General features: G+C 39.1%; 13 protein-coding genes and 2 long non-coding RNA genes across 28 annotated transcripts; 8 read left to right on the top strand and 7 right to left on the bottom strand.

Annotated features, from left to right (window-relative positions):
* Positions 1 to 11,755: 11,755 nt before the first annotated feature.
* On the bottom strand, positions 11,756 to 15,893 carry cbr1 (carbonyl reductase 1). Of its 2 annotated transcripts, none has more exons than XM_044373022.1 (7): positions 15,777 to 15,893; positions 14,809 to 14,927; positions 14,151 to 14,320; positions 13,375 to 13,482; positions 13,036 to 13,244; positions 12,782 to 12,835; positions 11,756 to 12,385 (listed from the first exon to the last, which is right to left on the bottom strand). In XM_044373022.1, exons 1-7 carry the CDS (start codon positions 15,876 to 15,878, stop codon positions 12,212 to 12,214), a joined length of 936 nt encoding a protein of 311 aa, XP_044228957.1. In that variant the 5' UTR covers positions 15,879 to 15,893; the 3' UTR covers positions 11,756 to 12,211. The 2 variants fall into 2 exon arrangements, with proteins under 2 accessions (XP_044228957.1, XP_044228958.1); XM_044373023.1 differs by having other exon boundaries at positions 14,809 to 14,923; positions 15,777 to 15,867.
* Positions 15,894 to 15,919: 26 nt separating this feature from the next.
* On the top strand, positions 15,920 to 28,410 carry setd4 (SET domain containing 4). 2 transcript variants are annotated; one of them, XM_044373018.1, is made up of 13 exons: positions 15,920 to 15,982; positions 22,798 to 22,896; positions 23,018 to 23,113; positions 23,386 to 23,423; positions 23,909 to 23,997; positions 24,284 to 24,520; positions 24,716 to 24,775; positions 25,542 to 25,671; positions 25,787 to 25,961; positions 26,251 to 26,329; positions 26,607 to 26,687; positions 26,854 to 26,977; positions 27,103 to 28,410. In XM_044373018.1, the coding sequence occupies exons 2-13, from the start codon at positions 22,821 to 22,823 to the stop codon at positions 27,277 to 27,279; spliced, it is 1,362 nt and encodes a 453-aa protein (XP_044228953.1). In that variant the 5' UTR covers positions 15,920 to 15,982; positions 22,798 to 22,820; the 3' UTR covers positions 27,280 to 28,410. The 2 variants fall into 2 exon arrangements, with proteins under 2 accessions (XP_044228953.1, XP_044228952.1); XM_044373017.1 differs by lacking the exon at positions 15,920 to 15,982 and adding an exon at positions 21,659 to 21,761.
* Positions 17,248 to 32,810, bottom strand: LOC122997072 (carbonyl reductase [NADPH] 1-like). Of its 2 annotated transcripts, none has more exons than XM_044373025.1 (7): positions 32,786 to 32,810; positions 21,218 to 21,332; positions 20,361 to 20,530; positions 19,074 to 19,181; positions 18,302 to 18,510; positions 18,048 to 18,101; positions 17,248 to 17,833 (listed from the first exon to the last, which is right to left on the bottom strand). In XM_044373025.1, exons 2-7 carry the CDS (start codon positions 21,328 to 21,330, stop codon positions 17,660 to 17,662), a joined length of 828 nt encoding a protein of 275 aa, XP_044228960.1. In that variant the 5' UTR covers positions 21,331 to 21,332; positions 32,786 to 32,810; the 3' UTR covers positions 17,248 to 17,659. The 2 variants fall into 2 exon arrangements, with proteins under 2 accessions (XP_044228960.1, XP_044228959.1); XM_044373024.1 differs by lacking the exon at positions 32,786 to 32,810 and adding an exon at positions 21,534 to 21,626.
* On the bottom strand, positions 28,147 to 35,887 carry cryzl1 (crystallin, zeta (quinone reductase)-like 1). 2 transcript variants are annotated; one of them, XM_044373019.1, is made up of 13 exons: positions 35,660 to 35,887; positions 34,744 to 34,821; positions 34,305 to 34,377; positions 34,135 to 34,179; positions 33,065 to 33,133; positions 31,883 to 32,016; positions 31,579 to 31,690; positions 31,335 to 31,355; positions 30,299 to 30,397; positions 30,082 to 30,197; positions 29,090 to 29,195; positions 28,973 to 29,018; positions 28,147 to 28,875 (listed from the first exon to the last, which is right to left on the bottom strand). In XM_044373019.1, the coding sequence occupies exons 1-13, from the start codon at positions 35,723 to 35,725 to the stop codon at positions 28,779 to 28,781; spliced, it is 1,062 nt and encodes a 353-aa protein (XP_044228954.1). In that variant the 5' UTR covers positions 35,726 to 35,887; the 3' UTR covers positions 28,147 to 28,778. The 2 variants fall into 2 exon arrangements, with proteins under 2 accessions (XP_044228954.1, XP_044228955.1); XM_044373020.1 differs by lacking the exon at positions 31,335 to 31,355.
* Positions 35,888 to 36,387: 500 nt separating this feature from the next.
* Positions 36,388 to 88,280, top strand: itsn1 (intersectin 1 (SH3 domain protein)). Of its 4 annotated transcripts, XM_044373013.1 has the most exons (47): positions 36,388 to 36,576; positions 45,420 to 45,479; positions 46,395 to 46,487; positions 46,848 to 46,911; positions 47,102 to 47,262; positions 47,795 to 47,989; positions 48,705 to 48,783; positions 48,929 to 49,038; positions 49,151 to 49,214; positions 49,307 to 49,444; positions 49,659 to 49,753; positions 50,324 to 50,463; positions 50,739 to 50,861; positions 51,204 to 51,353; positions 51,936 to 52,076; positions 52,264 to 52,351; positions 52,776 to 52,915; positions 54,491 to 54,574; positions 59,280 to 59,416; positions 59,563 to 59,840; positions 60,608 to 60,768; positions 61,998 to 62,048; positions 62,660 to 62,904; positions 63,048 to 63,222; positions 63,334 to 63,420; positions 63,515 to 63,663; positions 64,439 to 64,518; positions 64,610 to 64,782; positions 64,913 to 64,958; positions 65,169 to 65,290; positions 65,488 to 65,611; positions 66,527 to 66,721; positions 74,566 to 74,687; positions 76,183 to 76,289; positions 76,650 to 76,751; positions 76,875 to 76,956; positions 77,536 to 77,634; positions 77,768 to 77,851; positions 79,449 to 79,532; positions 79,998 to 80,129; positions 80,233 to 80,313; positions 80,715 to 80,836; positions 81,885 to 81,967; positions 82,136 to 82,219; positions 83,070 to 83,134; positions 83,926 to 84,034; positions 84,153 to 88,280. In XM_044373013.1, exons 2-47 carry the CDS (start codon positions 45,452 to 45,454, stop codon positions 84,299 to 84,301), a joined length of 5,421 nt encoding a protein of 1,806 aa, XP_044228948.1. In that variant the 5' UTR covers positions 36,388 to 36,576; positions 45,420 to 45,451; the 3' UTR covers positions 84,302 to 88,280. The 4 variants fall into 4 exon arrangements, with proteins under 4 accessions (XP_044228948.1, XP_044228950.1, XP_044228949.1 ...); XM_044373015.1 differs by lacking the exon at positions 54,491 to 54,574; XM_044373014.1 differs by lacking the exon at positions 61,998 to 62,048.
* Positions 88,281 to 88,919: 639 nt separating this feature from the next.
* On the bottom strand, positions 88,920 to 92,732 carry LOC122997098. The gene is made up of 3 exons (XR_006407143.1): positions 92,190 to 92,732; positions 90,259 to 90,371; positions 88,920 to 89,754 (listed from the first exon to the last, which is right to left on the bottom strand). It is a non-coding gene; the product is annotated as an uncharacterized LOC122997098 (long non-coding RNA).
* A 675-nt stretch (positions 92,733 to 93,407) lies between these two features.
* si:dkey-22n8.3 (cell wall protein RBR3) lies at positions 93,408 to 103,676 on the top strand. The gene is made up of 8 exons (XM_044373563.1): positions 93,408 to 93,927; positions 94,765 to 94,864; positions 95,863 to 95,958; positions 97,020 to 99,662; positions 100,637 to 100,807; positions 101,042 to 101,102; positions 102,038 to 102,162; positions 103,420 to 103,676. The coding sequence occupies exons 1-8, from the start codon at positions 93,883 to 93,885 to the stop codon at positions 103,446 to 103,448; spliced, it is 3,270 nt and encodes a 1,089-aa protein (XP_044229498.1). The 5' UTR covers positions 93,408 to 93,882; the 3' UTR covers positions 103,449 to 103,676.
* A 2,010-nt stretch (positions 103,677 to 105,686) lies between these two features.
* LOC122996847 (pyridoxal kinase-like) lies at positions 105,687 to 129,230 on the top strand. Of its 2 annotated transcripts, XM_044372604.1 has the most exons (12): positions 105,687 to 105,972; positions 106,074 to 106,217; positions 113,801 to 113,855; positions 119,340 to 119,444; positions 119,619 to 119,702; positions 122,271 to 122,305; positions 122,792 to 122,877; positions 124,193 to 124,238; positions 124,333 to 124,444; positions 124,560 to 124,696; positions 124,836 to 124,902; positions 125,465 to 129,230. In XM_044372604.1, the coding sequence occupies exons 2-12, from the start codon at positions 106,137 to 106,139 to the stop codon at positions 125,578 to 125,580; spliced, it is 924 nt and encodes a 307-aa protein (XP_044228539.1). In that variant the 5' UTR covers positions 105,687 to 105,972; positions 106,074 to 106,136; the 3' UTR covers positions 125,581 to 129,230. The 2 variants fall into 2 exon arrangements, with proteins under 2 accessions (XP_044228539.1, XP_044228538.1); XM_044372603.1 differs by having other exon boundaries at positions 105,687 to 106,217.
* A 2,515-nt stretch (positions 129,231 to 131,745) lies between these two features.
* LOC122996846 (kelch-like protein 10) lies at positions 131,746 to 139,158 on the bottom strand. The gene is made up of 5 exons (XM_044372601.1): positions 138,906 to 139,158; positions 136,329 to 136,806; positions 135,576 to 136,169; positions 133,976 to 134,125; positions 131,746 to 133,832 (listed from the first exon to the last, which is right to left on the bottom strand). Exons 1-5 carry the CDS (start codon positions 139,037 to 139,039, stop codon positions 133,536 to 133,538), a joined length of 1,653 nt encoding a protein of 550 aa, XP_044228536.1. The 5' UTR covers positions 139,040 to 139,158; the 3' UTR covers positions 131,746 to 133,535.
* A 1,313-nt stretch (positions 139,159 to 140,471) lies between these two features.
* plekha3 (pleckstrin homology domain containing, family A (phosphoinositide binding specific) member 3) lies at positions 140,472 to 150,536 on the top strand. The gene is made up of 8 exons (XM_044373158.1): positions 140,472 to 140,812; positions 142,850 to 142,966; positions 143,078 to 143,227; positions 144,433 to 144,554; positions 144,883 to 144,987; positions 145,812 to 145,855; positions 147,036 to 147,130; positions 147,437 to 150,536. The coding sequence occupies exons 1-8, from the start codon at positions 140,773 to 140,775 to the stop codon at positions 147,544 to 147,546; spliced, it is 783 nt and encodes a 260-aa protein (XP_044229093.1). The 5' UTR covers positions 140,472 to 140,772; the 3' UTR covers positions 147,547 to 150,536.
* On the bottom strand, positions 148,673 to 164,359 carry LOC122997158. The gene is made up of 3 exons (XR_006407157.1): positions 164,278 to 164,359; positions 153,371 to 153,443; positions 148,673 to 152,137 (listed from the first exon to the last, which is right to left on the bottom strand). It is a non-coding gene; the product is annotated as an uncharacterized LOC122997158 (long non-coding RNA).
* LOC122997154 (WW domain-binding protein 11-like) lies at positions 152,070 to 155,841 on the top strand. Its single transcript, XM_044373156.1, has 3 exons — positions 152,070 to 152,163; positions 153,393 to 153,466; positions 154,343 to 155,841. The coding sequence occupies exons 1-3, from the start codon at positions 152,160 to 152,162 to the stop codon at positions 155,285 to 155,287; spliced, it is 1,023 nt and encodes a 340-aa protein (XP_044229091.1). The 5' UTR covers positions 152,070 to 152,159; the 3' UTR covers positions 155,288 to 155,841.
* Positions 162,285 to 175,189, top strand: ppp1r1c (protein phosphatase 1, regulatory (inhibitor) subunit 1C). Its single transcript, XM_044373159.1, has 6 exons — positions 162,285 to 162,468; positions 164,283 to 164,340; positions 166,297 to 166,334; positions 166,460 to 166,514; positions 172,371 to 172,574; positions 174,356 to 175,189. Exons 1-6 carry the CDS (start codon positions 162,388 to 162,390, stop codon positions 174,409 to 174,411), a joined length of 492 nt encoding a protein of 163 aa, XP_044229094.1. The 5' UTR covers positions 162,285 to 162,387; the 3' UTR covers positions 174,412 to 175,189.
* A 4,721-nt stretch (positions 175,190 to 179,910) lies between these two features.
* nckap1 (NCK-associated protein 1) lies at positions 179,911 to 212,609 on the bottom strand. 2 transcript variants are annotated; one of them, XM_044373154.1, is made up of 31 exons: positions 212,310 to 212,609; positions 199,636 to 199,746; positions 196,815 to 196,907; positions 196,675 to 196,731; positions 195,717 to 195,859; positions 195,354 to 195,444; positions 194,656 to 194,793; positions 194,495 to 194,543; positions 194,212 to 194,368; positions 193,891 to 193,947; positions 193,293 to 193,389; positions 191,962 to 192,068; positions 191,701 to 191,833; positions 191,014 to 191,095; positions 190,734 to 190,792; positions 190,412 to 190,557; positions 189,994 to 190,126; positions 189,644 to 189,763; positions 189,134 to 189,273; positions 188,384 to 188,515; positions 187,811 to 188,029; positions 187,161 to 187,291; positions 186,897 to 186,994; positions 186,547 to 186,640; positions 185,795 to 185,877; positions 185,117 to 185,197; positions 184,921 to 185,014; positions 184,706 to 184,822; positions 183,361 to 183,470; positions 182,642 to 182,731; positions 179,911 to 182,492 (listed from the first exon to the last, which is right to left on the bottom strand). In XM_044373154.1, the coding sequence occupies exons 1-31, from the start codon at positions 212,415 to 212,417 to the stop codon at positions 182,376 to 182,378; spliced, it is 3,387 nt and encodes a 1,128-aa protein (XP_044229089.1). In that variant the 5' UTR covers positions 212,418 to 212,609; the 3' UTR covers positions 179,911 to 182,375. The 2 variants fall into 2 exon arrangements, with proteins under 2 accessions (XP_044229089.1, XP_044229090.1); XM_044373155.1 differs by having other exon boundaries at positions 196,815 to 196,901.
* On the top strand, positions 211,534 to 226,351 carry LOC122997157 (dual specificity protein phosphatase 19-like). Of its 5 annotated transcripts, XM_044373163.1 has the most exons (6): positions 211,534 to 211,681; positions 212,627 to 212,679; positions 214,655 to 214,905; positions 219,395 to 219,441; positions 221,786 to 221,938; positions 226,117 to 226,351. In XM_044373163.1, the coding sequence occupies exons 3-6, from the start codon at positions 214,680 to 214,682 to the stop codon at positions 226,297 to 226,299; spliced, it is 609 nt and encodes a 202-aa protein (XP_044229098.1). In that variant the 5' UTR covers positions 211,534 to 211,681; positions 212,627 to 212,679; positions 214,655 to 214,679; the 3' UTR covers positions 226,300 to 226,351. The 5 variants fall into 5 exon arrangements, with proteins under 5 accessions (XP_044229098.1, XP_044229097.1, XP_044229096.1 ...); XM_044373162.1 differs by lacking the exon at positions 212,627 to 212,679; XM_044373161.1 differs by lacking the exon at positions 211,534 to 211,681 and having other exon boundaries at positions 212,592 to 212,679.
* The last annotated feature ends 4,759 nt before the right edge of the window (positions 226,352 to 231,110 follow it).

Here is a 231,110-nt window from a genome sequence, read left to right as displayed (position 1 = left end):
TGAAGAAAACATGGTGGAAACATAAACAGAGTTTTGGTGGGTTTTACTCTGTACCAAATCCCAAGCAGCAAGAAACAAAAGTATCAATGTAAAGAAAAAAAATGTACAAAATGTTAAGAAGCTTAAGACTCGATGTTTGTGACAAGATTCTTGTGATTTTGGGGATTAGTGTCCATGATTGTGTCCTCACATGCTGCCAAGAGAACTGATCAAAAGAGAACCACGTTCAGCAGGCTGCGAGGGGATTATCAGACAAGTCAGTGCCACTATCTGGTGTAATCTGTAGTCACTGAGTAAGAGTCATGACAAGTTCATACCATCATGGAAAATAAAATTCAACCTGGTCATGAAATATTAACAAAGGTGCATCTACAGAGTCAGTCAGGCTTGTTTTAAAGTTTCTAGAGTAAACTAAGGTTGTACAGGACCTAATTTCATTTGCGTTTTCAGGAGGAAATGCAATGATTACTTGACTTAAATTCAAATATCAGCCAGTGAGCAGCTAACATATATACATAATACATATATATATACATGCTTCAGCTGCCACTCTGAAGCCCTTGGACACAGTTTATCACCCTACGCTAAGATTTATTACCAGTGATAATTGTAATACTCATCATTGTGAGCTGTATGCTAAAGTTGGGTCGCCCTCTCTCTCTATAAGGCATGATAGACACTGGGTTTATTTATTTATAAGGCCCTTACTGGTTTTTTACCCTCTAACATTATTTTGTTGTTGTCTTTTAATGCAGGCCTTTTAAAAAATCCAGTTTTTAATACTGAGCAACTGCAACCAGGAATAACATGCAGAACAATCTGCATCAAACAACCCACCTCATTTTTATCCTTAGGGCAATTAAATGTTTTAATTTCATCTTATTTCACTTCCAACTGCTCTTGTTTTTAACTGACTCATTTGCTGTAAATTTTAATTGCTTTATTTATCCTAAGGTTTTGAATATGTTAGTATTTTTTACTAATTTGGATCATCTCCCCACAGCGTGATTCATCCAATGATTGTACAACATAAATTTGAATCTGCTCGCACTTTCTTGATCTGTCTGAAGCACAGAGACATTTTCTATGTATTCATTTATATGTTTTTTCAACTATGAAAAAACAACTAAGGTCTTACATCCCTTCAACCCCATATTATCAAAGCTCAAGCCTCACTCCTAGCATCAAATCCCAGTCTTTCACACATCTCTCATCTATTGCTAAAAAATCTTTTTTTAAAATTTGTGAACCATTGTAAAGCTTTACTCATATTGAGGTCCCTCTTTATTCACCTTATATTATCTCTGCTTTTTGCTCTTTGTTCCCTTCAACCTGTAGAAACGTTGGAGTGACCTAATGATTACAGGGAGCAGTAGGACTGCAATGAGGGCCTTGAATTTTGTTTAACATAGACTGACTGTGACTCACTTTGGGTCTTAATGTTTAGAGAAGAAAAATTAGATCTACAAATGACACCTTCACGAGGAAAAAACGCATGGATGCTACATATGCAATTTCAAGTTGTGGTCTAACATAATGTATTGGGAGACAGCTTCCAATATTTTTAAGGTGGATTTTAAAAAGGTTTTTCAATTAAATTACTTATCTTTTTAAAAATAAGCATGTGTTGCACATGTCAATATGTATGATAACAAAAAACACCGTCAGGGCAACATGTGTATATCACTTTTTTAATGATGCACAGCAGCAAATAGCAGACAGGTTTCAGCCCTAGGCTTTCCACAGCGTTAGGATGGAACATAGGATACAACAAACATACATTTTATGACCATTTGGTTTTGATATGTCACCTCAACACCAATATGTTGTGCATCGAGACCTAAATACAATAGCTCTCTTTAGCCTCAAATTGCCTATACGTGACAAGTGAAGAAGAGTGTCAGACGGATATATTGGATAGTTGCTTGTAATTATCGTCAAATACTAATTATATACAGTAAATCTCATACATAAACTGGAGAAGTCTGTAGATATATTGGATAGTTGCTTGTAATTATCGTCAAATACTAATTATATACAGTAAATCTCATACATAAACTGGAGAAGTCTGTAGATATATTGGATAGTTGTTTGTAATTACTTTCAAATAATGTTTATATAAGGTTGTTTTTGTAAGTCATTTTAGCATGATCCTATTTTTTGTACAGTATAAAACCAATATTTACCAGGAATTTACTGTAAATAGATGAGATAATCACATACAAATAAAGCCTAAAGCTGTCAAGATACTATTAGTGGGTGGTAAAGGAAGATAATTTGAATATAATTTTACATATTTTTTGTGCTTTGATGGGGCAGTCTTAAAGATAAATTGGATAATTCTATGAATTTACAAAAGAATACTGTATAAAACAAGCCTTTATTTAAATTAGGTAATTTGAAGGTATTTCTTTCTTCATATTTTTTGTGCAGATTTATACATTTGTTTAACATTCTAGCAATATTTTTAAAATGGTAAAAATGCAACTTTTTACCATTTTTTCCCTTTTTTCATTAAATTTAAAGTTTTGCTGTAAAAAAAAAAAACAGAAAGTTGCCTTAATTTTACATTCAGTAATAGGATGTGTATTTTTTGAATTTTTACATAGAATTCAATGTAATTTAACATTCAAGACCATTAAGTAATTGAATAATCCTTTAAAAAAAACTATAATATTCCATCATATTAATTTACAGATTACAGCCTTTATTTTATGATGAATATTTATAATTTTTACTGTTTACTTTTACAATTTACTGTGTTTTTATGGCATTTACATTTAATGTAGAAAAAACAAAAAAACTGTAAAATAATACAGTAAATTTCTGTGAAATAACGACTTTTTTGCAAAGTGTACCTCAGTATATTTCCAAGTCTAAATAAAGGTTGAATGAATTTGATATAGCTTCCATCCTGACCACAAATCAATTCACAGAAAATATTTACAGATGAGAATCAGCTGCATCAGAATGTTTATCACAGTACAAAGTCTGGCTTTTACATTATCTACAGTATATTATTTTAGTCAGCACAGCACCATTTCTTAAGTGCTTGGGTGTTTGATTTTCTATTTTTCTGAATATAAGTACACCACAGGGAAGCTGTCTGACTCCAGTACTCAACAGTTTATAGCCCTCTTACAAACTGTTTAATTGGCAGATGATACAACAGCTGGTTGGACTGATCCATGACAACGATGAGGATAGAGGTGAGTGAGCTTGACATGCAGTGCAGGGAAACTAACTTGTTACTTAATGAAGATAAAAACCAAAGAAGTTATTATTGATTTCAGGAGGCTGAACCTCCCCCGCTGCTTCACAATAGTAGCTCTGGCCTAGAGTAATGACTAATGGGAATCTGAATAAACTAAACACTTTTTCAAGTCTGAACCGACACTACATAGAATTTGCCCTCTTTCATTTTCTATGGAACATGAGCAAATTGCTTTGCAAGGCATTGTGGGATTGCAGGCAATGCAGGACTGACCAGTTGCATGAAAAAAGGCAGGTGTCGAAAAGTTGCCAGGAAATGATGTAGTGAAACTGACAGCTTGATGGAGGACCAGGAAACTATGGGAAGATGTCCACGGACGAGAAAATAATTGCTGCCATTTCAGGAATTAGATGTTAGATGCAGACAAGGACATAAAAATGCGGCAAATTGTCAAAGAAAGCGGTGAGTTGGAGGTCTGCGGCACAGAGGAATACGATATATCAGGCTTTGGATACACACACAATACTTGTGAGTAGATCAGTTCATTGTTGCCCCCAAACATGAGATTTGACAACAATAAGAAAAATCTAGAAAAGCGCCAGCCTGATCCTTGAAGTATCACGACTGACAAAAACCATCCCAGTCAAACCTTATTACTTCCTGCGTTGATATCGATCACTTTAATGTATCACTTGTGGCATTTCAGCTCTGAAGGAATCCCCTACTACAAGTTCAATACTGTAATTATAATGCTCATGCAGCAATTACAACCAATGATAATCATGGTCACTACGATTATCACAGCGAGCGTGTGATGGGGTTTCCCTTGGCAAACAGCAGGGATTAGAGGATTATCATCTCTCCCTCTGTCTCTGGCCATCTCTCTGTCTCTCTCGCTCCGTGGATTAGTTTTATCTACAAGGTAAGCAGGGTTTTACTCTCGTCTGACAGGACTACAACTCCCACGGTCACACAAGCATCTGTCAATATTACACAGCCTCATACAGTACTGTGGTATTGATTCAAAGACTTTAACCAGCCAAGCAGGAAAACAGAGAGAGTGAACCATAGATGATAAAGCATAAAAATCTGGATTTCCACAGGGACGTTTTCGTACTGCTCTTATCACTCTCCAAACAATATGAAACCACCTGAATTAGATTTTCCACTCTGACCTCCATTGCACTTTGTATTAACACATACTCGAGGCATTTGGAAAAAGATATCAAAATCCAGGTGTGATTGTGAGTATATATCTAAAACATTTTGGAAGACACAAAATGCCTCAGGAGGAAAATTAAAGTTGCATTCGGCTGCAGTGAAATAATGGAGAATGGACAGGAAAGTGACCTTTTCTGTTGCTCCTGTCTTCACCTGAAAATAACACAAGTATGAGGACGCTGAGGTGATATTCTCTGTAATATATCTGGGACTTGAAGGGCTTTAATGACATGAAGAGCAGTTTACACGTTGGGATTGAAATGAATTCTGATACTTTTTACACTATGTATGTTGAAATATTGTTGTTTTAGGCCAAAAAAACTAAATTGAATAAAAAGGGATTTTGAATTTGTCACTAGAATTGCATACTTTACCTTGAGTAAACTCATGACCTGACAAACTGACATATTTTATGGCTATTTCATATTATATTCAATACATAACAATAACAGTGTACAGAATCATTAATAACTGTACAATGAACCCAAAATAGTGAAACTATAACTAGTAAAACTAGCAATGTGGATTAATTTTGAACGCATTATGTCCTGTGAATATTGCATCAGAGGCCAGTTTTTCTCACATTTCAGGGACTTTTTGTAGAATTCTATGTCTGTATTATTATTATTTTGTTGATTCTGATTTTTAACTATCATAAATACTTTATAGGCTTCTTTTTGACGTTCAGAGTTCTCTTCTCCCTGATGCTTGGCCACTGTCCCTTTGGCTCTTTGGTTTATTTATTAATTATTCTATTATTAGGCCATTTAATTTAATTTTACAAAACTACATTTAGTAATTTTCTTCACAGAAATGAATGACCTCTAAAAATAAGTTGTCTTATATCCCTTAAAATCAAGATGGCCTTACGACCCCCTAAGATCCTGGACAGGACCCCCAGGTTGGGAACCAATGATGTAGATCAAGGAGATTTCAGTTTTTAGAAAGTATAATATAATTGAATAGATAAATTAATAAAATTCAACATTTTGTGATTATATAGAGTTTGGTTGGTGGCAAGTCAGAGTTTTCTTAGATCAGTGTGGGAATATGGACCCCAAAATATGTGTAAAAATAAATACATTGTGTACTACTGATCACTTTCTATTGTATGCTAATTGAGGCAGAAATAATCAAATGTGCTTCAAGTGTCATAAAATTGGAGTCAAAAAAGGCTCTTGCAAGATTATCTTCTCAACAGGACCAGAAAGTGGAGTCTAATGCTGGTTTAACTTCTTTCTTTCACTGCTTTGTTGATGCAGGTGACAAATACTGGTCACTATTGAAATACTTTGTGTATGTTTTTATGTTGGCTTGGATTTCAACAGCTGAAAAAACATTTTATAGCTTGATGTTGAGGTTTGATCTGGGTCTTTCTGGCTGAACATGACTTAAGCCATCTGTCTTAATGGTAGTCCTGCGTATGTGTATGTGTGTATGTCTGTGTGTGTGTGTGTATATGTGTGTGTGTGTGTGTGTGTGTTCTTCCCAGTTATAACACTGAATCATGTCGGGTGCCAGTGACACCTGACCTCACCTTACCTCGGATGAATCCTGCCGTTTCTGCGTGTGCTTCGCCAACTGTGCAGCTGTAACAGTAAAAACCACCATGTTTCAAATAAATAACGTTATATTGGTGTCATGTGACAGCTCTATTAATATTACTTCAGGGAGACTGTCATTTATGGTCGGCTGTGTGTGCGTGTGTGTCGTTATGTCTCTCCATAAATGTGTCAATAAATTAAAATGATGACGTGCATGCTTTAAAATAGATTGTTAGATGTTATCCTGTGAGTCTAAGGCAACTTTTATATGAGTGTTGTCGCTATGGAAACTGAACACATCAGAAAAGAAATACAATAATATCTAAATATGTATTTTTCTCTCTTGGCAATCAGAATTGAAGGTCAACAATATGTGGGTTATTTTATGCATACTGAAATATAACTAATTGTTTTTAATCAGTGCATGTATCACACCACCTGGTCTTCATTATGAAAGCGTCTAAAGTGTAAAACAGAGTCTATTTTTGTGTGTGACTCACCAGGTGTCATTACGTCTCCATGAATCTGTCTTTGGGGTTCCTCTCTTTGAATTTTTACTCCAATCTATAACATACAAACATTCTTCAGATCATACTGGAAAAAAGAAGAACAAGAAACTACCAGAATGAACTTTAAGACCAACCAAGAACTCTGCTTTCTGCAAAACAGACCTGACATATAACTGTGTTGTTACAGGTCTTTTGTAGTTTAACACTGGAGTTCTTCATTTCATCCAGCTGTGTCAGGAGAGGTTAGAAAACTCAACAGAGTGTAAAAAATGTCTTTGTGTTTCCCTGAGATTGTTTGACCATTTTCATCTCCCAGCATCATCAGCATGTTTCACGTTGCCACGAGGTGTCAGCCTGTCAGACCCTTCAAGTTACCAGTAACTAGTCCGTTACAGAGCTGCAACGATTAGTCAATTAGTCCATCGACAGAAAATGAATCGCCAACTATTTAGATAATCGATTAATCATTCTAAGTCATTTTTTTAAGAAAAAAGGCCAAACTTCCCTGGTTCCAGATTCTTAAATGTGAATATTTTCTGGTTTCTTTAGTCCCCTGTGACAGTAAACTGAATATCTTTGGATTGTGGACTGATGATCCAGACAAAACAAGACATTTTAGGTTGTATCTTGGGCTTTGGGACGTCATTATTTTTATGTATATTTACAGGTAATTATTGATCCTTCAATAATTTGTAATTTTATCATTTGGTGAAGATTTTTTTTTGTTTTATAATGCATTTATTTTTTATACATAAAAGCAATATAGTGTTTTTCATAAAAAAGCATTTTATTGTTCAAATAAAGCATTTGTTGCCAGAAAAGCATTTTATTATTGACAGAGCAGAGCATTAGACCCATTCAATCATTTCCATTTATCCATGTAAAATATGAAATACATAAATTCATGATAGCAGACGCAAAGTCAAACAAAGTGACGACAACTGAGTTAGAAAAAGCAATGCATGATTATTTTCCTACCCTCATAATGTGTTTATGGTTTATGTAGGTAATGTGTTACTTTATTAAACTACAACATTAAATGCTGTAATAGTTTTACCATATTCTGACATGTTTGTGTCAAAATTTTCAAATGGTGGAAAAGAAATCTATTTTGTCTGAAGGTTTTGACAGGTTTTAAGCAAATTAATACTAAAGTTGAAACACACACACGCAGACACACACACACAGGGCAGCAGCAGGACCAGTTAGACCAGAGTTACAGCGCCCTCGTCTGGTGATTCATCGATGCTTGAACTGGCCATGTCCCATGAGGGGAGCGAGGACCCATGAATATGCAAATTGAAAACAACAGCCCATTGATCTTTACTGGAATTCCAACTCAGCAGCTTATATTCTTTTAAAACATGTCAATACCTACTGAACTTCCTGTGTGTGCTGAAGCTAAAGGACAGGTTCAACCTAACAGTGACATCACACATGCAACTCAAGCATTTCAAGGACGGAGAAGCTCTTCCTCTCCAGGGGAAGAACGTGAAAAAGGTGCTCTGGTGACAAGTTCTGCACAAATAACAATCTGTATAGTCAAAGTTATACCTCCAAGAGGAGTTACAGAGCAACGCATTTCAACTAAAAAGGTGCAGAACATCTACAATTTAATAATAGTATATAAAAAAAAAAACGTATCCATTACTTTTCCACCTGACCTGGTTTCTCAGTTGTCTTGTTTTCTGCCTCTTCCTCACTGTCTCCAACTACTAACTCTGCTCTTTCTCTATGTTTCTCTTTCTCCTCCGCTGGCATGACTACACAAGCGGCTCCGACTTCTTTAACGTCCCCTAAATAACAGAAACAAGCATCATGCTTTCCATTATTTACTATGGTGTTGTTCTCTCCCTAAGAAAAACTAGGATAAGCATACACAATATTAGTTAGACTACCAACTCAACTGAACTCTTAACACATAACCTAAAGCACATTACAAGACCCAATCAATGTTCCAAATGTTCCAAATGTGGAGCCCCAACACCAAAAGTTAAAAATAATGATGGAGTTTTTATTCTCTTGTTGGTTGACTCAGCTACAAGGACTAACACATTGTAACCACTGGAGTAAAACAGTAACGTTGTACGGCAGCAGGCTTTAAGTTATATATTTGTGTGGTTCAGACCAATCAGCATCCTTTGCCTACAGGTATTTTTTTAAAGCCCTTTTCCAAACAGTTTCAAAGGACGAGGTTCTGCGTAATTGACCATCTGGTGGGTCAGGTTAGTAAAACAGCTCTATATTCCGATATACAGTAGATCCTTTTACAGCAGCCGTGTTGATGTGTCATAGCAGAGTAAACACAGGTGTCACTAATAACATTAATTATGGTTCCATTTCATTTAGTTCATGTATTAAGCAAAAAGCTCAACTTCAACTGACAATGATCTTAAAGAATGTACCTATGTGAATATACTTCATACTGATAAAGTAAAATAAATCACTAATTGGGTCTTTAAACACACAACAAGTTCATCCAAACTGCTACACAAAAGTAAAAAGACGCAACAAAAATGGAGAAGAAACAGAATTAAGTATCAAACAATCACAAAACAATGACATATTAAACAAAAAGGCTGGAGAGTTAATGTGGGTTTTAAGACTATTTTTAAAATGTTCCATGTTCCATGCAAGCTTTATACATAGGATATATATGCAGTATATTTTTATAACTGGCACTTTTCATTACAACAGAGACTCTTCCTGCCCAAAACAATAAAACCCATAAAAACCTATTGGGTTACAATAAGCCAACCATCCAAATATGCAATGGAGAATTATGTACATGTTCATGCTATCCTACTTGTTATTTTTGTTGCTGCTGGTTGCTGTACGAACGTCACAGAGAGCATCACTCTGTCCTCTGTAGACAGCATATGGAGCTTAATAAAGGTTGTTATGTGGGTTAGTGGGCCTATTTTGGCAGCAGAGCTAAAGGTAAAGTCTACTAAAGAGATTGGCTATGATCCATACAAAATCCCACATCATTAATCCCACTAGTATTAAATGTGCTTTATTGCCAAATGTAGTAAAATTGTAATTTTTGTCATGTTTTATAAAAACTGTGGTCCCTGATAAAAAAAAAAAAATGTTACAAAATGTCTGAGTTTTATCTAATTAAAGTCTCTCCTGGCAGGGATTATTTTTATCATGATAAGCAGTACATGACGGAGCACACCTTTGTTCTCCAGGTGCTCTCTTGACACATTTCTGGGTGTCTGCTCTCTCGTGTTACGTGTCATGTTTGACACCTGGTTCAAGAGTTGAGAGTTAAAGTTTATGGTTGTATGAAAATCTGTCAAAATGTCTTCACAGCTCATGTACAAGACACAGAAAGCCCTATTCCCCAGTACCCCATCTACATCCATTTTACTTTGTTACCTTTGGGTGTCCAGCTGTTTTGGAGTCCAGCAGCCACTGCAGCAGAAACCATGAGGGAAGATATCAGTTGTCATAAAATGATGACAGGATGGCAGTTTTGTCTTTCGGGATTTGAGACATCTGTGACCACATACAAATCAGATAGTTGTAGTTCTTCTCAAGTAAAGGAAAGACTGGACTATACACTGCATTTTTGCTGTGTATAGTCTGTTGGATGCATGTGATCACTTCATGGCTTTGTGTTGTTTGTGTTTACTTTGCGTTCTAAAAGGTTAAATCAACCTAAAACATGCCAAGATTTTTTAAAAAAGCAATCTAAACTATAACAGAACCACCAGTTATTGCATAAAGGTTTTTGCATGTATTGGTAGTTGTAAAGTGATTAAACTCTACTTCTCAGAATAATGTTTTTAAACCTGCTTCTAATCTTCCCAAGTATTTCTGCTTTTAACTCAACTCATGTCTGATTTTTATTGCTTGGATAAAATAAAAGTTGAATATGGTAAAAGCCTATAGTGATGGTCTAGAGAGATTTGTTAAAATAAGGCATCTGACCAGGTTGTTCTCCATAGTCTAGGCCCATGTTTACAAGTCTAGGAGGATGTTCTAGATGTTCTATTGCAACATCATCCTATGCATGTTATTTTTAGCAGCGTTTTCAGTGGCTTGATAATGTTCCTCAGGAAGGTTTAAGGGTAGAAATGCCACAATTATGAGGGTCATGTAGTGTTAGTGATGGTGTTAGATCTCTGCTAGTCTCACAAGACAAGCCTCAAGTCATCAAGCATCCAGCTTTACAAAGCAAAGCATATCTCACAACATCCACCAATTTAAATATATAGATGTATAAAAATGGCTGAAAACTTACTGGTAAAACTAATGCTAAAACAGAGCCATAAGCAAGAATTAAAGCAGCGTACAAAAAACTAGCAGGGTTGTTTATATCACAGTGTGTGTTAGTAGGCACATCAGAGACCCAAATGTATGTGCACAAACACTGAAAAAGTGAGTTTTTCATATATGACCTTTAAAATCCTTGAAATGGCAACAACTCCTCCTTCATTAATAATCCAGAATCTATGAATATGCAAATATTAATTTCAGGAGTTTTCCTGCTGGACATGATGTCTCCTACTTCACTGTGAAATCTGTTCTCAGTGTTTGTGCACTGGAGGCTTCAAGTTTCCACACCACACTTGTGTAAGGTGCATACCGGACCGTGAACAGGTTCCAAACTAGTTGTGATGCCATAAATCATGCTCGTAGACCCAAACACTTAAAATCAGATTTTCAATGCGCACAGAGAAACTTTTCCACCTTCAGCAGATGAATGTGAAAACAAACTCCGCACATACATCATTCTGCACAGAGACGAGAACAACATCCAACCGCAGGAAGAAAAAAAACATGTTTTTAAGTGGAAGGTTTTAAGCTTTTAGATACAAAACCACAGCAAACCAACTCAACAATGTTTTTTTTCTTATTGTTTCCTCATTTGAATGTTAAAGCTGTGCAGAATGATGATGTGAATGTGCAGGTTTGACAGTATGAAGGCTGTTTTCAAATGCTGTTCATCTTGTCTCCCAGCATGCCTGCTGTCAGGTTTTCCTTCCACTGTCAACCTGACGCTTCAAGTTCCCAGTTAATAGTCCAGTTTATGTGATTTTATATACTGTACATATTATGAATATTATTCACATTTACACGTTATTATCGGTCCTTTAAATGTTTGCAATTTTGTCAGTGTTGATCAACATTTGACAAACTTTTTTTAAGAAGAAAATGCATTTATTTATTTATTTTCACATAAAAGTAATATCATGTCTGATGACACACACAAAACATTTTATTCTCTCTGACAAAAACAGAACAGAAGTCCCATACATTGAAGGCAAATTTTAATGTTTCCAGGCAAAATATATAAGTGTTCATGATACCAAAGGCAAAGTGAAAACTGAGTTGAATCAAAAACTCCAGTTAGAAAGAGTTTATGGATGATTATTATTATATCCCAGCAGTCAAACACACACACACAGCAGCGTTTCTTGGTTTGGTTGTATGTTCGTCCTGCCAAAGTCCAGTCATGAACTTGAATATAATGTCATTATGTGTTAAGCTTATTAAGGTGATGTGTGTTACTTTATTATTTTTAAATGGTTTAATATTCCTGCCAGATTGTGAGATGTTTGTCTCAAAAGTTTCAGATGGTGGACATATTTATTTTCAGGAAAAATAATGTCTGGAAGTTTTGACAAGTTTTTAGATAATTAGTGTTTTAGTGGAAGCACTGACACTCTTTTACTCACACATTCACACTCATACACACACTCAGGTCCCGTTCACCACGGCTGCACTTCTTTTTCAGAGACAAACTTCCCATGAGGCTCTGTGGCTCCAGGTGGCAGCAGGGCCAGGTAGACCGGAGTTATAGCGCCCTCGTCTGGTGACTTGGTAGCTTTTGGACCGGCCATGTCAGTGCGCACCCAGCCTGGACAGCAGGCATTCAGCAAGATCTGTAAAAAAATAATAATACATGTAAGAAGACGTAAGGAGGAAGTAATTGTACACAGCATATTATAAATAAAGTCTCATTTAACATTGTTTATACATCTTTTAAAATTGTTGCAACAAGCTAGTTTGCTAAACGAAGCGGACGCTAAGAGATGGTTCTTGTTTGTAGTTTGATTATCAGTGGTTATATTTTAGCAGTTCTTCAGAAGAGGGGACAAGTGTGCCCACAGGTGCAAGACAAATAATATTTCATTGCAGGGTACAAAGTAGTGTTAAGCTCCTAATGAATAATTTTATCTTTTTTGAGGCAACGTTTCGGTCTGTGAGCCTGAGAGGCCTGAAGAAGATCTGACAGATTGAAACATTTCCTGAGAATAAATATATATTTTAGCAATTACCTGATCATTTGGTCTCTTCTCAGACAGACGGCGAGCCAGGATCATGGACAGAGCCTAAAGACACAAACACATGTACAGTAATTATAATAATCTTTGGGCCCCTTGTTTAAACAGAGTGTAGAAGTCGATAAAATATAAATCTGTCTAATTCAACTTTCTCTGACTTTTTCTGCATTTTTACACATTTTACGACCTGCAAACTCATCTAAACAGACAACTGAATGAAGACAGGGAGACAGCTCTGTCGGTTATACCGTCAGTCCAGTCTTGGACACTCCGTACGCTGTCTCAGGCCAGCCGCCCTGCTTGTGTTCGCCTTTCTTAGTCTGGTCCACGAATCGCTGCATCAATCCCACCAGCTCCTCCTCTGTGATGTCCTCGCTGCGGAAACGCTGCTGGAGAGCCGGGCTGCAATTGTTCAACGTACGGGAGCCGACAAAGCTGGAAACGTTCACCACACGACCTAAAACACACACATAAAGAGGTTTGAAGCTGCTCATTGTTCACCAAACCCCTTCGCATGCTCTGCACAACAAAGACACAGAGACATCAGGTACACAGACAGTAGATGTGGTCCAGCTCTGTGTTTGTACCTCCAGCTTTAACGATCGGCAGGAAGTGAGTCAACATGTCTCTGGTGGCGAAGAAGTTTGTCTTGAGGGTGACCTCTGCCTGGACCGCAAATGGAGTTGTGTCTGCCACTAAAGACGGAGAGAGAAAGAGTGGACATGATGTCATTATCACCTCCTTGTTGATACACTCCTTCAGCCCTCTGCTGTTTTCTGTCTTAACGAGTCAGTCGATTAAAAAGGGAACAAGTGAAAGCATCCTGGTGTGTTCAAATACACCCTCAAACTCAAAAATATAACATATAATTAAGTGCACTGATTGGCTGCACCACTGATGCTTTTCATGCAGAGCGCCTGCTGAGATGCATCAAGTTAAGTGCTTCCAATTTAACAGTTTAACCAATTATTTGTTTTTAATCCTGTGATAAATCTGCTTCTCAAAAGACAGTTGTGGCTGCAGGAAGAGTTAAAATGTTTTCAGAGTACAGTTGAGCATTTTTCTATCAAATTTATAATTTTTATTTGTCATAAAATAATAAAAACTATTTTCTTTTCTAAGACACACTAACAAAATAATAGCCAGAATAATGCAGCTCTAGTAATACTATTAATAATTATGGTTCAAGTGATACTATTATGCGTTTTGAGTGCCAATGCTGGTTCTTTCAAAGACTGAAGGTCAACGGACTGAAGAATGTGTGTGTCAATATTCAGTACGTCTGAGAAGAACTCACAGTAGTGATGATAACATGTTTTTACACACAGTACTTGTGTGGATCGATACAGCAGATGAATCCTACCTTTGAACGCTATCCCGGCGTTATTGACGAGGACGTCCACTCCTCCATACTTGTCTTTGAAGAAAGCAGCAGCGGTGATGATGCTGTTCAGGTCGTTGATGTCCAGCTGGTGAAACTTGGCCTTCAGTCCCTCTGAGTCCAGAGACTTCACAGCCTCCTGACCACGACCGCTGTGAACACATCATCACTTTAATTTATACCAGAAATACATCTGCTGGTGTCACATGTTAAATTTGACCTGGTGGGTTTACAGTTACAGTTACGGTATTTTCCCTTCCTCACTACTCTTTCATTTACAGCTGCTTTTATAAAAAGAAATACAGCCGGACAAACTGTTAGAAAGGTGAGATTTGTCAGAAAATAGAGATAAACTCTAGAGCTGCAATGATAGTCAATTAATTGATTGACAGAAAATTAATCACCATCTATTTTAATAATCATTATGACTTGTTTCAGCCTCTTAGATGTGAATATTTTTTGGTTTCTTGAGTCTTTTATGACAGTAAACTGAATATCTTTAGGTTATGGACTGTTCAAACGACTGATCAAACGACTAATCGATTAGTCAGAGAAATATTTGAGATTAATCAATAATGAAAATAATTGTTAGTCGCAGCCCTAATAAGCTGGTCCAGGTGTTACCAGGTGAGTTACCTACATGTCTCTGGCAGTGAGGTAAACGTCTCCTTGGAACTGCTTGCAGAGGGCTCGGACGATGGCCAGACCGATGCCCTTGTTACTGCCCGTCACCACGGCAACCTTGGTAGACATGGCTGTCTGCAGAGAGACATCAGGGTATGAACTTGCATATTAAATAGTCATTAAAAGTTGCAAAATAACTCTAAAAGCAGTAACTACACATAAACACGCAGCTATAAATCCCGTTAAGCCAGTTATGTTTAAAGCCCGTCAGGATAATCTCTGAGTCAGAATCAGCCATGTGGAAGAGCTGATTGAAAGATAAAATTTGCTGAGTCATGGTGACATTTGGGGAAAGAGAACTGAGAGCAGTGATGAATCCCGATATAATGGTGTAATAATGGAGAAAACTGGACGAAAGTAACAAATTATTGCTGAACTAGCATGGATCATAAAAACAGGAACTTTCTACCTCTGATAAGTTAGTAAATCTTATGTAAAAGTAATTTTAATTTAATTTATTAAATGTTATTCTCAGTAGGTCTAAAACCAACAGCATATTCATGGTTTCAAATTAAAAATGACATTTTAATCATATAAAAAGAAATAAGGGGCAGAAAGTGCACAGTCACGCTTCCAGCTCTGGACGGTGACCTTTGATCCCTAAAGCACACTTCAGATGTGAACTGGTTTTACTGGGATTATTTATGGAAGATGACTGTAAACAGGGTGTGCCAGGGTGTGCATATATGTCAAGCAAAGCAAAACACTATAATAGCAGGAGTGAAACTGCCTCGGTCATCATGATTTTGACACAGCTCACAGATATCAGATCATTGTTTCATGTTACACAACACTGACTGACTCACATGCGCATTTTTAGGTTAGTAGACCAAAGTTTCGATCAGTCTAGAAACTATAACGCTCAGTTTCATTAAAGCAAGATGCTAAACGACTGTGGCTTAGAGGTGAAGTGAGGCGTCTTACTTTAGACTGGTCTTCTGGTGTTGGTTGAAGCTGCGCGGGTGAAGCTGCAAAGCAAAATGGGAGAAAAAGAGGAGGAAAGCTGGAGAGAGTTTTGCGCAGCATCAGTGCGCATACCCGGAAAAACAAGCTAACCACGTGGTTTAAAACCTGCCAAACAGAACCGCTGTGCAGCATGAATACTTGATATAGATGAGAACACTGTTTAGGTATAGTATTTGCAGTTTAACTCTGTTACATCCATAGTTTAACTACGTTAATTAATGCACGTTTTTCTTTGGTGCAGCTCTCATTGCTGTGTTTTACGGTAATGTTTTGGTGTAAGGAGACAGGGATTGGTTGTTACTCCAGTAAAGGTCCAACAACAGGGCATGTCTAAACTCGCTATTTACAACGAATTTTGTCTATATTTAAATTCTTCCTCCACACAGAAGTATGTTTTTCTTCTTGTTCCTTCAGTTGGATGTCTGAGCTTCTCTGTGCAGAATGATGTTTGTTTTCACATTCATCTGCTGAAGGAGGAAAGTTTCTCTGTGTTCACCTTAAATCTCAGTTTGACACGTTTACCTACAAGCATGATTTATGACATCACAACTAGTTTGGAGCCGATTGTGGTCCAGTGCGCAGCTTACACAAGTGTGATGTAGAAACCTGAAGCCTCCAGTGCAGAAGCACTGAGAATAAACTTTACAGTGAAATATTTTGCATCCAGCAGTAAAAGTTTTGAAAGAGATGAAGGAGAAGGAGATAAGAATGTCTGGGATAAATTAACTTTTTTTTGTGGAACTCCAGATCAGTCAAATTATTAATCAGAGCAGAGGAAGAAATATTTAAATAATTTACTGTAAGAATTTTAAGCTTCATGACTATGTTTGTGCTAATAAAATCATACTATGAATATATGGGAATATATATAAAAAACATTTGTTATCATTTGTAGTGTCAGTGGAGGGTAGGATCCTTCTTATACAGGGGAGGATTGTAGCTTTGGTGATATTTACAGTTATTCTGTTTGGGAATTCATGCACTCAAATAGATTTTATGGGGGAATTATGAGTTATTATTGTGCACAACTCCAACATGAAATTATTTGTCCAGAGACATAACTCATATTTGAATAGGTATAATAATAGGGAAATAGTCCTCCATGTTGGCCACACAAGAGAGGTCAATTAGAATAACGATTTTTATTAATCTTAATTATGATTTTGTGGGTATATAAGGTCTTTTAAGGTTAAATGACTGAAAGAAAACACAAATAAGTCCACTTTAATTGCATACACATGTATAACTTATACTACAGATACAACTAATAACCTGGAATAACTACTACTGTATGTATATCCATCATGATTATTATGCATATTTACATTTTTATTGGTCCAGTAAATGTTTGTAATTTTGTCAGTGTTGATTAACATTTGACAATTTTTTTAATGCATTTATTTATTAATTTTACATAAAAGCAATATCATTTCTGATGACACAAACACACACAAAACATTTTATTCTCTTTGACAAAAACAGAACAGTAGTCTCATACATTGAAGGCAAATTTTTTTATTTTTCCATGCAAAATATAAAAGTGTTCATGATACCAAAGACAAAGTGAAAACTGAGTTGAATCAAAAACTCCAGCAGTTATAAAGAGTTTATGCTATTATGATTATTATTATATCCCAGCAGACAAACACACACACACACACTGTAACTGGTATAATTTTGGTTTTATGTTTGTCATATTTTGGTTTCAGTGCTAAAGTCCAGCCATGAACTTGAATATAATGTCATTATGTGTTAGGTTTGACGAGTTTTTAGATAATTAGTGTTGAAGTAGAAACACTGACACTCTTTTACTCACTCACATACACACACTCAGGTCCTGTTCACCACGGCTGCACTTCTTTATCAGAGACAAACTTTCCATGAGGCTCTGTGGCTCCAGGCGGCAGCAGGGCCAGGTAGACCGGAGTTATAGCGCCCTCGTCTGGTGACTTGGAGGCTTTCGAGCCGGCCATGTCAGTGCGTACCCAGCCTGGACAGCAGGCATTCAGCAAGATCTGTAAAAAATAATAATACATGTCAGAAGACGTGAAGAGGAAGCCATTGTACACAGTATATTATAAATAAAGTCTCATTTAACATTGTTTATACATCTTTTAAAATTGTTGTAACAAGCTAGTTTGCTAAACGAAATGGACGCTAAGAGATGGTTCTTGTTTGTAGTTTGAAACATTTCCTGAAAAAAGAGAATAAATATATTTTAGCAATTACCTGATCATTTGGTCTCTTCTCAGACAGACGGCGAGCCAGGATCATGGACAGAGTCTAAAGACACAAACACATGTACAGTAATTATAATAATCTTTGGGCCCCTTGTTTAAACAGAGTGTAGAGGTTGATAAAATATAAATCTGTCTAATTCAACTTTCTTTGACTTTTTCTGCATTTTTACACATGTTACGACCTGCAAACTCATCTAAACAGACAACTGAATAAAAACAGGGAGACAGCTCTGTCAGTTATACCGTCAGTCCAGTCTTGGACACTCCGTACGCTGTCTCAGGCCAGCCGCCCTGCTTGTGTTCGTCTTTCTTCGTCTCATCCACGAATCGCTGCATCAATCCCACCAGCTCCTCCTCTGTGATGTCCTCGCTGCGGAAACGCTGCTGGAGAGCCGGGCTGCACTGGCTCAACGTACGGGAGCCGACAAAGCTGGAAACGTTCACCACACGACCTAAAACACACATAAAGAGGTTTGAAGCTGCTCATATATCACCAAACCCCTGCACATCCATCAGCTTCTCCCACTACATGACAAGAAAATTCCTCACTATCTGGAAATGTTAAATGTGAGTGTTCTCATGTCTCAGTGCTGCTAATGGTTTCATGAAAACCAAAAAAAAGGAAAGAAATCCATTTGGTGTAATATTCTAATGAACATTATAATTAGAGCTGCAACAATTAGTTGATTAATTGATTAGTTGCCAACTATTAAATTAATTGCCAAATGTCTTTATTTTTAAGAGGAAAATATCCAAATTCTCTGATTCCAGCTTCTCAAATGTGAATATTTTCTGGTGATGAGCTACTGAAATGTGAAAGGCAGCAAGGATAGATAGGTTTTGGAGACTTATATGATCATATTTTATAAACAAGTCACTTATGAAGGAGACTGTTTCAAATATTTTTGTAAACTTTTTCTGAATAAAGACATGCAACAGAAAAATATTCTGTGCTCTGCACCACAGAGACATCAGGTACACAGACAGTAGATGTGGTCCAGCTCTGTGTTTGTACCTCCAGCTTTAACAATCGGCAGGAAGTGAGTCAACATGTCTCTGGTGGCGAAGAAGTTTGTCTTGAGGGTGACCTCCGCCTGGACCGCAAATGGAGCTGTGTCTCCCGCTAGAGAGGGAGAAAGAAAGAGTTGACATGATGTCACTATCATCTCCTTATTGATACACTCCTTCAGCCCTCTGTTGTTTTCAGTCTTAATGAGTCAGTCGATTAAAAAGGGGACAAGTGAAAGCATCCTGGTGTGTTCAAATAGGCTACATCCTCAAACTCAAATATGTAATATATAATTAAGTGCACTGATTGGCTGCACCACTGATGCTTTTCATGCAGAGCGCCTGCTGAGATGCATCAAGTTAAGCACTTCCATTTAACAGTTTGACCAATCGTAGACATTTTTGTTTTTAATCCTGTGATGAATCTGTGCTTTTGTGAAGACAGTTGTGACTGCAGGCTCATTGGCGCAGGAATATGAAGGACAAGGAGACTTTTTGTACCTCCATTTTTAGGTGTTATTGTACTAAAATGGTAACGTCTAAACCAAGGATTACGGTCACAGCGATAATGTCTAAGCCTACTCTTACATATTGGACCTTTAAATCCAACATAATCACAACACAGAGGTCCGTGAGAAGCCTAAATCTAGCATAATTGTGGGAGCGGAAATGAGGATCGTGCAAGTGCGCCCATTTCCTCAACGACTGAGATTTTATAAACCAGAACGATGCGCACGCACAGTTTTATCTTAATCTGACGAGAAGAATGCGTCTGCATATTTCTGGAGTTGTATGCATCTGGCCCCAGGCTTCTGCAGAATAACCACACACACCTCTACACACATCAGACTGGTCGGTTATAGTCTAACTCGACATTCAACCTTTTTATGAATGACACGTCGGGTTAGCAGGACCGATCAACCTCTTTTACAATTTTCTTTTCAGCAAAAAAGTAGCGTCTAGTGTTTTATCCTTGAAACACATTGCAGTGCAAACAGCTGTTGTGTAACATTAATTACTAAACTATGTGACCATTTGCGATTTGATCATTTTTAATTGTGAAAAAGCAATAAAACTATTTCCTTTTCTAAGACACATTATTAAAAAAATAAATGTCATTGTCATTTTAGCCATAACAATGCACCTCTAGTAGTACTATTAATAATTATGGTTCAAGTGATACTATTATGCATTTTGAAGGCCAGTATTTTAGTATTTTCAAAGACTGAAGGTCGATGATAACATGTTTTTACACACAGTACTTGTGTGGATCGATACAGCAGATGAATCCTACCTTTGAACGCTATCCCGGCGTTATTGACGAGGACGTCCACTCCTCCATACTTGTCTTTGAAGAAAGCAGCAGCGGTGATGATGCTGTTCAGGTCGTTGATGTCCAGCTGGTGAAACATGGCCTTCAGTCCCTCTGAGGCCAGAGACTGAACAGCTTCCTCACCACGACCACTGTTATTTATTCATAAATTAGTTAGTGTTTATAATTCCTTTAGTCCAAGATCATTTTCTTCTTCAGGAGACAATAAAAGCAACCTTGACCTTGATGTTATCTCAATCTACACCATAATAAACTGCTGAACAAAGAAACAAAAATAATACTGAAACTTGCAATATTTGTGTAATAATTGGTCCTTTTCACCAGTCAAATCTCATAACAAAACAGGTTTACAGCTGCTTTTATAAAAAGAAATACAGCTGAACAAACTGTTAGAAAGGTGAGATTTGTCAGAAAATAGAGATAAACTCAAGTGTTTCAACTATTTTGATAATCCTTTTGACTAATTTTTAAAGGAGAAAAATACTTAAATTCTCTTGTTCCAGCCTCTTAAATGTGAATATGTTTTGGTTCCTTAAGTCTTTTATGATAGTAAACTGAATATCTTTAGGTTGTGGACTGTTGGTCAGGTCAAAACAAGACAGAGGAGGTTGTAGCTAAGTCTTTGGGAAACAGTGACTGACATTTTGTCGCCGTCTTCTGACATTTTATAGATCAGGAAAACAATCAACAGATTAATCAATAATGAAAATAATTGTTATTTGCAGCCGTAATAAGTTCCCACTCAGTGACATTTATGGAAAACTGTGTAATAATATGACAATCGGCCTGGACCAGGTGTTACCAGGTGAGTTACCTACGCGTCTCTGGCGGTGACGTAAACGTCTCCTTGGAACTGCTTGCAGAGGGCTCGGACGATGGCCAGACCGATGCCCTTGTTACTGCCCGTTACCACGGCAACCTTGGTAGACATGGCTGTCCACAGAGAGACATCAAGGTATGAACTTCCATATTACATAGTCAGTAAAAGTTGAAAAATAACTCTAAAAGCAGATGATAAAGTTTGTCTCCAAAAGCATTTTTAGGTTAGTGGACTAAACTTTTCACAGACAGCACAGTTTCATCTAAACAAGTTGCTAGATGACTGTAGGTTAGAGATGAAGTGAGGTTTCTTACTTTAGTTTGGTCTGCTGGTGTTGAATGAAACCGCGCGGGTGAAGCTGCAGAGCGAAGTGGGAGAAAAAGAGGAAGAGAGCTCATTACATCCATGGGAAAGCCGGAGAGAGTTCTGCGCAGCATCAGTGCGCATACCCGGAAAAACAAGCTCAACACATGGTTTAGAAACCTGCCCAACAGAACCGCCGTGCCGCATGAACACTTGATGTATAAGAGAACACTATTTAGGTATAGTATTTACTGTTTAACTCTGTTACTTCCATAGCTTAACTACGTTAGTTAATGCACGTTTTTCTTTGCTACAGCTCTCATTGCGGTGTTTTACGGTAATGTTTTGGCGTAAGGAGACAGGGATTGGTTGTTATTCCAGTAAAGGTCCAATAACGGCATCTTTAAACTCATTATTTACAACGAATTTTATCTATATTTAGATACTCCTCCACACAGAAGGATGTTTTTCTTCTTGTTCCTTCAGTTGGATGTCTGAGCTTCTCTGTGCAGAATGATGTTTGTTTTCACATTCATCTGCTGAAGGAGGAAAGTTTCTGTGTTCACCTCAAATCTCAGTTTAACACGTTTACCTACAAGCATGAGTTATGACATCACACCTAGTTTGGAGCCAACTGTGGTCCAGTACGCAACTTACACAAGTGTGATGTAGAAACTTGAAGCCTCCAGTGCAAAAACACTGAGAAATGAACTTTACAGTGAAATATTTTGCATCCAGCAGTTAAAGTTTTGAAAGAGATGAAGGAGATAAGAATGTCTGGGATAAATAAACTTTTTTGTGGAACTCCAGATCAGTCAAATTATTATTCAGAGCAGAGGAAGAAATATTTAAATGATTTAGCTATAAGAATATTAAACTTTATTACTATGTTTGTGCTGTCACTTCTTGTATTTAATGGGTTAGCAAGAGAAGACTGAAAGCATACAATTTAAATATGGGAATGTATGTAAATAATGATATTTACAGTTATGCTGAAAGTGATCAGAAGATCAAAATTTTAGCTCTATGACATCAGAAAGTCACCAAAAAAAAGATTTGATTTCTACACAAAGACACCCACATATAATAAAAACACCTTTACCTGCGTCTCCTCAGCTTGACGTGAATTCAAAGTGAACAAACACTTGTGCAGGAGAGGGAGGACGCTGAAAGCTTATACAAAGACCTCTCCTTAGAAAATGAGTTTTAGCATCACTGAGAGAGACTTTCTTCTTCTTTTGTTCTTATTGTGTGTGTATGTTAACCCACCACAAGGTGTCACAGGTCCAGGCAGGGTCATGAGGGGTCATGGCCATCGGGTTGGACGAGCTGCGAGAAAGAGGAGGCGGAAAAGTGAAAGCATCGTCCAATCGGGTACAAACAAGTTTACTCTTGTACTGTTGCTTTCCAACAATGTGTCACTACTGTGAGCTGTTTGAGCACAGACAGGTCTCCCTTCTGGTCTCTCCTGTCATGTCTCTCTCTGTTTCCTCAGTCTCTCTGTGTCACCGGCCGCAATATGTGAGGCTGATGAGGTTTCTTCACCAACGAGGATTCACCTCAACGCTGCTGCAGCCGGCCCTCTTCACTGGTACGACTCTAGTGTCCTATTGTACTCAATCTGGAGACCAGCACATTATAACTACATGTAGCTAATTAGATGCTTTGCTCAGAGACAGAATCAGCTTTTTTAGTGATGTGATGTTCTGATGTACATTCAGCTTTTTTTAATGAAAGCAACCGATTAGCTGGATCATGAATGACAGATACATCATCTTCTGAACCTGTGCAGAACAATCTGATCATAGGATTGAAGTATGAAATTCAAAGTTTGTTTTTGTGTCCCGCTCCTTCTCTGTCCAGACACAGGCAGAGGACTGCAGGCTCTCAAGAATGTAAAGGTAAGCAAGCTAACAGTCACCAGTGCATTTGATTTAGTAAAGATGAAAAAAGACAAAGTTATATAATTGTTATAGGTGATGCAGGTTATCTAGTAATCTTTTTGAGTGACTTTTGCTTGACTGGTTATTCATTTATTCATTCATTCAACATTTTTGTAGCTGTTTTTGTGGCTTTGAAGAAAGAATGAGCTGATAATTGTGCCCATTTCATAAAAACAAAAACCTTGTGAGGAAAAAAAAAAGGTTTTGTGTATGGTTATCATAGAATTTTTCAGAGAATCTCAGCTGCAGTTCTTTAGAGATAAATGACTTTTGACTTTGATGAAAAATGGTTGATAGATTTATGAGTTTTCCCGCGGATTTGATCCCTAATGCAATGATCCCTAACCCATAAATTAGTTGACAGTGTTGTGTAAGCAGTGATGCTCTGTGGAAGTGAGATTAACTATAATAAATCTTTCTCTTTGTCTGTCTCTGTTCATCAGCCCGGCCAGCTGTTGATTTCTCTGCCAGAGTCTTGTCTCATCACAACCTCAACAGTTCTGGACAGCTACCTGGGACAGTATATCAAGAGGTAAACACACACACACACACACACACACACACACACACACACACACACACACACACATTCATGTACAAGTGAAACAATTTAGAACATCAGAATATGCAAAAATCAACTTTCACAAAGCCAAATACAGCAATGGACACAATAACAAACTGTAAAATCTAATGTAATCCATTGTAACAGCCCTGTAATAACACTTCAGTGGCATTGATTCAACTCTCCTTATCTGCAAGGAATGATATAATATATCAAAAGAGTAAAGTCACTAAACTATCATTATTTGTCTCCACAGCTGGAAGTCCCGCCTCTCTCCCCTGCTGGCGCTCTGTGTCTTCCTGGTGTGTGAGCGGCACAGAGGAGAGGCCTCTGATTGGCTCCCCTACATAGATGAGTTGCCCACCACTTACACCTGCCCGGCTTATTTCTCTGATGACGTCATGGCTGTTCTGCCGACCGGCGTGCGGAGGCAGGCGTTAGAGCAGAGAGAGGCCGTGCGAGATATTCACTCCTCCAACCTGGACTTTTTCAGGTGACAGGTCAAATGCATGAGTTTACCTACAGGAAGTGAACACATCTCACCCTCTCCCCTCACTGAAATGAACGTGGAGTGAACTTTTGACTCAGTCCATGTAGATATCAGTCGCCTCTATTGTTCACATCATTCTTTGCTTTGTGAACAATGTCAACAAAATCACAAGCTGTAATTGGTTTATTCTTCATTCAGATCCCTGCAGCCAATCCTGAGTCAGCCCGTTGCGGAGGTGTTGACATATGAGGCCTTAAGGTATGCACTCACATTCATACACACAGACGTGATTGAGAAAGATAAGCTTTATAACGACAGGTGTGGTTGGGTGAAGTTTTTCCAGTTTAACAGTTTTTGTCAAATACATTTTCAAGGCAGCAGGACTTTTATCAGTAGTACTTTATTTTAATACAAACACTGTTTATACAGTACTGTGCAAAGATTTTAGGCTCTAAAAAGTAAAATGAGGATGCTCTCAAAAATAATGCCATGAATATTTTTTATGTATCAACTTAACTTCATACAAAGTTCAGTAAACAGCAGAAACCTAAATTAAATCAGTATTTGCTGTGAGCAGCTTCACCTTTAAAACAGCTCCAGTTCTCCTCAGTTCACCTGGTCGGTTGTTCCTGCATCTTGTTGCCACAGTTCTTCTGTGGATTTAGGTGTCTCAGCTGCTCCTGTCTCTTCATGTCAGGGCTCTGTGGGGGCCAAACCATCTGTTGCAGGACTCCTTGTTCTTCTTGTTGCTGAAGATAGTTCTGTATGACTCTGGCTTGATGTCAAGCAGCAGAATACATTTGAGACCGATCAGACGCATCCCTGATGGTGTTGCAAAATGGATAAAAATCTAAACATCTTAAGTGTTTAAACCTTTTGCACAGTACTGTGTGTGCTACTTTTTTATTGGTAAATCACTGAATCAACAAAAAATGAACATGTTTGAAGACTAGACATTTATTGGGCTGTCCAACAGTCAGATTATGATGATGAAGCTGTTACACCCTTCCTCCCCTTCCTCCAGGTGGGCATGGTGTAGTATCAACACACGCACCGTCTTCATGTCCCACCCATCCAACAACTTCTTGTCCGGACAAGATGTTTACGCTTTAGCTCCTTTCCTGGACCTGCTCAACCACCGACCTGACGTGCAGGTAAACTAAAGACTGTGATAAACACATAAACATCCATAAAACGGATGTAAATACAGTCTATCAGTAGGTGGATGTTGTTACTGATTGTGTATCAAAAACATTTTTTTGGTCTCAGGTAAAAGCAAACTTCAATTACTCGACCAGATGTTATGAAATCGAGAGCGTTTCCGGGACGCTCCGCTACCAGCAGGCCTTCATCAACTACGGTTCCCATGATAACCAGCGGCTGTTGTTAGAGTACGGATTTGTCGCCCCCGGCAACCCGCACAGTGTGGTCTATGTGGACACAGGTAGGAAACAGTAGGAAATCCAAAAATACTGCAGCAGCAATATGACAAACTACTGAATAACAAGTGTGTATATTTCTATGTATGTGAGTCAATTTGTGAAATGTTTTAATGCATTTCAACTTGATAATAAGGGATTGTTTATTAATTAATATTTTAAATCACATACTTTGCTGTGTATTTCAAACATCATAACAAACTTTTTGGTGCAGCCTAAAATAGTCTAGCCTGTAGCGATTATTGAAAGATTCAGGTCAGCAGGTTGTTTTAACGTCTCACTCCGGTGCCTCAGATCTGCTCTGTGAGGTTTTAAGAGGAGACAGGAGTCTGGATCAGAAGATCAAGTTCCTCAGAGAGAACAACTTCCTTCAGTAAGACTTCATCATTTTATATTTTAGGAAATTCTTGTCTTTCTGTCTTGCTCAGAGTGGGATGAGAGAATCAGAAATAGGTATAAGAGTGTTTAAACTATTTCATCTTTTTTGTTTGTTTGTTTATCTCTCTTGTTCCAGTCTTTCTGTTAAAGTAGGCTAAACATCTGCTGCAGCTGTCTCCATATTGCACACAGACATGAAATTATATTAAAATAAATCTAAAATTTGATGCATAAAATCCTTCCGATCTCCCTCCTCTCTTCCTCTCTCTCAGTAACCTCACTTTATCCAGCGAAGGCCCCAGTTGGAGGCTGATGACGGCTCTCAGACTGTTGTCCCTGCCACAAACACTGTAGTAAGACATCACACACACACACACACATACACACACATACACTCCGAATTACACCGTAATAAAGGGAAGATAAACTCACTTATTTGCCTCCTTCAGATCGCTCAGTTTGTGTGCTTTGGCAGCGTATATGTTTTTAAAGGAATCATGGGATGTGTGATTTTCGTAGTCAGCAGTGGAAGGCGGTGTTGCTCGGCCAGGCGGTGCATGAGGAGAGGGAGCAGTGGAGCCTTCAGACAGCGAACACTCTGTGTCAGCGACTACTGCAAGACACACACACAGCTCTGGATAAGGTTTGCACACACACACACGCTCCGCCACATATCAGACTGTTTTCCTTTGAACAACACACAGTTCTTAAGATTTATGTGTGTGTGTGTGTGTGTGTGTGTGTGTCTGTGTGTGTGTGTGTGTGTAGATTTCCCATCTTCTCCATCAATGTGACCAGTCAGTCAGGGAGCAGCTAGACGTGGTGAAGTCATTGCGACAGGAGGAGAGGTGCATCCTGGGAAGCTGTCTCGAGACGATGCGAGGCCCGCGGAGACGATCAGACGACATGTTGTCATGCCAACCGGATGTCGATGCTGTGAGCTGACACGTGATTGGTGCTCTGGTTTGTTGTTGACTGTAATAATAATCCAGGTTATTGGCTGAACTGGTCGCCGTCCTGCTTGCAAACCAGTCTGGATGATAAAAGCAGTAGGACGGCCTGATGTCCTGTAACCAGAGGATCACTGGTTTGATTCTAACAGCTATCAAACCAGTACGGTCCAGGTATGATGTGCAACAAAGGTCCCTGGCTGGGATTGAACTGGGAGATGTTGCAGTTATGTGACATGCGCAGTAACCATTCGGCTACTGGATTTCACATTATGCAAATTTAAAAGATAAACTTCATCTGGAAACGCTGCCATCATATCATGCACTCAAGCATCACATTAAAAAAATGTTCATTGTTTCAAATAGTCAAGTTTTATACCTCTCATATTTTTCAGATCCTGTTTTATTGCATGGAGGTGTGATTGTTTAATGTGTTTTTATGTAACTTTATGACACTTATTCTTGCTGCTATTTTGCCCAGCTCCCTTATAAAAGAGATAATGTTTCTCAAGAGACTTCCTGGTTAAATAAAATAAAATTCCAGGTATGCAGAAAGAGCATCAGCCTTCTGTTATAAAGGCCATTAGCAAGACAGAACAGCCCTCATTACCAACTGTTTATCACGGGTTAAAAACAAAACGCTGCACTAAAAATAATTGTAAACAAAATATTCTTTTGGTCTTTTGCACTTGTCATGTAGGATAGAAGTGTGAGTGTGACAGTAAAGAGGAAAACAGCACATTAGAGCAAAGAGAGCAGAGAGATTTGGCTGTTATATCTCTTGAGAAGATGATATAAGATCAGTCATTAATGTACTTGGACAAACTGGGATCTGTAATAAAAAAAAACAGAGCAAACATTGTCTGATCTTTTCCATTCATTTAAGATTTATTACAAGTGATTACAAAGCTGTTGGCGTCAGTAAACAAAATCTGCAACATATAAGCCAGTACACTCAGTTCAATAACATAAACTGTATTTGCTGTTTATAGAGTCATTTGGATGCAAACCTTCAATCATGAATGTTTTTTTACATCACAAGCAAATTCTCTCAGGAATTCACCACAATCGCAGTCGTTTCTTTTTAAATGTATAACACAACATTTGTTGGGATGAAGCTGTGTGGATTCACCAATAAAAATTCAAACTGATCAAACGGGCTTTGATATGGTTTGTAGTCTAATTTGAAAGCCGCATGAATTCATAAATATTTAGAGGCTGAACATGTCATTTAAAAACTGGGTCTGAATGTGGTTGAATGTGTCTGTGTTTGAAACGACACACGGCGGCTCTGTGGGTACGACTGTTTCCTCTGAAGAAGAAAATCTACAGTCATCCTCTGCAGTTTAAAGTCAAACGGGTCCATGTCGTCTCCTTGTGGTCCCTGCAGTGCATGCTGGGACAGGTTTCACTGCCTCAACGATACGTGAACTGCAGGGTGAAGCGATCCTATTGACTTGTTGTCTGTAGCAGCATCCCAGCAGAGTCATTTGGTCACAGTTGAACAACCGCCTTCTTCTTCTGGTGACGCTGCACGGTCTCCATGGCAACTGTGGCTTCGTAGAGAGGGACAGCCTCCTCAGGTTGAGGTCTGGAGAGACATTTGATCAAGTTAAACTACAGTTTGTGCATCTTGAAAACAGCTATAAGGTCTATTAAGTAACGTTATAGTATAGTGTTTGGATTACCTGAGTACTCCTGCTGACATCTTCTCCACGATGTCCTTCATGATATCTGACACAAGGCTGTTAAAGACTTTAGAGGAGACAGTGTATGTGTGTGTGTAAATGTTAATCAGAGGATACGGAGATATCTTCCTTGCTGAGCCGATGACGCCGTCCAGACTTCAGGGTTGAGGAAAGACACGGAGGCTGACTTTAAGTGGAGCAATCTGCAGTCTGGAGGATCCAACTGTAGAAACACAAAGACACAGAGGTGATAAAACTGCTGGTAAACAGGTGAATATTTATACTTTTTTTCATTTAATACCCAGTTATGTGCTGTATCAGACCTAAAGTACTTTCAGACTTTGAGATGATGACAAGTAACCATGTTACCAATAATGAATAATAAAAATCATCTTAATTGTCCCCCAGTTTCTTTCTTAACAACATTGCAATATTGATATTTAGCCAAAATCCAAACTGCCATTCAAAATATTTATTTTTATTAGTCACTTTTTTCTGTGTTCTATCTGTCTTTTTATTGGCAGATAACTGATATATCATAGTATTGATTTGGCTTATTGGGTATTTTTGATACTAGTCTGATATTCTAAATCTAATCTAAATTGAGCTGCATAAAAGCATCATATTTATGCTTACATTTATTTAATAAAATACTTATTTTCTTGTAAATTAGGAACATATGTTGGGTTACACTTTAAGTCCCCCTATTTAGCATCTATAAGCAGCATGTAAACAATTAATAAATGGTTTATAACACATTATAATGTGGTTGTAAGCAGATATAATGAATTTCTTAAGTGTTTATTAATGTAAAGTATTTGTCAGCAACTATAACTTCTTCTATGAAGACATTTTATTTTATTACAACTGTGTTTTATTATATTGTCATTTACTATCTGTTTATACACCAGCCTTCACTTCTGGGAGCCCACAGGAGGAGTTAATAAAAGCTTATATCTGCTGAAAACAACATTACAGTGAGTTATTAACTATTTATTAACTGTTCATATATTATAAATGCAAAATAAGGGGGGGCTTAAAGTAAAGTCTTACCATATTTGATTTATTTTTAACTGGAGATTCGTGATCCCATTATGATGTCGACTCACCTGCAGGTCTTGGTGGGATGTGACCCAGTGCCCCCCGACTCCCAACACACTGATGATGTCATGCTTGTGTGGGAGGAGCTTCATCTCTTCTGGCTCCTTGTCTTCTTGCAGACGCACTACACATACGTATACATACACACAAACACAGAGAAATGTTGGAATTTCTGTTTGTTTCAGCGGGTTGAGTTGACATTCAGCACACAAGTCTGACTTTTACCTCCTGAGTCTATGACTATATCCACTCCCAGTCCTCCTGTCTCCTCCAAAACCACCGGCAGCAGGTCTGATGAGTCCTTATAGACCGGAATCACCCTGGCTTCACACACAAACACACAACCGCAAGATATCATGAGTCATTCTGATTTGTAATACATTTAAAAGTTGAAACATCGACTGATTGAACATCATGTTTGCAGATCTGTTCTTCGAACACCAAATAATCTCATCACAAGCTCATTCAAATTGCAGTTCTGATATTATCCACATGGTGGCAGCATAGTTTAGATCCTTGTCATATAAAAAAAAAGTTTAAAGTTTGTCAATATTTACTTAAAATGAGAAAAAATAGGTTGTATTATTGGGTTACATTACTTAATTTAAAATGCAATTAAATGTGTAAAACTTATAACAAAGATAAAACATCTGATATAGTAATTGTGGTGAATTGCTGCACTGTCTCAGCTTCAGACCTGGTTAAATAAAGGATATATATACTTTATTTAACCAGTAAGCATAAACACTGTTACAACAATAAACACAAACAACACAAACAGACAAAATAAACTGCCACACACTCCAATTAATATGCAATACAAGGTCAAGGACAAAAATCCAGTAATAATGCACAAACAGCTACAATTTTCTAAAAAGATTTCAGTGAAAATTTAGGAACAATCACATTTATCAAGAGCACTATTTTCTCAATCCTTTTTTCCAGGTCTTTCTGTACATTATTCCAGGAAGAAGCAGCAGCGTATTTAAAAGCTTTTTTGCCTGATTCTCTTCTAACTTTGGAGACCAACATCTGTAGAATATCGTGAGAGCGAAGGACTTGATTGATTTTGGTTTTTACACATGTATGTACACAGATAAGGAGGAACCAGCCCAAGGAAAGCTGCTGGGGGATACACAAAATAAAGCAACACAAGTACAGCTCATATTGACAGTTAAACAACTGCAATGTGCTGCAGGAAGGAGAAATCGAACAAGAAAGCGAGCATGCAAGTCAGTTAGAAAGACAGAAAAGATCTCACCAACTAGAGGATCCTGAACACCTGAGGAAAATATGAGGAGGAGGAGAGAGAAAAGATCGAAGAAGAGAGGAAAAGGATCAAAGATAAGAAAAGATTAAAAGAAGAGCAAAAAATCAATGAATTACAAGAAAAAATGAGTGATTTCTTGGAGAATGGATTTGAAAAGATTGGTTTTAAAGCATTATACTATAGGCGCTGTTCAGGATTTTTTTTTGCAGACATGAAAACATCATCCTGTACAGACCTACGCTGGGCCGGAGCTGCTCCAGGAATGTGTGTTTTTGCTGTGAGTGTGATGTCGTCAGGACCTTCACTCCGTGGTAACAAGCCAGCTGGATGCACATCAGGCCAAAAGACTGAGGGAGGGAGAGGAGACGGGTTCAAAGAAAACGCAGGGGGGTTTTTTTTAGGTCATTTAATGTATTAAAAAAGTTATGAAAGAGGGAAAACATGAAACAAAAAAAATCCCCTGATGCAGCCATGGATGATATTTAAACTACATCCAGTTCTTTGGTGTGTTTTTTTTTTTTTTTTTTTTTTTTACGTACACTGGCGCCGTCCAGAACCAGGAGCGTGTGTCCGGCTGCCATGCGGGCGTGTGTGTGCAGAGCGGTGTAAGCACAGAGTCCGTCCTGCAGCGCTCCAGCAACACACACTGAGCTCAGCTTCTCTGGCTTCTGAACTGGAGAACAGACACAGAAACACACATAAAAGTATGCTTATTAAAAAGAGGGTTTTATTCATCTATTTGTTTATAGGAGGCAGTGCACATTAATCAGGCATTTTAACAACATCAATGCAAACGCGCCGGAGTTAGCTCATGGCTAATCTACACCGGAAGTCACGACTCACAACTTAAAACTGACAACAAAGTATAAACACTTCATATGTAGCAGAATTACAAAATATGAGGAGAGAAAGTTGAAAAAATGTGTCACAACTCTTTATACTAACAATCAGACAGGTATAAAACACTAACATAACGCATATATGAACCATATTTTAAGTTTAATTTTGAAAATACTGCATGCAGCACAGCTCCTCTTTTCCATTGGTATTCCAAAGATCTGCTGCTCTCACAGAAAAAACTCATTTTCCAAATTTTTGCTGCCTCAATACGAGACCGTGCAGTCGCCCGGAGGCGCCGTCCAGAACATTATGCCTTGATGATAAATTATTCATGATGGAATTCCCCTTATTAACCTGCTTTCAGATGATTTCTCTGCCCCCATAAAGAACAGCGTAATCAATTTCTCTCCTCTCTTGTTGGCTTCAGAATGAAGTCAGCCAGAAACTACAGGTGAAAGTTGTCGAGGGATGGGGGGGGCTCTTTCTTTCTGTGCTTTTATACAATTCTTTCACACCGTCAGCACCATTTGATTTGAACTTTGAAGTGTATGAGGCACAGATGAAAGGTGGTTGGAGTCGGAGCGTTCACTTAAGAGAAACACTTTTGACTGGCTTCTTCAGGGCAGAGATGAGAGGATGTGACCTGAACTGCCCTTTTTTTTTTTTTGTGAGCTGACTTATCAAACTGAAGTGAAAGTAGAATTTTGTAAAAGTCAAGGCATCGGGATGAGAAAGTGGTGACTTTGATCATTAGAAAAGAGTTGGAACATGTGAGTTTTGACTGTATTGTGAGACTTTGTGTTTGATGATAAAGGCAGCTGCTTGTTACAGGAATAAAGTGCGTGTAAGTGTGTGTGTGTGTGTGTGTGAGTCCATCCTACCTAAATAGTGTTCATCTATGTCAATGGTATCACAGAGTCCAGAGCAGGGAGAATCCAGAGGAAGAATACCTGCAATGTATAATGAGTTATGGGTAATATGAACACTATTAATATGGTGAAAACACTAGAGATACAACAATTTTTCTAATCGTTTTTGTAATTTTTTAAGAAAAAATATCCAGATTGTCTGATTCCACCTTCAAATGTAACATTGTCAATAAATAATTTCTGGTTTCTTTAGTCCTGATCGATATTTTTCACCATTTTCTGACATTTATAGACCAAATGATTAATCCATTATTCAAGAAAATATTCAAAAGATTAATTGACAATGAAAATAAATGTTAGTTACATACATAACATGTACAGTACGTTACCATATTAAGTATTTCAAGCCACATGATAAAAAATTTAGAGCTGCAACTAACAATTATTTTTACTATCGATTCATTTGCTGATTATTATCTCAATTAATCACTTTGTTTATAAAATGCCAGAAAACAGAGAAAAATGTCTGTCACAGTTTCCTAAAACCCAAGATGATGTCATCAAAATGCCTTTTTTTTGGTTCAGAAAACAGTCTAAAATCCAAAAATATTGAATTTATTATCACATAAGATTAAGAAAAGCAGCAAATCCTCACGAATGACAAGCTGGAGCTGGAGAATGTTTGATATTTTTACTTTAAAAATGACTGAAATTATTAATCGATTATCAAAATAGCTGCCAGTTATTTGTCTGCCAATTGACTGATCGTTTCAGCTCTAAAAAAAATAAAATTACTCATATTAATCCTGTTTTATGACTCAAGTGTTTTTTTAGAGACAGACTTAACAATGTCACAGATTTTGGTAAAACTGACCTCATTAATTTACACATATGACTGATGAATCACAATATCTAGATTTGAAAATTGTGTTATAGGTGGCAAATAAATGACAATAATTAATAATCAGCCAGCTGTATTTACAGATATTACCAAACATTTCAAATTCATGCATCTCTAAATAACAACATTCCTGTCATCAGTCATCACATGTTCAGAGTTCAGATCATTAAATGTTTCCTACCAACGACCTCGTCCTCCGGCTGGAAAAAGGCAACATCTGAACCCACTGAAGGAAAAAACAAACACAAACCAGGTAAACCAGAGCTGACAAAGATCTAATGAAGACACTCACTACTACATCACATGTAATCCTTATGAAGCGTCGTGTTACTGTGTTTGTGCGTTTACAACCTTGCAGGACGACCCCAGCCACCTCTCTGCCGACGGGGATTAAATCTCTCTGGATCCCCACGTCCTCGAGCAACTGGAGGGCGAGACAGACGAGGAGAAAGGAGAAGAGTCTTCAGTGATTGGTCATAGCAGCTGTGATTGGTTGACTTATTCAATTCAGTGACTTTTACCAGCATGGAAATGAAGAAACAATACTGACATAATGTAACTGTGCTGCAACAAACAGCCTTTCAACTGTAAGGATGTGAGTTACAACACTTCACTGACAGTAAAGCGTAATTTCTAGAATTTAATTAATTTTTTTTTTATTTAATCTTTTATTAATTATTTTTATCAATAAAAAAAAGGCATGTAAACACAATTTTTTCACACAAGTTTCTTTCAGTTCATATTTCAGAACAGTTAACACATAACGCTCGATTTTTACTGCTGCTGTTACCTTGAGGTCCAGAGCGCTGAGTCCACATGCCTTCACCTGAACTCTGACCTGGTGGCCTCCTAAGACCTCTGGGAGAGTCTGGAGAGGAAAACACACGGAGACAAACAGTCACACTGAGAGACAGACAAGTTAACTTGAGCTGGACAATCACAAAGCAGCCACACACCAAGTCTCACTTAATATAACAAATAGAATAAATAAAGGACACCAAGATCGTACTGTAAAGCTTATGTGATGGATGCATTTGATGCATTCAATAGTTCAACGCTTTCTTCCTTTACCAAAAACAAAAAACACCAGAACACTTGTGCCAATTCTAAAACTACTAAATCATCACAGTTTGCAAGTCGTTTAGCAAAGTGACAAACTAATCAGTGTTGGTTTTTTAATGTTTCAGAAAATAGACAAAAGCATTATACAAACATCAATTAGTAACACACTATATTGTGGTTGTAAGCATAGATATAAGGGCATTTTAAGTGTCTATTAATGTACAGTATTTGTCAGCAATTATAACTTCTCCTGAGAAGACATAGTTTACAGTATTACAACTGTGTTTTTGCTATATTGTCATTCATTAAGTGTATGTGCGCCTGCTTCCATATGAGACCCCACAGGAGGAGTTATACTTGCTGACAACTACATTATAGTGTGGAGCTGCACAAATTAAAGAAATCTAATTAAAGAGAGAAAGTACTGACATTATTAGCAGTAATAATACACAGGTACATCATCACCCAGCAGCAGTGGTGTCTGCAGGTGGAGCCACTGTTTCACACATGCAGATGCACAGTTCGTTTGGTTTTCCTGATCTAATGCTTTAATGTGTAATACCGTGAACTGTGGCAAATGATGACAAAAAACAACAACATCCACATACACAGTCAGAACCTGAAAGACACAAACAGAAACTCACCGTTTCCTGAATAACGAACTTGGGCTCAGCATCATTTACACCGACTCGGCAATATAAACCTTTCATGCTGTTTGTTACACCGGAAATTTGTGAAGAGACAGCTAGATTAACCAAAATATCAAATAAAAATCTAATTCATCAATATGCTGTGTAGTCTTCTTTCCTGGAGAAGACAGTTGTAGCTAAATTGACTAGCTTGAGTCAGCTGACCTCTTCTTCTTCTTCGTTGTTTACATTTTTTGCTATTAAATTAGCACAACACCGCCACCTACTGGATGATATGGATTACTACATCATACAACTATAATACAAACAGAAACTAAAACACAAAAAATATCTAGATCTGTCATATAAAATAAATATGTCAATTCAGGTGACAAATTCTCTGGCTGCATACACCTTTGTATGTAATATGCACAACACTATGAAATGTGCAATCACCTATGTTGTTTTATTTTGACCTTTCTTTTTTTTCACATTTTCTAAATCATCCTCCGTGGTACTGTCAGGTGCCAATATGAACACTGAAATTGTTTGCTCTTGCTATAATAATTCCTCATATTCATACTGGCCATTAGAAGGTCCCTTCATAATGCACTTGCAATGTAAGTGTGTAACATACATGACAGCCGGTAGGAGCGCTACTAATCCGTCACATCGTCCTTGCTACACATATCGCGAGATTACATCGATATCCTCATAGTTATGGTTGACATCTCGCGATACGTTAGTAGCGTTACCCCATTTTCCAACTGTCCCTCAGTCGGTCGGGATTTCGGAACCACAGGAGAATCACCGGAAAGGGGTTTTCGGTGATAAAACAGCGCAATTTTGGAGGCGATACCTCGTTATATGGCTACATAAACATACACGGAGATACTTTATCCACTATTTGACTATGGGAAGTGAACTATGAGGTAAGAGCAGGGTGTATGGTGTGTGTGATGTGGAAGAATGTCCCTGAGCGGGCTGACGTTAGCTTCTCACTGGTTAGCCTGTCTGCTAATGTTAGCACGGCCGGTTTGTCTTTTTTTTAACCGGGTGTAGCTTGCAACTGTCAGACTCTAACTGTAGTAGTAGCCAAGCTAGGAGGTGTCTGATAGTACGCTGTGCAACACGACAAATACTACAAGATATTTAAGCACTATGCGGTCTAGTCACTTTGCAACTGTTAGCTATTGTGCTAACGTTTAAATCACTGCATCTGCACTGCCTGTCTGTGACCTAACGTTGGTTTTTATTTTTTTAGTTTAACTTTAGCTTCGCTATCAGCGGGGTTGGTTGGAGAATAAGGTGATGAATCAGCAAGGTTACTGACTGATAATGCTCGGGCAGGCAGCGACACTTACAGTGTGGAGGATTTTATCAAGTTAGCCTAGAGTGTGCCAACATCAAACCTTGATGTTAGGTCACAGCTGTCCATCTATTCAGCTACCTGTCCGGTGTTTCGGTTTAACGAGTGACCGTTTTAACTGGTGCCTTTCAGCTGAGAGCGTCCGTGGTTGCTCGTAGTGACGGAAGCTGTTTAAAACAGGAACACAACACGCAGATGTCATCCTAAAAGCCTTATCAAAATTTACTTTAATCCTCACAAACTGTCCATACGGCATCAGTCACTTTCACAACAGTAAAATGCCTTGTTGCAAACTCATTGCACTAAGTTACCTCATGTTACCTTTGCTGCTATTTTAAGTCTTTCATACTTCTGTGTACTTATGTCATTCCTTTACTTACGCCTGGGAGAAACGGAATTCGGTTTCAATGTATGCGATTACTGAGAAATGACAATGAAGTAATCTTGAATCAATCATCTGTGTTTATTGTCTACACTAACAATTTACATAAGTTAAATTGTGCGCAGCAAGAAGCATTCACCTACAACTTCTCTTATAATGTGGGAAACAAATGTTGCATATAAGCTGGCAGTGCAGCTATAACCTATTTTGGGATTTTATACTGTTATCCTCCATTGGAAAGTGGCTCATAGTCAACTGATTAATCTGCTTTGTCATGGCAAGCTTTGCCATTGTGTACACACAAAAAGTATAGTTTATGGCCATCAGTGTGGATACTCTTAACTTATTATTATTATTTTCTTAATGTTGTGTGTTCTATATTATTAATACTGTAGCACTTTGAGTTTCACTACTAATGAAAAGAGCAGTACAAATTAAACGTATTATTATGCTGCAACCGCATTCAATGTTTCATCTCACACAAGCTAACATTTAAAAAAGGTTAATTTCAGAACAATTAGCAAAAAAATGCATATACTTTTTGTTGGTGGCAACACTTAATTTAAATACTGTAAGACGAAAAGGACCAGATGAATATATATACTGTATTGAACATTCAATTTAAGAGAATTTGAGGCTTTTAGGAGGAGTTCTACGTTTTCTGTTTGTGTTTTCAACAGCTGCCGTCACTACGACAACCACAGACACAGTCGCCAGTTAACAGGGTCACTCTTTAAACCGAAACACTTGTCAAAACAACCATTTAGTGCCCTCATCATTTGTTTCAAACTAGAGAAATGCCTTGTGGTTGTCAGGTGAAAGTACCCTTGACATAGATGAGTCCTCGGAAATGATACAGGAAGTGGGGATGTTTTGACAAACATACCTTTCCTGTTACTGTAAGCGTTCTTTCTCGAGAACTGAGCACACTCAGCCCACGTCAGGGCAGGTGTAGCACCAGGGACTTGATTGACAAGACTTACCGAGCTCCGATCAGTGAGGACCGGTTTCCATGGTAATAGCAGATTTTAACAGGTCCTCTTGAAGTTGGAAAGAAAACACCCTGGCCGGTAAGCTAAAGTACATACATATGATATGTTAATACAAGTTTGATTAACATCTGCCATGTTTACAGTCTTTTTAGCATCAAATTCCCTCTTTGTGTTTCCTCGGACAGTGTTTCCCTGTTGAGCTGCGGTGGAAGTATAGTAACAAAAAGAGGGACTTTGATATTATAAAGACTGTAACATTGAAAGATATCTACTTGATTTGACTCATCTGGATGCTGATGCTGTGGATTTTGTCCCCCATCACTTATATTTTAAGTGCATTATGAAGGGATCTTTTAATGGTCAGTATGAACAGAAGGAATGAAACATGTTTCAGTGTTCATTTGGTGTCCTGACTGTTGTTTTAAGACAGATTTGAAAAACTGTGAATCTGTCCTTTAGAGCTGAAAAAAACGTTCTGAAGTTGATTGATGTCTTAGTTTTTAATGCCATCTGATTTTGCTCCACTAACAATAGCAGGTGTTCTGCATGAGGCAGGCAGGATTTAGTCAATGTTGTACACATGTGTTTTACATGTATATTATACACTCAGACAGTGTTTGCTGAGAGATCTACATCACCAGTATGATTATGCATGTGTTTCCAGAAAGTTCAAAAGTTGAGCTGGGCTCAGGGGGGCGTGACTTTGTGGTCCTATTTCAAACAACCTATAAATCAGAACCACATACAATACAGTTTGTTCCAACATGTCCCAGAACTTCTGGTTTCAGCACAGCAAATTGTTTTCATTCACATCCAGCAGCCTCAGGCCAGAACTCACAATATAATCCATCAACAAAAAAAAAAAGGTGGTAGAACATTTTAAACAGGCTCAAATTAGCTTGATGGATCAGGTAGACTTTTAAGATGGACATTACATACTTTTCTTTTGTAACGTCCCTCTCATATAAAGCCATTTGACCTGGAATACAATTTGGTTACCTGTACATGGTCACACGGCTAAAATGACATTAAAGCTCCTACACAGCCGTGCTCGACAATCACAGGTGTTTTTACCTGATTAGACTGATTCTCAGTTAAACTACTTGTTCTCTACAATACAAATATAAAGGAGATACAGTGTCCTTACATTGCAATTGATTTTATTTTGCTGTGTGCTGGCTGTTTATTGTTATATTTACATCATGAATGGACAATTTCACTACTACAAACCTGTTCAGGGTTAAACAACAAAGTTACATGATGAATTTTGTGTTATACTGACATTTTTCTTGTAGTGTAAGTAAAAAAACAATCTCACAGCCTCAGTGCTAAAAGTGTTCACAGTGCTGTGCTTTCAGCTTCAGTAGTTACCAGTCAAGGCTTTTTGGTCTTTGCTATCAGTTTTTACATTGTAATCGTGCTAACATTAGCTAGCTGCGGAGGCTGGCAAGCATTGCTGGTGAGGAGATGGGAGGAGGGAGCCTGAGGGGAGGATGGGGTGATACAGGGAGAGCTGATGGAGAGACTGCAGTGGTAATTATCTATGTGTGTGTGTGTGTGTGTGTGTGTGTATGTGTGTGTGTGCTGGGTGGGTTGGGGTCCTGTCATTTCTCTGGCCTCACCATTTGACAGCAGTGTGTTAAGAATGTGTTGTTGTGTGTGTGTGTGTGTATGTGTTTGGGAGGGAGAGCGAGACGCAGAGCTTAGGGTCAGTGTCAGAGGGTGTGTTGAGAGAGAGCGTGTCTTTAGCATGGGGGTGAGAAAGTGGGAGACAGTGGAGCAAGCGAGTGCATGTGTGTGTGTGTGTGTGTGTGTGTTTGAAGCGGAGGGGGTGTGTTAAATGCATGCGTGTGGGAGTATGTCGAGTGATAGAAAGCTGATGTGAAGAGGCTGCAGTTATTAATACCGACACCATCATAGTCGCAGTCAACAGATAAAACCCACGTTCTTGAAATTGATTATCAGTTGAACTTTTGATCAGTGCTTTCTATTAATCCATCGATTGTTTAGTCTGGAAATTGATAATAATAATGAGAAGGATGCTGAAGTCCCAAGTGAAATGTCTTCAAGTAGCGAATAAGTTTGATTGACAGCGACATTAAATGAAGGAAACCAAGCATGTCTTTACACTTACACGATAAATGAGTCAGTAATTAATTTTCTGTCAATCAACCATTGATTGACTAATAATTTATGCTTCACTTCAAACTAGAATAATAAGGAATCAGGTGCCTGAGGATCGAGAGTTTCATGCAGCACAGCAGACCGAGCCGACACTTATTTCGTGATGCGTCTGTCCAGCATTTCTGGGCCAGTGTTGATTTTTTGGTGCAGCAAAAATAGTGTAGCCAAACAAACAGACGAAATGATGTCATGTTGATATTTACACTAAAGGCGCGGCGGACTTGGCTGATAGCAAGAGAAGGCAGTCGTAGAAGCAGAAAGTGCTGGAGAGATTTACACAAACAGAAACAAGAGAAACCAGGTTGTGATTTACCGTATAAGAATTTTATCCCACTCTCTCATATTGACTTCAGCACTTAAAACGTTTGATTTATACCAAAGAGAAAATGTACCTGACGATCTAATTGAGCTATGTAGAGCTGCAACAATTAGTCAGTTCATCGATTAGTTGCCAACTATTAAATTAAGCAGCAACTATTCTGATAATGAATTAATTGTTTTGAGTAAACTGAGTGTCTTTGGGTTGTTGACTTGACATCTGAGGACGTCATCTCCGGCTTTGGGAAACAGTGATCAACATCTTTCACCATTTTCTGACATTTAAGAGATCAAACAACTGATTGCTTAATCAATAATGAAGAGAATCATCAGTTGCAGCCTTATCTCTATGCACCGCATGATGCGACTCAAGTTTGATTCAGCATGAAATTAATCAATTATAAAACAAGTCTCTCTGCGTTTTACACAACAGTTTTTTTTCCCATGTTTTTAATAAACAGTCAGGAAAATGTACTTCTGTTATTAGTTTTTGTTTGCTCAAAGTGTCTCTCTAACAGTTTGCTGTCTCTTGCTTGAGGGTGAATGGTTTGGCATCAACAACGTAATCTAATTTTGTTGTATCACTGAAATATTAATCTTTGCCTGATAACATCGTGCTGCGTGTGTACTGTAAGGTCAGCTGCCTTCTCCCCTCTAGTTCAAATGTTACTTATAAAGCACTATTTTAACATTTTGAGCATTTATGCTGAATCACAAAGTATCTATGAATCAATAATGGGAATTATGACTCAAGCAGCTGCTTAATTTGATATTTCCTCGCCAGAGACGGCACATCCTGACTTCTCTCTTAATATCAAACAGAGCACAAGCAGTGTGTTCATGATTATAAACATGCTACAGTGTTTTATGAGCGACTTGACCAGTGTTTTAACATTCATAGGAAGTAAATCCGAAGTTGACACGACTGTTTGAGTGGAAGTGGGAGCGCCGTGTGGACATCTATGCTTATAAGGATGTTACGAGGCTGCGTATGATGACGATCAGCAGACGGAGCATCAGAAATCATTCGCAGTTGTCCTGAATTTATTCATGATGGAAAAAGAAAAGAGGAATGTGAGAGGGGGTCAGCGGGAAAATGAGGGGGGGAGGGACAAAGAAGAAAAAAAAAGAGACTGAACCCTAATCTGTATCATCTGAAGCTGCCTTTAGTGTGTGTGTGTGTGTGTGTGTGTGTGTATGAGGGGCTTAAACAGGCATCTGCCACAAGCCTTGATAACAGACCGACACTCCAGTTACATCCCAACGCTCCAATTATACAGACTAATCCCACAAATACATTACATGTACACAGGGACCCAAGCACACACACACAATAGAAAAATAGATGCTTTTATTCTTTAGATCAACAGCTGTGACGGCGCTGTTTGTGTCAAGACGAATCAAATTATTAAATGTATGAAAACCCCCTATTGTGCCCGTTCAGACGGATAATAATAAATGTTAAAAGACGTCACGGTAAACACAAGGTTACATTTTTCCTGTGTCGCCGCCGGTGTCACAAAGGATGCGATCCCGCTTGCAGTTAGTCGTCTTCGGTCCAAGATAAAGTGGGAAGCCAGAGCTTGTAAACAAAAGCAGCTTATTCGCCGGAACGAGTTTTTGGCAACCTGACATCTCTCTGGAGTTTGGCAGCACAAGAAGTTTAAAGTAAATCTCGTTCCAATTCCTCGAACTTAACATGAGGATAACACATTTGCACTCTTCGCTGTAATGTACCTTCCTTTGTGTCCATTCTGGTTAAGAAAGCACGAAGAAGTCGCTGAATACGAGCCTCATATTGTTAATATTTAAGCCTTGTTTTTCAGCTACAGTACGACCAGCTGCTGGTTAACAGACGTCAACATTCATTTCCCAGACACGCTTTTATTTTGGCGTCGTCTCCCTGTCCTCGCTTCACATCACCTTCTCACTAACATGCTTTTTCCAGACGCGCTTGTTTCTACTGTATTCGATGCTACCGCTGTTTGAATATCATATCAGATGAAATTAAAAGTTTAAATGCAGTTTGTTTGCTCTCCCGTCTCTGGCTCAGAGCGAATCTACTGTAGTTATCCAAACACTTCACTGTTCTTTCAGTGGCAGCCATGAATGTGTGTGTGAGTCTGTGTTTGTGTAGGGTGGGCTTTGTTCCTCTGACCTAGTTAAGCTGGTTACTTTGTCCTCCCACTCTGATGATAATGGCACACACACACACGCACACTAACACACACACTAACTAACACACCCTTCAATAGGCCAAGGACAGTTTTCTACTGAAGAAAGAGTCTGAGTAAGTGTTTCTGGAAAGAAACGTTGTTGTTGAGTTTTTGGGGGTTTTTTTTTTAAGCAGTACAGACTAAATTCCATCCACCTCCAGTAAACTGTGGTCTTATAACCTTTATAAAATAAAACAGATACTATCTGCTAGCCAGATACCACAAGGCCTGAATGGGATAATGTGTTTGAGTGAACTGACCCTTTAACTGGCTTTTCTCCTTATCCTTTACCCTGAGTAAGGAATCTGTTTTTTGTTGGCATGACATTGGAAAATTAGTCAGCAACTCACACACACACACACACACACACACACACACACACACACACACACACACACCCCGGCTAAGTCCTTGTCTGTTTCAATGTGTGTCAGATTATTATTATGGGCTGTCTGCTGGCCACAGTGATGCAGGAGAGGCAGGTCTGGATCTGATTAACATACCTCTAGTAGTGTGGAGGTGTGTGTGTGTGTCTCTCTCTCTCACACACACACACACAGATATAGATTTTATTGACTTGTTTGGGTGTGGGCCACATTTTTATGTTGTTTAACCAAATATAAGAACATGATTTAGACATAAACCTGTGATACCGCACATTTTAAGCTTCTCAAAAATTTTTAAAACTTAAAAACCATATTGTGAATTTTTGTCAGTCATGAGAGTAAATTCTGTTTAGGTCTGCAGCTAAAGATTATTTTCATTATCGATTCATTTGTGGATTATTTTCTCAATTAATCTTTTAAATGTAGTGAAAAATGCCCGATATAACTTCCTAGAGTCAACAGTGATGTTTTCAGATGTCTTGTTTTGACTTATCAACAGTTCATAATGCAAAGATAAACAGTTTATTATCATGTATGACTCAGAAAAGCTTCAGATCTTCACATCTGAAGAGCTGCAACCAGCAGATGTTTGGCATTTATATCTAAAAATGAGGATTATCAGAATAGTTGCCAGTTAATTTTTCTGTTCGACTAATCATTGCAGCTCTTATTCTGTTAAAGCAACTAAAGTTGGGTTCAAATGGGAGGTTTTTTTCCATTCTTTGCAGCCTAGAATGGCTGATGTGGAGAAGCTTTTGTACCATTTTAGCACATTTAAAATAAATCCTGGCATAGCTGGGTGATATAAAACTATATTTGTCAATATAGTTGTTTTTTAACTATAATAATATAAACATTTCTTGTTTTTTGGTGTCTTTTATTTAGTTTCTCTGCAGTTTGTGTTGCCTGAAAGAAACATTGACTTTAAAAAAAGACTCCAGTGGAGCTTTTTTTCCATCCAACATTAGGAAACTGGTGTTCGCTGCGGTCAGCTCCAAGTGAGAATGTGTGTAAGAGCGAGTGTGAAGCAGAGTGGTTTTGAAAACAAGCAAGTATGCTCAGGCAGCTTGCCCTGCATAAATAAAAGGTTTGCTGCCCTGCTGTTGATATGCACAAGCATGGCTGACACAAGGTCCAGTCCCCTGTTGATCTGGACCAGTCCCCTGTGGATCTGGACCAGTCAGAATACCAGATGACAACAGCAGATTGATCCTGAGGTCATATAGTTGTCATATAGACTTATTGAAAACGCAGGATTTAAATTTTACAACCATGTTTGTGTTTCTTTGTGTGCATCCTTAAAGGACCAGTGTATAGGATTTAGTGACAGTGTTTGGTTTGTCCGTTCTGGGCTACCGTAGAAACATGGTGGCTCTGTGAAAGGGGACCTGCTATCTATGTAGATATAAGCGGCTCATTCAAAGGTAACAAAAACACAACAATGCTTATTTTCAGGTGATTATACACTAATTAAAACATACTATTATATTACATTTCTGCCAATAGATCCCCCCTAAATCTGACACACTGGTCCTTTAACTGAACAAAACGAACCTTAAAGGCTCAGAAACAATAAATCCATAAAACTCTCTGAGCTGCAGAGCGACTAAAAAATCCACAACTACAGCAGTGAAAGACAGCAGAGTGGAAAATTAACTCCAGACTTGTGCTGGAAACGGTTCACTGTGAATGAGTTTGTCTACTGTATCAGCACCTTTGGCAGGGGATCAGCCATTATTTGGTCACTTTTTCATACGCTGTTAAGCATCTAGTGGGATTGCTGACCTTGGCAACAGAGGCACCTTCACAATGAAAGCGTTTTTGAGGCTCACAGATGAAATATTTTTAACACTATATACATTATTACATAGTTATGATACTAAAAGTGACAAACACTTAATGTGTTTCTTCTAAACGTGTGGTTTCAGGTGTTGTGTAGCTGCAGAAGACTGAATGAACCATGGCACAGTTCCCCACCACATTCACAGGTCTGTATGTGTTCGTAACTGGCATGAAATAAAATGTATGATAAAAGCTGATGTGTGTATTTTCCTCTCTGAGTTGTCAGCTAAGAGTCTTGTGAGTAGTTAAAGCAAGACGGCAGCACATTACTCTTATTAATGCACCGTAATATTTTACCAGCCCATTAGAAGACAGCTTCTCATAAATCCACCTTCATTTTCCATAACAAGTTTTACATCTTAGACCCCCCCTAAAGATTATTTATTAATCTTATTGTCAAGCTTATAGACTTCAGAGGCAGAATAAAGTCACATGATCGCTCTTTTCCAGCTAAAGGGTACAAAAAGGGAATTACTTTTCTGACAGCTGCAATTGTTCTTGCATTTAAACTTGACTCAGCATGACTCATCGTACGTGGAAATTGCCAGTAAATTGCACAGAACAGAGTAGGAAATATAAAGGAAGTTGTCAGCATCTTACATTTTACTGTATAGCGTTCCCTTTGTGTCAAACCTGAACATAAATTTGGAAATACTCAGATGACCCTGAGACACAGAATGTTTTGATGAAATGATCTGCTGTCAGACTTAATGATCCATTCAATCGCTTGCGATGAATCCTTGGCAGCGGATCTGTTTAAAGTCACGTCTCACTGAATCAAACATTGATTAGTCATCTACTGAACTTTCTAAGGAACAACCATAGTCAGTGTTCAGCTCTCAGTCCCTCGTCTATTCATCTTTACTCCAGTTCTTACTCCACTCTGAAGTGTCACTCACTAGGAATCCGCTAACAGGAACTGAAACCGGTGACTAACACATTCTTCTAATGCCTCCCCTTTCTCCATCTGTCTGGCTCTGTCTTGGGTTTGTTGTCTAATCTCTACTTATGTGTGTGTGTGTGTGTTTGCCCTTTTTTTTTTTTTTTTGTGGGTGTGTTAGGTCCAGATGTGTTTCTGATCTCAGTGGATGAGAGAGCCAAACATGATCAGCAGTTTCACAGCCTCTCTCCAACTGCCAGGGGTTACATCACAGGTAACCGTCTCTCTGTCTCTCTTATCTACACTCCAGACCACACCTACCATTACAGTATATGGGTGAGGCGAGATGAGGGCTTGAATGAGGCCAATGTCAATAAAGGTCCTTTGTGCTTGTGTGTACTTACAGGAAGTGAATGTGAATTATAAAATAAAATATATTTGGTAAGAGGACAAGTGCAAAAAGCTCTGGTGAACCACATTTTACATTTCATTTAATGTCCTAAAAGTTAAAGATATGATGCCATAGTCTGTTTGTTTTTTTAATGGGGTTCGACCACATTCCACACAATCAAGAGCAGCCATGCTCCTTTCATCTGTCCTGTGATTTTACATCCTGTTTGTATTTGTCTGTCAGGCGACCAGGCCAGGAACTTCTTCCTTCAATCAGGACTGCCCCCGCCCATCCTGGCCCAAATATGGTGAGTCACAAGGCCAGGAAGTAACGACCAGCTCACAGACTAACAGACATTTAGAAGCCACTTCGTTCATTACATTATTTAAAAAATGATATAAATGCTGCATGCTGTTTGTTCACACCAATGATTGTTACAGTTTTTTGTGAAGAAATGAACTCATTCCCTCCTAAATATTTGCTTCGTGTACCTTCAGGGCTCTGGCTGACATGAACAGTGACGGCCGTATGGACATCCATGAGTTCTCCATCGCCATGAAACTCATCAAACTGAAACTCCAGGGTCACCCTCTGCCCACCGCGCTACCCCCCAGTATGAAACAGCCCCCGCTGCCTTTAGCCCCACCAACCGGCTTCGGTAAGACGCACATGAAAACACACACGGCACACTGTGGGAGTGAAATAACTGTTTGATGTTTATAGCAGAAGAATCTTGTCAACCTGCTGTGATTAATAAAATAATTTCTTCTAAATTATTTGTCTTGCCTGCGAATTCAGATGATTTGTAACTGTTTCATTTCACTGATGGTTCACCGCCGCTAAGTCAATAAAGAGGAAACACTGCACACAGTTTACTGTAATAACATTGACGTAATCCTTTACTATCAGTTCATCTGATATCTGCTTTTCTTCACAATTTCTTGACATCCTCTAAAGATGATATCACTCTCTCTTCTTGAAAGGTCATATAGAAAATGTTTGCTCTCTCTTTCTCAGCTCTTCTTCTTTCCTATCAATAAAGTTATAACACAAACATGGTCCTCTCTCGTTCAGGCTTCCACTCTCACCCAATGACACACTTTCAAGGGAATGATGTATTTATATATAATGTGACTCTGTATGAAAATTTCTGATAATCACGTCCTCACTGTATATCTGTTCTTCTCCAGGCATGCCTCCCATGCCCCCCCTGGCTCCCATCTCTGCTTCTCTGCCAGGCGTGCCCCCGCTCCCCCTGCCGCCTCTCCCCGTCGGAGTGTCTCCCCCGCTCGTCTCATCCGCCCCGCCGCCCCTCCCCCAGCCCATCGCCAACGGAGCTCCTCCCACAGGCATGATGCAGCCCATCTCAGGCTTCTCCCACCCAGGTAACAGCCTCGCTAAAGTTGTTTGTGTCACGTCTGCAGCAAACGTCTCAGTTCTAAGCTCCTGTTTACACATAATATACACATATATATTTACATTTTAGACAGTCAGGTGATGCTTTTATGTCTTTGTGAAGCTTAGTTAGAGGTTTTTGCAAGAGTAGAACAAAGACCTCCCGCACACTGTCTTCTGTGCTTGCAATTAGAGGAGAGGAGATTTATTGGGAGCATCATCAGGTTATTTCAGGAAATAACCTGATGAAGGTCTGTGTACCGAAACGTTGATCCTAATAAATCTCCTCTAATTGCAAGCACAGAAGACAGTATGCAGGAGTTCTTTATTCTCTTATTGTGAGTCCATGGTCTTCTTCTATCTGCAGCTGTGTGAAAGTTCTGCTCCTTGAGGTTTTTTGCTTGTGTAGGAGCTTTCACACAGTCAGTATAGACCGAATCACTTGTGGGTTGACAACTGGTGGTTGTTTTGAATTGCGGAGAAATGTGAAATCAGCCCCCGTTTTCTCTGTAAATTGTGTGTACGTGACACAGGAGTTTGACGCAGGGGTTTTTCCACTGGAAGTTAATGTAAACCAACACTGACATTATTGTCACAACATAAAGAATACCATGAAAAGAAATGCTCTATAAGGTATATACACACCGCTTTGACGGTGTCAGTCTCTGATCTCAACCTTCAGACTATATTTCACTCTCCCCACAGCTTCCTCCGTCAACAAGTCTTCATCATTTAATCGTACAAGTACCAAGTTGCAGAAGGGGCCGTCCTTTGATGCTGCCAGGTATGTCAGCTTATCAGAATGATAGTTTCCCCTTATATCTCGATCATGGCTCCTCACCCAGGAGCATTTTGATTGTGCATCTTACATTTATATGTGTTATGTTTCCATGGTAATCCTTTGCTCTGCCTCTTGTTACTTGTTGTAGTAGTCAGCCCCCCCTGGTTCCGGTTGATTGGGCTGTTCCTCAGTCCTCCAGGCTGAAGTACAGGCAGCTTTTTAACTCCCATGACAAGATGATGAGTGGACACCTCACCGGTACACACCCGCACCAACACTCGCATGTCATTATTTCTGATAGTATTTTGTTTGCCTCAGCATTTCAATGTGTTTATGGGTGTTTCTGTGCGCGATCGTGCACGTGTTCCAGGTCCCCAGGCTCGCACTATCCTGATGCAGTCCAGTCTTCCTCAGGGCCAGCTGGCCACGATATGGTCAGTACTTTGAAATCTAACCATTAAATCTTAACTCTTAACAGACGTTAAGCATTCAAAAATGAAATTTGCTCAATCTTTTTCTCCTTCAGGAGTCTATCAGATATCGACCAGGATGGAAAGCTAACAGCTGAGGAGTTTATCTTGGCCATGCACCTCATAGACATGGCTATGTCCGGTCTACCGCTACCCCCTGTGTTACCACCAGATTACCTCCCACCTACATTCAGGTGAATACTGTAATTAAATATCTCGTTAATTGACTGGTGGACATACAGGCCGTATGTTTGTTGTCAAGGAAACTAGGAGTAAACTGATATTTACTAGTTTTTGTTAAGAAACATCAGAAACATGGTTAAAACACGGGTCCAAAGTAGTTTTTATCTATTACTGTTTATGTTGTGCTGGTTATCTATATTTGTGAATATAATTTGTGTGTTAAAGGCGTGTACGTAGTGACAGTGTTCAGTCGGACCAGAAGAGCGTCCAGGAGGAGGTGGAGGAAGAGACGGAAAGCAGCCAGGAAAAGAAACTACCAGGTGAGTGGTCACTAGCCGTGTTAACTGGTCAAACTGGGACAAGACATGCCCTCAGCAGTTCAGTTTACTGCGCTAGACTCTTTAATTTTCTGCTGTTTTAACTCTAACGCGTTACTGTGATCGGCGAACATAACTTTAAAACACAACAGCATTCTCTCTACTTTCACTCTCGTTTTTGTGATCTGTTTGCTGCCATAAAAGCATAACCATAAAACCCCGCTGCTTCTTGTTTTCATTAACCGGCACACGAAACAGCTGTCGTCTCAGTATCAGCCTCTCCGCATAGTTAAACAAACTGTAGTCCGTTTTTAATTCATGTTTACTTTCTTACTTTCCTGGCCGTTCCACGAGACACATTTATTTTCGTGTTTTTAAAACTGTTCTGGCAGTTTAAAATAAATCAGAAATATCTTAAGCAAGGCCAGAAACATGAGAGCTCTTTCGCTGTTTTGTTTCCCCACATTTCATGTACTTGTATGTTTTAAAAGCTTTCATCCAGAGATGGAAAACAGCACCGGCAACAGGCCAGATGCAAAAAAGTTAATTTTCTGCTTTTTCGTCTCCCCGCAGTGACGTTCGAGGATAAGAAGAGGGAGAACTTTGAGCGAGGAAACCTGGAGTTGGAGAAGAGACGTCAGGCTCTGCAGGAGCAGCAGAGGAAAGAACAGGAGAGGCTGGCGGCGCTGGAGAGAGAGGAACAGGAGAGAAAGGTATCTAGATGATCATTATCTCATTTTCACACTGTGTGCACTCATGATTTGAATGTATGGCTTGTATATAAGCTCATAAAACATTAACGATAGCCACAGCGCTCTCACTGTAACAGTTATCTCTCATGTCTTTGAAACATATCAGGACATTATTTACATTTATTACACGTATTGAAACTAGGAGGAAATGAAGATGCATCGGGGTGACCTTTAACAAAATAATAGTTCTTTTTTTTTTTGTTCTGCGAGCTGATCCTTGTATGTTTGTGTCTCAGGAGCGCGAGCGACTGGAGCAGGAGAGGAGACGACAACAGGAATTAGAAAAACAGCTGGAGAAACAGAGAGAGCTGGAGAGGCAGAGAGAAGAGGAGAGACGCAAAGAGATCGAGAGGAGAGAGGTACGAAGGAGAGAGGAGAGGAGAAAATGATTACCATGTATCTGCATTTTAATTTAAGAGTTACGGTTGACTTAACGTTCAGCTGCTGCAGATGTGTAATTACATCCGCTGCAGACAACTTATAGACCTTTCACATCAACTCTTACGTTAAAGGGCCTAATTTACGCTCTTACAGCAGATGGCTCGTTGTGTGTAATGAAGTGTATAATATACTGTATGATTATAATAGGATGTGATGTAATATCTCATCTCATGTAGACTTTTAAGATATAATATTGTGACTACGGGGGATTAAAAAAAAAGGTGTTTTAATGTATGTGTGTGTGTGTTTTGTCCTTCTAGGCTGCGAAGCGGGAGTTGGAGCGTCAGCGTCAGTTGGAGTGGGAGCGTCAACGTCGTCAGGAGCTCCTAACTCAAAGAAACAGAGAGCAGGAGAGTATCGTGCTGCTCAAAGCCAGGAAGAAGACCCTGGAGTTTGAACTGGAGGCTCTGGTAATCAAACACAAGTCACATGATCATACGTACTTATAGCGGCAGTCAGTTCCTGGTATACATGTTATATATGAGTCAGTGCAGACTGGTTTATACTGCTGAGGAGAACAATAAATGAGCAATAAAAACAGAACAAACTGGAGATAATGACTGGTAGCTCTGATGCTTCAGTCGCCAACTTAACTACGTCACCCTGTTGTAAAGAGTTTCATCTTACTGGTAACAGAGGGAGTGTGTGTGTGTGTGTGTGTGTGTGTGTGTGTGTGTGTGTGTGTGTGTGTGTGTGTGTGTGAGAGAGACAGCTGTGAGCTTTAAAGTTTATCTTAGTCAAAGACAGACCAAAAACAAACAACCAATGCCAACAAGAAGAACAGAACACTGTACTTGTAGCTAATTATATTTGCCCAGATGTATTTTGTTTGTTTTCTTCTGTTTGTTCTGTTACTTATTTTTCATTGATTTACTGTAGTAACTGGTCCTGTGTGTTATTATGTTTGTATAGTTGAAAAAAAGTGAATAAAAACTTTAATTACATAAAGAAATGTAACATATTCCCCTCCATCTCTCCGTCTGTTTCTCCAGAACGACAAGAAGACGCAGTTGGAGGGTAAACTGAAGGACGTGCGGTTTCGTTTGTCCGCTCAGAGGAAAGAGGTGGAGCAGACCAATCAGACCAGAGAAACACGCATCGCTGAAATCACACTGTTACAACAGCAGCTGCAAGTACGCAAAAACATATAATCTATAGCTTTGATCACAGGAAGAATTCATGATAACAGACACGCACTCGGAAACTGTAGAACATGTTCTTGTAGTAGAGTAGTGTTACATGTACTTCTATATGCAGTGAAAAAGGGAATCTATTTTAAAAATTGTGATATTTTTTGTTTGTTTGTTTTTTTTATTGCAGGACTCCCAGCAGTGGTTGGGGAGGCTAATTCCTGATAAACAGAGTCTCAACGACCAGCTGAAACAGGTTCAACAGAACAGCCTCCAACGTGAGTATTACACACACTTAAATATATAAACGTTATATGTTTATTCTTGCATCACGTTTCAGGATGCTTGTGCCAGTTATACTGTATGTTTAACACGTTTCCACAGCAACAGTTAGGAATGTAGAGTGTGATGGACGTCATACAGTAAAATGTTATAATTATTCCCATTAACACCTGCTCCAATTTTGATGGTTTTGATATTTTAAATTTCAATTAAAGGATTAGAAACGCACGGCTGTCAAGATAAAAGCAGGACTGTCGATGGTTTGAAGATAAAATGTTTTAACTACCATGACGCATAATAATAAATCCTGAGCAAGCAGGATTACACCTACTTTCTATCACTGTCTCATTCGATATATTTGACACAAACCTATCTGTCTAATTGATCTAACCTGATCTCACACTGTCTCCGTGTGTTTAGGTGATAGTCTGTCATCCCTGCAGAAGGCCGTGGAGCAGAAGGAGACCAGCAGACAGCAGCTCAGAGAACAGCTGGATGCTGTGGAGAGAGAAACCAGGGCCAAACTGCTAGAAATAGATGCTTTCAACACCCAGCTGAAGGTAAACGGCTGATTAACCCAAACATTAAGACAGGACAGGAGATATGAGTCAGGGCTAAACCAGGTAAATATATAATTGTCTTAATAAACGACATTGTTAACAAACTAACTAGATGCTGTCATGACACAGCAAAAAAAAAAACAACTATTTAATTGCACTTAAACAGAATTACCTGAAAAATATCAGATATGAATCTAAAACAAAAGTAGCCAACAATAGGACAGAAAGGGCACAAATGATTGAGCTAAATAGTAGAATTTGTATTTGTGTCATTTGTTTTTGCATTCATGCAACTTTGAAAATTGTTTTAACAGAACTTCTGACATTAAGGTTAAAAAGTACATGTGATAACACTTATAACACTCTTAAATGATACGACACCGCCTGAATTTGGCTCATAGAAGAAGAATGTTTTATGTCCATGTAACAAAAAAATGAAGTAACCAACGTAAAGATGCAGTTTAATAACACTGATATCCTGTCTGTTTGATACATTGCTGTAGTGTTTTATTAATTCAAATAAATCTATGTAACTTAACAGCTAATTTACACATTAACTAGCTTGCGAAATGTAACATCATCCATGTTCAAACTGCTGTTAGCTAACATAGCTTTAAATAATGTCCTGTCCTGTCTGTCATACCTCCATCCTCACACTAGTTTAACATAGTCACAGTGTTTTCTGACTACTGTATCTGTGTCTGTCAGTGTGTTATTACTGTGTATTAATGGTCACTGCTGTGTTTCTGGTGTTAGCTGGTTCCTCAGACAGCAGCTTCATGTAGCTTTCACCAACAGTTCTCTACTGAGAGAGGAAGATGGAGGGATTGTTATTATTTTATTTCCCGGGGGGTCGGAGTACAGCAGTCTGTTCATGTTTCGCAGACTTTTATCCCAGATTTTTTTTTCTTTTCTTTTCTTATTTTCTCCTGATTTCCTCAGTCAGGTCAAAGTGAGGAGAGTTAGTCCTCTGGTGCGTCCCAACGAGGAGGAGAGGAGAATGAGAAGGAAGAAGGGAGGAAAACAACCACAATAAATTGATTTGTTGTAATTGCTAATCTAATAAAGCGGGTTCTCAGTTTTATTCAGCGTAGATAATATTACACTCTGATTTTTGGGGAAGTGGCACAAAAATCTTGAAGCAACAAACAAAACCAGCGGTCTTGGACACCAGTCTCTCTAGAGGAAAGTGCAGCCACGCCTCAGTGGTGTAACTCTTTGTGAAACAGAAGCACAGACCACTGAGATGTGAACCATGTTTGACTATACTGCCCTCCGCCTTAATTTCCACACCACTTCTTCTCCCCCAAAATCCTCTCTCATCACACTGCCGTGTCTTCTCCGTCCTCCTAACCCACCGGGACTCTTCCTCTCTGCTTCTACTCGCTGTCTTCCTCCTTCATGTCTCATCCCCACTTCTCTCTTCCTGTACTTCTCGACCTCTTGCCTTCATTTTCTCCCTGTTATATTCTTTGTTTAATCCACATATTAAACCCTTCCTTTCTATATTTTCTACCCCCCTTTTTTTTTTATTTATCTCCCCACACTGGCCTTTTGCTCCCTTGCCAATGCCAGTCTCTGTGTGAGTTCTATGCCAACCACTGTGCCAGGATAGAAGCCCTGCGACGCCAGCTTCAGGAGGAACAGAGAGGGAGACAGGTAGAGCACACTGCCACTGCTGGACTGGGGTGGTACTGCAGCTGGGATGTAATCTCTAATATAAAATCATATTGTCGAACACTTCTAATGGCAGACCTGGACTATGGAACAGTTTTTTTTTTTTTGCATTTGGATTTGACCTGCTGATTTGGCAGATTATTGGAGAAATGGTAAAAAAAAAAAAAAAAAAAACAACACCCTCTTGTCACACTACTAACCTGCAAGCTGCAAGTATTTTAGTCACTTTAGAAAGTTTTGTCTTTAACATAAACAAGCCAGACTTTTAAAAAAGCCTGGTTTGGGCTGACACTCCTGTTTTTAATATGTGTACTGCACTGCGTTGCCTCTTACCAGGCAGCTAGATGCTTGACTGTAATTGTCAAGCTGCGAGTGGGCACTGACACACATACTCATGTTTACTGATCCCTGGTATGTTGTTTGTTCTAGTCTCACAGGTCAGAGTCAGTAACACCTCTGACGATTTGGCACGCAATACTCATAAGTGGTGATGGAGAAAAAAAAACCTTTTTGATATCAAAAGACGTTTATTTAGCAAATAATCAGTTACTTCATCAGCAGTTACTTTTATGTGGTATTTTGTTTATCATATGTGGTTAAGGATACAAGCATCTTTTACACATAAACACACATTTTACACATTTTAACTAAAACAGCAACACATCCTCATAAAATAGTGACAAAATTCTAAAATTTAGGCCGTCAAAAACAACCTATAGTTAACGTTCACGCCATCTAGGGAAAGATCATGTTGTTGGTTAAAATGATCACTTGAAATGTGGTTTATACTTGTTTAATATTACGCAACCTCTATCGTCATGGCAGCAGTAAACACCACAACGTTACGTTTTTTTAAAAGAATGTCCCGACTCACAGTTGGACATGGGAAGGCCTCCACCCAACCCGCCTCCTCCTAACAAGGTAAAATATTCTCATCAAGTCACCTTATATTGACGTCATCTTCACTCATAATTACTACGACGGCTAGGTGGCGGTTTTTGCCGGCCTGAATTTTAGATCTATACTGTCGATTTTCTGGTGAGGGCGAGCTCAAATAGTCATCTAAGTGTATATATCTACATGTTCCTTTACTAGTAAGGACCTATAAGGCTTAAAAATCAATTTTATCACAGTCTGAAAACAGATTGAACATAAATCCGATACAGATAGACCAGCTGAAGAGTCAGTTCAGGTTTACTGCAGGCTGCATTAAACTGGCTGACAACTCTGGGCTGTTGCCAACTTGAGCCTGTTTTTATAATTCTGGCTACACTTACAGTTGTAACAGCACATTACTCATGACAGTGAGTCACAAACGCCTCTCCTTACATGAGTCAAGCCAAAAAGCACACTCTTTTTTTTGTTTTTTTTTTGGTTTAATGTATACTGAAAGGAAACCATCACGGGTCATGGATATCGATAAACTGAGATACTACATGCAAACACCTCATCCTCGGGTTATACATGAAATTATTTGAATAGCACTCAGTTTTTTATTTAAGCACCCACTCTGCATGTATTCCACCTTTAAACTCTGCAAGTGGAGCTCGCAAATGAGCCGAAATGTTAGGAACAAAGGCCAGAAGGACGTCATATGTCAAATGTTTCCCTCTCAGATTCAATTTTAAGGACACTCTTAATTTATTTAAAGCTCTTACACGTAGGAAGAGTGCTGACTGATGAGTTCTCCTGAATACATTAATGTGTAAATATGGACTCAAGCATAAACTGTCTGTGAGTGTGTGTTTGTCTGTGTTGATCGTACATGTGTGTGTGTGTGTGTATGTGTGTGTGTTTCAGTGCCAGGAGCAGGGACAGCTACAGGAGTGTGTGTCAGCCGTCAGGGTGTGTCTGGCACGGCTAGACTACGTTATAAAGGTTCACACAACAACCCAGCCTCGCCTCCCATACCAGCCCAACCCCTCCTCTCTGTCTCTTCCTTCCTTCTTCTTCTTCTTCTCCTCTTGTGTATCTTCCTTTCCTGTTTTTCTCTTCATCCTTTCTTTCATCTCTTCCTCAAATCACCTCCTCTTTGCTTCATCTTTTCTTCCTATTTTCCCTTCTTTTTATCTTCTCTCTCTCTCTCCTCTGCTTCCTGTCCTCTAAAATTAATGTATCCTCTCTATCTGTCCTCCTTTTTCAGCTCCACATCTTTTTCTTTGCCAAGCTGGTGTTAGCTCACTACGTAGCCAGCTGGCTAACTATGCTCCCATGATTAACGCTGCACACAGTCGACATGCTAAGCTAGCGGCCGTGCTAGGTTAGCAGGTGTACTAGATGAGGCGTTGCTATGCTAGGCTACTTTACTAGATGAGCACACTGTCCTGTAATACCACTTCCTTTATGCCACAAGAGGATGTTTCAGCCAGACAAGTAGAAGCTAGTAGATGTTTATTAGGCTAGCGTGTTGATAACGTAGAGTCTGAGTATGGTCAACTTTATTTTTGTGTGAATGTGTGTGTCTGTCCAGTCCGTTGGTGCAGGAGTGTATGCTCGGCATGCTGTGTCGTCTCATATGTTTCCACTTCATGTTTCAGGCGATTTGGAGTTCTCTGTCTCTCCAAAGTTTGTAGTTTCACTCCTCCATCAGTCTCTTCTTGTGGTTTGATTGGTTTGCTTGTCCATGAAGGTTTTCTCACATTGGTTGTTTGGCTGAAACACGACAGATCCCTTGTGTTGTTATAGTAACAGAGTGTTTTCTAATGGCACAGCTGGTTGTCATGACTACACAGAACTGCCCTCCCCTCCTCCTCCACCACATCCCCCGTCTCCCCTTCTCCCCCTCATCCTTTTTTTTGTTTACTTCTAACCCCTCCCACAAACATATTGTGCTTTGTGCAAGCTCCGCCCCGCCACCGTGACCAGAGCCCTGTCTGTGTTTGGGACTCTGGTCTCCAGTAGTGATAAAACCCACCTCCAGTGACACGCACTACCCCAAAAAAACACCTCTCAAAAACAAAATGTATGATCTCTAACAATCCCCAGACTCAAAATTAGGTTCACTTCAGTTTACTAAACATTTCATGATTAGTAAGAAAGAGTTATCTGCTACCTGGTTGATCTGCAGACTAGCAGGTACCTTAGTTAATATTAGTTAGTAATAATTATAATAATAAGGCTGCAACTAACGATCATTTTCATTATCAATTAATATGCAGATGATGTTCATGATTAACTGATTTATCATTTTGTCCATTAAACAGTTAAACATGGCCCATTATATTGTCCTAAAGTCAAAGGTGACATCTTTAAATGTCTCATTTTGTCCAACCAACAGACAAAGACCCAAAAATATTCACTTTACTGTCAAGTATGACAAAGAAAAGCATTAAATTATCACATTTGAGGAGCTGAGACCAGCAAATATTTGGCATTTTTGCCTAAAAAAAAACTGACTGAAATGATTAAAGAATAGTTGATGATTAAATTTCTGTTGATGGACTGATCGTTGCAGCTCTAGGTAGTGATACATTTTATTTCGAGAGTGCTTTTCTAGATGCTCAAAGATTCTTTACGTCACACCTGTTTGCAATTTGTTTCCTGTTTAGTTGCTGAGGTCATCAGGCGAGATTATGAGCTTGCTAGACCTTGAAAAATAATAATCTCACATTAAGCTGCAATTATAAGTCAAAAAAATCCACAGAAAATACTGTTTTCTACTATCTACTATTTTGGATATCGATTCAAAGTTTTGAGTCATTTTTTAAAGAAAATGTGAATATTTTTTGGTTTATTTAGTCTTCTATGATAGTAACTAAATATTTTTAGGTTGTTGACTGTTGGTCACGACAAAAGAAGACATTAGAGGACATCACTTTGGATTTTGGGAAACAGACATTTTCACCGTTTTTGGACATTTTATAGATAAAAAGGATAATAATCATTAGTTGCAGCCCTGGTCTCATAGGCTGTAAAAGTGCTGTTGAATATGATGTTGTGAAAAACTCCTTAACACTAACAGTAGCTGGTTGTTTATTTTTCAGGTGTCCACATCAAATTAAGTAACTATTATAAGAGTTAAGTAGTATTATAGAGTTGGTACAGTCCCTAAAAAAACATCATCTGTCAATCACTTAACATCGTTGACCAGTTGCAGGTGATGGTATATTAGGTGACAGCGAGCAAGGCCGTAACATGCGTAAACACTGTAGTGCAAACAAAGTGTAATCCTGAGCTGCTTTTTTGAAGGTTAACCTGTAGTTTAGACCAGTTTAGTTTTGTTTGGTTTATAGTTTTTGGCTGACTCAAATCCTTCCTCCAGTGACTGGATTGGAAATCATCCGTCTTCTCACCAGAAACAGGACGGGATGTGCCGCCACTGAGCTAACTTGTTTATCTCATGAACTGCTTTAATACACTCACTGACAAGTTTAAAGCAGTTTCACCTGCAGCGAAGAATCAGCTGGGACCGTTTTTTGAACACAAAAAGCAGTGAGCTGCTCGCCAACCTTGTCTATAAAGATTTGATAAATTGTTGCCATGGTTACCAGCAATAGATGGGGCGGAGCTTGCCTTGATCACCTGACTAATACATATTGCTGCTATTGCTGTTGTTGCTGTTGTTGTTGTTGTTGCCGTTGCTACTGCTCTTTTTGTTGTTGTCGATGGTAACCCATAGCAACCAGCCCTCTGATCCCACTTCCTCCTCACTGCTTGTTCCTTTCCTGTATCCCACGATGCCTTGCAGGAGCTGAGGGAAATCCACAGCCGGCAGCAGAGACAGAAACAGAAGGAGCTGGAAGGAGACGCACACACACTGACACACACACACACTCACATACACACCCCGAGCGAGAGAAAGTCTGCTGAACTGCAGGAAAGCAGGTAAGAATAGTTGCAAATTCCTTGAATTTTACTAAAGCGATTACATTAAGAAGGAGAAAAGTATTTGTCAGCGGCTGCCATGAAAAGACGTTCGAAATACGAAAGACGGTTTCTCAGATTCATCCTTTCGCTTGTTTCTCTCTCAGGTTGTCATCAGAGGAAAGCGTAGCCTGGAGGGATGAAGCTGGAGGCTCCGTCCCAAAAGCTCCTAGCCCCGCCACCGGCTCCGCGCCACACGCCTGGCTCAACAGAGTGACTCAAGAAGAGGAGGAGAGGAAGAGGAGAGGGATGGAGGAGGAGGACGAGGGCCGGAAGGGAGCGGGATCAGTAGAAGAGAAGGAGGACGAGGGGAAAGGGAAGAAGGACATGCAGGAGAAACTGACCAAGTTGTTCAGCCAGCCGAGCGACCCCTGGACTTCAGCAGGTGTGTTACGACTAGTATGTGCACGTGAAATAAGAGAATCAGGCTAGTGGCTAATTAATTCACTTGATATGGCACCTCCACTTAATTTCAGGGGGTTAGATTATTGGCATGTGTCAAAAATCAATAATCCATAATGGAAGAAAAGACTTTGACACACTGTCCTCTAAACTCTGAACTGATTCTAGCTCATAGCTCTGTTAGGAAGAAGCAGCACTGCGTCCTTTTGTAGGGCTGCACCCTAAACATCGATGCATCAGTTGAAAAGCATCACGACACATTTTGTCAGTTGAATCGCTGCCTCTTTTTTTTTAAGCTGTGTTATTGTATACAGAGTAAAGCAGGGTGGCAGCAAGACAGGCTGCAAACTTTTACAGAGTCTCTAAATGACTCAAACACATAACTGTGATGGAAACAGAGGACAGAGCAGCGTGGGGAAGAGTGACTCTGTTTCCTGCTGCGACTCTTGACACTCTCAGTTCTGGTGTTAAATGTTAGCAAAGTCAGCTTAACCACTTTTGAATCAGACGCTGCTTACCTCATCTATCGTCCAGTGTGATCGAATCTTCATCCTCCTGTCCACGTGTGAAAGTGTCCTTGAGCGAGACACAGAACCCTTAATTGCTCCCAGAGCCTCGCATGGTAGCTCACTGCCATCGGTGTGAGTGTGTGTATGAATAAATAAATGCTATATAGTCCATTTAAACAAAACTTCACCAGAGAGTCTAGTCTATGTTGTTTATTCTCTCTAATTCTCTGTTCATTAACAGTAGAAAAGGCTCCGGTACCCAGTCTGTTTGACCAGAAGGCTCCAGTCAGCAGCTTCGACCAGCAGCAGCAGCCGGTGAAGGTGGTCTACTACAGGGCTCTTTATCCATTCGACGCTCGCAGCCATGACGAGATCAGTATCGCCCCTGGAGATGTAATCATGGTATGGAGTGTGCACATTAACTCAGTATTCATACACTTGTTTCCTTTGACCAACCACCTTATGACCAGCTACGGAGAAAATGGGGACACAAGGTTATGATGGTGTAGTTTGAGGTCATGTGTCTTCAGTTGATCCATTTTAACAAAGATGATTTTTTTATAAAATGAACAGCTGATTAATTGCCTCTTTTGTTTAGTATCGTGTGTGTTTGTGTGTGTTTTTGTATTTAAAAGTCTCCTGTGTGTATGTGTGTGTTTTATCTGTGTAGCTCTACACTCTCTGAGGTGTGTGTGTGTGTGTGTGTGTATGTGTGTGTGTGTGTGTCTCTCGTCTGTGTGTGTATGACTGTGGTGTGTGTATTAACTATTTCCTCTCTTCTCTGCTGTGCAAACTGAAGGTGAAGGGGGAATGGGTAAGTTCTTGCCCCGGTCCAGTGTTGTGCCTCCACCAATCACAAGCCAGCAGTCATTTGAACTCTTGTTGTTATTGGTTCATCTCACGTCATCTCCATGTTCATTCATTTTCTAGCGGATGAATGTCTTTTGCTTTTTTTGTTGTTGTTTTTTAAACCAAGCACATCTTAACCAGATCTGTTGTTACGCTTGTTTTGTTTTCACGGTTAATATGTAAAGTTATGAATGTGCTTAACGGTTAAACTTCACAGTCCGTCTTTGAATAAATGAATCATTTGACCTGCTGTGTGAAAAATACATAAAACACATTTTTCATTACCATCAACTTGTCCATAAATAAACTTCAACATACATAAGTTAAGACTTTTTAAAAAACACGATACAACATTACAATGTCCTTGGATTAAAGGATAAGTTCACAATTTTTCAAGTCTGTCTTAAAACAGTAGTAGGGTGCCAGTATTTAGATTGAAACAGCTCGCTGTAATCGTTCCTCCTGTCAAAACTGGCCAATAAGAGATCCCTTCTTAGTACACTTTCAAAGGACGTGATGAAGGGACAAAATCTACAGTCGTCATTCGGTGCAAAAATGTTTCAAAGATTATCTGAAGTTAATTTTAGGCTTCAGCAGTTAGACAAATCAAGTGGATATCTTCCAAACTTACAGTCTCTTTGGTACAAAATGCCCTCTTGATTTTAGTTTTCCTCCATGACAGCTTAATATAGACATATAAACAAATCAATTTATATATTTGTACCAAACAGACTAACGTTGGTTGATATCCACCTGATTTGACTAACTTACCTTTCACACAGAACCAAGTCTGCAGATTTTGGCCCCATCAGAAAAGGATCCTTCAACAACGAGTATTAACAGGAGGAATGTTTACAACAAGCATAAACTGTTCTAGTGTTCATTTGGGCACCTGACTATAGTCTTTAGACAGATTTGAAAAATTTTGAATTGATCCTTTATGCTGATGCTTATCAAGAATGACTTTTAAAAAAATCCAACAGTAGTTCAAAACAAAGGTGTTTGCTAATATAAAATATATGGGACAGTGATATGATAGGATTGAAGAAATGGTTTTAAATTTTAGAGTGAAGGGAACAGCCAGACGTTTAATCATGAGGTCATTTATAAAAGTTGAATTATTTAGTTAGATACATAATTGAAAAAGGTCTTGTTCATCATAAGAGCCTTTATGTCATGCTAAGAAACTGTGACAAGTAAAGGAAGCAGAGCACAACATCAGCATTGACAAAAATCAGCTTATCAAGTATATATGACTCCTCTCTCACAATTATCAGATTAATTTGGTAATCTTACTTCCTGGAACTCCTGAACAGCCATCTGCTGCTGCCTCTGCTGTTGTGGCCATTGTTCTCTGGTCTCTCCCATCATAGTGTTATTGCTATATGGAGTCTGAACTTACATGTGTCTTCTTTACCTTAATCCTGCCTCTCTGCTCTGATAGGTGGATGAGTCGCAGACGGGGGAGCCTGGTTGGCTGGGAGGAGAGCTCAGGGGGCGGACCGGTTGGTTTCCAGCCAATTACGCAGAACGGATACCCGACAGCGAAGCTCCGATCAGCCTGCGATCCACAGCCTCTGCAACCCCGACCTCAGCCCAGCAGCCAATGAGCACGCCTCCCCCAGCACCCGGACAGACCTCCTCCTCCGCATCCTCCGCCAACAGTAACTGGGCCGACTTCAGCACCACGTGAGTCCTGCTGATGTCACTTCTTCATTTAAGGACAGAATATAATAAACTGTCACTAATTGACTGATTAGATTAATGTATTATATGTTTAAATACCTGTAATACTCCTAATACACATGTCATCTGTGTGTTTATATTTCCAGTTGGCCCTCAAATACAGCCAGCCAATCAGACAGCGAGGGATGGGACGCCTGGCCGACCTCTTCAACCAGTCAGAATCCATCGCTCAGCGTTCCCTCGGCGCAGCTACGGCAACGCTCCGCCTTCACACCCGCCACCATGACGACAGGCTCCTCTCCTTCTCCTGTGCTGGGACAGGTAACATCATAGTCACTGTTAGTCCTAAACCTTTCAGATTCAGATAGAAAAGCTGTGTTTATATATGAAAACCTGAACTAATTGTTCCGATTGGCTGTTATGGTCTGTCAGGGGGAGAAGGTCGAGGGTCTTCAGGCTCAGGCTTTGTATCCCTGGAGAGCCAAGAAGGACAACCACCTCAACTTCAACAAAAACGAGGTAGAGATCAACTGAGATTTGTGCACAATGTATATTATTGTTATTATTATGTTTTTTACTGACTATAACTGTATTCTTGTTATTGTTCCTATAGATAATAACCGTGTTGGAGCAGCAGGACATGTGGTGGTTAGGAGAACTGCAGACCGGACAACGAGGCTGGTTCCCCAAAAGTTACGTCAAGCTCATCTCTGCCACTATGGCGGCCCCAGCCGGCGCCACGCCACGCAGCAAAAACCCTAGGTAGGTTAAAATGCCAAATTTCAATCAAAGGTAGAAATTTTGGCGGTGCGCCACCGCAGAAATATGCCGCTGCTAAAATTTCACACGATCATTAATATCAGTGGGCTACTAATGATTTTGAAGTTAATATTCCTGAGCCTGCTGGATTTGGATGGAGTCCATCGCATTTAAAAATAGAGCGAGAGTTTTCAGAACAGATAAAAAATGTCTATAAAACCAAATTTTAAATGGCAGCACTGCGACTGAAGCCAAGTGTGAAGCTGCTAAAACGACCACGGCCAACAGTAGGGAGTGGGCCGGAGATTAAAAAACTTCCTTCTCACTGAGTTTTAGGATGTTAAAAAGACATAAAGTCACATTTTAAAGGCTCCAACTGCTGCCGTGGGATGTCATTAATGCCAACATGAACTTTCTTAAGGGAGGTATACTGAGACAACAAACTAGGAATTTCTGCCAGAATGTCATTTACCTTTATTAAGTAACACTTGTGCTTTCCTATTATGACACCTTGAAATGTCTGCTGTGAAAAAGGCCTTTACTGCAGCTACAGATCCTCAGACAGGACCTCTAGCCCTTTAACTTCATTTGGTTCAGTCAGTTTATTATGGAGTTGCATGACAACACTTGAGAACAATTTTTTAGGACAACTTGGACTTTATACAAAACATTTTTGTGATTTTTAAAATAAAACAAAGACAATTTCTTATTGTAAAACTGCAAAAATACACATTTACCATTTCAATAAAGTTTTTTATTTTCCTCCTTGCTCTTCTAGTGAATCTGGAGTGTCAGAAAGTCCACCCAATGGAAAACGCCCCTCGCCTTCTCCGACCAAACCCTCCGAGTCTGGAGAAGGTAACACGCCAAGATGCGTGCACTTTTAAAAAGTCAGGTGGGAAAATTAAATAAACTCTAAACACGTGTCTGTATCTGTGCGTCTGTACAGAGTACATAGCCATGTACACCTATGAGAGCAGTGAACAGGGCGACCTGAGTTTCCAGCAAGGAGATATCGTCATGGTAACCAGGAAAGAAGGGGATTGGTGGACGGGCATGGTCGGGGGCAAGACCGGAGTCTTCCCGTCCAATTACGTCAAACCACGGGACTCATCCTCAGAGGTGAGATGTAGTTTAGAAACAAATCAGGATGGACCAGAACTGTGGGTGTGTCTCTGAAGTTTTCACAGGACGACGGAAATATTATAACAATTATAATGATTTTTATTTTAAACTCGATTTCTTTCTGTAGTCTTTGGGACCAGCAGGGAAGACGGGCAGCCTGGGGAAGAAACCAGGTGAGCGTTCAGTTATAATATCGCTCCATTATAGCTGCTGCAGCCTGATCTGTACTGTCTATAGATTAATTAAATAATTAATTAAATAAGTTAAGCATTCAACTAGCACTTGAGCTGCTAATAATAAAAGCCATCCTAGGAAAAAAAAAAAAAATATGGCTTACAGGAGCAGAGCTAACCACGTCTTCTTTCTGTCCTTAACTCCATCAGAGATTGCTCAGGTCATCGCCCCCTACAGTGCAACAGGAGCAGAGCAGCTGACGTTAGCTCCAGGACAGCTCATCCTCATCAGGAAAAAGAACCCAGGGGGCTGGTGGGAGGGTGAGCTCCAGGTACAGAGGCACAAACTCTGATATATGTCCAGAAATATCCATCATGTTATTCTTGCAAAAGAAAGGCCAGGATTATTCAGCAATAAATGTCCTAATCAGGTTTAATTAAACCAAATACCAAGAGTTTATAGCATAATGCAGGACATGCAGACTCTGTGATAAACAGCTAATGACATGCTGTGCTCTGATTGGTCCAGGCCCGGGGGAAAAAGCGTCAGATAGGTTGGTTTCCGGCCAACTACGTGAAGCTGCTCAGTCCCAGCACCAGCAAGACCACACCCACAGAGCCCACCCCTCCTAAACTGGCTCCTGCCAGCACAGGTACACACACACGATGGACCAGTACATGCAATTCACTTCAAATCCTTCGGTTGCTCACAGAAGATGCTGTTACACCTGCTTAAATTAAAACATTATTTGCACAATTATCTACAGAAAGTTGTTTTTGCTTGATATCTGAAATAAATGTTTTGAAGGCTGATTAATTTTTTTCTGTAAAATATATGAAACTTGCAGACACTATTTGTACATTTGATGCCATTTATTTGAATGTTGACTAATAACTCATTACTTGTACATTGCTACCAATTCTGACATTTGAATGAGATTTGAGGAATTCTGATAGATTACCACAATAAAAGCTTTATAGGTTTGTAGGTGAGTAAAAATGTCTCTGAAAGAACATGAATGTCTCAGGTGTGACAGTGATGATATGACCTAATCGATCTGCTGCGTTTTTGTTTTGTCAGCACCCTGATATTTGCAGACTGCTGCTAGCTAGCGTTAGCCTCCCAGCAGGTAGACACAAACTGAACAAAGTAGAATTTGGAAACCGTTCAGTCGACTCCCAGCGCTTCAACTCTCTTAACTAGAGATGAGACCTCGTTAACAAACCGCGAGTACAGTCTGCCTCTCTCGTAGTGAATATAACGGTCGCATCTACGACAGAGGCAGAGACAGCTAGCCGCCTGGAGTTGTGTCAGTCCCATAAACTGCGGCAGGTGAACATGTTGTGAAACTGATCACGTCACAGTTTGTTATGACTCGAAATGGCTAATGTAGCCAGCTACCAGCTATGTTACTTTTTTGTGCATTATGTAGTAACATTTTAGACATTTTACACATTGTGCAAAAACAAAAATTCAAATAAATTCAATATATCGCCTTAGTGCATATTAAAGGAGAAATAGTGTCAGACCGTCAGCTGACATCCTGTCCGTCATGTCTGTCCCGAAGCTCTGTGTCAGGTGATCGGCATGTACGACTACGTGGCTCAGAACGACGACGAGCTGGCCTTCATGAAGGGTCAGGTGATCACAGTGCTCAACAAGGACGACTGCGATTGGTGGAAAGGAGAGCTCAACGGGAGAGAGGGTCTGTTTCCTAGCAACTACGTCAAACTCACAACGGACACTGACCCGAGCACACAGTGTGAGTACACACACGCTCATAACCTCTCACCTTCAGTGTGTTTCACAGAACACATACAGATTAATATTAAAAAACTAAAATATTAACATTAACTATCAATAACACACACAGTCACACTTTACACACTGAAGCACTCTCTCTCTCTCTCCCACACACACACACAAACACACACACACCCCAGAGCCAGGTGTGGAGATGCTGTCCCTCTCTCAGTATTTGACCCCCCGGGTTGGTTTGACCTTTCACCTTTTGACCTCAACACTCCTTTGGGCCTCTTTGATAACCTCCCAGTCATGCACCACCTCTGGGTGGTGTTTGTGTGTGTTTGTATGGTGTGTATGTGCATGCATGTGTGTGTGTGTGTGTGTATATTTTGCGTACATTAGTGTAAAAGTGTTTTCCCTTCTTCCTGCATGTTTCCCTTCAGCATGATCCACCATAGACCTAGAGTTTGTAGAGCAGAGACACTGAGACACCGGCATTAAAACCTGGACTGAAGCCATTTGTTGTTGAACAGCAAACATTCTCTACACAATAAAAGACAAGAAAACACAAATTATTCTTCAAAAGACGTCCAGCAAAAAGGACAAATGAGCTCCAGACAAACAAGATACATGATGAGTCAGACATAAATAGCAGCAGATTCATATCATGATGGTATATTATGTAATCATTTGATAAAATTCAAATTAAATATTGAAAGAAAGGCAATTAAAAACTATTGAAGTTCTTCTTTCCTTTATGTGAAGAATATTTAATGTTATTTTTTTCTTTCCCTATACTGATATTCTTATTAATTAATTATTTATTTATGATATTGATTTCGTATCAACACAGCTCTGCCTAGAAGTCTTTCCAAGTTTTATTTTTTCTGACTTTATGTCCATGTCAGCAGAAAACCGACAACTCAGTTTATTATAAGTTGAATCGTCACAAATAAACAGACAAAATCACACAAATATTATAGAAGTTTTGATGCCACGATGCAAATTTCAAGCAATCAGTCGTTATAATTGTATAAAACCCCAAATGCACAAATGCATTTTCTTTAATAAAAGCTTTTTCTAGCACATGGAGTCTTTGTATCTTAAATAAAACAAGGTTGATGATTATTCTTGATCTACAGTGGCTTGGATTCATTTGTATGTGGCCTCGGACAACAAAAGGATCTGCCGAAAGATTAAATGTAATTATGTAACAATCATGAACTAAAGAAAACATAATATTATAATCATCATAATTTCTCTTAAACATGTTGCTCCTGCTCGACTGTCATTATTCAAAAACTGGCCAAAAAAACCAAAACAAACATAAAAAAAACAAAGTTCAACCTGTTCTTGTATTGAAAAGCTTTAGTCTGTTGCAGCAAATGCTGATAAATTATATAAAAATAACACAAGTTACTTTGATGTCTCCTGACATTATAGTTAAAACTGTTAATATAGGAATATTTGTGTGACTGCCTGATGAACAACATTAGTCAATATATGATCATGTTTTTAGCATTTTCTCAGTTTTGGTTAGGCCGCTACTAGAGCTGCAACTAACAATTATTTTCATTATCCACTAATCTGACGATTGTTTTTTCTTGATTAATCGATTACTTGTTTGGCCTATAAAATGTTGATCACAGTTTCCCAGAGCCCAAGATGACGTCCTCAAACGTCATTTTGTTTCAACCAACAGTTACAACACAAAGATATTTAGTTTATTATCATAGAAGACTGAAGAACTCAGAAATATGACTGAAATATGGCAAAAAACGATTAATCGATTGTCATAATAGTTGGCAACTAATCGCTACTAATCATTGCAGCTCTAATCGCTACATAACCAGTCCTCCCGCTACAAATTCTTGTAGTTCTGGAGTTCATAAACAGGATATCCGTCACGCCGCCCGCTCTACATCCTCTATTTCTATGCTAGGTTAGACCACACCTCCACACTCTCTGTCTTGCTGCACGCTCCACCCACCTAGCACCCGATTGGTTGTTGTTGTTGTTGTTGTTTTGTTTAGTTGTTTTTGTTGATGTTGTTGTTGTCGTCCTCTCTCTAGGATCATATCATTACCCAGAACCCCCCTCTTCCTCAAAGCCCTCAAAGAGACCCACTAGGCCACGCCCACTAGGCCACTCAACCAATGGGACAGCAGCAAGAGGTCACATGACCCGGAAATGGCGACTCTCCACCAATAGAAGCCAGAGAGAAAGAGAGAGAGAGAGAGAGAGAGAGACAGACAGACAGACAGACTGTAACGTTTTAAACGCCCAGTGGTGGCGAGAACTCTGTCTATGCATGGCTCTGACCGGACATGACCAAACTCTCTGGCTCCAAACAGCACTGTTCAACAGGAGGGAGATCAATAGTCAGGACTCCTCTCCTCTCCCCTCCTCTTCTCCTCCTCCGTCTTCTTCTTCTTCTTCTTCTTCTTCTTCTTCTTCTTCTCTCTCTTCTACCAGTTGGAAGGTGTTTTTTTTAGATGAGGAGGGAAGGAAGAAGAGAGGAGAGGAGGAGATTGAAGGAGGTGTGACTATTGAGCTCCTTTCTTCCCCCCCCCACCCCCCTGATTGGACTGATTTAACATGCAGTTTTTTGGATCACAGTGACTGTATACACACACACACACATCACACACTCTCTCACACACACACAGACACACATTAACACACAGCCGTATCCTAGCGTGGTAAAGTGGATAGTGGGTCATTTTGTGGCTTTACGGGAGATTCTCTCATTAGAATCAGTAGCCGCAGCTCATCCCCCTCCTCCCTCCTATTTTTTTAAATTTCTTTTTTCTTTTTTTTTTTTTTTTTACCTCGCTCCCATTGGTTCAGCAGCAGCTTCATTCACCTGTCAGTCGAAAGCGCTGGCTCCACCCCCCCCCCCCCCCACTAACCCCTCCCCTCCCACAGCTTCACAGAAAGACCCACTATCTGCTGGAGGACAAGTTTCAATATTAAAGGATCAGTCTGGAGATTTTTTTCTATATATTTTTCTTATTGTTAACAAATCTCATGTTCAGAAACAAACCGACAATGAACAGATCTAATAAAAAGTATCGTGTGTTGTGCTCCGTTATTGTCTAAAAGCTATTAAAAACACCTTGATGAAGAGTCACGTTACGTTAGCTTGTTTAGAAACGGCTCCAAAGACTAATAACAGCGATCACATGTTCAGTCTCCAGAGAGTAGTTCTGTGACAGACAGCTTGTGGAGCTACAGATCACAACCTCTTGACTTTGTCCTATATTGTAAATTTCTCAAAGATCTTCAGTATGAAGTCCAGAGGTTGTGAGATATGTAGCACAACAAGCTCAGTAGCGTCTGCATTACACAGAACTACTCTCCAGAGACTGAAGATGTGATCTCTGTTATTAGTCTTTGGAGCCGTTTCTAAACACCCAGTAAAGCGCTGTGGCTTACTGACGTGTTTTTAGTAGTTTTTGGACGACAACGGAGGTCAACGGCACAGAGGAATAAGTTATATCACACACGATACTTGATAGTAGATCAGTCCGTTGTTGGTTTTGCTCTGCAGGAGATTTGTTGACAGTAAGAAAAATCTAGAAAATCACCAGCCTTGTTCCTCTCTTCTCCTCTCCTCGCCTCTCTTCTCCTCTCCTGTCCTCAAAGCCAAAGACTCCTCCCTCCTGCGCCTCTCCCTCCCTTTCCCCTCTTCTCTCTCCCCCCCCCCCCCCCCCCCCCCCCCACACTGTAAAGTAGATAAATGAATGGAGAGGAGAGGAAAAGAGGCAATATTGAGATGCGTCCCACGACAGTTAAAGGCTAAGTTTCAACCCAGGATGGCCGCTCCCTCCCGTGGTAGTCTGTTGGTTCCTCCTCGCTGCCTGGAAGGGAAGGGGGGGGGGGGGCGAGGGCGAGGGAGGAGGCCTGGAAGGGAGCGAGCAGCTGGAGTGGGACTCAGCCTGTAGCTCAGGGCTCAAATGAAAAGCCATGCTGTAACCGCTTAGCGTACCAGCTAACCAAATTACACACAACTACAACAACATGGTACAGAGAGTTTGGAGTTATACACATGAAACAGTGTGAACACATTGCACATACACACACACACACACACACACACACACACACACACACATCTCACACTCAGAGATACACAGTGATAATGTTTTTATCCGCAGTAGTTTAACATTCTGAAATATGTATTAACTTTAAAAAATGATCCGTTTTATGTTCTGTTGTTGTTGTTGTTGTTGGGTTTTTTTTTTTTTTTTTTTTTTTGTTTACATGTTTTATTGTTTTGTCTGTTGCTATGATGATGAGACGCTGTCACACTGTGGAGGGCGAGATCAGGACGATGGACGATGACATCACACAGACAGATTCGGTACTAAACGCGTAGAGGCGGAACAGTTACGAAAAAGCTTCCTCATGGCCGTCGTCAGCTCTTTGAATCATTCCAGTTAAAGGAATAGTTTGATATTCGTGTTAATATTTTGGGAAATTCGCTTGCAAACTTTTCCCAAAATGTCAAACTATTCCTTTAAAATAGCTCAGCTGTGTTTTTTTTTTTTTAGTTGTGGCTCAGTTTTACAAACTGGTGATTTTGTTTTTTGTTTGTTTTTTTTGTAATTTGAGCTTTACCTCTGGATTTCCCACACTGTGACGCACCTCTTGAGATAAAAAAAAAAAAAAAAAAAGTCAAAACGCCACCAAACTTCATGCACAAAAAGAGGAGATTTTAAGTTTCGCCTCTTCAAACCAAGCACATCATCCTTTCAACCCCAACGACACAATCAAGGAAGGGACAGTGACCTTTGACATTTTTTTAAACTAGCATTAAAAACATTTTTCCCGCTGAGGCACAGGACTACAAACACTCTGGACTGAATGTTATATCCTGGACTTGAGAAAAGATACAACTGACTGTTTTTCCCACGACCTGTTCCGTTAAATCCTCGGTTCGTAACCTCGGTTTTCCTGTGCCTCCGGTCAAACATTCAGTTCGTTCCCACTAAACGTCATAAGCTTAAACGGCCAAGTAGAAGAACCACGTTTCTGAAGCGCTGTTATGAAACATACATTTATTTATCATATCATATAAAGCTTATCCAGCAGGTCTGTGTCGAAGGACAGACGACACAGCCTCGCTCATGAGCGACACGTACGACTGTCCCCCTTCGATTTGTTCCCATAGCAACAGACTAGTATTATAGTGGTTGCCATATCAGATTTGTGTTTCTTTTTTGTTTTGTTTTGTTTTGTTTTTTGATTATCCAGATGACAGTATTGTGATTTTAATGTTTACCCTCAGAAACACAAACAAAAATGATTATTGAACTACACGACTTTTTATACAACAAGCAATAGACTTATTATTGTTATTATTATTATTATTAACCTGCTTGGATCCCATTGGCTCCTCAGTGTGTCAGTATTAGAGGCGAAGCGCTCTGATTGGTTGATGAGTCCAGACCATTGGTTGTTTAACAAACTGAGGCGCGGGGCCCAGACGAGTCCACGGGCCGTTTGTTTTGGGCCCCTGTGGGACAGAAATATGAGCATTAAGGCTGCAACTAATGATTGTTTTCATTAATTGAGGAAAATAATCATCAGATTTATCGATAAGCAATCAGTCGTTTGGTCTATAAAATATCAGAAAACGATGAAAATGTCGATCACTGTTCCCCAAAACCTAAGATGTCGTCCTCAAATGTCGTCTTTTGTCCCGACCGACAATCCACAGCTCAAAAATATTCAGTTTAGCAGAAAATGTTCACATCTGAGAAGCTGCAGTCAAAGAATTTTGACCCCAAACGATTAATCGATTATCAGAATAACTTAATAGATTCATTTAATAGTTGGCAACTAATTATTAACTCGTTGCAGCTCTAATGAGCAGATCAAGTCAGAAAGAACATTTGTCAGTTTGGTAACTGATGGTCGAGACTCCTCACAGTCAGAGTGAGTATTTTAGTTTAGAACAAGAACCCACCTAGACCAGAGCCGAGCTCCACACACACCGGTCCCACCTGTTACTACAAGCCACAGCTCCCACCTGCAGCCGTTTGTGTCCCCCGTTAGCATTAAATTGAAAGAATCCAGGGACTCATAACGGCGCAGGCGGAGGCGACGTTACAGAATGAATTTTTGCGGCAAGAAACTCGGATTTTAACGTTAATGTCTTTTACCATTTTTAACAAAACGCACACACACACACTCCGTTCTGAAGCCTGGCTCTGGTCTAATCTGGTTTGTTTAAAAAAATTAAAAAAAAAAAAAAGCTCTGTATGATCTATACTCAATCTAATCAATGGTTATGGTTGATGCTTCTAATGGATATAAATAGCAACTCTGATGAATGGACGAATGGATTAACAGCCAAGCCAAATGTAACCAGACTGCACTTGGTGTCAGTGTGTGAATGAATGAATGATGAATGAGTGAGTGAATGTGTGTGTGTGTGTGTGTGTGTGTGTGTGTGTGTCTGTGTGAGAAAATACAGCATGAATGATCAATTTTATGGACATGAACGGTTAGATGGATACACAAAGGAACGAAAAGGATACTTGAATGAATGAATGACGTGTACAGAATGTTAACGTAGTGTTGATAGTAAAAATGTCCTGAGGTTTTATTGGTGGAGATTTTTGATGAAGCGGTGAATATGACTGGTCCTGATGATTAAACGCTCTGAGACAGACTGCAGACGACTGGTCTCGTTACTCTCTCTCACACACACACACACACACACACACACACACACACCAGACATACAGTATCTACTACATTAAACTGAAAGAAGCTTCTTCTTATGTCAGCATTTCTGATTAAACACATTTTATGTGTGTGTAGGCCTGAAATTTTAGAAATGACCACTCCCACAAACCACTCTGCATATTTCTAACATTCACAATTTATTTGGTATTAATTATACTATTTAACACTGTCATCTCGTTTTGTAGTTCTGCCTCGTAGTGGCAAACATGACAGAACATTTAGCAAAGTAACGTTTTGCTACTGGTAACATTAACTGCAGCGGAGGCTTCTCTTGATGGTCTGTGTTAGTTTCATGTTGGAGAAATTAACTGATTCCACAGTAACAACATGTACAAAGCATCTAACAACCTCTAGAGGTTGGAATATTAAACACACCTCACTGAAGTTAAGAGGAAAGTCGAGTGGCAAAACTTTTTTTTTTAAACTCAGGGCTATAAAAAAAAAAAAACATTGTATTTATAGATCGCTTTTCAAGATACTCAGATGCTTTACACAAGTTAAAAAAAAAGATAATAGACTACAAAAACACTACAAGCACAAGGTAGTGCAAGACATATACTGTATATATATATATATACACACTATATAAATAGCTATCAACAATTTAAGTTAACACAAGTCATAAATACCATAATATTTACAGCTTAAACTCAATCTGACATTCATAAAAACTAGACTGGAGTGAAAGTCAACTGCAGTCATGTGACGATATCTCAAAACTGTTAAAACTGATTAAAAATTTTTTTAAAAATATTAGGAAGCTTCCTAGTTTAGGCCAAAGTTAAATGAACCTGGTTTATAAAAGAAACAGATTTGCTGTAGTAAATATACACATTTAGTACTACACACACACACACACACACACTCAGTTTCACACTAAATAAAACAATCTGACGATCTCCAGAGCAAACCTCTGTCTCTCCCACTGCCTGTTTTCTGATCTCAGGTATGTATTTTGTTGGTAACGTATTCATACAGGTATCACAGGTATCATTTTTTACTTTCTTTCTTTTGTGAGAATTCCTTCCATGTTTCAGGATATGTGATTGAAAGTCATCCTGGTGTGTGTGTGTGTGTGTGTGTGTGTGTGTTGTGTTTCAGGGTGCGCTGACCTTCACCTGCTGGACATGCTGAGTCCGATGGAGAGGAAGAGGCAGGGATACATCCACGAGCTCATCGTCACCGAGGAGAACTACGTCAACGACCTGCAGCTCGTCACAGAGGTTAAAACACACACACACAAACACACACACACACACAAAGAAAACAGTTAGGATGCTCGCAAAGAAATGTAGTTCAGAAGTTTTGTCGCCTTTGTATCCCAGATTTTCTTTTCTCTAATATTTAAACTGGTTTTCCGCTGCCTGCCTCAGAACAAAGATTCTCATTTCAGTAGATTTTAATGGAAAGACCAGTGTGATGCTCTAAATGCTGATTGCTTTCAGAAGCTTTTCTGCTCTGCCAAGAATTAAGCAGAAGAAGAAACAGTGAATAGATTCAATATTTTTGGTACATAGATGCACAATACAAACTATCAGCAACTTTCAAAAGTCAATTCTGGTTTAAACAAACTGTGCAAACAAAACTTGAGCAAGAAAAGTTTATATGTATTTCACCTTTCAACAACAACATAATGCAAAGTGATTTACTTAAAACATAAAAGGCATTAAGAAAAGAAACACAGGACATCATTTGTCTTAAAGAGTTCAATAAAATAGAAAATGAAAACAAGCTTTAAGCAGAATAAGACAGGAGAGTAAAAAAATGATGAGATATAATCCAAAAATTTAAAACAGCTGCAAACAGAAAAGTCTTCAGCCTTGATTTAAAAGAACTGAGAGTTGCAGCAGATTTCAGGTTTTCTGGGAGTTTCCTCATAAAAAGTGAACCATGTTTAGTTTTGACTGTGGGGACAGAAAGCAGACTGAGAGGTCCGGACGCTTCATGACAAAGCAGCAGATCAGACCCTGAACCAGTCAGTGCTTTATAAACCAATAATAGTATCTGAAAATCAACAAAACATAGTATTACTGGCTAAAATTATATCAACAGTCAACAACTGGCGTTCATACATTTGGACCAGTTATTGCTGATTCGATTAAGATGGAAAAACAGTCGAAAAATGGTGTAAATGGGGTTTAAATTAACATAATAATTCACTGATATTTCATTATAAATGTTTATGTGTAGGAAGTAAAGCCATCAAATTTTCTCAATGGCAAACCCGTGGAATGCATTACCTCAGATATTATAAAGCCTTTCCAAGCCATTTAATTCAGCTGCTTTGTATTTTTACAAAAGAAAGAAATTGCATGGTTATATACTGTAGGTACGGTATCGTCAACAATAGTCAACAGCTCACACACGCTGACGGTTTTGGAAACACAAGCTTTATGAGAGCACTGAAAGGAGTTTCTATGAGCCAAAGTTCACATTTTTCATGAGACTAACAGTTCAACACTTGGAATCAAAAACTCTGCTTATACATTTACATCCAGACACATCTCCTGTATGAAGACGCCGTCCTTCAATACAAACAGTAAACAGCTGATTCCCCATCGTGACATTTGAAGCAGCAAGTTGATTTTCTAGTAAAATGTGACAAACTGTTCACCTAGTTAACTTCTCTGTGTGTGTGTGTGTGTGTGTGTGTGTGTGTGTGTGTGTGTGTGTGTGTGTGTGTGTGTGTGTTCGGTGTGTGTGTGTGTGTGTGTTCAGATCTTCCACAAACCTCTGCTAGAGTGCGAGCTGCTGACGGAGAAGGAAGTGGCCATGATCTTCGTCAACTGGAAGGAGCTCATCATGTGCAACATCAAGCTGCTCAAGTAAAGACAAACACACTGAACACACACACACACGGCACCAAACTCTCTCACACACACACACGCACACAGAAAACAAACTGAGGACATTTGCATCAGACACACTTTGCAAACCGCACGCCGGAGCGTCAACCGTCACCGGTCTAAACACAACTTCGCCTTGCAAAGCTCAGCTGCTTTGAATAGACGCGTGTTTTATTTTCTGAAACAACAAGAGTGTCTTATGTTTAAAATTTGAATATGAGGTTTGGCACCGACATGTATCTGGTGTTGGATCTCTTTGGGATCTTTCATAGAATTTATTATAAATATCTCTTGGTGTACAAACTTCCCATCATGCCCCTCTCTCTCTCTTCCCTGCAGGGCTCTGAGGGTGAGGAAGAAGATGTCAGGTGACCGGATGCCGGTGAAGATGATCGGCGACATCCTGACCAACCAGCTGCCTCACATGCAGCCGTACATCAGGTTCTGTCTGTCGTCTGATATAACGAGACGCTAACCCAATCATCTATCGGTCATACTGTATGATTAGTTTCCTTAAACAGCCGAGTTTTAATTTTAACGTTGTACCGTCACTTGTGTGCTCAGGTTCTGCTCGTGTCAGCTGAACGGCGCCACGCTGATTCAACAGAAAACTGATGACAACCCTGAGATCAAAGACTTTCTCAAGGTAATAATCACACTTTGTGACAATCAGAGGAAAACGTCTGATTCACAATGTTTAACGTCTGTCTTAAAACAACAGTCAGGAGTCAAAATCAACACTGAAACATGTTTTTCTTGCCATAATCATTCCTCTTGTTCATACTGACCTTTAGAAGAACCCTTCATAATGATGATGATGGGAGACAAAATCCACCAAAAAAATATATTTAAAAGTTTATCTGAAGCTAATATGAAGCTTCAGCGTCCAAATGAGTCAAATCAAGTAGATATCTTTCAATGTTACAGTCTTTTTAGAGCCAAAGTTCCTCTTTTTGTGACTATACTTCCACCGCAGCTCAACAGGGAAACACAAAGAGGGAATTTGATGCTAAAAAGACTGTAGACACTGTGGATTTTGGCCTCCATCACTTACATTGAAAGCACATTTGAAGGATCTTTTAACAGCCAATATGAACAGGAGGAATGATTACAACGAAGAAAACCTCTTTCGCTGTTCATACGGACACCTGACTGTTGTTTTAAGACCTGAACCTGTGCACCTGTTCTTTAACTTGTTTTATTTTCACATCTGTCTCTCTATCAGAGGTTAGCCATGGATCCCAGGTGTAAGGGAATGCCTCTGTCCAGCTTCCTGCTCAAACCCATGCAAAGAGTCACACGCTACCCGCTAATTATCAAGAACGTATGTATGACACACACTCACACACACACGCATCATTCAGGACTGTATGCATAATTTTAAACCATCTAAGCTACAAAAAGCTTGTTGGATTCTGTCTTTTCACCTCAGTCTCTCTTGTCATTATTGATTGTAGATCTTAGAAAACACTCCAGAGTCACATCCAGACCACAGCCATCTGAAAGCCGCTCTGGAGAAGGCGGAGGAGCTGTGCTCGCAGGTGAAGACACACACACACACACACAGCGCTGCTTTGATTTGATTGTTGCAAAAATGTGAATCGTTTCTGACGTTGAGTTAAATAGATGGATGTTATGACAGTACAAACCTAGTATGACACATCACAGATCTTCCTGGGGGGGCTTTACAGTCTGAACAGCACATGACACCCTCTGTCCTTAGACCCTGGACCGGTCTATTTTCAGTGTTTTTCTATCTTGACTGAGTCATTTCATTATCTAGTAGGTCCCTAAAATATTTCAATAAGGAGAGGTCAGCTGGAAGTGTACAACAATATGAACTGAAGTTAGCGACATAAAGGTTTTTGGTGATTAGACTCCATCGATGTGAAGCGTCTTTATAAAGCGTAGGTCCATATGAGGATCTGGACGAGTGTCCCTGGATATCATGGAGGTCATGGTGGTGATGGGGAGGAGGCAAGAGGCACAAGAGTAGGTCTGGAAGACAGAACGGCACAATGGCAGCAATATTTAAAGATCTCCTCCAGATATGTATTAAGAAATATACAAAATATTCTGCTTGGAAGAATAATTAGTGTCTGATTGGGTTTTTAATCACCATATTAAAATCCTTAAAATAACATCTACTCCTTCTACCTCATTAAAAATCCAGAATCTACGAATATGCAAATATAATTTTTTCAACCTGCTGGACACCAGATGTCTCCTCCTTCACTGTAAAGTTCATCCTCAGTGTTTCTGCACTGGAGGCTTCAAGTTTCCACATCACACTTGCACCAAAAACATCCTAACCTCCTAACCTCCTAACCAAAGTCAGATTTTTTTTTAATGTGCACAGAAAAACTTTCCTCCTTCAGCAGATGAATGTGAAAACAAACTCTGCACAAACATCATTCTGCACAGTGAAGCTCAAACATTCAGCTGTAGGAACAAGAAGAAAAACACGTATTTGAGTGGAGGAGGACTTTAAAGAACAGCATCTAGAGACTAATGGCCTCGAGGAACGCGGGCAGGTGTAGTGACGTCAGAGTTAGAATAAAGGGATTCTGACAGCGTGGGAAACCATGTCGGAGAGAAACAGAACAGGAGGAAACAGCAGATATTCATCCTTAGAGGTATAAAGGCAGAACGCGAGGGAGGAGATCTTCCTTCTTGAACTTTTACCAAAGCTTCATAAAAAAATATTTAAAAAACTGGTGACTCTGATGCTGTGAAGCTCATTATACACCAGAAAACAAAATGGCTTAAGGCATAAAAATTTGAAAGGCAAATTTGCTATTTTTAGATTTTCACCAAAAGCAGGTTGGAGGCTGTGGTGTTTCTGATGTTGTTTCCTTTATAAAAACTAGTTTATCTTCTGAACATGTCGGGCTGAGCTCTGCATTGTTGGACTGGGACAACTTCTAGCAGTTTGAGCTCAAAGCATGTAGTGTAAACATTTCACATTGTCACACACACACAAACACAGCAGGACTACTTCCAATCAAACATCCTGAAACATGGAAGGAGTAAAAGAAACCTCTATCAATGTATTACCAACAAAATACATACCTGTGTGTGTGTGTGTGTGTGTGTGTGTGTGTGTGTGTGTGTGTGTGTGTGTGTGTGTGTGTTTAGGTGAACGAGGGCGTCAGGGAGAAGGAAAACTCGGATCGTCTTGAATGGATTCAGGCTCATGTTCAGTGTGAAGGCCTGTCAGAGGTAACTGCATCCGCTACATGAACACCAGCTACTAAACATTGAAAACACTGAAGTATCTGCTGGTTTAATGTGATGTTAATGACTCTAGTTGTCCGTACAGCTCAATGATAAACACACACACATCTACAAAGTCAATAATTGATCACTTTAATTCAAAAATGATGAGAAAGTTAAACATAATAAAACATTGAAAAAAGACCCTGATAACCACAAGTTGAATATTTTCTCTTACCAAGGCCTGAAAATTGAGTTATTTGTTAGCTAATCGACAGAAAAATGACGACTGAATTGATTAATTCTTGCAGTGATTCAACTAAAGAAGAAGAAATTGATCTTTTTTGCTTTTCTGTTTCCTATCATCATTGGGTTTTTGAAGACACTTATCATTAGGTTTGAGATTTTATAGACTAAACTATTAATTAGATGATACAAAAAATAATTATCTTCCCCCTTCATCTCCTTCAGCAACTGGTGTTTAACTCCGTCACAAACTGTCTGGGTCCCAGGAAGTTCCTCCACAGCGGGAAGCTGTTTAAAGCCAAGAGCAGCAAAGAGCTCTACGGCTTCCTGTTCAACGACTTCCTGCTGCTGACACAGGTGAGAGAGGAGCTGTTCACGGGAAGACACGAAGTTCCTGCCGACAGTGCGTCTCAGTGATCAGTGACGACAGTCTTAATGTTATTTCCTGTCCCTCCCTCAGGTGACCAAACCTCTGGGCTCGTCTGGCTCGGACAAAGTCTTCTCCTCTAAAACTCACCTGCAGTACCGCATGTACAAGACGGTGAGACGACACACACTCTGCTGTTAAATAGGCTCAACAACAAGTCTTTAACTCATAAAGGAAATCAGTTAATTATAAGAACATGCAGAAGGTTAAAATATCTGTAATATTTATGACGAGAGATGCTGCATTTCTACTCTGATTAATAAAAAAAATGTTATTACACAATATAAAATATGTTTTTTCTCATCCTTTCTGCTTTACTGAACAGATTTTACATAATTTACATGCATTGTTTCAAAAAATTGCAATGGCAAGACAAAAATGTTATTATATTAAATTGCTGAAAACATCTTAAATTCATCTCCTGAAAGCTGCAGATATTGTACGTTGCTGAAGAACTGTTTATGACCTGAAGTGTATTTATTTGAAGTGATGTGTATTTTTCTCGTCTCTTCCAGCCAATCTTCTTGAACGAAGTGTTAGTGAAGCTGCCGACAGACCCGTCAGGAGATGAACCGCTGTTCCACATCTCTCACATAGACAGAGTTTACACACTCAGAGCTGAGAGCATCAATGAGAGGTAATAACACATAATACATATACACACACAGGAAAAGACAGAACATTAATCTCTGATTGAGGAGAACTCCAAACCTGGAATGTTTCATTTCTTACATTTGTTTGTCAGTAGTTTTGGTCATCAGTGTAAAGGGTTATGTTAAAATTAAAAACACCATTGCTCAGATTTGGAATTGATGATAAAATGCCAGAAGTTTGTACAGTCTGATGTTGCCTCTCAGCTGAAGATAAACCTGAAACTAACGATTATTTTCATAATCAATTAATCTGCTAACTCCGAAACCCAAAAATATTCAATTAACTACAATGTAAGACCAAGAAGAGCAGTAAATTCTCACATTGAAGAACCTGAAACTATCAAATGTTGAAAAATTAATTAAATGCTTGTCAAAATAGTATAACAGATTCATTTTCCGTTGATCAACTAATCGCTGCAGCTGAAATATTTGTAATTACTTTAACAAGACTCAAAGTCTACAAACATGCTAGCGGCACTTGAGGCTGTATTTAGGGGCAGCTAAATGAGCTATGGCATCATATGTACCATATCTACCATCTCTGTTTAGCATGTTAGCATGCTAACATTTGCTATTAAGTACTAAACATGTTGAGCAGCTGAGGTGAGTCATAAATGACAATTTAAAATTGATGACAGATGAAAAGCTACGTCTGGAAGAGATGAGTCGAGGGCAACTGGATGAAAGGACAAGTCCAGTAGTCAAACACTCAGTTCTTCTGGATGTACCATAATCTGACAGATACATGAAAAGTTGACAAAGTCATCACAGTTCATTTTCTGGGGAACATGAATGTCTCAACTAAATTTTATGCAATAGTTTTCATCCAGTAGTTGTGGAGACATTAACTCAAAACCACAATGGAGTCACCAAAGTCAGCAGGTTTCATCCTCTGAGGATTATAAATGTACAAAATTTCTCCGCAATCCATCCTGTACTGGTTGAAATATTTTATTCTGGACCAAACTGGTGGTCCGACTGGCTGCTAGCTTGGCTAAAAATGATGTTTTTTCTTTGTGTGTTTGCATGCAGGACGGCGTGGGTTCAGAAGATTAAAGCAGCTTCAGAACTCTTCATTGAGACAGAGAAGAAGAAGAGAGAGAAGGCTTATCTAGGTATTCTTTCTTTCTTCCCTCCATCCTCACTGTTTTGTTCAGGGAAAGGGAAAAAAAACATCTAAATATCCAAATAATCCATGATCAAACCTCTGTCTCTGCTAACCATAACTCTATATTTATGATATTTAATAACACACGTGTATTTTCTCTGTCTCTCGCTCTCAGTGCGTTCTCAGAGGGCGACAGGTATCGGTAGACTGATGGTCAACATCGTGGAGGGAATTGAGCTCAAACCCTGTCGCTCCCATGGTAAGTACACAAACACTCTGCACCTTTTCAGTATTATTTATAGAATATAGAATCAGAAAAAGAAAAATGTTTTTGAATTTCAGTCATTTAATTATTTATAGTCATTTTGCTGAACCACAAACCTGAAAATTATGTTTTTTATTTACCTGCTAAGCTAAAAACAGCTTATTAGCATTGTTAGCATCAGTCTTTAAAACCTGTTATCTCACTTTTAGCCCACTTATTAAACTGTTGAACGCTAAAAATGTTAACTGGCACATTTTCCTTTTCCCATAAGTACAAATACAGTATGTTTTAACCGACTGTGTGACAAACTATCTGAAAGAAAGTCTTCAGAAATTACCTTCAAGCCTTTAAACTATCTGGTTCAGTATGTTAAAGACGCCACAGACGAGGCATTAAATTGTTTTCCAGCATATTTATTAAATGTTGTCACGACACCAGTCAACACTCCACTTATCCACCTGTTGGTTAGAGGCTGGTTCTACTGTATATAAAAGAAACAAATAAGCCAAGCTATAAACTGAGCAGCCCAAAGTAAATAAACTCATAATAATAAGCAAATCTCCACATGAATAAACATTATCAGTAGCAACTTAATGAACATCACACTTCCTGTTGAGGAAAAAGTGTCTGACCCGATGGCACCTTAAAAACAAGACTTCAAATCCTTATTCTGCTAAATTTAATCCAAGCAAAAATAATAATCTGGAAGTGATCTGATGCATTACCAACCAAGAGATCTCGTGTATTTGATGGTGTCGTGTATTTCCAGTGAGTGAGTGGTGAGTGAATGTGGTGCACCGGTAAAACAAAAGGAGATTATTTAACCCAACGTCTGTATTTCCAGGAAAAAGTAACCCATACTGTGAGGTGACTATGGGTTCCCAGTGCCATATCACAAAAACGCTACAGGTATGACTATACTTCTCATATTTGACGTTCTTATTTAGTGTCGTTATATTACTGATTATTATTTGAAGGCTGTGTTGTTGCTCTTTAGAGACTTATAACAGAAAAATGGTCTGTATTTCCTACTTTTTACATAATGTTAGAAAGGTGTTAAATCAAGAGATTGTCATTAAGAAGACATTTTAAATTAAAAAGGTTGTTAAACTATAAAATCTATACTGATTGACAGTCCAGTGACACGTTGAACTGACTGAAATATTATATATACACATATTATATATATACATAGTTATGTATTTGTCTAGATCTGCAACAATCAATCGGCAGAAAATTAATCAGCTATTTTGATCAAGCAAAAACATCCGACATTTTCAGGTTTCAGCTTCCTATATGTGACGATTTGCTGTTTTTTGTTGTCACATATGACAGTGAATTGAATATCTGAAGGTTTTGGACTGTTAGTCAAACAAAACAGGCTAATTGAAGACATCACTGTGACCTCTTGTGCAATTTTTTCACTATATTTTAACATTTCATATACTAAACAATTAATCAAGAAAATAATAGCTAGTTGCAGCCCTACATTTGTCCAAGTCTATACTTTTTTTATGATAATGCACCACACATAGGTTGGCTCATATTTTTATTATTTAGTAAAATAAAGGACAGTAAAAGCCGCTGAGTCATTACACACAACTCTCTCATAGTGGAAGAAAACAAATATGTGTATCATCATTTGTAAAAGACTTCAATACGTGTATTTCATTTCATTTTGTTCTTTTCTATCTGTGTAGGACACGTTGAATCCTAAGTGGAACTCCAACTGTCAGTTTTTTATAAAGGACCTGGAACAAGACGTCCTCTGTGTCACTGTGTTTGAACGAGACCAGTTCTCCCCCGACGGTCAGTAACAGTCACATACAGACCTTAAAGGATTTTCTTTCTGATTACTTGTTCTTCTAAAGGGGATTATTTTTGATTTTCCTTGATTTCCCCCCCCCCCCCCCCCCCCCCACCTCAGACTTCCTGGGCAGGACAGAGATCCGGTTGGCTGAAATAAAGAAGGACCAGGGCTCTAAAGGACCAATCACGAAGCGGTTGCTGCTCCACGAGGTTCCCACAGGAGAGATCGTTGTCAGGCTGGACCTCCAGCTGTTTGAGGAGCCGTGAAGCCTGGACAGGACCAGACTGGGCTGGACTGGACTGGACTGGACTGCAGAGGATTTGATTTTGGACCTGACAGTTGACCTGGATTAGACTCGACTGGTCTGGATTCTTATAATTCTCATCATTCCTACTTATTTATTCATGCACAGACATTACATTTATCAGTTTAAGCCATCTACTTGTTGGAAAAAATACAGATTTTTAATAATTCATTACAATCAGGAACCTTTTGCAAATATATTTACAACAACACTGCTATTATGTGGCAGTTTGCAAATCTTTATAGCCTTTTTTGAGGGAAAAATCTAATAAAACTCATAATATTACACTTGAATATCAGTCAATCATGTGAAACAACATGCAGATAATCATAATTATCTGAAAACAAAACTCAAATGCTTTAATTAAAGGTCACTTCTGAGTTCAAACAGCAGGGGGCGACATATAAATGTTTTTTTCTCCTTTCTTAATGCAGCTGTAATCAGTCTGCACAAAGTAGAAAGTTTTGATCAAAGTCAAATTTTTTATGCAGAAAGTACTTAAAGGGAAATTTCACCACGTTTTATGTGGATGTCCAATCAGCGTTGATGGTAAATGTGGTCAAATGTGATAAATTCGTCAGTGTATTGACCGAGAAAGCTCAGTTTTCCTGCATTGCCTGCAAGCTTCTCAACTCCGCCTCTCTCCACTGCATTTCTTCTAGACAAATTGACAAATATTGAAACACAAACCTGAGACCAACGTCCTACCCAACCAGATCAGACAGAGTGTAGTCGGGTTTTGGTCCCGTGAAAACCTCTACTGCTCATCTTGTGCTTTAGGTGGAAGATTCAATACATTCCCAATTATAGTTCTTAATATTCCTAAATATAATTGTGTCTTAGATGATATCTTTAAGTCTTAAATTTTGTTGTACAGCTCTTAAAGTTAGTGCGAGTGCTGCTTTTCCTGCAAGAATTCAGTTCAGTAAAGCAGATCAGCGCCGTGAAAGGACAGTTTAAAAAAAGATGAAGAGCACTTCCTACAATAAACTCCACAAGTCAGTTAGCTCACTGTGAATGATGTTTCTCTCAGTCTATTCCAGTCCAGCCCAGTCCAGTTTAATCCTGTCATCCCTCAGTCTGATCCAGTTCGGTCCAGTCCTGTTGGGAGATCAGCTGGGTCTTTACTGTTTTCTCTCTCTCTGCTTCATCAGACAGTCTCACAGACAATCCCAGCCCTCCTCGTTTGTCCCGACAAACCCGAACCCCCCTGTGTGTGTGTGTGTGTGTGTGTGTGTGTGTGTGTGTGTGTGTGTGTGTGTGTGACAGACGGCTGGTGTGATTGACTGTATGAGTGTCAAGGTGGACTGGCTAATTACAGGTACGGTTCAGTGTACATTTTATTAAGTCTTACAGGTCTCGAGCGACTTTGAGGTACCACATGTGAATGGACATTTTGTATTTTGGTCTGTTTTGACCGTCACTGAACACTTGCCACATAATTTCAGAAAGTCAAGACATATGTACAGGTTTAAATGAGAAATAATGCTAACGATGCTAATCAGCTGAAAATATAGAAAGATTTTACCCCACTATATGACAAGTGACCAGTGTACATAAACTACAGACATGTCAAGACGTCCCTTTCACATGTATTAATTATAATAACGCTGATAATAATATGGCTGGATTATTGACGAACCAGGGAACAGGTGTGACAGCTAATTTAAAATGAGGTACTGTAAAGAAGAATGTCTTAACTTTTTCCTATGTTTTAATGTTGGACGCACATGGGGGGTCGTAGTTTTAGGTGATCTTTTTGTCACACATCTGAACTCTGTTGTTACGTTGCTGCTGTGTGGAGCTGCCACCGTGGCCGTCACTATGCATGGGTACCGCTACGGAGGGTGGGGGGGGGGGCGGAAAAACCCTGAAAGATTCAGGGTGGACAGGAGCCCTCGAACATGCCAGGTACTACAGGAAATGTATTTTATAGGAACAGCGTCTTAGATCATTTCCACACTCTAACCCTAAAGAGGAAATACAGTAATTTTACTGTGCGTTGGCACTCCCAGCACTTTTAAAACAGACACTGTCACTGATATTAGAGCGGGAGCGCATGTGCACAGCGGCCATTTTGAGGAATCAGAGTAGGAACGTTTACCTGGAAGCCTGAGATAAAAACAAACATTTAAAGAATAAAACTGGTGTTATTCTATATATTATTTATTGTCAACAAATCCCATGAAAAGCCCAAAACTGAAAATACGTTAGTCCGTGTCTCTATACTTTCTGACTTCCCTCTCTGTGGCTCTCCAAGCCTGAACGTGTAAATCTTAAAAAAAAAAAACACAAGTGACAAATATATAGATTCATTTTTTTAAAAAAAGGCTCAGTGATTTCCTAAAACAGCTGGGCACTGTAGTTTTTATCAAATGTTACTCAAACAGGAAGAAATGGCGCATTTGTCAGGGACTATTTTCAGCTGTGGATGAATCCTCATTTGTAGTTCTGTAGTGAGTATTTCAGGCGGCAGGATGGCGTGTGTTGGATTTAGTCAAAAGAAACTATATTGTGTGTGTGTCTGTGATAATAAGGGAATATATCACCCAGTGCAGCTGTGTGGCTCATTGATGTATTTTTAATTTTTTTTTTGTACAACAACAGAGCTTTACGACACAAAAGAATAAGATATATCAGACTTTGTATACAGTCGGATCAATTTGTTGTAGGTTTTGGTCTTTTCTGATTTGTTGACAATAAAAAACAACAATATATTGCCAGTTTTATCCTTTAAAGCTAGTTTTTACTTCAACATATAAATGAGAACTTCAGATGAACATAACAGTTGTCATATTAGCCAGTAACTTTGAGAACATGAACTATGACTGCTCAAAATTAGCAAAAAAAAAAAAAAAATGCTACAGGCTGGACTGCAGCAGGTCAAAATATTTAGCATTATTTCAAGTTTTTGAGATAAGATAGTTTCTTATTTGTTTACAGAAGGTGATATTTCAAAAAAAAAAATAGTAAATGTATGTGTGGTTTTAATAGCTTTCGCATACTTCTGGTGCCTTCACTTTGCGGTTGTGTTAACTTGTTCGTGAGAAGGTGCCAAATAAAAGACTGCACAAGTTGTGACATTTTTTTTTACATAGTGGACTGGAATTACTTTTGTCACCTGTTTTTTTTTTTCTTGTTTATTGCCGTAAAAAATAACCACTGTTTTTAAAAGATAAGGCATCTCTTTTTGTTTTAAGTTTACTGTCACAAATTTAACCGCTTGATTTTGAAGCATAGGCCTATCATTTACTTGATTTCTCATGTCGAAAATACAGACTCAGGAGTTATTTTGTAGGCAGCGTTTAATCTTTCAGGCACAGTTTCACAACCTGAGCGTTCAAAATGGCCGCTGTGTTAGCATCCCATAATACGTAATACATCCATGGTTAGCCTAGCCAGCTGGCTCACTCAGCAGAGTTGTAGATATGTTAGTTAGCTAGCTACTCGGCCAGTTTGTACATTTAGTTAGTCGTTTTAACTCAACGCCACGGTTACTGAATTACCACTGAGACAACCACCAGTTACCTTAGTGACCAGCCACTGTCCAATCAGAAGTCAGCGAGACTGCAGCAGCTTGACTGTGGAGGAAAGTGTGTAGGAATGTGTGTTGAATCTGATGATGATGATGAATGATGATGAAGTTGTCTTACATCCCTGTCAAACCCCTCTGTACTGCTCTCCAGTACCCCCCCCCCCCCCCCCCCCTCTCCCCCCCCCCCCCCCCCCCCCCCTCCACACTCTACTGAAACTAACCTAATCCAGTTTGAACCTGTTCTTACTGTCTACCTTCCAGGTTGTGTATAATACTACTGCTATCTGAGAGTTAATATATGAGTGCTATGGGGGCGATAGAGACAGCCTGCTGTTAATTATCACTGTAGAAGATGATGTACGTTGTTGTCTTTCAATGTTCAGAATAAACTTCAGTTGGACCAAGACTGTAGATCTCTGCATTTTTGGTTTCTCAGTATATCATTTTGTTTTGCTCACTATGGTTATCTACAAGGATACGAGGACCTTTAATATCATCCCTAAACAGTTACATTTATGCTTTTCAGTTCATGAAATTGTGTTTCCCCCGGGCTTTGCATATGTAGGAATTTGTACACTCAAATAGTCTTATGAATTATCATTGTGCACAACTCCAACATGAAGTTATTCATCCAGAAACATAACTCATATTAGAGTATGTGTAATAATAGGGAAATAGTCCTTCTTGTTGTCCACACAAGAGAATTATGATTGTTATAAATCTTAATTGTGATTTTGTGAGGGTATAAGGTCATTGTGCACAACTCCAACATGATATTATTCATCCAGAAACATGACTCATATTAGAGTATGTGTAATAATAGGGAAATAGTCCTCCTTGTTGTCCACACAAGAGAATTATGATTGTTGAAGTGACTGAGATGTAAACACAAGAAAACACAAACAAGTCCACTTTAATTACAGAAATATTTATTACTAATACTACAGCGACAAGTACTAAACACTACAACATTTGACAAACAAGACAAAAGAGGGAAAGGGGAAACTGGTACACAAGGCTATGGCTAGTGAATGATTGCCATGAATGGTGCAGAGTTATCTATTGTGTGGTTTGTATGAGAGACCTGATAAACAGATGAGATGACTGTTACCTGAGAAGCATCGAGTCAAATCAACAGAACAACAGTTTAGTTCTGAATAACCAATTGAAGTTACAAATTATAAAAACACCAGGGTTTGAGCAAGTTTATGATGATGATGTTGATGATGTTTTGTTGAAAGAGAGTTCTGTGTGCTGGGGTCAGAAGCTCGAGTCTGGATCTTGTAATGATGTCAGCTGGTCCAGATTTGAAAAGTTGCCACTGGAAAAGAGTCCCTGGTTTAGGGTCTCCTAGTCTTGATCCTTAACTCATGACTCTAGACTCTGAGGTGTCATCTTCTCTTGTTCTGAATCACATCTTCAGACTAGCAAAAAGCAAGATTTCTACCGGCATGGCAGAAAGCAAGAAGACAAAGACAAAAGCAAGAAGAAACCCTGAAGAAGAACCAGTGTGGAGTCTCAGATAAGAGACTGTTTTAAAGGTGCATCCTGGCCGTTCCCAGAGGTTGCAGAGTTCTGGGGGAGCAGAGTCAGCCCCCTCCTGTCCAGAGACAGACAGGTACAATTGCGTGATTCCTAATTTTGCATTTTTAATAGTAGCTTTAGTGTTCTGAGAGTGAAACAAGCAGAATGGCTATAAACAAGACGTTAGTATTATGAAGGATGATGGAATGATGTTAGTGGTATATTTTTGGCTTAAAAGCAGTGCAATAAAAGTCTTAACTAAAGCACATGACCAGTGGTGGACTGGGGGTCGTTTATCCAAGTATCAATCCACACTGGGGTGTGAACTGGTCTTTCCATCTTGCTTGTTCTTGTAGCTTGAGGGATCAAAGGTGGTTTGGGTCAGTGGTCTGGTTTAGTAAATACAAAACACTAAAAAAACATCATGAAAGGCTAAACTAAAACTGTGATGAATGCCAACAGTGAATGAACATCTCATCTCTGAGAGATCTTTAATTCTCTTTGAGATGTTGGTGATTTTCGCGATATTTTACAGAGAGAATTTAAAAAAGGCTGCTACAGTTATTAAAGGGAACTATGTTACATCTATGTGAAAATGTAGAGTGGTTAAACTCTACATGGATACAACTATGTCTCTGATTTGTGCTACCTGCTTTAGGATTGTGGGTAGTGTAGTGTTTTACATAGACAAAGTATTAATTTGCTTTGCTTGCTTGCGCAGTCATAAGAACATCATTATTCCGTCTTGTAGTTGATGCCAGTTGCTACATTATGACTACTAATGAAAATAACTACGGTGACAGTAACTTCTACTTTAATCACTTTAAAAATCCTCTCATGCAGCCTGTGTTAATGGTCACCTTTCACTCTAAAGTGCAGCCTTCTCAGCCGCCTCCACTTTCCGCAGGGCTATGGCCAGTCTCTCCTCCAGCAGCTGGATCTTGGTGTTCAAGGATGCTGCTGTACCCTCGGCCTATAGCAGTACAGTGAGAAGAGAGAGAGAGGGAGAGAGAGAGAGAGGGAGAGGTCACAGGTCAGCCAGGAAACATGTTTTTGCCTTATGAGGAATAACACTGTTTAGGATGGTTTAAGCTGTGAAAATGTTTTGTTCTTGTCTGTTTTGTAAGAGTTTGAGTAGATGTGAGCTCCTTGTTCAGTCATGTTTACTCATTTCTTGCAGTGAAATGATCTAAATGCAGTTATTTATCCCTCTTTACTCTCTGGAATCATGTGCAATATTCATGATACTGCATGTTTTCCTGTTTTCTTTTCCCCCCTGCTACAGATTGTACAGAAGTGTAATCAGTATCACTCTTAACGGCTGTAATGAATTTGAGGATGTTCTGAACTTTGCAGCTTGACCAGACATGTGCTTTGACTAAATGGCCTTAAAAAAAAAAGTAGACTCATGTTCCTTTGACATCTCTTAAGTGGCACGGTTGACTTGACATTTGTAATTTAAACCCATGTTTGTTTGAGGAGACAACAGATTGCGTCTTCCCAGCCTGTTTCCTGTGGGAGTGATGTCACAGATAACCACCTCTACTCTCTTCTTCCTGTGTAGAGAGAGGCGAGGCCGAGGAGCAGGGAGGATTAGAGCTCCTAATTTAACCCTTTCCACTCCCTGAGCATGCTGGCGTCTGCAGGTGACATTACTGTCTTTCAGAAGCGGTAGCGGGCTCAGTTTTAAAGCTACAGTGAAGATACTGGTATCATATGAAACTAGGCGACCTAAGGAATCCATTAGTACCAACCATGTCATGCTAGCTTGTCGCTCCAAAGTTAGGCTAAATTTTGAAGAGGGAAAAACTAGCATGGTCATTTTCAAAGGGATCCCTTGACCTCTAACCTCAAGCTATCTGAATGAAAATGGGTCTTATGGGTATCGATGAGTCTCCCCCTTACAGACATGCCCACTTTATGCTAATCCCATGCAGTTTGGAGCAAAAAACATGCAGTTTTTTGCATGCAGTATAAATGTGTTAATGTCTTCTATTCTAAAAATGGCGTATTTTAATATTTCTGCATATTGGGGTCCCTAAACAGTCTTGGACCATTTTTTTGAAACTAGCAGAAATAAAACTTTTGGATGTTTGATAAAACAGGGAAAAAAAACATTTCCAAATGTCTGAAACAACTGATGAAAATAATTCAAGCTTATAAAACATTATAAATCTGTATTCATACAACCACACTAACATTATATTGGATACTCAGGGTGCTGGAAGTATTTATCAGTGTTTTACACCAGTGGTTCTCAAAGTGAGGTCCGGTTATTTTCACTATGATCCCATCCATAAGTAACACAGACAAACATGACAGAATGTGTGAATATTTTGGTCATGGGTTTCACACACTTTCTGAAACAAAAGGCAAAAATCTTATCAGATGGGACAAACTCTTATTAAATGGGGGTCTAACTGGTGTCAGTTTAGGGTCCTTAACGTGAAAAAGTTTGAGAAGCAGTGATTTAATCCACACATTATAGGGCGGGGTTGAGTTAGAAAACGCTGCCAAACAAAAGTCTGCCTAATTGTCCTTTAAACCTATAAAATGATTTCATGGAAACATCAGAAGATACAATTAAAGTATTAAATGTACTTTTAAAGTTCGCAGGTTGGGTTTTAAGTTCTTCTAGGAGCCTTATAAGAGTATTTTTATCGTTTCCTGCCGTCAGACTCTGACGTCGTTCGCGTTAGTTATTTACAATCATCAATCAAGATGAGCAACAGATTAAAGATAAACCCCCAAAAAATGTGTGTTAAATATGATAAATGTTGAATAATCTCACTTGTAGGCGCCGTTCCCGTTCAATGCCCAGCTCCGTTTGCAGAGCCCGTCCTCGGTTTTCCGCATCATCAAGTTGCTGCTGCAGAGAGTTGAGTTTCTTCTTTATCACGTCCATAATCTGGATTATTTCTTTTTCTCAGAAAACAAAATGTAAACCCGAATAGAGTGTAATGATTGACTCGCTGTATCCTTAAAAAAAAAAAGTAGATTGATTTGAGTCAAAAGTTGCAAAACCTTTTCTCGGGCAGCATATAAGTACGGTGGCCGAGGTGTGTCAAACGAACTGCATATCCATAACATTACTGTCAAGTCTTTCTTTTGGCTAGAAATGTATTTTCATCGTGGATGTATTATAAAAGCTGGATTCCAAAAATGGCGCCCATTCAGTCAAATAAGAATTGCTGTGGATACCATGGAAGTATTATAAAAGCTCTGAGATCAATGAAACAAAGATATATATTTAAATATATTTGTATATTTATATGTACAGCATGTGTGTGAGTCTACTCCAGCTTTCTGTTGAGCTGGCACAGGCAGTGAAAGGGGGCGTTTTCTCTAGTTGACTAAAGTGATGTCAAAACAGACAGATTAAGCCACAAATATAGCGGAAGTCACCGACTTTCCCTTGAAAATAAAATCATTTTGGCTCAAGTCAGTGTACTACGGAGCTACGGAGTGATCATAGAGAGGAAAATATTTGTATATCGAGGCCCTAATTTACTACATCGATTCATCCCCATATTCTTAGTTAATTTGTGCGCACATGATAAGAGCCGGATGTACTATATCAACGATTCAGTCACTTTCATTGCAATCAATTGATAAATACTGTTTAGTTTACTAGATTAGGAAATCAGTCACCATGTGTTCGCTATAGAAGAGGCTTATTAACAGCTAATTGTCTTTATGGGGTTACATTCTTTAAAATCATAGGCCTAATTATGAGAGGCATGTTTTACGCATCCACGTGTTCTTACACTACTTTTACTGCAATACTTTAACTACATCAAGCTCATAATACTTATATACTTTTTCTGCAATACTTTAACTACATCAAGCTCATAATACTTATGTACTTTTACTTAAGTAGGATTTTTCATGCAGGACTTTTGATTGTAATGGAGTATTTTTACATGTTGTATTGGTACTTTTACTGAAGTAAAGGATGTGAGTACTTCTTCCACCTCTGGAGAAGCTTTTATTTGAAGATACTAGCCGGAAACACTGTTGTGTTTCTCTTCATTGACACCTGATTACAGCCCGTCGGTTTCGGGGCTTTAAAGCTGCTTTATCAACCTATGATGCTGTGAACTCAACTCAACAAACTCAAACATCTCAGCTCGCTAGATTACAAATAAACAAACAAACAAACAAACAAACGAACGAACGATAAACCGTCGATTTAACGTTAATCCGGTCAGATCGACACACGTGGAGTGCTGCGTTTGGATTTTGTGCAACGTTATTGCAGTTAATTTGTTGTGTGGGAATATAGTGCATTTTTATCGCCATTCAGAATAATCCTCGTTTATCCAAAGCGATAAAAAACAGAGTAATAGTGCCATGGTGGAGGAGACAGAGACTCGGGACATTTAGTACTTTTCCAGCGCGACTGGACGGTACCTGAACGCACCAAATTGTTTTTTCTAGCCAGGTTATAGTTATATAAATATATCTTTTTTATTCAAACTATCATGGCTGCTGCATTGTTCAGAAGAGGACCAGGATTATGTGTGAGAGTAAGTACATTTCTTACTTTTCTAACAGTTCACAGTCGGACTTTAATGACTCCAAGTATTAAACTATGAATACCCGACTTTACAATTAGATTAATCTACCTCCACATAAAAACATATATAAAGTATTTTATATATTGTATATTTATGGTGAGCATTACCAATGCATTTAAAGTTATTGTTGCATTGATTGCTTTTTTGTCACACTCAAACCATGTGTTTCTGCAAAATGATGCAACTGAAAAAGTTATAACCATCAGACATTAAAGGACAGGTTCACAATTTTTCAAGTCTGTCTTAAAACAACAATCAGGAGCCCAAATAAACATTGAAACATGTTTTTTTTCTTGCTGTAATCATTCCTCCTGTTAATACTGACCATTAAAAGATCATAATGTACTTAACAGTGTAAGTGATGGAGGACAAAATCCACAGTGCTTATCTGGTGCTTATCTGAAGCTAATATGACGCTTCATATCGCCCAAATGAGTCAAATCAAGTAGATATCTTTCAATGTTACAGTCTTTTTAGTGTCAAAGTCCCTCTTTTTGTTGCTATACATCCACCGCAGCTCAACAGGGAAACACTGTCTGAGGAAACACAAAGAGGGAATTAGATGGTAGAAAGACTGTAAATGTGGCAGATATCCACTTGATATGACTAACTCAGACTGCTGAAGCCTCATATAAGCTTCACATCAACTTTTAAATGCAGTTAAGCACATTTGAAGGGGATCTTTTAATAGCCAGTATGAACAGGAGGAATGATTACAGCGAGGAAAATCTCTTTTAGTGTATTGAATTCCTGAAAAACTAACTATTCAAGTTTGTGTGTGTTCAGTGTATTCACAGGGAGTTGTGCAGACTCGTATGGAGGCCGCAAACTGCTCTGTTCAGCTCCAAACCATCAGACAGAAAACAACCACGCATAACACACTTCAGTAAGACAACACACCTGTTTATCTGTCTGTCTGTTTTCTTGTCCTGTGTGATCTGTTCATATTTTTATTCATTTTATTTTGTTTCTCCTACAAAACCCAAAAGAGTAATTGTCGCAACTAGTTGTGAGAACAGATATACTGCCACGTTGGAAACAAAACATTTGTGCTAGGAGTGAGCTATATGGATAGAATACTTCATATATGTAGTTTTATACTCTGATATTAGTATACAGTATATTGAGATGTAGCAAATAAGTTGATAAAAATGGATGGGTGGATAGAACAATCGAGCAGGAATGTCTGTTTTTTTTACGGTCTGTCTGTTTTATGTGCTGATTTGTTCTCTGGTGCTCAAAAAGAACTCATGAAGAAATGATTCATTATGATATTATTAGTCAGAACTATAACTGGATAATGATGGACAGGTAGAAACAGAATGAAGAAGCCTTTATCATAATATTCCAGAGGAGATGTGGTCACTACATTTCACTCACTGTTAATGAGAAACTGTTAAAATACACAGACTGACACTAGTCCAGCAAAGCACTGTTTAAACAGCTTTAACTGCAGAAGGTGCATTTAATAGTTATTTAGATTTTGAATTGTACAATCAAATATTTGTTATAAAAATCCTGTGGTTGGTTTGTTTTGTTTTGGTCTGTTTTTCATAGTAAAGGCATCTACTACTGTAAGAAAACTTATTGTAACAAATATGGAAATACATTTTCTTATTAACAAGAAACTTTTTCTCAATATACTGTAGAAATACACTGCCGTAGGGTTTTTTTTTGCTAATCCAGATAATTAAATACCTGACAAATCAAGGTACTTTGTCACAATAAAGGGCAGCTTCACAAGTCTGTCTGAAAACATCCGTCAGGTGTCCATATGAACAGTGAAAGAGGTTTTCCTCACTGTAATCCTTCCTCCTGTTCATATTGCTCAAACTTCATTTATCTAAGCTTTCATTCTCAGCATTTATTCTTTTTTACTGGCAGAGAAAGCAAAACCTCAGCCAGCAGTTGATATCCCTAAACTCTTGGAGCAACTCTACTCCCAGAAGAGGCCGGGCACAGTGTCTCCTGCTGGTAAAGGTACAAGTACATTCAGGATGTTGTTCTTTTAGAGCAGGGTGTCAGAATAAAGTCTGCAGTTTAAGGAAAATCACTGACCTCAGCATGAGGCAGAGGTAGCTGTAGAGAGAGATGTTTTTTTGGTTTTTACAGAATAACATTTTTTTCTGAAAGTAGTCTGGAAATCACAATTAAGAGGATTAATTCTGGGCATTTGCAAGCCGAATTTACCAACGCTGTCCTTCATCACACCTGCTTGATGTCACTTTTTCAGACACTCTGTGTTAGATTAGAGCAGATTATAGGAATCACGCAGCAGTTTGGAAAGCACATGCTGCTCACTCTCTGTTTCAGCCTCTGTCCTCTGGGAGGCGCTACAGGTCTTCTTTACACATTACATTTTTGTCATTTGGCAGACACTTTTATCCATTATTTACAAGTGAGGGAAGACAATCAAGTATTAGAAGACAGTGACTTAAAAAGAGTCATGGTATAAATTCTCCAGTTTCTCCAGTTGCTGACCAGGTACAAGTGAAATGAGAAAGAGAGCTAGAGGGAAGATGCTTTTTAAATTATTAAAGTAAGAAATGACTGGAAGTAGATAAATGCATACGGAACAAAAAGGAAGTTTTGCAACAATCAAGTACTAAAGATTAAAGGGGAACAGTTTTACATGTTCAGGTCTTTGTCCATCACAACAACCAGTTTAAGAACAGTTTTTTGCTGATGCAATAAGGACTGCCTCTTAATCTTGAAATCCTGCATCTTGCATTTTGTTACATGCAATCTCCTCGTTGTCCAGGAATACTGTGATTATTGTTTATTGTGCAATATGTTCTGTCTGCCTATATGTTGTGCACTGAGCATTTCTTTTTTATGCTGTACTGAAAACAACCAACTCTAAAGTGAAGTGAAGTGACGACAGAACACGCTCTCGCCTGAAGGACAGTTATGAATCAACAGACTTTTGTTGTATTATGTTTTTGCTGAGTGGTTTTACTTATACCTCTACTCCCTCTCTGTCTCCTTCCAATCCTCTTTTATTCTCCTCTCCTCTTCTTCCTCTCCCCTTCATCCTACAGCTCGACCTGCCCAAGCCTCCTCCACACCTACCAAACCTCCTGACTCCTCCTCCACGAAGGTCTCCACCTCAAGTGTTCCTCCTTTGTCAAAGACAGCAGCGTCTGTCTTTCCTGCTGCTTCTAGTCTTCCTGAGAAGAATACAGCCACTTTTAAAACTGCACCACATTCCACACAACCAGAACCAGCTTCTCCAACAAACCTAAAGACCTCCTTTTCCTCTGAAACACCTCAGCAGTCTGTCGTTGACGGTCCAGTAGAGCCTACAGTAGATGTTGCAGCTGAAGAAGTAAGGCCTAAAAGCACCGACTCAGGACTTGTTGATGCCTCACAAACTGCCACAGTAGAACCCTTAATAGAAACTACAATAGAACCATCAGTAGAGACCAGCATCTCTGCTCTGGGAATACTAGAGAGTAAAGCTACTGTCGCTGAAAGTACAGTCGAGCCTACAATAGATGCTGAAACAGATACAGCAGCTCAAGCACTACAAACCAACAGCACTGACTCAGCTCCTGTTAACCTCTCACACACTGCCAAAGAAGAACCCTTAATAGAAACTACAGTAGAATCAACAGTAGAGGCCAGTAAATCTCCTTTAGAGAATAGAGCAGCTGAAAGCACAGTAACAACAGCAGACGCTCCAGCTGAAGAAGTACGATCCAACGGCATAGACTCAGGAGTGATTGACTTCACACAGACTGCCAAAGTAGAACCCTTAATAGAAACTACAGTTGAATCATCAGTAGAGGCCAGTAGACCTCCTCTAGAGAATAGAGCTGCTGTTGCTGAAGGTCCAGTAGAGCCCACAGTAGAAACTGGAGCAGATACAGCAGCTGACAGCCTCTCACACGCTGCCTTAATCCAAATTGTACAAGAATCTGCCGCCTTGCCTTTGAAAAATGAAATCGAATCTACAGTAGAATCTACAGTAGAATCTACAGTAGAATCATCTTCAGGAAATGCTGCTGTTGAAGAGGGAGTGAACGCGGCTGAAGAAATGAATTTAGAGTCTGTAACTTTAAATTTAGTGAAGGCTTTGTTGGAGTCTTTAAAAACCGATGAGCTCCTGCAAACGAAGTCCGTTCTTGATGAGAAAGCTGAAAAACGCCTCCAGGAGCTGTTGGTCCAGACGGGGGTCGTAGCCGAATACAAAGCTGCAACTGAAATGGAGAATTCAGCCGAAGCTGAAAGAGAAATTTTAACTAAAGTTCTTTCAAATTGGGAATCTCTGTCTGAAGATCTTCAAGAGTTAGAAGGTGAAACCGGCATGTTGGTGAAAGAGCTTCTCTGTCATGTTCCTGCTGTGCTCTCCAACACTTCAACTGGGGTAACAACAAGTTCAGATTTTCATACCACAGCTCCTGAACCTCCTGTAGGAGCAAACGGAAACTTGTTGCACGTGGAAGAGGAGAAGCTGAGCAAAGAAGAAGCCATGACGCTGGAGTCAATAACGTTGGCAGACGTAAAAGCTGAAGTTGGAAGCCTTGAATATAAAGTTCTGCAAGAAATGAAGGATGCGCTTGAGAACGAAGCTGATGTACTTGCAAAAGAGGAGAAAATGATGGTTGAGACGGAAAGAGAGGATGTTGCTGATTTTGAAGGCACAATAGAAACTGAAATTTTGACACTAGATTCTATCTCTGAAGCCACGGACGCGTTAGAAGCTGAGACATCTGTTATTCTGGAGTCCATGTTTGGTTCTGAGCAAGGACTGAGGCAGCCGCCTGACGCTTTACTCGCTGGCAAGAAACAGGATGAAGCGATCATTCACAAAACAGAAAAAGAGCCCAGAGAGCAGGACGGGAGTGTCGTGGAGGCCATGAGTCTCGAGTCTGTGACGTTGGCGGAAGTTGAGGCCTCCTTGGGAGCTCTAGAGAGCGAGTCTCTGAAGGAAACCTCGGCTTTTCTGGAGGAGGAAGCTGAGATACTTGCTGGAGAGAAGAAGGTGGAGGTAGAAGACGGTGCAGCGTCTGAAGAGATGACCGAGGCTCTAACGGTTGAGTCTCTGTCTCTGCCTGAAGCTGATGTACTTGCAAAAGAGGAGAATATGGAGGTTGAGATAAAAAGAAAGGATGTTGCTGATTTTGAGGACACAATACAGGCTGAAATTTTGACACTAGATTCTATCTCTGAAGCCACGGATGCGTTAGAAACTGAAACATCTGTTATCCTGGAGTCCATGTTTGGTTCTGAGCAAGGACTGAAGCAACCACCTGACGCTGTACTCATTGACAAGAAACAGGATGAAGCGATCATTCAGGAAGCAGAAAAACAGTCCAGAGAGCAGGACGGGAGTGTCGTGGAGGCCATGAGTCTCGAGTCTGTGACATTGGCGGAAATTGAGGCCTCCTTGAGAGCTCTAGAGAGCGAGTCTCTAAAGGAAACCACAGCTTTTCTGGAGGAGGAAGCTGAGATCCTTGCTGGAGAGAAGAAGGTGGAGGTAGAAGACGGTGCAGCATCTGAAGAGATGACCGAGGTTCTAACGGTTGAGTCTCTGTCTCTGCCTGAAGCTGATGCTCTTTCTGAAGCTCTGCAGACAGACGCGCTGATGGAGGAGCTGCTTTTTTCTGTTCCTGGGCACGTAGCGGGCCAAAGAGAAAGCCAGACTGGTCAGGAGGTTGTGAGAGAGAATATTCTGGATGGTGAGTGAGACTCCTGTTAGTGGTGCTGTAGGGACATTTAGGAGAAGCAAAGGCAAGGAGGAGGTGGTAGTAGATACAACAAAATGAATAGTGTGGGAAAATACGTTCATTTGCTTTCTTGCTGAGAGTTAGATGACAAGGTTGTTACCACTCTGAAGTTGCCACCAAGCTCAGATGAGGGTAGGATTTGCTATGAAGGTGTGCCAAGTCAAAGACAGTTCTGATTTAACTATTTGTAAGACTGGTGGAGCTAGATAAGTAAGGATGGCAGCATTAAGATGATACTGCCTATCAAGCCAGCAGTTTACCCTGAGCAGATACAATGCAGGTATAAGTCCGGGTTAAGCTGACGAGTTGCTGCTCTTTGCTTGGGTGAGAGAAGGATTGAAAGGCAGCTTAAAGGAAAGTTAGATCAGCACTCAAGAACGGTGTCACCTGTCAAGAGGCAGAGTCGATTTATGACGTCACAGCTGATGCCCGCCAAACAGGAATGCTTGGCTTTCATAGGAATGTTTACTCAACTGGGAGGTTGAGACAGCTAGCTTGGCTCTGGCCCAGTTATCAATACACAGTAAATGTGCCAAAAGTTAGGTGAACAATCCTCTGGAAGCCCAGCATTCATGTTAAATAAAATAAAACGTGGTAACTTGTGAATTTAAGAGGAGCTGGAAGGGAGATTTTTGAACTTTGGAGAGACCCAGACGAGATGTTTCCCCATTTCCAGTCCTTGTGCTAAATCTCGTAGATCTAGCTCCATAGTTAATGCACAGACATGAAAGTGGTACTTACAAAGCCAATAAACTTACACTTAAAAAAATAGGTGTACTTATTTAAACTGAGATAAGAGCAGAAGAATACTTTGTAAAGCTGCACAGAGCTGGAGATTTTAACCAAAGCCGAAGTTCTTGGAGAAGCGGCAGATGCTTTAGAAGTGAAATCAGCTCTTGTTCCTGTTTCTGCTGTTGTTACCACAGCAACAGTTGCCACGAGGTCAGGGGTCGCTGACACGGTGGCTGCAGAGACTGATGATCTCCCAGCTCCCCCTGCTCAGAAGGAGGTGCTGCTGGGACAGGAAAAGGAGGAGCAGGAAGATGGAGCAAAGCCTGAAGATTTGGAGATTCAGGAAGGTACAGGAACACATGCAGGTAAAGACACTCACTCACTCACACGCAGACACACATACACAGTCAGCTCAGTATTCAGAGGAATTATGATCACATTATACCAAAATCTTTCCTTAACTGTATCCAAGAGCTTTTGTAACCTTAAACCAGTGGATCTTTTAGGAATAAATCATTTCAAAAAAACATTTAAAGTTCAAAAACATGTGGTGTTAGGTTTAGTTTTAACAGATCTGTTTATGTATGTTTGTTCTTCAGATTTGGATCCAGTCCAGAGACTCTTCCTGGAGAAGATCAGAGAGTATAACAACATGCGCAGGTACAGTAGAGAGAGAGAAAAAAAGAAGTTTCCTATTAAAAAAAACACATACAGCCTATTAAAATTGAATAGGAAAACTACTTCACTAAGTCCTGAACAACCAAATCAGGGTGATTTAATCTAGATGGCTTCGGCTGTTTAAAGGAATATTCACAGATCTTCTCATTTAACTCAAAAGACAACACATTTCCCAAAATTATTGAACTATTTCATTAATGGCCTTGAGTCAAATTTGTAAGTTTTGAATGATAAAAGGCTCTGAAGGCTGTTAGTAACAGAAAGAGATTTAAAATTGAGCTGCTGTTTCCAAAATGAATCTCATTTACTTCGGTCATCACCATCATATCAGACATCATATAAAAATACTTTCTGTGGAATGGAGCTGGTTTAAATAGGCAATCTTTTCTGTTGTGCTCTATGTGAATATTCTTAATTTACTCTGTTTCTTCACATGTGACTTTGAGTATTCACATGTTCATTATTTAATGTCACACTTTTGGCTAAGTTTCTCTCATAAAAGATATAATGAGACTTCCCTGTTATATAAAGGTTAAATACATAAAGGAATAACAATAACCAGACCTGTAATATTCAAATATTAATCAGACTAAATAAGAAATTGCTATGTTAATAGTATTTTGTGATTATCTGAACATAAATAGTGAGCATGATGGCATTAATTGTATTCCATTTAGACACATGTTGTTATTTCAACTGGAGGAGTTTCACTATATTTTACAACATCACATCATCTGTCTGCTCATGTATAACTGTAAAAAGAAAAGCTGCAGGTAGAGTTTGCAAAATTTGTTCATGAAGTAGATCACGATGAGAGAAAGACAAAGTTTGAGTTAGAATATAAGAGAGAAACTGTGATGTGATGAAATGTGCAAAAACAACCATTTCCAATTTTCTCTCCTCTCCTCCACTCTCAGGTTGAGTGGTGAGCCAGTGGAGATGGAGCCAGATTATGAGAAGTCCCTGTCAGAGGAGACAGCTAAGCTCCAGAGACTTTATGGAGGAGGAGATCTGAGCAGCTTCCCTCAGTTCACCTTCACCGGTGAGAGAAAGACGGAGGGAAGAGAGACGATTCAATACACGTCTTTGTAAACAGAGCGGGATCAGTGGCAGGTTCTGGAAGTAAACATCTCATTAGTTATATTAGAAAATCCCTCTAGAACACATTTAACTAGCCAGCTATTATTTATGAGGTGATGATTCACTTCATAGATAATAAATATACATTTACAGCATCCATGCTGACAAGATGAACTTATCAGTCATCATCAGAAACCATTAGTGCCCAGGTGATTAGTCGATTAATCAATTATTTGTCAGCTATTAGATTAATTGCCAACTATTCTGATAATCAATTAATCATTTTGAGTCATTTTTTAAGAGGAAAATGTCCAAATTCTCTGATTCCAGCTTCTCAAATATGAATATTTTCTGGTTTCTATGAAACTGAATATCTTTGTGTTGTAACTGTTGTTTGGGACAAAACAAGACAAACAGTGATCAATATTTTTCATCATTTTGTGACGTATTATGGACCAAATAACTAATTTGATTGAGAAAATAATTGACAGATTAATCGATAATGAAAATAATCGCTAGTTGCACCCTTAGCTGAATTATCTGCAGATTTTAGCTTATCACAGATTTATTATGATTTACGTTTATGTCGGCCAATAAATAAAAAGAAATTCGCATACTTGCACAGAAATGCCAAAGATATGTTTTAGTAAATAACAAATGATTTTTCCATTAACATCATTTATCCACCAGAGAGCACTGACAGGTTTATTTTTCAACTGTAAAATGTCCTTAACTGTAAAACAGCCCTATTTTTGTCACAATCATTATAACCAATATTAATTATAACCATGTTTATGTGAATATTATCTGGTTTTTAAACTCTTAAATATTGTTTAGTATTGGCCTTAAAAATCCTGTATTGATCTCGCTCAAATACTGCCGGCCTCGTCTGACCCCTAGAAACAGAGCTGGTTACAATCACACAACTATGGAGTAGCTAATATCTCCATGGTAACATGATGAGCCTGATCGATGAACTTGCTTTTGGTTTAGCGGGTAGTGTTGTTTTCCAATACGCTGCGGCGACTAATCTAATTTCCTACGGAGATTATGAATTGTATTTTTACCTCTGGAACATGATGTCTCAGCTCTATAACACAGTGCAGTTGATTAATCGGTATTTTCACTGCACTGACGCATTAGATTGTGTGCAGAGACACAGTAAAACAAAAAAAATATATTCCCAAATGTGCATTAACTTCTGCTGTTTTCTCTCTAGAGCCCACGATGGATAAGGACTCCAAATGATCCACCTCCTACTACTCTTCCTCAGACTTTCTCCTCCATCCTCATTTCAATTCTTCATCCACTGCAGAACAGAGAGAATGAGAGAGAGGAGGAGGAGGAAGCATATCAAGTGTGTTTTGGATGATCTGCTGGTAGAATAAAGAGAAAGTGTACCCCCGGCTGTGTGTCTGAACCGTGCAATAACGATAGAAATGATTTTATTTTATTAAAGCGGCACTTTGAACAGAATACGTCTTGTGTTCTCTGATGTTCAGGATGTCTGTGTTTGGTTGTGTGTGTGTGTGTGACCTGCAATTAAAGCACGTCATAGAGCGGTCGAGGGCTCAGTGAACAGCAGGTGGAGCTGTGAGTTCAATATCTCTCTATTTGGCTCCATTTATCTCTATCCGCTCTCTGTTTTTTGTGCCTGACTCTCCCTCTCTTAGCTGCATTTTGTTTGCTATAATTGTATCTACATGCACTCTGCACACTTTCTCTTCATCACTGACGGCTGTGTTTGTGCATGTGTGTATGTGTGTGTGTTGATGGAAGCAATCTTTGCCAAGTCAAATCCCCCCTCAGTCACGACTCTGTGATAGAGATGGTGTGAGTCACAACCACACACATACACACACACACAGACAGTATCAGTATATACAAAAACTGAGTGCAGCACCAGACTCCATCCTTAAAACAGCAAAAAATTATAATGTTTCTTTATGTTTGTCCGTTTTTTAACAATTCTGATTAAACAATAAATTCATGTAATAGGTTTCTATAAAACAATTCAGCTGTGTTCCACGCTAATACTCACACCACCATTATGTATACTGGGAGATTTACATAACTTCAGCAGAGTATCTTCAAAGAAGAAAAATGTCTTTCTCTCGCTATGTATGATCACAAAGAAGGTAATCATGAATAACTGGATCGCTTTAAATATGCCAACTCAGAAAGAATGAACCACTGAAGCAATAGAAATCATTAAGTTAGAAAAAGGAGCCTTTAAACTGCAAAATAATGACATAGAATACGCTGAAACATGGGCGCCAATGGAAAAGTACTTAATGTTGCTATAAAAATCAATCCAAGACCACCCTTTTCATCTTCCTTTTCTCCTATTTTTTCCTCTTCTTTGATTTAAGTTAATATATGTTGTCTTCTTTTTCTGTCAGGGCTGCTCTAAAGTATAAATGTTGCATGTTACCGTTGCTGTAAGATGTAAGTACAGTGAGAATTGAAGGATATTGTTTTAGGGTGAAAGTGTTGGTTCAGATCTGTAAATTGGTTTGGACGGGGTTAGAAATGGCAGGACTCGTTTGTTTGTTAAATAATTGTCAGAATTCTGTATTTTCTGTGTTTTCTGTGTGTATTTTCTGAGTCAGTAATATACATGATAATATATATAACGAATGGAAAACACTAATTGAACAATAACTTAACATACTAGGTTTTCTAAAGCAATTCGGCTGTGTCAAGTGGAGCAATAGAATAGAATAGAACAAAATAAAATAGAGTTGTCATTCATTCAGTTCCAGCTGTGTTGATGATCTGGAAGATGATGGTATGGAAGAAGGTCTAGCTTCTACCTAATCAATACTTAATCACCAGTAAAGTTAAGGAAATTTCTTTTAAAGTCATTCATAAATTCTATCCAGCTAAAAACTATGTTAAAAAGATGTAAGAGAGACATTGATGTGGAATGTAGTTTCTGTTTTGGATGTCCAGAAACTGTTGTGCATTTTTTTTGACACTGCAAGGCTGTGAAGTATTTCTAGCAAAACCTTAGAGCTTTCATTACTGAAAATATTGATTGAAGTTTTATGTCACTTTGGAGGAATGCATTATTTGGTCACTTGGGAAATAATACACAGAAAAACACTAATGTGTACATAAATCTTATTGTTATAATGGCCAAATTCCATATCCATAAATGTAAATTTACAGGTAAGAAACCACGTTTTATTGCCTTTAGCAAAGAGTTCAAACAATACATTTATTCAATTCAACACTCTAATTGTATTATTATTTTATATAGATATTTACACTGTTAAACTAAAGCGTTAAAACTGTACATTTTTTTGTTATTATTTGTACCCTTTTGTACATGTTATGACATGTAAGATATTTTTGTTAATAATAAAAAAATATATCAGGAGGATGCGCTTTCTGGCCCTGTTGTGACGTCATCAGGTTTAGGCGGTCATACATATTGCCTGTCAAGAATACCGGCGTGTGTGCGCGCGTGTGTCGTGTGTGTGTGTGTTTTGCCCAGTGTTAGTGTAGCTGCATGCCCCGGTTGTGTGGTCAGCTCGTGACACTTTCATATGGCTTAAACGTTAATGGCAACACTAACAACGCCTTTAACGGTTGTTTCTCAACGGATTCTTTTAGTGTGTGAGAGTGTGTGTGTGTGTGTGCGCGCGTGCGTGCACGCGCTCTCGCTCTCGCTCTCCCTCTCTCCATCGCACGTCACCTGCTACAACCGCCACACACGCGCTCCCTCACGCTCACACACCGCCATCCTGCGTGGGACACACATCTGGTTAGCTGGCAAGCGAGCTAACCGTCGCTGCTTCTCAGTAACCGGCGGTGTTATCGTTGTGTTGACGTTGTGTATTTTTTCCCCCCCGTATTGTTATGCAGACAAGTGATTACCGTTGAAGTAACGGATTATCTGCGTCTCTCCTCGGCTGACCGGGAGCCGCCATGGAGTGCCGTGTTCTGTCCATACAGAGCCATGTAGTCCGGGGATACGTCGGCAACAAGAGCGCCTCTTTCCCATTACAGGTAAATACAACTGCCCATGCACCCATTATCGGACAACGGGCGACGAGACACCCGTTATCGGACACGACCCTGTGTGACATCCATAGCCACAAAAAATCTGACTGCGACTTTCCATAAACCGACTGACGTTCATACCGATTTTTGCAATGATACACGCTAATTGTTCATACGATGTTTTGCTAACAGAAATCGGTCACCCGCCTGAATCGTGAAATGTGGATGAGTTAATTTGAAAGCCACGGTCAGTTGTATTTTCTTTGCTCCTAAAGTGTAAAAGGCCATTTAACGATGCTGTTGATTGACGTGCTGTGATGATAACCTAGTTGTCGAGCAATTACCGCGACGACAGGTGTCGTGAAAAATTCTGTCCCCCCCCGACAGATTCTGTTCCCCCCATTTATCTCCTTCACAAAACGATGTGACAACACGTATAATAACATGGCAGCCTGTGCGCTCATTTTTTTTCTCCCCAAGTAACGTTTATTTGACGTTGTTTTACATTTAGTCAGTGAGTCTCATTTAGTCTTATTATCTGAACGAGAAATTGTGGCACGACACCTGTCATTGAGGGTGTCCGATAATGGAGCAAGCTGTTTTTCTGTGAGGATTTCATCGTCCGTCACGGGAAAACATACGTGTGTTATATAAACTAATGATAAATTCTTGGCTCTAGATCAACCAAGACGTCGTTAATGACTAATTTGTTCGCCAGAGGTGGCAAAGTTGTGTCTGATAATGGACCTCCTGGTGTTAATCAAATGACCCCTACTTGGAGGAGTGGTGAGAATAACAATAACTGTTATTATGGGGGGGGGGGGAAGCTTTTCATTCACAGGTCAGTGTCCCCAGTTAGCCTGTCAGTAACCGTGTACACTGACCGACAGGGTTACAGAAGCTAGCTAATGATAATCTCAGGGGTCAGAGGGAAATGTGTACCCAGAACTCAGCTAGCCTGTTAACCAGTCACAGGTTGCCATCATTGGTTCACAGCTGCAGACAAACAGCTGTAATGGTCATGGAGTGCATGGGAACATTTAGATGGAGCCTCCTGCAGTGATAACCTGCAAGTCAGTACTACGGGGTGGAACAAATAATCAATACAACCATTGGCTGCTTTGAGTTTCTTGATAAACTTGCACTAATTGGAGGGGAAAAGGTTATCTTAGATGTTTTCTTGCTTTACTACAGACACAGCAGCTGTCCTGGTTTCTGGAAGTTAAGCTTTTTGCCAAATTAGGGCTGGTCGATTAGAATAATTGCACAAATATACATATTGTTGTCTGTGTGTGTTATAAAGGCTAAGATGCTGCACAATTACAGACAACTTTCTCAGTTATCTGTAAGGTTCAGACACTTAGTATTGACAATTCGTTTAAAATAATCGTTTAGGGAGATGTTTTCCTCTTTGCTTATGCAAATTAATGGTGGCAAATCACAGAATCACCTGATGTACGGTCCACATTTAGGCATTAAGGCTGGACAGTAATTAGAATTTATGAAATAAATCCCTTATCGGTATGCTGTTTATGATCAATGATTTAGAGCTGCAACGGCGAGTAACCGGTTAGTTGATCAACAGAAAATGAATCAGCAACTATTTTGATAATCGAATAATAGATAGAGGCAAAAAAAAAAGCTTCTCAAATGCAAAGATTTAATGCTTTTTTCTGTCATACATGATAGTAAACTGAATATTTTGGGATTTTGGACTGTTGGTCAGAATAAAACGACATTTGAAGACGTCACCTTTGACTCTGGGAAATTTTAACAGGCATTCTCGCACTATTTTCTAACATTTTATAGACAAAACTATAACTAATAATCGTCAAATTAATCAATTAAAATAATGGTTAGTTGCAGCTCTAAAATGTTTATTAACTGACATTATCTACAACAACAAATGACATTTAACCAACAGAAACACTGATGAATATAAATGAATCAACACCTTTAATGTTTTAAGTCTGATCGTTTATCTTGATGTAGTTTTGAGGTCATAGAGTTCAGGTTAACTGGGCAGTGTGTTGTAATGTTATTGTATCCTTATCATGTTGTAATGTTATACTATGATTATTGATTGGCAAGTTTCAGGTAAAAGTGTATTTAGCGACACCTCAAACATCGCTCTGAGGCTGCACGTAACCATAGCAACAATGTAAATGGTTAATCTCAACAACAGTGTCAGTAACTCGAACATAAATCGCCTCGGTAGCCGCTAGCCAACAGAAGTTAAAAAAAAGATTTTCAATTTTCATGTTTGTTTTCTGTGGTAAAGTATAATTTGGTATCAAGTTTTCTCTCTGTACTGTTTGTGTCATTTATGTGACTCACACCCCTGAATCAGAGGTTCATCATCTGTAGAAGAAGAAGAAGAAGAAGTGTCTCAACATGTGTCTCGCTCTTTAACATGTTAATGAGAAACTTTTCGGTTGAGTCATTACCGACACTAACAGCAGTAATAAAGACCTAAAGGCTGAGTTTACAGAGTGCTTTACAAGACGGCATAACCTGCAGAATAACGAGCCAAAAAAGAGGAACGCATTCAAGACGAGTCATTGATTTGATATTTTATGAAAAGACACAGAGGTTATTAGCTCCTCCGGGCCTCGACTGTGATCGTTTCCCTTTACGATCCCTAATGTTGACAGTAGGATGATTGCTTTGGGTCTGTAATTGCCATGATGATGACGATGCCGATGATTGTTATAGTTTCATATTTTCCACCGGCAGCGGCGTGGCAGTCGGTGGTGATGGCCGAGGCTGGTATACGCCTACGGTACGTGTCCCATCATCATCCTGAAAGACAGTCACTTGTTGGGAGAAGTGCTGAGTCTATTTTTAGCCTGCAGCGCCCCGGGATGTATTTTGCGGTTATCCTAATGGCTGCTGGGCTTTGATGCATGTCACCAGGGTTCATTGCAGCCACTAATGTTCAACTACCACGGCTGATTAAGGCCTGTTTGTACCAGGCTAATGTTAAAATAATAGCAGTAGTAAGCTATTAACCAGTGCAGCTTACTAAAGCGTATACTAGACACTGATACATTAACCAGTACTGTGTACAAAAGCGGGACAGCATCTGCTTACAGCTTAACCGCAGAGGTTCAGTTGGTTCACTGTTAACATTATGAAGAAGGTATAATTAATGCATGTGGCTTTTTGAAGACACCAGTATCCAGTGTTTTTCTGCATATGTGTTTACACCAATGTGCACTTTTGTAAGAGTCTTAAGATAAATATATTTTCAGAAGAGTTAGATTTTCAGACATAATAAACCAGTTAAGTGGCTTTTAAAAGAGAATAATAATGGCAGAGTTTGTGTTTAATAGTCTACATGGTGCCTAAAAAACTAAAATAGAATAAAAGAAATTGACCTTTTAATTTGGCAGTTCTCATATTCCTAATAGTGCTTAAAGGATTAGTTGATTAATATATCAGTTCATCAGTAGAAAATTACAGCTTTTTTGCTAATTGACTAATTTTGTAAGTCATTTATGTTGCAAATGTGAGGATTTGTTATTTTGTTTCCTGTTTTAAATCACTGTCTTTGACTTTCTGACTGTTGGTTGAACAAAACAAGTCATTTAAAGACATCAGGCTTGGAGAAATTATAGGCCTATTACACTATCTTCTGATATTTAATTGACTAAATGATTAATTGGTTGATCCAGGAGTAATAATAAGAAAAAAAGTTATTAATCAATAATGGAAATAATTGCTAGTTGCAGCCTCAATTCCTTGTTATACAAACAGTCAAAACTAGTAGTTTGCATCTTAATAATCCAAAGTGTATCTGCATTAAAACCAACTAGAAGTAAGTCTGCACATAGTCACAATGTCTGAAGTTAAGTCAAGACTTTAAGGAGTCTTAAATGTAGCTAAATTTAGCATTTTACAATTTAAATGATCTATTATGAGTCATACACAGAATATCTTTGACGTGAAAGTGGCCTTATTTTTTATTGCTACTTGCATTAAAAGGTCTTAAATCTATGCAGTCACTCTGTCTTAAATTGAACGAGGTGTTAAGAAGGACAATAACGAGAGTAACTGATGCAAAGCTGCTGGGTCATATCTGATCAAAGAGAGATTGTACCAGCAGACTAAGTACAACGTGACAGTATTTGGCTGGAGGAGTGTTGCAGTCAGTTTGTGAATGAACCACCACTGTTGCTCGTGGACATGAGTATTTTAAATTTAGACTTATCAACTGAAAGCTCAAATGTCATTGAAGGACCGTGATTCAGTCGTTGTAGAGATAAGGGATAAGACGACGGGCGGTGACGTCAGCGAGCGCGCAGGGCATCCCTCTCTCTGTGCTGTCAGGACGGTGAATCTCAGGCCTGTCAGCAGGCAAGGAGACGGCGGTGTGAGGAAGCAGGGCTCTGATTGGCTGCCACAGGATTCCTCCGGGTGACGTCACTGAAGATGGAGACAGGCTGTCTTAGAGCTGGACAGGATAGAGTCGGCTTTCACATAGAAAGTGAATTCAAGATGAGGACTGTCCTCTGGTATATGAGGATTAACGCGGGTTTAGATTTGAATATCATCAGTTTTAAGTCGTCAGTTTGATTTCCTGGACCTGACAGGTCGCTCTTTCCAAAACAAGGACGTTTTTATCAATTAATTCTGTTTTCTTCTCAACCTTGAGTAACAGCAGCTCATGGTCACATATGAAACATCTCTGGAACCAGCAGGGATGCCGTGTTTTGCTCAAGGACACTTCGGTGGGTTGGATAGTTGTTGACGAGGCGTTCTGTGGTTGTTCATGTCACTTACCTGCTGTCCTGAGAGGGTGAATCCGCAAGAAAACGCTGCTCGGATCCACGCTTAGTGTAAACAAATCAAACTGCCTTGCAACTCATTTTGCTATAATTAAATCACAGAACTTTTAACTGGCAGCTCGTTCAGTTTTAGATGCAAATGTCCAAAATTCAGATTGAAGCTCTGTGAGAAAATGACTAATTTTTCACTGTTAATGGCCAGACAAGCCTGTATTTAATGTTTTCTTCGTTTAATGAGACAGTTACTTGTAGCTAGAGTGGAAATTGTTCATCAATGAGTCGTTGATTGACATATAGTCAGTAAAAAATATAAATGCCAAATATTTGTTGGTTACAGCTCAGATGAAGAGTTAGGCTTGCATTGTTTTTGGCTACAGTACCATGTGACAGGCATTTTATTATTTTTTACTACTTTTATAGACTAAATGTATAATCAGGAAGATAACAGATAACCTGAAACTTGAAAATGACTTAACATACAGCAACAAGCCTGTTTAATAATACAAATGCAGGAACAAAATATGTAAACACACACTGATATAAATGCTTGTAACCAAACTATGACACATTATTTGGGCAGAGTGACACGTACATTTGTTCATTTACATCCAGATCAACAGTGAACATACAGGAGCTAACCCTCAGCTGGGAGACGCTGCCAGTCACGATGCAGTAAACACAGCATCTGTGTTGACTGGGATGTGATCAGCCTGCACTGTAACACATGTTAATTAAGAGAAACATTTGTCAGTCGTGAACGGGGGGCGGGGTGGGGGGGGGGAGTTCCTCATTTAGGGATTCACCAAAAGTGTTGAAGTGTTTCCTGGAAGAAGGTAAAATGTTTGTGATTTAGTTAAGATCCTCTCAGAGTGTCTGATGATGCTTGAGTGGAAGCTTTGTAAACAGTCTATCTGTGTCACTGACTTGAGGCTTATGAATAAAGAGAGAAAGGATGTGACCTAAATAACATATTCTTAGCCTCTTGTACATCAGCAGGCTGTAAACACACAGTTTTACATCAACAGTCGGTTCGCATCCGGCTGGGCCGAAGGAACACGGTGTAACAGACGGGTTGTTCAGACGTTAAAGGGTCTTGTTTCTAAAGGTTCATACTTCTTGTATTCCTCCAGAGCTGTATGAAGCCTTCATGCCGATGATGCAAATATTTAACGTTTTAGTAAACATTTGCCACACGTTAAGAGATGGGTTTCATCAGTTTGACAGCAACAGCAGAGCGTTGACGAGCTCTTCCAAGGTCAGAGTTAATATTTGCGTTCCTTTTTCCTGCGGGGTGCGTCTCTGCCTCTCCTCTCCCCTCTGAAAGCAGATTCTTGTATCTCAAAGTTACAGTCAATTGAAAAGAACAAAGAAGTCATTCACTCTGCCCGCTTCCTGCTTTAGGCCCATTAAATAAAGTCATTCAAGATAACAATTGACTGCACGTGGATGAGTCACGAGTCTCTCTCTCTCTCTGGTAATGTTTTTTAATGTTTGTTAAGACAGAGTGCGGGGGACGGTGTCGCTGTCTGCTTCAGCTCTGTGCAGCTTTCAGCATCTCTCCTTACAGATAACAGCTGGGGGTGAACGGAGTCAAAATAAGTAGAGCTGCAACGATTAGTCAATAGTCGATCAACAAAATATTAATTGGCAACTAATTTGATAACGGAATGATCGTTTTAGTCACATAAATTCAGTCATAAATGTATAAATTCTCTGCTTTCAGCTTCTCAGATCTGAAGATGTGATGCTTATCTTTGTCATAAATGATAGTATACTGAATATTTAGGGTTTTGGCCTTTTGGTTGAACAAAATAAGACATTTGAAGACGTCACCTTGGACTTTGGGAAATTATAACAGGCATTTTATACTATTTACTGACAAATGATCACTTGAGAAAATAATTATTTCCCAATTATGACTGGCAATATTAACTACTGGACATTAACACGTGAAAAAACAACTTGGCAACACCAACTTAATGGGGGATTCTGCACAGGGCCATCATCAACGTGTTTGGAGAAAGACACAACTTACAAGATGGCTGAATCTTTGTCAATTTTCCAATTGGAACCAGCCTCATGGATGGCCAGTCTCTACAGGACGCTGCACCCGCAATACAGCATATAATTGGGGGGGGGGGCAGACAAGGAGGTAGAGCAGGTTGTCCACTAATCACAGGGCCAACCATTCGATCCGCAGCTCCTCCTGTTCGTGTGTCAAATTGTCCTCGGGCGAGACAATGAACCATGAGTCTCGATGGTCAGGCCAACATCTCGCATATAGTTTACTGCCATCTGTGTATGAGTGTGTGAATGAGAAGTAAAGTGCTTTGGATAAAAGTGTTATATGAATGCATCCCTTTAATACTTTTACATAACAAAATGTCACAAAATACAATCACAAAAACAAGGATATGATTTAATAGTTACTGCTACCTGCTAATATATGGCAGAAACTATAAAAACACTTTTAAAGAACTATAAAAAAAACTCCATTGCTAAGTAAACTTCAATGATAATGAATCCAGAAAAGCTCTTTCTGCTTCTTAATGAAGTCATCATTGAATTCTTGGTCTCCAAAAATGTTTTGAAGACATTCAGTTGACATATTTTTGGGAAAATCATCAGTAATGACGATTTGATAACCAAACAGTCATTTTTTTGTTAATTTTGTTCAGCAGGGAGCTAACAAATAAGCTAAAAATCCCAGAAAATATCCAGTGTGATGTCGGGATTAGTTGCTGTAACTTCTATCATATCCCACCACCTAAACTATTTCCTTCTTCTGTCTGTTTCCAGGTTTTAGGGTTCGAGGTGGACTCCATCAACTCTGTCCAGTTCTCCAACCATACAGGTGAGGCAGATCAAATGGCATGTTTCTTTGTCAGTGTGTCCATAGTTTAATTTGTGTGTGTGTGTGTGTGTGTGTGGGTGTGTATGAGTCAGTCAGAGCCCTAGCCTCTGGTGTCGTGACGAGGTGTTAGCAACTGTTAGAGAGACAGTTGTCGTCGCTGTGTTGAGGCTGACGAGTCGACAGCCAAGAGAGTCAAGTTTTTGGGAGGGCAGCAACTTCACCAGACCGTCACCAGATCAGCTCTCAAACATCAAAGTAACTGTAGGGGGATAAACTTTATTATCATTTTATATGGGCTGATGCTGCTGGTCTCATTTACATGAGACTTGAAGGAATCGTGTCATTTTACTTCATGTTCATACATGATAATTATATTTCTGATCGGATTTCAGCTCCAACATGTACGGATGTATTTGAGAAGTTAAGATGTTGAGTAAAGTACAAGAAGTAGCCTCGGATCAAGTTTGAGCGAGTGTTACATATTTGTGTTTATAAAATTGATTTGCGGGATCCTATCTTCTAAAAAGGCAACACTTGCAACAGCACATTTTGATGAAACCTGTACCGATGATCCATCTCGTTCCTGATTGGCTGCGTCAGTCCTAGATGTCACATTTACTCGGTACTATTTTGATCTAATTGCCAGTCCTATGAATGAGTAATCTGCACTGTGTGTTTTCCCCCCCTTGTCTTGCACTGATGGGGAGTCTCAGCTCATGTTATTCATGCAAACTGAACTTGAAGAATGACTCAGCCGAGCGCTGTGAAAACAAACACATCTGCCCAGCTGTTGCCTGTTGCTTCACAGTGGATACGAGCCGCCCGCGACTGGAGGACTCCTCACAGAAACAGTGAATTGTGAAAATCATAAATGTTGTCCTATCTGCTTCTTTAACAAGTCACTTGGACGTCCTGTTTTATATTTAATGTTGGTTATCCCTTTTTTTTTAGATCATTTAGAAAGGTAGATGTCTGATTTTGAGATGACTGGGTTTGTCAGTTCCCCATATAGGAAAAAAAGGTTGAGAAGTAACTTAAAACAGCCAAATTATTGGTAAATTTTGGTTCTAGCAGGTCAATTTTTTCCCCTTTTCCCGCCACACATCCTCTCCTAAACACAGTATTTAGTTAAAAATGTCTCAAGTGGCTGCTTGTTGGAGAACTTAAGCCCCGCTGTGGCGTGTAGAGGTTTCTTTCTCAACGTGTTGTTTGGTACAAAGTGGATGGCCTGGACGACCTCGCGTCATGGTTGTCTAGTTTTCCATTAGGTCTAGTGTAAAAACAACAAGTATCCACAATCTCCTCCATATAATTGTCCCCGGATCCGGTGCAAGTCATCAGTTTCAAGCCAGAAAAGGTCAACAGTTTGTTTAACACGTGATTGATGGTAGAGTTTCTAAACTGGGGAGCAGGCTGCTGGGGTAAATGTTGGTTTTATTGTTTCATCGTTACCAAGAGATGATGATGTTGAGCTTAAAGAATGGTGACGGTTGTGATGTTGCAGGCCTACGGTAAAGCATAATTGTTAGGTGTAGTGTAGGATAAGTGTTGTCGTGTGGGTGAGCGTTGGACTCGTCTTGAGGCGGCGTCAGACGGAAACAGATGAAATGCTGTAATTTACATTTGAGATGTTTGGAAGTGTTGGTTAGATTATCCATTACCATACAGACCAGGTATCATAGATCAATTAGCAGAAGCCTGTTTTTCATTCACAGGAAACGGTTACTCATAATCCACAGACTCGCTGTAAAAAGAGTTCTGTGGAAACTAATTTCCTCGGACAGTAGATAAGAGTAAAACCAGTGGACGGTGAGGTCTGTGAGGCTTTATGTAAATGAGTCAATGTTTCTACAAGATGTCGAGTTTCTTAAATGTCAGTTTTTTGATGCTTTTAGCAAATTAAATTTCACCCACGGCTATTTCATTTGAGTGACGGCAGAAGTTTCACCCGTGGATGTGTCAAAACCTCTGCAATTAAAGCAAAATCTATCTGCTTGGTAGGAGACGATCATGGTTAAGTGTTTTTATTCTGCAAGTCTGAGCTAAATGACTCAGACTTGCCTAGTAGTTGGGGTCGGATCAAGGTCGATCACGTTCCCACCGCTTCACCGAGACAACATCCCCAAAGGGTCCCGATATGGTTGTTTTGATCCGCACCCAAGTACGACTGCTGTGTTCAGATCTGCCCAAACGAATCGCAAGTGGGAAAACGAACCAGCGTCAAACCGGACTAAACAGGGAAGGTCTGAAAACACCCTTAGTTTGACTGAGCCTTTAATCTTCAAAATGAATAAGAACTTATCAGTATCCTCGTTTTTCTTTGCTCTAAGGTGGTTATTTTCCAACCAATGAAAAAGGTGTTTGTGTTCCCTTCATATTTAACTTGTTTATTTTTTCTTGAGGCACGTTTCCTGAAGGTTGGAGCTGAATTAGGGAGAGAATAATGCCAATTCATCAATGAACATCTCAGCATCTGGTCAGTAGTTCTCACAACAGGGTTTTTGGGGTCTTATACTGGTCTTCATCCAGCTGTGAGCTCCTGAAACTTCAGTTTAAATATGTAAGAATCATCCCTCAGAAACTACTATCGAGAATATATAGTTTAAAAAGAATATATCAGCCAGAATTGATCTTTTTACATTAACTTCTTTATGAAGACCCCTTAAATTTGGTTATTGAAGAAATGAGACCAATTTTATAGTTGGAAAAACAAACCTATGTAACGGAGGAACTGTTCACTGCAAACATATCTTCAGTATTCCTGTATTTCTTGATACTTATGAGCTGACATTTATGAAGATGCTGTACAGATTTATCTGTGATAAGCTAACGTTGGCCAATATAACAGATTTATTGTTGAGGCTCTACATGAGAACATGACAACTCTAATCATTGCTTTCCTGCTCATTATTGTTATTACCTCTTCATTGATGGCGTAGACGTAAATGTCAAGGAGGAGAAACATCTTCTTTAATGGGACCAAATCTTCAGATCTGTGCTGTAACGTCGGTTTGTTTTGAGTGACCTGTAATATAAAAACGCCTCAGACTCCAGCACTAGTTTAATCAGATCTTCCGGATTGGAAAACGAACATTTGCAATTTCTTGGAGGAGTGTTGTGTAATTTGGTGTGACATATTGAAGAAGACGCATCTGAAGAGGAGACGATGGCGAGAAGGACCGACTGAGAGAGGGTGAATAGATAAAGAGAGGGGAAAAAATGAATCGGAGAGTCAGACGGGGAATGATGGAGAGAAAGGCGGAGGGAGTGGAGAGAGAGAGCAACAGGACGCAGCAGTGAACAGCAGCAGGCGTAGTGAATTGCGACAGCAGCGAATGATGACGACAGAAGCAGCTCTTATCTGTAGGCCTCCGTTCTCTCTCACACACACACACAGCGCTCTGACTGCTCATCTCTCTTTCTTAGCCCCTTTGGCTTTCTCCCGGCTTGTTGCTTAGCAACCAGAACCCCCCCCCCCCCCCCCACACACCATCACCACCACCACCACCACCACCACCACCACGTGACCTGGCTGTGACTCACCTGGAGCTGCGACATCATCAGCCTGCAGCAAACATGTCATACGCAGACAGACGTGCACTAACGTAGGCTTACATCGGCATTCACGTCACATACATATACATCTGCATCCAGCCTCCTTCTCCTCCTCCTCCTCCCTGTCCCCGGCTGACCAGATACTGGGACTGCAGCTTCACTAAGGCCTGCTGTGTGTGTGTGTGTGTGTCTGTGTGTGTGTGTGTGTGTGTGTGTGTGCGAGTGTGTGCGCGCGCTTATCGAGAATCAGTTTAAGTTACATAGTTTGTTTTCTTTGGTCAGAGCTCCAGAAAGAAACATTTTCTTTGTACTCAGTGAAGTGAGATCCTACGAGATCCTTTTTTTTTTTTTTATCTTGCTGGCAGAGAGCAGTCATGATGAGATTACTAAATATGTTTTTATTGTTTTCCATTTCATCAGACAGTAAATAAACTGTCACAGGCCACAAACAAAAAAAGATCAATTATCTACAGTAAGCCAAAGCTACGTCTTTACAAAAAGTCCATTAAACAATATTTTTTATAATAAAACATCCACTCTGTTCTGCATTTTGCATTTTCCACATTTGACAAGTGACAAGTGACCAAAAATCCACAATTTTTGTTTTCTAGTGACAACTTCTCTATGTGGGAAGAAAATAAGATATTTGATTAAGCAATAAATTAAAAATTGTAGCAGTCTTATCATTCCAACACAACAAAATCATGTAGTATTTTTTATTTATCTAAGTCTGATTAGTGGAATTAGTGGAAAGACTGATAACAGTTTCTGTAACTTTGTCCAAGAATAATGGACTTTTGTGAGTGCTGAGTGGAATTTATGTATTTATGTATTGCAGTCATTTTTATTTGTACCAGTTAAGAATATACATAGTACGATAGGACACCTAAAACTTGCTGGAATTGCTACAAAATTGTCATTATAAATTTTTTCTAATTTAAAGTTCTCTCCTTGAAACGTGTTAAACTTCTCTCTCATTCCTGGAAATGTTTCCTGCACTGATCTTTTGTCACTGGTGGCGAATCGTCTCCCTTTCAGTTCTAATGTTAGTTTCATCAAGCTGTAGGCAGACGCTACGCCATAACTACACCCTACTCCTGTTCTATCGATGGCTTCTGGGAATTTTGGGTGTTTTTTTTGTACATGTATGAAGAATAGTTAATATAGTGAATTATATTGATTTATAGTGAAGATCACTCTATTAGTCCTTTATTTTGTTATTCTAGGCTTTGTAAGCATGAGTAACAGCTACTGTAGATATCACATGTCAAATATAACGATAACTAACAATAATTTATATAATCGATGAGTTTTTTTTCTGTCTGACCAAACCTCCAAAACCCAAATAAATTGAATCAATTGAACCAAAACAATCAGTCATCTAAATGGTTGCAGATTCATTTTCTATCGATCAACTAATCCTAAATTTATTGACTAATTGTTTCAACGGTAATTTCATAAACTATTTGAATAACAATAAATAAACAATAAAGCAAAATTTCAAGAAAACTTTCCAGTGTTCTTCCCTCAAAACAGGATTTACATGTTGACAGAAATTTAAGGAATAAACACTCCAGTAAACGGCTCCGAATGTGCTTTGTGAATATTTTTTTTTAGAGTATTTTGACAGATCCTGTTCTTCAAGTGACTGGTTTGTTGTTAGTAAGGGTTTGTATGTAAAGAGAAAGAAATAGGAGTAGATGAGTTTCAAGATCAGGCGTAAACTTGAAAGGTAGATCATGTCAGTGGAAACGCCCTTGTAGTACAAGAATGTTCCCGAACTATCTAACTGTTGTTGTTGTGTGTCAGCATTATAACAAGGTGGTTATTTGCACCGTATGTGTTAGTTTATTTTTATGTGTAAAAGGATGAGACTCAGCATCTTAGAAAGCAGAGTGAACTCCTCCTGTCCTCTCTTCTTCTCTGCAGGTTATTCCCACTGGAAGGGCCAGGTGTTGACAGCAGATGAGCTCCATGTTCTTTATGAGGGAATCAAACTGAACAACGTACACCAGTATGACTATGTTTTAACAGGTGGATACCCTGCTTCACCTTCACACTAGCACTTCACCACAGCTTCATGTTAATATGATCTGATAGTGATGAGATTTTAGATCATATTCTTTAGGTTAAATGAATTTCAGTTGTATGTTATATGTTTGTATCTGTGTGTGTGTGTGTGTGTGTGTGTGTGTGTGTTGCGTTCAGGGTATACCAGAGACACTTCCTTCTTGGAGATGGTGGTGGACATTGTTCAGGAGCTAAAGAGAGCCAACCCCAATCTGGTGTATGGTGAGTATTCAGTCCACAAAAACACCAAAGAACTGAGAACTGTAGCTTACAGGTCCTCAATGTACCACGTTGATGCACATGAGAAATGAATTTCTTATTCCTGTGACCTGCAGCCAGCAGGGTTCCTACCTAAAGGTTAATTAATGCAGTTTGTTGCATCAGTGTGGATGTAATGTGCTTGCACCTACAGCTAGGACCTTACAGGGTCTAAAAGCTTCTCTAAAAAGTTCTCTAATATTGACACCTTTCACACCTTACTGAGCTTTTACTGCAGAATATAACTTTAGTAGCAAATGTTTAGTATAATATTATAACTGCTTAATGCTTTAGTGAGCATTAAAGCTTCAAGCAGCATTAAATGGTCTTAAAACAACAGTCACCATTAGAAGATCCCTTCATAATGCACTTGCAATGCAAGTGATGGGAGACAAACTCCACAGTCCTCCTTCTGTGCAAAAATGTATTTAAAAGTTTATCTGAAGCTAATATGAAGCTTCAGCGTCCAAATGAGTCAAATCAAGTAGATATCTTTCAACGTCACAGTCTTTTTAGTGCCAAAGTCCCTCTTTTTGTTACTATACTGTCCGAGGAAACACAAAGAGGGAATTTGATGCTAAAGACTGTAAATGTGTCAGATATCCACTTGATATGAGTGTGGACACGTTGTGGATTTTGGCCTCCATCACTTACACTGAAAGCACATTTGAAGGGGATCTTTTAATAGCCAGAATGAACAGGAGGAATGATTACAGTGAGGAAAACCTCTTTCGGTGTTCATATGGACACCTGACTGTTGTTTTAAGACAGATTGGAACAATCGTGAACCTTTATATTTTATTTTTCATCATATAAAAGCAGAAGAACATCAGCTTCCTGTTGTGGCTCAAAGTGGATTTTTGAGAAGTAAATTTGCAGACTGTAAAACAAAAACATCAGCTGTAAGAGGATAAAAAAATCTCTGCAGAGCTGCACAGTTGGGTGATCAATTTCTGGGGATTTTTCACTTCAACTAACTCCTCTCACATTACACATTGTCATTTGATCCTTTGTTAATATCTAAATATTCATTAGTGGAGCTTAAATACCAGTAAACACACAAGCAAGATTTCACAGTGATGCAAAATAAGATTATGTAGGACAGAGAAACACAAAATCCTTTAACAAGATCAAACTAACTCTTCACAATGTTTGAAACTTTTTTAGTGAAATAAACTCACTAGTTTCTGACTGTGGATCACTCTCAGCCGTCTCTCTCTCTCTCTCTCTCTCTCTCTCTCTGTGTAGCCAGGAGAGTTTCCATCTCATGTTGCACCAATCACTTTCACTCAAATCAAGTCTCCAGCAGTTTGGCCCGTAGACATTGTGTTAGTGGATACAGAGAAGACCTACTGCCACTGTTCAAAACAATAAACAACCAGAGGGTGACATGAATAATGTGTACACCTAAATACTTATTGTTGTGGACAGGAAGTATTGTTGAGTGTGTGCCTGATTTGGGGAGAAAAGGAAAAGTGCCTCCGGATATTGTTAAACAGTGAGATATCTGTGATGTTACAGGCATTTCAGGTTGTGATGAAAGGATGTAATTTACTTTTCTGTTGGTCCCACCTGACCTTAATCGGGTTTACATATAATGTGATGAGAGTAAAAGCATCAATAGAGGAAGACAGCAGGAGCTCTGAGTCTCCAGACTTCAGACAAATCGAACCTTAATGTGTACTAAAAAACAGCACAATTGATCTTTAGTCTTGTTTACTTCATTTTTGATCCTGTATTTCCTCATTTAAACCATCATTCCTGTAAACAGTCGATCAAATGACTGTACGTAATGTAATAAACTACCAGAGATTTACCACCTGACTGCAGTTTTATTCCTACAGCCCAATATCACAAATCACAAATTCACATTAGGGAGCTTTACAATCTGTACAACAATACAACATCCTCAGAGCCTCAGATATACAAATCATTTAATGTCCTTCAGTTCATTGTTCTGGTTTTCTGGCCTGAAACCTGAAACTGAAACTTTTACTGTTTTCTCACCACTCCCATTAATCTGCTTTTCAACCACAGCAGGAAGCAGCTTCCAAACAGCAGACACACAACTCCAAATAAACATTAATATCGCTCCCTGTCTGCTCGATAAGATACCTCCTAACATGTTTGCCGTATCAACCTTTAAAAGGTGATTTGATGTCAGTTTTGTGCCCTAAAAAACATCAAATGCAGCGTCATTCTGGCTATCGTGGCTAGCTGTGTGAGAGCAGAAGGAAAGTCGCCTTCATGACCTTTTTATCAGGACACATTTTACATTTTTATCTCCCTCAGTGGAAAAGAACAGTAAAATCATCAGTATGATCCTCTAAGAGACACCAGCAGAGCTTTTAATCTTCTTCTTTAAGGGAATGAAAGTGTTTTAGACTTGTTCTCTCGGTCTCTGCGTGCTCGCTGGGATGTGTTTACATCTCCAAATCCGGTTTCATGCCCCCTATCGCTGCAGTATTTATGTAATGTGATGATGGTTGGAGCTTCGCAGGTCTGCGTCTGACTCTTCATGTGTCATTTCAGTGTGTGACCCCGTCCTCGGTGATCATGGATCTATGGTGAGATTACCGGCCATGTAATACTCTTATCTACTGTATGTGCAGCTGTTTGTATGTCTGCAACATCTGTTGTTTGATAGATTTTTTAAATATTTTTTTATAATGGCTGTGCCTTTAATGTGTGTAGGAGGGTTTTAGTGCTCATTCCCTGTATCTTTATGTGTGTGTTTTAGTGTGTTAGTGTTCTGGGGGGGGTGTTACAAGGCTCATTTCTCAGTGACAGATGGATTATTGTGATCTGACAGAACTACATATACACAGTGACTCACTCTGTGTGTGTTGTGTGTGTGTATATATATTACATTCTGCAGACATTTTCAGGGTTTTATATCATATTCTGTCATTTAAAACTGTGAAAACAAAGATCAGAGAGAAGCTTTGAGGTCCTCTGGACCAGCGTGTGTGTGTGTGTGTGTGTGTGTGTGTGTGTGTTCTGTGTGTTTCTAATGTTTTACGTGACTTTAACCTGCGTGTCTCTCTCCGCAGTACGTTCCTCAGAATCTTTATCCGGTCTATAAGAACAAGGTGGTTCCTGTTGCTGACATTATTACTCCCAACCAGTTCGAGGCCGAGTGAGTACAAGTACAAATAATCTACACCTCTATGACTTTGCAACTGTGTGAGTAACACAGCATTAGCAACCACCGTCTTTATGTAACACCACTCATGCTGTTATCCAATACCTCCACTTTCTAGACCCAGAAATTTGAGAGAGAATTAACAAAAAAACACAACTCTGCCATGCTTTATAACAATAAATGCACTGCTGTTCAAACTATTTGTTTCAACACTCCAATACAGTGAAGCTACTGTATATGATGCTTATATTAGTAGTCAAAGCCAAGATGCCATGTATTTTATGGCTACTATTACTTTAAATGGAAATATACTAAATGCATCATTTATCACACATTTCTCCTCATTCTCTCTTCATTCTCCACGCTGCAATCATTCCTCCTGTTTATACCGGCTATTAAAAGATCCTCTTCAAATGTGCTTTCAATATAAGTGATGGAGGCCAAAATCCACAGTGTGTCCACACAGTCATTTAGTGCAAAAATGTATTTAAAAGTTGATGTGGAGCTTATATGAGGCTTCAGCAGTCTGAGTTAGTCATATCAAGTGGATATCTGACACATTTACAGTCTTTTTAGCATCAAATTCCCTCTTTGTGTTTCCCTGTTGAGCTGCAGTGGAAGTATAGTAACAAAAAGCTTCATATTAGCTTCAGATAAACTTTTGAATACATTTTTGCACAGAAGGAGGACTGTGGATTTCGTCCCCCATCACTTATACTTTAAGTGCATTATGAAGGGATCTAATGGTCAGAATGAACAGGAGGAATGATTACAGCAAGAAAAACCAGTTGCATTGTTAATATGGGAAGTTGACTGTTGTTTTAAGACAGGTTTGAAAAATTATGAACCCGTACTTTAACCAAAATTTCAAATGAAGTTCTGTTGGTTTGCTCAGTCATTGTATCTACATTCATAATAACAGACCTCCTGTTGTATCCAGCAGGATGAAAGAAGCTGTTTTCAGTATCTCTGATATTGATCTGATATTGTTATATTATATTACATTTTGATGATCCCATCAGAGAAACAGGAAGGTGTCTGCTGGTGGATTGGTGCCTGCACTGACTAAATGGCTGCGTTCATGAGAAACTGTAAAATAAATGCACATTTGAAGTGATTCTGTCTCTTCTCCTGCAGCTTCACTGTCAAACTGCTCCACCTAGTGTTTTTCTTTTTTTTCTCTCCAGACACCTGCAAAATCATATGAAATGTTTCTTCTGTAGACAATCACTTGACTTTGTGAACATTGGAAACTCTTCAATGGGAACTTGTGTTTCATATGTTGGTTATTTGTTTGCTTGTGTTTTAGATTGTTGACAGGGAAAAACATCAGCACAGAGAAAGACGCTGTAGAGGTAAAACACTGCTTACTGTCTCTAATCCTTCTTTCTTTACATAGTTTCTTTGTATGAAGTCGTAGTATCTCACTCTGTCACTGACTGTCTGTAGGTGATGGACCTTCTTCATGCTATGGGCCCAGACACAGTGGTCATCACCTCCTCTGATCTGCCCTCCAGACTGGGAGATCGCTTCCTCGTGTCGTTGGGCAGCCAGCGTCATGGTGGGTGATGTGTGCGTCTGTGTGTGACAGCGTCAGGAGTTTTATATTGAGTCCACGTTGAGGAAACAAACAAGATAAACCTCTAAATATATTCCGTCTCTGCTCCACCGTTCAGTTCGTCCAGACGGCAGCAGGACGACACAGAGAGTTCGAATAGAAGTGCCCAAAGTGGACGCTGTCTTCGTAGGAACCGGAGATTTGTTTGCTGCTATGCTGCTAGCGTGGACACACCACTACCCCAATGACCTAAAGGTACACACACACACACACACACACACACACACACACACACACACACACACACACACACACACACTACCCTATGCCAAGTCATAAAATGTGATAATAACTGCATTTTCTCTATATATATATATTATCCTCTCTCTCTCAGACGGCCTGTGAGAAGACATTCTCGGTGATGCACCACGTTATCCAGAGGACCATATCTTACGCTCATGGTAAGAATAACAGCACGGCACAAACAAACTGCTACTCGGTATCTATAATAGAAATCTGATCCATGCTGTTTACATCCCAGAGACAAAATAAACACAAACAAAATCATCAGGAGAGCTAAAGCCTGTTGAAATGTAATCATACATGTAATTCCAGATGTTTGCAACTCCAAGACAGTTTTTGGGAAGTAATCATGAAAGTAAATAAAAAAAAAATAGCAAATGTTGAACAGTAAATGAGATATTTGTGTGTTACTCTTGAAAAAAATGTAGTTTTGTAATGCAAGATATTTATAATGCAGATAACGTATTTGTTCCTACAAAAAGTTTAAGCATCTAAAACAAAGTCTTCTAAAGCACTTAAACCAGGATAAAGATTCTCCACAGCTGTAAGTCTGAATCTGCAGCTCTTTGGATGATAACTGGCTGTTTTAGGGTGCTTTACACCAGTTATACTTTTCTCTAAACCAAGTTTAAATTTCAAAAAGTTGTGTAAAATTATTGTCATTCCTCTCTGCATCTACGTCTTCCCGCCCCTGACCTACCTCCTCTCCCTCTCTGTCAGAGTTAGCAGGTCCTGGTCGGAGGCCCAGTCCGCCCCAGCTGGAGCTGAGGATGGTTCAAAGTAAAGCTGACATAGAAGACCCTGCTATAGTTACGGAGGCCACAGTCATATCCTAACATTACCGACCCCATAAGACTCATACTAACCTTGTCCTCCTCACCCATAAATCTCTCAAATCCTGTATCTCAGTAAATCTCTCATCACTGTAAACCTTGACTGTCATCACCTAAACTTCAACACCGTATCATCCCGACTTCTTAAACCAGTTAGTATTGTAACCCCTTTAGTCCTTTTACCCTAAACCCGTTATCCCTTTAAGTCCTCAGTGTCCTAACCTCTTAAATCGAACCCGTGAACCCCCTTTTACCCTGACCCTGTTTTGGAACCAGAGCCACAGATACACAGAGAGTTTGTTCAGGTGGGACGATGAGCGTCCTGTGACTGCCTCTTCTCTAACAGGGTATGTGAGCGGAGTGCACAGCTGCTTTTTAGAGAGCAGAAATAAATGAAATAATGTGACATATATGAGGGTTAAAAAAAAAAAAAAAAAAAACAAGAAAAAAATATGAGTGATGGTTGTTATCGGAAAACTATCATTGAGAAATTGTTTTGGAGATGTTAAATCCTGATTTTGTTAAAGGTGATGCCATATTTGTTACAGTGCACTATTGTAAGGAGCACAGCAGTTCTAGTTATAACTCTGTGGTCTCTAAAACCTTTTCTAGGAGTGAATACAAAAAAATAAGCAAACTTTCTCCCGCTGTTAATTCACATTTTAAAATGTCTTAATACTTCTCACAAAACTGAGGAACCTCCTGGATAATTTACCAATACTACACATCTGGTTGTGCTATGACTTTGTTTATGAAGAAAAATAATTTTTTTTAATTTAATTTTGTTTGTTAAAATAGCACTAAGATGCCAGAGCCATGAAATCTAAGTTATAATGTAGCAGGAACAATTTATTGTTGCGTTCAGAAACAAAACACTGCAACATACTTGCAGTGTTTTAATAAATAAGTGATCCAAAATCAAATTCCAGCTGTTGTTTTATCTAACAAAGCTCTGCCTTTAAAGAGGACATAACATGCACGTTTCCAGAACTATATTTTTATTCTGGGGGCTCTACTGGAATGATTTACAGTTTCTATTCTTATACTGGCTCTTTACGCAGCCCCTCAGTTCAGCTGCTATCCGTTTTAACTCCTGTCTCTTTAAGACTTCTGCTGGCTTCAGAGGCTACGTCAGCAAACCACAGTAGTCGGATTTCGCTTCACTCAAAATATAAACTCCTCAAATACATTTGAGCCCAAATCTGATCCGAAATATGAGAGTAGACGACGTGAACAACCAGTGGAACAACCTTAGCAGCAAAAACTAGGGAACGGACAGCCATTGGTGAGCTTGCGCGAACAATCTGACATCATCACAAGGAGGAAGTAGAGGTAACATTGCAGGCTGAAGCCCTGAGTTTTGACTTGAAGGCAACACTTTTACATACGCTCACCTCCAGTTTCGGAACCTTGACGATGTTTAACATAGACATCCGACATTATAACAGTATAAAAATGACAGAAAATCACAAAAACATGTTATGTTCCCTTTAAATTCTTACACACATATAACCTTGGCTACCTTATCGCTCTACTACTGCCTCTCCATTGGACTCATCCTCATTGTTGACAGTGTTGCACTGTAGGGGTGGTCCTCCACATCAGTCGCCAAGTACAGTAGCAGGACTGCAGAACTAACATGGCTGCGGCTGTTAAACTATAACGCTCAAACGCTGTTTATCTATGGCTCTGCCCACCACTACTACGACCCCCCGACCCCCCCACCCCCCGTCTTAACAGCAGTGATGTAATGGTGACCAAGTCTAACCCCCTGAGACCCCTTGAAAATATAACAAAGGAAAAAAAAAAAAAAACGCACAATGTATAGTTGATGTATAGATGTTGTACTATAACTGTATTGGACCATCTGTATGATATCTTCAATCTGATCTGTCTATTGGACCATTGTGTTGATGCTACTGTACTATAGACCACACGCACTACAATATCACCCAAAACCAGAGACATCCGGGCTGGTTCTGGCACCTCTAAACGCTCCACGGAGGCTTCTGTCGTTGTCACTTGTTAGTAATAAGTAACTGTCTAATAGTCATAGTATATAGTTGAAAACCTCTTTCATCTCAACACAACATAAAGAAAAACGGGCAACCTGAGCTCTCGGAGCCGTCCCCGACCGATTCAGACCAATCAGAAATCGGCTCCATCAGTGCCAGAACCAACCCGCGTCCCGCCGGACAGTTCCCGGCTCAGCTCTGGCCCAGAACCCTATATCTCAGAGTTGTGCCACTGAATTTACTGGAGGCCTCGAGAAGCACTTTGGGGAAACATTAAGGAGACTCTCCTGGTCACAGCAGGAGACTCCCCCCCCCGCACCCCCCCTCCCACACACACACACATCCAGCAGCAGCTCTGTAAACATTTGTTGTAGAAAATTGTCTTTTTGGTTCACTTCACACTCCACTGTGGTCCACGCAACAGAAATGATTCCATAAGTTGCGTTTAAAAGTTAGATATCTTCCAATTTGAGTAAACAGACACGTGTAAAATTATTTTCACGTCAGTCATGAACACAATATTAATAATCTGACCTGTCCAGATGTGTGATATAGCCCAATCTGTCTGTTTTCTGGTGAAAATGCTTCAAAATCAGTAGTTTCCCAAATCATAAGTTAAGAATTTGACTTGCTAACTATTGCTAACAAACAGCTAATTAAGCTAACTACGTGCTACATTGAGGAAGTAAATTTAAAATCCTCAACTATCTGATGAAGCAGTGCTGGTTATGAAAATCTTGTGGTCAGTTATTACGACTCAGCACACAGTGGAGTGTGATCGGACAGAAGTGACGATGACGACGACATGCGACGGTGGTCACGAGCTGATTTAAAAAAACCAGTGATGTTGCGATAACTTGGCATGTGCCTTAGCCCGCTGAGCTACCAGGGCACCGCAGGAAAAATGAGATTTTAAACGAGATTTTAACATTTTTTTAATTTACCTCAGAATCTTTTTTTCCCCTCATTGCTTCCTGATTTGAATGTTCAGTAATCTTTTTAACAACAGGAAACAATTCAAATTTCAGATCAACAACATGCAGTTTGGAGAAGTTTTAAACCAAATAAACGGAGGCTTAAAAAAAAAAAAAAAAAAAAAAAAAAAAAAACAGCAAAAGAAATATCCAGATCCCGTCAGTGTCCCATCTGAGCTGGATGTAAGGTTCTGGGCAGGCCAGTGTAATTCTGTACTGCTGTCGTTTCTCTATGGACTGTACTGTGATACTGCCTTAGGAACCTAACATCACAATGCCACAATACTGCTCACTGAGGGAGAGGTGGAGAGGGAGGAGGAGGGGGAAGGAAGGAAAACATGACAAGATGTCGTTAAATGTTGGTAGAGATGCTGGAAGAAATTCGATGATATATATATGCTGAGATTTTCACTTTGAATCTATGAAAATAATTTTTTTAGGGCTTCTATTAATGATTATTTTCATTATCAATGAATATGTTGATTATTTTTCCAATTAATTGTTTGGTTTATAAATACAGAAAATTGGAAAAAAAAAATATCCAGAGCTCAAAGTGACATCCAACAAACCCCAAAGATATGATGAAAAACAGCAAATCTTCACAATTGAGAAGCAAAGAACAACAAATATTTAGCATTTTTGCTCAATAAACAACTTAAAACGATGATTATCTAAATTGTTGTCCCTTCATTTAATGTTGAACTGCTAATTAATTGATCGTTTGAGCAACATTTTCCTTTTTATTTCCTGCATTTTGACTGAAAACCCCTCGTGGACTGATGGAGGGAGAAAAAAAAAATGCAGTCTCATTTTTAAAAAAACAAATTGCAATAGTATTGATTTTTGTACTAGTACAGTTATATTGTGGTGCTGTAGCACTGATTGTCATATCAATAACAGACTGCTGTGTCTGTACGCTTGGCCAACCAGCTTTAAGCTCTGCTATAATCAACATGTGCACTATCCAATCCTCTGCTTCCTGCTAACAAACCAGTCAGCTGTATTAATGGGTCAAGATGTGTCTACCTGTTGTGTCCGTGTGTGTGTGTGTGTGAGAGAGTGTGTGTGTGTACACGTGTAGTGTCTTTTATGGTCACAGGGTTTTTTGTGTGTATGTGTGTGTGTGTATGTGAAATGAAAAATCCCTGAAGAGTAAAACTAACAAAGATGGGGGATGAGGAAGGAGGTTGAGGGTTTTAAAAAAAAACAAAAAACAGTGTATATGGGGAAGAGAGAGGAGGTGAGGTATGTTCAAGAGGACAATCATTCTGTGATGTTGCGCAGTGTTGCACGACTCTTTTCTGCTATCTGATAAACAAACAGAGGACTGTGTGTCTGTTCTGAACTTGTTGAAAGATCCGCTGAATCTTCTCCTTGATGCCTCACATCTCCTCTTTCTCTTCCTCCCTCTCCACCCATCCACAGCCAAATATATCCATCCTTTGAATCTGTCCACCCTCCGCCCGCTTCCCTGCAGTGCCAGTCGTCGTGTCTGTATCGCTAGTTTTAAAAACCTTAGCCTTGCTGTGTATGTGTGTGTGTGTGTGTGTGTGTGTGTTTGCGTGTTAGATACTGTTCCCCATCTCCTCGTCTATCTCTCTGCTAGAACGCTACTAAATCTCTGTCGCCTTGCTGCTTACTGCCCGCCTCTATCTTTACTTGCTTGCTGTCTTTTGTGATAAAAACCAAATCTCTCTGCGCTCTTGTTTAAAAAAGAAAAGTGCTGCAACTTCCCCTGCTCACCCTGCTTTCACTAACTTTTCCCTTCTAACTGCTGCTGTTGGCTTGTTTAACTACACCGCATCCTCTTCCCTTTGCACCAGTTATTCGTAACTCCTTCACTCAGTTTGTGTCCTTTTCTTAGTTCTACTAGCTAGTTTCCAACTAGCGATTTGCTAAATTGGGTTGCACCATCTGAACTGAAGAAAAGTCATGTGTTAATCATCTGTAGCGCCGTCCAATCAAGAGCAATCAACGTGGAAGTTACTGTAGCAACAAGAGTTGTTACATAACTTTCAAAAATATTTTTGGAGCCCAGATTATGTATTTAACTTAACTACCAATCCTTTGTAAGTGTAGACAAATGTTTGCTTTATTTGTATATAAATACATTGAGAAATACTGTGAAATAATGTGTTTCATAGTAGTATTTATGTTAAGAGAGAGAGAGGGAATGATTAAGCTAACGTAACCGATGCTATTCGGGAATTTAGACTCTTATTGTTATTATATATTGTGTTTTTGTGAAATGCAATTTCAGGGTTTATTAAGTAGTTTATTTAATAGTTTCCCACTGTATTAGTTTATTAAACAGCATTTTGATCAAGTATGAGGTCAAATGTGTCAACCATATTCCATATTACCTCTTTACTCAATCTACACCGGGGCGGCTGTGGCTCGGGAGGTGAAGGTCGGTGGTTTGATCCCCGACTGCTCCGGTCCGCATGTCGAAGTGTTCTTGGGAAAGATACTGAACCCCAAATTGTTCATCAGTATGCGTGTGTGTGTGTGTGTGTGTGAACGGTTGAATGAGCATTAGAAACATTGTATAGTGCTATATCGCTCCTGGCATGGCAGCCTCTGCCATCAGTGTATGAATGTGTGTGTGAATGAGGGAGTGTTGATGTGTTGTAAAGCGCTTTAAGTGGTCGGTAGACTAGCAAAGCGCTTTATAAACGCATTTCATTTACCATTTACACGGTCATATATCTGCAAGCTAACGTTAGTCTTGTCAATGAACTAGTTCAGTTAGCAAACAGTCACACCTGGCAGTTACTGGGTGTAAATATTTAGTAACTAGATAGAAACTAGTTTGTGTGGTGCAACTTGTTTTAATCTTGGTGTAAATCTCCACTTAGTAAACACTCCTATTATAATTAGGCTAAGTTTGAACTTACGAGTAGCTGGTGCAACCGGCTATTGATTACTGATTAGCATGTTTTCAAGGCTGGCTCACTGTACCGTCTTTATTGCTACAAGAAAGAACAACCCAAAATATTGGTTGTTTTTTGTTTATGCATTAATCCCTGATGTAAAATGATGACACACTCACTTGACGAGTCACAATCGACAACATAAGTGGCCAGAGCGTATTATTTGTGAGCAAAGCTGAAATTCTGTTACATAAACAGATTTCAAGTGTGCACAAAACAACAGAAATTAAAGCATAAGCCGTGACAAATCTCCTGTAGTGGAAAAGAAGGGTTGGTGAACGATAAGGTTACATATATATCCAACAGAAACAGAGCAATACGGTTGGATTTCTCCGTCTACCTGTCAAATGTAAATCCAATAGCCAGGGGAAATTTATCATTGGTTTGCTCCAGCAACTCCTGAGAAAATATTGCTAAATATTCAACCTTCTTCATCAGCCGCTAGTTGTTTGTGCTGAGTGTGGAGCATTCAACAGGTCTGAGTGAGGCAGAAACCTGCATAGAGCTGCAGAGTTGAGATGTTGATTTTCAGCTCTAGCAACCCTTTCATAATAAAGGACTCAACTCAATTTTGATATACAGAATATTGCCACATGAAGCATTAAGGCTTGTGTGATTAATGCTACAAATTTAAACCACAAAAAAAGAAGCTCTACAGCTTCCCTGTTCACGCTGTAAACTACAAACAGCAGCCAGGTAGCAACGAAGTAAAACAGTCAAACAATAACCAAGCAGGACTAAATGTTTCACTCACAGTGGAAAATGACCTGTAATGGCTGTAATTGTCTGTAATTTAGATGGTTATAAGTGACCCAGCCTTCCCATGATGCTTTGCTTGATGCTCACCACTGTTCCACGCTCCCCGCCTCATATTTCTCCTCCTCTCTGTACCTGTTGTGAAAGCCCCCGGCCTCCCTCCCCCCCCCATCCCCTCGTCCGTTTGATTACAACACGTCTGCCACTAAAAACTGAAACGACCCGACCCGTCTGTCTCCGACTTTGGTCCTCTCCTCTCCTCCTGATCGACAGTTTCATCTCCGCCATCTTGTTTTTCTGTTCTTGGTGGCCAAAACAAAAACGAGGAAATGTAATAATCATTGTTTGGTAACTGTTTTTAGTGCTATGTTTTTGGAGCGTTACGAGTATTTTCTAACATGTTACAATAAAAGATTGTAGTGTACAAATTCACATTTATAAAATATATATATATAGATATATATGAGAAATGTATGTTCTAATGCAATAAAGAGAAATTAAGAATTATGAAAATGGGTTTCGTCTGTTATTGTTATTATTACTACTTTTATTGTACTTATTTGTTAAAAGTTGTGTTTTGAACTTTGATTTATGAAACATATATTCACCAGGAAGTAGTCCTTTAATTGACAGGTTGTACCACTTTCTCTTTCTGAAAATTTAGGCTCAGAGGTAGAAAACTAAAGTAAATAAACATAGTTTTGATTTGTACAAATACACTGCAGACATTAAGATTTTATAGCTTTATAGCATAGCTGAGGTTATGAGTTTAAATTCTTATTATTTAACTGCAAAAGTATGTTTCATTTTAAGTATCATTTTAAAGCCAAAAGTTTTTAATTTAACTATTTTCTCAATTTTTTTACAATTTAATTTAAATCATATTTAGAAATATTGAGAAAATCAAACTCAAATAACCCACCATGGCCAATATACAGTATGTATGTGTATGTTCAAAAAATATAAACTCCTCATCAGGTTGTTAAAACCCTAAAATTCCCAGAAAAACTACATAATGGTAGCTACAAACTGCTACCAACATGAAGTCTGGTTATCAGTGTTCTTTAACATGTTGAATATCTAGTGATTGACATTCAAATCAATTAACAACTCACACTGCTTTTGTTGTCGACCTTGACTTGTTATCAATATGGTCTTCAAAGCCACACGAGTTCCTGTTCCTCACAAAGACTTCACGGGGAGGTCAGGGGTCAGTCTTCACTCTTGTTTCATTAATTAGCACATTTATTTCTTCATGAAGTTGATTTGATAGCTGATTGTTATTCCAGGTACGAGAAGTATGGACTTCGCTCCACCACGCAGCAGCTGGGGGTGCTGCACGGCAGATTCATGTGCTGGACAGATTTCCACCTGTTGGTCTTTCCGTCGTAGCGCTCCACGGTGCAGGTGGGGCCGTAATTTTCGAAGCCTCCGACTACGTACAGCTGGTCTTCCAACACTGCGATGCCAAAGTTGCTGCGTGAATTTTTCATGGGAGCCATTGCGCGCCAGTTGTGCGATAGTGGGTCATAGGCAGCGACACTGTTCACACACCTGGAGCCGTTGAAGCCGCCAGCCTGAGAGAGGAACATTTTAAATCTTTCAATTAAAGTCCCTTTTAGTCTTTTCTCATTCGTCACCTTAAATCTGAGCCTAAGTCGTTTATCCGAGTATGTGAGTGTGTCATTGAAATGAGATCAGTGTTTTGTGCTCTGCTTACTACGTAGATCAGGTCTTTGTAGGCGATGACAGCCGCCCCGTTCAGTCCAGTGTCCATGGGAGTGATCAGCGTCCACTGGTTGCTGTGAGGGTCGTAGCACTCTGCAGATGACAGAGGTTCCTCCCCGTTGAAACCACCACAGATGTATATCTAGGAGAAATTCAATATGATGACATTGGTTGTTTTTAGCCACGATAGCAGTGCGTTGGTCGTTTGATCCAGACTGAAATATCTCAACAACTATTGGATGAATCGCTACGACATTTAATACAGACATCAACGGTCCCCGGTGATCCCCTGACGTTTCCCGTAGCACTACCAACAGGTTGACTTTGTAGTTTTTAGTGAAATGCCTCAACAACTATTGGATGGATTGCTATGAAATTTCGGTCTCTTGGTCATATGAATCCTAACGTCCATCAGCAGATCAAAGTTTTAGTTTATCCTCAACGTCTACCCAAAGGATTGGCACTTTTTCTTTTTTTTTTTACATACATTCATTGTTCCCAGATGATGTATCATCACTGATCATCTGAGTTTTCCTTTAGTGCCGCCATGAGTGAAGTCTTAGAACTACTAAATCTATTGTTATTAAATTCAGTAAAGACATTTATGTTTCCCTCAGGATGAACTGTGATAACTTTAATATCCTAATCTTCGATCTAATGCTATCGTCAGGTAAAATTTTTAATTTGTCCAATACTTTGATCTCAGACCAAAACCTTGCAAAGCTAATGACACTGATTAGTTTAGCGCTAATAGCTAATGTTAGCATGTTAACAGACCAATGGCATATCTTTTTTTCTAAACTCTGCTTTTCTGGGCTACATATCAGATACTTTATTAGTGCATTTCACTGCTAATACTTGTTTTCATTTAAGGGAAATTATGAACGCAGGCAGACTTAAACTGCATTTAAATTTCTTTGAACACCGTTAGGGTTTTATCAAACCAATAGTTTATTTGCTCTGGTCCAAATTAGTGGATGGGTTGGGAAATTTGTTGCAGTTTTTTCCTCGGTTCATTTTTTTTTTCACAGAAAAATACAAGCGAACCAAAATGCATCACTCAAAGCCACGAGAGATTGTTCATTCCTTATATTAGTCAGTTGTGTCTGAGGTGGGCGCAAGAACGTTAACACAGGAAAAAGGTCCACTCTGGGTCATGCTCTGGGTCCTCTGGCCAAATGCAATGTACTTGGTTGTGCTAGTTCAGGTCGGACCTTGATTCACTCTCTAGCTAGCTGCTAGCAACTGTTGTTTTTTCCCATCCCCATCCCAGTATGCACACCAGGCTACAGAAGCCGTTTAGCTCAGACTTGAAGAGTACTTCTAATTGGGTCAGGTCTGAAAACACCCTTAGTGTAAACTAACACCAAGCTGAAAAGCAATGTTTGACTGCCTTCTCTGATTGGAAGTTTCAAGACCCAGCATCACCAACAGTGATACAACAGTCAGTGGACACATCCTTGAATACACCTCTACCTCACTGCAGCAATATAAGAAGTGAGACCTCTGGAGGTCAGCAAAATCATTTCCCGGCTGCTGTTAAATTGCTCTTCAAGGTTGTTTCTTCCACTGCTGTCCTCAGTACCACCTACCTTGCCATGTAGTGTTGCAGCATTGGCGTTGCTCCTCTGGTCGTGCATTGGTGCGATCAGAGTCCACTGGTTGGTGTCAGGCTCGTATCGTTCTGCAGTGTTGAGTTGCCCGTATCTGTCGTAACCTCCCATGGCGTAGATGCAGCCATTCAGCACGGCCACGCTGACGTAGCATCGGATTGAGTGCATCGGCCCCACCTCTTGCCAGGTGCGGGTGACGAGGCTGAGTTTTCGTACGCTTCTTAAATAGTCAAAATTGTCAAAGCCTCCGATACAATAGACAAATCCATTTAGGTAAACGCAACCGTGGAAAGCTCGAGGAGACTCCCCGTTGTTGGTCAGTCTCACCCAGCGGTCAGCTCGGACGTTGTATACCTCAATGCTTTCGGTTGGAAAATCCTTCGCCCAACCTCCAATAGCTAATAGCATATTATAGGGCAGGCGCATGTCGGTCAGCGGTCTCTCCATATTGGACTCCTGCAGGGTCTCCATGACGTGGATTACCATGGCCAGACATGACCGATTATTTCTGACCAGATTGTTCTTGCTCACAGTGTCGATCAAGGACTCAGTGGACATTACAAGCAGGCGGACCTGGACAGAAACAAGGACAGAAAGGATATACAAAAACCAGTTGAGGCTTGAGAACTTAACTCTTGTTTTCTTTATGTTTTAACGCTGTAGCAGTTTGAGAGTCACTGCGAATGAAAAGTGCAGTACAAATTAAATTAATTATTATTATTATTCAGTTACCTTGCTCAGCAGCAAAGCTATGTGACCTCTGCGCTCCTCAGGAGCATGATCGATCCAGCGGAGGATGGCCTCAAACACAGCGCTCTCTTCTCTCACGTTGAGCTCGTCCTTCTCGATGAAATCCAACAGCTGTTGCACAGAGAGCTGCGGGAACTCCATAGAGAATCCTGCAACCTCCTCAAAGTGATGCAGGATGTAGAGGTACGCCTTTTGGCTGAGGTCAGAACAGTTGTGGAGGTCCGCAGACATCCATGTGCTAATGCAGTTCTTGACACAAAGCTTCTGCTCCAGAAAGTCGGAGCTAGCCTTCAAGATGCCCTTGATTGCGAAGCGGTTTGCTGCTGCCAAAAGCTCCAGCACGTTCTCCTCTGTCACCACAAGAGAGCCGGTGTAGGCGTATTCCAGAATGAGGCTCCATATATTAGGTGACACGGAGGAGAAACTGTAGACTGTTGACGGTTTACTGCAGAAGAGATTTCTGTGGGATTCAAGATTCAGAGGATTTAGTTGAAGTCACAGGAACCAGCATTTTAAGAGGAACTTTCTGTCATAATTCTGATTTCTACTCAAAGCTGCATTGTTTGTTTAAGGTGTTTTTTTGTCCCTTGGGGGCAGTGCAACAAGCTGCAAACACAACATATTATCATCTTGTAAAGTTGAATGTGTTGAATTGTGTCTCTGGTCATCTGATGAAGTTAACTCTTCTTTTACCTCTGTTTTGGTCTCCACCAACTCCTGAGAAAATATCTGACTCTTTAGCTGCCAAATCCTCCGCTATGTTCACCAGCTACTTATTTATGTTAACTTTTTCTGCTGTTTGGTGCTGGTAGGACTGCATTGGATTAACAGAGCTTTTTTTTGCTGGAAACACCTGCCTGTTACTGCTGGACATGACACTGATGAGAGACTTAACCAAAACAAGTGACGCACTGTGGGGGCGCTTGATGCCATAAGTTCAGAGACTTTGTGTTTGTAGATTCTGTGAAGCACATTCATGGCCCTGTGTTGTAGCTGAGCTAGCAGATCTACTATGACAGGCTCTCTGGTGTGTGTATGTGTCTGTGGGGAAGTGTCAGGATGTAGCTGCAGCCCTGTGGTTAACGTTACAAGCGTCAGCCCTGAATATCTTGTGAAACTCTGAATATAGCACAGGTGGTTATCAGTTGGCCCATTTGTTGTGTTTACTGCCGCAGACTTTGTGTTATTTGCATGACCACAGTTCTCTGAGTAGCATTACGTCACCTCTCTGTTGTCTCTTATCAGGCTTGTTAAGGCTACCAGCAGCTCTGTGTGAGAGGCACAAACTGAGGCTGCAATTAGCTGGCGTTCTGACATTTATACTTGACGCTGGAGCCTATTATGTTAGGGAGGGACAGAGCATTCGGTTGAAGTGAATTCTCAAATCCAAACAGACAGAAATAAGCTAATTTTGATCAGAAAAGTTAGTTTTTACACATAAAAACACCTGTATTAACATCATATGCCAACATGTGATTTACTTTTACTCTGTGTAGTTACTCTTTAATGGTAACTTTTGGAGTTTTTGAGGCATCAGGCACATGGCAGGCTTTTTGGCAAAGATCACATGGGACACGGGATGTCATGTGACGTGAGTCATTGTTACATTTGGTGATACATAGGCTCAAACGAACAACAGGAACCTTGATTGCATGACTATGAATGCATCTTGGAGTGTCTGCGCTTTTTCCCACTGCAGTTGGATTAATATAGGTCAGGTCATTGTGTTCGCCGGAGGCCCGGCCACGTACGCTGGGAAGATTATGTGAAAAGTGCCTTGAGATGACTTTTGTTGTGATATGGCGCTATATAAATAAAAAAAATTGAATTGAATTGAATTGAGTCATAGTTTGAGAGAGAGGTTGACATCCCAATCTCATGCTTTTTTTTTTTTTTAATTGAATCTATTTTTTTTCATAACTGTTGATCTTTATCTGTCATCAAAGTTAATGTTTGTTAAAAAGTGAAACCAGAGGATTGGAGGCTGTTAAAGCAGCAGATTAATGGTATCACATTAACTTATCACTATCAGATGTGGAGAAAAATGATCAGTTGTTCACTTACTTTTGGCCAGGCGGGGTATTTAGAGTAAACAGGAATACTGTTATACAACAGGTCTACTGTATACGTATAGTCATTGGAAAAAATTTGACAAAGTAGAATTTTGATGTAAAACATTTTTTTTTAATTTAAACGTTTTAATGTTTAATGATTTTTAAAGTAAATTCTAAATGTTATCAGAGATTCAAGATAAAATGCAGAAAGAGTACTCCTGGCTTTGTTTGTTATTTGAATAAAGTTTGTTTGTTCTTTGAATTAACAGGTTCTCTTGGAGTTTTCTTGTAAACAGTCACATTTTCATTTAGTGTTTCTCACTAAAATGCAAAAAAACATTTGCAAAGTTGGTATTTTTTGGCCCTAAAAACATTGCTCCACAGCGCCACTAGTGGTTAATAACTCCATGAGGTGCCTTTAAGTCGTTCTGCATTGTGTCACATGAAAATCATGAAAAAAACAAAACAAATCCAGACTCCACAACGTTGATGTTGATCAGCTCACCTAAAGTACGAGCTGCAGCCGCAGAGGATGATCTTGTGGGCTTTAAACTCAACGTTATCAACGCTGATCACAACGTCACACAGCTTTCCCTCCTGCAGGACCTCGCTGAAGACCGAATTACTGACGCTGCTCATTGTCCAAACGTTACTCGAGAGGTTTGAGTTGCTGGAAAAATCTTTTTTATGCTCTGTTCCTGTAAAAATCAAGATTAACTGTAACCAGACAGGTCTCCCAGAATTGTTTTTATTTGAAAATCATGAAGCTTCAAACCTCCCTGAATCACATTCTGTTCTTTACATCATCAGCTGCCTTCAAATGTCACTCACGAGGCTGTATTTTTAACAAACTCTTGAATAAAAAAACACAACATAAATTGGATGAATCAGAAACACCCAAAACAGCATCACAACTGCAGCCTCAAAAATGGCCAAAAAATAAATCAACACATTTCTGAAACAGATTAAATAAAAACATTATAACCTTCATGAAGGTCAGATTTATTGCAGAGCTGTTGTATTATACTGCATTAGTTTTATTTACGTGTACCTGATAATAATAATAGTAATAATAATACATTTTATTTATAGAGCCCTTTTCAAGGAACTCAAAGACACTTTACATAAGTTAAAAGGATCTTAAAAGACAAAAAACAACACTACAAGCACAAAGTAGCATGATATCGATCACATGTCGTATAAACTAGAGAGTGTATAAATACAATATTTACTGTACGTAAAATACAACACAATTGTCATCTTAACATAAAATGATGATTATTTTGTTAGCTTGTAATAACATTTTACCCTCTTGTACATTAGCAGTTACTAGAAAACATTAGTATCAATCAGGTTTTATCTTTTCAGACATAATGATAAATCTTAAATTAGATCTTTTTAAATATAATTTTATACCAACTTTTCAGGAAGAAGGGTCCAAACAATTATAAAAGTTTGACAAAAAACTAAATCCAGACTCAAGATCCACTCACTTTTTCTGCAGCTTTTCAACCAAATCTCATTCTGACAAAACTCAATCAGCCGATGAAGACTGTGAGATGTGGTTGAAAGCTCCAGAAAAAAAAAAACTAGTGAGCAGTTTTTGTCTCAAATTGTATTTATTTTTTTTATTGGAAAGGTTTTACTTTTACTCACCAAAGTTATGACTTACATGTTTCTCTCCTCTGTGTGTAAGGCCACTGAGGAGAATAAAACTCCTGTTTCCAAGGTAAAAATCAAGGGTTCAAGGGTTTTTCAAGTCTGTCTTAATAGTCAGGAGCCCAAATTAACACTAAAATATGTTTTTCTTGCTGAAATCATTCCTCCTGTTTATACTAACCATTAGAAGATCCCTTCATAATGCACTTACAATGTAAGCAATGGGGCCAAACTTGCTCAATTTGGAAAGTTTTTAGTTATTAGAAGTCTCCTTTATATTTTCAAGTTTAGTTAAATTCTAATATCCTGCGTTATTATTATCATTATTATTTAGTAATAGTAGAATAGGAGTAAAAACCTTATTAAATATTTATATTGTTATGTTCAGAGGTTAAATGGCCTCAGCAGGCTTCCGTACATAAGCTGCCGTTTTGTTGACATTTTTTCTCCATCAGGTGACAAGTTAGCTGGGCAGTTTCTGAACAGCTTAGTACAACCAAACCCACATCATGACGTTATTCTGCTGACGCTGGCATTCAGCTTTCACAAAACCAGACACATTTTTGGGAACAAGCAGCTCAAGATGTATTTTTAACCCGCTGTTACCCGAGAGAGAGAGAAAGAGAGAAGCTACATCGGACGTTAGCTCTCCGTTAGCCTGCCGAGTTACAGCGAGAAGCTAACGAGCTACATTAGCCGATGTAAAGTGAACCATGGAGGGGATTCTGTACAAATGGACGAATTACATGACAGGTGAGTCGTCTGTTTGTTTGTTTAACATCTTTTTTTTTAAAGATTACCATCTTTCTGATAAGCAGATACAATGACTGGATAATGGCGGTGTTTGTGTTAGCAAACACTGGCTCGCCAGATGTGACAGATTGCCTGAATTTCGTCAAATTTAACCGTTGTAACAGTTGAAAACAAGCTAATATTAGTATTGTAAAGATGCGAAATGACAGATAGCTGTGCTACTGCTTTGATTTAATGTTAATTTAATCTATTCAAGATATCAATGTAATGTTAATTTAGCTTGAAATGACCCGTGACTCCAGTTTTAAGCATTTCGGGAGAGTATCATGTCACTTCTGGTTCATTTCATCTATAAAACATATTTCACTTGTCAGAAATGATAAGAACAATGTGTAATAGTTGATTTGAGAGTGATACTGGACCGCAGAACCATATTATCTGCTGACAGCAGTGATGGAAAGTAACTAAGTAGCCTACATTTACTCAAGTATAGTTTTGATGTACTTGTACTTTACTTGGGTATTTCCATTTGATGCTACTTTATACTTCCACTCCACTAAGTTACATTTCAGAGGGAAATATTCTACTTTCTACTCCACTACATTTATTTGACAGCTTTAGTTACTTTTCAGATGAAGATTTGACACAATGGATAATATAACAAGCTTTTAAAATACAACACATTGTCAAAGATGAAACCAGTGGTTTCCAACCTTTTTGGCTTTTGACGTCTTACAAAAAGCAGTGTGTAGTCGGGGTCACATTTCACATGTCTATGAGTTGTTAACAGCTCCGCCAAATAGTGATTTTTCCCTCTAAACTTTTCACATGCTTTCATTTCAATAAATGTTCAAATGATCCAATATTTAGATCAGAGAAAAAGTCCAAAAACTGAAAACAGATTTGTGTATCAGAACTTTGTTTTTTCTTCTTTCCTCTCCCATTAATCATCTCACGACCCCTCAGATTTATCTGCTGACCCTTCGGAGGGGCCTGACCCCTATGTTGGGAACCACCGGACTAAGCTAGCTAACTGTATATAAAGTAGTTGAAACTAGCTCCACCTCCAGCAGCTACAACAGTATCATGCTGCTCTAACACTGATGCTACACTATTAATAATCTAATGATGTCATATATAATAATATATCAGTCAGAGGGACCAAACCACTACTTTTACTGCAATACTTTAACTACATCACGCTCATAATACTGATGTACTTTTACTTAAGTAGGATTTTTCATGCAGGACTTTTACTTGTAATGGAGTATTTTTACATGGTTGTATTGGTACTTTTACTGAAGTAAAAGATCTGAGTACTTCCACTACTGGCTGACAGAGATGGAAAACAACCCTCAGTAACAGTGACTATAAAGGCATTTGACCTCACAATGATGGCACTATAGCATGTCTATAAATAAGAGTAGTCAAACAGTAAACCGCTTTAATGACTCTCTTGCTGTCTACAGTAGAGACACAATGATCCTCTGTCTGTCAGCTGTGAAGGAGACGAGTGTCATGTGCTCTATATGAGATGAAAACTGCACCACTTTTATTGCACTTGGCTGAAGGAAGTTAGTAGTTTCATATATTTTTTTTTATTTGACTCCACTGAGTTGCATCATCTGTTGCCTGAAAGATCTCAGTTGTGTTTGTGCACAAAAACAATCCAACCATAACGTGAAAAGAGCTGAAGTGAAGCGTTGTTTGTTTGGTGACATAAACACATAAAAACATGCAAAAAAAAAAAGGTAGATGGTTTCACAGAAGTGTGACAAGAGTGTGAATTCAAATAAACAGTTTCTCAGAGGCCACAGTAACGTCTTCACTTTGCTTGTTTTGTCTGACTTAATGTCTAAAATGTTAAAATATTAAATGTACTGCATTATGTGACAAGTGAAACAGCAAATCGTCACATTTTAGAAGCTGGAACCAGAGAATATTTGGCTTGAAAACACACATTTTTTTTTAAAAAAAGTCTCCACCCGAAGACAAACATCTGTTATTGATGTTCAGAGTTTTGTTTTCTGTCCTCAGGCTGGCAGCCCCGCTGGTTCGTCTTAGAGAACGGAGTCATCTCGTACTATGACAGCGAGGACGACGTCGGGAAAGGAAGCAAAGGATCCATCAAGATGTCTGTGTGTGACATTAAAGGTTAGAGAGGCGTTTTTTTTTTTTTAAAAAATGCCTGCTGGATGATTTGTTTTTCTTTTTTGTATAAGAGTAAACACATCCATCAAACACCATTCATATTTTATGTTTCAGTCCATCCGACAGATCTGACGCGTCTAGAGTTGATAATCCCCGGCGAGCAGCATTTCTACGTCCGAGCCGTGAACGCTGCGGAGAGACAGAGGTGGCTGGTGGCTCTGGGCTCATCTAAAGCAGGAACACTAGACAGTCACAAACAAAAAGGTACATCTGTCTGTGTTTTCTTCCTCTTTTTTTATTATTGTGTTATATTTATTTGGCTTTTCATCAAGATCCAAAAGGGAAATTAATGTTTGTTGTGCCAACTGGAGCAAAAACAGACATAAATCATTTTTTTATCATCTACTCATCTTATAAAGCAAAACTATATTATCATATCTTACTTCTGCTGTGAAAACCACAAGCAGCTAATTAGTGTATTTAAAGAAACAGATGTGATTAATCAGTCACTTTTTCCAGAGCTTTCATGCATCCCATAGTCTTCCTCAGCAGGTTGAGTTTACTCAGTCACACATAATGACGACAAACAAACTCCTCCTGCTGATCTAGGTTGTGAGATGTAGTTGAAAGCTCCACAAACCTTGAATCAACATTTTGTTTTATTGAATGACTGTCTCCGAGATAAATAATGACCCATCATGCTCAGTTGTGTATTAAAATGGTATTTTGTCCTTAAAACTTTAGTGGATGAAGTGATAAAGCAAAGTTAGTCTCATAGACAGTAGAAAAAGTAAATGCACATGTTGTTTAAGCCTCAATTTATTCATCTCAGTCTTCAGTTGTAATATTTAATGTCTCGTTTTGCATTTACAGTGTAATTTCATTAAAGTAGAAGCATCCTTTAACAACATAGAAAACCTGACACCTGAAATATGTGACAAGTGTGTTGGAGGGAGGCACAATTTTTAAAAGAAAATGTAAAAATGATAGTTTTCATTATTGATTAATCTACCGATTATTTTCTCAATGAATAGATTAATTGTTCAGTTAATACAGTAGTAAAAAATAGTGGAAAAACAGTGTTCACAATTTCCCAGAAATTGTTGGTTTAACAGTCAAACTCCTTAAGATATTGAATTTACTGTCATATGTGACAAAGAAAAACAGCAAATCATCACATTTTAGAGGCTTGAACCAACAAACATTTGTTATTTTTGCTTAAAAAATGACTGAAATGATTAATAGATGATCCAAATAGTATTATTTTTTCCCTCAGTTGCCTTATTGACCTGCTGCTGCTGGACTAATCCTCTCTGCCTGGCTTACTTTTCTATTACATAAAAGGTTAAAAATGATATCATAGTGTAGCATAAAAATCTGGCAGCATGAAGTCTATTTCTGACTGTAGATGTATCTCTTCATGAGGAACCACAATTAATGTGTGTGTGTGTGTGTGTGTTAATGTCCAGGTCCAGACTGTCTGAAGACGAAGATGTCTGAGCTTCGTCTGTACTGTGACCTCCTGGTCCAGCAGGTCCAAACGATCCAATCACAGAACCCCGAAGACACAGAGACTCCACCCACATCCGAGGTAAACAACAATCTTCTGTTTATTCCTTTAGATTTATAACTTTGTGGTAAATTTGTTTTACTTCATTATTAGGTTAGGTTAATTAGGTTAATAGCAGTTAAACATCATGTGTCACCTGAATATTAACAGACTGGTTATAAATAAAACAACAGAGTTACGTCTGCTGCAGAATCACAAGTTCGCTTTATTTGTCTAAAAAACAAAATCTGTTTTCATTACTTGAAGCTCATTTATTTCTTTGAAAGGTCGTTTGTACTGAAGCATGATGATGATGATGATTATGATGATGATGATGATGATGGTGATGATGATGATTCTCTCTCTCCAGGCCTCTCTCCTCAGTGCGACCTGTGCGACCTTCATCAGGACTTTGGAGGAGTGTATGACGCTGGCCAATCAGAGTTTGACCCCTGACCTACGACCTCCTGAAAGGGTAATTACACCTCATCCAACCACAACACAGAAACACAAGAAGCAAAGCTGCACTGGGTCACTTTTACACAATACAGTTAAAAAACAAACAAACTGTTCAATCACTGTAAACATGAAGCATTAATTCATTTCTGGCTGTTTTATTGTTGTTTTCATGTTGGTGTGCTCGTTACATTTAGCTTCAGTCACCTGATGTTCACAGACTGAATAGAAGACAAAAACAATCCCAGTAAATCCGATGCAGTTGTAAAATGATTGGAGGGAATAGATGAGATGTTAGTAAATTGGTTGTGAGTGTAAATGACAGTTTGACTCTTTCTCAGTGGCAGCTCGCTGACACAAAGTTAATTAGAAGAAACAAAGATGAAGCTCATCTTGTTATTTTTATTGCATGCAAGTTACAGCTACAACATTTAGTTGATTAATCCACTGACAGAAAATTAATTGGCAACTATTTTAATAATCAATTAATCACTTAAGACATCTTTCAAGGAAAAATGTCAAACATCTGTTTGTTCCAACAAGTTCTTCAATGTGAGAATTTGCTGCTTTTCTTTCTTACATGATTGTAAATTGATTATAAATTGATTCTCTTTGAATTTTGTTGATCAGACAAAACATTTGATGACATCATATTGGATTCTGGGAAAATCATGACGGGCATTTTTCCGATGGTTTATTGACCAAATGATACTAAAAAAAAGTTATTAGTTGCAGCTCTAATGCAAATATTTTTTTATTATAAGTGGGTCATAAAACAGGAAGCTGCAGACTTGACAAACATTGTCGAACTAACAAATGTCGTCTGTCTGTCTGTCTGCTCAGATGAAGAGATCCATCAGTCACCCTGGAACATACAGCTTCGACAGGTGAGTACACACACACACACACACACACACACACACACACACACACACACACATCCCTGCAGTAACTGGACACTCAATTCCAAATAAGGTTAATTAACAGAAAGAGCATGAAGATTTGATGCTCTCTGAAACTCTTCATGACTGTCAGGACGTCATGTTCACTGAGTAACTACTAACTTTGTCCTCTTGGAGGCAGCATCGCGACACCTTGAAGCTACAATTATAAACGTGTCAAACCTTGAACTGTTAAAACTGTGAGTTTTGACGTCACAAGAACCAAATCTTTCATCAGTTTTAGCGTCACATGGACAGGAGACATGTATCCAAACACTGATTAATTACACTTTTAATGTAATGTTTTAATTAACTGCCCTTTTGTGGTCACATGTTGGGTTTTCTGGTGAGCAGTGGTCACATCCACAGCCTTGACATTATAATGTAGGCGGGAAAAAAATCCACCCTGAAGTCTGGACAGTAACATTTTCATTGACCTTTACAACCAAACGGTAATAACTGCTCTACACTTGTTAGGGCTGATTGTTACTGCAGATGAAGGAGAGCACGTCAAGGTCAGCTTAAGGAGAAACAAAGTGGTTTCTTTTCAGTTTGAGAGATTGTCTAGAAGCACTGCAACACAGAGGATAAAGAGAGACTTTTATCTCCGCAGAGGGAACAAACCTCCTCCTTCATCTGACCTGACATAATTAAAAGTCTTTGACAAGTTTCAAACACAGAGAGGAACGTGTAGTAAGACAAAATCTATTTGTACATACAGGGATATAAATATGTAACTAATTAATAATCATTAAGTAAACACGGTGCCGGATGTCGACTCCTTTCATAAATAAATCTCTAGGTTGGGTAACCGTGTGTCACACGCATGACAGATGACCAATATATAATCCAAACATACAGGGAGTCGTCACGTGAAGTTAACTTGATCTGAGTCACTGAATAAGGGGAATCGGATACAAAAGGTTTAGGATGTTTAGTAAAAAGACTCAAAGTATGTTTCTTTATTTGTGTTTTCAAATCGGCTGCTGTGTTTTTAAAGAAAAAGACAAATTTATCTTCTTTGTCTAAAGTCAGCAAAGCATGAATCAAGAATGTTGACTTGAGGCGAGAAAAGTTTCCCTCCTGATTCACTTCCTGTTGTTTTGTTGTTTTTGTTGTTTCTCAGGTCAGGTGTGCTTAAAGAGTACGTGAGCGGAGGTCAAAGATCGACTCAGCGCAGGAACCGGACCTGCTCAGATAGCTCGGTTTATGATACTGAACGTAAGTTTAAAGGAGGAAAAAAAAAAAAGATATAAAGAAATAGTTTCCTGTCTGTACATGGCTGATTAGCTTAGCTTAGCATTAAGACGGTAACTTTCTGCTACTTTATCCCAATAAATGACACACACAGGTACAAAGTCTCACTTTAAAGTCATCACAGAAGTTTAAAGTTTGAAATCACTTCCTCTTTCAGTCCAAATAACGTCAACAGAACAGACAAACATCCTAAAAACGACTTCAATCTGAACTTTGAAACCTTGAGAAATCATCGACCCACCCGTGAAAGCTGATGTTTGTGTGTTCCAGGTGTGCTGCCGGGTCTCAACGGCGACTCGTCCTCCATCCCCGAGGAGAGAGGAGGCAACGCGAGCCCGAAGACGACGCCCACCGACACAGACACCGACCTGTCCATCTGAAGACCCGACGTCCAGCCGAACCCTGAACCCCCGCGGAAGTCCGGGGGAGAAGTCAAGAACACGACGAGATCGATATCAGCGACAGCGACCGCGTCCCGGCCGACGTCGTCTTCATCAGACCGAGGACGAGTTGGCTAACAGCTGACTTCCGTTAAGAACGTCCTTCTTGTGCTTTTTCTCGGAAGTCAGCTGATCGCCAAACACTGTGGAACCGTTCATTCATGTTTCCTTGAGACTTTCTTTAAATGTCTGTTTCAGTTTCCGCCGAGGAGACGGCAGCAAAAGTCCTAAACCGGACTTGTGAGACATTGTGAGTATTAAGTATAATCATCCTCTTATATTTCAATTCTACATATCAACAAGCTCCTACATTCACACTGTGAACACACTCTGATGATGACAGTTGCCTTTGAGTCGAGGAGGAAAAATCTGTGAATGAAAAGTGAAGGCAGTTAACAGCTGTTCCCAGTGGACTGAACCGTGATTGTAATGGGCAGCTTCCTGGTACAATATGAACATGATTATCCATATTTTCTGGACACTTTAGAAGCCAGAGTTGATTGTTCAACTGCTTTAAAAACGGACCTGAGAATGTACAGAAGTTATGAATGTCCGAGGTTTGTTTTGTGTGGTTGAAAACGATCACACAGCCGAGAGAGAGAGTTTCCTTCACTGGCGTCCTGCTGGAACATCCCGCAACAAAAGCATCTTCTGCCTTCTCCAGACGAAAAACTCAAGAACTTGATGTTTTCTTTCCTTGGAAAACTTCCAGGCCTCCATAGTTGCGCTCGCCTATAGAGCGCAAAAAGAAGAGCTCCGTCCTTCGTCCCGCCAGCTTCTCGTCGTCTTTGAGGTTGTCAGTAGCGACGTCTGACGCAGCAGCAGAAGATGAGACCAGGCGTCTCTGGGTCTTCAGATGCCAAAGTTTGTTCATGCTGTACTTTGCACTAATGTAATAATCTACATTAAATGTGCCATAATTTGCTCGTCCAGGAAAGCGTCTCCTCCACAGATCAGTGTTTTGTTCTCTAAAACTGGAGCCAGGAGGAAGACGGGACTATTTCCTTGAAGAGGTTTTGCATCTTCTCCTTGTGATTGTGTCCTCTGGGTTGTTTTTTTTTTTTTGTTGGCCTCCACTCCAAAGACGATACAGACCAGGTGAATGGAGTCTCTAAAATGACAGATACTGTAGGTGTGAATGTGTGCAAGTTGCTGCCTTTTAACGTTTCGTTATTCCTGAAACGGACCGTTGAACCGTCCGTCGTGTTTTCCTGCCCCCCCCTTTTTTTTTTTAGTGATGAACTCCAGCCAACCATGAAGACTCTGAACAGGAAAAAAAACCCTGTTCTTAAAGAAAAAATGAACGAACTGTGACGGAGTGACGTTCAACAGTGTAGTCCAGATGACGACGTCTGTTGCGCACGTAGTAGTGAAACGTTTTCCACGTTTTGTCCACGGTGGACGGCGTTCACGGCAAACCGATTTAATTCGACTTTGATTTTAACGATTAGCAGATGCAAGCTGTGAAAACACTTAAGCTAAGCTAAAACTGGTGAATTTAATTTCCTGTCATGAGAAACTCTCTCTTCTTCTTCTTCTTCTTTTAGAACGTGTGCAGCAGTCGTCCTCTGAACGCACACACACACCATCGTCCACCGTCACTCACACAGACTTCATTTTTTCTGGTTTCAGACTGAATCCAGCAGGACGTTTGCAGGACTACACTCATGTTTTTTTGTTACTTGTTGATATGGATTCACTGGTATTTGGTTCAAGCTTTGATTTTTTTTGTATGTTGAAAGCACTTTGATGCTTTTGATGAACAAAGTTTATTTATCTGCTCGTCCTTACGGGATCGTTCACTCCTCAAATGGCCAAAAACACATTTGTTGCTATAAAACACTCAATATTTACTTTTAAGAAACATGAATCTGTGAATCTAAAATGTTTCCAGCTGTGAATTTTACGTCCAAAAAGCAGGTTTTAAACCTGTTATTTCCACTTCACATCCAAACAGTTACTGAAGAGGATACAAAACATTTCAATCGCACCAATAACAGAAAGTTCTTCGCCCAGATGCACAGTATCTACTGTAAGTGGGTTGTTTTTGCACTTTAGAGTAAAAAACAGTCTTTTTTTTTGAATGTGTTTGCTCTGAAAAGGATTACTAAAGGTGATAAAGGTACTGTGGTCGCTGACAGTGGTGATGATTGTGATATATTGTTGTTTTTAGTCACTGCAGGAGCCTTATGTGATGTTTCACCTTATCAGAGATCTGACTGAACAGGATGTAGACTTACTAAACTTCTTGTGTTACTTTTACCAAATCATGTGATCAGTATTTGCTTTTAACTGTTGACAATTTAAAGAGACAGTTTGTCTTTGAACATCTTATGTTTTAAAATAATACTTCAAACATGGCTGTGTCAACAAATCTGAACTTTTTCATGTTAAAGCTGTTAATCCTCTTGAGTTTTCTTGACTTTCTTTAAGTACCGTAAAGAGCTGATTGTACTAATGCCTCCAGGAAAACAACAAGAGTTCAGTTCCTTAAGCAGACCTGCAGACTGTTTAGCTTCTGCGGCTGCAAGTTTCCACACATGCTGATAACTAACAGGTCTTTATATTTCATCTTTACATCATCATTTATATCTCTATTGCCAATCAGATTGTTTTAGTTATGATTAAAGTGTCATAAAGATGAAACTGACACTGTAGTTAAAGCACTTATGAGCTTGTAAAGAAGTTAAACCGCTAATTAAATAATTATACATATAAAAACATGCAGGGAGAAGAGATTAAAATGCAATCATTCAGCTATTTAGAACGAGCTTTTGCTGTAAAATGTGTCCCTTAAATAAATGAATTTGAAGATTTTTCTGCAAGTTTGAAGAAAATAAGGAAAATCTCTTGAAGTTCTTGAATGTTTTTTGGTCACTAATCATAAGACGGACACCGTAGTTAAATCACCTGCAGGAGCTTGTAAAGCAGTTTAAAAAACAACAAAATTAAACCACTAATTAAATAATTATACATATAAAACCATGCAGGGAGAAGAGATTAAAATACACACATCTAACTAACAAGCTCAGTATCTTCATATCTGATCAGCTTAAATATGTAAAATATAAATAAACATACAAATACATCACATATAATTTGATATCGAGTGCCGCCATCTTTTACCCTTTATCAACTGAACCTTCAACAATAAGATCCTGTAGATCGTCCACCTGTCCTACATTTTAACAAAACAAGAAAAAAAACAAAGAACACAAAACAAACAAAAGCCAAAATCCTCAAACCAGTTTGAAGTATAAAGGCCGTGTTTCATGTTTTTTTATGTACTTGTTGCGTGTAAAAGTTTTCCCCACATGATTTCAAATTAAGTTAGTTTGTTTTTTTTTAGTGTTTTTTGTCTTTTCCATGTTTAAAGATGAACATGTTTGTGTTTTTCAGTGTATTATTGTAGGAGGATGTGTGGATTTCCAGTGTTTAAGTATCAGTTTCTTTAATACAATTGATGAAAAAAGAATAATCCAGCTGTGCAGATACCTCACTGTATCCTGTAACATCTAGAAATATACAAACTGACAGATTAAAATTAAATTTCAGCTCCAATATCTCTGATAACCAACGTTCAATATCAAACCAAATCCTCTGAATTTTGCTACAGACCCAAAAATCTGTAATTCTACATTTAAAACAGTTACCTGACATATTTCTATCATATTTATTAACTTCATCTCTTGTACAGTAAGTTGTTCTGTACGTTGCGTTACGTTGGATTAAACACATCTTTTCATTGGCTGTAATACCTCTCATTAATCTCCAACATTCCCTCCAGAATCTGAAGATTTTTCTGCAAGTTTTGAAGAAATTATGCAAAAAGTTTATGAATGTTTTAACGTCCCTGCTTTATAATTGTGACATGACGGCGGTATGATAGATGCATCGACACAAACAGCTCCACTTCTTGTTTAAAGGAGGACGAACAAAACGAATTTAACTGCTGAATATTGTTTTCTTTATTTTAGATGTTTTTATTTGAAATGACGGCTTTCGTGTGTCCGTCTGTTCAGTTTCTGCTGAACCAGATGAGAGATTTTCATGCCTTAAGTGTCTCTGCACAAGGTGACGTGTGTGTGTGTGTGTGTGTGTGGTTGTATCGGAACGTTTCATTGTCTAAATAAAAGAAAAACCATTTAAAACAGAAATGAATTGAAGGGTGACTTGTGTGTATATTTGCGGTAGGAGTTGACACCTGTCAATAAATACAGACTAAATACATAAATATAACTCTGACAGTAACTGGAGTTGTTGAGGCTTTTTTTCTGCAGGGAATTTCTGGAGGATCATCCTGGTGTGTGTGTGTGTGTGTGTGTTTACAGAGGGTGTGTGTGTGCGTGCGTGCATATGTGTGTGGATGCGTGACTTTTCTTTCGTCACTGACAGCGGCGGCTCTAAAAGGGACCCGCTGTGTACTCTTACATAAAAGACACACGTACTCACCTGGGTGTGAACCTTCATTTACATGTTCAAACGCTGCTACGAGCGAGAAGCAGCTGTCAGCACTACCTGCATCCTGGACCTGAAGACCAGAAAATGGAAACATGGGTAAATACACTTCTCTTATATAGTTATGATTTTAGAGTTTCACACAGACATGAGCTCTACACACTACTCATGTGATATTAGTTATTATCAGATATTAAAGCGGTAAATTGAAGTTATTTAAAAGTAAAAGAGCTTTTTAGAGTTAGACAAGTACTAACACTGGAGTATTCATTAGGAAATGGTTTGCAGTAATGTATAAATGATCTGTAAATATTAGACTAAATATCTGGTATGGTCCTTTAAAGAGAGCTACAGTGCTGGAATATTTTGCAAATGTTAAAATCATATTGGATGAAAATTTCTACTGTATTATCGGATGTGATGCCTCCTGAAATAATGAATTAAAAGGACAAATATTTAGAATATTGAGAATTGAAGGTAGTAATGAAAAAATTGGAAGCAGAAGAGAAGCTGAATGTTTTGAAACAAGGTGGATTAAATGGCTGCAGTGTGTAGAGTGAAATCATGGAGGCAGTGGATGAAATGAATGTGTTTAAGTACATATAGATGTAGACAGAGGTGTGTGTATTTAGTATACTTAGTGTGTGTACTACTTAGTACATCTTTCCTGTCTTCACTGATCCATAGATGCTTGTTGGGCTTCACTGTATTAACAATTTCATTAATTTATTTGACTTTATTTGTTTTTTCTCACAATTATGTAATATTTTTGATGATTAGAGCAATTTGACTATTGCACCTAAAACAATCACACATTATTTGACTTCATCATCAAAGTACAAAAAATGAAATGAAATAAGATGAAGGTGCTGTAATACTTCAGGACTTTTTCAAATGTTTTTTTTGCTTCCTTTTGCTTATTTAAATAATGGTGCATTTTGTATTTGTGATCACAGTGACACTTGTGTCTTCACCAGTTCACTAAATAACTAATTAGTCATTTTTAAACCTGCAGTAAACTGAATGAGAAGCTCAGTGTTGACTGTGACTGTTCTGTTTGCTTATTTCTCTGCCTGTTTGTGTTTTAAGAGGTTAAGTTAAAAGTTACTGTTTGTCTTGTCAGAGTAGTTGAAGGATTATTGATGTAACAATAAGTGGAGGACTCAGAAATGATGGTGTGTTTGTTATCTGTCCCGTCTGCACACTGCTGGAGAGAAACAGTCAACAAGCTTCTTCTTCCTCCCTATAAATGTTCATTCTCTAACTGCTTCTGCTGCTGTTTGTTTCAACATGTTTCCTCTGTTACCTGTCGTTTTTCTCTCATCCAGACCAGTCTCGAGGACTTCACTCGGACTCTGGAGGCTCCACAGAGAGCCAGCCTGTGGAAAATCCAAAACAAAAGGTAACTATTAATACTTCACATGAAACTCTTTAAATACATATACAACCTATCTTAAAGGAGACACATTACCAGGTTATATTCTGACACTCTACAGGAATATCTTATGATTTACAATTAAAACTCCTTATTTATCTTGTACTGGCCTGTTATGCAGCCCCTCGATTCAGCTTCTGTCTGAAACAGGCAGTATTAGCTCCTGTCTCTTTAAGGCCCGCCTCCAGATGAGCCCACCTGTCTCAGCAGACTTCGGGTGGTTCTGGAGGTAAACTATGGATGTATTTAAAAAACTGGATACGGCGCCGCTGCTCAGGTTTGCTGCCAATTTCTCCCAGTGAGCAGTCGTAGTATTGCATCGAAAAAATCCCCATAGATCACCATGATAACAGAGACATAAAACTGTTGACTGGACACCTCCAACTGCAAATAAGGTCAATTATGACTCTTTGTATTATGATTTTTTAATCCATGAAGGTTTTATAGTTATAAAGCTTTCCGCAAGCCTAGAAAAGATTTTAAGGTTTGTGATGTCACAACAATGTAAAGTCTGTGGGCGGAGCAGGAACTCGTGGGCGGGGCCAGCAGGAGAAACACTAATGTGTATATTCAGTAGGTCGCACAGTGTACATCTGTACATGTTTGAGCCCGAAACCGATTTGAAATATGCGAGTGGTCGAGTGAACGATCTGGTGTCAGTTTGAAGGGGACGTAGAGGTAACTTCAGAGCAGGCTGTGCCCCGGATTTTGACTTGAAGGTCACATTTTTATATATGTTCCAACATCATAACAGTATATAAATGACAGAAAATCACAAAAAGCATGTTATGTCCCCTTTAACAACTAACGATCTGATTGGCTGTCATCTCCTTCTCTGTCCAGTCCACTTCAGGACCTGAGTTCCTCAGTCTGGCTCGCTGCGCGGGCTGCTACAACCATCAGAAGAACTCCAAGTTCCGGTGGGGGGACGACAGCGAGTCCAGCACTTCAGACGAAGACTTGGAGGCGGACTTGGAGTCAGAACCAGAGTCTAGCTGCAGCTCCAGCAGCTCTGATCAGGTTTTAGATGAAATACCCGACAAGCCTGCAACAGAAGAGCCCTCAGCTGTGTCAGGAGACGCTACAGAGCCGCAATCTGGAGGACGGGACGGTGACGGACAAGCGGGGGAGACATCAGAGAGTCAGGAAGATAAAAAGAGGACGAAGAAGTTGATTCAAAGAGCTCCACTTGTCAAGTCCCTCTCCTTGCCCGACTCTTTTACTCATCACCTCACCCCTATGTCCCAGCTGCCGCGCCCGCCCAGAGTCGTCTCCGTCCTCAACCTGCAGGTGTTGCAGCAGAAACCCGACAGCGACACCTTCTACAAGCTCTGCCGGCACCTGCCTGAGAGAGAGGAGGGCAAAACAGAGGAGAGTAAAGGAGGAATCAACAATCCGCCGCCTCCGCAGCCATTTCAGCAGTGGCAGCAGGGGTTACCGGGGCAACGGAGGTCAGAAACAACATCGCAGCAACATCAGTATCAACCACAGCAGCTGCCACACCTGCATCAACAACCACCACATCAGCTGTCACATCAGTATCAGCTGCAACAACAACCTCAACTCTTCTCTCCTCTTTTAGCTCAGGGTCAAAGGTTGCCGCCACCACCACCGCCACCACCACCCCCGCACTCACTTCCTGTGTTTCCCCCCCCGACACTCCACTCAATCCTGCAGGCTCAGACACATCTGCACGCACTCGCCCCGCAAACATGCTGGTACTGTTACCGTACGCACTTTCCTCACACGTGCTTGAGTAATCACGGCAGTAGACAGTTACCGCGGTGACTCAGCGAGATTTTACAGCACTTATACTGTTAAATATGTGACAACTCCAATAAAAAAAGATCTGACTATGAGATAATGAGTTTGAGATGTTGTGATTGTATGAGTTTTACATTCAGAATTGTTTTATTATCTTTCCTCATCAAACTCTTATCTTGTTTTACTGATATTATAGTGATAAAAGATGATTGTCAGCATCGTGCAGGACCTTTGTCTCCCCCTGCTGGCAGAGAGAGTAATTTCAAAAACACTGCAGACACGCGCTTACATCACAGGCTCTGCTGTAGCCTACTCTGTTGCTACTGTAAAACGGTGGATAAACTGTTTTGAGTGTCAAACAACCCCCACGAATTGACTCGTTTTACTATCAGAATTTGATCTGTTCAGTCCAATAACATTTGGAAAGTCTAGAAGAGCTGCAGGATTAAAATATTTTATCCCCATTCAAGTTAGCAGCGAGCTAACTGGAAGTTAGACGCTCAGCCAGTGGAAGTATCTGGTGTGTCATGGTATGCATTCAAAATTCTGTATACTGTAACATACAGAGAGATTTATCTGGCAGTGACAGGCTTTATCAGCGTTGTGTGAACTCGTTTGGATTAAATGTAACAGAAGTTCATTTATATGTAAAAGTTCTACACTGCAGGTTTAAGAGACATGTGTAACTGATTTAAAAAAAAAAAAAAAAAAAAGTTTATGGCAGTCATCAATTTCTTGCATCCAGAATTTTCTCTGAGGCATGAACAAAATTTACGAGTCATGAACAAATAGTGTCCAACTTTCTTCACAAGGGGAGAAAATACTTGTTTGACTTCAAATTATAACGTCTCAATCTGAGGGAATTTGGAGTTTTTCTAAAATCCACTAAAATACTAACTATAACAAACAAACTTAATACAAAATTAATACTCTGTTCACCATGTTATCATCATCATCATCATGGCTGCCAGTTTACTGGAAGGCTTTTTATATTTTATGATTTTTATTTGTATATTTTGGCGCAGTAGTTGTTATTAACAGCTGCTTCAGAGTGTTTCTGTCCAGCATCATCTTGTGTTACAGCTGACAGGGTAACATCACCTGTAGACTATAATATTCTCTCCTCTAATATCTGTTTGACTGTCACGTCCCATCACAGAGCACTTTGCTTTATAAAGATGTTTTTTAGCATCTAATTTCACGTCAAATTGTTCCCTCTTTATTTCTCTCACAGCTCAGAGCTGCTCTGATGACTCGTCGTTGGCAGCTGGATTCATATTTTCTAATTGTTTCGTGACGACTGACTCCTCTAAATCTATCATGTTTTTTTGTCTGCTGATTTCTGACAGCAGTTATTTTCCTCTTTTGGAACAATTTTTTTATGTAACTCGCACACAAGTGGAGCAGAATGTGTCGCCTTTTATGGCAATTTTAGGGACGTAGATTATGCTAATGATCAAATCTCATGAACAGTCGACATTCATCAGGCTGAAACGAGTGATTTAAGAGAAGTTCAGGTTTGTTAAATCTGACTTGGATCATTTGTACGAGTAAACCTCTCAGACTGAAGTCTTTATGAGAGGAAAACAAAATTTTTCTTGTATTGTGTTTCAAGATGGCGCCTCATTCACTCCAATGAAAGTTTCCCACCAGACGCAAATGTGGAATAAGTTGTTGTGGCTCACTGGACTTCCATGTTTTTGGGTCATTTTTGATTTTATCCAATATTTTGCAAAAAAAAAATCAGAGAGAACAGATTTGTGTATCAGAACTTTGTTTTTTCTTCTTTCCTCTCCCATTAATCATCTAACGACCCCTCAGATTCATCTGGTGACCCTTCGGAGGGGAACGACCCCTCGGTTGGACTAAACTAACGAACTGTGTATAAGCTGTTAAAACAGTAACATGCTGCTCACATATTGATGCATCAGTACTAATAATGCAACTTACAGGGTGATTTTTTTGTTAAAATGAGTACTTTTACTTCTAATGCTTCAAGTAAATTTAGCTGATAAAACATCTGTAGTCCTGTAAGTAGGATTATTAATGTAGGACTTTTTTTATATAGTATATTGTGGTATTAGTATTAGTGGTATTACATCGGAGTACTTCATCCACTACTGGTCTCCTCACATATATATAAAAAGCAGGAATGTCTCTTTAAAACTCTACAGTTTTGTTGAAGCTAATGGATCCAGTTCTGATAAAACAAGGAGTCATTTCGAGTGTTTGTGACACTTCCTGTTCCTTTTGTACCGACTGTTTTAGGAGAAAAAAAGTCTATGTGGGCCAGTGTGTCACATGTCACCTCACACTGTCCTCTGTATCCACAGGTTACTGTCATCTACCCAAAGGTTGATTCAGGTCTCGACTTGTTTAAACTCATAATAAATTTATTTCCTCTGTGGCAGAAAAACAGGTTACACAAGCCTTCAGAAAATCATAACAAAACAATTTTAGTGCTGATTGACTCACTATAAACAAACACGAATACACTCGTTGGCAACATTAAGGCTACAAACAACCCATAATGTATCATGTTTTGTAGGAGCTGCTACACTGGTGCTCTTGCACTTGTCTGTAACTTCCAGAATAAAATATCATCTTATATTCAGGCCAATATGGTAAAAAATGTTACTGACATGTCCAACAGAAACAGAGAAACATCCTTTCTCTCTCAGTGACACCAGAAATACCATCAATACAATGATTTAAAACACAAGGTTTCACAAGTTTGCAAGTCTGTCTTAAAAAATTTCTCCTGTTCATACTGACCATTAGAAGATCCCTTCATGATGCACTTACAATGGAAGTGATAGAGGACAAAATCCACAGTCTAAAAGTTTATTTGAAGCTAATATGAAGCTTCAGCATCCAAATGAGTCAAATCAAGTAGATATCTTTCAACGTTACAGTCTTTTTAGTGCCAATGTCCCTCTTTTTGTTACTATACTTCCACCTGCAGCTAAACAGGGAAACACTGTCCGAGGAAACACAAAGAGGGAATTTGATGCTAAAAAGACTGTAAATGTGTCAGACATCCACTTGATATGACTAACTCAGACTGCTGAAGCCTCATATAAGCTTCACATCAACTTTTAAATGACTGTGTGGACACACTGTGGATTTTGGCCTCCATCACTTCCATTGAAAGCGCATTTGAAGGATGTTTTAACAGCCAGTATGAACAGGAGGAATGATTACAGCGAGGAAAAACCTCTTTCAGTGTTCATATGGACACCTGACTGATGTTTTAAGACACACTGTGAAAAATTGTGAACATGTCCTACAAGAAAAATATTGTTTAAGTTAATATCTGCGTCCAGAATCTCACATCATTTCTAACCGGAGGAAGTCGACCGCGTCAGACTCTGATAATGAGCTGAAACTGCAGGTGCTTGTTTGCCACAGAAAAACACAAGAGGCTCTTTGTATGATGTGTGTGCGGTTTGTTCCACCTACAGTAGCCACTAAGTCTCTCCAGATGTCTCCACTGAGACAAAGTGTTTCCACTACGACTGCCAACACATAAGCCAACACACACACACACACACACACATTGATGTCATCGCCGGGAGAGGATGCAGGTTTCTGAGTTGGGGGTAGAAAATGCAAATGGACACGGCAGAGACGGAGAGAGAGGAAAAGGGAATACAAGGCAAGATAGAGAGGGGGAAAACTTTCTCTTACTCCTTTTCTGTTTGTTTACTAGTAAAAATCAAATTCAATATATTTCACATAATGCAGGTGTCTTCTGCATCCCTTCTGCTCCCTATAATCAATAAAACTGCCTCTATGTCCCTTACTTATAGATCACTTTTGAATGACCAACAGGGTTTACATAAAGTGCAATAATCTTCAAATGTTGTTGTATCTATTTGTTTAATATAATGTGAAATTATTTTGCAAAAATCCACATTACAGTAGTAGGAGTTTGACTCAAGCTGCTTTGTTTAAAATAATCTTGAGCACTTTTTAGTGAATATTTGGTAAAACAGAAAACAAACATTTTTAATGATTTACAGCTTTCCAGACAGCAGTCGGTGTCACTTCAGCTGAGCGCAGTGTGACAAGATATTTACAACGTGCTTGACATTGGAAACCCCTCAGTGAACAAGTGGCCTCCTTTATTTTTAGTCAAAGTGGTATTATGATGTTGTTATGCAGTTGCAAGCAGGAACTATTTTAACTCTCTGAAGTTATTGCTATAAATTGTTGTTGATGGGTGGCTGCGGATTATTCTTTGGAAAATCAACCGAAGAAAAAGTAAACATGGAAAATAGCATAAATTGGTCATTTTTATCACATTAAAAGGTTTCTGTTTGGCAGACAATAAGGAAGAGATGTCAAAACAGTCTGAGGAGTTTTGAGGAGAACGTAGCTTTGACAAACAATTTAATCGTACAAAAAGTTCACCGTGGTTGCCAATCACCACAATCCCAAACAGATTTTCGGGTCACTGCAAGCTGATTTTTTTAAAGAGGACGTCTCATACACATTCCCAGGTGTATATTTATATTCTGGGGCTCTACTGGAATATATTTGCATGATTTACAGTTACAAGAAACTCCTTATTTATCTTATACTGGCCCTTTATGCAGCCCCTCAGTTCAGCCTCTGTCTGAAACAGGCCGTTTTAGCTCCTGTCTCTTTAAGGTCCGCTCTGTCCTGATTGGTCAGCTTCAGGAAGAAGCCCGTGGGCAGACCTCCTGCGACTTTATAGAAATTTACAGTATACAGAATAAACAGTATATAAAAATAACCATTCCTGTTAAAGTGTACTGGCATGAACTTAAACCCTGCAGAGTTTTCTTGTAAGCAGACAAATTTATGTTTTCATTAGTGTTTCTTATCAAAACAAAGGTGATGCAATGTGTGTGTTTTGTCTATAATTATGTGTTTTTATTTGTGCTGCTGCCAGGTCTCCCTCAAAAAAGAGATTCTTAATATCAACGGGACTCTCCTGGTTGAATAAAGATTAAATAAAAAATAAAAAATAAAATAAAACATTTGATTAACTGATTTTGAAACCTACATTATTTACAATCATGTTTGCTTGCTAGCAGTCTTCTTCTACTCTGCCTTTTATTTGCACACTGCTACATTTCTTGGTGTTTTACTACCTTTAATTGTTGAAAAGCCATAAAGTGGCAGCAGGAGAGTGGATTGCATTGTCACGCTCTGTGTGCACGAGATACTAACAAAATGGGGGCCCACTCCCAAAAACGCTGCTCTGTTAGCACTATTAGTGGTATAAAAACTGCACAGAGTCTGAAAGCTTGTAGTTTATGTTTATGGTATGCTATAAAAAATTGTTGATCACATGTTTACATGCACATAGTCTTATAAAAAGTTGATTATAACCCCGGTCATGCTTTCAAATGGCCAAGAAATCTAACTTCAAGAGAAATCTAGCGGAGGAAATCAGGTTTCTCTTATCTCTAAACAAATCAGGTTACGACAGAAAGCTGATTTGACTTAAAAGAGAACTGCACTGATTTAGCATTTCAATTGAAGAAAAAGGATTAAAATAGATGCAGCAGAACCAGACATATCGTCTTTGTTTTTTATCAGTGAAACTCGACCGCCGACAGTCCGATTAGGGGATTCGTGTGTGTTATGCTAGTAGCTGCTAATGTAGCCTGCAGCTGCTAGCCTGCAGCAGAGATGAGAGGCTGCAGAGGTCTGGTAATCTCACTTCTTTCTAACTCCACTCTTCTAGATTTTTTAAAAATTTTTAAAACCTGTTTTCAGCCCCAATTTATGCTGACTTACGTGACATCACTTGAGGCAACTGATCAGACACAGAAGACTTTGTATTTTCACATATGCAGTAACACAACACTTAGAAACTTTGTAAATTCAGCAGAGTTCCTATTTAAGTGCACGTATAAAGCAAACTAATGCAGCGCACATGTCAAATCAGAGTTACCGTAATTACAAGTTTCTGACTTGTAAAGAGCGTTCACGTCAATCTCCAAGTCGCAGTTATGACTGAAAGCTCCGACTTGGCACTTAAAACACAAGTGCTTGAAAACCAAACAAACATGGACGCCTCATGTCAGCCAAAACCCATCATTCAATATTATTAAACCCAAATTTAATGGATGTAATTTCGTCAATAGACAGTATTTCAAACCCTCATACGACCAACTCAGTTATCATACAACCTCCCTGAGTCGTCAGATAACGAGAACACACAAATCCTTAAAATGGGAATCTCTCCGATCATTCCCGTCCATCCGACATGACGAGACCGCAGCATAAAAACACCTGTAGCTCCTCCCACAGGTGACGCTTAAATCAAGGCTAAACCTCCAGTACAGTCCAGATGTACATCGTTACAATGGTTACAGTACTTAAATGATCTTTTACTACAACAGTCTACACCTTAAATATCTGTAGAGCTGCAACGATTAGTCAATTAGTTGATGGTCAGAAAATTAATCAGCAACTATTTTGATAATTGAATAATAGTCATAGTCATTTTTTTTAAGCAAATATGCTAAAATTCGCTGGTTTCAGCTTCTCAAACATGATGATATGATGCTTTTCATTGTCATTCATGTCAGTAAACTGATTAAAGACGCCAACACTGACTCTGGGAAATTATAATGTGTATTTTTCACTATTTTCTGACCTTTTATAGACAAAAATATTAACTGATTAATCGACGGTGAAAAGTAATTTCAGCCGTACTCTTTAGAAAATGATTTTCAGGCAGGTGGCACTATCTTGGAATGAGGAAGTTATGTTTGGTTGTACTGTACCCATGTTTAATGGAACTAAAAGTTGGATTTAAACTGAATTAAAATCACTAAAAACACCAGAATTGTGTGACAAAATTTGAAAAAACAAGTAGTGAACATATTTCTGATGACTTTCATCCTATATAAGATGGTATGTTTTGGAAAATGCTGCAGTGACTAGGCTACTATTCTTTCTCTCTCCAAGTCTGTCAATTAGTGATAATGGACCCTGCCGGGGGAGAGAAGACCACTCCCTCCCTCTCTACTCCCTCCCTCCTTGACACACACACACACACACACACACACACATACACACACACACACACTCTCTCTCTCTTTCTGTCTGTCTTTCTTTCTATCTCTCAGTCAGTAATAATGGAGCCCAGCAGTCCAAAGAAGATCCAGTTTGCGGTGCCTCCGCTGCAGGGACAGCTGGACCCGCAGGCCGCCGAACATGTGAGTGTATCCGAGCATGTGTGTGTGTGTGTGTGTGTGTGTGTGTGTGTGTGTGTGTATGCAAGAGAGAGGGGGGACCGTGTGGGTTCATGCATGTGAGGGCTGAATGGGGCTTCTATCTGTGTTCTTGTGAGTCTTGTCCGGAATTTAGTGTGTGTGGGTGCAGACCAGCATACGTGCACCAAGTCGCTCTTGTGAAAACTGCTGTTTGTGTATCTTGGTGACAGAATGTGTGTTTAATGGGTCTGTCATATTTGAGCTACGGGGCATGTGACATATTTCAGTGTTTTGTGTGTTTTGCGAGCTGGTTTGTGTCTGTTGGCCAACACTTTGAAGAGGTCATATTCTTGTGTTTGTCTTGTAAGCAGATAACAACACACCCAAAAATACCCAAAGAAAGCTATTTAACACTCTAAAAACACACCTGCTGACAATGTATTCTGCATTTCTGAAGTGTTTTCAGCATAGTGGCTGTCAAATTTCACTGTTTAAAATTTCTTAAGGAATATATTTTATGAAATATTAAAAAGTTAAAATATAAATATTCCTTCCTCTTCCTGTAATCACAATTCATCTATGTGCTTTTCCTTGTTTACTTTATAGGTAGCTGATGATTGAAACATGACTAACATTTTATCACTCCACCTTTCTGGTTAAAGTTAAATTTACTCTCGTCATGGACTGCGACAGGTTTACGCCTGTTCTCTTGGGGTTTTTTTTTTATTTGAAAGGCAGGACATCACTAACTGACTGACCTTTCTGACGTAAAGGTGGGCAAAGCAAAGCAAGTATGATTTGTGGTGTAATTATCCTTTAACTGCACCTCCAGTAAACAGAAGTTGGTCTTTCATACGATCTTAAAACGTCGCTTCAGGGAGTTGAAGCTGCTCTCTGTAAGACGTGAGTGTTGGATAACTGGTCTTTGCTTCGCTGACGTCTTAATGAACTGTTTATTCGATGGAAAGCGGAAGTCGTTCATTTCTAAGGAAGCTGGTAATGAACAGTGACAGATTAGGGCCCCTCTGTGTCCGTTTGGGGAGTCTTGTGTTGGAAACAGTCAGTACAACGTTTTCCAGGAGTTAAAGATATGTTTTAGCGACGGTTTTATGAGATACCATCTTGTAAACCAAGTCTCCTCTGCCGGTGGGGGCGACCAGGATGACGATAACCATTTATATTCCTGCAGTGTAGCGTTGTTGTTGTTGTTCCCTGCGTCTGGAGGCAGAGCCGAGCACAGTAAACTGAAATGGTTTTATGTTTTTTAAAAGGAAAAGTGGGTTAAATCTAATCTATCTAGTGTAAATATTATGAAGTGATCATTGTAACAAGTATTGGAAACAGTCAGTGAAATGTTCCTGTATATCGTTGGGATTATAGTTTCTAAGGTTAATGTTGGGAAAACTAAATAAAAATGTCCTTTTAAATACAACATTTTAAAAGAATCAGATAAAAACATTGAAGAGTGGTTGTTGTTAGCTGCAATAGTAAGTGTTGCCATTGGCAGTACAGTGTGAGGGAAAGCTTTTAAAAGCTTTAATTAAGTAAACACTTTAAGTAAGTGGAGAATTACATTTTAAAGGATAATGGAGCAAATTTTCTTTTTAACGTTTTTAGTTTTCAAGACGTGTTCTCAATTAGTGTTTGTGTGATTTTACAGCTACGACTAATAGTTCCAGCTGGAACTTTAAATTGACATTTATTTAGTCCATGAGCTTAATTTTGTGTTTTGAAACATTGAATATACCACTTTTTACCGTCTCAATTTAAATCCTGAATAAAGAGCGTATTTGTGTGTATTTGTGTGTTTACCTCAGATCCGTCGCAGAAGACCGACTCCTGCCACTCTGCAGATCTACAGACAACCTGGCACAGGTGAGACAGAGAGACAAAGAGACAGACAGAAAGAAAAGAGAGAGAGAGAGAGAGAGAGAGAGAGACAGATACTGAGAGGGAGACTGAGAGCTGAAAAGAGGCAGCTATAATGGAACCTTTATTAGATTTGTACTGCAGCTTTTGGTAAGTGATCTCAGTGTTAAGACGGGACTGATGGATGCCGATTGTGTGTGTGTGTGTGTGTGTGAGTGTGTGTGTGTGTCTGCACTGAGCTCTCAGCTCTTATAAATCCCTCCACGCAGGAACTGACCGATTGAATAATCGGCCTGATTCCATTTAGTGAGCTCAGCTCCGTGAGTCTGGTTCCAATAGAGTCGTGTGTGTGTGTAGCGGCTCTCTGGGCGCCTGAAGTGTTTTCAACCAACCATTTTGTCTGTTTTTCAAATAAATCAGAGAGCAAGAATATTGAAAGCTGGCAACACTAACATGTTATGAGAGAGGCTGAAAAAAATTATCTCCAGAATTTGGAATTGATATTCTTTCTGTATTTATTCAATTCAATGATTATGTGGCTCAACAAGAATAAGATTCTGTGGAGAAACTGTGGTCTGGATTCCCACCAAAGTCTAATCAGTTGATCCTTGGCTCGAGGTTGATCTGTGCACCTAATTTCCTACATATTCATCCTTAATTTTTCAGCAAACTACTGCCAGTCAGTATCCAGAATGATAGAAACCACCTGACAGTCACAACACACGTTTAGCCTCGCTACGAGGATTAGTTTTACTCTCTATCATGTGATTCATCCTGATAAAAAATATGTTCATTCTTAAGATTTTAACAGCTTTGCTGATAATAAAATAGCTGTTGGCATCCTCTGTTTCATAAATACAGTTATTTACTAAAAAACTACCCCAGTTAGAGGACATTATTACCTTTATTGACCTCTCCTGGAAAGCTCTCGTAATAACATTAGTATAAACTATTTCCTCTTAAACTCAATTATAAAGACCGAGAACTGCACTGTGATTAGGTTTGCTTAAAGATAAAGTGAGGTCCTTGATCTTATTACAGATGGCTGATGTTTTGAAACTCAATATACACCGTGGGTCACAGCTGAGTATCCAAACATCAACAGTGAGCTAAGCTAAGAGGAAACTTTAGGAATTGAAGGTACATTTGGAATCTGTGAAACTAAAGAGTTTAGCAGGAGAGTGAGTTAAAAACCTGAAATCTCAGCACCTGTTCAAGTAACTCCTGAGTCAAGTTCACAAATAAAACAGTTAAAACAAGACTAGGGGTTAACAGCCATGATCATTTTGAGCAGGTTTATGATCTTAGTTTAACATGTTAGCATGTTAACGTTTGCTAATTAGAATTAAACGCTTCAGTAGAGCTGAGGCTGATGGGAATGTCATTAGTCTTTGGTCATAAACCAAAGTGTTGGACACATTCACCAAATGATGGCGTTAGGAAAGAAACGTCTGGGGATCAACAAAGTCAGTATATTCCAGCCTGAGGGGAACATGAATCTGTACAAAATGTTTTTTTTTCCAATCTATCAAGCAGAGTAGTGGCGATATTTCATAGGATAAATAAAACGTTTAAACTGCTGGTGATGCAATAGGAACGTTTGCACTGCATACTGGCCCAGGGATTGCAAACTTTATTTACAATTTAGAAACAGCACTGCTCCAATCATACGGAGTTTATCTAAAACCTGTTTAACTCCAGCACGATCACAGCATGGCTTCAGGCCACAGAGGAAACAAGACCATTAAGTGACACTACCCAACCTCACCAGTGTGGTTTGAACCAGCCAAAAGCAACAGACTCACTGACACTGCCATTGTTATTGTAGATCCCCAGGCTTTCACTTCTGGGGCTAAAAACATCTGTCTTGCAGATTTGGAAGCAGCCTTGTGTCAGTAATGGCTCAGAAAAGTGAGTTTGTGATAAATCGATAAAGAGCTCACTGCTTGTCTTTTTTTGCAGATGTTGGAGATCAACACAATGCCAGTGGAGAGTCACAGGTTTGTATAAATGTTGTTTATACATACAAACTTTACCAAAACCTCTGATTTGTGCAGTTTACAGATACTGTTTTAGCTGTGTGAGTGTGTGAAGTCAGGATGTAATGAGTTTGTCTGTTCCTCAGGCTTCAGACGGCTCTCAGAGGAAGCAGAGCACCTATGCCCCGCCCACCATGAAAGGTAAACACGGGGTGATTTTCAATCCAGTCTGCCATAATTTAGCAAAATGTGGACTCTGTCTGAAAATGTAAAAAGATGCTTTGTGCAAGGAAAGCAGAAGAAATCCATTTCCCCTTGAGGAGAGGGCAATGTGGAGGATTTATCTGTAATCTCCTGTTTTAACAGGTGCATTTTTCCTAAAATTAATCACCATTAAAAATTTAAAATGCAAAATTGATGACAAGTGGAAAGCAATACGCAACAGTATCACTAAACAGAAAAAACACCAGCAATAGCAAAGACAAGCATTCAAAATACAACCTTGAAGAGGACCTATCATGAACATTTCCAGGTCGATATTTATATTCGGGGGATCAACTGGAGTATCTTTGCTTGATATTCAGTTAAAAACCTCCTTATTTATCTTATATTGGCCCTTTATGCAGCCCCTGCGTTCAGCCTCTGTCTAAAACAAGCCGTTTTAGCTCCTGTCTCTTTAAGGCCCCCCTGATTGGTCTAAAGGCCATGTAAACAAACTATAGTAGTAGGATTTCACTTATTTTTCTCATTCTTCACTTGAAATGGAGGCTTCTCAAGTACATCTGTACATGTTCAAGCCAAAATCTGATCTGAAAATGCCAGCGGAAAAGGTGACCAAACTTAGCAACAAAGGCTGCCAACGGACGACCATTAATGGGCGTGAGTTACAAAGTTACAAAGTGCTTTACAATAAAAAAAGATAAAACAAGTAAATAAAAACCAAAACAAAGATATAGACAAGATACAATAAATGAAATAGTACAACAATTACCATCAGTTAAGAAAAAGCCATTTCCACAGCTGAGGGGCTCGAACAGCAAAAGCCCGGTCCCCTCTAGTGACAAGTCTAGATTTTAGAACCATTAGCAGGGCCCTGCTGGAGGATCTCAATCAGCGACCATAGGGAGTTAGTAGACCACAGATATAAGCAGGAGCCTGACCATTCAAGGCTTTTAAAACAAGTAGTAAAATCTTAAAACCAATTCTAAAACTCACAGGTAACCAGTGAAGGGCAGCAAAGATTGGTGCAATGTGGTCACTTCTCTTAGTACGTGTTAAAAGCCTGGCAGCAGCGTTTTGTACCATCTGCAGTCTTTGGATGTTTTGCCTGCTGATACCAGAATAAAGTGCATCGCGGTAATCAAGTCTGGAGGAGATAAAAGCATAGACGACCTTTTCTGAGTCTGCACAGGAAAGGAATGACCTGATCTTCGTTCGCTGTCTCAGTTGGGAAAAGCAGCATTGCAGCACTTTGGTCACCTGAGCATCAAAAGACAAATCAGACTCAAAAATAACACCTAGGTTGTGGACCAAATTTACGAACGTTATTAGATAAGGCACTGAAACTAGAGGAGAGATTGTTAATGCTGTTAGTGCTGGGGCCAGACTAGGTAATTATAATGACTTCTGTTTTGGAGTAAATCAACTGCAGGACGTTTTTAGACATCCGATTTTTAATTTCAGTGGGGCAGGACATAATACCAGGCTTTAACGAGACATACAACTGGGTGTCATCTGCGTAGCAATGGAAATCAATGCTATGTCTATGCACGATTTGCCCCAGGAGTAGCATGTAAACGGTGAATAAGAGGGGGCCCAAAATAGAGCCTTGGGGGACCCCTTTCGAAACGGTCCGCTAAAGATCTCTTATCGTGGATTATCGGGAACAGACTCATCTTTCATCCTTTAGAAATTACGCAAGTCCAAGTGGATTCAAGGCATAATTGACTGACAATCAGCATGTTGTTGGAAATTGTTACTTAATAAGCCACATATCTAATGTTTTTAAAAAATAATGATATAATAACAGGAATTTTTGAGCTACAGTGCATCAGTACTTTCTTGTTTTACAGATACTGTTATATTTCACATTGAATGCATTAGAGTCTATACAGTTAGTTAAACCTGTCGATACAGGACTGCTTCCTGTTACTGTATGTACTTTAAGCTCTGTAATGTCATGCACTGGTCATTTTCTTGCAGCTGTGTACACACCAGCCTCCTCTCTTCAGTTTTACAGTATCTATTCTGTACATTATGTTTGCTTTTTATATGAAGGTTCTGTTTGTTTTGTTTTACTACACATTGTTTGTCTTTCTCTTATCTGTTGCTATTTCTGGCTTCAACTTCTGCTTTTTTTTCTTTTTGTCTTTATTGTTTTTCAGTCAAATCTGTGGGCCCATCTGGTGGGGTGATGGGGGATGGTAGAGGTTACTGATGGTTTCTTAAACTATGGTTTGGGGCTTGCAGTGGAGCAAAGGCTTGTTTCTTTCTGTCGCCAAAAGGGTTGCTTCCTTGAAAGTAGAAAAACTTTCAAGCTAAACATATTTTCTCACTTATCTCTAGCTGTATCCAACCATGGAGACAGTTTTGGTTTGATGCGCCAAGGTTTTAACTTGTCTGTCTTTGAGATTTCCTCCTCAAGCAAGTGAATGGAAATTAGTTTGAGATACTCACAGCAACATCTTTTTTAGATAAAGTGTCCGACTCAGTGATCTACCGAACAGACTGTGTATAGTTTAACTACACCTATCATCTGCTATTATTTATTAATGCTGTGGAACATTTTACACTAGAAGTGTTTTCAAACACAGCAGTAAACATGTTTTCTTTATATTTTTTTAGTTGAAAAATGCTCCAAAGTAAGTACATCTTAAAGGGCAGGTTCATAATTTTTCCAAGTCTGTCCTAAAACAACAGTCAGGAGCCCAAATGAACATTAACATGTTTTTCTTGCTGCAATCATTCCTCCTGTTCATACTGGCCATTAGAAGATGGCATCCAGTCCTCCTTCTGTGCAAAAATGTATTTACAAGTTTATCTGAAGCTAATATGAAGCTTCAACCGTCCAAATGGATCAAATCAAGTAGATATTGTTCAAAGTTACAGTCTTTTTAGTGCCAAAGTCCCTCTTTTTGTTACTGTACTTCCTCTGCAGCTGAACAGGAAAACACTGTCCATCAAGACACATAGAGGGATTTTTTTTTTTTACTAAAAAGACTGAAACTGTGGAGGATGTTTACTTTATCTGACTAACACAGGCGGCTGAAGTCTCATATTACGTTCAGATAAACCTTTGACTTGATTTTTGCTCAAAACGAGGACTGTGTCCCCCCATCACTTACACTGTAAACACATCTGGAGGGAATCCTCTAATGGTCAGAATGAACAGGAGGAATGATTACACCAAGCTAAACCTATTTCTGTGTTCATCTGGGCTCCTGACTGTTGTTTTAACACAGACTTGAAAAATTTTGATCCTATTCTTTCATGTGAAAGGCTTCTGTGACCCAGACTCATTGAACAGCCTGGCAGCAGTACAGAGATATTTCCCTTGTTAGGTTTTTAAGCGAGCCCCGCCCCTCTAACCAATCAGAGGAGGCCAAAGTCAGGGGTGGGAGCTTGCAGCTGTCAATTAATACATGAATGCACTTCTGGACTAGTAATCCTCTCGTACCCAAGGCTCAAAGCTAGGATTAGCTGCTGGAAGACGTCACTATGGCTGAGTCACAAGCTCATGATATCTGCATTAGTCCAATAAAAGAGCTGCATTATTTCCACTCGCGGAGGAGAAATCAATACATCGGGTGTGTGCAATCACGAGGACGCAGGTGGAGCAGGGAGAGGGAGGGTGGTTTGCTTTCAAGCCTCATGCTAGTGCTAGCTTGATTTTCAGAGCTTGCATATTGAAGCTTTAAATTATGTGAATATATGTTTAATTTATAATGCCAAAAAATATGTTTGGGCCTAAAATTTGTGTGCAATTATGATATCTTTCAAATTATTCTGATTGCACAGGTTTTTGTTTGTGTTTGGGTTTGTTGTAGTGATTTACGTTACGTTTTTTTGTGATGCTTCCACTGGCGGGCATCGATGTTAAAAATGTTTGCTTTTGAATCCTCACATATCTGACATAACTGATCTGCTTTACAAAAAAGGTGCGATAGAAGATTTTTTCACACGCAGCACCTTTTCTCCATTAGGTTTTATGATATGAAAATCAGTTTAGCATCACTTGTAGTGATCTTTTGAGGAGCAATAGCTTCTTAAATTGGAAAAGAAGTTGTCAACAGTGCTCAGCTTTCATCCAACATATGTCCAAAGTGCACCTGCCTGTTGGCTTTCCTCTCTGAAAGACTTTGTTGTTGTTGTTGTCATTTTGTTATTATTGCTAGTGCTGAATAATTTATAAAACTGTTACGGAGCTTCTCCCTGGAAAGCAGAAAGCTGCTACAGACCAACAGTTTGAAGAGGCTGACATATTTCCTACAGTGTATATTTGAAATATGTATGTGAGACCGACATGTTCGTCGTAATCAGAGTGTAGGAATAAGTGCTTGGTTTTTTTTTTTTTGTCAGAAAGGAAGAGAGGAGGGAAAAACAACACAGTGCAATGATTGAGTGTGTGTGCAGGGCTCTCCTCTCTAGCAGTGAGTGCAGCACTGACTTGGTTCCGGGAAGTGGAGACCGTAAAAGCTTTTCTTCTATTGATTCTGTCTCGATGTGTATTAGTGTGTATGAGTGTGTACGTACAGGCCAGCTTACTGTGCACCCCGTTAGCTAATAGCCTCATGAGTCAGAGCCTGCAAATGCACGGCAAGCATTTACATTCTGTGGCATCAGATGAAAAAGTGTTTATTTATTAACTGTGCAGGAAGGTAACTAAGTACTCAAGTACTGTACTTAAGTGCAATTTTTAGGTACCTGTACTTTACACTTCTACTCCACTACATTTATTTACTTTTCAGATTTAAGCGTTATATTAAAAACACGAAAGTTAAAAGAATCTAACACATTATTAAAGATGAAACCAGTAGTTTCCAACCTTTTAGTCTTGTGAGCTCTTGTATAAAACCAGAGTGTAGTTGTGTCTCCTTGTTATGTTTCAGATGTTGTTAGCAAAGAGACGTTTCTCCGCTAAACTTTGGTGAAATATTTTTGGTGAAATATTGGGACATTTGAACAGTTATTTGATTGAAACCATGTGAAAAGTTCAGATAACAGTCCCACCAACAGATTTCATCTCACGACCCCTCAGTTTTATCTTGTGACCCTTTGGAGGGGCCCGACCCCAAGACTGGGAACCACTGCATTAATCATTCACAAAGGCCAATTTTCTGATAAATGAGAAGTAAATTCAGCTGTTAAAGCTTTTTTTTCTTTTGCTTGAGTAGGATTTTGAATGCAGGAATTTAATTTGTAATAGAGTATTTTTACATTGTTGTATTGGTACTTAAGTAAAGGATCTGAGCTCTTCCACCACTGTTGATGAATCTGATAAGGTTTTATTCTCATAATGTGGATCTAAAGTGGTAGAAAAGTTTATAATTAGGTTTGTATTAAGTACATATACAGTCTGTGCTGACTCAGCCTCAAACAGCATCTGATGCTGCTCCAAAAGGAACCAGTAGCTCTTATCCCATCTGCACATTTACACTGTTAATTGACTTTTTTTGGTTTCATGTTTGGGTCGATTTCTCTGTTTGGTGATGTTCTCATTGCTTTGGATAATTTGGGATATTAGTCATGGAGCAACGCTGGAATTTGTACAGTAAATAAGATGACTTGTTTCCTAACCTCACTGCCAAATATCAACAAGTGAGATAAATTTCTCGAACGCTTTCACCCCAAACCTCCGGCCCAGCGAGATACTTATGGTTTATGTTACACAAGCTGCTTTCTTAACCTTCAGTTGGATGTTTTGTCTTCTAGTTTTTGCTTCAGTTTCAGTGCTGATTACTTTTAATTTTAATTCGGTTATGTTTTGCTGTTTCTGCTCCACTGCGATGTGTCTGTAGTTGCGGCGTCTCTCCACTAGAGGTGCTCTTCTCTCCTCAGAGCTACAGCTGGAGGTGGAGCAACACCTTCTGGGGGCGGGGCTCTGTGAGACGGACGGCCAGTTGAGCCCAATCACAGCGCAGCTCTATGCCGCCGCTACTCTGTGGGCCAATCACAATGGGCCAGAGGAAGCCAATGGGAATGAGGCGAGTCTGGTGTTAGCCAATCAGGAGAGAGGAGTGGCAGAGAGCAACAGTTCAGGGGGTAAAAGCGTTTTAGCCAGTAAAAACTCACACACTTTGGCCAGCAGTATACTCAAGAAGAAATCAAATGTGGTGTTTTTTCAGATATCTGTCAAATTTATGCTAATGCTACAACAAAAAATCCCTTTACAAAAAAATCACTTGCAGGAACTCCGGGGCTGAAAACCAACACTACCAGAATAATTACTTAAATAATAATTATTACAGTGAGACAAAAACACAAAGTGAGCAACCAGTAACATGATGCTGAGTTGAACAAAGTCTTAAAACATTTCAAAGTTTGTCTGACCAATCTGTGGTGAATGACACCAAAGTCAGTGCTTCTGTTTGGCTGTAAACCAAAAACACTGTGCAAACAAGTACTTTTTTAGATTTATCTGGAGTATACTGTTGGCCTTAAACACACACCAATACCGAGCCATAATCATATTTTACACTCAACTACATCTCCACCAAACTTAGCCACCAAATAAGAAAAAAAAAAAAAACTATGTCTCCTAAAAGGTTTATACACTACTGATTTCCAACAGCAAACACCTTTTTATTGAAAACGTGATCCCGAAAGTTATGTTTTATCAGCATAATGAGGAAATATTGTTTTCATTATCATGAACTGCCAAGTTGCAAAATGTTCACTGATTTTTTCCGACAATATCTTCTCATAGCAACTGAAGCACTGTTAATATTTTTGTGGTTCTGTTTAAGCCATTGAAGCATTTAGTTAGCGTTATGGGAAGATTGTGGTCTCGGTTAAATATTTTAAAAAGTCAATAGTCCCTTGAAACACAAGACAGAACAAGTTTTCTTTGTTAACACTGAGACAAAGCCACGATTTTTCCCTAACCTTAACCAAAGTGCTTCTATTGCCTCAACCTAACCACATGCAGGTCGTGCACTTGACAGGGAAACAGTCATTTCAGTTAATAAAGCTAATTAATATTTGAATTAAGGAATACAGAAGTTTTGGGGAGATTTGTCTGTTAGTTATTAAGCTGGCTAATATGAAAATCTTCATTTGCTTGCTTTGGTGCACCAGCTAAAATTTTCATTTCGTTGCAAATTTATTTAGCTAGAGTTAGCTCTTTGTTTTCTATCTCTTCCTAAAGCTGCATTAATTAAGTTTTTTATATTACTTTCACGCTACTGTTCAAGCTCTGATAAACCCACTGTCTTCTGCCTGCTCAGCACCAAACGGCAGACAGACAACGTTAGCGACTAGCTGGTGGAGAAAGTGGATCATCTAGCAGCTAAAGAGTCAGATATTTTTCTCAGGAGACCAAACCAGCAGAGAAAAGAGAGTGAACACTGGACTTTAGTTCTTTATGTAGATAGAAACACAACTCTGATTGAAAGCTAATGTTGTTCCGTGTCTGCTGGATGTGTATATTGACAGTTTTTTTGCCTCAACATCTCAGCGGTAACAACTTTATTAGACTGTCAGCTTGTTTTTTCTGCCCCCTAGTGGCCAAAATTTAATTAATGCAGCTTTAAGGTTGTGTTTGCTAAAGTTTTGTCCTACAATCACCAACATTAAAGTAAAACCTAACAGTATGTCATTAACATTTGACTAAATCAACAGTTTCTGCAACAATAAACACTGGCACGCTTTAACACAGTCTGTTACTAATTATTCACTCCATGTTTACATGTTCTGTCATTCTGTAAGAAAAGACTAACAGTACTAACTCATCTGCTCTCCCTCTCTTCTCTTTTCTCCTTTTGTGGCTTTGCTTGATCTGTCAATTCTTTCCTCTCCTCCACTTTCCTCCCTTTTTTTCTCAGATTTGTCATGTGACCACAAAAAGGAAGATTCCAGTCCCGACTCCGTCTCCCGATAGCCACCTTCGCTCACTTTCATCTCTCCATAACAAACTCTTTCCCTCCTCTTTCTCTCCACTGATCATCTGATCGCATTAACACACTGCTTCACTCTGTGCTTTAACGTACTCACTAATGCTGTATAATTTGATTTAGCGACATCTCTTTCATGCACAGACACATGCAAATGGAGGTTTCAGTTAACTGTACTGAATCAGTCTTAATTTAAAAAGCTGTAGGTGATGTTGGTGAGGTTTTGCCTGTGTAGAAATGGCTGTGAATAAAGATGTATTATATGGAAACATTTACTCACTGTCTAAATGTTATTTCTTCTTCAGACAACTATTTTTTTATGCTGGAAGTTTGGTAGTTTTTGGCATCATGGAAGAGGTGAATGAATTGTAGTAAAATTCTGATAGATGTTTTTTCCCTAAAGGACCTAAAAAATGTGAAAAACAAATGGAGGACACACAGCACAGAGTATTGGGACAACCATTAAGAGATTAAAGCATTAAAAGTACAAGATTAAAGGGGAAAAAAAAGGTTTTTTATGAAGGACATGTTTTGTTTGTGTGCAGCATTTATGCAGCAATAAACAGTATTACATGCCTGCTTTCTACACATCTGTGTGACCCCTCTGTTTGGAGATCAGCGTCCTCCCGTCACTGCGTTAACAGCTGAAATGTGTGTGTGTGTGTTTACGAATAAGTGTGTGGTTTATGCAACATGAGTCCCAGTGTTTCTATCACATGGCCTAAAGAGGGAGAATATCCACAGATGGGATGTGCTGCAAGAAGATAGCTTGTGAAATGGTATTTAAAACTATGTTTACAATATTTTCTTTGTTAAATGATTGATTTCTGGCTTTCAACCACAGTATGGACAAATATTCATTCCTTTTTGCGCGTTTCATCCTCTTCAAGGCTTTAGCAGGTATTTCCTGTTGATGCTGAGTCCAACGTGCAGTTAGAAACAGGAGGATTTATTATCGGGACTTACTGTTCACTCTTTACTGCCAAGAGTTCCTTACTTTAATTGCATAAAAAGTCCTGTATGATCCCATCTTCATGGCTGTGTTTGTGTATATGTGGTGACTCAGGATAAGAAAGACTGTTTAAGCTTCTCTCATTTCTGTTTAGTTTAAAAAGTTTTTAAATAGAACTAACATTTTGGATTTGGGGAGATGGCTGGCATGTCGATGGCAGGTTTTATACAAAAAAAAGTGCCGAAAAATGTTTGGTTTGCTTTCTTATTGAAGTCACTGCATTGCTTTAAATTCACTTTTAGTTTCTCTTTCATTGTCATCACTTTAACTGCCATATTCAGAATCTGGCAGCGATGATCAGATTACATTAAAAAGTGTTGTTTTACACAACGGTGACATGAAATTGTTGCTCACTTCTGGAGGATTTTAGCAACAGGTGATTCCCTGGTAATTAAAAAGAAAGCAAATATTTGTCTGTCTTTCACAGACAAAGTGAGACTTTATGAAATAATTAAGTGACAAACTGAGTTATTCTGTCAAGCCAAATATTATGGCTTGTTATGAGTGCAGAAACAAAATATTTGTGCTATTGAACATGACTTCAGTGTTTCAGTATATCCTATGACAGAAATAGCCTGCAGCCCTAAATGTGAAATTAAAATCTTTAAAACATTTTTTGTATTGTTAATTTTGAGTTACGTTTGTGTGTGTGTGTGTGTGTGTGTGTGTGTGTGTGTGTGTGTGTGTGTGTGTGCGCACAGGTAAGCTGGAAAGTTCTGTACCTGAAGAGGACGAGGAGGAAAACAGCCCTCAGGACGGCTGATGCAGGAGAGGAATCCCAGCACGAAAGAGGCGGCCAATTTATCGATGATATTCTGGACGAACCAACAGACGGACTCATGCTTCCATCTCAAGTGAAGCATCTACATGACAGGACATTGACCTCTGTGCAGTTCATTGAGGAACTGTTGGCAGAAGTTAACGTTTTAATCAGTAAAGATTCAACCAGCTTCCCTTAATGAACTGGCGAAGCAGCCAGAACAGTTGACTCACCTCATTTTGCACATTTAACTCAACATGACTCCACTAAAACCTCCATTACTGTCTTACACCTCAGTATTTACCCACCAAAATTAAAACTTACCTTCGTTTGCCCCTTTTTCAGTTTATAAACAGGGTGGAAGTATAATTTTCCCTCTAACAGAAGAAGTAAACTGAAAACAAATGAATGCAATTCACAACAGTTAACCTCAAGAAGACACACTTTTGGCGGGAAACTTGTAAACTTGTAGAGGAACTTCTGATGCTGTAAGCAAATGTTATTGTTGTCATAACCTTTTACAAATTTTCCACATTTACACACTTAAAAATAGTCAAAAGGAATGAGTATGAAGAGCTACAAATTTTATATTTCATCTGCTAGCTAGCTAGTATTGTGTAGTCAAGTTAGCTATCTATATCTGCTAACTAGCTAGTATTGTTTAGCCAAGTTAGCTATCTATACCTGCTGACTAGCTAGTGTTGTGTAGCCAAGTTAGCTATCTATACCTGCTAACTAGCTAGCTGAAACCAGCAAATTAAACCGATTAAATGAACAGTAACTTGTTATCATATGGGCTCAGATTAGGTTAGTTAGCTCAAAAAATATTTAACGAAAACATACAACATTTAAAAATGTTGATGGAGACAGTCTAAAAAATAAAACTAGCTAACTTACTGCTACATTCAAGTAGTGGTTGTTTCATGATTGCTTGCTAATTTCATAGTTATGTAATATTTCATACTTACAGTTATGAAATTGGCTGTCTAGTTACGTGTTTAAATAACGCTGGTTTTGTACCATTCCTTATAAACCATGTTTACCAGCTAATTTTCTCTGTCATTTGTCTTCCTGAATTTTTCAAAATGTCGACTGTGTGATCTGGAAATTTCACAGTTGGTTTACACAACAACATTCGATAATGTGCAGGTATTTAGCAGTTAATTTTTAGGACATTTTACAGAGTAGGTGGTACAATATGGTACAAATTGTAAGAAAAAACAGAAATAAGTGATTAGTTGATTTAGTTGGTAAGTGCTGATTCAATGTATTTAGGTTCATACATGGTTATTATTGCATAAAATCTTAAAATAAACTTAACTGGCAGAAAAAAACTTTTTTTTAGAAAATAAATTGTTTTCAGTGTGTTGTTTTGGGTGTCATACTACATATTAGCATATTAGGTTTCTTAAAAACTCTACAATGAGCACATTTCATGTAAACTGACAAATTACGTAACCCTTTGAAAGAAATGTCCTAATAATTAAATTACACAGCAGCTACTTTTAGTAAAAGTTATAGAAAAACCTGATATGCTAATACATCATTAGCCACACAAAGTATTTAGTATTTTCTGTCAGTTACATAAGTCCAAGTTATTAAGAATGTTTGCAAACTAACAACTACATCTGAACTCATGTATATCGAGTAGGTACTTAGCAAGTAAACCAACTTAACATTTTTTCTTATAATAGGGAACACCACACTCCCTGTAAAATGTCCTAAAAATGTACCTTTAAATACCAGGAAATTAGTCCAAAGGGACCTGCAAAGTGTTAGCCAACATTAATGCCTATTACATATACAGTAGTGACCATGTTTGTGAAGCTTTTAGCAAATGTAAACATTCTTGTCAGCGCTGTCAGTATGAACCAAAGCACTGTGTATTTTTAACGGCAGACATTTTGAGATTGGGATCATCATTTATGTTACTAGTTACACCTGCAAAAATGTCTGCTGTGAAAGTGTCCCTTACATTGTATTTGATTGTAAAAAGGTATATATACATTTGTTTCCAGCTGTTAGACAAAACAACAGATTCAGTTTGCATGTTAATATGGAATTTGCCATCTGTGTTTCATTCAGCAGGCTGTTCTGCCACTTTAACCGTTAATGCATCCACGCAGAAGTTTACGGTTGATTAGCACAGGTTTTGATCCATTTTTAAATAAAGTGAATGAGGTGAGCAGATTATTTCAATGTGCTTCTGTTGAATCATGAGATGGATCAACTGATAAGGAGCCATGTTTTATCACTTTTCTCTGTTGATCTGTATATTCAGATCTGTATATTCTGGTGACTTATATCAATAACAGCAATAAAATGTCAGTATTGGTTTCATACACAACAGATCTTAGAATATAAACTACTGTAATGTCTGTTTAATGTCTCCTCTCTTCGCTCCAGTGTGATGGTAACAGTTTTATTTGAGTGCCACCTGGTGGCAACAGCAGCACTGGATTTAAAACACCTGTTTCATCATGACTGCTGCAGATGTGAATGTTTGTTTTTGTAATTCTCTGGGACATAGAAGGACTAGTCTTATGTAAACGTTTTGATTTAGTGGATAATAATAATAATTTTGAATTATAAATGGAAAAATACAGTTTATCAGGGTTTCTGCAGGCTTCACCAAGTTACATTTAAGACCTTTTGAAGACATTTTTAATACCACATACAGTAGAAAGCAATTTACTAACTGTTTTACAAAGTATGAATCATTTTATATTATAGTATTAATAATAACCATTAGGCATGATAAGACTGAGAATTATTTACCAAGTACAATGTGAAACGTGAAATACATCAATTAAATTCACATTTTGTCATTACTTCCTGCCAGTATATAACAATCATCCCAATAATATGACTAATTACTCATTAATCATGATCTCGACATGGATTAGCAGCAGAAATAGAACGGATGGACAGATTAACCAATTATGAAATAATCAAGTCATTAACGGTCTGGAACAATAGAAATGAGGATTTTCCAGCCAGGTTTTGCTAAACTCACATTAAAAAAACATTTTATAACTAACATTACTGCCTGTGGCAGGCTAGAAAAAATAATTAATAACTTTGTACATTTAAAAAAAAAAAAAAGAAAACCTACATTAAGGCTTCTTAAGACTTTTCATGTTATTTAAAGTTCCTTCCAGGTAGCTACACCTTTAACTGGAAAACAGAGGAAATTATATTTATAACTTCATCCTGCTCAGCATCAGATAAAAACTTGATTTTCCAAATGTCAACTTTATGATGGCAAATGTGGTGAGTGTGGGTCTGATCTCCACACATGAAAACAGTGTTTGATGTTGGAAACAAGTGTGGTTGCTAATTTCTACTTTGGACTATTTTTAGTTCATCAATAAGTGAGCAGAGACGGATTATTTTAATACCAAAACCAACAAAAATCAAATTTGTGCTTCAAGCTATTTTCTTTGTTTTTAGCCCAACGATAATTAATTAGTGACTTTATAAAGCTTCCTGATGACATAGTCTGGGGGTCCGATGTAGTTTTGGATCAAATGAGAGCAGATTTAATGTAAATTAATACAATTACTTGTTATTGAAGGTCTCCTTTGCCATTGAAATTTGTCTTTTATCATTTCCAAAATGAAGTGTCACCACTTACCAGTTCTCACCACATCAAAGCTCAGCCGAGACCATTCGCACCAAGCACCTTCACACACTCACAGCTCAGGTCTGACACAGCCCTAAAGTTGATTTTATTCATGTTATTTAAGTTACACGGTGGAATCAGAGACACAAAAAAGAGGTTAGAAAGAAAACAGCAACCATTCCACATCAAATGGCAGAATGTGTCCACGGATCTGTCCTGACATGCTTATGATGCATACTACCGACTAGAAATAAGACATGTGTAGACGCTTCATTTACTAGGTTTTTTTAGTGTTTTTCCTGCTACATACTGTAAATGTCACTTCCACTTTGCAACATCTGCTTTTCCTGGTTGAAACTGTTCTAAGTTGAGAGTACAGTCTTGAATAGTATGCAGGATGAGCTTTCAGACAGAGCCCTGGTGTTAGTAACACACAGCAGAGGGCTGGCATAAAGGGAGCATGGTTTTGTGTATGTGTCTCAATATGTAGCCCTTGCCATGCCTTGATCGAGAAAAAAAAATAAAAACAAAATCAGACTGCACTTTTGTAAGAGTCGTCCCGTCTGTCTGGAGGCCGTCTGTCCCGTACAACCGCCTCAAAATATGGAGAGTTCATCGGAGGACGCCCCGTCGACCACAGTTTACAAATCCAGTGAAATCATCACCAAGAGTGTAGATAGATTTATTTGTTTTTTTGTCTTATTGCAGCTCCAGGTTTTCTTTGACTTTCACAGGTCTGAGATGGATTAGGATTTTACGGGTTTTGCTCTGTGGAGGAATTAGTTAAATTTACTTTAACTGCTCCTATTTAAAGTTAAGAAGTAACTAACATGTATCTAACCGCGGAGTGTAGATGGTTAAACCCTCTACAGCTGCTGTTAAGGTGCCTTTGAGCAAGGCACGGGTCAGTAGGGCCTGTTGGCGGCCAGCACTACGAGACTGCGACTGTAAAAATCCGATGCAGAAAAAGTGCTGAAAGCAAGCAAAACTTCCCTCGATATAAGATGAAAACTGAACGTTTCACGTCTATTTTCGGAGGCCGGAAGTCACAAGAAATTAGTTTTGCAAGAGTTTATATAAATTATATGTTGTACTGGGTTGTTTTAGTTCTACTTTAAGAGAACAAACAGCACCTACTGGACCTTTACTTCACCAGGAGAGCTGATTAACAACAGCTGAGAGGAATATTTGAAGGTGTAGAGACTGCTCCATGCTTGTACTGTAGTGTAGTATTACCGCAGTATTTTTTTTTTTTGTTTGTTTTTTTTGTTTTTAAAGTTTGTTCCCACTGTAAAAGTTCTTGTGTGACCCCCTTCTGTTAACCGAGCTGCCGCAGAGTCAGGCGTCTTTGTTTCCAGAGCGTCCCAAAAAAACCGTCCCCGACACTTTTTAATAAATGGCATTTCACCCATTAATACCCAAACACTCCACTTGCAAGCCCTGATACACAATTTCTTTTTTTTTTTTTTAGTGTCAACACATTTTGGCAAATCGTCATCATCATCATTGTCGTCATCATAAAAATAACAAAACATAAACATTAAAAACAGACGAGTTCAGTTCACATCAAAGTAGAATACAGATATTATATCTTTACCCACAAAAAGTTCATGTTACGACTAGCTAGAAAAAAGAAAGAAAACATCACCATGTTATACAAGTGTGTGTGTGTGTGTGTGTTTGCTATGAAATGTTGGAAGATTGCTGTGTGTGTAGTTTTAGGATGTTTTGTTATTGTGTGTGTGTGTGTGTGTGTGTGTGTGTGTGTGTATATGTGTGTAAACTTACATTAACAAGCAATGTGTCTTTCATTATCAACACAGGAATCCTCACCCACCCTCCTCAATAAAAGCAAAAAAAAAAAAAAAAAAAAAAAGAAACTCCACATCACATCAGAATCATTTGCATTCCCAAAGAAAGCATCCAAATCCATAAATCCATCACCACATAGAAGTTATCAGCTGGCCACTAAAAATCTCAAATCTTTCATTGAAAAAAAAAAAAGAAAAAGAAAAAAGAAAGAATATTTTAGTGTCAACTATATATATACTATATATTTATATTTTTGTCCTTTTATACCAACCAAACATATGGTATATTATGTGTTGCTATGGTTATGGTCCCTGGCAACATCATGAAAAAAGTACAATGATTAAAATAAAGACACTGATCCCCCGACTTCATCCAGCTAGTGTTTGTGTGTCTGCTTATGTTTCAGTGCGGAGGCGCCGTCGCTCTTCAAGTTTGTCTAATTTTAGTTTTTTTGTCATCTTTGTGCAATTTTGTTTTTTTTAATTTATGTTCTTTTGGCGTTTAGTGTATTTGTTCCGGTTTTTAGAGTTTAGTGTGTTATATGTGCATGTTTTGTTTTGACAGAATTGTACGTTGAGGCATTGTAGGCATAGTGTTTAGTTTAGTGTATGCCGTTGGTGTGTGTTTGTTGTTTTTGTGTGTGTGTGTGTCTACATACGAGCGCTGACGCTCTGATGGTAGACAGCACAGTAGGCCGTCTCTGTGTGTGTAGTGTGTAGTGTGTGTAGTGTGTAGTGTGTGTTTATGCGTTAGCGCTGATGCTCTGTTTGTAGACGGCGTGGTAGGCGTTTCGCAGCAGGACGTAGGGGAAACAGGACTCCAGCAGGTCCATCGTCAGGAAGGGAGACTCCTGCACGATCTGCAACACGGAAGATAACACAGACAATGTATTAAAAGACTTGTATCCTCACTATCACACACAGAGACAGAAAGAAACAAACACACGATTCTGCGATAGAGACGTTATTATTAGTGTGATTAAAATCAGTTTATGTTTTTCTCGCTCACCATGTCCAGCAGCAGGTAAACAGATTCTCTGTTACGTGTCGTCATCTTGTCCGTTTCCTGGCCGATCTTCAACAGGCTGGATGAGGCCAGCTGCAAACACACACACACACACACACACACGTGTTTCCATTAAGTAACTGAAGAAACGTGTCTCTGCTGATCCTTGTGTACTCTGTGGTGTTTGTATCAGCTGCTCTGATAAGAGACGGGTTGATCTGCAACAACAAGGCTCATCTGGAGTCTAAACGGAGACGTTGCGGTTGCGTACGCCTCCAGTATTGCCGTTACTTTTTCATAAAAACACAACAGCAGGATGACGTGAACGCTTTGTTTACAGTAGAGGAAGCAGGAGCCGGTGCCGTGACATCAAAGTCAACTTTTCTGCCTGAGCCAAGCGTACTTTATCTTTCAGCCAGATTTCAGCTTCTCTTCCAATTTCTGGCATTTACACTCAGGATCTCAAAATTAATTTAAATGCAAATATGTGGCTACTGCACAACCTGCTCATTAGTTAAGATATTACTGTAAAATACCAGAGCTTTTATTAGTTCAGAAATATTTTAGAAGATTTGCTTACAAGAATAAACACTGTGAGTGCAGACAGACAGCAGGAAGAGGAATCAGGAGAACAGGGTGCCAAAATAAGAATAGAAACTATGATCATATATAGGAGATAAAATGCTATAAATGAATGAAAATGAAATATCTGATCATCTTACAGCCAGGAACTCTTTGAGGCGGTCCTCTATGCTTCCCTTGTGGATGGTGAAGAGAGCAGCAGCGATCTGGTTGATGGCTTTGGCCAGACAGTGGATGTTGTTACAGTGGCCTGTAGAGGGCAGCAAACACACACCGTTAGCAGCAAGAAAAAAAAAAACAACAAGACGACATCATCCAAATTTAGAAAACCAATTAACTCTGGTTTAATTTCCGAGGTGTGGCGGCTCTTTAAGATTTTAACTGCGGAGGAACCTCCGGTATACAGAGAGGGAATCGGCCTATTCAGAGAGGAAAAATACAGATTTCATTTCAGCATCTAATGCAGTCGGCAGCAGCAGCGACGACGTGTGTGTGTGTGTGTGTGTGTGTGTGTGAGATGAATAGAGAGTATGCAAATATAAAACATAAGCATGTAATTTAAAGTTCTGGAAATAGCTGGCGTGGCTGCGGTGGCTCTGTGTATTGAGATGAGCTGTCGGGGAGAAAAAAAAAAAAAACGGCCGATATGCAGTCTGCATACTAACAACAGCGGAGCCCATTACACCTCATTATCCTTTTCAAATGTCCCTTATTAACAATGGCGCCTTTCATTTCAAGGTTGTTAGGAGGAAACGTCTTGATAATTCATCCTTGAGTGACAAATGTCTTTGGTACCTCATCAAAAGCCTCATTTAACTCCAACAATGTATCTCCATATCAATAAATATCCCGTTTATTTAACCGGATAAATTTGTTGATTCAAATACAGGCAACAAATCAGGTTAAATAGGTCACATTAGAGGGAGTTAAATCTTTAAAAGTAGAGGTAATAGAGACGACAAGGCTCTCGTGCGCGCGGATGAATCAATCTGAGGGCACGAGGTCGATCTCATCTGCATGCAGCGCCGTCTCGTGCCGCTGATGCAGTAAATTATGTTTCCTATAATGTGCGGTATTTTCTCCGGAGCTGCTCTCTGACTCTGCATTGGGTTCTATAACGTGGCTCATTATTCTAGTTTTTTTATCCAAAAAAAAAAAAAAAAAAAAAAAGTTATTACAGATGAAAATTGGGGAAAAATTACTCATGCAGACGTCTTAATGAAAGTCAGCACAAACATGCTGCGTTTATTAGTTGAAAGGGTTGATCAGCAGCACATTCAGCATCTCTGTTAAATTACACGTCTGCAGATCTGGTTTCACCTCAAACGACCTCACCTCACTAGACGCACGGACTGCCGAAAACTGATTAGACACTCCAGAAATCATTAAACTCCCTCCTCTAAGCCGGTGAATCTCTTTCTCTCCGAAGAAAGAAAGAATCTGTTTTTGTTCTTCCTGTGACAACACAACCACATAGGGTCCTACCTTCTATGGCGGGGCTGTACTGTGACATCACGTTGCTGGCCAGGGTCGGCAATGAGACGGCCACGAACACCATCAGCAAACAAGCGATCTTATACTCCTCCTCTGGACTGATGTTCTCTGCACAGACACACAAGGACAGACGGACGGACGGGCGTTAGGAGAGAGGACGTGTGGCTGCCGGGATAAAGTTTGTGTTCGTGTGTTCGTGGACTCACCGCTCTTCTGTGAGGACAGAGCCACCACCAGCGCCGGGTCGATCTCGCAGGGTAAACCTGCTGCCGACGACAGCTCGTAGACGTTCATGGCCACCTGGAGATGAAAGAGAGAAAACAGGTTTTAAACGCTGGCGAAAGATTTGGAGGTTATTCTGTTGTTAGATGTCTTTAAATGTATTTTAGGTGCTCATTGTACCTTCATGTCCGTCTCTCTGGGAATGTGGTCTTTGAAATCCTCCACTGAACTGACCAGGAAGGGAATATGACAGGATAACACCTGAAGAAGAAACAATGAGAGACGTTTTAGGGACTAGAACAAGCTAATTTCCTGACTGGCTCACATGTATTTTTAATATTTTACTTATTGTATCTGTCTGTTGCAACAACATTTACATGCATTATGTTTTTATGTGTTTGTGCTCGTATTACTATGTTTATAAGGACCAATTTCAATTGTAAACCATGGTAGAGAGGTAGAGCTGCAAGAAAAATGTCAAATATTTGCCGATTGCAGCTTCTCAAATGTGATGATATGACGTTTTTCAGTCATACATGATGATAAACTAAATATCTTTGGATTTTGGACAGTTGATCAGAAAAAACAAAACATTTGAAGACGTCACCATGGTTTCTAAGATATTAAAACAGGCATTTCTACTGTTTTCTGACATTTTATAGACAAAATAATTAATCCAGACAATATTGGCAGATTGATCGATAAAGAAAATGATTGTAAGTCGCTGTTTAAAGGTTAAGATTTGGTTTTAAGGTTAGGATTAAGTTTAGCTCAGGGTAAAGGTTAGGTATTTAGCTAGGATGGTTAAGGTTAGGGGTCTGTGAATGCATTGTGAGCGTCATAACGAGGGTCTCTTACATCTCTCAGAGCCTCCTGAGCCAGGGAGCGGAAAGACAAGATGACTCCGATGATGGTCATCCTCTTCAAAACACTGTCCACAGCTACAAACAAACACAACAACATAAATAAGTCCAAACATGTCAATGACACCTTCAAACAACTGTTTAAGAGATGAGTCATCATTACACATTGATCTATAGAAAGTAAACTGAAGAACAAGGTCACTTTTCTATTTAAAGCTTCCACTTTATCTTTAACACGACAAAAATACCAACATGGTTTATAAACTTTACAGCTTCACTTAAACATGCAGCTGTCAAACACACAATATATTTCCTGGAAAGACATTTATATCTATACAAACACACAGTGAAAGCTGTGAATAGCACGTTTAGGACTCATTCAAACGATGCTTATGGTTTCTCTGCAAGACCACATGTGTCAAAATATGATTATAATCAGTGTTGTTTACTTGTGTTTTGTTGCCTTGTGTTGCTTTGCATGGCTGCATGTACAGAATGATGAATAATGTTGTTGTAGTGTTACATTAATGTGTTTTTGTTACTATTTTTGTCTTCATAGTGTATTCTTGTCTCTGCAGTTCTTTACCTTTCACTGCATTAGTTTCACAACATCTTGCAGTTGTGAATTAGCTAGTTGGCTAAATGTTAATTAATGTGCGTTGTTCTTAAAAATACATATATATGAAATATCAGAAGTCATGTGAAGTGTGTTTATGAATGTGTGTTAAGTTTGTGTTTAGTGTTTACAGGTGAGTTTCTTGAAGAGGGCTGCCATGTGGTCTGGTTTGTCAAAGCTCGTCCTCATCTGGGTCAAAACTTCCATGTTCTCCACCACCAGTTTCTACACAAAGACACACACACAAAAAATAAGTTAAAAAAACCCCAGAAAAAACAGCTAAGAGACAGAGCTTGTGAGCAGGTTACATAAAGTAAAGAAAACTCTTTTACCACAAAATCAACTGTCACAACCAGAGTTTGGAGTTCCTGTGATAAAGGGTAAAGCTGTATTTTGTGTGTATGGGTACAGCAGTGTGTGTGTGTGTGTGTGTGTGTGTGTGTGTGTGTGTGTGTGTGTGTGTGTGTGTGTATGTGTGTACCTTCAGCTCAGCGACCTGTGACGAGATGTGCCACATCAGACTCTCACTGAGGAACTTCATACCGTACGGCCCCAACAGCTCCGACAGAGAACGCATCTCTGTGAAACAACACACACAAATCACTACAAACACTCCAAATTTACAGATACTTCAGCAGAAGATATAACCGTGTGGACAACAACACTTATTCATCATCAATCTCAAATAACATGACAACAAGTTTTATACATTTATATGTTTTTACGAGCGGAGTATCTGCAGTACCGGAGATGTCAGAGTATTCCTCGGCGTTGAAAGTGAGTTCGTTTTCTGTGGGCAGGTTGACGAAGGCCTTCATGGCGGGGAAGTAAGCGATGTGTCCGTTACTGACCTGACGGAGCAACGTCTCCAAGTACCTGCACACACACACACACACACACACACACACACACATTAGAGTCTATATTAGGAACATCACCTCCTCTGAGTTTCAACCCAAAGGTTAATTTCATAAATAAATGTGTAATTTTGCAGCTCAGCGTGACTTCAGTTCATCTGTCGGGTGTTTCAACACTAACAGCTGATCCCATCAGAGCAATCAGTCCAGTGATTGGCTGCTTAATACAATAATACACCAATTCAGGTGTTTTTCAAGTAGAGCTCCATCTCTCACTGTGATAAAAATAATATCCAAAACTGTATACTGTTGGGATTTCACTGATAATGTGAGAAGAACAGTCGTTAAGTCTGACACATACTGTAGTGAAAATACTGTGAGTCATCTGTTAACACTCTAAACTGCATTATACATAATAATTGATTATAATGCCTGTATGAATACAAATTGAACGCATTTGCTTAATCAAATTGGAAAATAATTCAATTCCTCTTTCTCGTCTGTTGTTTCCTCGAATCCAGTCATAAAGGCAGCGTACCAGTTTGTGTACAGACTGGTGATGGTGGGCTCCCCGTGGCTGTCCAGGTGCTGCGTCTGCTGCAGGAGGACGTTGTTGAAGACCCGGGTGATGTCGATGGTGACGTAGTTCTCTATGGACTGCAGCACGGTCATGTAGGCCCGCACGCTGGTCAGCAGCTCGCTGGGTTTGGCTATCTCCTGGGTAGCCTGGTTGTACATAGTCATCCCTACTATAGACCTGGAGACAGAGGGAGGAAGCCACAGATTAACAAAAGGTACTAAAAACCTCCAAAATACAAAAACTGACACTGTATCCCCTCTTTTAGTGTTGTTTCCTGTCTAAACTCTACTTCAATCTATCAAATCACTGACTCTGGCTTTTGAACTGCTTGCAGATGGCTGCCTGTAATAATAATAATAATAATATTGATGAAGGAACAGATGTTTCTGACTCTAAAAACTAAAACTGTCAAGTATTTAATGTAATTTTAATGTAGATTGAAGAGCTGTGTTCATCACGTTGCAGGGTCAGGAGCACCGACCGAAAGCCTTTTTGTTTTATTTGTGTGTGTGTGTATTTGTGTGTGTTTACTTGGTGAATCGGATCTCCAGGTGTGAGGTGAGGTACTCTCTGGGTGTGAACGTGTGCTCCCAGACCACCAAGTTGGGAACGTAGTTGATGGAGAAGCAGAGTTCAGATAACGCTGTGTGGAGTTTATCCAGACTGGAAGAAGAAGAAGAAGAAGAAAACAACAAAGTCAAAATAAAGATGTGATGAAACTTTTAATGATCCGTGTGGGGAAAAAGAAACACACAAAGACAATGTTGTTATCCTCACTATTCCTTATATTGCTTGAGTGGTTTCTACTTTAAGGATAAGCCGTTTCTAAACAAACTCTTTGCGGTGGAGGAACATATCACCAAGTGCAACGCTGTGGCTTATTAATGTGTTTTTAATAGTTTTTGGACAACAACGGAGGTCTGCGGCATAAAGGAATAAGATATATCACACACGGTTCTTGTAAGAAGGATGAGTTCATCGTTGGTTTGGCTCTGCAAATGAGATTTGTTGACAATAAGAAAAATGTAGAAAAATCACCAGCCGTATCCTTTAAGTAGAAACACTCACATATATGGAAAATAGTGAGGATAAAAACTCTGTAGAAGGTCCAAAATAACAAGTGATTCGATATATAATGAATTATTTATGAAAGCATAAAGAGAGACAAAGAACAAGAAGAGAAGACATTACAAAGAAAGAAAGAGATTGAGACAGAGTTCTTTTGCCTGCTGCAACTAAAATCTAATGTTTCTACCGTTAAGTGTCCGTTTATGTACTAACTTGGTGACCAGTAGTCTGTTCTTCCTCATGCTCTCCACTCCCGGTTTCTCTCTCTCCGGCTCCCCTTTCTTCCCCGTCGCCTTCTTACTCTTCTTGTTCACGGCCTGGCTGATGGTTTTCGCGCAGTGCTTGGGAAGCAGCTAAAGAGACAGACAGATGGACGGATGGATGGAGAGAGAAAGAAAGAAAAAGACAAGAGATTGAAGGAAGGAGAGACAGATTATTCATAGCAGGGTTGACATCCTTTAGCACAGTAACTTATTTAAGTGAGAAGTTCAGCCGACAGACAGATAAAGATAAACGTAAGAAGCTTTTAATCAACCGAGGAATCGCAACATTATAGTGACAGCGTGTCATATTACGCAATGAGTAGAAATGGCCAGGTGTTAGCATGTTTTTTGTTTTCTCTTGACTTTTATTTTAAAGTTCTTTATCTCTGCATCAGCAATAGTTGGATAAAAGTCTTTCTTGTGATATTTGGTGCAATATTTGAAGTATTAGCGCTCCTACCTGGTCGCTGAGTGTACATTGTTCAGTGCAGATGTCAGTGATCAGGTTTCTGGCCTGTTTGGCCATCTCATCCAGAAACATGTTACACAACGACAGGCTTCGATCCCCTATGTGGTGACGCTGTAGGAGAAGAAAAAACACACACACACAAGAAGAAAAATGATTGTTATGCTCCTCGGGTGTGTAGATGTGTGTGAGACATTTAAATGCATAATGTACGTTAATGGAGACGGATGAACAACAATGAACTATAATTAACTGGTTTCTTCTTATCTGTATAAATGTGTGTGTGTGTAAAGCGTATCTATACGTGTATGTGTGTGTGTGTGTGTGTGTGTGTGTGTGTTCACCTCCTCAGGACAAAGCTCGTGTGTGCAGGACATGAAGTGTGTGCAAAGCAAAGGGAAGCAGATGGAGTGTCGGCTCTGGGAGGGAAGCTCCAGACACTGCTGGAACATCTTCTCAAACGCACGGCTGTAGAAGCTACACACACACACAAAAAACACACACGCACGATTTAAATCATTTACTCAACGCCAAAATATGTCAACATGTCCAAATCTGATGCAGCACCACCGCTGACTAATAATCTCCACAATTAACTGCATAATATTGGCAATAATTAAACATTTAATGAAGATTTGTTTGCAACAGATATGCTACTAGTAATCATATATTTTAACAAAACAATTCTGACTTATTTGCATATATGAAAATCCTTCATACTGCTTGCATCAACAGGTAGGCGTGTACGTGTCTGTCTCTCACCAGAAAATGGACAGGTCTGATGTCTCCACCAGCATTTCCACCAGAGAGTCCACCATCTTTGTGTGGAAGATGATGGTGTTCATCATTTTACCGAGCTCCTTGTGATCAGCTATACCGAGACTGGCTTTAGAGACACTGGTGTAAGCCTGCAGAGAGGAAAAGAAAAGAAAAGCTGAGATGTTTTTGTTCTGTTCAGTGGTGCCGTTCTTTCCTTTTACACTCTGATAAATAATATTTAAAATTAAAATGTGTGTCGGTAGTATTTTCTACAGGAACAACTTCTCTGAGCTTTAGATTTGTTTATAAAGGTTTCTGTTCACACCTGCAGTCTGAACCAGTCCAGCCTCATGCCTCTGAAGTCAAACACCTCTCCGTCCTCCACTGGAAAACACAAACACAGTTCACACACAATTACACACCTCATCTTTACAATAAGTACCATAATATATATATAAAACTATACAAACTAAAATACACAAGTTTGACTACAGGAAAGATCAGCTTTACTGCTATCAGTAGCTAATGTGTAATAACTACGACTGCTGCCGTTGCCAGTCGTAGATCCTTTTCTTACAGCTGATAGTTAAAGCAGTAACGTTCACCTTGTTTGACACTGAGGGAGGTCATAGTGTTGACGAATGACGACATGATTATCGACTCGTCCTCTGGACACACAGACAGGTTCTATCAGACGGAGAAGAAGGACAGAAAGACATTTAGTGTTACCATCATCTCAAGACTGAATATATTATCAATTTATGTTTCTACCAATATAATCAATAATGTGCCAGCAAAGTTTAAAAATCTAGTTACTAGCTTTTAAACCTTTTTTCATTTGATGATGAAAAAACTGACCAAATACTGCACATCAAAAGACAACTGTTGACCAATCAAAAGACGGTCTGCATGACTGATTTCTTAACTTGCAACAAATTTAAACAATAGTTTTGATGCTCGTATCAAAACAGCTGTCCTTGAATGTATCACTGAATTTCTGCTGCTAAGAGATAATAAGAGTTTTGTAAGTTTTGCATGATTTTTGTTTTTATACAGTTGAGGTGTGGTCTCCACAGTGAACAATAAAGTTGTATTGTATTGTGTAAGCCAACCTGTTTATGTTTACTATGATTATGTGTTATGAAATTACTGCTATGGTTGAATTTAACATGTTAGTTTTTGTTGAAAGTGGAATCAAGTGTCAGTGGCGTTAAAGCTGCTTATCAGTGAGAGTTTTATGTGTTTAGATTGTGAATGTTAATGTTTGGAGTTTTGGTTTTTGGAGTTCATACCTGCACCAGTTCGTTCAGCACCACAGCATCAAAGCCAGACAGATACTGGACGTAGTATCTCTGCATCACTGGACCGTATTTCCTGACATGAGCTCTGAGCTCCTCCATGTAGAAGATCAACTCTGCTATGTGTCTGTAAAACACACAAACACACATCAGAAGACCTCAAACTAGAAAACAAGCCGAGGATGTGATGACTGTGTGACTGTAGGTGTGAACATGTTTCTGTAAGTGTGTGTGTGTGTGTGTGTGCGCGCGTACTTGTCTATGAAGTCATCTGTGCTTTTCTTCTGGATGTTGTCTGCGTGTCGAAGCAGCCAAATGATCTCGTCACGGGCGAACGACAGCGCCATGAACACAAATAACGCCTAGCAGGACGGAAAGAGGCAGAAATAGAAAAATATGGAGATAAGTCGAGGGAGACACAGATTTCAAAAGGGGGAAAAGGAAAAATGTCAAAAACTCCCCTGAATATTTACCAGATAAATTACTAACAGCAGTTGGCAGCGAGCGTTTTCTCATAGTCTCTGAACTAAATATGCAATATGTTTACAGAGTCAGTCTGGCAGAGCAAACATAATCCCTTATACATTTATGAGGGTCACCATCTGGCCAGTGCAACTTTGGGCTTTTTAAGGTGGTAAAATCTGTCTGTCCTTATGAGCTGAGAGGCATTATTTAAGGTGGTATTGTAGTGTTTACTCTGGTATTGTATGTAACAAAAGGTTCAAATAGTGTACACAGGATCTCATTCACTCAAAATAATGTTGAGTCATAATATAGGACTATTTAAGGTGGAGATTGTAATGTTTTAAGGTGGCATTACATATTAACTTAAGTTTTAGTAATGAAGATTGGTCAGTTACAACAAAGCAGCAACTATCACCATTCCTCTCTACAAATACTAAATCAACGAGTCATTATGGTCTCTATTGCTAGATTCAGGCCCTTTAATAAGTGTGCTGATGGTCATTTTGGAAATCATTGCTCCGTTAATAAGATTTGAAGACTTATAGTAGCTTTGATGTCTGCCGTGTGCAATGTTGACTGACAGCTGTGATTGACAGCTGGCTCACCTAATTCTCTCCCTGGCTCCAGGACCTGCACTGAGTCAGACTATCATCACAATATTTTGTAAGTTTAATGTTACTTGATTATGATACCTACCCTGTTAGCACAGTTAAGCTGAAGTAGCTAACGTTAGCTAAAAACAGAAAAGATGGCACTGACCATAAGCTGCCACTCTGGGCTTCAAACTGGCTCCAATGCAAACGAATGGCTGACATCACACATGACTACATTCATCTTTATATTCAGTTTATAGTTAAAACAGCAGCCGACTCCTTCAGCGCTGGACTGAGGAATGAAATGATACTTAAGGTGGTATTTTAATGGTTAATGGCAGTGTTGTACATAAGTTTGGGTTACTATGAGCAATGTTTTCTAGCAATGACAACAACCATCTTCTTTAGCCTTGTGAAGCTTTGTAAAGTGGTATTTTATAGTTTTAAGATGGTACAACCTAATCATTTAACTCCTATAAAGCCCAGTGTAGATTGTAGATTGATTGTAAAGGTGGTATTCTGTATTACCTTTGGACCTAGTAGTCCAGGTTGGTCGGCTAAGACGGTTGCCAACTCCTTCAGAGCCGATCTGAGAAACTTGCGTCTCTCTCTGTGCATGGAGCCTCTGCAGGGAGGGAGACAGGGAGTGGGAGTCAGAGCGGAGCATCAAAACACACAAGCATCATGATTAAACGGTATTTTGACACTTTCAGGACAATCCCGCAAGAGGACGAAAGTACGTAAACGAAAGTGACAGCAGAAGAATGAGAGAATGGAGATGAAAGGAATAAGTAATGAGGATAAAAGCAGAGATGAAACACAGGGGGGAGACAAAAAAAAAAAATGAATTAGGGATAAAGGAAAAGAGAAGGTGATGCGTCTGTGTCAGACTCCCCGGGAGAGAGACGAGAGGGTAGTAGAAGAGCTGGAACGACGGTTAAAGACGGGAAGCGGAGAAGAGAATAGAGATGTAAGTGAATGAGCAGAAAATGCAGGCAATGCAATAAATCATAAAATGTGTTTTTTTATTGTGTGTGTGTTTGTATGAGGAACTAAAAAGGAAAGATGGGACCAAAATTCCATTTGGGATACAATGAAGGGATTAGTAATAAGATTATGTACGTACGCATGAGATAGGGCCTGTTCCTTGCACTCTCTGATGTCATTGATGCGTTTGTTGTACCTGAAAACACACAAGAAGAGAGAGTGTATTAAAAAAAAAACCATACATCCACTTCATATTTTAGCAAACAGATACAACTGATGATTATTTCCTGTATTGTCCAAACATGAGTCCAAAAACTAAAGGTATTCAATTAATAATGATATAAAATAGAGTTTTGGGTAATAAAAGAGTTAAACAATTATCAAAATATCTTCATTGTCAGATTGTTTCAGTGCTGAGTGTGTCTGTCCATGCGCGTCTACGCTTTTAAGATGCTTTTACCCTCTGATGTTGACAAACAGATCCTCTGCAGCCTTGTGGATGTGGAAGACTTCATCCCTGAACAGACAGAGGCAGGTGGAGCTCTGCAGAGCCAGCTTCCACAAAGACAACGCCGCGGCGTCGCTGTTCAGCACCGCGTGGCACAGGATGAAACCGACTAGAGGGAGAAACGGGGAGAAACGGGGAGAAACGTGTGACCGAGGGCAATCAGAAGCCTGGATAAATGTTATAAATACGATCTGTGGATGTTAAAGGTCTGAATCCTCGTGTCTGCAGTACTTACAAACAATCCATTTCTCCATTGTGTCCAGTGAAAGGTATTCACATGGCATCTAAGAAAGAGAGACATGAATTCACTCAGTGCTTAACCCTGAGACATCAGAATATTTTTATGTTTCATTCATAACATGTCGGCCGTTTCGGTGCAGCCGTAGTCATACTAACAGTGTCTGACTGTGCGGGGTTGAGCATGGTGGAGGGAGCGGAGATGAGAGAGAGCAGCTGGGCGTTCCTCCACTGGTCAGCGGACAGATTCCTCCTGGGATAGACCATCTGAAGACTGATCAACGCGTCTGACAGGGACTGCAGAGGAGGAGAGAGATGAGAGAGGAGCAACAGATATTAAACTAAACATATTACTCGTTTTACGACTGAATAAAACAGCACAGGAACTACGTCTATTTAAATAAACCAGATTAAACACCATTTAATCTGAATCTTTTTGTCTTCTGCAGTATATTAACAGTATATTTCCCCGTCATGCAACATAATCCAACATATTTGCGTACAACATAGAAGCTGCATAAACAACTGGAGGCGTCAAGATTTTCAGCTGAAGTTTTCACCACTTTACTTTCTGTTTAATTAAGTGGATATTTCAGCTCCTGATTACAGAGCACCTATCACCCCGACTGATCTAAATGTGGCACTGGCGGTGCTATGGCAACTGTGTCTCTGTGAAGACATGAAAACCTATTGTACACACTGCAGATCATACTGTCAATGTGCACAAATAGTTAGAAGTTCACTTGGTGCTATTTTAATGAGACCGTCAGTATTTATGTAAGAAAAAGCAACATGACAAATCATCAGAAAAGGGCACAGAGACTAAAGCTAAATGCTAACAAGCACAAGTCTCCTACCTTTCCGTGTGGAACAAACTCCTCCATCATCTTCTTCAAAGGGTTTTCATAATCCACGATCATCTGGCCCAACCTGGGGTACTCGCGGTCGCTACGACACACACACAGTAACTCTGTGAGCACGGCGAACATGGCATCGCTTCTCAACTGTTTACAAGCTCAAAATCATTTTGTTTGAGACTGTATGTGATGAGATGTTGAATCAGCTGTTGTGTGTGTAATATAGTGTTGATTTATAGAGAATACTGTGTGTATGAAGCCTGGAGGTGTGTAGGATCACTGTAGGATCTCTTTAAAATCCTGTGTGTGTGTGTGTGTGTGTGTGTGTGTGTGTGTGTGTGTGTGTGTGTGTGTTGTAGTCACCTGGCTCCGTGCGTCATCTCATGAGCGTAGTTATACAGGCCTATGATGGCTTTCCTCTCCTCTATGCGAGACAGTATTATCATCAGAGTAGTGTAAGTCACAACCAAGTCCAGGTAGTTCTTGGTCAGGTCAAAGTTCACCGTCTGACAGGAAACAAAAAGACAAAAGTGGCGTTTTTTCTTCATGGTCAGATTAGATTTACCTCGACAGTATCGCTACAGCGAAGAGAAACGATTCATGAGCATCATGTTGTTGGGAATTAACATTAAATGTAGCAAAGATTAGACAGATATGTAAATATTTCTGTAGTAGCACGACGTATGAGAGGAAGAGCTGAATGAAGAGGTGAGTGCTGAGGAGAAAAGTAACTCAAGGTCCACTTACTAGCTTTTATCACGTGACCAAAGTTGCGTATTTAGTTCACGTGACGACAACTGAGCAAATTTCATCCACCGATTAAGACAAGTTGAAACCTTTAGAGAATGCTGGTGGACTTTAAGTTACATTTTTATTTGTCAAACTACAAAAATATGACTTCTTTGGTTACAAAAAAGTTTAAAAAAAATCAAAAACTTGATCTGCAATTTCATGTTTATATTGTATTATCCTCTTTCATTGAAAACGTGCACTATGTTTATGCTAAATACATCTTGTTGACATTTCTAGCTTTTCTCAATTAAACTAAAAATATGTTTTTACTCTTTTCTAAAACTTTTTCACCAAATATTACTGGTGACAAAGAGCAATGAAGTAATACTGAACAAAATAATAACAGTAACAGGTCATTCTTTAACCATATAGTTCATTTGTGAACTATTTTCTGATCCAAATCAAGGTCTGAGCAGATATGGTGATCTATGCGGTGCAGATTGTAAGACCTCTGAGACAACTTGTGGTTCTGTGATACATAAATAACTTGACTATATAAATGAATGTGTCATGTGTGTATTACACTTACAATATCAAAGAAGACCTGGCAGGCGTCTATGGTGTTCAGCAGTTCACACACATGGTCCTGTTAATAAAGGAGTCAATATAAATATAGATTCATTTCCATACACTCGTTTACAGTTTAGTGTCTGTTTAGTGTTTTCTTACCTTAAACTCCATCACATCTACAAAGGTAAAATAGTAAAGAGCCAGATTCTTCAGAATCTCTGACTTCTCCTTCTGCAGCTGAGCCAGCTGTTGCTGTAGACGAGACGCAGTTACAACAAAGTTAATGAAATGATCTGTAATTAGTAATATTTATGATTCATATGAATCAGTAAAACCTGTTTAAACCCAATGACTGTCCTCCTCCCTCAGAATATTCAATAATATACCAGAGATGCATCAAACTTAATGACTCAAAGCTGTTTTCTCTTCAAAAGTTGGTGACAGTTGATGTGTTGTTATTCAAACTCACCTTTCTAAAAATGTCCAATTACCTTCAAGGTTCAATAGAGTTCATCTTCTTTTTTATGACAGTTTCTCTTAATTTTAACTTAATTAACACCAAACTGAAATAAATCAGATACTGTTGCTGAATAATTCAGTTTATTGCTGCAAATTTCTAGATGAAAAACCTCAAATGTGCATGAAGTCATTTTACTTTGGTCATTTGAATATTTGTTGGGACACTTGAGATACATGAGAGTTCACTCACCAATATCATGACATCATTCAGTTACATTCAATTAAGATTTATTCTATTCATGCTGTCTTTTTTTTAAATTTATGTTTGGAAAGAAGATTTGAACATCAGTCTGTGGTGCGCAGTCTTTCCAATAGTTAGCTTGTGTTTGAAGTTTGACCAAAGTAAAATCTGACTATCAAAGCAAAGCCAAATAGCAAATTTTTACAGCATTTTCCAAAAGTGAAGAGTTTAAAGGCGGAAGCGAAGAGAAATTTAATCAGTGAACGAAGCACAAAAAGAAAAAAACACTTTTCTGTGCTTGTTGATATCTGGAAAAGTTTAAATGTGGATGCTGCGTTTCCAAAACCCAAACGTGAAAAGAAGTTCAGCTTGAAAAGATCGTCACATCAATCTTTTAACAAGCTGGAACATAAAGACGAGTCTAAATCTTTAGCTAGTAAGAAGCAGTTTGTATTTACATGACAGACATGACTGAAGCATACTGTATGTAAATTAAACCTGAAGGTGCATGTTTGAGGTCAGAGCTGTAGCCTGAACCAGCGCTACTCTACCAGGTGCAGTGTAGGAAGTGTGTGATGCTGCTGCTGCTGCTGCACAGAGGAGCGATCATCAGTCACGCAGAAGAGAAGTTACAACTATTAAAACTATGTAAAATCTTCTAAATAAGAAGTCATCAGAAGGGTTTTGTTCAGCCGTTACTCCATGACGCTCCTTAGTGCAGGCAGCCAGCTAGTCATTCAAACAGCCAGCCAGTCGGTCATCTAACCGATTAGCTAACTAGCAGTCAGCACGCCAGCAAACCAGGTCGTTAAACCGGCCACACAGTCACTGAGTGGATGGATAAGAGGAAGTAAAAAAAAAAAAAAAAAAACACTGCCAGCAGAGATGAGAGAGGAGAGAAAGCAGAGCAAAGCAAAAACACACTCCAAAAACAGCTTTAAAAACAGGTACGAAAAAATTACATCATTACAAAACTAAAATACAAAAAAACTTACAAAAACTTAGATACAAAAACTTACCAAAAAGCACAAGTCCGGAATAAGCCAAGTTTAGCATGCAGAACACAAACAAACACAGAAACAAAGCAGAAAACAACGTAAGAGACAATTCTTGCACAGTTATACTGAATAAAGCTGTTAGCTAGACGCACATACGTACACACACACGCACGCACACACACACACACACGTACACACACACACACACAGCTGTAAACATCTGTTTCACATAAACACATACGCCACAAGCTATGAGCTAAGCTAACAAGTAAAGCTGAAAGAAACATTTGATGAGTGATGACTGCGTTTAGTTCAATCGACATACCTGTACATACACACACGCACACGCACGCAAAAACACGCACACACACAGGTCACTTGAAATTGTACTTAATTAATACAAACAAATCAGCTGAAACAATTCAAACAGAATCTGACAGTAGTGAGTGAATCTATGTTGTGTCACTTGATCCGTCTGCTGGTGCTGATTTAACATTTCTGTCAAACGACTAAAAATTAACTGATTTCAATTTTGATAATTATTTAACTGTAATTCACAACTAAAATACTCAACCTCTGGTGGTTAGTGCAATCATTGCACAGGGTGTAACTGGAATAAATCTTGATAAATTCATCACTTTGGTTGGTCAAACTAAGAAAAAGCAAAGTTAAGACGTTGCTTTTGGTTCTGATTAACTTGTGGTCTTCAAATGTCAGAAATAATCAGAGTAAATAATTACTGAATTAACTGGATAATAATAAATATTTGTTCATGGTCAGGACTTTAAACCCCTAAACTACCAGGACACAATATAAATGTAGTGACTAATTATTTAAAAAATTAGCAGTTGTGATCGTTACTAGTTGGTGTTATCTCTACTTATTATGACCAACATATTATATAATCTTTTAATTAATTTTGTTAATTTGGCCATGTCACTATAAATTATTATCCCTCACAAGCACAAATATCCCAGTGAGCGAGATGAAAAGAGCTTTCATTTAATTACTTTCACCTTAAAAAAAGTGACTTTTCGATAATTATTGTGCAATTTGCAACACTTTCAGGATCATTAAATAGCTACATGTATATTTTTAGTAGAAACAAAATGTCCATAAATGTTTCCTACAGTCTAGATTATAAACGTACCGCTATCATCGTCCATGTGCAGAGGAACGGAAGCGGTCGTGTCAGATACACTTTCATTCTCTTCCTCTCTCTCTCTCTCTCTCTCTCTGTCACATATCAACACGGCACAGACACACATGCGCGCCTACTTACGTTATTGTTCCGTGTCTCCACGGCGGGGAACTTCCTGACGATAAACTTAACCGCAGACTCCAAGTTCTTATCGACGAGATACGAGGGCTTAGCCTTGGGGTCGCCGCATGCCTGGAAAGGAGAAGACAAGAGGAGGTGAGGAGGAGAGACAGAACGAAGGATATGTTAAGTTGACTGCTGCTACTCAAACAGCTAGGCCTCTTTCTTTCTTTCAGCACTTTCTGTCTGATTTTGTGTTATTCTAACTATTGATTTCCTTGAGGTCGGGCATGTTAAGAGGTGAAGTCATCACTGAGGGGGGAAACATGTAATACTTGCAGTGAAAACTGGTTTATCCCGGCCCAGAATATATGGGGGAAGGGGGAGGGGGTTCGAGGTGAATGAAATATTGACAGCACTGACATTTAGTGAAATTTCCAGGACCAGAGGCATATTCAAGACATGAAAACAAACACACACACATACAAACTTGATGCGGTGACCTGTGCAGTCTAATTTGCCGTTTAGATGCACGTGTCAACGAGGAGATTCCACCAAAATATGCACAATCAAGGGGAAGGGGGGGGGGGGGGGGGGGGAGGTTTTCCACTTTGCTGAATTTAGTGTATTCACAAAAATGGAAAGTTTGGAAGTCTGTGAGTTTTCATGTTTGGATAAACCAGGTTCAACTGTTGTAAAAGACTGAACGAGAGCTTGCACTGATCAGTGGTTGTCAACTGCTGTGCTGTGGAGAGCCCAACTGAGGTACTGAAATGTTGATTTAACATACAAATACTTGTAATATTATGATTGTTTTTCCTCTAAACATTGGAGGTGACATTTCTAAGCATCCAATGATTAGATGTGTCTTATTTTGATCAACCGTATCAGCCATCGGTGTCAAGTTGTGCCAAAAGTTACCCACAACACAGAAAGGCTGAGAACCACTGAGAGATCCCTGGGTAATGAGAGGGATTCAGTCTCAAACTGTGTCTCTGAGCCATCACTGGTTAGTACCACTGCATGACAGGCAGAGAGATGGACGGGCAGAGTGAAGAAGGGGCTGAATGGAGCCGTGGAAAGAGAGATAGAGAGATAAAGAGTAAGAGAAAGAGAGCTCGAGTAAAGGGGGAAAAACACAGAGAGGCCGACTGAGAAATGACTGAACAGAAATGGAAGAAAGACAAAGTGAGAGGGGAAAGAGATAAATGGTCAGAGAGAAACAGCTTTCTAAGAATATTTATATCATCTGCATCTACATCGTAATGACCTCGCTACACCTGCACAGCTGCTTCTCTTTTCTCGTTATTTTAAAATCATCTGTTCGTCTTCGGGTGTTGCTTTATCGGCCTGACTGCCCTGACTCTGGCAGGAAGCGACAGCGCTCATGCATTATGGGTAGTGTAGTAGTGAATGGTGAGGAAGATGTGGTCCATGCATGTGCCATAAAACAGAGTGACCGTGTAAACTTTTGTTGGCTGCCAACATAGAGGAACAAATCCTAGAAGAGGTCAGCGCCTTTGAGGTGATCAGACTGTTCTGAGGATTCAGTTCCTCGTGGGTTAGGGTTTAAGTTTAGAAAAGAGGAAGCACACATTTAGAAAAGCCAGAAAAAAAAAGTAACATAAATTTACCAAAATGAACACTAAAGACACAAAACTGTGCTATAAATGTAATGTTTCTGATGCGGAGGAACAAATCACAGCTAATGAACCGACAGGTTTGGAACAGCACCACGACCATAAACCTAGATTTCAGTTTGCATGGCGCTGAAACATTTCCAGCATCAGCCAGTGCAAAATGAAACCACAAAACGGCAACACATGCTAGTTCAACACAAGCACAGCGGGTGACCCGACACCCCCGGGTCTTAAAAAGTGATGAAACACAAGCTAAAAATTCAGTGATGTAGCGTTACACTGTGGTGAAACGTGACATCACTTCGGGTTGCGGTCCGTCACACTGATGAGGTTGGGTGCGGTCGGTGTAACAGACTCGACACGTTCAACCCACAGAGCAACAATGTTTTGTTTTTATAGAAAACTTATTGCTTCATCACTCTTTAAGCTTACACCAGGCTAACTACCACTGCTACAGAACTACTGTTTGAACCACTGGTGTGGACGTTTGTTGAGGAAACACTGATAAGCATTTGTTGCCATTTTGCATCTGCTATAATTCAATGTGGGATGCAAAATGGTGCAAGTGGAAAAAAAAAATTCTCCTGACAGACCTACTTCACCAGCAAAATCCAACAAGCAGTATGTATGAGGCTAGCTAGGAAGCTAATCACTATTGAAGCCAGTTCAGTCAGTCTGTTCACTATTAACTGCTGCTAGTTTACTCTTTAAAAACATCAAAAACAAGCATGCTGAGCTCTTGTGAAGCTGGGTCTGACACCCATCGATGACACAGACTGGACCTCGAGTCTCAGCTTGTTTGCTTGTGCCCGCTTCTCTCACACCTGACCAGATTTCCATCTTTGATGGCCATCGGCGCTCATCGTCAGCGTCTATTGGCCGATGAAGTTCTGTTCAGGTGTGTCAGAAGCAGACTGATTTTTTTTATTTTTTTATTTAACTAAATGAAAGACAAGATGTGACTGCTGAGATTCATGCAATTGCAAAAGCACAAGCCTTGTTATTTTGCTAACACTCTGATGACAACACACTACTAGCCTCGCCCTACACAAACTAGACTAGTCTCTAGGCCGCTAAGAAGTAGTTACCCTTTGACTCACGCCGGGGAACTGCAGAGTAAAAAAAACACTGTTCAATTAATACATAAGGTTGGTTTGCTGACTGCATAGTGTTTTCCATGTTTTAGCCCAAACTCAAAACTAAAGGTGACTTTTTTTTTTGACCCACAAGCTCTGCAGCAGCAGTCCTGTAGACCATCAGGTTGGTTAGGAATGTGAGTTGCACAGACAGGCCCACATTGATGATTTGAGTGCTGTTTTACTGTATTTGTTCATCTTAAGTTCTGTTTTCATTCATTTGTGAAGCACTTTGTGGTGTTTGCACTAGAAAATTGTTCTATCAATAAAAGCTACTGATTTATTTACTTACTTGCTGGTGCGTTCAAATGATTGTAGGAAGCTCCGACATCCGAGACTTGTCGGCTACAAACAGCAACCTTTTTTAGTACAGATACCAAATTCACAATAATCTCTCACAATACACAATATTCAGATTATCTCTTTGTTTTGGGGCTTTTCAGCTACACAGCTTGTGGATGTGATGGCTTCAGGAGCTTCCTACATGCACTTGAATGCGACAAAAAAAGGAGTCTGTTCTCAGAGCTGTATTACAGGTGACAATGACATGACTTTGACAAAGGAATAAAGGCAATTAACATCAAACATTCAATGTCAACACCTATGCTTTGGATAATGGTTGGCAGGAATGTACAGTAAGTTATACATGAGTTGTAATTAATGGGCTAAAACATGCAAAACCTCCAAAATAGTCCTTCAGAATTGATTTTTTGATGCTAGCATATACTAAAGACAGAGCTTAGTCTTTGTGGATGTAGCCACACTATTACAGAGTCTCACCAGTCGATTTATTCTAACCTTACTCATCTATTATTGATTATTTTACTTATAGAAGTTAGAGCTGGCTAACTAGCTGCTTAGCAACACAGAACAAAAAGCATTAATATCTGATAAATCAATTTCTGTCATTTAAATGGAGTGGTATTGTCCGTTAGTGCTGGTGGTTGGCTAGTGCGATAAGCTGGCTGGCTGGGTTTGGGTGGGGTGGGGGGGGCTGATGGAAGGATGGATGGAAGGAGAGGCGCGGTGAATGAGGGGACGGGGCATGGGGAATAAGCTGAGAATCAGTTGTGGTCAGGGAGGAGTAAGGGAGCTGTTGCCTGGATACCAGAACAGACCTTAGTCTCGCCTCCACCATCGTCCCTACACTCCGGGTACCAATTAACAGCTGGGCTTCTCAAAGGGTCCGCGCGCTGGCCGACATATGGCGGGGGGGGACCCTCAGACAGAAAAGCACTGGGCCTGAGAAACCTACATCTGAAAACTAATTATGATCTCTAATTACTGGATGAAATATTCAAACATCCCACGGCATCTTTTCAGTGATCCTTCAGCGTCCCGCATAAACCAACTTGACAACTGGTGAGACAGAACAAACTTTTCCTCGCTGTCCGTCTGTCCTCGCTGTGTGAAATCTCATTTTTCATAAGGACGGGGATTAACTGCTGGGAAAAGAGAAAAAGAGCTCACAAAGAATGGATGGTCTCACAGGAACAGAACCAGTAGAGAACCATCACAACCTGCCAAGTACTAGCTGATTGCCTGCTGGCAACACAGCAACCTTCACTCATCCTTTTTGTGTTAGTCAGCATTACAGAACCTCTTCTCTACTGGGATGTTTGGAAACCAGTTCGCAATATGGGAAACAACTTTTTCAGACTGAACTGTCATCTAAAAAGAGAGGAATGTCTGTTTGGATGGAGGAGTGCTAATTTGAAAGCCAAATAAGTCATGTTTTTTTAACATTTCTAGAGCTGCAACAATTAGTATATTAATCAATTAGTCAACTGACAGAAAATTAATCATGTTTTTAAGAAGAAAGGTCCAAATTCTCTGATTCCAGCTTCTGAAATGTGAATATTTTCTGGTTTCTTTAGTCCTCTGTGATGATAAACTGAATATCTTTGGGTTGTGAACTAGAGTTCGGGACAAAACAAGACATTTTTTTGGTTGCATTTTGGGCTTGTGAGACATTTTTTACCATTTTCTGACATTTTATTGACTAAACAACTTGTAGATTGTAGCTTGATAATGAAGATACTCGTTAGTTGCAGCCCTATGACTCAATATAGATACAGTATATATATTCAAATTTAATGTTTTCAAAAATTTGTGATCATCAAGTTGGACATGGCTTTGATTTAAAATGTGTGCACTCGTATTTTCAGGCGCTACAGATCAAAGCGTTCACCTGCTAGCGTGTTTAGTTAATATATTCATAAGTGAGTGTTTGGCTTTTGCTTTGTAGACTAGTAGACTGGTCAGGTCATGGATCTGCAGTATGACTAACTGACTCTCTCTCCGATTAAAAGCACGGTAAAGACAGTGTGCGTGTGAATGCGGCGTCATAAGTAAAATGGATTTCGATGGAAGTATGGGGTTGGTAAAACTGACAGTGAATGGAGCCCAGCCTTACTCTCGGCATTTACAAATTCAAACATGAAGAGGAGTGAGGCACAAAGGAGAGGACCAACAGATCAGTACAGGTAGCCAGGAGGAGGAGGACGAGGAGAAGGAGGAGGGAGTTGAGGAAGGGTGAAGGGGGGGAGGGGGGGAGGGGAGGGGAGGGGTTTCATCAGTGGAAGGTGATAAACTTTGCAAACCTTCCAAACTTGTCCTTGCTGCATAGGAGAGGGGGGAAGCATTGGAACGGAGAGAAGAAGAGAAGAAATCAAAACAAAGAGCCCACCCAGACAAACTGCTGGATCACTGGTCCACACAGCCACTCATAAAACACACACACACACACACACACACACACACACACACACGCATGCATGTCTTTAAAAACAGCTGCTTTCATACAGGTGTTTCCTATGTCTGAGAGTTTAGTTAGGGACAGCACTTCTGGCATTTTCTTTTCAACACATAATAATAATAATAATAACAACAACACATGCTGCGCCGACATGTGATCATATTAACACTTGTTTCAACGCTGTTTTTGGGAAAAGTAACACAAGGTGTAGTATCCCTACCTACGCACTCAGACACATAGAAAAGAAATAAAACACATCCATTTTAAGAGTGTGGAAGGACTGAAATAATATGGCTGACGCTCCGGCTGTAAGCAGCTAAACTCTTGTTGAAAACAGTGTGAAGACAAAGTTTGGCCCCTGCAGTTTTCAATTCCCCCCCCACCCGCCCCCCCCCCCCTTGGCTGCAATATTTGCTCCACATTTCTTCTCAATGGCTGTTGCTTAGTAACAGAAAAATGGAGAGGACCCTGATCTCTGAAGCACCGGGCGCTTCATTGATACGTGATACATATCATTTCCTAGTTATACGTGGACAAGTGGCAACGTGATGCAGTTATTTTGATGCTGAACACAATTATTCACCACTCGGGTCTGGTCCTAGAATCAAAACAAAACAAAAAAAGCCAAGTCCTAACGTATCCCAGTCAGACTGTGATGGTACTTTTAGAGGAACTTGGTCATGATGGAAATTAGCAAGTAGGATCTTTTAACATGATGTCATATTGTGCACCGTTAACCAGTTGTGGAGGGAAAAAAACACAACTAAACATTAAAATGTACCCAGAAATGTTACATCATTATTAACTGTGTATGGATAATATTTTTCCTGATGTAACATCATGAAGGCGTTTCCCAGCTCAGCTCAGCTCGTATTAAGTTTGACAGATGTATGTTAAGACTTTTAAGTCCTTCAATTAAAATGTTTGTTTTTGACAAATCTGGTTATTACAGACATTGAAAGGAACCAAATAACTGATTAAATCAGCAATAGTCCCATTACACAAACTAATATTCAAGGTGTTTAATTTGCACATCTATTGAATTTGATCTTGATTGGTGTGTGTTGCTTTGGTCATAAAGCTTCAAAGCCTTACACGACTCCTGGTTGATAACAAACTCTTATCAAGAAATTACAGCAATCAGTTGCCATCAAAATATTATTAAGACTGATTCACGAATGGTACCACTTCATTATTTAAATGGATTATCTCATTTTTTCCCCTTTTTGTTTCTTACTGTGTGTTCAGACAGAATGCGAGATGAATTTTAGAGGAGGCACAATTACATAAAAGGTCAAAGGAAGGACGTGATTATATGCAAATTTACCCGGAGTGTAAAATGTTTCAACATGAGGAGAAATCTCAGAGCTTTATGAGAGCTACGAGGACAAGAAGCTTCCGCTGTTAGCTAACTTACAGCTAACACTGCTGGTACACTGAATGTTTGGAACAAATAACAGTCCAGCAGTCAAATATGCATGAATGACACAAGGCAAAAAACTGCTTTACTTTCTGTCTGAACACACATTAAGAGAAACTTCTCGGCTACTTCTGTGCTTCTGCTCTTGATAACCTGCAGCATGTTATCAGGTGTAAAGTCAGAGGTGTTTTAGCAGATAACCACCAGGTTATCAACAGTCTCATTATTAATGATTTGATGAGCATGACCATTAACTTCCTAATAAAGGAAAGAGACCATAACATAAAATGACTTTTAGAGATTTGAACACTAGTCATTACATTTTACCTACATGATTTATTCTACACACATTTAAAGACTTGGCAAATTTATGATAAATTTTACCCTCATTTCATTCTTTTCTGCAACACTGAATCTTTAAATGAGCAACTGGCTCTGCTAAAACCCAGAATAATAAAATTCACAGTTTATCACTTCCAAATAGTAAGTACTACATAATAGAAATTCCTTTTTTATTCAAATATATGTATTCATGCATAGTCTCACTGCTTGATGGGAACCAACAAGAAAAGAGAAAATCTCAGCGAACCAAGTCTGCTTCCATCTAATCCACAGACGTCAGACGCCATGAAGGGGCCGACGATCTGCAGGTTTTCAATCAAATACGACGCCGGCTGATTTCACTGATAGAGCTCGTTCAGCCAGAACTTTCTTGATTTTCAGAAGAAAACCTGCACGTCATCGGCCCTCGATGACATGACCGCCCGTTTTTTTTTTTTTGGGATCAAATCAGTCTCAAATCAAATAAATGTGCCGACAGCCTGCTAAGATTCAGTTTGACTGCAGTTTTTCCTGGTGGAACACGCCGTTCAGATCATGCTACGTTAATGGGGTTCCTCTGCAAACGCGTTAACAGCTCATAAAACGCCTGTGAAATTCAAAATGAGGGGTAAAAACGCCCCTGGTGATCAAAGGGACCCTCTTCTTTAAAATGTCAACCTTTTCAGTAGATAATTATTCATGTGTTACTTTAGCTACTGTCCCCTCTGGGCCACCATAGATAAGCCTATGACCGGGCTAAATATTCTAGTGTATTCTGGCCAAAAAAAAAAAAAAAAAAGAGCAGATTTTGTTGAGAACAGTTACAGTAAGTACGCAGCATGAAGCAGCAGAGAAATTTTTGGCACCACAAAGCGCAGCAGTAGAAGAAAATCCTGACGCCACACAAACCACCGCATCATCAAAAAATAAAATTATCTGTATTATAAAAAAACAAAACAAACAGTGGAGAGTGAAAGGCGATATCTTCTTCTGTAAGACCTGCTGAGTGTCCAGCAGTTAGAGAGACGGGTGGTGTTCAGCATTATGCTTCAAGAAAAAAAAAAAAAGAAAAATGACTGCTGTTTTATTGATTTGCAATGCAAATGAATTAGAGATAAAAATTAATTCAAGGAGATCTAAACGCCCTAAAAAAAAAAAAAAATTCCATTCAACTTGGCAAAACGCTCTGTGTAAGCAAATGTGCTTCTGGATCCTTCGTTTAAAACATGACCTCCTATAAAACATAATGTATCTCTGCTAGAAACACTACCTCTGCTGGGTTTAAAATGCTCTGTTTTTATTGGGATTGTGTCAGAGAGGTGTTTATTTAATTTAAGCTACTTCTGAAGCCTCTGAAAAGCAGGACAAAGCTCCAGCCTCAAAAATCCTCTCTGCGTTGTATGATCAAGTTTCAAGAAATATTTTATGAGCATCACAGGGACGGTTATCTGTTGCAGGGCTGTTACACTAAACTGCATTTTAATTCTAAGCTGTTGGTCTTGTCACTTCCTGTGGATATCAGCAGTGGTTCAGTAGATCCTACTGCTGCTGCACTATTTAGAAAACATCCTGTCTATCTGCTAAATATATTTCATGCTGGTGGCTTCCTTCCACACAGAGACTATGCTGTTTTTTACTGTAGTAAATTTGATAACATATATTTTTGGCTGGACCGCAACAGTGGGGCCATGCCTGACTGACTGAGCCAAGTATCCCAGAATGCATTTGGCACCTGCCGGCAGTGATGGTGGGGACTTAAAGTGAGGCTAAAAGCTGTTGTAATTTTCGCTGTAGATCTGTTAACATGTCACTTTAGTATGTTTTAAGATGTTTCCAGGCGATAAAGTAACCATTTAGCTTCCCAATATGTGGCCAGTTTATCCAAATAACACCTATTTGGAAATTTCATCTGACATTTTTGTCGTCATCCTGGAGGGAGAACATGATCCCATGAACCGATCTGTGCAGTGAATTTACCGCTGGCTCTAATGACTCTGCATCATTTTGATATATGATATAATTCTATTAAGAGTAACTGGAAGATAAATGTTGGTCTCAAAGAAAATGTATAAAAATGAACAGATCAGTTTAAATTAAATTTTAAGCTACATAACAGTTTGGATTTTTGGACTTGGTGTTGAGAAAGGCTCTACGTCAAACTGACTTCAGTCGAAGCCTGGTGAAAATCCTCTAGCGTTTCATACACGGTCCAGCCGTTTACTAGGTTTTGACCTAGTCTTGTTAACTTGACTGCACACTGGCTTAAGGGACTATGGGGGGTTAACTGAGGGTAAGGAAGGTTAAGGAAAATAAATACCCTGTGAGCGCTGTGTGCAAGACAAAAAAAAAAATGATGTTAGAAGGTCCGCTGGCTAGAAGATAAGCACAGCAAACAAAAACTTTAATGCCACTCAGCCAAGATTAATAAAGGTGACCGTTGAGGAGAATTTAAGGGACACGTTTTAAGGTTTTCTGCGACTAGTCGATGGTGTGTAATGAGTGAATATGCAGAGAGTAGAAAAGAATATTGCTGATGATAATATCACTATTAGTGAGAATGACTTACTCTTTCCCAAAGGTAGAAACCAAACAACCAAGTCTGTCATCTGTGTTTTCATTAACAAACATAATGAAGCGACTCCACTGCTGATAAATTAAAAGGCAATTTTGTGAGCGCTTCTGTAAGAAAGGTTTGTGAGGATTTTTTAGAAGCATCATTATAAAGATTAAACTAAGTCTCCAATTTTCTCCTGATGTTACCAGAATCAGTCCACTGATGATATCACACATGACTGTCCTGCTTCTTTCGTTTCTAGCTTTGGGGTGCAGCTGTTAATAGATGCTGGAGAAGTTTCTTAATATCGCAAGGTAAATGAGAAGCATAAAAAAATTATATGAAAAAGCGTCTCGGGGTGGACGTGTTCTGAGGCCCTATGTGAGGTAGAGAGTGAGATAGATATGAAGATGATGGGACAGACAGAAAGAAAAAGGAAGGAAGGAAGGAAGGAGGGAGGAAAGGAAGGGCGTATTAAGAAGAGTAATCAGCAGCAAAATCTCTGTGATTGTGTCTGACAGCTCGTACTGTCTTCTAAATATCTTCCACTCTGAGTAAAAAATTCAGATGAGTAAAGTCAAAATATCAAATCAGGTATTTTTTTCTTAGCTACAAACCATCCGTCATAGTTCCCAATACTTTGGAAATAACAGCTCATCAGCATAGGATGACTCAAAATGCCGATAAATAGCAAACAGTATGAGCTTTCAGACAGTTCTGACTTCTACCCTGTACTCTAAAACTTTGGTAGGATATGACTGACCTCTTTCTCTCTCGCCCTCTTTTCTATTCATCACACATAAACCAAGCACAAAGGCTCATCCCACACAAACAGACCCACTACTCATTTCCTCCTACAGACCACTAGTGTAATACTACTACTACCCTCATACTGTGAAGATCTGGTAACATTAATACATTTGTTATATTACATATACCGTGTTTATACTGTGATAAGAAAGAATTCTAGCAGCGGATTAATTCCTGCCATCCTTGTCCTGTCAATCTGGGCATTGCACCAAAACCACTGAGAGTGGCTTAAAATATCAACTGCTACACATCTGGGCTGATAAGACTAGTTAAAGGACATTTTTTCCAAGTCTGTCTTAAAACAACAGGTGTCCACATGAACAGTGCTGTAATCATTCCTCCTGTTCATACTGGCTACTAAAAGATCCCCTTCAAATGTGCTTTCAATGTAAATGATGGGGGACAAAATCCAAAGTGTGTCCACACTTTGTGCCAAAATGTATTTAAAAGTTCATGTGAAGCTTATATGAGGCTTCAGCAGTCTGAGTTAGTCATATCAAGTGGATATCTGCTACGTTTACAGTCTTTTTTAGCATCTAATTCCCTCTTTGTGTTTCCTCGGACAGTGTTTCCCTGTTGAGCTGCAGTGGAAGTAACAAAAAAGGCTGTGACGTTGAAAGATATCTACTTGATTTGACTCATTTGGACGCTGAAGCTTCATATTAGCTTCAGATAAACTATTAAATACATTTTTGCACAGAAGGAGGACTGTGGATCCACAATCCTCCTTCATAATGCACTTAAAATCACCACTGCAGGTGCATTATGAAGGGACCCTCTAATGGTCAGTATGAACAGGAAGAATTATTATGACAAGAAATAAACATAACTTAACGTTCATTTGGGCACATGACTGTTATTTTGAGACAGACTTGAACAATTTCCAGCCCCTCCTTTAATTGATCAATACATTAATTAAGTAGCTGAAAAAAATCTATCGGGAAATCCAAATTTGATAAATTAATTATGTCATTTCTCCAGTAAAGTAAGCAGCACCTGCTAGTTCCAGCTAGAGTAGGTTACACAAATAAAAAGAGCTACTTGCCTCTTTATGTTTTATCTTTTTATAATACACTGAATTTCTTCTTTTTTTAACTTATGGTCGGATAAAATTGACAGTTTTATTCATCATATTGCTCTCTGGTGACTTGTTATAATGTGTATTTATTAATATTTATGACTAGTAGCCAATGCTAACTATAACTTACCTGTAAATGATTAACCTAATTGGGGGGAAAAAAAGACAAATTAAAGGGCTATAAGCAGCCGTCACTTGTTACTTTCGCTTCGTTTTCTTACATTTGTGTGAGGAGGCTAAATGTAGCCAGCAGCCAGCTATGTTTAAAAAAACCCTTACATGAAACCGATTGATACGAGCTAAGAGCAGCAAGCATCTAGCTGCTGCCGTGCCTGTGGTTTGGTGTTTTGGTGAGCTTCGTGTTTTGGATTTGGTGGAGCAGAGACGACGCCCGACTGCTAGCTAGCTTCTAGCGGTTGGTTAGCTTTAAGCCAACCGCCGCCATTATACCAGCCGATGTTAGCTACTGCAGGCCTGAAGGTTTTGCCGATATCGCCTCGGAGGGGCTCAATTTAACAGTTTCATCTTTAACAGTGGTTTCTGTTTAGTAGATATATATCACACTGCTCGTTATAAGTGTCTAAATTCGTCTTAAATCCATCATAAAATCCGTTTACGTCGTAAAATCAACGGGCAACTTTACCGCAAGCTAACGCGACAGCTTGTTAGCTAACCAGTGCCTACACAGCCACAGCCTGCTTCCAAGGGATGCTTAATGACACATTTAAATGTCTATTCACGTATATTATCCTGTTTAAAAAGATTAACAGTGGCTAAAATACAAAACATTAGGGGTTGGTTAAATCAGTCTGCCTACCGCTAACGTTAAAATAACAGACAGTGCAAGCTAATCAAGCATTCATACTGTGGCTAATATTGACACTCGTTTGAGGTGCAGATATCCATATAATCACACTGTTAACAGCCCTTTGTGGTTGGTGCGTATATGTATAAATATATAACTGTGTGTGTGCGAACCTTTTTGATATTGTAAACACGGGTCAACATCCCGATGCCTCTGTCGTTGAGGATGGTGAGTTTTTCTGCCAGTTTCTGCTGGCTGGGCTGGATCACTCCCCGAGACATCTTGGAGCGGTTTGTTCGGTTAAAATCTCCAAATCAGTCCTGAAAAATAGCACAAATCTCCGCAAGCCTCTGGTCCGTAAAGGAAGAGAGAGAAAACAGAAGCAGTGATATATGTAATTAATAGATTTCGCCCATGTTCAGAGACTCGGGGACAGCGGCAGCTTCCTGTACTCCACCCCACTGTCTCCCTGCCTGGGATTTTTTTTCAGGGATGAGGAGTTGTCCTATTTTCCACAACGAGGCTGACTCCTGATGCGTTCAGGTGATCCTCGTTAATCATACATCTCAGAGCCCGGTGTAATAACGACAAGTACTGTACTTAAATACACTTTTGAAGTACTTATAATTGAAAATTTCCATTTTATGCAACTTTATACTTCCACTCCACTACATTTCAGAGGGAAATGTTGTACTTTCTACTCCGCTACATTTATCTGACAGCTTTACTTACGTTTCATATGAAGATTTGACACAATGGATAATATAACAAGCTTTTAAAATACAACACAAGGACTGTCTAGACTGTAAACATATCAAATCTATTTCATCTCCAAACCCCCTATAATTCATATTGTGTATATTGTGTCTTTGTCCTGCACTGTGTAGATGTATATAGACTTTATTTTTTAAATTGTTAACTGCATACATATATTCTGTTATCACACACACATAGTTTGTTTACACTAAGATTTAATATTTATATCTACATTGGTATTTGTACTTCTATTTATATTCTGCTTTTTTGCACTCACATAGTTTTTATCATGTCAATATGCCAGCACATAGTCCACTACCACTACACAGAATCTTAAATAGCTGTCTCTCTCTTTCTTACACTGTTGTGATTGTGTTTATGTTTATAATTTGATGTTTGCTCATGTTTGTCATATTAAATTCCTTGTACTGGGGAATAAATTTGATCCGTGACATTCTTAAAGATGAAACCAATGGTTTCCAACCTTTTTGGCTGTTAACATCTTACAAAAAGCAGTGTGTAGTCGGGGTCACATTTCACATGTCTGTGAGTTGTTAACAGCTCCATCAAACAGTGATTTTTCCCTCTAAACTTCTCACATGCTTTCATTTGAATAAATGTTCAAATGATCCAATATTTCACCAAAAATCAAAGATCAGAGAAAAAGTCCAAAAACTGAAAACAGGTTTGTGTATCAGAACTTTGTTTTTTCTTCTTTCTTCTCCCATTAATCATCTCACGACCCCTCAGATTTATCTGGTGGCACTTTGGAGGGGCCCGACCCCTATGTTGGGAACCACTGGACTAAACTAGCTAACTGTATATAAAGTAGTTGAAACTAGCTCCACCTCCAGCAGCTACAACAGTAACATGCTGCTCTAACACTGATGCTTCACTATTAATAATCTAATGATGTCATATATAATAATATATCAGTCAGAGGGACCAAACCATTACTTTTTCCGTAATATTTTAACTACATTAAGCTCAGAATAATTATGTACTTTTACTTAAGCAGGATTTTTCATGCAGAGTATTTTTACATTTCTGTATTGATACTTTTACTTAAGTAAATGATCTAAATACCTCTTCTACCTCTGTCCATTTCAGATTCCCTAGTGAATAAATAACATTTACTATTTTACTATGAGTACCCGAACGCATCACATTGTTGACGCAGCTTCCGACTCAGCTGTCAGTTCTGCCTTTATTGCTGCTACAGAAGCTGTGTGTGTTTCTCACACACATTTATCCGGCATTAACAACACTAGCTGCAATAATATTATATAAAGGCTTACAGCAACGATAATCTGATTTTCTTGGGACAGGTTGCGTGAGTTCCGTTCATTTAGACCAGGTGGGTGCACGAAATAGCAAAACAAAAATGTTAAAGCTCCGTGATCTGTTCACAATCAGCCATTATCTACTGATCATACATACCTCAGTGTTAATTCAAGACTTCATAATGTGTATTTAGGGTGGCTGGGGAGAGTAAATGCGCCAAAAAGTTCAGTTTATACACTCTTGCTCACTTTAAGGCAGCTATAAAACCGTGTAGCATATATCCACTGTTTATATTGCAGTCTAAGCATGCAGTTACACTCAAAGATTGCTATTGAACTGAAAAAGTTGTTTATTTTGGTCAAGCAAATGAACTGTAAGGTACCTTTATATCACAGGATATAAACCTCTAAACAATCATCATGTTGGTAGAAGTCTGTTCAACCTCAGACTCCCTCTGAAAACTTTTGCTTTGTTGCAGCTCCAGACCTGTTGACCCCGGTGTGATGCATTCACTGGCTCAGGAGATCCAAGGCTTCTCCAAAAAAAGCCTGAAGAAACAGTGCACGTATGTTACCACGGTGACGGGCAGGAGGCTGCTGGAGAGGAGGAGTGATGGAGGAGACGGAGAAGAGCGGGTTGAAGAGCTGGAGGAGGGAAGTGGATGTGGATTTGTAGAAGATAAAAGTCTGGACCTTCAAATTGGTGTCGTTAGACCCTTTTTACTACTAGGTAATAAATACTTTATTACTACTAGTGCTAGTGTTTTTAACATTTATTTACCAACGGTAGGCTCCAGCTCCTCCCAGCATGACTGAACACACTTAACCAGTATACTTTTACCATTATTATCACTATTACTTCAACTACTACATCTGCTACTGCCACTTACTGCACTTACAACAAGTATTACTGCTACTGCAGCTACATCTACTACTTCACCACTACTACTGTTGCTATTATTACTATGTTTACTACCATCACTGATACCACCACTACTGCTATTACTACTGCTGCTACTTCTAGCACCTTTTGAGCACTACTACGATACTGCTACTGCTCCTGCACTACTTCAAACAAATCTCAGACTACTGCTATTACTACTACTGCTGCTACTTCAACTGAAACTACTAACACTATTAGTACTTACAGTGCTACCATTACTATGACTACCATCACTACTACAACTCTTACAACTGCTATTATTAGTACTACTGACAGTATTATCACCAGTTCTTCAAGTGGTACTACTATACTACTACAACACCTACACAAGTACAACAAGGGTTGTTATGACAACTGCTAACTGTTCAGCTACTACTACCATCACTATTTTTACTACCACCAGGGGTAGGAAGAGTACTTGAATATTGTACTCATGACTTGAATTATACTTAAGTGAAAATACAAGTACAAAAGTACATTTTTGAAGCTTTTCTGAGTAACAGTTTTGTTACTATTAAAGGTCTCATGCAACACTGTGACCATTTTAATGAAAAAATACGTTTCCCATGAAAAAAGATTGTGTTTAACAACTAAAAATAGATAAAATACTACTGATTTTGAAATGTAAGGACAAAGGTCTGGTGTTAAAATCTTAATTAAAAACTGTAAGTATATATGAATATTCAGTTTACTGTCATAAAAGACTGAAGAAACCAGAAAATATTCACATTTAAGAAGCTGGAATAGATTATCAAAATAGTCGCTTGACTAATTGATTAATTAAATGGTTGCAGTTCTATTTAACAACCTTCCTCAACAAATTAAAGAAGTCAGGTGTCATCACATGTTGATGATAACAGATAATCATAAATAGTTATATACTTGTAATGAGTTGGTTTCCACCCCTGCCTACTACAACTACCAGCTCTGTCATAATAAAACATCTTTGTTGTCACTCCTGACCTGTTCAGTCTGTTTTACATACAGAGATGTTATGGCATGTTTGTGTAGATCCAGTCGCAGTGGGAAAACCTCACTGGAGCTGCTGGGTTTTTAGTTTCCACCAGTAGTACTGCTGTTGTGTGAGTGATACTTTAGTATTCTAGTCCTCAAAGGCAGTAGGTCGGTCATGGTTTTGTTCCTAATAATAAATAAATAAGTTCCTAATAATGAACAAATCAATCTCATTAATCTTGAATTCGTCTCAGGGAACACGACGATCTGCCCTTCAGCCGGAGGACGCCGGGTTGACACCTCCGCACGTCAGCACGGATCCGTCCTGCTGAAGTGTCCTTGAGCCTGACATTGAACCCCCCCCCCCCCCCTCCCTTCCCCTCCCAGCTCTGGGGTGTTGTAGCTATCGCTGCGCTTTGACCTCACTGCAGGAGAGAATCAAAAAGAGAATTTCTCAGCGGGGATCAATAAAATATTACATCTGTTAGGCTCATTAGAGGTGACTCTTTCTTATACACTAGCTTTACTGCGAATTGCATGAAACTGCTGTTCGTTTCTCCAAAATATGAGCTAATCTTTCTCTGCACTCGCCTTCACTTCGGGTGACATCAACCTGTTTCGACATCTATCGGGATCAGCTCTTTGAAAGGTTTGCAGTAAACCACCTTGTAAAACTTTTGACAGGCTTCTTCAATACGGTTGGAAATACTTTATTTTTTCTTTTGTCCGAACCCATTTCAGGGTTTCATTCAACTTGGCAAGCAGCCTTTTTGTCTGGGAAGCTCTTGTCACAGTTGTCATATCGTGAATATAAGCCTTGAGAGACTAGACGTGACTTCCTCCCTGCATACTTTAGTACTATGCTATGGTGGCAGCGTCTCTAATATTTATAATATACTGCCATCCAATGATCTTTATTATTGACAGAACAGTCTCAGCACAAGCTCCAAGCTGGAATAAAACAATCAGATGATTAATTGATCAGTCAATCCACAGAAAATTACTCACCAACAGTTTTGATAATCTTTTAATCGGTCATCAAGAAGTTATTTATAAAGCACAAATGCCAAACATTTGATGGTACAAGCTTCTCCAACGTGATCATTTTCTGCTTTTCTCTGTTTTATATGACTGTGAGTCGAACATTTCTGAGTTTTGTACAGTTGGTTGGATTAATCTATAGTGAAAATAATTATTATTTGCGACACATTCTGGAGCTTTCAATCATATTGTGTAATCTTCTTCAGCAGATTGAGTTTGCCCTGGAGTTGTAGATGTTATAATTTCCATTTTAAGGGACACTTTAAGGACTTCTGGCTTAAAAATTGAGATTTAAAATTCATTTTTGACTTTGGAGACACCTTCAGCTGGGTAACCTCTTATCTACTGAGGAAGACTGTAATATGACCAAAGCTTCTAATGAACTTTGTGATGAGCTAGTTCTGTCTCAACAATTATTACTGTATCACCAGTAAGGCGTGTAGTAAGTGAAATCAATGCAAAGACTAAATAAATAGTAAATCTTGCCTTCTTTGCTGAGCTATTAAGACCAACTGAACACATTAAAAACAGCAAAAATTAAACAGCTATTCCAATTTTTGATCATCTGTTGAGAAAATATAAAGTGTAGTTTTATTACTAAACATAGAATTTAAGAAGGTTTTTGATAACATCTGTTAATAAACAGGATTTAAATGCTGGACACATTAAGTTCAAAAATGACCCAAATGCATTTTTAAGTACATAAATGCAACTTTGAGATGCTTGTTGTTCAGCAGATGGACTTTGGTCTCATATCACACTTGTATTTTTTTAAAAAAGCCCCTAAAATCCTGCATCTCTCACAGATGTGTCAATTTAAATCTTCTCCTTCTACACTAGATGAGGCGTACGGGGGCCGGAGCCGGCTTATTTCCAATCCGAAGACACTCTATCTGTTGGATTTAGATCCACTTCACAACACCATGAATTTTGGTATTATGTGACAGTGGCTTAACTAATGCAAAGAGTGTAAATGTGGCTACTTCCTACTTTGAAGAGGTCATGCTGCACAGTATCCACTACTGGAAACCTGGAGGAATGGCCCCGCCATCATATTCTATTTCCTGCCAATCTATTTCACATAATTATCCAGCTCCTGCTATTTAACACAACCACCGCTGTCTTTGTGAAGAGGTATTTGAGAAATTGAACGTGACATTTGTTCTTTCTGTTTTGGCCCGTCTCGATGATTATCTGCTCTTCTACGCTGAAACCGTTATTCAGGTTCGCCTGCTGTATGTTCTTTCTCTTTTTATTTCTTCCATTAGTCTCTGCCCTGCTTCCTCTCCACCATTAGTCACTCCGACTCTTGCTCTTATGAAGGCTGTTGTCATGAAAATGCCTTCTCTCTCATAAACTTCCTTCTCTGCAGCTGTACATAATATCAAATGTTTATTTCAGCAGTTTCTTAAGCCTAGTCAAGTGCTACTATACAAATCATTTGATTCCTGTTTTTTTTTCTGGGTAGCTTTAAGCCATTTTAGTGTTGGTTTCTGCTGACTGATATCTTCCCTCAGTGCTGCAGCTGTTCAGAAAGGCTTTTCTGTTTGAATGTTTTCCTACTAAGTGATTTAGATCCTGATATCCTGCAGCCTTTGCTTTCAGCTGCTGAACTTCACACTTTACTGTTTTTTTTTGAACAACTCTTTATCTATGTGGAGTCAGATTGCACTTTATAAGACACCGACTGTTCACTGGTTTATTTTTTTTTTTGATGAAGTGATCAATCAATTAGCCTGTAAGATATCAGAAACAAAGAGAAAATAGCTTGTCAGAGCCCAAGGTCACATCTTCAGATTGCTTGTTTTTTTTCTGTCAACAGTCTAAAACCCAAAGACCTTCAACTTGTAACGTTAAAAAACACAGAAAAATAACAAAACCACACATTTTTAGAAGCTGAAACCAGCAAATGTTTGGCATTTTTTGTTTGATAAATGACTTAAACTATCAAGCAATTATCAAAATTGCTGCTGATCGACTGATCGATCAATCAGCTTCAGCTGGAATAAAAAGTCTTACATCACCATCATCATCAGAGCACTGACAGTAGAGCTGAATTAAGCGCTAAATTCAGTCTCTCTCATGTAAAAATAAACATGTCGATAAATATTCATGTGAAGAAGAGGAAGACGCAGCATTTGATGGTTTTATAACCGGCCAATTATTGTCATCCTGCGGGAAGCATTTTTTTAAAAATAAATAAGTGTTGGTAAGCAGAGGCATGCCCTCCTGTCTGTCTTCTCATCGAGTTTTTTTTTTTTTTTTTTTTCTGCTTTCTCAGCCTCTCAGGATGCAGCCCACGACATTGACACCCTGCAGAGATATAAGGTCAGTACAGAGGGATCAATAGAGCGGGCATGCCCTTGCCTTGTTGTTATAGCATGTGTAGTGACATGAGATTAGAGGCGGCCATGTAAGTGTGCTTCTCCTGCGGGTCGGCAACAAACAGCCAATGGCCGGAGGAGCTTCATGATTCATGCAGTGACAATTTAGCTCAGTAGAGGGAGTAAATGATTACAGTAAGTCTCAGCGCTGCTTCTCCACATCAGTGAAATGTGACTACTCCTCTCTGCAGTGGCTGCTCCCGGGCACCAGCATATTGCTGCCTGTGCAGTCTCAGCATGATGAATCGGGAGAGATTAGAAATACCTTCACTTCCTGTTTCTGGGATGAAACCTTGACTGTCTAAATAACTAAACTAACCTGGGTTTTTCCCAGATTGCTATTAAAGCTCAGGAGACTTGACAATTTATAGAATTATCTGTGCTTACCTGTAGAACTTCTCATAAATATTTACTGGTGTTGTAATGAAAAGGTGCAGTTAAAGGTGTAGTTTATGGGGATAATCAAATCGCACATCACAGTTTTTAGCCTCATTGTGGTTTTGATCATATTAGGGATATGATGTTAACATAGGACATAAAGAAACCTGGTTATTCAGCTTCCTGTTTTCATAATTCTAATATAATCCTGGTTTCTGATTGTCACATGTTGTCAGATTAACCTGTTTGGTTTCTAGACTCTGCAGGATTTAGCTTCTCAAATCATCATCCAATCCATCATCTGCATTACTAAAGTCAGACCTTCTCTTTTATTTCAGCATGTACACCCAAATTACACCATTAACCATCATAATTTTTGATTGACTGACTACATAATTCAATCTGAGGACACACCTGCAAACATAGCAGAGAATAATCAGAAACACGGATCAGGTGTTTATATCCAACAGCATCCTGGTTTCTATCAGAGTACTCCAGCTGTTTTGAGAGATATTTGCACACATAAACATCTTATCCCAGAACAACATAATAAATATCCAATTTTATATACATTCATTTCATAACCAGTGTTATTTTATTCTGTTTTTAAGTTGTCTTTGTAGCTTCTGGCTGTGGACGACAGATCAAATGCAGAAGTACCTCAACCCCATCAAAGTTACGCCGTTGCCGGTGGCCTTGGAACTCTTAACCGCTCGAAGGAGGAGGACCGCACACTGGCTCGCTCGTTTCATCAGCTTCTTCTTTATTCAAGCGGCATTATGCTGAACCAAAGCCCGACGTTTCAGGGGCCGAACCTTCGGGGTGTAAGCTGAAGCGTCGGGCTCGGGATGAAGAAAAAGTCGATGAAACGAGCGAGTCTGTGTGCGGTCCTCCTCCTTCGAGCAGAGACGACAGATGGAAACTGATGATGTTCCTGTCAAATAAACTACTAAAATAAAATAAAAGATAAACAAACCTATAACTGAGATATTCCAAAAACCTAATCACAACCAGGATGCTAGATTTAAACACAATTAGTGTGTTTTTACTCAACAAAAAGGCTGCTATTATTCTCTACTTTTAATTGTCAACAAATCCCATAAAAAAGACCAAAAAGCAACAATGTTTTTCCGTCTCTCGATACTTTCTGACTTCCCTAATCTGTCGTGGCAGTCTGCCCCAGGCTCGCTGGTTTCAAGTGAAGATGTAAATCTTTGAAAACGGGTCACAAATGTATAATTTACTCTTAAAAAACAAGGTAAAATTGTTTTCTAAATCAGCTGGGCACTGTGGTTTTCAGCAAACATTAGTCAGGAGTAAATTGTGTGTTTATTTCAGCTGCGGTTTAATACACATTTAGTGGACACAAAATAAACTACGGTGTGTGTGTGTGTGTTCGTGGTAATGAAGGGAAATGTCAACCAGTGTGACCTCACAGATGTATTTTTAATAGTTTTTGGACAACAACGGAGCTCTACTGCACAGAGGAATAAGACAGATCAAGATTTGGATACACAGAATACTTTTCATGAGATTTGTTAGCAATAAAAAAAATACTATATATTAGTGTTAACTTGGGGCAAAGGAGTCAGTGTTGGATGTGATGTGACTCAAAGGCAGGACACATCTGTACGATGCTGAGATGTAGAGAAGCAGAGAATGTAGCTCTCTGAGGTAAGCTAAATTTAAGTGTGAGTAGACAGATACTGCAAAATGAATTGGAGCCATCTGTCTTCTTTTCTGTCTCCCTCTCTCTTTCCTCTTCATCTTTCTTGCCTCTCTCTGTCATCCCTCCTTTATCACTCTGTCCTTCTGCCCCTTCTCTCTCTGTCACATCCAGGTTGCGTCAGGAGTTTTATGTCTCTACATTTCTCCTCCTCTCTTCTTCTTCTTCTTCTTCTCTCTGTCAGGTGTCTCATGTGCTAAATGTGGCCTACGGAGTCACTAACCTGTTCCCAGATCAGTTGGTTTATAAGACGCTCCAGATCCTGGACCTCCCAGAGACAGACATCACTTCATATCTCGGGGAATGCAGCTCCTTCATAGATCAGGCCCGAGAACAGGTACACACGCACACATACATACTGGAGTAATGTCATGTAAAATACTCAATTAATTCAATTTCAGATTTTACTTAAGTACAGAAGTATTATTACGATTATCAACAAAATGTATCTAAAATTTCTAAAAAGTATATCATTTAATTCATTTTATTGATGAATGTATAATACATTATCTTGATTAATGCACTCCGATCCAGATTTTTTATAAGTATTTTAATGTTGCAGTTTGTTGAGGTGCCGTTCATTTTAATTACTTAATATACAGCTGGGTAGTTAAATTAACTGTGTAACAATTAATCATATATTATATGCTCATTATAGGTTCCAAATCTGTCATGTAACTAGTAAATACAGCTATAAGATAAATGTAGTGGAGTAAAAAGGACAATATTTTCTTCTGAAATGTGATGAAGTAGAAGTATGAAGTATCGAAATAACAGTAAAATACCTTTACTTTAAAGGTGACCTATCATGCACATTTCTAGATCTATATTTATATTCTGGGGCTCAACTGGAATATCTTCGCATGATTTACAGTTCAAAAAACGTATATATCTTATACTGGCCCTTCATGCAGCCCCTCAGTTCAGCCTCTGTCTCTAACAGGCAGTCTTAGCTCCTGTTTAAGGCCCGCCTCCCGGTGAGCCCACTCTGTTCTGATTGGTTAGCTCAGGGAAGCTCCAGAGGCTACGTAAACAAACAATTAGTTGTTGGATTTTGCTTCTATTTCTTATTCTTTGCTCAAAATATAAACTTCTCAAATATATCTGTATATGTTTGAAATGTGCGAGTGAACAATGTGAACAACCCGTGGAACAACATTAGCGACAAAGAACGGACGGACTGTGTGGGCATGTGCAAACAATCAGATGTCAGTTCAAAGGAGAAGTAGAGGTCACTTTGACAACTAAGTGTTCAGAGCAGGTTGAAGCCCTGGTTTATGACTTGCAGGGAGAGTTTTACATACATTCACCTCAAGTTTTGGAACTTTGACCATGTTAAACACAGACATCTAACATTATAACAGTATATAAATAACAGAAAATCACAAAAAGCATGATATGTCCCCTTCAAGTAAAGTCAGTAACAGTAGTTACCTTCCACCTCTGACAGGTGCAGACACATAAACACCAGAGTTTCAAGGTTTCAGCAGGTAAAAAATGCATCAAATCTATTTAAACCTCTCTTGAGGTGTTCACATTATGAGCGATAAAGCTACAAAATGGCCAAGCGTCATCAGCTACGTTGTCACCGGGTTGCTGCTGAAGTGTTGCTCAGCCTCTGTTATGTTGTCATGGGCTTGTGTACCGCATTAATTTACAATTATCTTTAATATCTAGTAAACTTGATTTAGTATTATTAAATAACACACTACCACAACTAGCCATTGTGCATTTAAAAATGTACGTTACATACCTGGTACTCCTGCAATAGCTGCCATCCTCTGCTAAGCTGTGTTTTTTTTTTGTTAGTGTCACAATAAATGAAAAGGGTTAAAAATCACAGGGAGCTGACTAACAGCAATAATCAGTTTTTCTTCCATGTTCTAGATGGAACAGAAGAGGAACTGTGGGGACAGAGAAGGGGAGTGGAAATGGTGAAATAAAAACATATGATCGGTTGACGCTTCACTGCGTCATTGGAGCGCTGAAAAAAGTTGAGGCCAGCCCGACTTTGACTTATAGTGCGTCACGCCCGTCACGCAACGACAAATGTGGAGCATCAGTTTGCAGCTTCATGTCGCCGGCTTCCACTGAAAACGACTTTATATGTATATAATAGTCTGTTGCTTTGATGCCAGTGGTCTAAACACAGTCTGAATCTGCTTTCCTTCAGGGGGGCTCATGTAGCCTAAAAATGCCTTCTTTTATATCTGCAGGCTAATTTAAATGAGTGCGCACACACACAGCTATTCTGCTACCTCACTGTGATGCATTTACACACATCTACAGCAGTCGGTTATCTGTAACTCTGCACAAAGGCGAGGTGGGTGGTCAGAATACCTATTAAAAGACCATGCTGGTGTCATTTAGAAAGTCCAAATTGCATCTGCTTACACTTAGTTTTCTTCAGTTATGCCACATGCCGTATGTAATCATTTTTAAGGGATTATTTCCTGGCAGAGACTTGCATTTCTTCCAGTGCGTGTGTGTCAGGAGATTGACCGTAAGCAGAACATAATGCGATGTGAGCACTGATATGAAAACACTCAGCTCGAGCGCAATGAAATAACAGCACAACAAGAAACTCTGACAAAACCAAATTAAGTCTCCATGTTCGCTGTGATGGATTATCTAGCTCAGGCAATTTTCAGTCTGTAGAAGTTTTCTGTTGGGTTTTTTTTTTTTTTTTGTTGGTTTTGTTTTTTTTTCCTAAAGGAAGGAAAACAAGAGCTGATATCTGTAACTGTGGCGACTGTGCAGACACCAGCACAAATAATATGTGAGTAACATTTTTGATTGATAGAAAGTTATAAAAGACTGATATCATTCTCTCTATTAGTGTGGCTCCTCTGTATGTTCTACATTTGATTGTGTTCACCCAGGAGAACTGTCTGATTGGGTTATATTATGAAGGGAAAGCACAGATAACAGTGATGACATGTCAATAACAGCAACCCGCAGCCCCGTACGTGTGTGTGTAGCAAAAGCTAATTTAAATCTCCTGTCCCTCTACGGATGTTTGATTGACATCTAAAATCAAAAAATGTGCTTATAGTTTCTGTTTTCGCTCCGTTCGAGACAGAGAAGAGACTTTGTTCAGCGATGGGAGGCTCCATGTTGAATAAAAGAGACAAATGTGTCAATACGCTGAGCTTCAGAACTGAGCCGTGGGCCTGCACGCATTGTCTAAAAATGTGACTGGAATTTTAAAAATTTATTTCCAGCCAGGCACTCTAGGCAGTAAAATAATTACATCAACATTAATATTAATCATATCGCAAATTCTGACACACTCGTGCAACTCCCACAACCACAGACAGATTTATTCCGTCTCAACTTGCTCTACATGCTCCGTCTAATGCTGCTGTAAGTTAGAAGTTCTGCCATCTGACGCATCATGATGTTAACATGGGACAATAAACTGGAAATGCTACATTCATTTATTTAGAAATGTACTATGCTTAAGTACAATTTTGAGGTACTTGTACTTGATTTGAGTATTTTCATTTGATGCTACTTGATACTTCAACTCCACTACATTTCAGAGGGAAATATTGTACTTTCTACTCCACTACATTAATTTAACAGCTTTAGTTACTTTTCAGATTAAAAGCTCCACCAAATAGTGAAACTTCTCACATGGTTTCATTTCAATAAATGTTCAAATGATCCAATATTTCAAAGATTAGAGAAAAAGTCCAAAAACTGAAAACAGATTTGTGTATCAGAACTTTGTTTTTTCTTCTTTCCTCTCCCATTAATCATCTCACGACCCCTCAGATTTATCTGGTGACCCTTCGGAGGGGCCCGACCCCTAGGTTGGGAACCACTGGACTAAATTAGCTAACTGTATATAAAGTAGTGTAAACTAGCTCCACCTCCAGCAGCTACAACAGTAACATGCTGCTCTAACACTGATGCTTCACTATTAATAATCTAATGATGTCATATATAATAATATATCAGTCAGAGGGACCAAACCACTACTTTTACTGCAATACTTTAACTACATCAAGCTCATAATACTTTTACTTAAGTAGGATTTTTCATGCAGGACTTTTACTTCTAATGTAGTATTTTTAAATTGCTGTATAGATACTTTTACTTAAGTAAAGGATCTGAGTACTTTTTCTACCACTGGTAATTTCTAAGTTTTAACCAGACTAGTAAATTTACTTCAATATCTTTTATATTTTATCTTTTATTATCTTTTATCTCCCAGTTTCTCTTATGATTGAAGGCTCTGCAGACCTGTGTTGTGCATGTATCAAATTCTAAATGTAAGAAGTGTGAATTTTTAATGTGGCTTACATCCATTTCTTACTGGATAACTATGGCAACCAAATATTATATTACATCTGGAGTTTATGGAGAACATAATTCTTTCTTTGTTCTTCCTAATTTAACTACTTGAAATAAATAAAACCAGAATTTCTGATTTATAACTTTGAACGCAGCATTATTCTCTTTTTTATTTACCTTTATGTCTTTATTATTCTGTCTCTCTTTCTTTAGCAGGGTGTGGTGCTGGTCCACTGTAATGCCGGCGTGTCACGTGCTTCCTCCATCGTGATTGGCTACCTGATGTTGAGGGAGGGGCTTCCGTTCGATGATGCGTACGGCCAGGTGAAGCTGGCAAGACCTTCGATTCGCCCCAATCCCGGTTTCTATCAACAACTGCAGAGCTACAAACCATAAAGCACTACAAATTCATTTTTCAACTTTAAAAACAAGCCGTAAAGGACTACAACACCCAAAAATCCAACACCCTTTTTCATACTTTGTTCTCTTGTTGTAGAGACTGTGATGCTGTTTTACTATCAAAGATGATGGAAAAGGAGATGGATAATCTCATCAAATTGGAAGATATTTAGATTTTTCATTGGGATTTTTCTTTTTTTCAATAAATACTACACATAGTCTTTTTTTCTGTGTGTTATATTTAAACATCAGTGTCCTTTCTCTAAAATAAAGTTATTAAGTGAAAAACTGTGTCTGCCATTTATTCCACAGTAGTCAAAGATGCATTATACTGCATATGTCACACTGTAACACCAGCATCTCAGACCAAAACAAATGTGCATGTCATTTACTCAGTTGGAAAGTTTGAAAAGAAGAAGCAAGAAAGAAAGTGGCCCCTGAACAGACAGCTCATGAAACTCAGATCAAACTTTGAAACTAGGCAGTACTGATCAAATATGGATCAAGATTTCTGGAGGACTCAGGAGGACTCAGAGGGACTCACATGCACTAACATGCACGCGCGGCCGGACCGGCTTCCAAAACAAAGAACAGAGAAGCTCAGATAACAACACACACACAAAGAGGGAGTGACTTCATTCTCTGCTCAAGCCTCCATTACTCCACAAAATATCTTTACAAAGCAAATAGTCGTATATTGCACCTTTAAAGCTCCATTAAGAAACTTATTTTTCATCTAATATCTGTTAATTTCGGAGGCACTTGTTTTCTTGCCAGTATAGATTGTTTTCTAATTAAAGATGTACCAGTTTTCCTGAAGTACAACTCGATTTCTTTCTCAACTATACAAACAGGTACGACATCAATTATAACGATTGCCCTCGCTGCTGCATTGTCTCTATCAATTTCACAACTTTGCAAAGTTGATAGGCTAGCCTCGTTCCCTTGAAATAATTAGCTTGTAATTAGCTTGTTAGATAATGAGGGAGAATCCAGCTGGCTCTCATGCTAATCAACAAATACCGCTGGGACGAGTTCCTTACGCTGCAAACTCACAACTTTGTGTTGTAGCACATCATATCCTTTGTGTTTGTATGTGTAGATATGTGTTTGTTGTTCACCCAGCTGAGAGCATTTACTGAGGATTATTGTTATTGATTAATGTCCATGTTATTGGGAGTTACTAGTCAAATCCATATAGAAGGAGATATTCTGCATACTTAAATAAGTCCAAGCTTTCAATTTGTAATACAGAAACTCAGAAAATACATGCTCTGGGCTACATACTGAAATCTGCAATGCTACAGCAGAAAATAAGCATGAGGTTTATTGCCCCTTAGCAGAAAATAATCATAATTTGACTGCAGTTATGAATAATAACAGTGGCAATAATAACAGTGAATTACTCTACCAGGTGCTGAGATTTGTGTGGTTTTAAAAAGTCAGCTTTTTAAGCTGAACTGTGAATTACTACTTGTAATTGGTTAAAAATGCACCAAGTTGTGCATTTTTAGCCATGTCAGCGGGCGGTGTTGCTACAGGGATGGTAGTGTAGTTCGCTCCACCATTTTGCTCCAGAGTGAAATATCAAACTGTGACTATCAAAATATTAGATGGATTGCAATGAAATATGCGTACAGATATCCATGGTGTTCAGAGGATAAATCCTCATGACTTTGTCAATCCTCTGACTTTTCTCATTGCGCCACCAGCAGGTCAAAGTTTTTACTTATCAAGTGAAATATCTCAACATTTCCTCGATGGATTAGCACATTCATGGTTCCTAGACGATGTATTGCAGAGATTGTGGTGATGCCTGACACCCTGACGTTGACATTTGAGGTGAAATGTTTCTACAACTACTTAAAACAGGAATTTCTGCGCATCTTCCAGCAAAATGCAGCTGAATCAAGTGCTTCTCAGTTTGAGGACAGCGGACTTCCAGAGAAGAAAAGGGAGTCGAGCACACCGATTAATGCACAGACAAACGTTTTGACACTACTGTGTCTTCATCAGAGTCAGAGTGACTGTTGGTTTGATTGCTATGAAATTTGGTAGACGACTTCATGTTTCTCTCAGTAATAACTATGACAATCCCTTCCCTTTTCATCTAGCGCCATCAGATCAGAAATGTAAATATTTTCCAATATTTTTAAAAGGGACATATTATGCTTTTTGTGGTTTTCTGTTATTATATATTTAAACATGGTAAAAGTTCCAAAACTGGACGTCAACGTATGTAGAAATGCTCCCTGCAACTCAAGTTTAACCGGCTCTTCAGCGTTTTTTTCTACCTTGCCGATGTCTGTCCATCACGCATGCCCGTAAATATGGTCGTCTTTTCCGTAGCTTTGACTGCTATGGTTGTTCCACAGGTTCATATTGTCCACTCTCATGTTTCAGATCGGATTCTGGCTTGAACATGTAATTGAGAGGTTGACATTTTGAGTAAAGAACGAGAAAAAGTAGTGAAATCCTACTACTGTAGTTTGTTTCATGGTTTGTGGACGAGCTCTGATTTTAATTTTCATTAAAATGATGTGCTGTAAATGTTGTGGACACTAAATTTTTCGGTCCATCGCCAGAGTTTAGACACTTGAGTAAAATGGTGGAGGGTAAATGCACCACATTATAAATATGGTTTGATTTTAGACACATCTTTAGCTTTGTTAACTAAACAAGGGACAACTGTGCCAGCATCATTCATATTATTCCAGTATTTTGAAAGAGATAATCTGCTTTATTACCTCTATTTTGCTGTCATTAGAGAGTGTATTTTTGAAACAGCAGCTTTGTAGTTTGTGTCAGTTACAGGCTGCCTTTCCTCAGGGGAAGCGGAGGGGTGGAGGTCGGTTCTGTGCCAGAGACTTGGAGGAGCAGATAACTTCTGCCAAATTGGTTGTAATTCCTTCTGGTCCTATAAAGGTCATAGATTATTTAACACCCCTTTTAAAGCTGCAAAATCAGCCCTCTGTCACTGTTAATAACTAAATATTTGGGGCTAACGGCTTCGTTTTTTCCCCAATAAATGTTGACTGCTGTCCAGTAAATACACACCTCTGCTTGTTATAGACGTAAGACTTGAAAAACAGGCGAATAAAATATTGAACCAGACTCTGACTAATGGCAACAGTGCCAATATGCTGTGACAGCACTTGAGTCGAGTGTAAGGGAGTTTGGCCTTTTCTTTGGTGTTGTTCAATGGTGTATCACTGAGGAGTATCTGCTATGAAGCCAACTGGGTTTCCCTTGACATTTTTGTGACATTTTACCGTCTGGATGTGATGGCCCACAGTATGGCACAAGCTGTCCCATCTGCAGGGTCTCCTGGGGTCCAACCACCATCTCAGTCTGTGCAGGCCTCAATAGGAGAATATTAACAGACAGGGAGAGGTAGGGTTACATACAGTATGCTGAATAATTTCTCTTGAAGCAGTATCATGATGGTAGACCTTTTGGCTCTTTGGATCAAGTGAACAATGGAGAGTTCTGGTATATGTTATATTCTTATACATATGTTCAGTTTTTCATATTACACTACAACTAATCACATGTCCACAAATAAAACGAATCCAATCACAAGATCATGAGAAATTAACAATACCTATCTATAGATACAGTAATAAAACTGGCAATTGAAATTTGGTGTTTCTTTGTTTTCTTTCTTCTGGCAAATATGCAAACGAGTGACAAATTAAAGTAAGAAAAATCTGAATATATGAGTGAGAAACACAGTGAATTCAGATGTTTCCATATAGCGCATTAGAGCTCACTGAACGGTCTATAAAAATGATGTGGATATCATGCTCCACCAACACCATCGAAACACCAAATGAGTGAATATCTTTTGGGAGAATAGTTTCATCCCTTCAGTGGAGTTTAGAGAATCTATGACGAGGAGCGCTGAAGCTGTTCTAGAGGCTCATAGTGACCGAACACCTGATTGAGACACTTGTTTGTTTGTTGACTGATGATTTTCTATACTTTTCAGTCTCTGGAGAGTAGTTCTGTGTAACTGTGTGTTCAGACAACTGCAAAGCGGATTTTAGATGCGGCGCAATTACATAGAGAGTCAATGCAAAGATACATTTAGACACAAATTTCTTTTAGGAAAAGGGAGACTGGAGGGAAATAAGAGAAAGAACCAGAGTCTCTGGTGAGTTCTGAGTTCAGTCAGAAGTTGAACCGAACACAAACACACAGATACACTCCAGTAGACACGGTTGGTGCATCTATTGCTACTGTTTTGGCTGTTTAGGTTGAATAAACACAGATGGTCCAGCAGCTAAATATAGCTAAAACTCACTTCACTTTCTGTCTGAATACACCATAAGGCAGACGCCAGTAAACATGGCTCAGTTTACAGAGTTTCACTAACTTTTTGTGCTGCATTTCACAACCTTGAGATTGTACTGAAATTTACACAGAACTACTCTCCAGAGACTGAAAACGTGATTGCTGTTATTAGTCTTTGGAGCCATTTCTAAACAAATTAACATGACCAAACTCTTCATAATGAAGGGACATGTGTTTTAAGATAAGAAGTTTTAAGAGGAATACAATATATCAGGCTTCGGATACACATGCACAGTATTTGTAAGCAGGATGAGTTCATTGTTGGTTTGTCTCTGCACATGAGATTTGTTCACAATAAGGAAAATATAGAAAATCATCAGCCTTTTGTCCTTTAATATGCACCCTTTAAAACAAGACCTCTCTAAAAAAAACCATCCACTCTTATAGTAAACTAGGAGAAACACTTGCTGCAATAAAAAAAAAACATTTACTCTGTTTTATCTTTTGTTTTC

This window comes from Thunnus albacares, chromosome 14 (genome assembly GCF_914725855.1).
Source record: "Thunnus albacares chromosome 14, fThuAlb1.1, whole genome shotgun sequence".
NCBI lineage: Eukaryota > Metazoa > Chordata > Actinopteri > Scombriformes > Scombridae > Thunnus > Thunnus albacares.
This window is presented reverse-complemented; position numbering and strand designations above follow the sequence as displayed.

What these genes read in the sequence shown, in the direction of transcription:
- cbr1 (XM_044373022.1), bottom strand. Translation starts at nt 15,878, where the DNA reads ATGCTGCGCAAAACTCTCTCCAGCTTTCCTCCTCTTTTTCTCCCATTT. An exon ending in CACCAGAAGACCAGTCTAAA is followed by an intron (nt 14,928 to 15,776) that starts GTAAGACGCCTC and finishes GTCTCTCTGCAG; the next exon opens with ACAGCCATGTCTACCAAGGT. An exon ending in TGTCCAAGACTGGACTGACG is followed by an intron (nt 12,836 to 13,035) that starts GTATAACCGACA and finishes TTGTGTCTTTAG; the next exon opens with GCTCTGTCCATGATCCTGGC.
- LOC122997072 (XM_044373025.1), bottom strand. Translation starts at nt 21,330, where the DNA reads ATGTCTACCAAGGTTGCCGTGGTAACGGGCAGTAACAAGGGCATCGGT. An exon ending in TACGTCACCGCCAGAGACGC is followed by an intron (nt 20,531 to 21,217) that starts GTAGGTAACTCA and finishes AATAAATAACAG; the next exon opens with TGGTCGTGGTGAGGAAGCTG. An exon ending in AGAAGAGACCAAATGATCAG is followed by an intron (nt 17,834 to 18,047) that starts GTAATTGCTAAA and finishes TATTTTTTACAG; the next exon opens with ATCTTGCTGAATGCCTGCTG.
- setd4 (XM_044373018.1), top strand. Translation starts at nt 22,821, where the DNA reads ATGAGGGGTCATGGCCATCGGGTTGGACGAGCTGCGAGAAAGAGGAGG. An exon ending in CTGGGACAGTATATCAAGAG is followed by an intron (nt 23,998 to 24,283) that starts GTAAACACACAC and finishes TTGTCTCCACAG; the next exon opens with CTGGAAGTCCCGCCTCTCTC. An exon ending in TCCCTGCCACAAACACTGTA is followed by an intron (nt 26,688 to 26,853) that starts GTAAGACATCAC and finishes TGATTTTCGTAG; the next exon opens with TCAGCAGTGGAAGGCGGTGT.
- cryzl1 (XM_044373019.1), bottom strand. Translation starts at nt 35,725, where the DNA reads ATGAAAGGTTTATATTGCCGAGTCGGTGTAAATGATGCTGAGCCCAAG. An exon ending in AGTTCGTTATTCAGGAAACG is followed by an intron (nt 34,822 to 35,659) that starts GTGAGTTTCTGT and finishes TTTCCTCTCCAG; the next exon opens with ACTCTCCCAGAGGTCTTAGG. An exon ending in GCCGGAGGACGAGGTCGTTG is followed by an intron (nt 33,134 to 34,134) that starts GTAGGAAACATT and finishes TATACATTGCAG; the next exon opens with GTATTCTTCCTCTGGATTCT.
- itsn1 (XM_044373013.1), top strand. Translation starts at nt 45,452, where the DNA reads ATGGCACAGTTCCCCACCACATTCACAG. An exon ending in CCCATCCTGGCCCAAATATG is followed by an intron (nt 46,912 to 47,101) that starts GTGAGTCACAAG and finishes GTGTACCTTCAG; the next exon opens with GGCTCTGGCTGACATGAACA. An exon ending in AGGAACAGAGAGGGAGACAG is followed by an intron (nt 54,575 to 59,279) that starts GTAGAGCACACT and finishes GATGCCTTGCAG; the next exon opens with GAGCTGAGGGAAATCCACAG.
- si:dkey-22n8.3 (XM_044373563.1), top strand. Translation starts at nt 93,883, where the DNA reads ATGGCTGCTGCATTGTTCAGAAGAGGACCAGGATTATGTGTGAGA. An exon ending in GACCAGGATTATGTGTGAGA is followed by an intron (nt 93,928 to 94,764) that starts GTAAGTACATTT and finishes GTGTGTGTTCAG; the next exon opens with TGTATTCACAGGGAGTTGTG. An exon ending in GAGTATAACAACATGCGCAG is followed by an intron (nt 101,103 to 102,037) that starts GTACAGTAGAGA and finishes CTCCACTCTCAG; the next exon opens with GTTGAGTGGTGAGCCAGTGG.
- LOC122996847 (XM_044372604.1), top strand. Translation starts at nt 106,137, where the DNA reads ATGGAGTGCCGTGTTCTGTCCATACAGAGCCATGTAGTCCGGGGATAC. An exon ending in GTATGACTATGTTTTAACAG is followed by an intron (nt 119,445 to 119,618) that starts GTGGATACCCTG and finishes TGTTGCGTTCAG; the next exon opens with GGTATACCAGAGACACTTCC. An exon ending in ACTACCCCAATGACCTAAAG is followed by an intron (nt 124,697 to 124,835) that starts GTACACACACAC and finishes TCTCTCTCTCAG; the next exon opens with ACGGCCTGTGAGAAGACATT.
- LOC122996846 (XM_044372601.1), bottom strand. Translation starts at nt 139,039, where the DNA reads ATGAGCAGCGTCAGTAATTCGGTCTTCAGCGAGGTCCTGCAGGAGGGA. An exon ending in GGCTGCAGCTCGTACTTTAG is followed by an intron (nt 136,807 to 138,905) that starts GTGAGCTGATCA and finishes TGAATCCCACAG; the next exon opens with AAATCTCTTCTGCAGTAAAC. An exon ending in ACAAAGACCTGATCTACGTA is followed by an intron (nt 133,833 to 133,975) that starts GTAAGCAGAGCA and finishes TTCCTCTCTCAG; the next exon opens with GCTGGCGGCTTCAACGGCTC.
- plekha3 (XM_044373158.1), top strand. Translation starts at nt 140,773, where the DNA reads ATGGAGGGGATTCTGTACAAATGGACGAATTACATGACAG. An exon ending in ACCTACGACCTCCTGAAAGG is followed by an intron (nt 144,988 to 145,811) that starts GTAATTACACCT and finishes CTGTCTGCTCAG; the next exon opens with ATGAAGAGATCCATCAGTCA. An exon ending in GGAACATACAGCTTCGACAG is followed by an intron (nt 145,856 to 147,035) that starts GTGAGTACACAC and finishes GTTGTTTCTCAG; the next exon opens with GTCAGGTGTGCTTAAAGAGT.
- LOC122997154 (XM_044373156.1), top strand. An exon ending in TGGAAAATCCAAAACAAAAG is followed by an intron (nt 153,467 to 154,342) that starts GTAACTATTAAT and finishes TTCTCTGTCCAG; the next exon opens with TCCACTTCAGGACCTGAGTT.
- ppp1r1c (XM_044373159.1), top strand. Translation starts at nt 162,388, where the DNA reads ATGGAGCCCAGCAGTCCAAAGAAGATCCAGTTTGCGGTGCCTCCGCTG. An exon ending in ATGCCAGTGGAGAGTCACAG is followed by an intron (nt 166,335 to 166,459) that starts GTTTGTATAAAT and finishes TCTGTTCCTCAG; the next exon opens with GCTTCAGACGGCTCTCAGAG. An exon ending in AGAGAGCAACAGTTCAGGGG is followed by an intron (nt 172,575 to 174,355) that starts GTAAAAGCGTTT and finishes TTTTTTTCTCAG; the next exon opens with ATTTGTCATGTGACCACAAA.
- nckap1 (XM_044373154.1), bottom strand. Translation starts at nt 212,417, where the DNA reads ATGTCTCGGGGAGTGATCCAGCCCAGCCAGCAGAAACTGGCAGAAAAA. An exon ending in TGCTGAACGAACTGGTGCAG is followed by an intron (nt 191,096 to 191,700) that starts GTATGAACTCCA and finishes TCCGTCTGATAG; the next exon opens with AACCTGTCTGTGTGTCCAGA. An exon ending in ACCAGTCTGTACACAAACTG is followed by an intron (nt 187,292 to 187,810) that starts GTACGCTGCCTT and finishes GTGTGTGTGCAG; the next exon opens with GTACTTGGAGACGTTGCTCC.
- LOC122997157 (XM_044373162.1), top strand. Translation starts at nt 214,680, where the DNA reads ATGCATTCACTGGCTCAGGAGATCCAAGGCTTCTCCAAAAAAAGCCTG. An exon ending in TAGACCCTTTTTACTACTAG is followed by an intron (nt 214,906 to 219,394) that starts GTAATAAATACT and finishes CTGCTTTCTCAG; the next exon opens with CCTCTCAGGATGCAGCCCAC. An exon ending in ACACCCTGCAGAGATATAAG is followed by an intron (nt 219,442 to 221,785) that starts GTCAGTACAGAG and finishes TCTCTCTGTCAG; the next exon opens with GTGTCTCATGTGCTAAATGT.